General features: G+C 41.9%; 1 protein-coding gene across 1 annotated transcript; it reads right to left on the bottom strand.

Annotated features, from left to right (window-relative positions):
* Positions 1-62,879: 62,879 nt before the first annotated feature.
* On the bottom strand, positions 62,880-283,513 carry OTOG (otogelin). Its single transcript, XM_054969999.1, has 56 exons — positions 283,210-283,513; positions 282,974-283,034; positions 280,383-280,437; positions 276,216-276,306; positions 273,048-273,140; positions 272,045-272,199; positions 270,082-270,200; positions 268,908-269,113; positions 265,536-265,669; positions 263,467-263,573; positions 263,030-263,139; positions 261,391-261,516; positions 260,268-260,376; positions 259,158-259,204; positions 258,119-258,264; positions 235,210-235,342; positions 232,889-233,066; positions 222,866-222,993; positions 221,433-221,645; positions 220,744-220,909; positions 219,822-219,896; positions 218,010-218,053; positions 216,004-216,154; positions 205,103-205,210; positions 197,938-198,076; positions 194,176-194,310; positions 191,532-191,678; positions 189,838-189,957; positions 187,738-187,854; positions 185,890-186,046; positions 182,794-182,820; positions 179,694-179,861; positions 178,028-178,306; positions 134,270-134,387; positions 126,413-126,492; positions 122,261-124,392; positions 121,271-121,439; positions 117,450-117,595; positions 116,920-117,009; positions 105,475-105,658; positions 95,814-96,034; positions 95,173-95,311; positions 90,330-90,524; positions 86,439-86,651; positions 83,255-83,359; positions 82,559-82,669; positions 79,814-79,915; positions 79,334-79,432; positions 78,535-78,575; positions 72,463-72,542; positions 71,704-71,878; positions 70,346-70,450; positions 68,408-68,527; positions 67,528-67,573; positions 63,298-63,377; positions 62,880-63,182 (listed from the first exon to the last, which is right to left on the bottom strand). The coding sequence occupies exons 1-56, from the start codon at positions 283,511-283,513 to the stop codon at positions 62,982-62,984; spliced, it is 9,300 nt and encodes a 3,099-aa protein (XP_054825974.1). The 3' UTR covers positions 62,880-62,981.
* Positions 283,514-288,358: the final 4,845 nt, after the last annotated feature.

The raw sequence follows: 288,358 nt of genomic DNA, 5'->3' as shown, positions 1-288,358 counted from the left end.
GAGTAATTAACAATATTTTCTTTCTTTGACAAGATTTATATGCACCAAACTGAATGTACAGAAGAGTTAAATTGATTGAGTATTTGAGGAGTTATATAGAATTACCATAAAAAGATGAAATGAGTAATACATAGAGAACAAATCAAATTGTTTGATTTAAATGTGGGAAATTTTTATGGTTTATGATACATAGGTTTATATAGAAATATTCAAAACTGGAAAATGGGATAAATTGTTTATCTAAAGACGTATAGTTTGGGTGTATAATAAGTAAAGGAGTTAAAGATGTACTGCTTAATATAATGGAGAATGTATATCTGTTTTAGATAGAGGAATTTAATAGAAGTAAGGGAAAAGGGACAGAGGGTGGGAAAGCTGTTGGAAGTCAACAAAAGGGGGGGAAAGGGAGGGGGTTAGAAACGAAAAATTAGGGGAAAATTGATTGTAATGTAAAAATAATAATGTTCTAACCCAATAAAAAACTTTTCAAAAAAAAAAGAGACTGCAAGAAAACAATTGCAAAGTTCCTTTCTCCCAGTGATCCCACACAGCTGTCTTTGAAAAGATCTTCCCCTCCCCAGCCTCCCCATGTGCTGTTTTCAGCTACAGTTCCCAAGTAAAATTACATCCCCGACATGTTAAAAAACACGTCTGGCATCATTTGTAGCTTAGTCCTGAGATGTGAGTGAATTGACAGGTGTCGAGCATCTCTAGTAAAGCAGCCTTCCCTTTCTTTAATCTCACTTCCTTGACAACTTAATTAAAATAAACTTTGGTAAACCTGAAGTGCTAGATCATCACAATCTAATGTCTTTCACACAGGTATTCTTGAAGAATTCTGTTCCTTTACTAGAAATCTAAATCTAGATTAGAATATATAAACAGAATAAAAATGAGAAAGAATGGAATCTTGTTTTCAGCCTTACACACAAGGCAATATGAAGCATCTTAATATTTCTTTCCTTGTAGCATAGTGAGAAATGTGACATGAATTAATGCAGATCTTATTTTTATCCACCTCTTAAGTTAAAACAATTTGGAGACCTTGACAAGATATGAGCTCTTTCATCTGCAATATGTCTAACAAATAAATCTCAGCAGACTAGAGAGTCCTCCAGGTTATTATCATTAGGAGGAACATAGAGAAGTCCCTTCACCATGGAACAATTCTGCTGAATGACTTTGTATAGATACAATGGTGACCAAGATTCATTGCTACCTCATCACCATCACTGCCACAGATTAGGCTTGAAAATTTACACTAAATTGTGTTTGGCCCTATTCAACACGAGACTTCTGCTTGCACTATAGATATGTGTCAACTTGTTTAATTGTCCTAAGATCCTCAGTAAACCAAGGAACCAACCAGACTCTAAAAGAATAATGTCAATCACCTGGCAATCTCCTTATTCGAGAAACCAACCAGAGTTTTGATTGGATTGCCAGCCTTGTCAACAGAGACCTTACCAAGAATTGCTATCTGGAGCTTTGAGGGGTGGTTGCCCATTCTTGCATAGGTTTTCAGCAGTTGTAAGTCTAAACCTCATTGAATAATGGTTTGTCCATGACCGCACCAGCATTCAATTGTGTAATCCTGAACCAGTCTACATCTCCTCAGGCTGAACTATGGTTAGCTTGTGTAAAATAAATACACTATAGTCTTACAGAAAGAGAGAAGAATAAGCATACAAGCTGTTTTCTAATTAAGGTCTCCCTGCTGTTCTATAGATAATCCTGTAGTTATGAAAATAACAATATGACACCACCTGGTGAAAATTTATAAGTATCACAATCATTACATCGTAGATGATGGCCATTTCCACACATGTTGAATAATGCACTTTCAATGCACTTTAGCAATCCTTTGGAAGTGGATTTTTTGTTGTTCCACACATGGAAAAGCAGTTCCAAATGTTCACTAAAGAGTATTGAAAGTGGATTATACAACATGTGTGGAAGCAGCCTATGTAAAACACTATAATAAAACTTGGAAAAAAGATGAGGGAGGACAAGTCTGTGCCTTGATTCAGGTAATCAACCACAAAAAGTAAACTATGTCTATTAATCATTTTAACTCACCTTAAGTATAAATTTACTTTTGATTCCAAAACTGATAAGTAATTAAATGTACTGCATATTCTATACATGTGTATTAAAAATCCTTCATCATAATATTTCTTAATTACATTATTTTGGTTGATAGTAAAAAGTCTAGTAGCACCTTTAAGACTAACCAACTTTATTGAGGCATACGCTTTTGAAAGTCACAGCTTTCTTTGTCAGCTCTCTTAATTTTTTCCCCGAAAGCTTATGCTTCAATAAAGTTGGTTAGTCTTAAAGATTCTACTGCATTTTTTACTATTTTGCAACTACAGACTAAAACGGCTAACTCTTCTCGAGCTATTTTATTGGTCAAGTGTCAGAATGTCAGTTCTCAAGCCAAAGCTACGCCATGTTCTCCTGTTATAATCTGTAGTTATTTAGTTCCCTCCCTCCAGGCCCAGGTGCTGCCCAGGCCACCTATATCCATGGGAACAAAGAATTCTTATCAGCCCAGCCGACCTTGATGACCTCGCCTTCCCAGGCCTTCTAGACAGGACTAAGGGGGGAGGCTGGGAAGGGGTGTTTGAAGTGTTGTTACTTTCATTTTATGTGTCATTCTCAACAAAGCTTTGGTTCAGCCAAGGGCCTCAAGTCCTTGGATCATGGACCCCTGTATCCTGAGCATAATCTTCCAATAAACCTTTTGAAATCAAGAGACCTTGTGCTTCTTGCAGAAGGGGGGAGACGAACTCTAGATAACTGGGATTCCATAGTCTGACATTTTGTTGAGAACCCCCTTTTAACTCCCCGACCCCTCAACTGGAAGAGATGGATACTGGACCGCATCCGAAGACCCGTCTGACCTAGGCACGGAGAGTGAAGGGCAGTTTCTACAGCCTGACAGTGGTACCGGTCAGGCGCAAGTGAGCAGGGAAGGCACCAGGCCCCAGACCAGCGTGGGAAGAGGAGTTACCCCCCTGACGTCTGTGCCTACACCCCGGCAGTGGGGCCCGTGGCCCTGGGAAACCAGAGAAAGATGTGCCAGCACTCTGTTTTCCCACTCTATGATGAACCTCGCACCAGTGTTGGAAGACCTGGGAGCAACAGGAGGCCTGGGGTGGGAAACTGGCAGGAGGTCCACACTCTCTGCCAGGGAAGTTTGGACCAGCACTCAGCCATGGTATCGGTGGGATGAGGCGGCGCAATGCCTGGTGGAAGTGAACCCGCCAGAAGAGACATCCAGCCTCCCAGATTGGACTATGCTGCACACGGAGCCCTTGAGCTGGGACTATGCGGATGTTGGTTCGGTCGGAACTTGGGAGAGTGATGTGGAAGTTCCTGAAAGACAGGGACATTTGGCCGCTCTGCAGGGGCAGGCCCAAGTGCTACAGTACAGAGTACTAGCAGTGACTGGAATTGCAAAGGGTTGGGTGGCTAGCATGACTGAGATGTTGGACCAAGTCCCTTCAGGGGCAATTGCGACGTCTGGTCCCCAAGCCCAGTTGCAAGGAGCCCAAGCCACAGAGGAAGCGGTGGAGTGAGCCGACCGCCAGCAGAAAGCTTGGGAGGAGAGCCTGTTACAGCAGCCCGGAGAGGAAGAGATGCAGCCAGATCTCAATGTAGAGGAGGAGAACTGCTGCCAAGCCTTGGAAGCACAAATGGAGGCGATGCGAGCAGATTTAGCATAAGCCACCTATTTGATTGCGTTGCTAGTCCAAGGGGAGGAAGGTGCGAGACGCTCTGGTGCCCATGCCCCAGTGGGACTACACCAGTTGCTTGAACTAGCGGCGGCCAGGGGCAATGCAAGACCGGCCGCCCTGCCCGCACAAGGCCCAGCACTCCTGTTGCCACTGCCATCAGGAGGAGTCGCACCCACCGCAAATGGTGCGCAAGGAGGGGTAGTGCCCCAGGGACCAGCAGCAGGAGTTCCTCCAGCGGGCCCCCCTGGCTCCTATTGTCGGAGGAGTGGCCCCTACGGGAGCAGGGCCTGCTATTCCTGTGGCAGCAGTACCTCAACCTCGAGGGCCGGTGCCACCGCCGCAACCGGGACCAGGGGGAGTAGGGCCACCAGAGAGACTCCCTGTTCCACCTCCACCTCAGCCACGTCCGGTTGCTCCAGGAGCGCTACCAAGTCCTGCGCTGGTTCAGCCGCATCACCAAGGTATACCTCCTGCGCCGCGACAACCACCTGCCCAACCGGTTGACTTGGGAGGAGCCAGTGAGGGCGAACTACCAATGGGATGGATTAAGCTGGAAGCTACCTTCAATGGTGACCCTTGCAAATTGGAGTTCTTTGTCGTACAAGCCCTACAATTCTACAATCAAAGGGGTTACCTATTCCCCAATGAAGAAAGCTGAGTGATGCACCTTGTGGCCCGCCTGGAAGGCATAGCAGCTGAGTGTTATGTAACCCTCTACTATACGGGGGCCCCAGAGCTGGGAAGTCTGCAAGCCTTTATTGCCGTGTTCAGAGCCCAATACGAAGACCCTCTAGAAGGGGAATGGGCCCGCACGGAACTGCAAACCTTGCAGCAAGGGTCCCAGTCAGTGAGAGATTATGCAGCCAAGTTCCGTCAGCTGGCAGCCAAGTGCCCACATCAAGAGGAAGGAACCAAAATTGTACTCTTTTGAAATGGGATGAACCTGAGGTTACTGGACAGGACGTTAATGCAAGATGATCCACCAACGCTTCTGGGGTGGATACAATTGGCTTGCGAAGTGGAGAATCACACCCAAGTTGTTCGAATGGTGGAGCAACAACAGGCCATGAGGACCTGAAGAGCCCTGCCAAGTCAGCGAGGAGGACGGGGTGCTCCCGCTGCGAGAGGAGCCTGTGAGACGAGATGGAGACAAGGACTATGCCTCCAATGCAGAAACAGCAGGCATTTTGCAGCCCAATGCCCTCTTTGGAGGCAAGCGCCGGCGCCCCCAGCGCATCCCACTCCAGCCCCCTGATCCTAAGAAGGAACGCTCGGAAACCAGCTTGGAGGTGGAAGAAGTGTGCATGGAGTTTGAAGCACAGATCTCTGAGGCCGATGAGCTCAGCCCACCATCAGGAAATGAGATGGATCTGTCGTGAAGAGGCCCCAACAGCAGATCGAGGAGAAGACCACCCCGGAGGAGGTGAGAGAAAGAGGGGCCATATTATTCGTTCCCGTTATGCTAGAAAATCCTAAGAGGGGGACCCACATTCGAGTCCAAGCCTTAATTGACTCAGGATGCTCCCGGGATATTATAGCACCAGCGCTAGTAAACGGACTGGGTCTAGAAACTCATGAACTGAAAGTACCAATTGTCTTTGAACAAATGGACGGATCTAATATGAACCCAGCAATTCTAGAAACAGAGCAAGTGCCCACAGGCATGGGCAAACATTGGGAAGTGCATCCATTTATTGTAAGCCAAGCAGCCAAATACCCACTCATCTTAGGCAGTAGGTGGTTGTGGGATCACAACCCCTACATCAACTGGGCCAAAGGAATAATAGTATTTGATCCAGAATATTGCCAAAAACACTGTTGGAAAGCAGAATGGGGTGCAGTAGCCCCCACGAATTCAGAGGTCGCTCTGTTAACTGCTGAAGAGTTAAGTTTAATCCCTCCAGAGTATCAAGATCTGGCTCAAGCCTTTAGTGAGGAGGAAGCGGGTAGCCTGCCGCCACACCGGAACACGGACTGTGCTATTGAATTAATCCCAGGAGAGAAGCTCCCCAAAGGAAAGTTATATTCCATGAGTCCGGCAGAGAGACAAGAACTCAGAAAATTCATAGACAAGAATCTGGAGAGAGGATTCATTCGCCCGTCTAGCTCCCCACATGCAGCTCCTGTGTTGTTTGTGAAGAAAAAGGATGGGGGGCTCCGACTGTGTACAGACTTTCGAGGCATCAATGCTGTGTCTATGACCAACGCCTCTCCGATCCTGTTAATCCGTGACCTGCTAAGTGAAGTGGCGCAGGGTAAGATCTTCTCAAAATTGGATCTCAAAGATGCATATTTTCATTTTAGAATAAGGGAGGGGAATGAATGGAAAACCGTGTTCAATACCCCCTTTGGCCAATATGAATATTTGGTTATGTCATTTGGCTTATCTGGGGCCCCTTTGGTTTACAGGTCAATGATAAATGAGGTCCTACATGAATTTTTGTACAAAGGAGTTGTTGTTTACCTTGATGACGTGCTTATCTATTCAGAAAATAAAGAAGCACATGTAAAATTAGTCCGGAAAGTCCTTGCCACCCTGATGCGCCACAAGCTCCCAATCAAGCTGTCCAAATGTGAATTTCACAAAAAAAATAATTGGACTATTTAGGCTACCACATTTCAGGACAAGGACTAAAAATGGACCCAGCAAAGGTCAAAGCAGTGCAAGAGTGGCAAGCGCCCACCACACGCAAACAATTACAATCGTTCCTGGGCTTTGCTAATTTTTACAGACAGTTCATTGAAGGCTTTGCCCAGATAGCTCTCCCCCTTACGGAATTACTTAAGACAAAAGGGAGGGGGGGAGCAAACAGCCAAACCCACAGCCCGACTCCTTTGGACCCCAAGCTGTCAGCTAGCGTTCGAAATGCTGAAGGATCGGTTTACTACCGAGCCGGTTCTACAACACCCCGATGAGAATAAAGCATTCATAGTACAAGTGGATGCCAGTGACTCTGCCGTTGGAGCTGTCCTCATGCAAAAAGGGGAAAGTGGTCAGGTACGGCCCTGTGCATATTTGTACAGAAAATTTACAGAAGCAGAAAGGAATTGGCATCTGTGGGAAAAAGAAGCGTTTGCGGTTAAAATTGCCCTTGATTCTTGGCACCATTGTTTGGAGGGGGCACGACATCCCTTTCAGGTCTGGACTGATCACAAAAACTTACCAGTGCTCAGAACACCCCGACGCCTTAATGCTAAGCAACTCCGCTGGGCGGAATTCTTTTCTAAGTTTGATTTCACTCTGAATTTTTTACCGGGCAAATCTAACTTCCTGGCGGATGCCCTTTCGCACATGCCCCAACACCAGAGCAAGAAGGAGGAGACTATTGACACAGTATTTTTCCCCACTCAACTAGGGGGAGTGGTTACTACTCCTAGCCAGGCAACCAAACAGTCAGACGACCAAAAGGGGTGGAAAGCTAAAGTGAAAAGCGAAGTGGAAAAGGAGGGGGAACAAGCGCCCACAGGAAAAATGACACAAACGGCGGCTGGAGAATGGTTTAAGGGAAATTGGCTGTATATCCCTGCTAGTTTGAGAAGGCTGGTGCTACAACAATGTCATGATGCTTGGACCGCCAGCCACTTTAGATACCTAAAAACCTTACATTTAATACAAAGACAGTTTTGGTGGCCCAGTATCTGAAGGGATGTGTCTCAATATGTAGCTTCCTGCCCTACGTGTGTCATGGCGAAACCCAGAAGGGGGAAGCCCCCAGGACTACTACAACCCTTAGAGACCCCCAACAGACCCTGGGAAGTGATTTCTATGGACTTTATTACTGATCTTCCTCCATCCAAGGGTTGCACCTGTATTCTAGTCGTGGTGGATCTGTTCTCCAAACAAGCCCACTTCATCCCATGCTCCAGTATTCCGTCAGCAAAAAAGTTGGCCAGTCTATTCATGAAACATATTGTAAGACTGCATTCTTTTCCTTCCAAGGTAATATCGGATCGCGGAGTTCAATTTGTTGCCAACTTCTGGCGGGAGCTTTTACCAGTGGCGGGCATCGAGCAAGGAATAAGCTCCATCCACCATCCCCGGAGTGATGGGCAGTCCGAAAGAACTAATCAAGAACTAGAGCAGTTCCTTCGATGCTATATTAATTTTCAACAAGATAATTGGACCCAGCTCTTGCATCTTGCCGAGTACGCGTATAACAACGCGGTACACAGCTCAACAGGAGAAACTCTCTTTAAAATCGTCCATGGCTATGACGGAGTAGCGTTCCCCTTCGAAGAACAACCTCCCAGCAACTGCTCAGGAGACTTGAACGTATGGTGGATGGCCCTGGCAAAACAATGGGCGGAAATCCAAAAAACTTTGAACAAAGCCAAAGCTGACTACAAAAAGTATGCAGATCGCCATTGTGTGGCACAATGGAAATTACACCAAGGAGATGAGGTGCATGTCTCCACAAAAAACTTTAGAACAGAACAGCCTAGTAAAAAGTTGGGCCTGAAATACTTGGGACCCTTCCCAATAAAGAAAGTGATCAATGATGTGAGTGTAGAACTAGATTTACCAAAAAATCTACGCTAGGTCCACCCAACTTTCCACATCAGCCTACTCAAGAAAGCACCTTCTCCTGATGAATGGCATCCCAGCAAATTGGTGCCACACCCACCCATGATAGACAACCAAGTTCACTATGAAGTTGACAAAATCTTGGATTCCAAACGCAGATACAATGAGCTCTTTTACCTAATTAGGTGGAAAGACTTTGAGGAGGGGTTTCGTGAGTGGGTAGAAGCTTCTCATGTAAATGCTCCTAGACTGGTTGCTAAGTTCCATAAAAAGTACTCAGAAAAAGCAGGGGCAGAAGGGTGAGGGGAGGGGTCTTAAGGGAGGCAGAATGTCAGAATGTCAGTTCTCAAGCCAAAGCTACGCCATGTTCTCCTGTTATAATCTGTAGTTATTTAGTTCCCTCTCTCCAGGCCCAGGTGCTGCCCAGGCCGCCTATATCCATGGGAACTAAGAATTCGTATCAGCCCGGCCGACCTTGATGACCTCGCCTTCCCAGGCCTTCTAGACAGGACTAAGGGGGGAGGCTGGGAAGGGGTGTTTGAAGTGTTGTTACTTTCATTTTATGTGTCATTCTCAACAAAGCTTTGGTTCAGCCAAGGGCCTCAAGTCCTTGGATCATGGACCCCTGTATCCTGAGCATAATCTTCCAATAAGCCTTTTGAAATCAAGAGACCTTGTACTTCTTGCAGAAGGGGGGAGATGAACTCTAGATAACTGGGATTCCATAGTCTGACATCAAGTTTCTGCTCAATACACTCTTGCTTTGTGGTTCTGGTTTCTTTCTTCATGACATTTTTTCACCAGCTAGCAGTTGCCTGTGCATTTCTTGATTCAGTATGGAATATAAATTGCTGTTAAAAACTACTGCCTTTTTTCTGATCTCAACAGAAAAATAGTTGTATGCCCATTATGGCTCTTTAGTCTGGGTAAAGGATTAATACAAAAAACATACTGAATTTTAAGAGAACCTGTTTCTAATGCTGAGTCAAAAGTTTTCAGTCTAAATTTGTCAGTTTGAAATAGGGGCTGAGAGTGCTGAGAGGTTTTAGAAAAGCTTCATCTTTTTTATCCGTTTGGGTGGAGGAAGAGAAATCCACCACTGCCAGGTGCTATTCTATTTCAATTCACAGGATAATTGTTGTGTTTTTTAAAAAAGCAGGAAGCATTGCCTTCAGTCAGCTAGCCAATGAAATTTGCCTATTTGATGACACCTGAAGCTATAACTGCATGACAAAAAAGAGGATAATATTAATTTATTTAGAATATTATTTTCTCTTCACCCAAAGAACCTTCTTGAGGTGTCTTAATGATCAGCGGTGGAAAATGTGACTACCATCATGTGCAGGTGTGTGTGTTCCCTTCCCATTTTCACACATGTCATGAAATGTCTAAAGATACCCCCCCCCCATAAGAACATAAGAACATAAGCAAAGCCATGTTGGATCAGGCCAGTGGCCCATCCAGTCCAACATTCTGTCACACACAGTGGCTAGAAATCCAGTGCCATCTAAAGGACTGTCAGTGAGGCCAGGACACCAGAAGCCCTCCCACTGCCTTCCTTCCAGCACCAAGACAACAGAGCACCACCTCCCCACAAAGAGAATACCATCTATCTCCTGTGGCTAATAGCCACTGATGGACCTCTGCTCCATATATTTGTCCAGTCCCCTCTTGAAGCTGGCAATGCTTGTAGCTGCCACCACCTCCTGTGGCAACGAATTCCATGTGTTTATCACCCTTTGTGTAAAGTAGTATTTTCTTCTATCTGTTCTAACCCGACTGCTCAATAATTTCATAGAGTGCCCACGAGTTCTTGTATTGTGAGAAAGGGAGAAAAACACATCTTTCTCTACCTTCTCTAACCCGTGCATTATCTTGTAAACCTCTATCATGTCTCCCCTCAGTCGTCTTTTCTCCAGGCTAAAGAGCCCCAAGCGCCTCAATCTTTCCTCATAGGGAAAGTGTTCCAACCCTTTAATCATTTTAGTTGCCCTTCTCTGTACTTTTTCCAGTGCTATGATATCTTTTTTAAGGTGTGGCGACCAGAACTGTACACAGTACTCCAAATGAGGCCTCACCATCGATTTATACAGAGGCATTATGATACCGGCTGATTTGTTTTCAATCCCTTTCCTAATAACCCCTAGCATGGCATTAGCTTTTTTTATGGCAGTCGCACACTGTGCTGACGTTTTTAGTGAGTTATCTATCATGACTCCAAGATCTCTCTCTTGGTCAGTCTCCGCCAGTTCAGACCCCATCAACTTGTATTTATATTTTGGATTTTTGGTTCCAATGTGCATTACTTTGCACTTGGCTACATTGAACCTCATTTGCCACATGGATGCCCACTCTTCTAGCCTCGACAGATCCCTTTGGAGTGCCTCACAATCCTCTCTGGCTTTCACCACCCTGAACAATTTCGTGTCATCTGCAAATTTAGCCACTTCACTGCTTAATCCCAATTCCAAATCATTAATAAACAAGTTAAAAAGCATTGGACCCAATACCGACCCCTGTGGCACCCCACTGCTCACCACCCTCCACTGTGAGAAGTGCCCGTTTATACTCACTCTCTGTTTCCTATTAATTAGCCAGTTTTCGATCCACAAGAGGACTTGGCCCTTTATCCCATAGCTACTGAGCTTACTTAGGAGCCTTTGATGAGGAACTTTGTCAAAAGCTTTCTGGAAGTCAAGATAAACAATATCTATCGGGTCTCCCTTGTCCACTTGTTTGTTCACTCCCTCAAAGAACTCTAACAGATTGGTGAGACAAGATCTTCCCTTACAGAACCCATGCTGAGTTTTCCTCATCAGCTTTTGGTCATCAATGTGCCCACTAATTTTATTTTTGATAATAGTTTCCACCAACTTACCCGGTATTGACGTCAGGCTGACTGGCCTGTAATTTCCCGGATCTCCCCTGGAACCTTTTTTAAAGATGGGGACAACATTAGCTACCTTCCAGTCCTCAGGAACAGATGCAGAGTTTAATGACAGATTACATATTTTTGTGAGGAGATCTACAAGTTCACACTTGAGTTCTTTCAGAACTCTTGGATGTATGCCATCTGGGCCCGGTGATTTATCAGTTTTTAAATTATCTAGCAGTCGCATAACCTCCTCTCTCGTCACCTCAATGTGACTCAGGTCTTTCAAAACCCCTCCCAAAGTCAGTGCTTCCGGAGTGGGCATGCACTTCTTATCTTCCACAGTGAAGACAGAAGCAAAGAACGCATTCAGCTTCTCGGCCATTTCCCTATCACCCTTTCTCAAGCAGTGAACAGGGTAGCAAAAATAAAGGGGGGTTAGATCAATCCTGTTTTTTATTTTTTTACCATGCTTCAACACATGGCTATAAGAGACAAATTATGGTAACTGTATAGTGAAGAGCACTTAGGGAGCATACTAAGCAGGTCTACTCAGAGGAAACTTCAATTTTATAAAGTGGGGCTTGCTCCCAGAAAGTGTACTTAGGATTGCTGTATTAACGTTGTAAAGTGCTTCATAGCTGAGCTTCATTTACCTGTTTTTCACACAGATAGACGTGTGAAAGGATGTACCTTTTCTACCCATGTGATGCATACATATGTGTGAGTTGAGAATTCCAATTCCAATTTTCTTTCATAATTGTGAGTACCAAACCAGGAGCAGGTAACTGTCTTGGAATAATCAGTGTAGAGCATATACGACACAAGATTTGCAACATTCAAGAAGAAAGTATATTTAATACAATAAAGTTTTGCCCTAATATGGGCTTAAAGATTTGGATAGCTAAAATCATGTTCAGTAGAGAACTGCCACTTGGGTGCTTTATAGTGCAGGGACTGATTATACATTCTTTAATCCCATTTCCTTCTAGCAAAACAATAGATTTATTGTGACTCTATAGCCACTATATGTCAATCAGTTAGGTTTCTATTGCCAGCATTCTTTCGTTACCACTGACCTGTTGCTTCCACTTGGCCTTAAGCCGTGCTGTAAACCCTTTCGTACTGTATAGTTTGATTCAGACAATGCCAACAGCCCCACTCACGTGCCCTTCCTGCTTGCTGAAGGCTGTGGTTGAACATCTTGTTTTTTCATTTGCTATAGACAGTTGTTCTTGCAGCTGACCATAGACAGAAAAATTTGCTTGTGTTCCAGAAAAGGACAGCTGCACCACAAATTACCTTAAACCTCCTTGCATCAGGGATTAGCTGGGTACACTGAAGTGTGTGTATCTTAGACAGGGGGGCTTTTCTTACCATCAACATAGTTATTAACCTTTTATTTACTAAGGATGTTTCTAAACTCAGAAACAGATACAATTTGGGTGTCATTGGCCTATTCTGGTTGGTAGTTTATTCTTTAAAAGAGGCTCTCTTAAAGCATTTGCTCTGACAGTAGCAGCTACTTCTCATCCTCTCATGAATTAGCTTCTCTGCTTCTCAGAGCATTATAGCTGCTACATGCCACAAGTACTACACACATATGGATATTAAACAGAAATATGCTAATACCAGTAATGTTTGATTTTGGAAAGTGGCATATTTGCAGTTGTAACAAGAGTTTAGAATAAAGAACAGGGGCAAATCCACACTCACTCATCTTCCGCTTATCTTGCGCTGTCGTGGCAATCGCCTTTATTCCGCTACCAGGCTGTGCATCCTCACATCCACCCTTCCGGTGCGTCTTTATGGCGCAACCAGTTCTCCACACGCCAAGTACAGCGTTACCGTGGGCGGTTCCATCCTCTTCCGTCAGAATTGACTGTGCACTGTAAACTAGCTAACTATAGACTCCAGTTTGAATGGGAACATATGAGGAACAGTAAGGTTAAATAAACACATAATAGCTAACTGGTCTCTGATGTGAATGGGAAGTGAAGCACATACTTTTATTTGCTCATATACGCAACATAATTTAAACTGTGCCTTCCTCATCAATGGGAAACCAAAGGAGCTTACATCATTCTCTCTTCCATTTTATCTTAAGCCTATTATGCATGCCAGATATAACAATGATGCCATTGCCAAGTAACCATTTGGAATTGCAAAAATCCCGAATAGATATGAAAACCGTCCGTAACATGCACTACTAGTGTTGGAAAGGGCAGCTATTGAGAGCCAGCATATTTTTTTGGTTAGATTGTTGGACTAAGATCTGGGAGATACAAGTTCATACCTCTACATATAGGCTTACCAACCTTCTGGTGGGTTCTCCCAGAATTAGAACTGATCTCCAGACTACTAAGATCAATTCCTCAGGAGAAAATGGCAGCTTTGCAGGGTGGACTCTATGTTATCACTTTCCTACAGAGCCCCCTCCTCAAACCCCAATTTTTCAGGAATTTCCCCAGATGGAGTTGGCAGCCTACTATACTACTATGATATACGTTGGGTTATCTTGGGCCAGTCACAGTTTTTCAACCAACCTTACTTCACAGAGCTGTTATCAAGAAAAAACGGGGGAGAACCATATATGCTGCCCTGAGTTCCTTGGACAAAAAAGTGGGATAAAAATATTTTAGATAGATAGCCATTAAGCATTTCTTGAGCATGCTCTGATAATGTTGGCAAAAACTATCTGTAGGGAAAACTAAATGGTTCCAAGTCTCAGTAAGAGCAAATGATAGATGTTGGCTTCAAGTTAATAGTCTAAAAACTTTAGGTTATTTACTTAGATGCAGGATGCTATGATTGGGGAATAAATATAGAAATTTAGGGTGGCAGAAGTCTCCCAAACTTAAGAAATATTTCTCTAAATGTTATTCAGAGTATAGCCAGTTTGGTGCATCACCTAGAGTGTTGGTTTTGGATGTGGAAAATGCAAATACAGCTTTGAAGTTCCTTATGTTGTTGGGGTGAGATCATCACTTGGACTATCTACTACACAGGACCTCTGTGAAGATAAGAACTGTAAAATACTGTGTACAATGAAAAAAAATAGTATTAGATACTTTTTGCTATGGATGCCTGAAAGTGTTTGATCAGTAGCATGCAACAGTATTGAACATTTGATAATTGATATGTAATGTTTCTTTTTTATCTTAACAGCATTTTATAGATAATACTTAGCATTTACATAACACTTTCAGTATTCCTATATGGGAGGTCAATATTTTTATCCTCCTGTTAGAGGTGGGGCGAAAAGGACTGAGAGGGAGAGGCTTGCTAAGCCCATCTGGTGCATTAGTGGTAGAGGTGAGATTTGATCTGGCTCATTCTCTTGGGCACTACACTACTCTTGCTGAAAATAACATGCAATTATAAGTAATATATTTTGATGGTTAACGGCATATAAGATTTCATTGTTAAGTTTCACCAAAATCAAAGTCCTCAAGGGATGCAAACAAGCCTAGAGCATCATGGTTTAAGTGTGTGTGTGTGGGGCGGGGGAATTACATTCAAAGCGCAGGTTTTAATTTTGCATTGAAATCCTCTCTCTCTCTCTCTCTCTCTCCTCCCATTCCCTCCCACCCACCTATTTCTGTTTCCACCTTCACTAGTGGCTCAATGTAGCTTACAAATCACATTTTTAAACAGCACAATAAAGAACATACAAAACAAAGTTCCAAATCATTTTCCAAAATAAACTTCCAAATAAGCTCCCTCCTGCAAAAGTGCCTTCAGACTACATCCCATTCAGAGCCCTGGCAAATAAAATGACCATGCAGTGCGTATTTGGAAAGCTGAAGGATGACACTGGAAAAAATGGTGAATTTTGCATACTCATTTTGGCTCCAGTCAGACATCTTTCTGATTATATTCTAGATAGCTCATGCTAATATTGTTTGAATATTATGTGAAATGATTAATGAATATGTAAACAAAAACATTTTCTCACATTTTTAAAGCAAATATACTTCCAAAAAGCAGCATCTTTGCACAGGTTTATTATTTTAAACGTATTTTCAACAGGTTACCAGAGCATATTACCACAAATAAATCTTATTTAAAATACTTGTGGCATTGTTAAAAATGAAAATATTCCCCAGAACTGTATTTTCCTTTCTTAATATCCCTCTTGGTTGCTCTCTTAATTTTTTAAAAATAGAATTCAGGCAGCTATTTATTGGGAAAAAGTGGGTTAAAATGAATTAAAATTCAGAGTTGCAATGGATCTTGAGCTATAGAGTCAGATACTTGTTTGCTTTTAAGAAAACATTTACTCTAAAGGAAAAAGGTGCAAGGGATTCCTACAAAAACAAAAAACTCTATTTCCTACATCTTGACTCTACAAAGACCACATTAGCAACATGGAAATTCTGCTTCTTCTTGACTGTTAGAGAGGAAGTCACCTGACCTATTGACCAATAAACACATCTTATTTTCCCAGGCTTTGAGATAGCTAAGGCTGTTGGCTCTCTGCCAGGTTTCCTTCCAGGTCAATACAAACAGGGAGTACTCTAGGTAACACATTAACTCCATAATGACTGAATGTCAGACCTTGCAACCTAGAGTCCAACACCCCTTCTCAAGGTCTAACATAAGCAAAGCCATGTTGGATCAGGCCAGTGGCCCATCCAGTCCAACATTCTGTCACACACAGTGGCTAGAAATCCAGTGCCATCTAAAGGACTGTCAGTGAGGCCAGGACACCAGAAGCCCTCCCACTACCTTCCTTCCAGCACCAAGACAACAGAGCACCACCTCCCCACAAAGAGAATACCATCTATCTCCTGTGGCTAATAGCCACTGATGGACCTCTGCTCCATATATTTGTCCAGTCCCCTCTTGAAGCTGGCAATGCTTGTAGCTGCCACCACCTCCTGTGGCAACGAATTCCATGTGTTTATCACCCTTTGTGTAAAGTAGTATTTTCTTCTATCTGTTCTAACCCGACTGCTCAATAATTTCATAGAGTGCCCACGAGTTCTTGTATTGTGAGAAAGGGAGAAAAACACATCTTTCTCTACCTTCTCTAACCCGTGCATTATCTTGTAAACCTCTATTATGTCTCCCCTCAGTCGTCTTTTCTCCAGGCTAAAGAGCCCCAAGCGCCTCAATCTTTCCTCATAGGGAAAGTGTTCCAACCCTTTAATCATTTTAGTTGCCCTTCTCTGTACTTTTTCCAGTGCTATGATATCTTTTTTAAGGTGTGGCGACCAGAACTGTACACAGTACTCCAAATGAAGCCTCACCATCGATTTATACAGAGGCATTATGATACCGGCTGATTTGTTTTCAATCCCTTTCCTAATAACCCCTAGCATAGCATTAGCTTTTTTTATGGCAGTCGCACACTGTGCTGACGTTTTTAGTGAGTTATCTATCATGACTCCAAGATCTCTCTCTTGGTCAGTCTCCGCCAGTTCAGACCCCATCAACTTGTATTTATATTTTGGATTTTTGGTTCCAATGTGCATTACTTTGCACTTGGCTACATTGAACCTCATTTGCCACATGGATGCCCACTCTTCTAGCCTCGACAGATCCCTTTGGAGTGCCTCACAATCCTCTCTGGCTTTCACCACCCTGAACAATTTCGTGTCATCTGCAAATTTAGCCACTTCACTGCTTAATCCCAATTCCAAATCATTAATAAACAAGTTAAAAAGCATTGGACCCAATACCGACCCCTGTGGCACCCCACTGCTCACCACCCTCCACTGTGAGAAGTGCCCGTTTATACTCACTCTCTGTTTCCTATTAATTAGCCAGTTTTCGATCCACAAGAGGACTTGGCCCTTTATCCCATAGCTACTGAGCTTACTTAGGAGCCTTTGATGAGGAACTTTGTCAAAAGCTTTCTGGAAGTCAAGATAAACAATATCTATCGGGTCTCCCTTGTCCACTTGTTTGTTCACTCCCTCAAAGAACTCTAACAGAACCCATGCTGAGTTTTCCTCATCAGCTTTTGGTCATCAATGTGCCCACTAATTTTATTTTTGATAATAGTTTCCACCAACTTACCCGGTATTGACGTCAGGCTGACTGGCCTGTAATTTCCCGGATCTCCCCTGGAACCTTTTTTAAAGATGGGGACAACATTAGCTACCTTCCAGTCCTCAGGAACAGATGCAGAGTTTAATGACAGATTACATATTTTTGTGAGGAGATCTACAAGTTCACACTTGAGTTCTTTCAGAACTCTTGGATGTATGGCATCTGGGCCCGGTGATTTATCAGTTTTTAAATTATCTAGCAGTCACATAACCTCCTCTCTCGTCACCTCAATGTGACTTTCAAAACCCCTCCCAAAGTCAGTGCTTCCAGAGTGGGCATGCACTTCTTATCTTCCACAGTGAAGACAGAAGCAAAGAACGCATTCAGCTTCTCGGCCATTTCCCTATCACCCTTTAGTAATCCTTTTACGCCTTGGTCATCCAAGGGCCCCACTGCCTCCCTAGCTGGTTTCCTACTTCTAATATATTTAAAGAATTGTTTATTGTTTTCCTTTATGTTCTTTGCAATATGCTCCTCATATTCCCTTTTTGCCTGTCTGATCACAGACTTGCACTTTTTTTGCCACAGCTTATGCTCCTTTTTATCAACCTCACTCCGACTAGTTTTCCACTGCCTAAAAGAATCCTTTTTACCTTTTACAGCTTCTATTACATTGCTTGTTAACCATGCTGGCCTTTTCCTAAACCTATTTGTGCCTTTCCTAACCAGCGGTATATATTTAATTTGAGCTTCCAGGATTGTAGTTTTAAATAGTCTCCAAGATTCCCCAAGTGTTTTGACCTTTTTTACTTTCCCTTTCAGTTTCTTCTTCACGTACCCCCTCATCTCAGAAAAGTTACCCCTTTTGAAGTTAAACATGGCTGTGTTGGTCTTATTAGGCAATTTCCTATTTATACATATGTTGTACTCAATAACATTATGGTCACTGTTCCCAAGTGGTGCAATCACATTTACATCTCTCACCAGGTCTTCAGCATTACTGAGGACCAAATCCAGGATCACCTCTCCCCTAGTAGGTTCTGTAACCATCTGTTCCATAGCACAGTCATTGAGACAGTCTAGAAACTCACTTTCTATCCCCCGATTCGAACACCCATTGGCCCAGTCAATGTGTGGGTAGTTAAAATCACCCATTACAACACAGTTTTTTTGTTTAGCAGCCATCTTTAATCCTGTCATCATTTTATAATCCTCCTCTATTTTCTGATCTGGAGGGCGATAACAAACTCCCACAGTTAAGTTTCCATTTGGGCCCGTAATTTCAACCCATAGCATTTCCAGAAGCGAATCTAATTCAGTTACCTTCTCAATCTTACTGGAATGTATACCTTCTCTGACATATAGAGCCACCCCACCACCAACCCTTCCCTCCCTATCCTTCCGATATAATTTATATCCAGGAATCACCGTGTCCCACTGATTTTCCTCATCCCACCAAGTTTCTGATATGCCCACAATGTCTATGGATTCGCCCAACACTAAACATTCCAGCTCCCCAATTTTACCTCGGACACTTCTAGCATTTGTATATAAACACCTGTAACTTCCCCGGCACACTTTGCCTCGAGACGTAGTTAGGTCATCTGCACTGTTTGTCTCCATCTCAGTTGACAACTCTAATCTATCTCCCTGTAGAAGTGTTATACCTAGCCCTTCATCTCTCTGAGATGAACCATCCTGAACCAGAGACACTTTATCTCTTGTCGGCTTTCCCCTAGCATTTAGTTTAAAAACTGCTCTGCCACCTTTTTGATTTTAAGTGCCAGCAGCCGGGTTCCTTCTCGGGACAAATGGAGACCATCTCTCTTGTACAGCTCCCGCTTGTCCCAAAAAGAATCCCAGTGCCTAACAAACTTGAACCCTTCCTCCCTACACCATCGTCTCATCCACGCATTGAGACTCCTGATCTGCGTTTGTCTCTCTGGCCCTGCGCGTGGAACAGGTAGCACTTCTGAGAAGGCTGCCTTGGAGGTCCTGGCCTTGAGTCTCCTGCCTAACAGCCTAAATTTTTGTTCCAAGACCTCACGACTGCATTTCCCAACATCGTTGGTTCCAACATGGACCACGACCGCTGACTCCTCCCCAGCACTATCTACCAGCCTATCTATAACACGCGTAATGTCCGCTACCTTCGCACCAGGCAGGCAAATCACCATACGGTCAGAATGCGGTTGTGCCACCCAGCTATCTACTTGTCTAAGGATCGAATCACCAACTACCAAGAGCCTCCCTCCCGCCCCACCCAGGGATGGTTCCTTGATGCGAAAGGAAACCTGCTCACCAACTGAAGAAGAGGTCCCTTCTGAGGGCATGTTCCCCTTATCCTCAGTACGGTGCCCTGATTCCACAAGATCCTCATTCTCCTTGACAACAAGAACGCTACCATTTTTAGAGTGGGACACATCTATCCTGTCCCTGAGAATCTTGTCCTCGTGCCTATCTAACTGTCTCTGCTTCTCCAGGTCAGCCACCTTGGCCTCAAGGGTACATACTCGTTCCCTGAGAACCAGGAGCTCCTTGCAGCGAGCACACATCCAGGACTTCTGACCAGAAGGCAGATAGTCATACATGTGACACTCAGTGCAATACACTGGAAAGCCCCCAACCCCCTGCTGGCATTCTGACTTCATTATTCTGTTTTAGGAATAACACACTAAGAGGAAAGAAAACGGCTATGATCCCCCGGCTAAGAGCCACAGGCCAAGAGCCCTTTAGCTCTCGCCCTTCGGCTCGCGCCAAGGGCTCGCGCCCCTGCCCAGCAGTTGCCTTTTCAAAGCAAAAGGTCACTTCCTGCTAAGCACAGGAGGTGAGCACAAAGGGGGTGTGTGGCTTGTACTCCAGCAACCCCCAGCAGCCTTACAAACACACTCACCCTCAAACCCAATCAAGCCCAAACACACTCAGCCTCAAAACTACACTCAAATCAACACAAAACTACACACAAAAAGCCCCAAAGCTAGAGAGGACCACCCTTAGCTTCTCAGCTTAACCCACCACAGCCAAGAAAGGCAAAAAGCCCTTTGCCACACAGTCAGAAAAGAGACGGACACCAAGTTGGATCTAAGGGCCACTTTATTAACTTTAACAAACAAAACCAACCAAACAGCGGCAAGGACCTAAAGCGGTACAGGTCAAGCCACGGTGTCCTACCTGGACCACCGCCTTGACCTGTCTGGGCGAGCCCCGCAGCCCCAGGTGGGACCCATCCAGTGGATGGGGCGGACCCAGCCGGCCAGGCAAATTTGGTCACCCCCCTTTAAGCTCCTGACACCTCAGCCGTATAGCAGTGAGGGAAAGGACTCGCAGGCTGGGGTTCCCGAAGGCAGCCTGCCTGTGGGCCTGGCAGCCGTCACAGCAGTACCAGCCCTTTAGGCAGGCCCCTCTTTCCCACATAGGGAAGCGCCAAGGGTGCTCACCGTCCCGCACCCTACTCCTACAAACCCGCCAGGACTCCCCTGAGAGGCACCACCTCTAACCCCAATTCCTCAATCCCCAAGCATAGGTGTAAGGTAGGCGAAAAACCCCCCTTCCCCAGAGCCAATTTGGAAAGGAGGGAAAAAATTCCTACCTGGCCCCATAACGGCAGCCGGCTAATCCTACACCCATAAATAGGGAGAGGTGGGCGGGCCGAGCGACTGCAACGGACTGAGCTGGGAGGGCAGCGCTGCGAGCTGTGCTCGCTCCGCCCTCCCAGCACTTCCATATATGGAAGGAGGGGGTGGTGCCGTCCTTCCTCCGTTGCGGCAAAGTCCGGCCCCTGGCTGAGCAGCATAGCTGCTTGCCAGGATGGGGCCGCATTGCCACACAGTCAGAAAAGAGACGGACACCAAGTTGGATCTAAGGGCCACTTTATTAACTTTAACAAACAAAACCAACCAAACAGCGGCAAGGACCTAAAGCGGTACAGGTCAAGCCACGGTGTCCTACCTGGACCACCGCCTTGACCTGTCTGGGCGAGCCCCGCAGCCCCAGGTGGGACCCATCCAGTGGATGGGGCGGACCCAGCCGGCCAGGCAAATTTGGTCACCCCCCTTTAAGCTCCTGACACCTCAGCCGTATAGCAGTGAGGGAAAGGACTCGCAGGCTGGGGTTCCCGAAGGCAGCCTGCCTGTGGGCCTGGCAGCCGTCACAGCAGTACCAGCCCTTTAGGCAGGCCCCTCTTTCCCACATAGGGAAGCGCCAAGGGTGCTCACCGTCCCGCACCCTACTCCTACAAACCCGCCAACGCCACGGCCAAGCCTCTGCTTAGGCCCTGGCGCCCCACTGATGGCCTAAGGCCAACTGAAGTCCTTGCCGCAGGTCATCGAGAAAAATCTGGTTGCCTGTCTGAGACAAGTGCACCCCGTCACCCCTGTAGAGGTCGGGGAATTCGGCCCTGATCCTAGGGTGAGGCAAATAAACGCCTAACCCAGCCCCCAAACCTATTTGAATGGCCCTATTGGCCTTCATCCTGGCCCGCTCGATGGCCTGACGATCCTCAGCTTCCCTCCAAACTCGACGAGGGATCATAGCCGACCACATGATCAGCACTCCCGGCCAACGCGTCGCAATGAGGCGCATATCAGATAGCGCCTGTGAAGATAAGGCCTTGCCCTGCATCAAACCTAAATCATTGCCCCCTAAATGGATGACAAGAATATGGGGTGGCATACCAAGCCCAGCCCCAAACAGCAACGGCAACAGGCCCGGCCACCGAAGGCCCCGCCGGCCCCGCCATTCCACAGTAGCCCGATCGCTGAGTCCGAGCTGGGACCCAACTGACGTCCTGCGTGCTTGATGGGCAGCCCAGAAGACAAAACTGTGCCCGCATATCAAGATGCGTTGTCGTCCAACCCGTGACGCAGGACCTAAGAAAGACAACAATTAGTAACTATCAAACATACTTCAGCGGGCGCACATAGGAGCGGTAGGCCGCCGACCGCCACCGACCCACCTTTTGAATAGCCTGACCTGTATACCCCATGGCAGCGGCCGTCGAAGCCGCTCCAATTCGAAAGGAATGAGTACCAAAACGCACACCTTGCAACCCAAGCGCCCCCAGAGCTCGCTTGGTGACTGCCCAGAACTGGTAGCGAGTCAAGGGGAAACCATCCAGGTGCCTAAAAAGGTAGCCTTGATCGCTGCCTCGCACCCGCCAATACCTCCGTAAAGCCCGGACTGGGCAGAGCTCCTCATCCGAACAGGAGCCCAACCGAACACAGGCCCCTTTTCGCATCTGGTCCGTTTTGGACCAGCGGATCGCCAACGAGACCGTGTCACCATCAAAGGCTAGGTCACTCGCCATAAGGGCACGACCAGAGGTATCCTTGCTGGATGAGACCACCAGCTCCCCAACCCTGAGGGCACCGAAAAAGGCAGTCAACGCAGCCGCGTGAAATAGCCTTGCCTCATAGCCTGAAGAACATACCCCTTTCCAGACAGCACCCAGTCCCCTAAGGACCGATGGGGAAATGGGCTGGCGAGGGTCCTTGTGGACCACGCACTCCCTGGACCAACCCTCGAGCATCTTCCGCACTCGGAAATCCCCCGTGGCCTCAGGGAATCCCCGAGCTTTGCTAACAAAGGCCAGCGCGGCCAGCTGCCCCCTAATAGACTTCACTGCCAGCCCCCGAGCCTTCTGGTGGACACAAAACTGGAGAATGTGCTCGATCGGAATAGGCCAGGCAGTACCAATCCCAGCATCCCTCCTGAACCCCTCCAACTGGCCTACCGCTCTCCAATACGCCCTCCGTGTACTGGGTGCGATGGCTAGCTGGATGGCGCGGTACGCCTCGACCTCCCAAGCAGCCAAAGCTCCGTGGGCATCGCCGCCGGACGAGGATCCGCCTCCGGGGCCAGTTGCCAGAAACGCTCCATCTGTTGGCGAGACAAAGCGTCCGCCACACCGTTGTCCACACCAAGAACGTGTCTGGCCCTAAACAGTATATTGCGCCGCAGGCACAACAACGTAAACGCCCTGACCAATCGCATGACCCTACAAGACTTAGAGGTCAAGGAGTTGACGACATGAACCACAGCCAAATTGTCACACCAAAAGTGGACAGTGTGGTTCGCCAGCTCCTCGCCCCACAGATGGACTGCAACCAAAATAGGAAAAAACTCCAGAAAGGTCAAGTCCCTGACCAAATCCGATGCCAACCAATCAGCGGGCCACTGCTCAGCACACCAGTGCCTCCGAAAATAAACGCCAAAGCCAGTGGAACCCGAGGCGTCAGACATAACTTGCAGTTCCGCCTCGAGCAACAAATCCTCCCGCCAAAAGGTAACACCGTTAAAGTCACTCAAAAATTCCGACCACACCTCAAGGTCAGCACGCATGCCACCCGTCACACGTAACCTGTGATGGGGTGCACGCAGTCGCGCCATAGCGTCGCACAAGCGCCGCAAAAAAGGCCTCCCAGGTGCAACAGCTTTGCACGCAAAATTAAGGTGCCCCACAAGCTGCTGCAGCTCCACTAACGAAGCCTTGTGCTTACCCTTAAAGTCCTTCAGACGATCCCTAAGGTCATTAACCTTGTCTAAAGGCAATCGCAACGATTGCCGCACCGTATCCAACTCAATGCCCAAGAAGGTGAGCACCGTGGAGGGACCTTCCGTCTTCTCGTGAGCCAATGGGACCCCCAGCTCATCTGCCAGCTCCATAAAGGTGGCCAGAAGCCTGGCACATTGAGACGACTGTGCCCGCCCAACGAACAAAAAATCATCTAAATAGTGGGCGGAGTCACAGCTAACCGCACGCCGCCTCAGTTCCCACTCCAAGAATGAGCTGAAGCGCTCAAAGGCCGCACAAGATACGGAACACCCCATTGGTAGGGCACGGTCCATATAATACATACCTTCAAAGGCAAACCCCAATAACTCAAAATCCAACGGGTGGACAGGGAGAAGACGAAATGCAGACTTAATATCGCATTTCGCCAGCTCAGCGCCCACCCCACACCTGCGCACAACCTGCACAGCCTGGTCGAAAGAGGTGTACCGGACTGAGCACAAATGATCGGGGATGGCGTCGTTAACCGAACCCCCTTTAGGATAAGAAAGGTGGTGGATAAGGCGATACTCGCCCGCCGCCTTCTTCGGCACCACCCCCAAAGGGGACACCCGGAAATTGAGGGTTGGAGGGGCCGTGAACGGCCCCAAAACCCTCCCCTCAGCACATTCCTTACGTATCTTATGTCTAACTATGTCCTCTTTGCCCTGAACTGAGCGCAAGTTCTCGGCCATAAACGGGGCCCTATTTCCCTGAACTGGGATTCTAAAACCATCCCTGAAACCGTCCAACAAATAACTTGCATCCTCCTTAAGAGGGTAAGAACTTAACAAGCGCTCAAGGACCTTCAGCCTTACCGGGCTGGGGCCCCTTACCAGGAGGCTGCTGGCCTGCGGAGTTGCCGCCCCCCTGCTTCCTACCTCCCCACCCTTGACGGGCTTTACCACACGCGTTGTATGGATGCTGGCCCGCACAGGATGGGCATTCATGCCGAAACCGGCAAGGTTTCCGAGGGCAGGTTCCTTTATACGCGTACTCCCAGCAAAGCAGCCGGGGTTGAACCTGCTGCCCCGCACCAACGCGGGAAGTAGCTGACTGGGCGTTGCGAGACACTACATGCCCACTGTCCGAACGATCCCCCAAGTTAGGCTTGGCAGGAGACATCACTGACAGCCAGAGCTGCTGGTGAATACGGTCCCACGGGATGCTGGGGTTCATTGCTGCCCGCATACGGAACTCCTCATCGTACTGCATCCACGCAGCACCTGAGAAGCCCGTATACCCCTTAAGGATGATATCTAAGTACTGAAACAAAGACGCTGCCCGATTGGGCTGCGCCCTGGCAATTACCCCGGCATAAATCAAAAAGCCCGGCAGCCAATTGTTCCAAGTCCTGTCCACACGTCTCCTTTTCAAACGCTCCTTGTCCCTATCGTCCATCTCGTCTTTGTCCTTCTTCTCTAACTCACGGTAGAGAAGAGAAAAGACATCAATATACTCCCCACGTAGAATTTTGTCTCTCGTGGCCTGTGCCAAATGGTCGCCTAAAGGGAGAGCCGCATCACCAAAAGGCATAGCGTGGAAAGGAACTTGGCCATAGTTCAATGCTGCATAGGGAAAATACCCCCAAGGGCTGGAAGGAAAGCCCGGCCAGCCGAAGGACGGACCCCCCCAAACTTGAGGGGGAACCGTTTGCTGCTGATGAGTACCCTGCAAAGTTCCTTGACTAAAGGCAGGCAGCCCACCACCAGCAGAGGCAGGCACAGAACTGGAGGGAGCATCCTGCACACCGCTCATCGGTCCACTGGCGACGCCTTGTGCCCATGGGCCCCAAGGCCAAGGATAAGTGTAGTGTGGTGCATGGTCCTTACCAGACACATCAACTGGGTCCACGGCTACTGCAACAGGCGGTAACTCCTCCAACGGTTCCCCCATGTCGACGACCGGCGCCTGGGCCTCAGGTACCGCTGCTGCATGGCCGCTGCTACCTCCAGCCTCCTTCGATCCAGCATGACCCTCCAAAGCAGCTAAACGGCGCAAAATGTCGCGGTTAGTTGCATTCCTGGAGGCTCGCCTAACCGGCCTCCCTAAACGTACCCCCTGCCCAGCCGACACCCCTTCCCCCTTCTCCCGCTCCAACGCCTCCAGGCGCCGCAAAATATCCAGCTGCCCACCAACTGAGTCCTCATCCTCGGAAGACGACAGAGCTGGGGGAGGGGGACGCTTGGCAGGGGCCCTCTTAGCGGGCTGCTTGCCCTTAGAACTGCCCTTACCTTTCCTGGGAGCCATACCTAGCCACCCACAGGACTAAGTAAGAATCTGCCCCTAAAACCGCCAAGCGAGGTGAACCAACCTAGCTTCAAGATCCCAAGAAGGGAGGGGGGGGTAGGGCTGACTGATCTGCAGACCAGACGAGAAACCTAAGCTCCTCTCCCGCCCTGTACCAACCCCGCAAGGCTAGCCTGCCTAGCAAGCAGTAGTACTAAAATTGTGCAGCCACCAAGGCAATGGAAGGAAGCTCCAAGCAGCAGCAAAATGGCGGCCCACAGCCACCTACAAAATGGCCGCCGGCCCCCTTTGCAGGCAAAATGACGCAGATCTGTGCCAGCTATCCACAAGGCCGCTGCCTGCTAGGCCGACCAACCGGGTAGCTCCTAACTGGCGGGGGGAAATACAGGCCTACACTCCCAGGCCACCGCCGAGAAGGCTGGAGGGAAAGGGCAGAACAGGCCGCGGGGTTTGCCTCGCACCTCCCGCACTTCCAACCTCAATCCAACCCCCCCTGAACACCCCAAGTGCCCCCTTGTGCCCGAGCCCTGAGGCGGGCACAGAGAAAAAGGGAAAGAAACCGCCCGCCGCTCGGCGCTGCGCCGCCGCGCCACGCCGCTCCTCCTGCCGTTCACGGCCCTCCGTAGGCCGCTCCTCGCCGGGCACCAGGAGGCCGTCTCGCTGCGCGCCGCTGCGCCGCAGCACACTAGCCGACACCCGCTTCCGGCCGCTGAACGGCCCTTAGCAAGCCGCCCGAAGCCGCGGCAAGCGCCGCTCAGCCGCACCAGGACCGAGGCTACGCAAGGGCAACAGGCCTGCCCCCCACGGGCGCCCTTGCCAACGCTCCTCGGCCTACTGCCGCACAGCCGCTCGTCGAGACGTCCGTCTCCCCCGAGCGACTGCAACGGACTGAGCTGGGAGGGCAGCGCTGCGAGCTGTGCTCGCTCCGCCCTCCCAGCACTTCCATATATGGAAGGAGGGGGTGGTGCCGTCCTTCCTCCGTTGCGGCAAAGTCCGGCCCCTGGCTGAGCAGCATAGCTGCTTGCCAGGATGGGGCCGCATACCTCCTCTAGCAGCTGCAGACCATGTGCTCCTGAGCCCAGGTGACTCTGCTTCCAATAACATGGAAGTTATTATGCATCCATATTCAAACAAACATTATTCATCCTTTATATCAGCATTAGGATCAACCATATTCAACATTTCACAAAGGTAGTCAAACTTTGTTTTAGACATTGGCTTAGCCAGCATATTAGCCACCATTTCTTCTGTGCAACAACATTCAATCTCAATTAGTCCCTCCTGGTACATATCTCTCACAAGTTCACATTTAAGTCCAATATAACTGCTTCTTGATTTGGTACTTTCTCCTTTGCATATGGTGATGCAAGCTTGATTGTCCTCAAACATAACTATAGGTATAGATTAGTTTATTCCAAAGTCCTTTAGCAAGTGAAAAATCCACTCTAGTTCACTGCAGACACTTGCTGCTGACACATATTCAGCTTCTGCTATAGATTGTACTACAGTAGTTTGTATTTCTTTGGTGGGTTTCCTTTATTGCTTCTTTTTTGATCGTCTCACAGTGGGTGCAGGTTCTGTCTCCTCTGGTCCAGTTCCTGCTTCCCCTTCTGTTTGGGTAGTCTCTTGAGAAAGTGTACTTGCTGGTTTCCTAAGTGTCTCTACACGTAACCAAACAACCAATTCTTCAGGAACAGTCTGCATCCTTTGAATCAGTTGTCACTGTGGATTCAGTTGTGTTAGAAGCATGTGGCAAATGGTTCTCATCCACATTGCATTGCATTCCCTCACTCTGTGTTCTTGAGGACTGAAAATTCTGTATCTTTTTCCACCAACAGGATATTCCACAATTAGTCCGACTTCAGCTTGAGGATCTAGTTTTCCTCTTTTCTCCTTTTGTATGTGGGTAGAAGCTCTGGAACTGAAAGCTTTGATGTGCTTTAGAGCTGGCTTCTTGCCAAACCAAGCTTCAAATGGAGTGATGCCCGTCACCATTCAAGGTAACAGATAAACAGCTGTGTTCACAGGTGTGGCCCATAATCCATTGGGCAGTCCAGAATGTATTAGCATAGACCTGCACATATCCTTTATAGTTCTGTTCAATTTCTCAGAGCATCCATTTTGTTGTGGCAATTGAGGTATAGTTACTTTATGATCAATGCCTTCAAGTTCCAAAAATGTTTTGAATTCTGCATTGCAATATTCTTCACCACCATCAGTGCATAGACTCTGGGGTGCTTTGCCAAACTTATTCTTAACTGTGGCAACAAAGCATTTGAATTTTTCAAGTGTTTCATCTTTGCTTTTCATCAGATATACAAAGCTGTATTTTGTTTTGCTTTCAGTAAATGTTGCAAAATATTTTTTCCTGCCAAAAGATGGTGCTAGTGGGCCAATGAGGTCAGAGTATACAGTCATTATGAGTATACAGTCATTATGAGGAGTTTCTAAAGACTATATACTCTGACCTTGTTGGCCCACTAGCACCATCTTGGGCCAGTCCTTTTTGCTTTAAGACATGTCACATCTTTCTTTTGCCTTGTCACAACCAAGAACAGAAATTCCACAGTCTTTTAACAACTTCTCAACACTTTGCACACTACAGTGTCCTAATATGACGCGCCATAAATACAGATGTCTGTGGTGATCACAAACACTTTGACTAGCTTGACAAACTTCTCCTTCACTATTGTCAACAACTTCTGAGTCTTCACTAACATCCACAAGATAGTGAAATCCATTTCTCTCTTACACCACAAACTTAATGCCAGATTTTTCACAATCATACTTCCACCCAGCTTGTTCTTGAGAATCACCATATGATTATTTTCTACAAGTTTCTTAGTTGAAATCAAATTCTCTGCTGCTTCAGGAATCAGGGCTACATTCTGTAATTTAGCAGTCATTGTATCTCCAGTAGTGGTAAGGATTTTGATTGGCACTGTTTCAATCCCTTCTACATGAACTGGTTCTAGCTTGTAGAAGTCTGGGCCTATTCTTAGTACCGAGTTCACAAAAGGAGCCACGATATTTGCAAAGGTGCATGCATGATCCACTACCCAACAAGAACAATTTCTTACTTTCAACATACTGAGTATCACAAATTCTTAGCATATGGGGGGCATGGCTTTGACGGTGAGCTGTGCAGAAGCCATTATCTGTTGCTCCCATGTTTCTCACTCTTAAAATAACTTTAACTTATTAATTTGAAACAAATTAGTCTTGGAAAATGCCACCCAAGGCTTGGAAGGCTAAAGAAAAACTAAAGAATGTTGGGGGAGCTTGTTCATTAGAGGGCTTTTTTGCTTCAGCAGAAGTAGCCAGCACCTCCATAGCCTTGTCGAGCCACGGAGATATAAACAATGCAGGCGACAACATTCTTATTAGAACCTTGAAGAAACAATGTCAAGAATTAAAACATGATATGATGGCCATGATAACCCCTTTAGCTCACCGTATGGATGAACTGGAGACTCAGCATAAGCAAACTGCTCAAAAAGCAGAAGAAGCTTTAAAGAAAGTTGCCGGCTTGGTGGGGGGGGGGGGGGAATGGAATAACTTCTCAAGATGGCTGGTCCAGAGAAAAAAATCATGATATTGGATTCTCATTTAAGAGATAAAAATTTAAAATTTCATGGGTTTTCATCAAATGCTGAAGCAGCAATGGAACTCACTATTTTTATCTGGAGGAGGGGGTGATGCCTTTAATTGTGAGAGCCTACCGAGTTTGCAAAACAACAAATATTTCTGAGGCAGACTCTCCCAGTAGAGATATAGTGTTGGAGTTTGCTGATTACTGGACCACGAGGAAAATCTTGATGGAAGCACGCCAGCAGAATGGCTTGGAATTCCAAGGAAGTAAGATATCTGTATTTCCTGAAATGCTCAAGATTCATAGACTTAAAACCCACCATTTCTAAACTGCAGGCAGCTGGGGTTAAGTATCATTGGCTATGCTCTGAAGGACTGTTTGTGGAGTATAACCAAGCTCAATATGTTGCATATGATCATGCTTCTGGAGCAGCTCTACTATCTGCACTGGGACTGTCTACTTTAGAGCAAGTGGGAACTAGAGCTAAAAAAAGAAAGACTCAATCTCCATTGACTTCAGCTAAAAGCAACAAATGTTTTGTTACTGAAGAAGTAGAAGATGGAGAAATAGAAGTAGAGGGACTCTAAGTTCTAAACTCTGAAAAGTCTGGAGCTGTTTCAATTAGTAAGTTGAATATGTAACAATCTTGAATTTTTTGTATGCAAGGAGCTGGGGGATATGGGTAGCAATTAGGTATGTGCTCCCACATCACAGGTCTATGGGTGGGGCAGAATTTCTTTTTTTAGGTCTTCTTTCCCAGCCCATCATTTGGGCTTCTGTAGACCTGCTCAGTTTTTTTAAGTCTCTGTACATATACCTGTCTGATAATTAGTTGTATTATATGGTTTAATACAAGAAGATAGAAGATCTCGAAGAACCTGAGAGGTTAGAGATTGTTGATTGTATCATAGCATTTAGAAATGATTGTGTAGTAAAGTTAAGTAAGGGAAAAAGAAGAACATAGCTTAAATATAGGACCAGCAATGACACTGTGCTATCGCTATCTAATGTTAACTTCAAGTTCGGTTGGATGTGTATTGTAGATTCCCTATAAGGACTTGAAATAATATACTTCAAATGTATTTTTGTTTGGTTCTGAGATAATATACTTCAAATGTATTTCTGTTTGGTTCTGTATTGTAATTAATTAGTTGTATATGGTTCTTCAATAAAACTTTATTTAAAAAACAAATTCTTAGCATATGATCACTTTCAACACTCTGAATATATCTGCCATTGCCTCTCATTGCATTAAAGTAATTTCTTCTGGTATGAGGTCTGAAATTCCTTCTGCTGTTAACATTTCCTCTGCTGTTGTAATTTTCTCTGCTGACAGGTGATGCTCTTTCATAGTGAGAATGTGGGCCGGTAGGCTTTTGGCCATGCACCCTCTTTGATTCAAAGTCTCTGGAGAAATGATTTCCCCCACATGAGAAGCAATTAATTCTTTTACTTCTATTTTTGTATCCATGCTTCAAACTCAAAACAGCCATTCTGTTAGACACAGTCTTTGGGTCATCAACTTCATGCGAATCAGTTTCCTCTCTTAAGACTGACAACAAATCATCAAGTGATAAAATCTTTTGATGAAGTCCAAGGCCCTTGTAACTAGGAGGGAGACCTTTTAAAATTGCTGCATAACATCGTCTACTGACATTTTCCCCAAATCTTTCAATTGGTTGTAGATTCCTATGAGCCTTTTCAATTGAGCAGGCAATGAATCACTTTCTCTCATTTTAAAATCATACAGTTGGCTCTTTAAGTATAGAACTTTACTTGATGTCTGCCCTTCATAATTTTTCCTTAAAAGTTCAAGCATGGCTTTTGCTGTTTCCAGGGTATGCAAGTTAGTCACCTCATGGTGAGTTACTGAGCTCATAATTAAGGATTTTGTAAAGCCATCTTGCTTAAGAAAGTCAATCCTCTCTTGCCCATTTGCTATAGTCAATACATTTGCTATAGTCAATACATCTGATGCTCCATGCATTTGTAACTGATTCTTCAGGGCTACCAGCTAAAATTGTTCTGATTCAAATGGGGCAAACTCATCCCCCCTGGGCTACAGTCATTGGGCTTCCATTTACTCATACGTCCCTTTGATTTGAAGAACTTGGAGTGCTCATGTTGGAGTTTTTAGGCAGAATGCTTTCAAACAGGCAGAATCAGGCACACACAGGGTTAAGACTTCTTTCTAATAGGCTCAGCTGGCTGCTTCTCTGGGCTTGTTTGTAACACCAAGGGACAGGAAAAACTTCAAAAGGTTTCTGCTGCAGCAGCTTGAGCAAAATGCAAACTAGTTGTTAGGCAAAAGCTCTCAGACTCTTGAGGTGAGGTTTCTATTTTCTGATAACAATTTTGCAGACTGCAGGGAAAAAGTGGTCATTTTAAAATCCAAGCCTCTCTGCCTAATTAGCTTAGCATCTCTCTAAAGATCCATTAAGTCATTCAAAAATCATTAGCTAGCATTGCAAACATTCCAAACCGTGCTCTGCTAATTTTGTTGCAACCATCCTCTTCTACCAATTTTTTTTTGGGGGGGGGGGAATGGATTAAAAATAGTTTAAAATTCAGAATTGCAATGGATCTTGAGCAATAGAAAATCAGATGCTTGTTTGCTTTTAATAAAACATTTACTCTAATGGGAAAAGGTACATGGGATTCCTACAAAAACAAAGAACTCTATTTCCTACATCTTGGCTCTGTACAGACCACAGGAGCAATAAGGAGAATCTGCTTCTTCTTGACACTTAGAGAGGAAGTCACCTGACCTATTGACCAATAAACACATCTTATTTTCCTGGCTTTGAGATAGCTAAGGCTATTGGCTCTCTGCCAGGTGTCCTTCCAGGTCAATACAAACAGGGAGTACACTGGGTAAACACATTAACCCCATAATGACTGAATGTCAGAACTTGCAACCTATATTCCAACACTATTAACAATGTGGGGGGATTATAAATGTCCAAGAATAGGAAATAAGGTGTTTCAAATTCTAAAGGAGGAATAGCAATTCCAAAAACTAAGTCATAGTATAAACCAGCAAGATTACTGGCTATGAAAAGTTATCTATGGCTAAGAAAAGTTAACTCACGCACAGCCTGGAATATTGAACAGATACAACATTGATATTGTTCTATCTACAAAGATGTAGGAGAGGGAAAGGGGTAGATTATTTATTTACTTATTTACTTCATTTATGACCCCTCCTTTCTTTCTATGGGGACCCAAAGTGGCTTACATCATTCTCCACTATATTTTAAGAGAAGCTATGACTAATGTGATATGTTTTGAATTGGTTAAATTTGGGGATAAACAAAAGCCACAAATCACACCTTTAATACTTCTACGGGAATCAATTATGGATCATCCCGAGTTTAAAATGGCAACATCAGTGTGTGGGTAAGATATGGTTTAATCAAGTCAATACACTTCAGATTTCAATCAGTAATATCTTCAATGCAGTGGAAGAAAAACATAGCCCAGAAGAGATTTCTATGTACTAATATATGCAATTAAGGAACTTTATACAGGTTCTGGGTTTAATATCTACATGGAACTTATGAAGATTGAGCAAAGTTTTCTCAAATCACTAACTCAAACGTGGTTACTGAAAAAAAATTCTATGAAGCCTTAATGGAATAGACCATGCTGGTATTATCATTCAAGGAAAAATGAGAAAGCAATTTATCTGTCACTAAGTCAACACAGGAATGGTGGAAGTTGTATAATTAATGTATACATTTACTATGAATATGGGGATTAAAGGGTATGGGATAGGGTTGCCAGCTTCCAGGTACTGGCTGGAGATCTCCCAAAATTACAACTGGTCTCCAGGCCACAGAGATCAGTTCACCTGGAGAAAATGGCTACTTTGGGGCGGGGGGGGGGTGGACTCTATGGAATTATGCCATGCCAAGTTCCTTTCCCTCTCCAAACCGGGTTTCACACACACACACACACACCCAGATCTCCAGGAATTTCCCAACTTGGAGCTGGCAACTCTAGTATGGGATGAAGCTGGTGCATAGTATTATATCCCTGTTGGTCTTGCATACATCTTCAATTAAGAATTCAGCAAATGATAGAAATGTGATAAGTTGACTGGCACCTCCTTACATATTTGGTGTTTAGACATCCAAGTGTACTAGGATAAAATACTGAAATATACAAACAAGGATGGGGATAGGCAGATCAAGAAAAATACCAGTTTGGCTTCTTCTAGGGGTCCTATCTCCATCACTACCATATAAGTTTAGAATATTGGCTCTAAACATGTTAGCAGCAGGAACCATCTTAATTGCTCAGCTTTGGGGGGAGGATCTCCCAGATGTGCATAAATGGCTTAGGAAAACATGGTGCTTATGAATTAAATAACAGCTGTTAAGTATCCAATGGAAAAGAAAAACTATAGACAAGTAATGTATACAGAACAATAGTACTGGTTTATTAGTTATTGGAGTCAGAAGCACAGTTTAAATAATATTCAAGCAAGATATTTCACTTTGTGCTTAGCATAGATGTATCTTTATATCTGTATTTTCTTTTGTCCATCCTCATTGGAATAGGATTATGTGTGTGGGGGGACATGTAGTTGTATATTTGTAAATTTATATGTTTATAATAAAAATAAAGAAACGGTACATTCATTCATCCTTGTATTTCACAACTCAAGACTTTGTGGAAGATAAAAATGGAGAACTCGCATTAATTTGTATAATGGTATGATATATAGTGGTACGATGGCACTAGCATCTCCTCAATCCCAGAAGTAAGTCCTGGGTGCCATATAGTTGTGTCTAGCTATTGAAATACCCTCTTTATAAGTCTTCAGCAATTATTGGAATTTTATAAGCCTTACTGATTAACTTTCAACACATTAAACCATCTAAGAGTTGACTAATTCAGATACATTCTCTACCTACTGTTTACAGACCAAACATTTCAGGTATTCAGATCAGGCTGCTTAAGGGACTTGGAGCAGTGCAGAAAGAGTTAAGCGTGTACTGTGTTTTTACACATTTTAGGGGATCATCTTTCAACAATGGCAGTAAAATCAGCATGTAGCTTGAATTTTCTATGGTTGAACCTTGAACGTGAATCATTATATTACAATGTAGTTATTGATTTCAACAGGAAGAGGATTAAGCTCAGAAAATCAGGTTGGAAACCTGAAACTTTACTGAGGAAAATGGAATTTTTCTGGTGCTAAAAATCTCTTATGTTATGTAAAATACATTAAAATTTTAGACACAAGATTTGTCCATTTGGAAAAGATCATTGCATGTCATCTCAGAAAATACAATTCTATAAAAAGGTACAGAGTACCTTATAGCTGAAACAAAGTACTCCTCATTGGAATGATTAAAAAAAATATTAAATGCACATGCCTCAAAAAGTGTGAGACACACCTCAGTTGGTAATACTCATATTTTCTTCAGCTCTGGTGAATAATATAAACAATGTCTCTTGAAAAGTACTCTTTCCCAGACATGCTGTATCAACTAACTCTTGCTCATTGTGTCATTTCCTCAGGAGAAATGATGCCTCCCTCCAAGCCTGCTAAAGCACTGGTAACAAAAGAGAGAGATGTGTACCCATATTGTGCCCATCTTTCCCCCTGTGGGCTTAAAGCAGCCCAAATGAGCAATACCCAATCAGGAAAAGGGAAGGGCAGAAAAATAATAATAATAAAAAAAATTCCCCTGTGCGACATCCCCAAATGATATTCCCCTTCCCCAGGGCTGTTTTCTCATCTAAATTATATGTCTGGGGATCCAAACATGAATCCCTCAGCTTCTCATGTAGCTTTGTCCTTCTTGGCTACTTCATTCTGCATTACATTGTTCTCTGAATTTAGAATGTGATTTTTACATATGGACACAAATACTGCCCTGATAGATCATAATAGTCTGTCTAATCCTGCATTCCATTGCCAACAAGTCAGCCAGATACACCCCTTGAATAGTTTTGTTGGCAAGTATTGTCATATAGATCTCTGTATTTATCAAATAGGTCTCTGTAGCCATTAAAAACCAGGTCTTGGATTCCTAAGGGACAAAACCTGGCTTAATAGAGGTTCCTAAGGAAAATGAAAGCAACTACAGAAGCAAGGAGAAGTATCCTATTTCCAGCAGAAGATTCCCTATTGAAACTTCTTTGTACGTCTCAACAAACTAAGGCTGATGAAAGCAGTGGGAAGTGATAGTGTGGATATATTTATACACATACTAGTAACAAAGCCTGTTGCGGGAAAAAATACAACAAGCTCTAGAAAGGGGATGGCAGGCAGGCAGGCAGGCATTGCCTCCTCCTCCATGACTGATCCCAGCCATGTGAAGGCAGGGAGAAGACATTGCCACCTGCTCCACTCCTGATCCCAGCCGGGTGAAGGGGGATAGGCATTGCCACCTGCTCTGCTACTGATCCTAGCTGAGTGAAGGGGCGGACATTGCCTCCTGCTCCACACCTGATTCTGGGCGGGTGAAGGGGGTGGGCATTGTTGCCTGGCCCTCGCCTAGTCCCAGATGGGTGAAGGGGAAGGTGGGCATTGCCTCCTCCTCCTCCATGACTGATCACGGCCAGGTGAAGGTAGGGGGAAGACATTGCCACTTGCTCTGCTACTGATCCCAGCCAGGTGAAGGGGGGATTGGCATTGCCTCCTGCTCCACTCTTGATACTGGCCAGGTGAAGGTGAGGTGGGCATTGCCACCTGCTCTGCTACTGATGCCAGCCAGGTGGCGAGCATTGCCTCCTGCTCTGTGCTTGATTCCAGCTGGGTGAAGGGGGTGGTCACTGCACCTGCTCCACGCCTGAACCTGGCCAGGTGAATGGGTGGTAGGGATTGCTGCCTACTCTATGCCCCAGCCAGGTGAAGGGGGTGGGCATTGCCTCCTGCTCCACATTTGATCTCAGCTGGGTAAAGAGGGGGTGGGCATTGCTCTTGCTACACTCAGGATGTTCCACTCCTGATCCTGGGTGGGTGAAGGTGGGGTCAAGCATTGCCACCTGCATGACTTCCGGTTTGGGATCCATGAAGGTCTAACGCAGCTCTAAGAGCTGAGCTGTCCGGGCTGCTGTTTTGGAGGCTAGAGGGGTGAGGATTTGCCCGTAGCCAACTGTTCTCAGGCGGAGAACAGGCGTAGAACGCTCAAGAACCTGAGGGCGCGTTGATCTCGGGCAAGGGGGAGTCCTGCGCAACGGACTCTCTCCCATCCCTTGAGGTCCCACCCGAAGAAAGGTTTTGCCAAGATCTCTACAGCAGTTTTGGAGCCAATTTGGTTGGCATAAGACCTGCATGCCCAAGCTTCATACAGGGACAAGGGGACTTGAAGTGAATTGAATACAGAAACAGTGATTACAACCCGTGAAAACGACTAAGAAGGTAAAGATTACTATCTCTTGAAATGGGACAGATTACTTTAAGAAATAAAGTACTAAAGCGAATTTAAAAACTGCCACAGATTGATTACAAGGAGGGGAAATTCCGGCAAGACAATTTTTTAAAAAAGGACTATGTATAACGGAGTTAGTAGAGAAAGCTGATTATTGTTTACATACCTGCGGAGAGTAAGAGATAGTGGACTGTGGGAAAGTCTCAACATCGCGAGAACTGCTATGTGTGGCAGAGGAACAGGAAGTACGTCAGAACGATAGAGAAGCTGGAGAGAAGCGGCCTTTTCTATGTGACAGGAAGTAGAAGAACGCCATTTTGAAGAAGGGAAAGGTTGTGGCTTCAGTGGAAGAGGAAGTAGGCCATCTTGGATTAGAAGTATAGTTGAAATAACCATAGAGAAAAGACGCCCGACATTTTGGACTGTGTAAATGTGTTTTTTCTAAGAAATAAATTAAATTTGGGACTTTTAAAAGTAAAAGTATATAAAGTTAAATGCCACGGAGTTAAGAAAAAGAGCGGACTCATGGGAGCGAGGTAAAGCTAGCCCCACAATGTCAAAAAAAGAGTGGCAAGCAGCAATTGAAAGTTTGGATAAAAAAGTTTCAGAAGGAAACAAAGAAGTTAAAGATATGATACAAGAGATGGCGAAAGAGTTTAAAGAAACACTTAAGAAGGAACTGGCGGAACTGACGAAAGGTATGGAAAAAATACAAAACGACTTGCAAGCCACACAGCAAAGGGTTAATGTAGTAGAAAATGCAATGGATACCTTAGCAGACACGCAACAAACTGAGATGAGGGCGATGAGAGGCAGAATGGCTGTAGCAGAAAGTAAACATATGGAGAAACAACTGAGATTTCGTGGTTTGCTGGAAATTGAGGGAAAATCTGCCCAAGAACAGATTACAGAAGTATTGGCTGGATACCTGGGGAAAGAGGAAGATGAAATTGCGGCTTTCCTAGATGTGGTATACAGAATAAATTCAAGATTTGCGACCCAGAGGAAATTACCAAGAGACATGATTGTGCAATTCACGACTAGAAACACAAGAGAAATGATTGTGAGTAAACAATTTCAGGATCCATTAGAGGTCGACGGCAAGGCGGTGATTATGATGAAGGAATTGCCCAGATTGGTGCTGTTGGATCAGAAAAAATATAAAGATTTAGTCCAGATTTTGAAGGACATGAAGATAAGATATAGATGGGAAATACCAGAAGGATTGTCCTTCGAATTTGGAGGAGCTAAAAAGCGCATCAGATCTGAATTGGAGATGGAAAAGTTCATTAGGGACAATGAAAAGGACTTACCAACAACAAGATTATGATTATGGAGTGCAAAATAATATCTTGGAATGTAAATGGACTTAACTCGCCTAATAAGAGAAAAAATATCTTCCACTGGCTATTAAAACAAAAATGTGACATTGTATGTTTGCAAGAAACTCATATTAAAAAGCAAGACATAAAATACTTAAAGTTTGCAAAATTGGGAAGTGAATTTGTGGCTGCTTCAAAAAAAAAGAAAAAAGGTGTGGTGTTGTATATAAAAGAAGAATTACAGCCAAAATTAGTAGTGAGTGATGTGGAAGCTAGATATTTAGCAGTGGAAATTATGTGGAATTTAAAAAAGCTGTTGGTGATTGGAATATATGCACCTAATGGAGCAAAAGAAAATTTTTTTGAGGACTTGGGAAAACAACTGGATGAACTATCTTACGATCAGATAATTTTAGCTGGAGACTTCAATGGAGTTACTAACTTGGATGAAGATAAGAAATCTGGAACTGCACAAAAGAAAAGAGGATTACTACCAAAGTCTTTTTTTGCAATAAAGGAACAAGAGACTCTAGAAGACGTGTGGAGGAGACAGAATCCCAAAACTAGACAATATACATTTTATTCTGCAAGACATTTCACTTTATCACGAATTGACATGATCTGGGCCTCCAAAGACTTAGCGTTATGGACTAAAAAGGTGGAAATAATGCCTATGGTAGGCTCAGATCACAACCCAATTATGTGGAGATTTGGGAAAAGAAATAAAAGAAAAGGATGGAGAATAAATGAAGATCTTTTGCAAGAAGAAGAAAACATTGAATTGTTGCGAAGAGAGACCAGATTCTTTATACAACATAATATGAATAAGGAAGTTTCAACTAATAAGGTATGGGACACTTATAAAGCAGTGACCAGAGGCATACTAATGGATTTAAATGCAAGAGCTAGAAAGAAAAAAGAGGAGAAGAGGTTAGAGATTATGGAGAAAATAAAAGCCAAAGAGACACAACTTAAGAAGAGACCAGGAAAAAAGAAGATATATCAGGATATTAAAATCCTACAAGAACAACTGACGGCAATGAATAACAAAGAATTGGAATGGAATCTTAAGAGAATGAACCAGAAGTCATTTGAGGGTGCAAACAAGCCTGGGAAATATTTGGCGTGGCAACTGAAGAAAAGAAAAGAGAAGAGAATCATAAATAAAATTTGTGAGGATAATAAGACATATTTGGAGCAGGCAGCCATTAGTAGAGCTTTTTTTAAATTTTACGCAAAGCTGTACCAAAAAAAGGAAGTGAATAAAGACTCTATAACGAGGTATTTGGAAAAGATGAAGCTCCCTGCAATTTCTGAAGGTTGGAGAGAAAAATTGAATAGGGAAGTGACGGAAGAGGAAATAAAAGAGGCAATCCAGTCAACAAAATTAGGAAAGGCACCAGGCCCGGATGGACTAACAGCTAAATTTTATAAAGTAATGGTTAATGAACTGGCGCCTTTCCTGAAAGCAGTGATTAATGGAGTTATGCGAGATCAGAGGATCCCCGATACTTGGAGAGAAGCTAATATATCATTGATTCCTAAGGAGGGACAGGATTTGACCAATGTTAAAAATTATAGACCAATTTTGTTGCTGAACAATGACTACAAAATCTTTGCGAAGATTTTGGCTGAGAGAATAAAAGGATGGATGTCTGAATTTATTGCGGAGGAGCAAGCTGGATTTTTGCCAAATAGACAAATCAAAGATAATCTAAGGACAGTTATAAACGCTATTGAATACTATGACAAGCGTTGTGATAGAGAAGTTGGTTTCTTCTTCGTGGACGCTGAAAAAGCATTTGACAATTTGAACTGGGACTTTATGTTTGCCACTATGGAAAAGCTGCAAATGGGAGAAAAGTTCATACGAGCAGTCAAAGAAATTTATAGGGACCAGAGTGCAGCAATTGTGGTGAATGACGATGTGACTAAAAAATTAACAATAGGTAAAGGTACAAGACAGGGTTGCCCTTTGTCACCATTGTTGTTCATTTTGGTTTTGGAAATACTGATGATTCAAATACGGGAAGACGATGCAATCCGAGGAATAAAAATAAAAGAGTTTTCCTACAAGGTCAGAGCGTTTGCGGATGATATAATGTTAATTGTGGATGATCCAATTGAGAATATGCCGAAGGTAATGGAGAAAATAAAGGAATTTGGAGACCTGGATGGATTTTTTGTAAATAAGAGGAAGTCAAAGATACTATGTAAGAATACGTCCAAACAGAAACAACAAGAACTAATGGAAATAACGGACTGCGAAGTAACAAATAAGGTAAAATACTTGGGTATTGAACTGACTGTGAAAAATATAGATCTATTCAAGAATAATTATGAGAAATTGTGGATACAAATAGAGCGAGATTTGATAAAATGGAATAGGTTAAATTTGTCATGGTTGGGAAGAATTGCAGCAGTAAAGATGAATGTATTGCCAAGAGTGATGTTCTTGTTACAAACAATTCCAATTATCCGAGACTCCAAACAATTTGAAAAATGGCAAAGGAAGATATCGGATTTTGTGTGGGCAGGCAAGAAACCCCGTGTGAAAATGAAAGTATTACAGGACGCCAAAGAGAGAGGTGGAATGCAGCTGCCCAGTTTAAGACTATATCATGAAGCAATATGTTTGGCATGGATAAAAGAATGGATGACGCTGAAGAATCGCAAATTACTGGCTTTGGAGGGATATAAAAAAATATTTGGATGGCATGCATATTTGTGGTATGATAAAGTAAAAGCAGACTCTATGTTTTTACACCACTATATTCGGAGAAGCCTCTTCACAATTTGGAAGAAGTATAAAAATTACCTACAAGACGGAATTCCTTCCTGGGTGGTTCCGTATAAAGTAATAGATCCGAGAACTGTCGATAATGAGCAGCAGTGTTTAACTTACAAGGAGATAACACGAGTAGAATTTTCAAAATTGAGAACAAAAACAGAGGAGGAGTTGTCTTCATGCTATGGATGGTTTCAATATAGACAGATCAGAGATCTTTACAATTCGGATTGTTTGAAAGGAGGAATAAGAATGGAGAACTCAGAATTAGAAGATGTAATTTTTCAAGAAGGTAAAAAGGAAATCTCAAGGATTTATAAAGTACTTTTAAAATGGTTTACAGAGGATGAGACAGTAAAAGTCCAGATGGTGAAGTGGGCTATAAATTTTCATAAAGAAATAACAATGGAGACGTGGGAATACCTGTGGAAAACGACTTTGAAGATCACGACATGTACAAGTATTAAAGAGAATGTCTACAAAATGATTTATCGTTGGTACCTGGCACCAAAGAAAATTGCGCTAGGAAATATTAATATGTCGAATAAATGCTGGAAATGTAAAAAACATGAAGGATCATTATACCACATGTGGTGGACTTGTGAGTTAGCGAAGCAATACTGGGGAGATATAATTGAAGTAATTAATGAGGTTTTGCAAACCCAAATAAATAAGAACCCAGAATTGCTGCTACTGAACTTGGGAATGGAAGATGTTCCAATGCAGTATAGAACATTGTTATTTTACATGATTACAGCAGCAAGACTTTTATATGCGCAGAAATGGAAAGTACAAGAAATACCAACTACAGAAGATTGGATTTACAAATTGCTGTACATGGCTGAGATGGACAAAATGACAAGAAAACTTAAAGATCTTGATCCAGGACAATTTAATGCAGATTGGGAGAAATTGAAACAATATCTAGAAAAAAAATGGGACGTGAAAGGGGAACTGTGGCAGTTCGAGAATTACTGAAATGTAATAGAAGAAGAGAGAAGTGACTTTACCGGGAAAGGGGGAATTTAATCATAAAAATCTAAGCTACCATTGGGGTTATGATAAAATTAAAAATTATAGAGTATTAAATAATAGATGTTTTACTATGGATATATAAGATTAAGCTAGTTAGATATTATTTACAATATATAGCTTAAGTAAAGAGTATATAATGGGTATTTGAGTATAACAGTTACCTTATAGACTTAAAATAAGCTTAGAATAAGAAATAGTAAAAGATGGGTGTGTAATAGAGTATTAGAGTCTAAGCTAATATTAGAATCAGGATGATTGTGGAAAGTAAAGAGTTTAAGTAAATGGAAAGTAAAATGGATATAATGTTATATTTTTAATATCTTGATTGCTAATATATATTATTATGCTAGCATTATCTTATATAGAATATATGGTTTAACTGAGGTATTTAAAGGGAAACTTGTATCACAGAGATATTCTTAGTAGAGATTTAATAAGCTTAGAGAAAAGAATATTAAGTGTGTGTTTAATAGAATATATGAGATATTAAGTAATTAAGTAATAAGATAGACTAAGGGTTGGAAAACGGTTGGAAGTCAATTAAAAAGGGGGGAGGAAAGGGAGGGGGTTAGAAATAGATTTACAAGGGGGTAATGTATGTGTTGAATGATATTATAATCTAATCCAATAAAAAATTTTATATAAAAAAAAAAAGCATTGCCACCTGCACCACTCCTGATCCCGGCTGGGTGAAGGCGGAGGGAGGGGGGGGGAAGCATTGCTACCTGCACACACCTGATCCTGGCTATGTGAAGAGGAGGCAGGCATTGTCTCATGCTCTACACCTGATTCCATATGGGTGAAGGGGGGCGGGCATTGCTGCCTGCTCCGTGTCTGATCCCAGCCGGGTGAAGGCGGGGTGGGGGGTGGGCATTGCCACCTGCTCCATTCCTGATCCCAGCCAGGTGAAGGGGACGGGCATTGTCTCCTGCTCTGCATCTGATTCTGTCCAGGTGAAGGGGAGCAGGCATTACTGCCTGCTCCGTGTCTGATCCTGGCTGGGTAAATTGGGGCAGGCATTGCCACCTGCTCCATGCCTGATTCCAGCAAGTTGAAGGGGAAGTGGGCATTGCTCCCTGCTATGTTCCTGATCCTGGCTGGGTGCCGCGGGGAGCAGGCATTGCCTCCTGCTCTGTGCCTGATCCCAGCCGGGTGAAGGCAGAGGCGGGCATTGCCCCCTGCTCCACGCCTGATTCCAGGTGGTGAGGTGGGCATTACTACCTTCTCTGCTCCTGATCCCGGCTGGGTGAAAGGCAGAGCCGGCATTGCCTCCTGCTCCATGCCTGATTCCAGCAAGTTGAAGGGGAAGTGGGCATTGCTCCCTGCTATGTTCCTGATCCTGGCTGGGTGACAGCGGGGGCGGACATTGCCACCCACTCTGTTCCTGATCCCAGCTGGGAGAAGGCGGGGGGGGGGGGGGGAATTGCCACCTGCTCTGTACCTGATCCTGGCCTGGGCTTCCTGCCATGGTGTGCTCTCTGAGGGATGGGTTGCCTCTTCTGGGCTTCCCTCCATGGCATGGCCCTCTGGAGGCTCACCAGGGTAGGAACTGAATTGTCTGGAACGCAGTTAGCCTTTTATATAGTGGGATATGAAAGCAAGAATATGACTATTTTTGTTTGTGCATAAGACCAAAAAGGGTGGGTGGAGGGTTGCTGCTATTTGCTACTGGTTGTTTTTGTGTTATTTCAGGGACAACCAGTTGCTGGTTGATAATGGATTGTTTTCATTTTTTCGCTCAAAGCCTCCTGTGTTCCATTTGCAATGCAGGGTTGAGCCAGTTTTTTGAAAACTGTTTTTCCCATTCTCAAGCATTCTCCACACTTCTGATTCACTGCATTGTACCGTTTGAAATGTCTGTGATGCTTCTGCCAGCACCACCTTTTAATTTTGTTTAAATGGATAGTGATTTGCACTATAGTGCTATATTGGTGAACATTTGCATTCAGGTATGGTCTGGTTTGGTGGTTTGGTCAAATCATAACCAATTTATGGTATCATCACAGGGCTTTTTTTCAGCCGGAACGTGGTGGAACCTCTAGAAAATGGTGGAACCTCTAGAAAATGGTCATGTGGCCAGTAACCATTAAATTTTAGAATCCCCCTTGCTCCAGCTGACTGGAGTGGCACAGAGGGTGAATTAAACTTTAAAATCCTCCCCTGCTCCAGCTGAGTGGGCCTGGAAGTGACATCATGCACAGTCCTGGGAGTGCACACGCGCATGTGGTACCAGGTGGTACCAGGTGCACCACCTCCTGCCGGGAGTTGCCCCATGTGCTGCCAACCCACTGAGTTCCAGAAAAAAAAGCACTGTATCATCATATTAATACATTGGCATTTTGGCACTACAGCACTATAGCACCAAAGTTCAAACCATTTTTAACAAACCTGCACAGCACCTTCAGAAAAAGTAATGTTGTTTGAAATGGCCATCCCCACAACTTTTCAAGGAGTCAAGGCAGCAATAAATAACAACCAGGTTGAAACAGAAATGTGAAAGGGCCCCGAGAAAGAGAATGCTGCCCATACTTGCGTAGATAGACATTAAACTATCTATATTTGTGTGTCAGCTGTTTCATATTAAATGGCCACCCCAGGGAATCTACTTTAAGTTAGTATGTTTGGGACTTAATAGCAACTTGGAGAAAATGGTGTTGCAGCAAGAATTCTGTCAGGCAATCTGCTGCACATGACTGATTTGATGTTACTTTGATGTTATGGATTTTATGGATTTAAAGATCTTGATGCAGTTTTGTCAATTTCAGTTTAAATTTTATGATGTAGTAATTTGTATTAATAATATTGTACTTTTCTTGTTATTTGCTATGGCTGTGCTGAAGCAATAAAGTATTGATTGATTGATTGATTGATTGATTGATTGATTGATCGATCGATCGATCGATCGATCGATAAAATCATGCATGTTTCTTTAAAGTAGGTGATTGAATGGCTAGTAGGACCTTTAAATAGAATTGAGAGTTACACTCTATGACCCCACCCCACTGCGGAAAGGGCTACCATTTGATTTTCATTTGCAACTTGCAAGCAACGTGCTTGAGGTCAGAAATAAGAATCCAATGGTTGTAAGTAACACATGATTTACTAAGGTATAAATGCAAGTACACATGATGTAACAAGGCAATGACATGTATATGTATTTTCTACAATACTTGCAGCTTTTTGCTCCTGAGAAAGCTGATAGAGGTGAAAATGGTGTTGCAGCAAGACTTCTGTCGGGCAATCTGCTGCACATGACTGATTTGCCAAGTAGAGCAGCAGCCATGTAATAACCACTTTTGTTTTCCACACTTTTGCTTACATTGAACCCCATTTCTTTTCCAGGGGACAATATGACCAATCTTCTTATGACACCTTCCACATTCCCATAAACAAGTATCCTCTGCATAAGACGGTATCATTTAGCACTGGGTTTGTTATAGTTATGGCCAATGATACTGGAATTTCAGTTCATGTTATCGCTGGGCTCTGAGAACCAGTACTCAGGTACTTGCACAGCACTTTTGGAAGGTTACACAAGGACAAGTTTTTTTCCATTAAAGGGTATTTTGTTCATCATGTCCAACTCAAGACTTCGTGATTTAGTGGGTTGACAGGACCACATCAATACAGAGAAGCGTCACCTGTCCCTATGGCACAAAGAGTTATTGCAGAAGTAATGCAACTTGACTATGGCTGACTTATGGTTGGCAGTGTAGAAACCGACCTCTCTTTCCAGGATGCACTTCTAGTAAAATGGTAAAGCATAGGAAGCTATTTTGATAATATGCATAATTCACCAATGCAATGAAGATCTTGGGAACCCAGTATGTAACTTCTGTCTACTGGCTCATGCTTGATGGTTAAGGTCAGACAGAATTTTGATTTAAATAGGATGGTAAACCATTGTACTCTGTGTGCCTATATCAACAGTCTACCTCATACACTCAAATGATATTTTGGTCCTCCCTCCTTCCTTCTTGACTCCCTTATCCTTGAAAGAGGGGACTAAAACATTCACTCAGCAATATGGCTAATATGTTGGAAACTGTGGAGGAGATATAATTAATGTATTTTGTGATATGTGGTAAGCTGCTTTGAGGCCTTTATAGTTGAAAAATAGCATATAAATATCCTACTATATAAAAGGCAAGATGTATTGGCAACAACTCACTTTTTCTCCTCGTGCAGGCACATTGCTGACAACTCTGGTCTCCAGGTCACTGTGAAGCACCCGCTTGCTGCCAGGAAGGAGCCTGTCGAATCAGTTTTCTAGAGCCTGTTGTATTTTTTCACACAACAGGCATTGTTTCTAATAGTAAATAAATATTTAGGAAATGCCATCATTATTTACATTACTTAGTTCTACTTCCCTGTGCACATAATTTATATGTGATCTATGCAGTCCTTGTGGTTGTTTCACTAGATGCTCTTTAAGACCTATGGTGTTGGGAGAACCTCCTGTTCCCCTTTCCCGTTCATTCTTTATAAGTGTGATACTTGCACATTTCAGGTATATGTGCTGTCTTCTATATACATCAGCAGGCAGAAGAAATGCAATAACAGAATACAGAAGTGATTTGGAAGTAACAGATGAATCTAGTGGTGGCAATATCGTCTTATCTAAGATCTGCTTTGAAAGTTTTCATAAATATTTATAGAAATATCTTGAAGTGTCAGAATGGAATGAAGCAAATCACTGAGAAGAAAATAGCATTTGAGTTTATAAGGCAAACTGTAGTATTTTAATTGTTCACCAGGCAGCAGGTTTAATTTTTTTTTTTAAAAAAAGCAAGTGTATAAATTATGCTGATTTGTTTTATATTTAAATCTCTATAGATTGGTTTGGCATTTGATGACAGAGAACAGGGTCCATGAACCTGTGTTTGAAAACAAACATACTCAAAACTGGCTTTGGCACTGAACATGTACCTCCAGTCTGTTCCCAGGCACCTTTTGTAGAAATAATAATCTAAGCAGGATTTACACTAATTCAGCATATGAAAAGCACATCTTAAATACTTTGGAGGAGGATTTTCTTAAACACTGTCTTGCACCAACCTTTGTGCTGCAAATGTTTGTGAAACTTTAATTTGAACTGCAAATGACATGTTAACCAAACCAGTCTGGGTGAACAATGAGAGAACAAGTCCCAGACTTTACTTCATAAACATATAACTCAGCTAGGTTTACAATTATTTACGCAGCCAGCTAAATCATAATTTCTGAGAAAGAATTTGCAACAAAAGACAGAGTCCTTGATGGAATATTAGCTAAAATAGCACTAAAAACAATGTCCTCTATTTTTCTATATATTGGTAGAATATGATTGCCTTTTTTGCATCCAGTTATTAAACTGGACAGGCATTGGAATGGTGGGCTTGGTTCCCATGAATGATTTCTGCAGACAGAAGGGATTATTTTCATTTATTCTCCCTCCCACTGCAGACTCCGTCCTGACTCCTCCTCCAAATTGTACCTGAGGTCCCCCTTTTCTCAGGGGCATCCTTTCAGGGGATATTTTGGACAGAAAGAGGATGGGGCAGTGGGAAAGCTGAAGTCCATCAAAGGTTATCCCTTCTATCAGCAGAAATCCTGTATTGGATCCAACTAATGATTTCTGACTTATGTAAACATGTATGGGTATCAGACACCTTGTAGAGCCTTTCTTTATGTAGTGTTGGGTGAGTGGCAATTGGTAGTCAGTGTATTGTCCATTGGAATGTTGGAGAGATGGCAGTTGGTCAACAATAGTTTGTGAGTTGTTATGTTGTGAAGTTGCTGCCTGTCCATCCATGTTGTGTTCTGAGGCTTGATGGAAGTACTCCTTCAGACCCAGATGGCAAAAAGGCCTCCAAGGAACCACAGAACGGTTAGCATCTGTGTAGATTTCATGGGGCAGAAGAATAGTCCTCTTGAAAGAAGAGGTTCCTAGGCTGGGCTAAGTGTGCACTGTGAAAGGCTGACAATATTACTTGAAGAGTTGTTCCTGTGGCCTGCAGTATACATGAGACTGGACAGTTTCTTGTCATTCTGTTTCTTCAGGGAGACGAGTTATGAGTTATAGACAGTTTGATTTCTTCTACAAAAATCCTGGAAATGTCCAGTTCAGAGAGGTGGTCATTGATCTGTTCCTGCTTGCAGTACAAAACACTGATCAGATGTTTAAGCAGTTTCTTGGAGAAACATGACACAATTTTTCCCCATAGTTTGTAGGGTAAGTGGTTTGTAGTGGATTCCCCCCCCCCAGACCTTAGGTATAATATCTTGTTTTCTGCATTTGGGAAAGAGCCCCACCCCTCAGTCAGTCTGGCCTGCAGCAAACCAGAGAAGGTCTAGACTCTAGAGCTTGATTGAGGGAACGGCTCATTTCTTTGCATACCCAGACTGGAGACAGAGAGCCTCAAGAGCACACAGGGGAAGAGGCAGCCCTGTACTTCTTTTATAAGTGGACATTTTGGATTTTGTATTACTGGATACCATTTGTTAGGGCTTGCCTTTGTTCAGCATGCCCTTTCTGAAGGGCACTGAAGATCCTGTCTTCACAAATATTGCTATTTTCATAGTAACCGTGATTAAGTTATACCTGTGGTTGCAAAGTTGCAGGATTTATGATAAATGTTTGTTACTTTGAACACTATCCTATTTTGAGTGTTTTCTTTGTAAGCCACGTGGGTGCTGTCATTTATTGACTTGAATCTCCCAACCCCAATTCTCCGATTGGAAAAGTTAATTTAGGAAAGAGATCTATGTTGCCAGGGTTCTGCTGGGTTACACATGCATGCACCGACTTATGGTGGCCTGGTAGGGTTTGCAAGATAAGAGTCTTACAGAGGTAGTTTGCCATTGCCTTCCTCTGCGTAGCAACCCTGGATGTCCTTGGTGGCCTCCCATCCAAATACTGACCACAGCTGACCCTACTCAGACATTATTTTATTATACACAGTGGTATCATCTTGAAATGTGTCATCTGTTAAAATATACCTATATGTTTTAACTTCTAGCAAGATGAAATGCACAGAAAAGCCAAGAAAATTTGTCCCTTCTACTTTTAGCCTCACCCAAGGTGAATTTCTTATCTCCAACAGAAGGTATTTTGTTAGGCAAGGTAACTTCTTCCAAAATGAGTTGCTGGATGAAGGGGAAAACAATAATTTTAAATACCGGGGAAGTTTAATACATAAGGTATACCTTTTTAAAGAAATATCTGGCATCTATAATGCAAATGTACAAGCTATACTGGCTGGATTGTACACTGGATTTCTTTATATATGCACATTAATAATGCAAAATCATAAACACGCTTCTTTGATTTCAAGGGGTCTGATACCGCCAGGCCTATGAGAGTGGTTGAGGAGCTGGTGAACTAGCCTGCTGGTCTCTTGCCTGTTTTGTTCCGCTCCACCTCTAATGAAATCTGTTGTGCCTACCCAGAATATGTATTGATATTTTATTGTTTTATGATTTTAAACTTTATTTTATTTATTGTATATATATCTTTTGAAATTGTGGTTTTATGATGTTGTTTCCCGCCCTGAGTCCAGTTGTGGGGAGGGCAGGATATAAATCCAGTAAATAAATACATACATACACAGGATTGCATCTTAAGTATCTTTTGTGAAAATAATCTAAGGCCATATGAAATCTGCTGAGGGCAAGTTTTGATAGCACAGAATACTTTATTATAAAAATGGTCCGCTAAAAAAAATAGTGCTATATTTAAGATTACCCGTATTCAGTTTACTTTAGTTTTTTAAAAAAACCCTCTTGATTTGGATTATTTATAATTGGGATGAAAGATATTACTTTAGCTATTACATTCTTATACAAAATCTAGTTTTAAAGGAAACAAATTTTTGACTTTATCTTTCTTGTTTTCTACCCAGTTGGGATATCATTCTCATTCAAGGGATCCCCCCTGCCAAATTTTCATGTAGGTAATTAAAATTGTCACTTGCATACCACGCACAGGCAGGTGCAACAACATTGGTAAGCATGCCTTCCTTTCTTGGGATCCTCCAGTGGTGCACGTATATGTATTTTTAAACAAAACTGGAGTATCAGGCATACCAGCTATTTTGGTTCGTTTTACATTCAAGATTGAGGTGCTGGGTATAGTTAATGGTAACTTTAGTCCAAATTCAATTTTCTAACAGATAAAGCAAATGCAATGTTTCCACAAATGAGAAGTCCTGAACTGCCCAGTGCTCATAGATGTTAGTAAATGCATTTGCTTTCAATGTTCTATACTTACTTTAAAATTAATTTTATAAACCTGCTTAAGTCCGCTTGTGGAGAAAGGTGGGATAGAAATGTTTTAATAAAATAAAGGATACCTGTGTTTTGATGACCAGTACATACAATATGTGTCACAAGTGAATTACCCACTGGCTCTGCAGTGATGTGCAACCAGGTCAAGAGAATTACATCCCAACTACAAATTCCCAAGGATTAAAAATAAGGTAGACGGCTGCAGTGACCTGGCTCCTGGAATCCAATTATATTGCTGGGCTGCAGAGTTGTCTTCATAGGGTAAAAAGTTGTATGTCCCTTCTTTCAGACACTTCAGATCATGAGCACCTGCTTCTTATAAATTACTGGTTCGTCATCTCTAACCACTCAGGTTCAGCTCTCATCTGAAGAAAGTAAACATGAAAATGTATGGAGTGAACAAATCTGAACAAATAAATATTGCTGCATTGTAGAAGTAGATAAGCACTTATTTGATATCACTGTATAAGCTTAAAACTATGTTGCTTTAAAAGCCATGGCAAATTTATGAATGAAACTGTGCAAAGAGGATTTAAAAAGAGCTCGGCAGCAAGTGTCCAGAGGCCTGGATGTAGCCTGCCACCAGGGCAGCATGAAATCATTTGATAATTATACCATAGCCAAGGTGGATTAGCATACCATAAAAACGTAGGACTGCGTCATTTTTATTTATATAACAGATAGATCTGAGAAAGGGATTTTTTTTTCAAAAAGAGAAAGCATGAATGCAACACCATGCCACTGTTGACAGAGGATTTAAAAATGTTACAATATAGCCAAGCCAAACACTGGAAAATGTCACCATTCTCTTCACCTCCACCCCCACCATCAAGGAGAAGAAAGCTGAGAAACAAATGTTTAAATGATATGGCTTACATGCTGGGGGATACAATGTTGTCAGGAAATATAGGCTGCAACTTGTAGTATCTACATGGTTTAATTATCAGCCCCTTACTGTAAGAGATTATACTATACAGTCAACACTATGTGAATGGGAATGTAGAATCTAAACTCTTGTTTTATCCTACAGTTTATTTTGTTCACCAACATGTGAAAATACTACCAAATTATCTTGCTTCCCCATAAAGGAGTCTGAAAATGGCACCTAGATTTCTGTTTCCTGTTTAATGGAATCTGAGGGATCAAACTGGTAAAAGGAAAAATCATATTGTAGTATTTTCTGTATGATCAACAATTACAGCAACTCTGTCAACAAGTATGTTTCAACTTAACTGTGTTCCAAAAATATTCACCTACAAATTCTTTAAAATGGACATCACCCTGCATTACTCTCAGCCTGCATTACTCTCAGCCTACTATTGCTTTGAATAATCTCTGATTTTATTGTACTGGGTGTCTTCAGCTGCAGTATCATCTACCACATAGCAACAAGGTCAGAAAATAATAAGTGTTCAAGTTCACCAAAACTCTTCTCCAGACTCAGTATTAAGAACGAAAAAGTGGGCAAAGAAGACTGATGCAAGTCTAGAGTTTGTAATACTCTTCAAATGGAACATGGAAGTGTTATGCAAACACAATTAGCTCAGGCCATGCCTGCTGGAAAAAGATCTTAGGTTGCAGCACTGCCCAGCTGAGGTGAAGGAGCAATTGCTATTAACCCTTTGAAAACAAAAACCAGCAGTTATTTGGATCAGCCTGTAGCTTTAATTAGAACACACAGGCTCCTTGGAAGATAGAGGAATGTAGTAAAGAAAAACATGCTAACCTACATTAGCAAAGCTGGAGATACATTTTAGGAGGAGCACTAGAAACAGTCAACAGAAACCAAATTAGGTAGTATTTCTTAGTAGTTTGAAACCATCTCATTCCCCCACAGATCCTTTCATTATCAAGTAAAAAATAATCTTCCCTCAGCTGTAGAATTCCCTTCCTGGGTGGTTAAATTTGGTGTTCCCCAATGCAGACAACAAATTTCTCCCTATTATGTGACTTCTTTAGTAGGCAAAGGTAAAGGTGCAAGCACTGAGTCATTACTAACCCATTGGGGGACGTCACATCACGACATTTTTCTTGGCAAACTTCTTTAGTAGGTCCTATTAAAAATATTATGTTACTATTGCCTGGAGGTTTTTTTTCTAAGACAGTTACCTATATTTGTTATTTATATTTGTCATGTAGTGATTCAAATAATCAAACAGCAAGAATAACATGGAAGATGTTTGTTCTTTAACTAAGCCACAGCTTTTTAAGTAAAGCCAGGCATTTTAGCAGATTAGTTAACAACTAAATGGAAGAATATATTGCAGAACCACATCCAATTTCTCTAAGGAACTTTACGCGTAGGCTAGAAATCAGGCCTATTAGGGCCTGATCAAATGTTAATTCAGTCTATTGTATATCTTTTGTCCTGTTTAGGAAGAAAGACGTCAACAACGCAGTTGCCAAAAGCAAATGGGGTTTAGATAACACAGCTGTGGGATTGAGAAGGGGAGATCGAGAGGAAGAGTGTTCTTTAAGCTACTTTAAGCTACTATTGTAATTAAAACATTAAATGTGGAACAAATTGCATTTGGAAGATCAAATTGGTAAAATAATTAAATTTATTTATTCTTCTTCTATGAGGAAAATAATTATGAAAACACAAAGGACACTGGCCCTAAATATCCATACTTAACATGACAAATGTTTATATCAAACAAAGCTGCTAACCATTCACCACTGCTAGCAGTAACTAAGACCTCACTCTTTAAAATTTAAGTCCAGCAGAACTGGCTCAAATGACTGTGTTCATGGAAGAACAGGATTTCTATTGAGTAGAAATTGTCATGTTTAACTTGATACTCATGTTAAACTTTTATTCAAAAAGATGGATTCTTTTGTTACACTTCCCTATTTATGTTCTGAAAATGAGTATAGAAAAATGTTTAGGAAATAAACATTTCAAATGAAATTCCTAACATCAAGGATTCACAAAATTGGATCTTTCTCATCTCTCTTGGACTCTCTAATGTCCTCATAAAGCCTCTGCTAAGGATTGGTGAGATCCTTTTTTTAAAAAAAAATTTATTGGTGAGTTTTAATTTCCAAATTTGATACATACGTTCCCTTCATATCTAATTAGCTCTGCTCCCCACCCTTTTCCTCCCCCCTCCCTATTGACTTCCAACAGCTTTCCAACACTTACCCCCTTTTATTGCTTAATTCTATTTCACTTATATTTCCCTGCAACACATAGATCATAATATCTCTTGTTCTAAGCATATTCTAATTCTTTTATGCATATACTCTATCAAATATACTATCAATATAGTATTTGTTATATACTATACCATCCAATATAGCATAGCATGCATTGTAATATAACATAACATAACATATGTAATATAACATAACATATATTTATCTGCAACACATAGATTGTAATATAACATAACATATATTTATCTGCAACACATAGATCATAATATCTCTTACTCTAAACATGTTCTAGTTCTTTTATGCATATTCTCTATCCAATATACTATCAATATAGTATTTGTTATATACTCTTCCATACAATATGGCATAGCATGCAGTATAATATAACATATCATATCCCAATATAGTATGCAGTGTGATATATATATATATTGTATATAGTATATAGTATAAATTTTCTAATGTATCAATTTTACTTTTCCTTTGTTAAACTATATATTCTAAATCAAATTTTCTTAATCATATAATTAGCTTAGATTATTATAGTTAAATTTCCCCCTTAATGGTAAAGTCACTTCTCTCCTCCATTTACAACACCACCCTTTAGAAATTCTCAAACTGCCACAGTTCTCCTTTCACATCCCATTTTTTCTCTAAATATTGTTTCAATTTCCCCCAATCAGCAATATATTGTCCTAGGTCAAGATCTTTAAGCTTCCTTGTCATTTTGTCCATTTCTGCCATGTACAGCAATTTATAAATCCAGTCTTCTATAGTTGGTATTTCTTGTACTTTCCATTTCTGCGCGTACAAAAGTTTTGCCGCTGTAGTCATGTAAAATAGCAATGTTCTATACTGCATTGGAACAACTTCCATCCCCAGGTTCAGTAGCAACAATTCTGGGTTCTTATTTATTTGAATTTGTAAAATCTCATTAATTACTTCAGTTATATCTCCCCAATATTGCTTGGCTACTTCACAAGTCCACCACATATGGTACAATGATCCTTTATGCTTTTTGCATTTCCTGCATTTGTCTGGCATATTCGTATTCCCTAGCGCAATTTTCTTTGGTGTTAAGTACCATCTGTAAATCATTTTGTATACATTCTCTTTAATATTCGTACAAGTTGAAATCTTCAATGTATTTTTCCACAGGTGTTCCCACGCCTCCATTGTTATTTCTTTATGAAAATTTATTGCCCACTTCACCATCTGGATTTTGGATTGGTAAGATCCTGAAGAACAATATTCCATACAGCACAAAAGTCTACAGGAAGAAGCAGGAATTAGAGCAAATTCCATAAACTCAAACTCTTCTTGTGCAAAAGTGAGGGGGCATTTAATCCAATTCTTCCTACTTTCTGCAGTCCCCAATGTTGCATGGCATATCATGGTCAAGGATGCCCTAATGTTCAAAAGCAACTTTATAGTTATGTAGGGAGTTGGTTGGAAGAAGGAGAAGGTGAAAAGATCCACTTCTATGAACTCATGTTCAAACCACACCTTTATTAATTTATTAATTATCTATAGTCTGCCCTTCTCATCAAGACTTAAGTTACATTACACAGTGTAAGCCAATATGATCAATGGCTGGGGCATTCAGTAAACAGCAGAAATTTGAAAAAAAAGCCTAATACTGAATACAGACTTGAAACATTTCTGGAACAAAACATGAGTAATTTAACATCAATTTAAATGATGTGGAAACAACCCAGTAGGGATATATCTACATCAACAGACGGAACCCAGTAATATAGTCTGCAGTCCCTGTACCTTTATCAAGGGATCACTCTGAGCCATTTCTTACAGCACAACTCTATTACTTGAGTGAAAAAGCACTCCTGAATAACTCAGTTGTGCATAACTTGCAGAAAGCCAAGAAAATGGGAGTGCTTGTTACCCAAATGAGGGGGGGGGGTCTCCTTGTGAGTTGGGGGAATCAGCATACAAGAAGCAGCAAGAGGGGGGGGGCTTAGCAGGATCTCCACAAATGTATATCAGGATCATTCCCTTTGAGGATTCTCTAATAAATGGGCAAGTGTTCAATAGGAATGTTTTTTAATTAAAGGAGCAGTAAAATGCAGACACATAGAGAACACACAGCATACACACTATGAAATCAGTGAGGAAGAGTGAGAGAGATTTGGCGGAGGGCAATATTTACCAGTCCTGGGAAGCAGCAGTGAGGACAGCCTGCATCTCATGGAAGGGTAAGACGGCTCAGACGTAGTATGAGGGTGCGTGGAAGGGTCCAGAACACACACACAGCACATGGCAGAGCAGTCCAATTATACTGTGGAATGTGCCCCGGGGCAGGATTGCATCTTCTGCCCCAAAACAATAGCTCTGGAGGTGAGGCAATAAATTTGGAAAGGTTTGCATGTGTGTAATCAGATGAAAATGGTGACTGATAACCTGCAATCACTGGATAGGAAGGGCTATCAGATCTCCTGAATAGCTTAGATTAGGAAGGGGGAAGGGGAAGATCAGAAGGGTGTTGATGAGATAAGCTCAGGAACTCTTGGAAGACCTCTTTTGTCTTAAATCTTTGCACAACTCTGGAGTGTAGGACTGCTAGTTAGTCTTGCCTCATGACTCATGTTCCAGTAATTTTCCATTCCAGCCAAGTTGGGAACCATTCTGCCTGGCCAGGCAGCATGTCTTGTGTGCAGGGAACATGAAGAGAAGGGATTTATGATGTTGCCATATTTATAAACTGCCCTTTTGTGTGAGGGAGGGTTTGACTACTAACATTCTGACCCTTTCAGGCAGGACATTCCAAAAGTTGTGGCCCACCACAGAGAATGCATGTGCACATTAGCAGCTGATTTTGTCCATTTGCAGGGTGGTGTCTGCAGAAGACCCTGTTCAGATGAGATTGTTGGTTGTTTGCATTGGGAGGAGAAGAGGCTTTCGGCCAGTGGTGGTGATTATTTGTTGTTGTTTATGTATAGTCTGCCTTTCTCAAGGCAAATTTCATATTGCAAGTGAATACAATATAATCAATAGCTAAGACGTTCACAGAGCAAAAATACAATACAATCAACAGTTAGGGCATTCAATGAAAACAGATACAAAAGGATATGGTAGCAGCACATTTGAAATTTAGTATAAAGCCCAAATATATAGATGAAACCTTTCTGAATTAAAACATAAATAATTAACATGACATCTTTAGCAATGTTGAAGTACCCAGTAGGGGCATATCTATATCAGCAGACACTGCCCAATAGCATTGTCTATAGTCCCTTTCCCTTACTAACGTATCTCTTTGAGCTATTTCCTATGACACAGCCCTATAATCTGAGTAGAAAGCTCTCCTGCATAGTTTGTGGAAAGCCAGGAGAGTGGGAGTTTTGTTGACCTCCGCAGGCAGGCCATTCTCCACGATGGGGGCTACCACAGAGAAACTGCATGTATAAGCAGTTGATTCAGCTTAACTGTAGGGTGGTATCTGCAGAAGGCCTTGTTCAGATGAACAAAGCTGCTGTAGTAGAACATAGGGAGAAAGGCAGTTGCACAGATATGAAGGCATAAGCCATGAAGGGCTTTGAATGTAATAGTCATGACCTTGAATTGGACCCAGTAACTGATGGGCTGACTGTGGAATGGGAGTGACTGTAGAATGGGAGTGACTGTGGAATGGGAGTGATATACATGCTCCATCCAGCTTCTGAAAGTAAATGGGCTGCAGCATTTTGTACCAGCTGGAATCCCCAAGTTGACTTTGCGGGGAGACCTATGTAGAGTGAATTGCAGTAGTCTAGTCTCGATGTCCATGACATGAATCCAGGTAGCAAGATCAGCCATGTCGAGGTAGGGGACCAACATTTAGGCTAGTCTAAGTTGGGACAAGTCCTTTTCTGCAGCTGGATTTACTTGCTTCTCTATCAGCAGTGCTAGATCCAAAATAACCTCTAGGCTTTTCACTGAGTCAGCCAGGGTCAAGTGGATCCCATCAAAGGTCGGAAGCATAATTTCCTCTCTGATTTTCCAACCAGCATCACTTCTGTCTTGTCTGGGTTGTTTCAATTTATTTCCTTTCAGCCATTTGACATCTGTCAAGCAGTGACTCAGTACCTCTACAGCTTTACCAAGGGATTTGGATAGTGAGATATAGAGCTGGGTATCATCTGCATGTTGATGGCATCCAATTCCACAGCTAGGAATGATTTCTCCTAAAGACTTTATAGAGAGGTTGAATAATATGGTGAATAAGATTGTGCTTGTGGAACCTCACATGATTATTCCCACACTGAGGATTGCTTGTCTCCAATAGCAATCCTTTGAGTCTGTTCCATGAGGAATGATTTAAACCAGTCCAAGGCATATACCCTAAAATCTACTTATGGCTCCAAATGCCTCAACAGGATAGCATGGTCTACAGTATCAGAGGCTGCAGATAGATCCAGGAAGAGCAATGAAGCATGGCCTTTGTCTACATTCAGGCAGAGGTAATCAACTAGAGCCAGTAGAACAGACTGAAAAGTGTCTCGAGTACAAGACTTGTCCAAGACCTGGAGCTGGTCAGCTACTGCTCCTTCAATAATTTTATCCAGAAAGGGCAAATTAGAGACTAGGCAACAATTGGCTACATGTCTAAGGATGCTTTTTTAAGCAGTGAGCTGATGACCACCTCTTTGATAGGCTGATGGAAGGTGGCTTGAGTTAGTGATTGATTTATGATAGACATCATAAATCACTTTGTGTGTTATTTAGATTTTAGTAGCCAGAGTGGGCATGGGTCCAGAGTACAGATGCTAGAATTCTGTAAGTATGGCCGAATCCACACATCTCAAGTTTGCCGCTTCCCCCCTGCCATTTCTGCGCTTCTCAGAGGGCTGTTTACATACTCTTACCTCAATCCCACTATTCTTTCGCATCTGTTGCGTTGTGCCTCAGATGAGTTTGGTGCGCTTTCTAATGCTTCTTTTGTGCAGTTCTCACCATGGATGTGAACAAATAGAAGCAGTTCACAAAGAGACCACCCCCCTTTTAACCACCCCCACTTTTTTGGAATACCATCCCTCTTTGCTGTGCAATTATTATGGTTTCTAACTCTGTCAGCGGCATGCCCGCCCCCCCATTCCGTTTTTTTTTTAAAAAGTGGGCATTCCTAGCACTATTGTGCAATCCCGTCCATCAATATCACCCTGAAGTGGGGCACTCAAAAATGCCCGTGGAGACATTGGAGGGGGGCGCGTTATTTTCATTTGTGTCATTTTTACTGCTGAAGGACTGCTTAGGTAATATCTGTGGCTGCCAAAGTTGACTCTCCTTTTTTTTAAAAAAAGTTGAAATTACCGTTATAGCAAAAATCCACTATTCTACAATAACATTTTAGCATTAAATAAGTAGTCTGTGCTAAGTGGCCAGCACCAACCTCCCGCAATCTTTCCCAGTGACCCATTGTTCTCTCCTGGTGCTCTATGACTATCAGAAAACACTGCTTCTCTTGGCTTGAGTGTGCGATGCTTCATTGTGTGGTTAATCACTGAAAGGGGTATGTGGCCTTGCCATAGCAATTTAGCAAAAAATTGCTGTAGCGGAAATCTAGTATAACATTTTTTAAAAACACCATGTCATCATCAGCTACAGCGGATCTAAACCCGCCTCCTAATGCGCGATTCTCCAAAGGTTGTGGACAATGTAGATCACAATGCTGCCGCAGTAAGAGAGGGGATGTGAACACAGACTGGGACAGTGCGGGATAGAATCCAGCGCGATTATTGCGTATGAAAAGCGGAAGGTAGGGAAGTGTGGATTTGGCCTATTTGTCACTAACTGGGTCAAAATGATTCAGAACTAGACCTGATGGTGTGTTGCATTACTTCTGTTTCACCTATATTAGAGCTGAAATCCAGATTAAAGCGTTTCCAAGCTATTTTATCAGCAAAACACTTTGCAAAGGTGTCACAGCTAATTGTCTGTTCTTGAGTCAGTGAGGGTTCTGATTTAGGAGTCAAAAATGTCAAGATATGGGATGAGTGTGAACCAGCTGATGCAATAGTTGCCGAAAAATAATGTTTCTTTGCTGCTGACATGACTATTTCATAAGTTTTCCAATCATCTTTGTAGCATGCTTTATTGGATTCAGCATGCGTTTTCCATCAATCTCTTTCTAGATCTCTACCAGCCTTCTTTAGATCACCCAGCTCCGTGGTGAACCACATGGCTGGCTTCTGCTGTGAGGGTGGGAGAGGTCAGTGAGGAACAATCTTGTCAATAGCTTAAAGGAGCTTCTCATTCCATGCTTCCACCACCGCTTTAACCAAGCCTGTGTTTGGAATTCTAAAATCTCCCAAAGCATTTTGGAATCCAGAAAGATCAATGAGCCTTCATGGGCAGATCATTTTATCTGGGCCCCCTCTTTTGTGGAATGTCAGTACCATATTCACCCTTGACTTCATCAGGTAGCGGTCAGTCCATGGCTCAGGCCGAATATCCAATCCTGAGAGAAGACTTTCCTTCAAAGGCTCAAAACAAGATTCAGTCCAAGTTGTGGCTCTTTTCATGTGTGGGTGCTGTCATTATTTGAGAGAGGCCTAGGGATACCAAGGAAGCTAATTTCTGATCAAGCCCCAGCGTCTGTATTTGGCTAAGACTCTCTCTCTCTCTCTCTCTCTCTGTGTCCTGAAATTCTGTTTTTTCCCCCCACCATAGGAAATGGAGGGTGCCCATGTGAGCACCTTGTTCAGGGGCCTGCAGAATTGGACCCCTTGATCCAATTTGCTTACAACTTGAGCTGAGGGAGGAGACAGGCAGGACAAGGTTCCCTGCAATTTTGATCAAGAATGCATGAAAAACGACACACACCCCCGATAGATTCTCCCGTAGGGAATAATGGAGCCAAATATATTCGAATTGCCAAATAATATCAGCATCCAGATACTTTACTGGTATTCTTGGACATAAATATATATGGTATTCCAAATACCTGAATCTGAAAAAAAAATCATTTTTTGTGTGCACATCTCTAATAAAGAGCCTCAAATATGAATACTATGTTAAAGAGCCATGTCTTAATGTTTACAGGACAAATAACACAAGAATGTTTTTAATTTTTATTATTCAGTGTAAAATGTGACTTTTTATGTTGTAAATTTTGGGACAAAATAAAATAGATGCCTTAAATCAAACAGAACTGCTGCATCGGAGATTTATATAGCTAAAGCTCCATGAAGAGCTGGACAACAGAATATACATGAAGTATACAAATGTACAAAAGTATTGTTACATTTAAAACTTTTAAGCACTAACAGAAAAACTAACTGTATCAGTATAAACCTTCCTCTTTATTAAAGTGAATAACTTGTATTTAAAAATAATAGCAAACAATGTGACCTTTCTTTTAATAATTTTTTATGTAATTGCTACTTCTTTTATGAGGAATTCTCTGAAGAATAGCCAAAATCTATCAATGGATTATGGGATCCTTATTAGTAATGCACCAGACTACAAGCAATTAGATTTTGGTACAATAAATCAGTAGTCTGGCCTGTAGTTATTCTGGGCAGGTTTTAGTGGTGGACTCCTTAAGAGACAGTATCCTGCTGGTTACTCCTGCTATGCAAAATCTATGATTGCATTAGGGCCATGGCAGAAATACTTGATTTCATGTCTTTAACAGTGATTTAGAGATGTTTTGCTTTTTGATAAATTGTTTCTTTAAGAAACTGTACCTGGTTAAGCGTAGAGACAGGTTTTTTTAGAACTGAAAGGTGGCTATATTGAACTTTCTTTAAAAGCTAAGATATTGGTAGCTTTTCCATATAATTTTATTTGCCCTAGTTTCATAAAATATATTTGACCAAACAGCACCTTCTTCAATGAATCAAGAATATATTTGATGAAATAAAGTCTTGAGCTATTATTGCTATGACAAAAATTATGTATAACATTTCTTTTTATTATTTAAAATGCAAACTAGGTACAATCCAGGAAGCTACAGGTATTCCCAGGGACATTTATTTTCAACTTGTTTTCTTTGAATAGCATCCTTCCAGTGAGTATGTAAATGGTTTTTGAAATTTTCCTGATTTTCAGAAGCAGCCTGCAGTGCAGCAAAAGAAAGCTTCTTTATTTGGGCATGGGGGCGGGGGGGGGGGGGGGAAGACCACCATCTTCATATGTGCTGTTCTCTAGAGTATGACCACCCTCTTTACAAAAATGAGCAAAAGTCACTCATGCAATAGGATAATGCCTCAGAAGGCAAAAGATGTGAAATATTCAAACTGGATAATGTCAAACAGTAACTATATTTCCTACAAAATATGCTTTCACATAATCCCCTAAAATACTGTAGGAAATCATATTTCATACCAGGGAATACGTGTGTATATACATACATATATAGCTATTAATATTGAAAATATTTCCCTGATAAAAATGCCTTATAATTGTATCATTTTCTTTCTTTTGTATTTTCAGTGTGATTTATACTGAATAGCTTTGAAAATCTTTCTTACAGTTCTCCTTGTATCCAATATATTTACATTTTGTTATGCAAGAAATTCTAGACATTTCATCACCTGAAGAGTCTTAACAAAGCACGGGTGCTGTTGACACAAAATGAACCAGACTGCAACTGAAATCAATACCAAACCATCCCCTTCACTATGTCTTTCAAAGGCAATCCCTTTCCTTTTGAAAGTTGGCACATATCACAAGAACTAAACTTTATGAAATTAATAAGGCCCCAATCCTGCAAAACTTTGAACTGTGTTGTAACAATTAAGAAGGATGAGTAATAAAAAGTCTAGTTATAAAAATATGGACTGAGACTAACTCATTTGTCCTGATCCAGTAAAGGAGAGTATATACAGAAAATGCATTCGACACCCACAGCTGATATGGATATGCCTCTACATGCACATTTTGATCAGCACTGTAATTCCATCTTGGATTGGCAGTATATTGGCAGTACAGGCTAGAATTAGAGTTGGTTCAGAGCTATTCTATGTAACAGTTCTAAAGGCTGATTCAGAGTCAGGCATTTATTTGCACGTTTAATAGTTCAGATGACTGGTGCACTCATATGACTAGTGCAAGACATGAATAAGGAATTCTCATAATACCGTCAAAGCAACTTTATTGAACAGGCAAGTCGGAAAGCTTACTTCCCTGTTTATCATAGCTGCTGCCATAGTATCATGTGCATTCTCTCCTCACATATTACACTGCTCACACAAGTATACTATTTACCAAGATCTATTAAACATTCATCTAAAGTGGCTGCTAGAGTGATATGAATTCAGAATACTGAATGCTGAAAAGCACACTTATTTGAGGGATTGTGTTAAAAAATACCATTGTTGTGGAAAATTCACCTATTATTGTAGCATATCAGAACCCAGTGGGACTGATACATAATTGTGGCTCTTTATAACTGTAGATAATTGCATTTTCAAAAGATGAGATGTCAATGTTATTGTTTATAATTATGGGAGTAAAATTAATTTCATGACTTCTTTTAGCATCATCTCATGACCACTGGCAAGAACAGTCTGTGGGTTCTTGAATAGTGTAGCTGACCCAGGTGGAGTTGCTACTACAATACAGTTGCACATTTCGTCTATGTAGTCCAAGTTCTCTACAGCATTTGCAGAATCTTGCATATGTATTGATGTTATAATTATATATACTGGCTGAAGGGCACTTTCCATCACAAGACACAATGTTTACCTGAAATACATACAAAAATAATGATGAATACCTTATTTCTAGTAAGCAGTACTTACTAAACTTTCATGGTAATAAGCTACAAAGGGTATTTAGGAACGAATGGTTCTTTACTTACTGGGGTATTACTTCGGCAGTCATTCTTGCGTATTGTCATCCTAACAGTGACCTTTTTACAGAATTTTCCATCTTCCTTGCCTGAAAAGAGTGAATTAATTGGAAAACATCAGTTCTCAGTTTTACATATTTTGTAAGCAGAAAAGTCCCTGTAACTGCACACCCTGTAACCACCAGTGTACCCAGTGAACAGCATATCTCAGTAGTCTCCTTGGTCCTACTCCTAACCACACCAGATAAAATCAAGAAACAATTTAGAAAATCGACAGAACCTATACACCATATCAGAAGTTGGAATTGTTTTGTGTAATGGTTAAGAGCAGCAGGAGTCTAATCTGGAGAACCAGGTTTGATTCCCCACTCCTCCGCTTGAAGCCAGTTGGGTGACTTTGGGTCAGTCACAACTCTCTCAGAGCTCTCACGGCCCCACCAATGGGGCTAACCTTTTAGAGTTACATACTTCTAAGTCCATTAACATTAAAAGGGTGTAACTCCACTTAGAGTGTTCCTGTTAATTCTGCTTAGCTCTATACAATTAAGCTGATGTACTTATGTGTTGTAGTTCTACTTGGTAGAGCAACTTTTATAGTACAAAACCAGTAAGAATTACTTCATTCAGTTATTATCTTGCTCTTCATTCAGGAAGCTGAGCAGCATTATCTAGGTTTCTACCTGAATTTTATCATCACAGCATTATGAATTGATTAAGCGAGAGTGACCTATCCAAGGTTACAAAGTCAGTAGCATAGATGAGCAGAAACTCCTTATTCCTATTGCAAACCACTTTTAACTACTGCTGTACCACACTCAACTGGCTCCTGTACTATGGTTACTCCTATTTCTCAAGGTAATCCATCTAAAGTCAATGAAAAAATTTTATTATTATTTACCAACAAGCTTTTTACCCACCTTTCTGCCCTCACAGGGCCACCAAGGCAGCTAACAAATTGAAACATATGAACTGAAATTTTTAAGTATGAACAATTTGAGGACTGTGGCCAGGGTTGCCAGTTCCAGGTTGGGAAATTCCTGGAGATTTGGGGAGTGGGCCCTGGAGAAAGCAGGGTTTGAGGACAGGAGGGACCTTAGCAGGGTATAGAATCATCACAGAAGGGAGGGGGCAATTGTGTAGGAACAATCCACACAATCCTTATCACCCATCTAGTTCATCATTCACATTCATTCCCATGCGATGTGAAATCACACCATGTGGCAGCGCCTACTTGTACAAATTTCAGTGTTTCTAACTCTTCATGTATATTCAACCTCCGCATTATGATTTTTAGTAATATTTTATAAGGAAAGAGAATCTTTAGATACGCATTCAGCCTGTACCAATGAGTGCAGTAACATACACATATGCCATATTATCTGCAAGAATTGTTATTTGATCAGCAAGCTTTAAAAGCAAAGCAGTTAGTTTCTATGTTCTACATCATTATGGAAATTACTGAAATGAATCAATGAATTAAACATGCAGCAAACTGAACTCTATCCAAATGCATTCTACTTCACAGTACATTGTTGGCTAACAACAATGCACTGCCCATACAGTGCAAAATGAAAAGATATGTGAGTAAATCTGAACAGTGATCACTTAACAGTAGCTTCTTTCAATTAGATTTTGTGGCCTGAGGATGTGATGCTCCAACAAGGGAGTACATTGTTGGAAATCAACAATGATTCTCATTGGTTTGTTCCTATCGATTTTCAAAAAAATGTACCTGTGTTACAGTTAGCACTAGGTGTAGGACTGATTGGGCTAACAAGGAATGGGAACAACAGAGACATTCCAGAACCTAGTAAGAACATTACACATTGAACACATTATATAAGATAAAAGGTATCCCAAAATAAGTATCTCTCTTTCACTGCTCAGTTTCTAATCTACCCACAAGGGGCCCAGTAATCTGCGATCTTCTGCTACAACATTCTATTGTTCAACTATGCAAAAAAAAAATATCCCCTAGTGCATACGATCTTCAGCTACACAATCTTCTAGGCATAACATACACTATTGCACTAAAAGTGTAAAAGTATTTGTAACCAAAAAGAACTACTTACAAGAAAAGAGTAAGATAACACAACAGGTGACAGAGTAGTGGGAGGCCCTGTTATACAAACCCCATATTCTCCAGGATACACCAAAACAGAACTCCAGTTCTTAATCATTAACCCACTACTGGCCATCAAGTATAACACATTACTAAACGCCCCAAGCCACAAATAAACATTTGGATATAAAAACAGCACTTTACGTGTATATTTACAATACAAGCAGGGGATCTGCAAAACTCCTGACGGGGAATCCCATTATTTTGCTCCCCTCAAATTTACGGGGTGGCATACTAGCTGGTCAGTCCACCCACCTGCAGCATTGTGGCCTTCATCTACCTGCATCATGCAGCATTGGTGGCTCCAACTCCTCCCTTCCCCTGCCTGCCTGCAGCACCTCCACATGACTGACTGATGCGATGGCAGGGGACACAGATGCTTATCCTCCCCACCCACCTGTTCTGTTGCCACCTCTGCCTGCCTGGCTCAGATGGTGGTGTTCATGGGGACTTCAGCTCCTCCCACCTGTAGTGGCGCTGTCACGTACCTGATCCATGAAGTGGTAAGGAGCAGCAAGGAAGTTAGCCCTCAGAATGGCTGCACCAGACAGCTATCAGAAGCACCCAGCTCCAGTGGGGAAGGGACAAAGGTGAGAGAGGAAGGCCATTACACCCATTTTGAGCCTCTGATGAGGGATTATTGACCTCACAAGAGAAGGAGCGAATGATGGCCATTTGTTCTGACATGGTAATTTATTAAAAATTTAAATGCATTTTTTTTAATTTGGAGGGATTTTGGTGCAAACCTGGGGGCTGACCCGGGTTTGTACAAACATCCCACTACTCTGTATCAGACCCCACTGTGGGGATTCAATGATCCACACACCAAGGTTCCAGGTAAGAACTAGATATATGATAGACATACAACAACACAATCCTGAACTGAATTACACCATTCTGAAGTCATGGACTTCAATGGAGTTAGAAGAGTGTAACTCTGTCTAGGATTGTACGGTTAACTGGAGGTCATAGTCATACATTCAGTGAGACCCTTATGCCTGCGGGCCATGAGCAAATTCCTGAATGTTTGGTTTCATTCCTACTTGCTGTGTGCTACTTTTTAAGGGCTTTGACAAGGGACCTGTGATTTTATCCTCATGTTCTAGTTATCAGTATAAAACGATACTCTTCCACAGGCTTTCATAAGCTATTGCAAGTGGGAGAAAAGGACTACTAAAAATCTTGAATGTCCCTTATTTGTCCCCAACAGCTATGAATTGCTAGATTGACCTTTTCCTGGGGAAGTGTATGGTCTACACTGAAAAACTAAAACATTTAGATCAGGGATTCTTTTTTTAAAAAAAATTATATTTTATTCAACATTTTCAATAATTTTTTTAAAACAAGAACCAATTAACAACATAGTATATTACATACAACAATCAGAAAAGTACACCTCCTGTTACATGGTTCAATACTCAATATTCAGTTATTTGAGTGGCTGTTGTGTAACAAAAATATATAGGAAAAGCTCTGCTAAACAAAATTTTTCCAGGTTTGGTTACTGCTTAGTAGTGATCCTATTAATGTGCCAACTGGTATCATAAATATGCTAGGGAATAGTAGAGGTCATGTTTCCTGCTTGCATTTGTCATATTTTCATCTTTTGTTAAGTAATCTAGAATTGGGGACCATTGCTCCAGAAGGTGGGATTAGATCAGGGATTCTTAAAGTGCTGTTTAGACTCAAGGAAAAAGCTGGTCTCCTCTAAGAAACTAATGTGATGCCCTTTTTTGCCTTTACAATTTATTTTCTGTATTTTACATTTTAAAGTTGTTAATTAATAATTAAATGTTAGTAGTAACAAAGAGATCTATAAGTGGAATGGTATGCCTCAATCTCCTGCTGCAGCCACTGAGCCCCCCACTCAGTTCTGTTCCTGGGGATTAGGGGGCCGTCATAAACAGCATAGGAGGCAAACAGGATCTACTATGGGTGGATGGAATTGATGAAAATCACCACTTCCTCTTCCATCAGAAGAACAGCCCTTCAGAATGTCAGTTCCATTTTAATCAGTTGGTAAACATATGTTATATTTCAGAAGGCAACAAATGCCCAGATTTCTGTCAAATGTACATGAGTATCATCAATGTATCAAAGTTTCAGTAATCACTTACATGTTTTGCAGCATCCATCTAGGAATGGTACAATATATCCTCCAACCTGAATAAGGAAAAAAATCAGATCCACTATAAAGTAATTATTTAATATTTAATTTACAGCCCCTAGTTCTAAAAAAGACGAACTATGAGAAACCTAGTCTGTTAAGGGAGCTAAACAGTAATCAAAATTAGAATTTATACTGCAACAATACTGGTTTGTTTTAAATTAAACAAAAGCTGAACAAAAAAATGGGAGAAATAAAAGTTTGCCTGCATAAAGCCTTCTGAACTAAAAGGAAGTCATATATTGTATTCATTTATTATTTGTTTACTTCATTTATACACCACCTTTCTCCCCAATGGGAACCCACAGTAGCTTACAAAATTCTCCTCTCTTCCATTTTCTCCTTTTAACTCTTTTATTCTTTGCTTTTCATTGCTTGCAACTAGTCTTGTGAAGCACAAGATCCCAAAGGATTCTACCCATAATCTCCAGATTAGTGGCTGATCATGTTTTCCATATATTACAAATAAACAAACAGCCATGGTGCTCAATCCAGAGGTTATTTAGGTCTGAATGTACTGTGTGGACTATTGCCATTATATTGGGAATACCTCCTCCCTGCTGCTGGCCAGTGACAGCCAGGAATATGGTATAGCATATTAGAAACCATATGATGGTGATGAGCTACATGGTAAATATTTATAGGTATTAAAACCAGGATAATAATTCATTACATAGAAGCTGTTCTCAACAGTATCCCATTGCTCAATGCATGCATAAGATGCAATTTGGCCCTTAACTCTGTGGTGTTTCTTACGGACATAGCTGAAAATCCTGAGGAAGCAAATTGAAACTCTCTGAAATCATATAAAAAACTGATAAAGTACTGACCTTCACACACTCTGTTTCATTAAAGGGGGGACAGCTGATGGAAGATGTAATAAGTACAGGTCCAACTGGTGTGTTTGTGCAGTCATATCTAACACAGTTCGAAACCCAGCTTGTACCAGGCTGTTCAAACATTTAAAAATAATCAGAAAGTTTGATCATCAGTTTGACAATGTGTTTTGGAACTTTCTTATGAAAGCACTGCAAAGAATGAACTGTGGGACTGAGTTTTTGAACTGGATGCAAAATATTTACACAAACCATCCTAGTTAATAGTTCATTTACAGAGAAAATTGAAATAACAAAAGGAACACAAGAGGGGTGCCCAATATCACCATTACTGTTTATTATTCCTTTGGAAATTCTAGTGGTGAGAATCAGGCAAGACAGTAGAATTGATAGACTAAAAGAGAGGAAAGAGATATATAAAATGGCCCTTTTGGCTGTTGACACAACGTGCAAGCCGGGGGCTGCACTTTGCCTCCTTGGAAGGAGGAGGAGGCAGCACTGTTTTCCCGGGGTGGAGCCTTTAGCCTGTTCAGCAGCTCCATCTTACCCTGGCCACAGTTGCTGAAAACGCTCAGGGAAGCAGGTTGCGTACCTGTTCCAGTGAGCATTGGAGTGGTGGCGAATCCGGTGGCAGTGGTTTCGGGGGTGGATTGGCGGCAGTGTAGCTGGCTGCGCAGCCCATTGCAGCGGCGTTCGCCTCACCAGAGTAGCTACACCCAGGGAGAGGCAACAGGGCAGGCAGCGGAGGCAGCAGCCATGCGCAATCGGCCGCGCCACACTGCTGCCACCCTCTGCAGGCCTGCTTTTGAGAGGATGCACAGGCTGAGACGGCTAGCTTTTGGCGGGCTAGGGCAGTGTTGCCTGAGAATGCCTTCTAAGAGGGCCTGGGCCTGTGGTGGCCTTTCACCTGGGTTGGTGTTGGGGCCCGTGTGAGAGCGCATCTGTTAACTGGGCTTTGCGTCTCAATGGGGCTTGGGTGATGGAGGGCCTTTTGGGAGGCCTGAGTTTTGGCCTGCTTGGGGAAGTCTGTTGGCATCTGGGGGGGGGTAGCAGTTTGATACCCCCATCATTCTATCAGCTCAGGGCCCTTAACCCCTCTTTTATTACCCCCCCCTCTTTTTCCTCCCTAGTTGGTGGGAGCAGCCTGTTGGGGGCACTAAGACTGGGTTGCCATAGTGTGCAGCACGGCCTGGCTTAGCCTTGAATTTGCAAGGGGCTTCAGCGGCGGCCATCTTAGGAGGGCTTTTGCAGTGGCAGCCATCTTAGCTCAGGTGGCCATTTTGTGGTTGCTCCCAATGGCCAGCTTGGCTGTGTGAGAGGTTTTTTAGGCTGATAGTTATTACTGTGCAGTTGTAATATCATTCTGCATGTGATCTTTTTCAATTAGTATTGAAGTGACATTTATAGCTACCTACAGTGTAGGAGTTGCTATTTTGGATAGCTCTGTAGCCTGATTTAATATGCCACCTAAGAAACAGCCTGCTAAACGGCCGCTACCCAAGAGGCCTCCCCCGGAGCGGTCTTCATCGGAGGAGATGTGGTTTCTAGTCAACTGGAAATTCTGTGCCGTTTGGCAGCTTTAGAGTGAGCAAAAGGGGTTCCAGGACCTGCTGCCCGGGGAGGGAGGAGGAAGCGGTTGAGCAGAATGGCATCTAGGGGTGCTGTCAATAGGGAAATACTAATGAGGCTTTCTGCTCTGGAAGGTGTAGTGGGAGCTGCAGCGGGTGAAAGCAGTTGGTACCGAGATGTCTTCTGCCCAAGGAGCTGAGGTTCCAGTGGTGGACCTGGAGCAGGAAGTCATCGGAGTCAGCACCAGTGGCGGTGGCGGTTGACCTGGTAGAATTCATTCCACTGCAAATTCTTTTGTTTTGATATACAAGCTAAACTCAGCACTATACTTAGAAACTAGAAAAAGTACATGTATCAATTTACCTTAAAAAGTGAAACTGTTCCATTGCTAAAAGTGTGAACACAAGAAATATTTTTGCATTGTCCACAGCAGGTTGTTAAATCTTTTGGGGGTTCATATATCTGGTTCTGCAAAATAAATCAAGAATTTCATTCTAACAATAGGTTAAATCAAGAGTTAGAATAACAACACCATTGCTTGGAACCCACACTAAACTTCCACCAGTGGAAGGGATTTCCATCAGCAGAATGGGAGCTCCTTGCCTCCCCCCTCCCCCGCCACTGCAGCACAAAATGATTGCCAAGATGCTTTTCCTGGAGAACAGGAGGTCCACAGGAACAGCATGGAGGAGGATGAAGTCTACAGCAGGAAAGGGGAATGGCAAAAATCACTTGCCTTCCATTAGCAGAAATTTTCCATAGGATTTATGACTTCATTTAAATCACGATATCATGTAGGATCACAGAGAATCTTATAAAATGTCAAGTAATACTGTTATGCTAAATGCATTATTGTATGACTTGTATAGTGTACTAATACTGGCTATAGTAGTATATAGTGTTCTATGCCTACTCTGCTCCAAAATGTAGGCTGCTCCATTATATGGAAACTAGAGATGCAAGCCCCAGTGAGAGCAGGGGATCCTTTGCCCCCAGCTGGTATTTCCCACCACCTTTTGGAGTGGGAACCCTAATGAGAACATCATGCTAGTGCTGCTAGATCAAAGCTTGTAGAGGTATAGCATATTTAGAGGGACAATGTATTTACAAATATGAGTAAAGAAGGCCTCTTAGTTTATATGTACACAGAGAATCATAGCATTGGAAGGGATCTCCAGGGTCATCTAGTCCAATCCCCTGCACGATGCAGGAAATTCACAACTATCTCCCTCAGTGAAGGTATAGTACCCTACATAATCAACTGACGTAAGGAAACAGAAGTCATACCAAAATATTAATTAAACATAGTGGACAAGGTTGATTTCCACTGAGAACATAATTTCATCTAGTTTCAACCAATTATTATAAGAAATGAACAAGGCTATAAGCGTTTCTGTTTAAAACACTGCTTCATACATTCCTAGAACTTCTGTTATCCATTCCAACAGTTATCTGAACAGAAAAGTATATATTAATCTTATACTAAACAGTATTTTTGCAAAAAGATCATCATAGTATTATTATTCGTAAGTTAAAGTTAACTCCATTTTTTAAATCCTGTCCTCTTATTAGAACACACATAGAGACTGTGGTTGATGGAAAAGCAATTCCATTCCTATAGTTATGTAAACAGTTTCCTATATTGATAAGGAAAGAATCTGCTGTTTGTAGGATCGTCTAAAGTAGAATTAAAAATTCATAGTTAATTCTGAACTTCTTACAGATTTGCACCTTGCTGCACAATCTACAGAGGCAGTATTTATCCGAAAGTATTTGGTAACAGGATCAATGACATTTGTGCAGTAGGAAGTATAACAAACACCATCAGGTGTGTGTTCAACAATGGACTGTCCTGGAAGCAGAACGCCTCTCTCGTGGTTCAGGCACACTTTGTCTCTCACTGCAACAAACATCCAAAAACAAACAAAAATACATTGGGTAAAATTATTTTAGCTATTTAAAACTGATGACAACTGTTGCTTCAGAAAAAAGACAATGAAATGGGTCTTAACATAATACTTTTAAATCTTCACAAGAACCAGGAGGAACAAAAGTAATATCAATTCCTTTTTTGTTGGATCACATTAGCTTCCTTATATAACAAGTTCAAACCAGTAATATCCACAGGCACTGCCAGTAAAAAATTTTTTTTAAAAGATTTGCTTAAAAACTTTTGAGAACAGTGGATGAATTAATTGGAGGAAATGATATATGTTCTCTAAAATGGCTGAAATAACATGGCCTGGATTCCTATAGGATGCCAGATAGATTTGAACAACATATAGACATTATGCTGGCATTTGTTCTTTTAGGCCATCTGCAAACCTTGTCTAAAGGGCTTAAGGGATGTAGCATCAGCATGTGAAACCTTTCTGGCTTAACTGGGTATCTTTGATATGTCACACTTAACATTCAGTTTCTGAGTGGAAAGGGGACTGAAACAAATAAATGAACTGAATACCTTGAGAACACTTGTCTACTTACAACATTTGTACTTAGTGCAGTGACAAACATTTTCCGTGCTGTTCTGGAATTGCTCATCTATGATCAGTTTCTCTCCCTGTCCACAGAGGGAAAACAATGCCAATTTATTTAACTGAAAGGAAGACAACTGTGAATGTACAAGTCCCCCTTAATCTTATACACAAAAAGTTTTCATTACTGAAAACTGTATCTTGTATGCTAATTTAAGATGACTCCTCCTTTTTCATGGCATACCTGAAAAAATACTGTATTTTCTCAAATGCAAGACATCACAAATACTGTACTTCATTATTAGTTTGGTTTTCCTTCACCGAGTGCTAAGAAGCATAGCTTGTAACAACACAACTATTACACTTACAATTTTTAGTTTTATTGCTTAATTACACAATCTATATGCTAAAAACTAAGAAACTTCTGCTGATGTGTCAGACAAAACAATTAAGTTTGTATCAGTGACAGAAGTTTGGATATATGAAATGGAAAGCATCAAAACATCTTGTTGCTTTTGCGCCCTCCCCACCTTCATTTTCCTTCTTGGATTAGGATCTGGGAGACCCAAGTTCAAATCATCACTCTGTCATAGAAGCTTGCACTGGGCATTCCCTCATTAACCTATCTCACAGAGTTGTTGTACGGATAGAGTGGACAATATTTAAGTCCACATAGGAAAGAAAAGTAGCTACAAATAAATTTAAGTAAAAATGCACATTTACTAGCTTGTTGCAAGCACAAAGCAAGCCCTCTATCGCTTTCTCCCTTCCTTCCTTTTTTCTTCATAACAGGAAATCTCAGGATCTGCCTCACCAACAAATGCCCCTGAGTTTGAGTTGAGGAGGGTTGCCCTAAAAATTTAGCATTCTGGGATAAAGAAGACGTTTGAAATTCTAAACAGACCCACTCTCCCTTATCTCTCCTTTGGTGGCAATGTTGGAGAGAGGGGGCTGGGCTGGTGAGAATAATCCCAGGTGTGCAAGGGAAGTGATCAAAGATTGGTTATCTTAAAAACCCAGTAGATGCATCATCCTTGGGCCCTTTTCTCAGTCCTTTTTGGCTTGGTTCATTTTTCACATGAGTAGCTTTACTCCCAGATTCCCCTCTGCTCCAGACTCCTTTATCAATAAAATATGTACAACATAGGTAGGGCAGGGTGCCAGGACTCAGTGTGACCCATTGCTCACATACCACTCCACAACCGTGGCTGTAAATCTCCCCCTGCTCACCTTCCTCAAGGATAGAACTTGGTGGTCATGGCAGTGCAGGAGTGGGAGGTGGGCACTGATCTTATTTTCCAGGAACTGGTAGAAGTGCACAACCGAATGAGAGGGGGGGGGATGCATTTGTGCTAGAAATCAGAGCCTACACTGTTGTTGCAACAAACAGAAGGCAGCAATTAGTTTTCCTCTGCCATGAATAAATGCTATGCAATGGTATTTCATAGCATTCATGTGGGTAGGGGAGGGTGACGGCCACAGCACACTTTGATCTCATCAAATCCCACAAGTTAAGCAGGATGGGAGACCAAGGGCAACAGTGCAGAGGAAGGCAGTGGCGAACCTCCTCTGTTTCTTACTTGCCTTAAAAGCCCCTTGCTGGGGTCGCCATAAGTATGTGCTTACATAGTGTAGGAAGGGCAGCAACTTTAAAAAAGTGTATTATGCAGTTGTGCTATTAGAAAGCAACACCAAAGCAATGCAAAGAAGAGAGTAACTGTAAGCTTGTGCTCTGAGGCAGCCGTTCCTTCACCACTTAACACTACTGAACAATGGCACTCCCAACCAATTTCCCCTTCCCGTTGCAGACTACGTCTGCACAAGGTGTACAAGAAAGTGTTTCAAGGCTGGCAATTTTTTCCTGATGAGTTTTTTGTTCCTATTCTCATAGACTGTGGCAGACTGATTGGTGGATTGCCTGCTGCTGTGAGTGACTATAATGGAAGGTAAGGTAAGGCTCCCTTGTGCTTAGCCATTTGGGAAGGGGTATGATAGGGTACATGAATGGAACACATCACACAACAAAACTATGGAGCAAGCATGCATTCTTGTGTATGAACAGTACAGATTGTTCTATTCTACTTCACTGTATTCTCAGAGCTCCAAGCTTTCACTGGTTTAAGATGCTACAGTTTTGTTGGTAAATCAACGAGGACTAATTTTAAAAGAAACTACTCTGAGGGACTGAATCTATTATTTCCAAGCACTGAGGGGAATTTGGTGGAGGGGAATGATGTGTTACTATTAAAAAAAATAGTAAAAGATATTAATGATAGGATAAAATTTCTTTTGCTTGTAGCGCTGGCTGATCCTGTTTATTCCTTTTTCCCCATTATTTGACTTGAAACATGGCATGTTGTTCTTGCTGATGGGTAGTCATCATGTGTGAGGTGCGGAAACTCTGCGCCTGATTCTGCCTAGGGCCATGTCACTGAATTCAGTGGGGTGCATCCTTCCATTCCACAGAGCAAAGTTTGCTTGGTTGTTCTCCCCTTCAGCTCAAGTCTGGAGATTAACTCCAACTGGGTGCGTCTTTATGCCCTTCTAGTGCTCTGCAATGCAAGTGCATGTGCAGCTGGTCAACCTGAAACTGTAGAGACACTTTCCCTTCTTTGTTAGCCCCCAAGGGACTATGAGCCTTTGAAAATGCCTTTGAAAATGTGGAAGCGGGAAGCTGACATCATACTGCTCGTTGGATTCACGAAGAAAAAGTGTGACAGCTTCAAGACTGAATGGTTGATGGAGTTTTCCATTGAAACAGTGATGCCACATTTGAAAGGACATAAGAAGGATCAACTAAAAAGAAATCTTTGAATATTGTGAAACTGATGATATGGTGGTCTGAAATATATGTCTCAAAGCAGAAGTTTTTGGGGATTGAAGCACCAGAAAGAAATGGGGTGAGTGGAAAGTGAATTACCTGAAGCACTACACAAATCACAAATAATACTTTGATGCAGTAACAAAACTTCAGAACCAGAGCCATGGATCTCTACTAAATTTCTTACAAGAAATGTCTGGAGATAGGAACACCAGAACTGAATATGCAAACTGAGAGAGGTCAAATCCAGAAGAGGTTAAGATTTTAAGTGAAAATGTGCTGTTTGCAGTTAAGTTGAATGTATCCATGTTGTTTGTGCAGGAAATTCATGACCATGTGGCAAAATTTCTTAATATTCCTGCTAGCTAGAGAAGTAAAAACTATGCCTTCGAATTCATTGAATGCATTAGTTGTGTTGTGAAAAGTGAAAATGTAGAAAAAATCCGGGAATCGCCTTTCCTTACCCTCATAATTGATTAAAGCACCGACATCACTGTATCAAAGATGCTTATCATGTACATCAAATTCAGAAGAAGTGGAGGTGGTCATCATAAAACCACTTTTGCTGGCATTGTAAAATTGGCTGCTTGCAATAGTGCTGCAATAATTGATTCTATAAGGAAGTTTTATAATGAAAATCATTTGGACATGAATCGCATGGTTATGTTTACTTTGGATGGTGCCGCCATCATGTTTGGAAAGCAGAACGGTGTCGCTGCAATCCTTCGTGAATCAATTCCTCATCTGTTAGAGCAGCATTGTATAGTTCATCAAGAAGATTTAGGAATAGATAATGTGTGGAAAACAATCCTATTCATTAGGGAGGTTGAAACTCTAATACATACTGTTTATACCCTCTTCAGTAGATCAAGTGCACAAAAAGCCAAACTGGAGGAAATTGCCAATGCAACAGACAGAGATGTTATTTCGTTCAGGCCACTGAACAAGGTATGATACCTCTCTAGACTAGAGGTGGGCACAGTCTGGAAAACGGACCAAAATTTTGCATGGACTGGCCTGGTTCGTGGTTCACAAACACACAGTTCATGGGACGCACCTTTTTCATGAATGTTGGTCCGTTTAGGCCAGTACGTCGGTCTGTGAGTCCAGACATCCTGGTGCTGATCTATGAATTTCCTAAGCAATGGAGAGGATATCTGGAGACCTTTTGCAGACCTTAAAAACTTAACAGGCCATTCTGCTCTATGGAGCAAGGAGCAAGAATGAATTCCCTAGGCAACTGAGGGGTCGATGTTCTGCAACCAATCTTAGCCATCAAAACTTTGAGAGCTCTCATTCTGCAAGGGAGGGGTGGACATTCTGCAGCCAATCTCAGCCCTCAGAACCTTGACAGGCAGCTCTGCTTGCCAACCAGAGAGCTCCCATTCTTCTCTACGTGAGCAAGAAGCAAGAATGAATTTCCTAGGCAACGGCTGGGAAGGTGTCTGTGTGGTGAGTGAGGGGGCTCTTCCCCTACCCTTTCTGTTTGATTTTGCCTCATTGCAACTTTTTGGTGCTGCTAACCAATGCAAGTCAATTGGCACTTGCAACTCCAGTATCTACTGGAAGTTTCCTGGGGGTGGTGGCCGCCTTGGGGGTCTGTAACTCGGATGTCTGAAATGCAATCTTGACCAAACTTAGAGGGTGGCTGGAGGAAAAGCTGGAGCAATGAAAATCTTCCAGGACATACTAACATTTACATGACAACAGGAACAATTCAGTGAAAAAAATCTTCTCCTAAATGTTTGTGGAACTTTTCAAGCCTCACGTGCTGATTGTATTTGTGAGAGAGGCTTTAGCTTGATGAATGTAATTAAAACTAAGAGTAGAAATCGGCTAGATACAGATCTCCTGGAGAACTTAATAAGAATTAAACAGCACATGTCTAATGGGAATAGTATTAATATTGACAGTGTTTTCAAGTTCTGGAAAACAGAGAAAGGAAGAAGAGAGAAGTTAAATTAAAAACAGTCCCTGTAATGAAATGTGACTTGATTCTGTTTCCAGGTATAATCTATAAAGCGTTCTTAAAATACAGACTAAAAAATTAATTCTCAGATTTTTATAAGGTTGTGGTTATAAGCATCTAAAAAACTGATTTATGTGACAGTCAAATGTTTGTTTGTATTTTTATATGCTTGTAGACTGCAATATTTTTTTTAAAAGCGCTCTCAAAACTTTTATGCAGGTCAGCTCACAAAATAAACTTTTATGTAAGTTTCAGCTCATAAATTTTTTTTTTTTGGCTCTCAATAACACTGCACACCTTAGAGGGAACATTCGGAGTGATTATTCTATTAGTGAAGATCTGTGTGGAAAATAAGTCTTTGTTATTAGGTCTGTGACTATATAGGTCTATATAGGTCTTTGAAAACACCAAGCTTAAGAACTATTCTGAAACCCATTTGATCAGTACTCTCTAGTCATCATGCTCACACACTTATACTAATACTTCTGATTAAACAAGAAAGGATCCCTTTTTACCCCAGAACCACACTCACCCGCTTTGTTATGGCAGTATCCATAACAGCATCCTATAATATCAGTATCCTATAATATCAGTTAAACTGAGACAAACACCTTTGGTGGCAGCAAAAACCTTCTGCGAGAGGCAGCAATATATAGGTCACACAAATACAGATGGTGTTAGCAGTGGGGCTCAAATCCCAAAAGGAAAGTGTTCTTGAAGTATAAGCCTGGATAAAGTAAATATCACCTGAAGGTTTGTGTGTGTGTGTGTGTGTCTCCAAAGGCAAGGCTAAAAACAAAAAGGAAATCCTTACACCAATGGTGAACATTTTAATCTTCCAGAAAATTCTGTCACTGATTTAAAGTTACTGTTAAAGTATTCTGACAAAGTAATTGCTTCCAGGCTAGCCCTGATGTGTCCCTCTTCAAAGTCCAAAGCAACCCAGGAAATGATACTGCCTCTTCCCCCTGCCTTTTACACACAGAAACCAAAGCTGTCATATGGGTGATACTGTTGTGGTTGCCTAGCAACCACAACCATGGTCACTGACAGGGCATTCATTTCTTAAAGCAGCATCTATTATTTTGGAGAGTTGTAATAAACCAATATATTTGTTTTTCATATGTCATATTTTTATGCAAGCCTGATATTTTTCCAGATGTGTAGAAGGATGTCTTGTCTGTTTATGGTTCCTGTCTCGGTATTTAAGTATCCATATATTTAGCCATGTTGAGAATTAGATATATTGATATAAAATGAAGCATTTTAGTGAGATTTATTTTCTTACCAGTTTACACTGAGGCCTAGAAATTGTATCACATGCACACTCTAAAATTTAAAAAAGATAAAAGTGAGATAATCAGCATCCAGGAATCTATCTATATATTCTGGCAAATACAATGAAGCATTATGCAAGTTCATTTCTTCACAGTTCAAAAGCTATGTAATAGTCTACACTTTCATACTAAATCTGACTACTTCCCCAAGATTTTGGTCCCTAAAGATCACTTTTTCTCTGTACTAAGTGACCTTAACTAGGGTTCAACAATGTACACTTTATAGCCAAAGAACTTTAAGAGAAGCCCTTTGAGCCTGCTCAAATGTGATTTCTCAGAATCATAGGAACCTCTGGAATAGTCTGAGATGTGGCATAGGCACATCTGCTTCTGGTGTGGCATACGCACATCTGCTTCTGGTGGGAAAGGGAGAATTAGAGGAAATTAGATAGTCCTTGTTGCATTAGATTACTTCTCATGCTTGGGACCCTTTGGATATTAATGCTAAAAAGTTAGAACAGGAACTCAACAGTTAAATGTCATATTTAAGATTATTGGAGATGAAGAAGAGTACTGCCAAGATTACCAGCCAAGAAGAGAATATTTCAAAATCAGATGGTGATCCACACAGGATGAAGTATATTGAGATCATTTAGTATTAGCCTACACTGCCATGTGATTATATACAAAGACATTTTCACACTAGTCTGCAGAATAGGTTGATGACTGATATTTTGTTTGATACATTTTTATCTAACATTACCTTAAATGTGCCAATATAAGTAAATGGAAGTTAAGCAATGTACTTACCACATGTACGATATGGACAGCACTTTTCTGGACTCCACACTTCTACTAAGGACATCCCGAAAACACATTTGAATTCAGGACAACGGTAGGTTTCACAAACTGTGCATTAAAAAAGAAAGAAAAGAAAGAAATTGTTTTAGATGGCCCAGCAAAGGGTGAATTGCTAAAGCTGCTGACTAAGTATGAATGCTAGCAAACATAGAACACCCATTCATCATGTATACTAAGGACAAACTCTTACATCTCAGATTTAACTTCCTTAAATTTTCAATTAATATTTTAATGGCCATAGGTGACAGTGAGTGAATACTACACACTGCTTCAAATGTTAGTAACAACTCTCCAAGCTTTACATATAGATGTTTTAAAAATGTATACTGTAGATCTAAACTAATTCTCATTAATGAGAATATTCTATCATTGTTGGGGGGGGGGGACCCTGCAAAAAAAACCACTAGAGAAACTGTCAAGTTAACTTACCACACTGATAAGAAGGGCAACACTTGTCTGTAGTATTGCCATCCACAGTAAGGACTTCTCCTTCCTGGCACCTTGGAATCTGATCAGAGCAAACACCACATGCTGAGATAGAAAAAGATGCAAACTACTGAATACCAGAAGTGCACTACACATCTTATCAATTTATTAAGCAGATTCTTTATATTTTTTTCCTTAGCATATAAAAATTCTTCCTAATAGTATGGGAGGTAAGGCAGAAACCAAATCACAATTCTTAATTAATTAATTAACATATTTATTCCCCACCAACCCTCTTGGGTCAAGGCATCTTAATTAATCTTAGCTTTATTGTCTTACAGTAAAATCCTAAACTGTGGATTTCACTGTTATTGCCACAATCCACATATGCACATAAAGGGGTTTCTTGTTCTTTTCTATGAAGAGAAATGCTGTCTATTCATATGGGAATTCCTCACTGCTTGTGTAGAGTATTTGGGGAAGAAAATGGGGAAGTCCTGGCACATATGGAGGTCTGCAAATGTACAGGGGCTACTGAATTTAATCAGTAACTCAATTTTCTGATTTCATCACTGATGTTAATCTCAGTGTATGATAAATTCTATATAGATTATTTCTCTTCTGATGTCACAGATCTATCTCCTTGAATTTGCAGGAAAGCTAGAATCTTGGTAATGTACATATAGTACACAGAATTAAGCTAACAAAAACTAAACAAAAATTGAATTAGTCCAGGGCTACCCAGAAAGTGGCATTTGGCATACAATTGCCACTTGTTTCTGTGGCTTTATAACAACTGAGTTAAAGAATATTGGAATTTAATTTCCACATATGCAAACAATCTTGATGATATAAAATGTAAGATACTTGACAAGGAACCACTGTCTAATCATCTTTTCTTATTAACTCTCAGCTCCATTTCTTTGTATGTGTCTTGTATATTCCTTACTGTTAGTGTGGACACCACTACTTTAAACCAATTTTAACTAAAAATCTTAATCATTTTATAATGGTGCCATGGTTGGATCCCAACATACTAAGGCAAACTGTCCCCAAATCTGCAACTGTTAAATACAAAACAGTCTCTGTCCACCGAAATGTACAGAGAGAGCTAACATGGTCTAGAGGGTTGGTCTAGAGCAGTGATGGCGAACCTTTTTGAGCCCGAGTGCCCAAACTGCAACACAAAACCAACTTATTTATTTCAAAGTGCCAACATTGCAATTAAACCTGAACACGGAGGTTTTAGTTAAAAAAAAAACAACGCATACAGTTGTCTGAATTAATTAACAACTCTCTCTCTCACTCACTCAGGAGCCACAAATGAAAGTAAAGCAAGTTAAATCAAAGAAGTTTGCCCTTCTTTACACCAGCAGCCCAGCTTGCAAGCTCTCTCTCTCTCTCTCTCTCTCTCTCTCTCTCTCTCTCTCTCACACACACACACACACACACACACACACACACACACACTCACTCACTCACTCACTCACTCAGGAGCCACGAATGAAAGTAAAGCAAGTTAAATCAAAGCAGTTTGCCCTTCTTTACACCAGCAGCCTGGCTTGCAAGCACTCTCTCTCTCTCTCTCTCTCTCACACACACACACTCACTCACTCACTCAGGAGCCACGAATGAAAGTAAAGCAAGTTAAATCAAAGCAGTCTGCCCTTCTTTACACTAGCAGCCCGGCTTGCAAGTGCTCTCTCTCTCTCTCTCTCTCTCACTCAGGAGCCACAAATTAAAATAAAGCAAGTTAAATCAAAGCAGTTTGCCCTTCTTTACACCAGCAGCCCAGCTTGCAGTCAGTCAGTGTCTCTCTCTCTCTCACTCACTCACTCACTCAGGAGTCTGGAATGAAAGTAAAGCAAGTTAAATCAAAGCAGCTTACTCTTCTTTAGAAAGCCAGCCCCAGCAGCCCGGCTTCTGCCTCCACTTCCTGCTGCTAAAGAGACGGGCAGCAGGGAGGCAGCGTTGAGGGAAAGGAATCACGTGGGCAGGGTCAAAACCCATGTGATCTCTGCTCAGAGCTACCAGAATGCCGTTCCAGGCATTCTCCCTCCAAATGAGCCCTGGACCTAGTGATCCAGTGACCTGGCTCGCCTGCCCACAGAGAGGGCTCTGTGTGCCAACTGTGGCACGCGTGCCATAGTTTCACCATTGCTGGTCTAGAGAGTTGGACTAGGATCTGGGAGGTCTCTCATGAAGCTTGCTGACTTTGGGCAGTCATTGTATCAACCTCATAGGGTTTTGTTAGGGGAAAATGGAGGAGGGAACAGCCCTGACTTGCTTAAAAATGGGGTACGAGGGTAAAAATGTACGAGATAAATACATGATTTGTTCTTCTTCTGGACCATCCAAAGCAGTACATTGCATCATGTGTCCCACCCACCCCCCATCCCCAGTGTGTGATGCATCTGGCAGATGGCCACCTCATCCCACGAGATTTTCTGATGTTGAGGGATTTGGACAATATGCGCACTGCTGTTTTATACTGAATTGTATTGTTGTTTTTAATATTATGCTACCTTATTTTTATCTTCATACTGTCTTTATTGATGTGATCTGCTCTGAGCCTGTTTGTGGGGAAAGCAGAATATACGTATAAATAAATTTAAAATATTGGATCAGATATACCATTCATCTGAGACTGTAGGGCTGCTCTTGTGTCATTGTGGCATATATTGTGGCCAAGCTTCTGTGCTCACATATTAATCTGATGACTGTTAATAAGAACTGATTTTGACATACCACATATATAGGATACACAGCAGGTGCCTTCAACATGAGCAGCAATCAGGGTTTGATCTGGTTGACAGTTTGGAATTTGTTCCATGGACTCACATTTTGCTGGATCACATTCTGAAACACAGAGAATAGTTAATCAGCCTTTAGAGTGAGTACTGATATCCTATTCCCTGTTTCAATGATCCTGGAAATCAGCAGGAAATCAGGAAAACAGGCATAGCATTAGTTCTTTGTATATGCTGAATCAACAGTTCCCACAAATCACATTAGTATAATTTGTGCGATCTTATCTTCTAGTAATGGACTATCAAAACATATCCATTTAAGGTTAGGAATACTGCCAAGAACTTCCTGGACAATATTTGTTCATCTTTTTCTACCTTTTCCCTTTACAACTGCACATGATACAAAATCAAACTAGCTGTAACTCTTAGGACTGGATCCAAACCATAGGATTGGAATGAAAAATGCCCTTCTGTCCATAGAAGTCTTTCAGTTCATGAAAGGAACTCTCCTGTGAATGTAAGGGAGTGTTTAAATTCAATCTTAAATTTTTAAGAGGAAGTTTTCTTAGTTATATTTTGGCTGTGGAAGTCATTCTATTTTCACTGGCCACATAGTACAGGACCCCTTAATTTCAGTTCATATAGTGAGAACATAGACTGCTTGTGCAATTTCATTTATTCATTTAATACCTACCACAAGTATAACTGGGACAGCAAGAATCATCACGGTAATAAGTAGCTAGTTTCTCTAGACTTTTGCATTCCGGAATAAATGTTTCACAGAGGCTTTGATTACAAGCTTTTGAGAAAGGAAAGAGAGAAGCAAAAAAGACAAAAACGTATTTCCAAATGTGGAAAAAATTGAATGCACTTGCTAGGCATCAGTAAACATTCCTAGTATGACACACTAAAAACGTTTTTTCCAAACAGCTGCTTATAGCTACTAATATCAATCATTAGAACGTCTATCAGGAAAACATTAATAATAAAGATGCATTTGTAAGTCCAGTCAGAATATGCATATTCACATGTAGGCAACTTCTGGAGGCTGAATCCAGACAGGACTGTGGTAACAACAGTTGGTAGGTCTCATGATTGGAAAAGAGGGGAATAGGCATAGTCAGATTACAGTCTTCCTTGTCCCCTTAGATTTGCTGCTTTGAAATACACTCTTACATTAATCACTTCACCTGAACGGTTGTACTGGCAACCCGAAGTGCTTTACATTTTCATTTTTTAAAGACAAGAACAGTAGTATATCATTAAAACACCTGAAATACAGTATATAGCTACACATTATTATTCACTTTATTTTTTTAAAATGTCAAAAAATAAGACCTGACCAGGAGTGCCTTCATCCAGTTTTATCTGGTGAGAAGTCGGTGTCACAACAAGCCACAGAACAACAGTCTATAGGTTGCAACCTTATATAAAAACAGAACTGCAGTGCCGTAGCTGTTAAGAATGCATGCCAAGACAATTTCCATTTCAGTTTCAGTTCTGTGGGGTTTCAGAATCATTCCAGTCCATTACTAGTTTGTTCCGGGTTGGCCAGAACCAACTCACCACTGATCCATTTGTGGGTTTTTTTTCCATTTCAGTCTCCTGCACGCATGTTGACCACACGTGCAAATGCATGCTGTTCTTTTCGGAGGGGGGGGGGATTGGGGAAACAAGGCTTTGGGACAGCTGTTTTCACACTTAACCAAAAACAGTATCAATCATTAGTTCCGTCCTCCCAATCTAAATCACTGATCTCCTGAGTTTTTCTATGGCAGCAATAACTTACTACCTTTGCATTCTGCTGTCGACTGTTGGTTTCATGTTTCTTTGTGCCTTGCTCCCACAATGAGGGGCAAAGCTAAATCCATCCTTTTTGTGCTCAACATTCCGCTATTTTCTCTATCGTACCGAAACGATAGAGGAAAACCTCAAGGGGACTCAATACAGTATTTAGATGCTATAAATATAATCTCTATATATACAAAGTGCAAGTGCTCAAAGTGCAAGAATACAATTGAATAAATACATAATATACAACCATTTATAGTATCATTTCACAAAAATCCATTCCACATAAGTGTCCTGTTCTTGAGCCAATGCCCAGTGTTGAACCTATAATGGTAAGTATCACCTAAGTTTGTACAGTCATTCTGTCAGAATGATGTCATTTTGTCTATATCCATTCACAGGCAAACTGTCATTGCAAAAGGTTGTGCCTCTTCCGACGTCATTCCAGCAGAGGAGCAACCAGGCTTAGGACAGCAGAAATTGGCAACGGGTGTGCTAGCTACCAATATCACCTGTTTCGCAAAGCTTCTTCAGCAGCCATAATACATTTGCTCATTCCTTCACTATGTTAATTCACACGCATTGGTCAAAATCCATAAGCCTTTATAGGTTCAACACTGTGTATTGGCTCAGGAACAGGACACTTATGTGGAATGGATTTTTGTGAAATGATACTGTAAATGGTTGTATATTATGTATTTAATCAAATGCATTTTTGCACTTTGAGCACTTGCACTTTGTATATATAGAGGTTATAGTATCTAAATATTGTATTGAATCTACTTGAGGTTTTCCTCTGTTGTTTTGGTACTCTTGTTTGGAGGCTCTCCCCTCTTGTATTCTAATTTTTTCCATCGGCCAAGAGCCCGCAGGCAGAATGATTGGCTGAACCCTCCCCCAACAGACCTTTTACTGTGGAGGCAAGAAGGATTGTTTTTTGAAGGGGGGGACTAGGCACACATTCGACATTTGATTCACAAAAAGAGCGAGCCCTGAAAGACTATGCAAGCAATCTTAAACAAGTCTACTCAGATATAAGTCTCATGTTATTCAATAGTGCTTACTCCCAGGAAAGTGTCTTTCTAATTGCAGCCTATGATTGAAGTCTCCCTTCCAAATGTTTCCAAAGCTGATAGGAGAGGAGGAGTCTCCACTTACAAGGATCTGATTGATTGAAGCGTCCCATCTAAACATTTCCAAAACTGATAGGAGAGGGAGCAGATGGGTAGGGAGGCAGAGAATACCATTTCTCTGCCTCCACCAACAGAATTAATTGATAATGTAAATTCTCTCTCCCCTTGGGATTTGATTGTTCAGGAAAGCAAGCTGCCTGCTTGCTGCTGAAGGTACGAAACAAAACACATACACTTTTTGGATGGGGGGACTCATTACAATGCAGTTTCCCGGAACTGGTTCAGCGTCCCGGAAGCTGCTTTAATGAGCTGAACCAGTGAGTTCTGCCTGTAATTTCTGTTTGTTTTTTCCATTATGCACACCCCTAACAGCTGTGCATACCACTATTGTCAACATTTCTAGGTGAGTATAGCCCCCTTTTCCTTTTCATACCTGTTGTCTGGTCTCCAGAAAGCAAGTTAAGTAGGAAAGCAATTGTGAACCAACATATTTTAGGGCAAGGAGACAATGTTACAACATTCAATTTAAATTTCTAGATCTTGAGTCTGAATAAATATTCAGGAAAATGTGCAAGTAATATCTATTTAAATACTCTTGAACAGAGTGGGAATTTCAGCAAGACTTTAGCAAGCTGATTCAGTCTCCTTGGTCTGTCATACAGATCATCTCAATTGCTTCCAGTACTACCCTTACTCATTCACTCCGTAGTCAAAATGCACCCCTCTTTGTTCTATGCCATCTAATTTCTTCTTTAATGGTCCCCAAATTGTGAAAAAACCAAATGCTGCATTCAAAATTAGGTAAATTAAGTAATTTTAGTTAGCTTTTATATTTCTGAACAATGAAAATATTTTTGGATAAAAGGAATTATGCTGAGCAAGATATAATTCAAAACAATGAAATATCAGACGTCCTAGTAAGTAAATCTCATACATTACATTAAGCATACTTACTACAGACTTTCTGAGGACAGCAAGTCTGATCATCAGGTACAATTAAGGCCACTTCTCCAAAGTGCTTGCATTCAGCATCGTGACTAACTGAACAATTGTACTCCACGGGAGTAATAGTCTCATTGTCAACACATTTGTACATGCAGCATCCACTAAGGGAGGTTTTCCAAGTCTCACCCAGCGCACGGGGCACTCCAGAGATGTCTGTACAAGCTGAATTGTTGGGGAAATATATTAAATATATATAATTTGTCTTTTTAAAGTCTGTGATAGAAAAGGAACAACATCAGTCATAGAGGAAAAATCTGTCCAGATTCAGTATTCATCATAGGAAAGCACTGTTAATCTAGCAACTTTTCTGATTTATACTACATTCTCAGTCTTGATTTTTCTGACATATAACAGTTTCTACAAAACTCATAAATATCTGTGCCCCTATGAAGAAATGTTTTCTCAGAGAAAGCAATGCAAGCAAGCAAGATTGTAGTCAGATCTCTAAATTGCAACACTTCAGAAGCAATATTGCTGTTAAAAGTTTTGCTAGAAGCCAATTATATGCATATGCATATATAAACATACATTTATAAACTTGTGGGAAATATCCCATGTTGGAAAAATCCGAATATTTCTAATATTAATGTATCTGAATATGCTCCCTGGCTGCAGATGCTTAGAAATTACAATAATGATAGTTGGAGAACCCCTGAACAATGTGGACATCACTAACAGATATCCAGAGTTACTATTTGTTGTGTGTATGTGACTAAGAGAGTAATCCTAAACAGGACTACTCAGATCTATTCAATGGGGTTTACTGATTGCTCTTCCTTTGCCTTTCTAACAGATGATCAGCACTGTGTCAAAGATTACAGTTTCATATTTCTGTATGTTGAGAGAAATTCTCGTGCACGGCATTGTTCATAACTCCTGCTGCTACTTCCATAGAGCTTTGGAATAGGCCCTTAATCTTTGGAAATTATTTTTTTATTGAATGATTGATTGATTGATTGATTGGATGTTGTGAATATTTTATAAATTAACCGACTCTAATCCCACATTGGTTTCCACAGGTGTTATATGCAAGATTTTTCCATCATATAACTCCCTACATGTGTGTAAGAACACATCCCCACAGAGAAGTTTGTTCAGGTAGGTAACCGAGTTAGTCTGCAATAGAACATAAGGATCTGAGTTCAGTGGTACCTTAGAGAACAACACAATTTTCAGGGTATAAGCTTTTGAGAGTCAAAGCTCCCTTCTTTAGATACAGGGAGGAGTGATGATCCCTGCCTTTATATCCCAGGCCCAGGAATCACCATTCCTCCTTATATCTGAAGAAGGGAGCTTTGACTCCCGAAAGCTTATACCCTGAAAATTGTGTTGGTCTCTAAGTTGCCACTGGACTCAAATACTACAGAGAAGGTTTTCATTTATGTATATCATGGTCCCCAATCTTTTTGATCCTGTGGGCACCTTTGGAATTCTGACACAAGGTATGGGCATGACCACAAAAATCCTCCTGCAGGAGGTGGAGCCAACCACAAAATGTCAGGGAATTAGGTTATGCATAACTCTAATAGTAACTTGCTAACATTTCAGGCAGAAGCCCTGCTTAACAGGATGCCTTTTAAAATGAACATATTGTATAAAAGTATTTTCTTGCTTACACACAGCTTTCTTTCAACCACACATCAAAGATCCTTGTTTTGTGGCAGCAGCTGCTGCTGAAGCAATATTTTTAAAAATCTGCACAGCTAATTAGAACTCCAATGGCCAATGAAAAGCACTATGGGCAAAAGCCCCACCTATCCCATCCACTTTAAAAAAAGATCCAGAGGAGTTATCTGTGTTAGTCTGTAGTAGCAAAATATAAGAGTCCAGTAGCACCTTTAAGACTAACCAACTTAACTGTAGCATAAGCTTTCGAGAATCAGTTCTCTTCATCAGATGCATGGAGGGCAAGAAAAAACTGGTCAGATAAATAGGTGAAGTGGGGAGGGGAGAGTAGATGCAATCAGTTGATTCTGATAATGAAATCAGTTACTTCTGATAATGAGATAACCATTCATAGTCCCTATTCAATCCAAGCCTGACTGAGTCAAATTTACATATGAATTCCAATTCAGCAGCTTCCCGTGGGATTCTGTTTTTGAAAGGTTTCTGTTGAACTCTAGTGACCTTTAAGTCCTTGATGGAATGTCCTGGTACATTGAGGTGTTCTCCCACTGGTTTCTGGATGTTGCCATTTTTAATGTCAGATTTGTGTCCATTTATTCTTTTGCACAGAGGTTAGCTGGTTGTCCAATGTACAGAGCAGATGGACATTGTTGGCACATGAGGGCATATATCACGTTGGAGGATGAGCAGCTGTAAGAGCCAGAGATAGTGTAGTTGATGCCATTGGGTCCTGTAATTGTATTTCCTGGGTAGATATGAGAGCAGAGCTGGCATCTGGGTCTGTTGCAGGGTCTGGTGCCAGCGTTGGTGACTCTGCTAGCCAATTCATGGTTGTAGGTGAGAAGTCGTTTAAGGTTGGGGGGCTGTCTGTAGGCAAGGAAAGGTGTTCCACCCAGGGCTTGTGAGAGTGAGGCATCATTTTCCAGGATGGGTTGTAGATCACAGATGATATGTTGATGATAAGGTGTTATTTATCTGACCTTATACCAGAAACCCACCAACCAATACTCATATCTACATGCCTCCAGCTACCACCTTAAACATACCACTCAGTCGATTGTCTACAGCCAAGCCTTACATTACAATTGTATCTGCTCCAACGCTCTTGATTGGGACTCCCACTTAAGAGATTTACAACAAGCATTTTTGGGGCTACAGTACCCACCTAATGAAGTGAGGAAACAAATCGACAAGGCCAGACTAGTACCCAGAAACAGCCTGCTCCATGACAAACCTAAAGGAACTAACAGAACACCACTGGTTGTCACCTACATTTCCAAGCTCAAACCCATCCAACGTATCATCAGTGACCTACAACCCATCCTGGAAAATTATGCCTCTCTCACACAAGCCCTGGGGGGAAGACCTCTCCTTGCCTACAGACAGCCCCCCAACCTTAAATGACTTCTCACCTACAACCATGAATTGGCTAGCAGTCACCAACACAGGCACCAGACCCTGCAACAGACCCAGATGCCAGCTCTGCCCTCATATCTACCCAGGAAATACAATTACAGGACCCAATGGCATCAAGTACACTATCTCTGGCTCTTACAGCTGCTCATCCTCCAATCTGATATATGCCCTCATGTGCCAACAATGTCCATCTGCTCTGTACATTGGACAAATCAGCCAACCTCTGTGCAAAAGAATAAATAGACACAAATCTGACATTAAAAATGGCAACATCCAGAAACCAGTGGGAGAACACTTCAATCTATCAGGACATTCCATCAAGGACTTAAAGGTCACTGTAGTTCAACAGAAACCTTTCAAAAACAGAATCCAACAGGATGCTGCTGAATTGGAATTCATATGTAAATTTGATTCAGTTAGGCTTGGATTGAATAGGGACTATGAATGGTTATCTCATTATCAGAAGTAACTGATTTCTTTATCAGAAGCAACTGATCCCATTATCAGAAGCTACTGATTGCATCTACTCCCCCCTTCCCTCTCCACCTATATATCTGACCAGTTTCTTCTTACCCTCCATGCATCTGATGAAGAGAACTGTGATTCTCGAAAGCTTATGCTACAGTAAAGGTGGTTAGTCTTAAAGGTGCTACTGGACTCTTTTCTACTTAAAAAAACAATTGGTGGGCACCAGGAAAGGTTAACCCCAATGTATATATTAAATAAGCAGGTTGGGAACATAGTTTTTGGTCATTACTGGGTAAATGCAGAAAAATGTAGCAGCAGATTGATACCCACCACACTTCTCTTCAGGAATGCACAGAGCAGAATGAGCACGGTGAAGGATGGTTCCTTCTGCACAGACACATCCCTCTGTCAGTATTAAACAAGACTCTGAATCCTGAGGTACTGGGTCCATATTCTGACAAGTAATTGGTGCATTGCAGGCAGATATACAGGCCTTATAAAGCAAACCTTCTGAGCAGGGAAGTGCTAGTGAGACAACACATGAAGAGATTCAAATAGTGACATTCAAGTTTCAGCTACATGCTGTATGCCAAGGCACAGAAAAAAGAGATACAGGCAAATTTCTGCCTCTGAAAATTCTATTTTTAAAGTACATTAATAAATATAAGAGTAACAAATTAACAAATAATTAAGAGTATTTTAAACATAAGTAAAGCATGAGGACAAACGAACTTCTAATTCTTAATTGATTTGCTACAGATATCAAAATTCATAAAAAGGTTTTAAGCAGTACTGCAGGGAGTTACAAATACTTTATAAAAGGCAGTAAATATATTACCCCTGCTGCCTTCTTCCCTTTTATAGATATATAAGGATCAAATTAACTAATTTTAAATTCTTTCTTTGACATTGTGGGCACCTTATATACCCAGAATAGATCTTTGAGCTGTCGCTTCTGGTGCATACTCAGAGTTTAGTAATTTTTTCTGAATATACTAATGGTTGTTGCTACTGAATGGGAGTTATCACTTTTGAAAGTCTCAGGAAAACTTGTAAAAATTCAGAAGAGAACCAGAATGAAACACCAGATTCAATGTATAGAAAGGATTAGGGGTGTGCACAGGAAAAAAAAATAGTAAATTTGAGTTTGGTAGTACCAAACTGGAAAAAAATTCACAGAATGACAGAATCACAGAGATGGAAGGAGCCATACAGACCTTCTAGTCCAACCTCCTGCCCAATGCAGGATGAGCCTAAAGCATCCCTGACAAATATTCATTCAGCTTCTTCTTGAAAAATGCCAGCAAAGGGGAGCTCACCACCTCCCTAGGCAGCTGATTCTACCTTTGAACTACTCTGACTGTGAAAAAGTTTTTCCTAATATCCAGACGGTACCTTTCTGCATGTAATTTAAGCCCGTTGCTTCGAGTACTATCCTCTGCTGCCAACTGGAACAGCTCCTTGCCCTCCTCCAAATGACAGCCTTTCAAATATTTAAAGATAGCAATCATGTCCCCCCTCAATCTTCTCCAAACTAAACATTCCCAAGGCCCTCAGCCTTTCCTCATTGGGCTCAGTCTCCAGACCCCTGATCATTTTCGTTGCTCTCTTCTGCACCCTCGATTTTGTCCACATTCTTTTTGAAGTGAGGCCTTCAGAACTGCACCCAGTACTCCAAGTGCAGCCTGACCCAGGCAGTATAAAGAGGGACTATGACCTCCTGCAATTTCAATGCAATGGCCCTTTTAATACAGTCCAAAACTGAGTTTGCCTTTTTTGCCACCACATCACACTGACTGCTCATATTTAGTTTACCGTCCACTCTTACTCCAAGATCTCTTTCGCATACACTACTACCCAGAAGTGAATCCCCCATCCTATATTTATGCTTCACATTTTTGTGGTCCAGATGTAATACTGTGCACTTATCTATGTTGAATTGCATCCTGTTCACAACTACCCACTTCTCCAGAGTATTCAGGTCTTGTTGAATTTTAACTGTATCTTCTTGAGTGTTTGCCACTCCTCCCAATTTGGTATCACCAACTGTGTTCTCTGAATACTGAATTCATTTTCTAGTTTGTTCCGGATGTCCTGGAGCATGCCTTTGAAGCCATGGCTGGATGGTTGAAACAGAGTCGGCTGAAATTAAATCCCACGAAGATGGAGATCCTGTACTTGAGTTGCAGGAGTGTGGATCTGGGACCCCGGCTTCCTGTTCTCGACAGGGCAGTACTTGTACCGGTCCCAAGAATCAGGAGCCTGGGAGTGATCCTGGATGCCTCCTTGAATATGGAGGCTCAGGTAGCTGCGGTTGCCTGGTCTTCTTTCTTCCATCTTTGGCAGACCAGGCAACTTGCCCCTTACCTCTCAACCCACGACTTATCTACAGTGATTCAGACAACAGTCACCTCTAGGTTAGACTTCTGGAACACACTCTACGTAGGGCTTCCCTTGAATCTGAACCAGCAGTTACAGATGATCCAAAATGCAGCAGCATGTGTCATCACTGGAGTGCCGAGAAGTGCACACATCATACCGGTATAGTGCCAGCTGCATTGGTTACCAGTAGAGTACTGAATCAAATTCAAGCTTTTGGTATTAACCTATAAAGCCCTATGCGGACTAGGACCTGCATATCTTTGGGACTGCCTCTCCCCATATGTGCCCCAGAGGATGTTTCGATCTAGTGATAAACAGCTACTAATGATCCCTGGCTGCAGGGAAGCCTGCCTAACATCGACCAGAGCCAGGGCCTTTTGGGTCCTGGCTCCAACCTGGTGGAATGCTCTATCTAATGAGACCAGGGCCTAGCTGGACTTGCTATCATTCCGCTGTGCCTGTAAGTTGTTCTGCCAGGCATTTGGTTGATGCTGGATAGGGCCCCCACCGGCTGAAATAGGGTAGAACGGGACCCTCCCTATTGAACATCCACCGCCAAAAAAAAGAAGTTTCCCCCTTCTTTCAGTGACAGTTGGAAATGAATTAATGAACTGTTTGTGCTGCTTGTGTTTGTTTTTTAAATATTTATACTGTATCTGGTATGTTTTTAAACTGTGGTTGTAATTTTAATGTATACAAATGTGATCCGCCCTGAGCCTGCTGGTGCAGGGAGGGCAGAATAAAAAGTTTAAACAAACAAACAAATAAATAATATAGAGCAAATTTGGTAAAATTTGATAATATTCGGCCATTGTTTCCTATGGGAAACTGAATTCTAGTATATCTTTTGTGGCTGGGGGGACATTTTTGGACTGAATCTCACTAAATTTGCAGGGGAACTACTAACTATCCTCTAGCAAATCCCCAAGTTTAATAAAAATTGGACCTCGGGGGGGGGGAATGTTATGCCCCCTCAAAGAAGGTGCCCTCATCTACCTCCAATCTTCATTATTTTCTATGGGGAAAACCATGGGGGATATCCAGGGGGCTGGGGGTGGCATTTTGCAAGCAAAATCCACCAAATTAGCAGGAGACCTTTGTCCGGGGTCTGGGTCCCAGCCCCCAGACTTGGTAGGAGGGAACAGCAGGTCAGCCGGGCTGACAGGCAAACAGAGGGGGCAGCCAGCAGCCAGCAGGTCAACTGGTCAGCCAGCAGCCAGCAGGTCAACTGGTCAGCCAGCTGACAGCAGGTCAACCGGTCTGACTGGCAGGCAGAGGGGGCAGCCGGGGGACAGCAGGTCAACCCCTCCCATGGGCAAATGGAGCCAGAACCTGCCAGTGCCAGGAGCAAGGGGCAAAAGCCCAGGGCCTCAGGAGGCAGGGGGAGACAGAGAGAGGCCGGCGAGTCCCACTCCCCTAGGGAAGGAAAGGGGACTAAGCAAGGTGGAAGGGGGCAAGGGCAGAGGGATTGGGAGCCCAGCAGTCACCCACCACCCAAAGACCTTACCTGAGGAGGAGAAGCAGCAGCAGCCCCAACAACCCAAAGCCACGCCCCAGCTAGAAAATAGTAGCCTGGCCTAGGAGTTGCCAAAAGCCAAGCCACTCCAGGTGGGGCTATTGGAGGCACTCTGCAAGAAGCCCTGGGCAACCAGCCAAGGAGCCGCAGCTGGACCCACCTTCAGCCATCAGCTCAGCCAGGGAGGCCGGGCTGCTAGCCAGGGGACTGCAGCTGGACGGGCCTTCAGCCAGCCAAGGCAGGGAGGCTGGGCAGCCAGGGAACAAGGCACAGCTGGTGCTGGTCAGTGGGGCCAGATCAGCTACCCCAGCTGCAACTGCTTGGTGCAGCCCAAGACCAGGCTGGAAGAGGGGTGGGGCAGTAGAAGGAAGCCCTATAAAAGCTGGCTGGGAAGAGCCCTCTGGTGGTGGGTGTGAATGAGGAGTGATGATGTGGAGTGAGAGCAGTAAGATGCAGGGGTGGAGGCTTGGAGGAGAGTTCTGGAAGGAGGAGATGAAGGAGGACGCAGAGGGTAAGGAGGCCAGGTTGAGCAGGCCAGCGAGTGGACTGAGAGGGAGTCTGGGTGAGGTATACTGCCCCTCCTTCCACAGAGCAGGGTCCTGCAGAATCCCTGGACCCCCTGTGACGTCAGGAGCAGACCGCCCAGTGCCACGCCCAGCGGCAGTGGCGGAAAGCCCTGACAACCTTCTCCTTACTGTCCTCTAAAGGCCAACTAAGTTTCGGGGAGATTGGGCCACTTTATGCCCCCCCCCAAAGACAGTGCCCCCACCCACTTCCAATCTCCATTATTCCCTATGAGAATGTCAGGCTCTGCCAGTTAGATCCCCAGTTACTTCACTGCAGACACTTCAAGAGTCCAGTAAAAGTTTCTTTATTAGAGATCCATCAGTATCAGTGCACTCATTGGCAGAAGTGACATAAATGGTCAAAGCAATGTTAGTTATGGGGCAGGATTCCGGCCTTGGGATAGAGACCATTAGAATTTAGGCGCACAGGGCCTAGGAGGTTGGAGGGGGTAGGGAAGGGGAAGACAAGAATGAGCTCATTTCATGTCTCAGGGAGATACGGCTCTGGTCGGCATTTCAAGAACACTTTCCCATGACAGTCGAGAAAGTGAAAGCAGCCACCTGCAAGATAAGCTACTCTTGGCTACACAGTCAGACAGTTGCACAGATAGTTCTTTATACATTCTCAGAGGCCCAGAGTACAAAGACTAATATATGTTTTTCAGGGTCAAGACAAACATAGTATCTAATCTAAACACGAAATACTTACGACAGTAATTGGAATGCCTCCATTCTATGCAGATATTAAATTTGTTACACATGGATACATAGGCAGCCAATGCTACACATGGATTCTGAATATATTCTGTATCTTGGACCCACAAATCGCAAAAAGAATCTGGAGAAACCTTAAAACACACACACAACGCATTAATTTAAATTAATCATAGGTAACTTGAAAGAGAGCTGCAACAGGAATTGCCATTAGGAGTTCAGTGTCAGAGAGAACAGGTGTAATATAGTGGCTAAAATGTTAAAATACACCTCAGGAACTCCCTTATTTGAATCTTGCCTTTGCTATGAACCCATTGGGTAGCTTTAGGCAAGTCTTGTTCTCTCAGTTTGGGCCCCTTCTCCCTTCATCTGTAAAATGAGGGTCATGATACTATTAACCTGTCTTACAAGGTTGTTGTTTGTTAAATAACTGAATACTATAAACCATTATATAATTGCTAAAATATTATCATTAATATGGGGCTAAGCTGCATGTTAATAGCAAATATATTTAAGAACAACCAATCATCTTGACTGATACCACTCACAGGGCAATAATTTTCACTCCTAAAATATGACTGATAAAAATAATCAACATTAAATATAATTTAATCAGAAAATCAAAAGATAACATACATAAGGATGGCAGCTGCTGAAAGTCTGGTTCAACAACATATTTATACAAGATGAACAGTCTGTGATGGAACAGTTTGTTTCACGGCTTCTAGATTCTCCAACATACTTCAATGTGTCTGGCACCTGCCAGCTATCTGTAAAGATAACTGAAGCATCCACAGAGCTTACAACAGTCCTGTTAGGTAGCATGAGGTCATTTGCTGAGTTTCCATCACAAAAACCTGCACAAGAGAACAGTCCGTTTTTAATTCACACTAATATATTAGCACTAGCCTACATTTTATGTTTATACACACATGAAGCTTGAAACAGCCTCAATGATGTAATGGTGTAGTGGTTAAAGTATTGGGACTAGGATCTGAGAGACCCAGGTTAGAATCCCAGCTCTGCCACGGAAGCTCACTGCGTGATCTTGGGAGATTCATACAATCTCTGCCTAACTTACCTCACAGGGTTGTTGTGCAAATAAGAGAGGAGAATGATGTAAGCCACTTAGGGTCCCCATTAGGGAGAAAGGCAAGGTATAAATTAGGTAAATAAATAAATAACCATTAAAATCACACTGTAATTTGAATCATTAAGAAATTGCATACTAGCATCAGTGTCTGACAGAAAAGTCCAGTATGATTTAAGAACTTTATGTGGTTCTTAACTGTGGTGATGTCCAGATGTTCCATGTTCTATCATCATCTACAAAAAGAAATTGCAAACCACTTCTCATGCAATTTCTATTCTACCTTTACAGAACCTAAGCTGCTGGAGAATAGTGCCAAAGAACAAAGGGATGCCACGGAACCTACTGAAATGTAAAAAGGGGGAATGCCCCAGGAGGCAATTAACAATTGTGAGATAGCTAGAGTCTTTAAAGTGCCCACAATTACTCAAAATTACTCAACAGTGAAAAACAATCATATAAAACACTTTTACAGCAGTTAATTAAACTGTATTTACAACTTTAGAAGAACAAAATGAAGCAGAGATCACGACTCTGCTTCATTTTCACAATTCACAATTTAAATGCAGGTAAGTTAGTAGTCCTTACAGAACTTATAGTATCTTGTTTTTCTTTTGTTTGTTCTTTCAGATGTGTGAGAACGGTTCCACCACAACTTCAAGCTCAGCAAACTTCATTCATATTCCAATGTGATGATGCAGTTGTATTTCAAGCACATGTGGGATATGTAATCTTTCACAACTGATTGAAGTCAGAGTAGGAGAGAGCCTAATGGGCGTGTGCTAGCATTCTCTTCCCGTTTCGTATTGGTCATTTTTTCAAAGGCATAACATTAAACAATCATCTATCCAAAAAGATAACAATATATATCAACCAATGTACTATACAAGAATCTCACACCCATCAATGTACTGTCAGAGAATCCCAAACAGCTTACTTACATGTGGACATTTCTCATCCAGTTACCATGTGTAGTTTTCAACTGACATTACCGTGGTGCTCCTCTTACATCATTGCTTAATATGCAAAGTCAGTTAGTCAACTTAAAGGGACACTACAAGACTCTAGCTATCACACAATTGTTAATTGCCTCCCGGGGCATTCCCCCTTTTTACATTTCAGGAGAATAGTGCCAGCCTTGCATCAGGCCTAATGCATACACCGATATTAAAAGTCTGCTGTATGTGTTGGTCTACAGGACTTAATACTTTTGTAACCATGGATAGACAATAGACATTATATATGCTGCCTGTTTATAGCTGGGAAATGTATCGTTCAACTGTATTTATTGTTCAATGAAGACCTTTTAGTGCTTTGGTGAGTTCAGCATGTTCACTTTTACTTGGTATCTAAAATTTCCATGAAAGTGATACAAGAATTATTTATTTAGAAAGTTTTATACCACCCCTTCAGACACCTACTTGATGTGCCTCACAACTGAAGCTATATAATAAAACCATACAATCATTAAAAACACACAAAAACAAGCCAGATCATAGAAAGACAGCTTGTGAGGAGGATCTTAGCTGGCAGGCTGGCAGTACATGAGGAGGCAATCCTTTAACTACCCACCATGTACTAAGCCATTTAAGGGATTAAAGTAAGAACCAACACTGTGATTTGTGCCTGGGATCAGATGGGCAGTTGGTGTAGACCTTTCAGCACAGGGGTGACACAATCCCTGTATCCAGTCCCTGATAGCCTGGCCACCGCATTTTTGATCAGTTAAAGTTTCCAGACTGTTCTCAGAGGCACATATATTACATTACAGTCCAACATGGATCAAAGCATGAATCACTGCAGCCAGATCATGTTTTTTGAGGAACCACTATAGCTGGTATATCAGTTAAAGCTGATAAAATGTGCTACAAGCTACAGAGGTGACATGAGACTTCAGCCATAGAAAGCCTTGCCAGGTACCCACTTATGGTGGGCAAACTCCCAGAAATTTATGCCTTTGCCCACTGATTGCCAGCTGATCAACAGGAGGCAGGCCAGGGAAATGGGCATGCAAATGACTGCATCCCCAGCCAATGACATGATTTCCAGCATGATCCAGAAACAAGTATTGTGCCAGGGCTGATTCTTTAACACTCAGGCCAAATACTGTATTTCAAGAAGAGTATTAAAGAATCAGTCCTGGTGTGACACTGTTACTTCTAGGTCGCACCAGAAATGACGTCATTAGCTTGGGATGCACTTGCATGGACTGGTAAATACCCCCTACCTCCCACCAGTTGCCAGGAGATCTGGCAACCCTAGCTATAGGCCAAAATCCAGCAGCACCATAAACTATGAAGCTGTTCCTTCAAGCGGGCACATCCCTTCCAAGACAGGCTGTCTTCTCAGTCCTTGAGTGGCTTTGGCATTAATAAACAACACCTGAGTAATATCTGGATTGAGCTTCAATTTATTGGCTCTCTTCAATCCATTAGCTTCTCCAGGCACCTTTTAATGAGTTCCACCTTAACTATCCATTTTACAACAATCACAGCAAATAAGCTATTATTGGATTTGGCTCTCCAGTTCATTATATGTTTCCATGTGGCCTTTGGGGGTTAACAAATTGCCATCTTCTCATTTATAACATCATTTCTTTGGCTCAGATGAATCATTGAAAACTCTAAACATTATTTGGTTTTATAAGGAAAGCTTAACAATCAAGTTGCAACCATCAGAAATGTGGCTGAAGGGCTTCCAAGTATAGGATATGAAGATATCCTCATCTGATATTTTATTATATTGTTCACTATTCCATCATAAAACTACTTGTGAGCTAAGGTGAGAAACTATTTCCTTAAGATACTTAATATCAAAGTATGGGTGGAACAAATCAGTCTTCCTTATGTTCACAACTTAGAACACTGCACTATTTCTTGTGCTTTAAAAGAAGTATTTGGAAAATTTGAAAAACCTTGGAGTAGCAAAACGATCAGAATGAGGAAGAAGAGTGCCATGATGAAAGAACTGGGCAATTTAGAATGAGTTCAGAAAACTCATTAAGGGGCTGCTAATTTTGAAGTGAGAAATTTCCCTTTGCAGGCCCAATGTTAACAGGGAAAGGGGGGGGAAGACATGGCTACAGCAACAGAACACATCAGACAACTCTGATGGAGTTAAAAGAGGCCACAACTTTACTGGTTTACAGATCATGGTGCACTGGAGCTGCATAGGGCATGGATCCCAGCATCAGCTGATCTGTATGCCAGCCAATGAGCCCCACACCTCCTCAGACCACCTGCTGGGGGGGAATCATGTGTTGACAGTGAGTGGGATACCACATGGGCACACACCTCTGTGTGGATCCCCTGCCACCTAAAAGTGGGGATGTCCTGACAGCCCCCTAAGCTGGGCTTGCACCTGCCATGACTCACTCTCAAGCTTCCTTAAGAAGATCCCCATAATAGAGAAACAGGGCTTGCAGGCCCCATTTTCCCCAAAACATATCCATGCCCAATGCCCAAACCGCCTGCCCCTAAGTTGTGATGGAAGACAAGCCATTGCAACAACCACTTGCATGCATACCCTTAGTCATGCTGACACAGACCCAAAGTCACACCCTCACAAGCCACAAACAGAACCGGATGGCAACAATTAAGGGAGGATTGGGGTGAGCAGCTGGCCATGAACCAAGTGAAGAGGGGTGGGACCAGGTCAGACTAAAGAGCACTGGTGGCGGACCAGAGAGGAAACCTGATTGGCTGGTCAGGGATTTGAATCAGTGGCCAGTGAGTGCTGCTTTGTGGAGGCTGATGGGAGCCTCCCTGCCCTCCGTAACATGGCGGCCACCATGCACCCTGTTCTCTCTTTACTGTGGGCCCACAACTGGATCCTCCAGGTCAGTCTGGGGGCCAACGTTTCTGTTCAGCTTTCTAAAAAGTAATAAATGTTCACATAGATATTAAGTAGATGCCTCTTATATTTCCACTAACTTGAGTATCATTTTCACCAGCATTTAGGCTGATGAACTGTTCCGTATCTAAACCCTTCTGATGGCTATGGACTAGAACCAAAAGTGATGCAACAAAAGAATGCACAGTTAAGTGGATAGTGTGTTGATAATCAAAACCAGAAGGAAAGATTTAAATGTTTTTGATAAATAAATACCCTATTGCTAAACTCTATGAATCTATTCTGAAATTGATCATGTTTTCCCAGATGTCAGTCCCATTAATTTTAGTGGAATTTGCTTTCAAGTATGTTTTAGACTTCAGCCTAAATATAATTCAGCATCTACTAAAGAATTTTTTCTTTCTTCATTTTAAAATCTAAGATTAAAATTAAGAAAAAAATAGAAGCTAGTCATAACAACAACTGGGAATAAATAGTACTCATTTATTTCAAGCATCTCGTCTCCAAAGCACCACTACTCTGCAAGGTTTGAAACTTGACTATCACTGATATTTCATACTGCAGCTACACATATTTGCCCTTTCTGGAACTTGGCAAGCTTGTCCATGTATTGATGGACTTTGCATCCATGCCATCCAGCAAACGATAATTCAAGTGTCAAAATGAAAATGTATATCAATGGATATTATGCTTCCAAGAGTCATACATCTAGCCTCTCATCCAAGGTTACAGCTCCCAGAAAGAATGAAGCCGCGTGCAAGCAGTCTAAAGAGCAATTCCAACTTAACATTCAATTTGTTCATTAAAAAACCTTTCATATTTGAACAAGTTATGATATGTATATAATAATTGTCACTCCAAAAATACAGAAATAAATATAATTAAGAATGAGAACATGAAGAGAGTTTTAAAGACATTATGCTTCCCACTTTTGATGGGATTCAGCTAACCCTTGCTGACTTGGTTAAAATCCTAGGGATTATATTGAACCCAGCATTACTGCTACAGAAGCAGGTTAATGTAGCCACATAAATTGCTTTCTTCCAGTATGGTTTAGCACATGAGACAGCCCTCTACCTTGAGCCAACCAATCTGGCCAACTGCATCCTTGCCACATTGAGACTAGACTACTGTAATGTATTCCACAAAGGCCTCCCCTCAGTCAACTGGGAAACTCCAGTTGATGCAGAACACCATGGCTCAGTTAATACCACAACTGAGGTGGAGCATATCACACCTATTCTGCAGTCACTACAGTGACTGCCCATCAGCTACCATGCTCAATTCAAGGCCCTGGCCCTCACCTATGAAGTCCTTCATGGCCTTAGACCCTCATATCTGCAGGACCATGTCTCCTCATATGCTATACCTCAACTTTGCTCATCTGAGCAGTGCTTTCTGCAGGGACCAGCCTTCTAATCAGCAAGATCAACAATTACCCGAACATATGAATTCTCTCTTGTGGCCTCAACCTGGTGGAATACCCTGTCTGTGTTGGAAATTGCAATGTCTGGTGTACAAGAAGGAAGAAGAGCCTTCCATACAGGGGGCAGCGGGGATCACTTAGTTAGGATAGTAAGGGCAGTATCTCTCTTGTTTCCTAATGGTCATTTCCTTGTCTTGTCTCCTACTGGGCTAAACAGGGCAATATCCTGCTTCTTCTCCCTCCTGACCTCTTCCTTCTTCTAAGATGTAGTCAGATAGCTAGCATCTACTTCTATCTCTCCCCTATACTCTCTAGTTCCTAAATAAACTTTTTTAACATCTTTAACCAGCCCTGCATGACTCCACTGCACTTTATTTACACTCTGCCTAACAGTTTGAAGAAGTCAGAAGGCTCCCACGTTTCTGTCATTCTGCAAACTATGTAAAACATATGTGAGGGTCAGGACTGATCCCAGTTCTGCCTCTCCTCAGAAACAGCCGATGAGAACCGGCGGAAAGCTGGACCATTGACAGTTGGAGTCTGTTGGAAAGGCAGTTAGAGAAAGAGAGTATGGTTTTGGGCTGCTGAGGAGCAGCAGCAGAGAGGGATAGCTGGCTGTTAATCTGTTCTGATACATATCAACCATCCCCCTTTTAAGCATATATCTACATGTTTCCAATTATTTACTCCTACTTTATACCTCTTGCAAATAAAAGTTATTTTTGTTTCTGTTTAATCCTAGCTGGCCTAAAATTTGTTAGCTGAGAGGAAATAAGACACACAAACCTCAAACACTCTAGTCACTACAAATGAGCTAAGTTTAATCTAAACAGTGGCAGCATATATAAGGAAAAGTAACCTCTAAGTTGTCTTTCCCCAATAGCCCTGGGCAGTAGCTAGGTAAGGAGAAGTAAATATAGGGTACTGGCTACCTGTCTGGTGAAGCCTCTGAAAGAAGATTTGGGTGTGGATTTGGGTCAGGCCTCTCTGCCTGGAAATTGGAGGTTAGATAGGTGGTATGTTGTGACTAGACATGGGCATGAACAAAAAAAAACAACAAACCTGTGCTTCGTGGTTCAGTGCTGCCGCTGAACCCAAACAAATGAACCATAATGAACATTTCCCATTACCGAACCGGTTTGCGGGCGTCGGAACGGCCCCTGTTGCACTTAAGAGAGCCCATATTCACAGGGAGTATTTAGCAGGCTCTCCTCCAGCCAGCACCCAAGTTTGGTCAAGAGCCCTAGCCCACCACTCCCACAGACCTGACCAGATCAGGCAATAATAATAGTGTGTGAGCACTCAGACGAGGAGCCCACTGAGCTTGGCCCCAGGGCCTGGCAGCAGCCCTGGAACCAGAGGAGATAGATCCCTATCCCAAAAATCCCAGCTCAATTATACTCTGTCTCTCTCCCCAAAGGCTAGCAAGTAGCAAGCAACAGCTCTGTCACACTCCACTGCTCGCTGAAAGTGAAAGCCAGCCTGGGAGCCCAGTGCTTTTTATAAGCAGAGGTCCCATAGAGCAACACAGGAGGGCTGTGGTTGGCCGTCAGAACTGCCTATCAGGGTTTGCAGGGATGAGATTGGAGTGCCCATGGCTACAGAACACCCCCCTTACCCCTTCCTCCCCCCGGGTGTCTTCTCCCATGTAACCAATTGTAACCAATTTGCAGCTCCATGGCTCTAAGGAAGACCTGCCGATCAAGGTAAGCTGGGCTTCGATTCGGGTTTCCATGGTGACAGAAGGAGTGCAGACAGAGTTCAGGCATTCCTCCGGCTCCGTTTCCAAGGGAATTGATTGATGGTGCCTGACTGTCTGGCTTCACGAACCGTGGGCTTCCAATGAACGCTGGTTTGTTGGCCATGGACTCTCACGAACCGCTGGATCGCGAACAGACAATCAGGCGGGTTCGTGGGTTTTTTGCATTCGTAATGCGGTTTGTGACCATGTCTAGCTGTGACTGCCCTTAACTGCCCAGGAAGCCCCAAACCTGCAAAGGGAAGTTTACATTGGGTGGTGGTATGTAACACTTTGACACACTATGTTAAAACAGAAGAACAGAATGCAAATCTAGTTGCTAATTTAGTGTTTGATTTGACTGAATCTGATCTGTACCATTTAAAACCCTCATTATCAGAGTTGCAGCCCCTGAATTAGAGATGGGCATGAACAGCAATACGAACAAAAAAAAGCCACGTTAACAGCCCAATATGCTGTTCGCAAACAAGCTGTTTGTGAAGCACCATTCTAAATGAAGAGGTAGTCGTTGCACACCTCATTTGTTGCTGTTCGTTGTTGTTCATCAAGCCAGACAGTCTGGCACCTGCAATCAATTCCCTTGGCAATTTAGGCAGGGATTGTCTGAATTCTGTCTGAACTCCTGCTGTTGTCCTAGAAACCCCAATCTAAGCCCAATTTAGCTTGATAGGCAGGTCTTCTTTTCAAGTGTGGAGCTCCAAATTTTTTACAAGGGAGCAAAGAGTTGGGGGGGAGGACTCCCAGCTCTGTCTTTGCAGACAGTGAGGGAGAGACGGTTGCTGTTGGCATTTTGAGAGAGAGACAGGGAGAGTGCATTGGAGCTTGAATTTTCTTTGTGTGTGGTGGGATAGGGATTTACCTCTTTAAGTTCCAGGGCTGCTGCCAGGCTCTGGGCCAAGCTATTATTTATTACTGGTACCTTTCCTGCTGCCTGCTCAGGTAAGGTTTCTGAGAGTGCTGTGGTAGGGATCTACCTCTTTAAGTTCCAGGGCTGCTGCCAGGCTCTGGGGCCAAGCTATTATTTATTATTGGTACCTTTCCTGATGCCTGCTAAGGTCAGGTTTCTGGGAGTGGTGCAGTAGGGATCTTGACCAAACTTGGATGATGGCTGAAGGAGAGCCTGCTGGCCCCCACGAACAGCCAAACATGAACATGTTCGTGAACAGGGCCATGTTCATGGTTGTTCACGAGTCCCTGTTCGTGGATGGCAACGAACAACGAACATTATGTTCAGTTTTTTTTCCTGTTCGTGCCCATCTCCAATTTAAATCTTACATACAGATTCTGTTCTCAGTAGCAGGCAGCAGCTCCAATCTCAATTTATTCTTTTTATGCCGCCTACCTGAAATTCCAACCAAGACTTACAATCAGGTCTATACTAAATTCACTTTAACAAGCTCTACTTTAGCATACAACAGGCTATAAATCTCTAACAGTGAAATCCTAAGCCGAGTTACTCCGGTTTAAGTCCACTGAAATCAGTGGGCTAAGACTGGAGTAACTCTGTTTAGGATTTTACTGCAAATGACCTTATTTGACTGAGGAAAACTTAACATAAGGCACATTTTCTGATTATTCCTGTTTTATTTATTTTCATTTGCTTCAGCATTCATACTTGTGTTTCAAATGCTCTAAATCTAGAAGCAAATTTTCACTCATCCATGCCAATTTGCAACATGATCTCAGAGGGATTAAAATATGAACTGTGGATCATTAGGATAGGAAACATCTTTTTTGGTATCTAACAGTGCAATCCTGAAGGTGGAGGGCTGAAAGAACACAGAGAGCTATGCCAAGATACACTGGACACTCATGGGGGCATCATCTGCTGATTGGTGGATGTTGCCAGGGTTACTATGAACTCTGACACGCTTGATATGCTGTCTGTGCCTTGCAGAGGGATGTCTGTTGTTATTTCACCCTGCAGGGAATGAACCAGCAGTGCTCCTTTTTGTCAGCTGGTTGCCATGACTGCAGCAGCCCTTAGGATTGCACTGCCAATCATCTGAATCACTTCCATAATTAATAAAGTAATAGCACCCTTCTATGAGATCACTTTTGTGATTTCTAAAATGATTTAGCTTCCTAATATTAACTATCAACAAGTAAATGTGTGATACTTTCCCGCTTCATCAAGCAAAACAACAGATTCTTACAAAAGTCTGCTTACCACACAGTCCATTTGCTTTTGGATCGCTGGTTGCATTAAGCTGTATTACCATCAGCCCAGTGGTGTGAAACCACTGAATTTTAATACTTGTGGGGGTTTCAATAAAATACATGAAACCAGTGTCCTCAATTTTAAAACCATATTTCCTAACTGTAGGCCATGCATATCTTGAGTTTACTGCTATCTGAAAAAATGTAACAAGAAAAATAAGCAAACGTTAATATTTACTCTTTATCATAAAAACTATGCTTTTGCATATACCACTGTTTTTCTGCAAAAACTTCCACAGCTAGTAAGAATCAAAGACAGACTTGCATGGCTTATTTGATTTATTTCTACATGGCATTTCCTAAAAGCTCAAAGGGATTTTGTATATCATTGCCTGCCAGTTCCTTGAGGACAGCTCTGTTTTACAGTCCTAGGTAGATGGCAAAAGTGGAGGGATTTTTTAGCATCCTGAAGACCACAATACCTGGCTGCTTGATTGCATTTGGCTCGTGTGGTCACATATTGTGTACAGCCATACTTGAATGTCCCTGGGACACTACATGAACCTGTGCTTCTTTAACAACAACAACAACAACAACAACATTCAAACCCGGTTCTCCAGATTAGAATCCCACCACTCTACCGCTACACCAAACTGGCTCTTTCTGCAAGGTTTCTCATTGAATCACAAAAGCCCAATTATAATGTTTGAAAGATTATCTTCAGAATGTTTGTTCCTTAATCTTTCCATGAAGTATAAGAAGCAGAAAACAATTGCAATGGATATTTCAGGAAAGTAATAGAACACAGAGTATGATTAAGTGTAATAAAACTGGATGTCATGATTTTGTATTTGACCTTAATATTTTTACATTTATTTTATAGCTGCAAGAGCATCTGTAAAGTTAAGACATGTTTTTAAAAATGTTCTACTATTATACTGCCTAGACATTTTATATATAATAAAAATCAAGAGTATTTGGCCCCTACATCTGCAGGTTGGCATAGAGAATTTACCTTGAGAATGGTATATGCTGGCAAAATTAGATTTAACATGACCAAGTTATATGCTTACTTTATTTTGATTGTGTAGGTGCTGAAAATATATTAGTAATTTTTGTGCACACAAAATATACTTTCATTTTCTCCATTTACAAATGCATATTATGTGAAAAGTTCACAAATGGCCCCTGGATCTTCCTCCCCACTGGTTTGGAAAAAATTGACTGTATATTCACAATGGTATGACATTTCAAAGTTTCTATTTCAATTATTTACTGGTGTGGTTAGGTATGAAGTCGTGTGGACAAGTGGACACTGTATAACAGGGTTGCACCTACCCATAACTGTTGTTCATCGATCATTCTTCTGTGCAGGCACACACGGGAACTGCACAAGCACACGTCAGCCACGGACGTATCAACGCTCCAAAAGACGCGGTATGTTTGCCCGGCCTTTTTGCATGCTTTTGGACTGGGCATGGCTATAAAAGGTGAGGCAAGTGGATCCATCCCTCAGTTCACTAAGTCACCGGTGAAGAAGGAGAAATTAGCATATTTAAAGAGAACATGGCGGGGAAAGGAGGGAGGGATGTGTGCCTGCACAGAAGAACACTCGATGAACAACAGTTACAAGTAGGTGCAGCCCTGTTTTCATCATCATGTCTTCTGTGCAGTCCCATATGGGAGATTAGTGAGCTAACTTACCCAGGAGGTGGGTGTGTTGCTCATAATCAAAAGACTCTTCAGTACTGCTTTGCTGACTGCAGCATCCCTTCTGGAGTTTATGTCAATTGCATAGTGCTTAATAAAGGTGGATGGCATTGACCAAGTGGCCGCCTTGCATTCCACTTCCATGAGTGGAATGCCTAAGCTAAATGCTGACCAGGTAGATTGGGCTCCTGTAGAATGCACTCTTGATGTTCAAAGGGCAAGGTTGTTTATAAAACTCTTTAATGAGTCACACCAACAAGTTGGAGATCATTTAAGCAGTGACCGACTGTGCTTTTTTAGATCCCCTGAAGGAGACAAATAGATTGAGGTCCTTTCTAAAGACACTAGTCCTGTCCAAGTAAAAACAGAGTGCAAGTTTGACATCCAATGTCTGTTGGCCTCTGTAGAAGGCTAAGGAAAAAACACCAGGAGAGTAATGTCTTGGTTGAGGTGGAAAGCAGAGACTACCTTGGGTAGTTCTTCTGTGCAGACACACATTAGGACTGTGGATGCACAGGCCTGCTGATGGAGAAACTTAATAGCTTCTTTAGAGCTCTGTTGGGGCCACTTCTCCCCGGTCACGTAGGTTAACTGTTTTTCCTGCCAAAAATGGGCACGTGACCTAGAAGGAGCCAACCCCCCCCCCAGTTCTCCTGAGCCACCATGAACCCATATTCTATACTATCAGAGAGTTCACAGCAGATCAGGAGGGAGGGATGTGTGTCTGCACAGAAGAAACTTCTCTTAATTATTACAGCACTTAGCCAGTACGTTAACCATAAAATTTAAGTGCACATTTTACAACTATTTGAAACATGAAGCATATAAGTATATACAATTTAAAAACATAATTTCCTAATATCTATCAAAATTTGTAAAAACCAGGAAGTCAGCATAGTTCTAACCAAGCAACCGAAATGGAGGCCTACACTCTAATGGGCTTTAACGACCAGAACACAAAATTTCGCTATCTGGTGTAATGCAGTAAAATCTGAGTTTGACAGCAGTTTCTCTAATTTTTTCTTATCCGAATGTTCTGAGATACCATCCAGAAAGGGAATAATAAATCTCATACGTGCTTCCTTATAGAAAGGGCATCTCAGGAAAACATGTTCCTGGGTTTCAACCTCCCCAAGTATGCAAGGACATAGCCTCTCATTCCAAGGAATCTTGTTAAATCTGCCATCCAGAACAGCAGAGGGTAAGGCAGAACATCTGGCCAAAGTAAGCGCTCTCTTGAGATTATTTACCTCCAGAATGGATAAATAAGAAGCAGGTGCAGAAATATATCTGTTACTAGGAGGAGCTATAAAAGCAGGAGTGCCTTGTAAGTCAGATTGTCGTTCAATATCATCAATCCTTTGCCTAACCATTTGCCTTGCTTGATCGCTTCCCATCATGAGAAGCACTTGAGGGGAAAATCCTATTGCCCTAATTTTCTGTCTAGTGGCAATCATCCACTTGGACTGAAAATCATCAGTTAAGATTAGGGGTAATAAACCACAAGGATTTAAATTTATCCTTATCCATAGGAAAATGGAATGCAGGGTGATCTTTGCTTCAACTTTCTGCATGCCAGTCTCAAGGCGAACCATAGCATTAGAAACACACTTTGGAACTTGAAGGACCGCTCTCAAAAATTTCGATTGAACTAACTCTAAAGGTGCAAAACAAGAAGTTGGTGGTCCAAGAAGTGACCCGTATAACATCTGAGTTAGTGATTTGGCCCTAAACAATTTTAAGGCTGCCGGCACAAAATATCCCCCTGAAGTGCGGAAGAACTTCAGTATACTTTGAGCAGATCTATCTCCCACACATGCTGATGCATGACTATGCACGACCTTGGATCCTGAAGCTTGGATAATCATTCTGAGATAACGATAATGAGTAACCTGCTCAAGAATATGGCCATTTATACTCCAATTTCTACTTCGAGGTCTCTTACCGAAGGCCAGCACCTTCGTCTTTTGATAATTAATGTCCAGTTTGTAGTTACTACAATAACTGGCAAATCTCTTGAGTGTTCTCCTTAAACCAATAGGAGTTCTAGAGAAAATGACCGCATCATCCGCATACAGGAGAATGGAAATGGGACGCTGTGCCAATTTAGGCGAGTGGAGATCAGCCCCATTTAGATGGTCCACCACGTCACTGAGATAAAAGTTAAAAAGAACTGGGGCTAACATACACCCCTGCCTAACTCCTTTAAAAGTGGGGATTTTATCTGTTAAATGTCCCTGACCAGTACATCTCACCCTCAATGAGGTTTGTTCATGAAGAACACGTATAAGAGCTAAGAGCCTCCTGTCTATAGTAGAGGCTTCTAATTTGTTCCAAAGAATAGATCTGGAGATGGAATCAAAGGCCGCTTTAAGATCAATAAAAGCTGCATACAGGGAGGATGGTCCCTTACCAGAATATTTTTCAATGAGGTTCTGGAGTATGAGACAATGGTCCATCGTAGATCTACCCTGCCTAAACCCAGCTTGTTCCTGGACCATTATATCGTCCTGCTCCAACCACGATGTAAATTTTTCCAGGAGATGTTTGGCATAAAGCTTGCTGATGACACTTAGTAAACTTATAGGCCTATAATTGGCGGGGTCTTTTCTACTGCCTTTTTTATAAAAAGGAACTACCACAGCCATTCCCCAATCATTTGGGATCCTTCCCGTTGCATCAATATACGGAAACAAGTGTGCTAAAAAAGGGGCCCACCAATCGATATTTTCTTTCAAAAATACCATCAAAACCCGGCGCCTTGCCCCTTTTAAGGTGGCTAATAAGCGATGACACCTCTTTTGGCGAAACCACAGGCCACAGAGGTAAATCATTGAATACTGTGGACGCGAGAAGGGAAGGGGGAGTATCATTATACATATTTTGAAAAAAAGAGACCCAACTATCCGGTGAGATGAATGATTCCGTAAAGGAGGTCTTATTCCACCCCTGACCTGAGACCATACTCCAAAATAAAGCTGATTTTTTTTCTTTGGCCGCTTGAATTAAAGCCTTCCAAGATTCCCTAACATATTCCTTCTTTTTTAGATTGATTAAGTACTTATAAGTTCTTTTCTTTTCTATTAGAGTTAGGTAAGCATTTGAATCCTTCCCATCATATTGGCTAACATAGTTGACGTATGCTTGGGAAAGCACCTTTTTTGCCTCCAAGCATTCTCTATCAAACCATGGTTTTGACTTGAAGGGCTTTTTGCCACTCTGGTCTCGCTCCTTTAACAAAAGAGGTATAAACTTCCTAACAAGGTCTGCATATAAGGTAAGTGGGTCCTCATTTGAGCTTAGATTTGTAAAAGCAACTACATAACTTTGAAGATCCTCTGCTGCCAGAATTTCTTTTAACTGACTATCCAAACAGCTTGACCACCTAACACGGCATCTCTGTTGTTCTAAACCGGTCACCTGAATTGGATAGTGGGTGTCAAGATATAACTCCTGAGAGAAAGCCGATATATGCAGACATAAAGGAAGATGGTCTCCATCCAAATGGGGTAAAATTTTAAAACTCTTAACCCTAGGTAAAAGGAACGTACATACTAACGTATAGTCTAGAATACTGGCTGAACCCCCCGACATATAAGTAAATCTACCGGGGTAATCATCTATAGTAGAGCCATTTAGAACTTAAATAATTAAATATTAATTTGGCCAAACAAGACCCTGCATAGTTTGATCGTCTATCTTTGAAAGATCTGGTTAACAGTAAATTATCAGACCCCTCCTCTTGATCTCTATAAGATAGTTTAAATTTAGCATACGAGCATTTAGATCACCCAACAATAAGATCATTGCTTTAGGGTGAGCTTCAACTAACGACAAAACATACTCCTCCAATGCAGCCCAATTTCTATCAATATCCACTTTCTTATTTGAAGGTGGTAAATAGCTGTTTATTAAAATCAGGCAACTTCCCTCCCAACGGAGGGCTATTGCCATAGCGAGGTGTTCAAGGGGCTGCAACTCCATACATGAAACCTTTAGGGCTGTTGAAATCAGAATGCCCAGGCCTTCCTTCATCCTCCCTCGTCCCTTTCCCATAACAGCCTTCATACTGAATGAAAGAAAACCATCCAAATCCAGGGATGAGTCTGTCCAGGTTTCTTGAACAGCCAATACATCTACTGATTGATGATGACAATGGATCTTAGGGCATCTAGATAGCCATTGAGACCAACCCGCTATGTTCCAAGAGATCATTTCCAGAACCTTGGATGACTTCCGATAGTGGCTGTCTAAGGCCAGTCATGCTGGGGCCACGTTGGTATATGAAACAGGGGACATGATGTTATTAGACCCCTGTGCCAGGGCCTGTGTATCTGACCTCAAGACTGGATTGGTTTCTGATAATGCCAAATGATCCCCACTCAATGTCGCTTTGCCAGCCCTCTCTGATGACTTCTCTGGAGTAAGGAGGGTAGCAGTTTCCTTTTCGGGAGATCCCTGGCACTCTTCCACACAGGTGGTCTCCCATTCTTGTACTCCTATCTCTAGCAACTCCTGAGCCAGAGATTTGTTGGTACTTTGCTCTTGAGACTCCTGATAGGAAAGAGCACGAAGAAGAACTTGTGAGTCCCAGTCATAATCATTTTTATTGCTAAATTTAGGGGATGACACCAAAACTTGCTCTAATGCTTTTACTTGCTCTTCTCCTGGTTGACCATCTTGAGGTGTTTCCGATTCATGCTCCGTCAGCTCTATGAGTGCATCGGCCGAGGCCTTTGGCTCCAAACTCACATCCATTGAGGAGTTGTGAGAAGATTCTAGATCTGGCATGGAACCATACGTGGTTGAGTTCACAACCTGTGGCTCCGATGATGAATCAAGTACTATCAGTTCCACTTCTCCGTTGTCACCATGTGGATCCGGAGACTGAGTGTGAGTTGGGTTTGATGTCTTAAAGCAATTTCTGAAGTTTTGCTTTGGCCTCTGCCTTGAGATGTATTGACTTAAAGTTCCACGGCAGTGACGAGTGCCTTTAGACTGAACTAAGGAGTTTCTTCCCTTATCCCCAGCTTCGCCGACCACCCGAGGTTCGCTTCTAGAGTGTGTAGGGTTAGAGTTTCTCCTGCATAGAGGATGACATTCTGTGTCAGCAAACATTCTCATTGGGTAGATCAAAAATTTTTCTAGATGACCACGTCTTTTTAAGAGCAGTGAGGGAAATTTATCTGACCCAAAGGAGATGACAATTCTTTTCAAAAAACTCATGCTTGGCAGCCAATAGAGATCTTCAATATCGAGGTCAGTACATTCAAGATCTGGCTAAGAGAGAGTTTAACTGCCCTTTTATTACTCCATCTGCCAAAATTTGCTCTCTGATTTCCTATCAATATAGCCACTTTCCTTGGTTGAAGACATGGAGAAGATTTGCAAAAGGATTCCTGAGGGATTAAAGGCTTCCTTTGAAACTTTTGTGCTGCGAGAGAGGTCTTCATGACTTCAGAGTAGAGCTTCCTTGCTATTATACAGGGCGCTTTAGCATCACCTGTATCTTTCTTCTGGGTCTTAACTTGCATTTCCTTACTATCATGCCTTGGGGAATTAATAAGCAGCTTCTCTGAGAGACGATTTAATGTTGTTTTAAAAGAGTCAAGTTTTCCATTTATTTGCTCCAGTTTACTGAAGAAGTTTGCAACCGTCTCAGTAATTAATGAGGTCTGCTTAGCTAAAAGTTCCAACACGTTTACTTTATCTTTTGAGCCTAAAACCTCCTTCCTTGAGGAAGGCTCAACACTTGTTGGAGATAATTCCACAGCAGACAACTGCCAAGCTGTTTCTTCCTCGTCTGGCCGGGAGAGTTCTTGTTCGCATAGATATTCTTGGTCTGTATCTAAAACAGAAAACCTGTTTGAATTGGGAAAGGTATTTAAAATAGACTCTGAGTTTTCTGTCAAGAACAAATCCATCTTCAGTTGTTTACCAGCAGTTTTCTCAAACTTCTCAGAAAGGGGGCGGCGGCGTTTTTTGGCTCCCATCCGTTATGCTTATCTAAGAAACATTCACTCCCTTTTCACTCCCACTCCAGCCAGAGACCAAATTTGTTAAATCAAAGAGAGACAGCTAAGCACAGAAGACCAAAAAACTGTGGCGTAGGTAAAAATTTTAATATATCCTAGTAAAAAAGGTAATTTAAAACTGCTTATCTGGAGTCTCTTGCAGATAAATCATGCTGCCGCCATCTTATCTCATTCTCCCCCTTACACAGAAGAACTTGATAAACAATAGTTACAGGTATGTACAACCCTGTTTTCATCTTCGATCTTCTGTGCATACCAAGCTACACACAATGAGGAGGCAGGGTGAATCTCTCCAACTCAATTTTATTTATAACAATGTCAGAGTATCACTGAACATTTCACAGTATGACTAGGAGAATGTACTCTTGCATTAAATCTCCTAACAAACCAATTTTGTAGGGGCCGCATATTCAAGCAGGCAAAGGGTACCACCGCTATCATGGTCACAATATGACCCAGTAGTTTTTGAATTTTCCAAACTGATTGAAAATGGTTATTAGTGAACATGGATACCAAAGATTGAATAGCCCTTGCCCTTTCGGGCGGCAGGATAGCTCTATCCTCTGTGGCATCTAAAACGGCACCAATATAGGCTACAGTTCTGCAGGGTTCAAATTTAGAGTTGGCAAAATTGATTACCAGGCCTAAACTTAGGCACGTGTTCACCAAAAGTGCCACATCTTATTTTAACTTCTCACTAGATGGAGCTGTAACCAGCCAGTCATCTAAATACGAAAACATAGAACAGCCTTGCGCTCTAAGATGAGATACTACTGGTGCCATGCATTTGGTGAATACCCTAGGGGCGGTGGAAAGCCCAAAGGGTAACACGGTGTATTGGAAAACTCTGTCATGATACTTGAAACAGAGATACTTCCTATGGTCTCATCTGATTGCCACATGGAAGTATGCATCTTTAAGATCCAACACTGCAAACCAAACATCCTTGTCTAACAAAGGGAGTATGGCAGAAAGAGTCACCATTTTAAATTTGGACACTTTAAGAAACCAAATAAGGCCCCTGAGATCCAAAATGGGCTGCAGACCCCCATCCTTCTTGGGAACAAGAAAAAACCTTGAGAAAAACTCCTGGATGCTATCAGCATCATCAATTTCTTGAATAGCCCCCTTCTCTAGAAGAGATTTGATTTCAGCCTCAAGTTCTAGCAAAGTATTGTTCACAGCCAAAGAAGGCAGAGTGCAATCAGGAAGCGCCACAAACTCCAACCCATAGCCATATTTAACAATAGCTAAGACCCAAGAGTCAATAGTTATTGACTCCTACTGAGGATAATAGGCTGACGTCTCTCAGTGAAACACATCTTCAGGTTGGGTGTGGCTGAAACCGAGAGTGGCCTCATCTTCGCAACTGAAGGACGAGGTTCCGCGGGGTAGTAGTTATTGTGCAGGTAGTAGTGAGGCGGAGGATAGACACCTGGAGATCCTTCCATGCCATAAGCATAGTAATGGTAAGGAGACTCATAAGGGTATGGAACCCATCAGCGTCTGTAACTTATTTTTTTAAAATAAATTTTTATTCAAACACAACAATTATAAATACATATGATATATACTAATGTGGATAGCAACACATGTTATAAGATATTTTCCACAACATTATCAACTAAGATAACTATGTACATTTCGACTAATAAGTTAAATTCGGTACAGAACTCATGTCATTAATTAATTATTTGTTTAGTTACACAGATATGACATTGCACCAATATTTATTGACATCTATGAATTAAAAATCTTTTGATATAGGTGATTTGGAGGTTGCAGATCTTTTTTGTTAATGAATTTGAAAAAGGGCCACCATTTGTTATAAAATCATGTTGTGTCTGTAAATATAGTATTTTGTTGTAAGTTGTTTGTTATTTTTTCAATAATAAATTGATCCCATACCTTTGTATACCATTGATTTATTGAAGGGAGTGTATGTTCAGTTTGAGGCTATCAATGTCTTTGCTACCACTAACAGGCTATTTATCAGATGTCATCTTGTTGCTGGAATTTTAATATCTTGCCATAAGGATAAGAAAATTATCTGAGGTTTTAACAATATTTTGTAATTCATTATTTGTTCAATTTGTTGCAAAACATCTTCCTAAAATTTATTAAGTAGGCGTCTGTGACTTCTAATGACCGAAGACAACTCTCAGTGTCAGTTGGAGCCAAGGAAGCTGCTTCCTTCTGAGCAGGTTGCACTGGAGATGGTGGCAGCAGAGATAAAGCTGCTTCTACATCTAAGAGGTCGGGAATCTCGCCTTCTAAAGTGGCAGGAACAGAAGCCCATCAGTGCCTACGAGTCAGCAACGGAGTTCTCAGAACGGCGGGTGGGCTGGATGCCGCCAAGGCAGATGGAGCTGAAGCTCAGGACCGCTTTTTATTTTACGGTTTACGAGTTGGGTGCTTTTCATATACCTAGACTTCCATTTGGCTTTCTTCAACGGCGGCTTGGATGAAGACAAAGATGGGCCAGAATCTTTAGGAATCGACTGGTTCGTATTGTCGACACTTGGAACCAAAATTGAAGGTACCGAGGAGGCCCATTCTCGGCGCTGCAGTCTTTTATTAGCAACCTTTGAAACCTCAGAGTTGGATACTCCTTGGAGGGTTGACTAACATAGTGCCACTTTTAGGCACAATGCCTTTTCATGCTGGGCTTTAGGCACAAACTGTTTATACACACCACAGCACACTGTATCATGTGCCTCTCCTAGGCACATGAGGCATTTCTCGTGCCCATGGATTGAGCCATCTTGGCTCCAAACTTGAGGCACTTCTTGAAGAGCACCTTCGAAGTCTTCTTCTTCTTCTCACTTTGTTTTCTTCTTGCTCAGATTTGAGGAGGAGCTTGAAGCACATCCTTCTTCAGTGGCAGTTAAAGAAGAACTGAGGGAGGGATCTGCTTGCCCCACCTTTTATAACTGCGCCCACTCAAAAAGCATGTGAGAAAAATGGGCGAGCGTCTCATGTCTTTTGGAGCTTCGATAAGTCTGCAGCTGGCCTGTGTACGTGCAGTTCCCATGTGGGACTGCACAGAAGACACGACGATGAACATATCTAGCTTGAGTCCAAGAACAATTGGATTTCTGAATGGGAACAAATATTGTGGCCCACTAAAATGAAGAACATTTTCTGGTCCTTAGTCTAGACACTTCACTAGATCTTAAAATGCTTCGTTGGATTTTTTGAATTTCAAAACTTTCTCTTAATATTCACTTTATATGGTAACAGCCTATCACTGTTTCATAAACCATCATTCTTTAAATTGGAATTTCCTTAATCAAGGATATTCATCAATGAGTTCATGTATAAAGTGATAGTCAGCCCTACAAGTAAGGAAATCATTCCAGCTGTGATTGTAAAACAAAATTACTGTGTAATTGATTGGGCTATTTTTCAGGCTAAGTTGAGCAAAAATGCTATCAGTACTGCTTACATTTTGAATCCTACAGAACTTTGACTGTGTGCACAGTACAAATAATAAGACTTTTTACATGGGGCTTCTTGTGGAAATGTGTCTCTTCTAACAACTGACAACAGTGTAAACCCCTATTAAATCCACGGACTCAAAAGGCTATAATTCTATTTAAAATTGCATTATTAGTTACTAGGTCCATATTCTTGAAGTACATGTAAACCTCATAAATTGAAAAAAAGCCAGCATTGACTAAAATTATATTAAAAGAATTAAACTTTACCTTTCTGTTTAAATGATCAACAATAATCTGGTTAGATGAATATGTCAAATTCAACGATGCCAGACACAGCTTATTAGAGGCTAAAATGCCCTGTATGAGAACAAAAATAGAAGTTTATTCCATAATCAAATAAATAATTGACTTCCTATCAAATAAGCCTTGCATAAAAAATACTAACTAGTGCATTAGCTTTGTATCATACTACCAAAGGGCTGATTTTTTTAAAAGTCGGTTACATGCAGAATAAAGAGAAGGATCACTTAAATATAAAAAAAAACCCATGAAATACAAACTTGAACAGATCTCATCTATATAATCTAGACCTATAGGGCTACATAGCTAGATTCCTAAATCATTAGCTGGATATCATACTTCAGGTTTACAGAATTAAGCAATGGCTCCAATCCAACAATTTGCACATGCAGCAACACACAGCAGCTGTTACAGAAAATGTTGCATACAGTTGCATGCAGCAGTGCAATTATTGTTCTATATGCTCATTGACATATTCTAGAAACAAAAAAAATTACCATATGCATATTTCTGCAGGCAGTTACATGGATGCTTATAGTTTCATCTGAATTTTGAGTGATAATATAGGATGCTTCCTTAAATAAAGCCAAATGGTGCCCATCAAAAGTGATATAGCTCAGATCAGAGAAGAATGTGCAACGACCTGTTCAAACAAAATAAGGATTCCTGTTAATTTTATTAATTTTATAAAATTGCCAACAAGTTGCTGACAAAATGTTAGAAATTAAACCTCATTTATTAATAAAATATATTGCTTGTTACCTTAACTAAGATACAGATCATCAACAAAAGGATTAACAAAGATAAATGTATTTTCATTTTGGAGAAAGGCCAATTAAAACTTTGTACATAAATAAGTTAAATAGATCACTCCTCTGACAGGAATTTGACTTAGCTTAATGATTTCAGAGTCAAAATCTGCTATAATCCTGGAGAGATACATGCTAGACTTTGAACTACAATTTGACATAAAAAGGATTGGATTGACATGTATTTAAAAGGCAAAATCCTGTAATGTGTGCTGTGTACTACAACTGGTAAAGCAATAGGCTATACACTTGGGTTTATAATGTTTGAGTTAGGGGTGTGAAGGAGGGGGCTGATTCAGGTTTCCTGCTTCGGGTTTACCCGAAGTGGGAAAAAAATTCGGAAATACCTTAATTCCGAAGTGGCAAGCCGAAGCGGCAAGCCCTTTAAACTCAGCCTGAAGCTTTCCAAAGCTTTCGGAAAGCTTTGATTCGGGATTTCCGAATTGGGGCCAGCATCCAGAATCTTTCCGGATTGGCTCCGCTTCGGGTATTTTTACCCAAAGCAAATACCAAAGCGCACAGCCCTAGTTTGAGTATGAAACCTCATCATATTTATTATGCATATATACTGTGTTCAACATTGGAAATTCGGCCTGAACCATGGTCAGACCATCATCTGCTGAAGGCAAAAGTGAATATAGCCCCAACACCTCTCAAAATAGGAGGTCTAGTAAAAATGATTCGCCCACAAAGGCTCATAGACTCTTCCAGATTCCAAAATGCCTTGGGGGATTTTAGAATTCCAGACACATGCTCAACAGAAGCTGCTGTAGGAGCATGGAACACAAAGCTCCTTGAAGCTATTGACACCATTGCTTCTTGTCAACTCCTCCAGCCCTTGGGATGGAAGCCGGCACCATGGTTTACCATGGAGCTTGCTGACTGGAAGCTGATAGAGCTTGCTACAGAACACACTGGAGGATCTATGAGGTGGAAATGAAAGCAGCAAAGAAACGTTATTTCTCGACAACCATTACATCAGCTAGTTCACAACCGTCCCAATTGTTCAGATATCCAGACACCTTCTAACCCCTAAATCTGAAACTTTACAGTCCCAAGAACAGACAATTAATTGCGAGGCCATTGCTATCCAGCCTACATTTGGACTGCTTTGAACCAATTATAACCAATTACAATGTCAGACCTTAACAGGATCCTGGCATCTATGAAAGCCACTACTTGTACACTCGATCCTTGCCCATCTTATCTGTTAAAATCAAGTAAAGATCACATAAGTGTACCAGTGAGATTTATTGTAAATCAATCGCTAACTCAGGGCTCCTTCCCCCGGCCACTTGAACAGGCAGTTATCTGTCCACTAATTAAAAAACCATCCCTAGACAAAACCGATGTAGGCAATTATCACCCAGTCTCTAATCTGCCATTTCTGGGTAAAGTGATTGACAGAGTAGTAGCTGACCAACTCCAGATCTTCTTGGAAAACTCTAGCGCTCTAGACCCTTTCCAGTCTGGATTCAGACCAGGGCATGGGACAGAGACAGCACTAGTAGTGTTAGCGGATGATCTCCGTCTGAATATAGACAAAGACCATGCCTCCTTATTGCTCCTCCTGGATCTGTCTGCAGCCTTTGACACAGTAGACCATGCCATCCTGTTGAGGTGTTTAGAAACAGAAGTGGGCGTCAAAGGATGTGCCCTAGACTGGTTTAAATTGTTTCTCATGGAACGAACTCAAAGGGTTGCCATTGGAGATCAGCTATCTCCAGAATGGGAACTATCTTGTGGGGTTCCGCAGGGCGCAATCTTATTTCCCATGTTATTCAACCTCTATGTAAAACTCATTTGTAGAACTCATTCGCAGCTATGGAGTGGGATGTCATCAATATGCAGATGACATCTATATCTCGCTATCCGGGTCCCCACAGGATGCAGTAGAAATTTTAGATCACTGCCTGACAGCTGCAGTGAAATGGCTGAAAAATAACAAATTAAAATTGAATCCAGACAAGACTGAAGTGATGCTTGTTGGGAAGGCAGAGATCTTGAAAGACATTGTATTCCCCACTTTTGATGGAGTTTGTTTAACCCTTACAGACTCAGTTAAGAGTCTAGAGGTTATACTGGATCCAGCACTACTACTAGAAAAACAAGTTAAGGCAGCCACAACAAATGCTTACTACAATCTCACTCTAGCCTGGAAGATGGCCACCTGGATCCATGCTATGGTAACATCAAAATTTGACTATTGTAATGCACTATACATAGGTCTCCCATCTAAGTTAACTAGGAGGCTCCAATTGGTGCAAAATGCTGCAGCTTGACTGTTAGCAGGAGCATGAACATCACTCCCATCCTACAGGTACTCCATTGGCTACCTATCAGTTACTGTGCTCAATTCAAAGTATTGGTTATTACATACAAAGTTCTTCACAGCCTTGGCCCAGCATACCTATGGGACTGCCTCCCTCCCTATGTCCCTCCATGGCAGCTTCACTCATCTGAACATGGCCTTTTGCAGGTGCCAGCCTGCACATGGGCAAAATCGACAGCAGCCCACACACGGGTTTTCTCTATATTGGCCCCTATCCTGTGGAATGGCCTGCCTGAGGAGGTCAGGAAAGCCTCCACTCTCCTGGCTTTCTGCAAACAATGTAAAATCGAATTATTCAAAAAGGATTTTTACTCAGATAGGAGGGAAGTATTGTAGGGAGGGGGTCTCAGATGCTTCACTAATGAGTCAGGGACCATTTATGTTGCCTTGCATATTATCTGTTGCTTTAAGTATGTATTCCTATATACTACCTGTGCTTCATGTTATCTAATGTCAGTCCTAGAATTGATTATGTTATGTTTCAGCAACTCTGTATTGGATCCTTAGAAATGCTACATATTTGTAAAATCCTATGACATTGTTTATGGAAATGTCCTTGATACTGTATGGAAATATCCTTGATACTGATTATACTAATCTCACACTATGCCTTGAGTCTCAGTGAGAAAGGGGGACTATAAATAAATAAATTAATTAATACTTTGCTGTCTATATATAATACATACGTATGCATTTGGTATCTGAAGAAGGGAGCTGTGGCTCACGAAAGCTCATACCTTACCACAAATTTTGTTAGTCTTGGTGCTACCGGATTCTTGCTCTTTTCTATATGCATATGCAAAAGGATCTTTTTAAAACAAGCCTTAAGGGTCCATATTAAGAGTTCTAAAGGATTAAATTACTTGCATTTGAAAATGAATCTTTGCTGTCATGGGAGCACTACAGTACTTTTGACATCAATACCCAGCATAACTGAGTTGTTCTTATTTCTTCAGTCTCTTACTATTTTAATATTGTAATACACAATCCAATTATAAACAACAAAACCAAGACTTAAGCACTACATATTTATGGCATTCAATCAATTAATAACCAATAAATAAATCCCACCATATGGTCCTGTTAGACAAATCTTCTAGCCTACTCATAAACTCAAACCCAAACCTTCATGGGTCCAATAATATTTTAAAATATATAATATATGATTAAGACTTACATGCACATTCCCATTTAGGACAACATTTATCTCCATTAATTTGGACAGCAAATCCTAGAAATCCACAGCTGGGCTGGGTTGCATTGTATGGGCAGTTCTGTGATTTATTAACTTGGATTAGTTGTCCATCCAAGCAAATGTATTTTATGCATTCATTCTCTGAAATAGGCTAAAACACATTTTAGAAAACACAGCTTACTATTGTTAGTAAAATAATATTCCATAAAAGAATATTCACACAAAACAAGAGCTCAGTCAAAAGAACTTTTACAGATTATGATACCATGTTGTAGAAGAGGATCTCAAAGCATTTGACAGCTTTATTTGATCAATGTACTTGTAATAAGATTGTGTTTAGGCATCTGTTTTCAACTGATTATGCTAATCCACATTTAAAATGGTATTGGAAAGCCTTGTTCACATTTCTAAAGAGGTTTTTAAAATGTTAGTAGACACGGTTATTACATGTTGACACAATATAAGAAAAAAAATTAGTCAGTAGTTACAATGCAGTCTTATGTATAGCTTCAACCACCACCACGATCACAGGTTTTTCTTATATAAGCAAAAACAAGTGTCTTCAATTTCCCAGTTTTTGTTTTGAAAGCTACTATTGTGCTGAGGATATAACTTTCTGCCTTTAAGAAGTATTTTTCATGTTCCTTTCATACAACATCTTGTTCACGTCAGCACATGCCTATACACTCGCTGGCATTTTGCATTCAAAAATAACAGTTGTCGAGAATGATCAAAGTAAGTTATTTGCATATTGAGAACAGAATTTTTTTAAAAAAATCATCATCACTGTGCTTTCCTTGACTCTTAAACATATTTAGAATCTATGATTATTTCCCCTGATGTTAATTTTGGAAATTATGCAATCTCAACATTTGTAGCAGATGAGGTACATGGGAATATGTTCTTTCCCACTTTTCCAGTGGGAAAGAGAAAACATATGACTGGAATAAGATAATTAATTGTGTTACTTACAACACATGCTGGTAATGTTGCTGTTTCTCTAGAGGGCGTGATAAGAGATGCTGTAACTGCAGAAGCAGCTTCAACTGTTGTTAATTCCGTGGAATTTTCTGTTGTAGACTTATAAATTGGCTTGGTAGATAAATAAGTGGGAATGGACGTGGCATTTGGAAAGACTAGTAATACTGGTAATGAGCTTGGTGAAGATGTGAGCACTTCTACTGCCGATGGTGTCTCAAGTGTTGTGGTTAAGCTGGTAGGGCCAAGTGAAGGAAAGGAAGGTGACTGCTTGGAGGGCAAATGCAGTTCAGGAAGCTTTGTAAGCAGTGCCTGTCTATCAGTCTCTGCTACTGTTGAGCTAACACTCTTTGTTTCCAGAGCAACAGAAGACACTGAAAATAAGGATGTTGTAATAGGTTCTCTTATCCCTGCTGTTTTCTCTGCTAATGATTTTGTGACACCCTGTGTTGTGAGGCTACTTATTTCCAGAGGTGCTGATTCAGTTGTAAAATGTGGGGTAGTTTGTGTGGGTAATGTTGAACTATAGGAAACAGCAGAATGTGGCACTTGCTTGGAAACTGAAATCTTCTCTGTAGCACTTTTGCCCAGTGATGTGATTGTTGTTGATATTCCTGGGGTTAAAAATGCCCCCACTTGTAACTCTGTTTGACTCACAGCTGAAGTTTCTGATGCTTCCAGTGTAAAAAATGAAGATAGTGTTGACTCTGATAAAGTACTAGACTTTGTAAGATTTAATGCTTGCTTTGTTGTAGGTGAACTAGTTTCTGACAGTGCAGTAACTTTAGATGTAGCAAACAGAGGTCTTTTGGTGGAAATCAAATCAGTAGTTTTTCTGGTTGATGTAAGTAAAGTTGTCCGAAGACCTGTATCAGCTTTTGCAGTCTGTGGTATTTCTTTTTTACTTGTTAAAGGAACTTTTGTTGAAAATACTGAAATAACTGATATAGCTGAAGGAGCAACCACTGGTTCTAAAGTGCTTTGAAGGGGAAACAATGTTTCAACTTTGACTGCTGACTCAATTGTGCTAAAAGCACTTTTGGGGTGGATACTAGTCTTTGCCACTTCAGCTGAAAACTGGTAGCCTGTAGTGGTTCCTTTGGTTGTTAAGTAAGCTTTTGAAGCTGATGAAAAGTCATCCTTCCCAGTTGTTTTGGTCATCAAATATGGAACAGAGAATTCTTCTTTCACATGGGAAAAAACCCTTTCCAATGGAGAAGTTGGAACAGAATGTGTAGCCTCTGGAGTTGTGGATGGCATTTTTGTCTCGATTGGCTGTTTTGCTGTGGCTGGAATCTCAGGCATTTTTCGTGTTAAAGTATATGGGGAAACTGTTGTTTTGGCCAGGTACAGTGTAGTAGAAAGTGATGTTAGAGGAAAAGTAATAGAGGTAGAGAAAGTTGATATTCCTTTAGTTGATGCTACTTCTTTGACAGTTACTAACTGGCTGCTAAATTCAGTGTATGGAGATAAAGTAACACCAGTGTCATTTAAAGCTGTCAATTCTGGAGTTGATCTTGAGGCTACTGTGCCTCGTAGCTCTGTTGTAAGGGGAAACACTGAAAAAAATGATGTAGTTTTTGTTGTTTTTGGTTGTAGGGTAGCAGCCACTGTAGCTCGAGCTTCAGGAAATGGAGTTACTAAACTAGTTGGAATCAAAGTAGCGGGAGGTTTTGTCGTAGGTAAACTAGTTAGTTTTTCTGATTGTGTTGTACCAAGACCTGTTGTCATAGTATCTGGAGAAAATGAATAACCAGTTATTTGAACTGCTTCAATTTTTTTAGTTACTAGCAGACCTGTGACAGCCTTATCTGTGAATTCTTTTGTGAAATCAGATTTTGTCACACTGACAGGCTGTGGTACAGCACCCATCTTTGTAGTTTTTAGGAACAACGGTGCTTTGTATTCTGTAGACGTCTTCTGAGATGCTGTAGTGAGTATTGGGGATTCTGGGAGAACTGTCATTTTAGAGATTACTTTTGTAGAGGAAGGTATAGCTGTTATGGTATGAGTTACAGCAGGATACTGGGTTTGTAAAGCAGTCACATGTTCTGTCTGGTTCAGCTGTATCAGTGGGGAATAAACAGAGAATTTTGTAGAAAGAATATCAGGTTTTGATGTTGTAGCTGAATACAGAGAAAAATATGAGCTTGATGAATGGGTAGAGAAACTTGTTGTTTGTGCCATTTCTTTTTTAACAGTTGAAGAGGATAAAGTAGTTTGTACTGTGGTAGGAAGGTGTGTAAATACAGGAGTAACTGTGGTTTTAATTCCTTCCTTAATTAAAACAACTGTTGTTTTTGTTGTTTCTGAAGGGACTGGCTTCACAACTGGCTTTAGTGTTGATAAAGTAGTAAATAAAGGAGAAAATGACGTTACAGTGACATTGGCAGTCATTACAGGTAGTTGACTTATGCCAAGCTCTGTTTGGTCTGAAGTTGTTGTTCTGTTTAATATGGGTAGAGATGATATTTCCAAAGATGTCAGTGTGGTTGGTTTAGTAAGGAACTGACTTGTTCTTTCTGTCCTTGATGTTCCAATGGAATAAGCTGTACTTTCTGTAATTTTTTCAAATTTTTCTTGTGTCTCTTCTGTAGGGAAGCTCGGAGTGCCTATTACTTTAGTTCTGGATACTGCTCTAGTTGTGACTGGTTGTGCGCCATCTGTAATAACTGATGGAATTCTAATAATGCTTACAGGAGAAACTGGTTTGCTTTCTGCTCCAGTGATTATTGATGCTGAGGGGGTTGCAATGATTGTTGTACTACTAATCTGTTTATCTTGCAATGGGCCTGTAATGGCAGCAGGAGACACAGGATGTTCATCAACAGAAGGAAAACTAGAGCTGGGAACTGAAAAACCTGGAACTGTACTCGTACCCAAAGTAGAATGTGCTGAAACGTTTGATATTGCAGAGGTGACTAAAACTGTAGTATTCGGTAACAAAAGGGTAGAAAACTTAGTTCTTTCTATGGTTGAACTAAATTGCCACTTGGATGCAAGTGTTGTTTCTCTGCCTTTTGATGTAGGCCTTGGAAATGTAGTTATCTCTTCACTAAGCAATGCTTTAGAAGTATGAAGAACCATGGAAGATGTATGTAATATTGTGGGTGTCTTTGAAGTGGATGGTAGAAAATGAACTTCTGTTGCAGGCTCTACACCTAAAATAAAAACAATTTTTTGAAGCTGTAACAATCTGTTCATAAATGTGAACTAAATTGGTTACACACAGTTACATATTTAATGAAGAATTTTCAATTTGAGCACAGGTGACAGCTGTTATGAAATAATGCTATAAATGTTACATTTCAGAAATACAATGAATATTTCAATAATATAATAGCCTCTATCTACAAAAATATTACTAGCAGTTAACTCTATTCAAATCAACAGTACTTTGTTTTCTTATAAAGAAATGTATGTGTGGCAGCTGTCCAGAATGCATATTCTCCTTATCAGGACCATCTTTATGTACACAATCCCACACCCAAGGCATGCTACATCCATTCGGCTGGCTCTCCCTTCCTGGCAATGGCCACAAATCCCACTCGTTTCCCCCCTCACCTCACCAAAAATGGGGTGCAGGAACAGCCTTTCCTGAGCTACACTAAGTCCAATCAGAAGAAACTTACTAAGGGTCAAGCATAAGAGACAACATGTTGAACTTAAATCAGATATGTCTTGTTCAGTCTTAAAGTTCATCTATTTCATAGATTTGCAATGAGCATAAAAGGGATACATTTGATTTCCTTATATAGAGATGTGATAAAGAAACATCTTAGGGATCAATGTATAACAGAAAAGGGGCTTCTGTTATGCTCAGTGGTTGAACAATCTGCTTCGTCACAGCTTGAGCATTTTTTGTTGCTGACCTGAAGCTATGAAACAGGTGAGGCAGGCTTTCCGGCAAGGCTATAAAGCAGAGCTATTTAAGAAAGCCTATGGGGCAGTTTGAAAGTTCTGGATGTGCGCTCTGGAATGTCTATATGATGATGATACGTTTTAATTAACAGAATATTAATTTTGAACAGTATTTCTTGTTATTTCCCATCTTGGGTCCTAGCAGGAGAAATGTAGAATATATAAATATTCTAAATATAAACAGTTCTTTTTTTCCAAAACAGAATAAAATTGTGCTGTACATACAGTCTTCAAAATAGACACATCGTTGAGTCACTTCATCCAGAACCATATATGAAGGACACATGGGCACACATCCTTCCACTCTAAAAGAGATAACAACCAGATTTCACCATATAGCATGTTGAATAAATTATACAAATGGGGGAGAAGAGAATATAGCATGTTGAAACATAACATGTTGAAATAAAACACAGAAAAGCACTCTTCCAGTCCAATGCATAAACAACTTCAGCAGATATATTTGAATTTAATCTTAATTTTCAAATCAAGATATTTTAAACCTTTTGGTGATGACAGGCTTCATTTCAAAATCATTTTAAATACAAGTGCCTCATCATTATTTCTTTTTTCATTAGCTCATATTGAGGCTGGTTTCCCTTTCTGCTGAGCTGAGCTAATTCATGAACAATGTGACAGCCTTTGGAACAAATGTATATGCTTGTCCAATGATGATGATTTAGAACTGGCAGAAAGCCTTTACATACCTGTACAAAACTGTGTTCCTCATTTGTTTATACCAACACAAGCAGCCTCAGGGCTCTTCTAAAAATTTTCCTTCCATGGAAAAACAATAGGCAAGACAGATATGATTGGTGAGGTACTACTATGGAAAGAATGGTATCAAGGACACTGGGCATTGAGAATAAGATTCTAACTTTCTCTGGTCAATGCCAATTATTAACCATTCAAGTTAGTATGGCTGTGAATACAGCCCAGTTCATCACTGGTATCTTTAGCATCGCTTCAAGATGAGAAATTAAAGCAGTCACTTTTTTACTGCATGCCTTTGCACTGTAATCCAAGGACATCACCTGGGGTGTCTCTGCTACTGCACTTATGGCCTGGCAGCTCCCTTCATTACAATACGACTGTTTTTGACAGGATAGGAGAAAGCTCAGTTTATTTCATTTCCTTTTTACCCAGTAAAAGAGAATGTATAGGTTTTTTAAAAATGGTTTTATTTGCCAAGTTCTGATGTATGCAATGGAAGGATGATGAGGAAAAAATGCCACTCAATTCCCTCTGCTGAAAAGAGCTAACACAAAAGAGTGAGATCAATATTGGTAGCTGTGTTAGTCTGTCAATGGCAGTAGAAAAGAGCAAGAGTCCAGCAGCACCTATAAGACTAACAAAATTTGTGGTATGAGCTTTTGTGAGTCACAGCTCATAGCATCTGAAGAAGTGAGCTGTGACTCATGAAAGCTCATACCCTACCACAATTTTGTTAGTCTTATAGGTGCTATCGGACTCTTGCTCTTTTCTACTACAAAAGAGTGTGGTTTGCAGGCAGCCCAAAGAAGGGAGCCAGAGACATTGACATGAGTAGGCTGCTATATAAACACTGAGAGGGGGGAGCATAGGAAAAGGCAATAACAAGGCACAAAAGCACTGTCCCACACCTCTTTGACCTACCTCCAGGCTGGTCTTTGCCTCTTAGTTACAGTGGTATATGAAGAGTAATAAAATGAGAAAAGAGAGGAAGCTCCATAACCTAAAGATAAGGCTGTGGCGTAGATGAGGATGCATCTTTGCACCCTGCCCATTAACTTCATGCGCATAATTTGGACTGTCAGAAAGAAGTTAGCTATGGGGTTCAGTTGACCCTTGTAGATTCAAGTTAAGAGTCTACAGTTGACCCTTGTAGACTCAGTTAAGAACTAGTACTGCTGTGGTAGAAGAAAGTAAAACAGCTGTAAAAAAAAGTCTTTTTACATATCAGTCTAGTCAAGAAGATGGCCCCCCCTGACCCTGACATGTCTGATCTAGCCACCTGGACCCATGCCATAGTAGCATTGAAGTAAGCCTCTTAGTTTGGTAAGATGGTAGCATTGAAACCAGACTACTGTAATGCACTCCACGTAGGTCTTACCTCAAAGTAAACTCAGAGACTCCAGTCAGTACAGAATGCCAGAGTTTGGTTATTATCAAGAGCTAGGTGGAGCCTTTGTATTATCCCCATTCTGCAGTCACTCCATTGGCTACCCATCAATTCCTGGGTTCAAGTCAATGTTTTAGCTATCACATACAAAGTCCTCAAGGCTTTGGCCCCTCATATGTATGAGACTACTTTCTCCCTATATTCTGCCACAATAGCTTCACTCATCTCAACAGGGCCTTCTGCAGATGCCACTCTGCAAAGGGGCAAAATCAATAACTACATACACATTCTCTGTGGTCATAGATCCAGAGGAGTTAGCCGTGTTAGTCTGTAGTCAGAAAATAGTAAAGAGTCCAGTAGCACCTTTAAGACTAACCAAATTTATTGTAGCATAAGCTTTCTAGAACCTTAGTTCTCATGCATCTGACGAAGAGAACTGTGGTTCTAGAAAGCTTATGCTACAACAAAGTTAGTTAGTCTTAAAGGTGCCACTGGACTCTTTACTATTTTCTGTGGTAGCTCCCACCTTATGGAATGGCCTGCCAGAAGAGTTAGGAAAACTCCTACTCTCCTGGATTTCTATAAACTATGCAAATTGAATTATTCAGAAGGGTTTAATCAGGGCTTTTTTTCTGGGAAAAGAGGTCGTGGAACTCTCTTTTTATCACATGTGTGCGCACTCCTGGAAATGTGTGATGATGTCACTCCCAGAAGTGATGCCACTTCCCGGAACCCAGCACAATGCATTACGACAAGATAAATGTTAGTAAGCTTGGAAAATTACACTATTATGAGAAAGGGTTTTTTTTTCCTTTTTGTATCCTCTACAAAAAGTGAAATCTTCCATTCCCTTTCCCAAACATTTCATTTCTTTGGAATCATATTTTAAAATATGCAAGAAGGAGGGGGCCTCTAAAAATTCAAGACCCATCTCACAAATCTAAAGTCTAACAGATTCCCTCTGCCAGCGTAGAAAAAAAATTCGAAACCTCTTTCTCAAAATTCCAAAGAGTCTGAAATTCCTAATCTAATGAATATTGAATTTTCAAATTTTCAGGGAGGGTTTTGCTTTACTGGAGCAATTCAAAATTAGATACTCAACTTTAGCTGCATTAGAGTTATACTGAGTTTAAAACGGCTTTTTTTTTTTGCTGCCTGCCAAGTCTACCTTACCAATGGCTAAGCTGTTGTGACATTGTGAAATGTTCATAAATATTCCAATGTCCCTCACAAATAATATTCATAAAAACTTCCTTAACACCCATATGTCCAGTGCAATTTCAGTGATGTTAATCAGCTGAGGGTGGGGAGAACCATTTGAGTTACAGCTAGGGCTGTGCATGGGTGGGTAGATTTGGTATTCCCACTTCGGGTTTACCCGAAGTGGGAAACTGATTTGGAATACCCCCTTGCCGCTTCGGTTTCGGGGTTCAGGAATCACTTCGGTATGCTCCGTGAAGATTCAGAGCATACTGAAGCGAGGGGAGAACTCCCCACCACCACCACCCACCCTCCCTGGGGCAACCCCTCCACCCTCCACCCCCCTGGGGAGGCTCCCCCACCCTCAGGGAGACCTCCCCACCCCCCACCCAACCCTGGGGAGATCCCTCCAACCCCCACCCACTTACCTGGGTTATCAGCTGGGCAGCAGCGGCAGCACAAGGCTGCGTGGCCGGGAGCGAGCCGGCTCCTCTGCTGCTGCGCCACCGCCTGAGCCTGCGGGGTGGTGGGGAAGGCCAGAGCCACCGCCTCCGGCCCTTCCTGCCCCTCAAATGGTTGTGATGTGCCGCGGCAGCCATTTGAGGGGCAGGAAGGGTTTTATCCACCTCCTCTGGCCCTTCCTGCCCCTCAAATGGCTGCCATGGCACTGGCATGCTGCAGCCATTTGAGGGGCAGAAAGGGCCGGAGGAGGTGGCCCCGGCCTTCCCCATCCTCCCACAGGCTTGGGCAGCAGCACGTCGAGAGCCACTGCAAAGTAGGTGGCGGGGGAGGTGGGGGGTTAATGTTTAAAGGACCCTGTCGTTGCTTGCAAGCAGCAGCGGGGCCCTTTAAACAAGCCCTGAAGCTTTCCGAAGCATTTCCGAATGTTTCAGAAAGCTTTGCTTTGGGGGATACAGAAGCATTCCAAATTGGGTTGCTTCAGGTAACTACCCTAAGCAAAACCCAAAGCGCACAGCCCTAGTTACAGCTATTAAGATGTAAGAACACCTATATGCTGATGAATATATTAATGAAAGCCTTTTGTGACTTGGACACAGCTATCCCCTTCCTAGCATAAAACTGGAATAACCATAACTGATATTTTAACTAATACAAATAACCATAACTGATATTTTAACTAACACAGAACCAATCTGCTTTCAAAAGCTGTGGGAACCATAACAACGTCAACTTCAGTCAACAAAAGAATGAAAGCAACACACACACGTACAGCATCACTCACCCCCATGAAAAGAAAGCAGAATGAACTCAAAGCAGCATAGATACACACACAGCCCCACCCACCCACTCCCCCAATGAAAATAAAACAGGATGAACTCAAAGCAGCACACTCACAGAAACCCCTGAATGAAATGGAAAGCTGAATGAACTCAAAGCAGCTAAGCCTCCTCTGCAAAGCCGACCTCAGCAGCTATGCTTGCTCTCTCTCTCTCTCACGAATGAATGAAAAAAGCAGAATGAACTCAAAGCAGCTAAAGTCTCCTCTGCAAAGCCGATCTCAGCATCTCTGCTTACACTCACTGTCTCTTTCTCTCACTAATAAAAAAGCAGAATGAACTCAAAGCAGCTAAAGCCTCCTCTGTGAAGCCGACCCCAGCAGCCATGCTCTCTCTCTCTCACGAATGAAAAAAGCAGAATGAGCTCAAAGCAGCTTACCCTCCTCTGCAGAACCCTGCAGGGCCCCAGCTCGCTCTCTCACTCTCTCACACACACAGAAAAAAAGCAGAATGAACTCAAAGCAGCTAAGCATCCTCTGCAGAGCCTGCAGGGCCGAAGGAGGAAGGAATCACACAGGCAGATTCTAGAGCTTCCAGAATGGCATTGCTGAGCATTCCCCCTCAAAAAAAGCCCTGGGCTTAATAGATCTGTGCTGAAAGTAAATGGTTCAGAAAGATGCTCTAGTAAAGGGATAAGGACTATAGACTATACACTGTGTACTGACTGTTGCTGCAAGCATGCTCCACTAGGTAGTTTCTGTCTGGGGTCTGAGGCACAGCCCCCGGCCTCAACAAGAGGAAGCAGGGGGAGGCAGCCAGGAGACAGCAGTCCTGCCACCTCAGCCAGCAGCCAGGGCCAGAACCTGCCTACACCAGAGGAAGAGGGCAGAGGCAGGAATAACTGGGACCCAGCAGCAGCCCAAACGGGGCCCTTACCTGCAAAGGGGGAAAAGCAGCCACAGCAACTCAGAGCCACGCCCCAGCATCCACCCCAGATTGAAGATGGCAACCTGGCTCAGGAGACGTTCAGAAGCCAGCCCCTCCAGGTGGAGCTGCTGAGGGCACTCTGTGGGAAGAGCTGGGCAGCCAGCCAAGGGGCTGCAGCTGGGCCCACCTTCCGTAATCAGCTCAGCCAGAGAAGCCCAGTAGCCAGCCAACATGGTGCAGCTGTGGCTGATCCCAGCAGCCCAGCCAGCTACCCCTGCTGCAGCAGCTTGAGACAGCCCAGGGCCATGCCATGGCTAAAAGACAGCAGCCTGGCTCAGGAGTTGCTAGAAGCCAAGCCTCTCCAGGGGGGGCTGCCACAGGCATTCTGGGGGAGGAGATGGGTAGCCCCGCCCAGCATTGCCGAGCAGGCAGCATGGAAGCCGGCTAAGGCAGCTCCTCATGAGCAAGGCCAGGCAAGCTCAGTAGCTCAGAGGCTGGCTGGGGCAGCCCCTCGTGAGCAAGGCCAAGGAGCCCTCAGCTGGGGATGGCTCACACTCAACCCCACCCTGCCAGCAAGGCAAAGGAGCCCAGAAGGGATTAGTGGAGGAACGCACAGCTGGGCCTGGTCAGGAGAGGGAACAAGCCTGGAAGGAAGGCGGGGTGGAGACAGGAAGCCCTATAAAGGGTGGCTGGGAAGGGCTCTGAGGTGGTGGGTGTGAGTAAGGAGTGATGATGTGGAGTGAGAGCAGTGCAATGCAAGAGTGGAGGCTTGGAGGAGAGTTCTGGAAGGAGGAGGCGATGGAGGATGCAGAGGGTAAGCAGGCCAGGTTGAGCAGGCCAGCAAGTGGACTGAGAGGGAGTCTGGGTGATGTATACCGCCCCTCCTTCCTGTTAGAAATAACAATGTCTGGTGTACTGCAGCAGCAAGAAGTAAGAAGAGCCTACCATGCAGGGGGCAGCAAGGATCACTTAGTTAGGACAGTGAGAGTAGCACCTCTCTTGTTTCCTGGGGGTCATTTCCTTGTCTTGTCTCCTATTGGGCTAAACAGGGCAATATCCTGCTTCTTCTCTCTCCTGCCACACTTCTTCTCTGTCTCTGCAAGATGTAGTCAGATAGCTAGGATCTATCTCTCCCTTTCCCTCAAGTATGTAACTTCCTCAAATAAAGCTTTTGCCTCTCTGACCAGCTCGGCGTTTAATTCCGCAGCGTAGTTTAACACTCGCTCTAACACTTCCACAGAGCAGGGTCCTGCAGTATCCCTGGTGCCCCTCTGATGCCAGCGCCAGCCCAGCTGGGGCCCCGCCCAGCGGCGACAGTGACAAGCCCTGACAGTTTCCACATCATTTAATATGTCATATTAAATCATTTGTATTTTGTTTCAGCATTGTTTCAGTTTGGTATTGGATTTCTGCTTGTTTTCAGATTTCTGCAATCTATATGTCCAGAGCAGCTCCCACCCACTCCGGACTCAGGGATGACCGAGGCTCGTCCAGGCTGGCCCCGACCCAACCAGTACCCCGAAACTCCGTGGCAGGCCCCCAGGTCTCCCTCCCCCACACCCTTACCTGCTCAGGGGAACAGCTCAGCCAGAGCTGGGGGCCACCGCAGGAGAAGGTGCAGAGGCAAACCGGGGAAACCCCGGTGGCTCAGCTGAGCAGCATGGGGAAACCCCAGCAGCCACGGAGCCATCAGGCAGTTCATGCTGTGGCAACAGGGCAGGCCTCCCGGTGACGAAGGGAGGCAATGCCCAGGCCGGGGGAGAAGCAGCCTGGGACCTGCAAAAGGTAGCCAGCCCAGCCCAACTGAGTGTGGGGCGAGCCTAGGCCTGAGGGCAAGCAAGGGGGGTGGGCACTCCAGGCGTGGCAAACCTGCAGCCCCTGACTTACATTGTGTAATCTGCCCCGAGTCTAAGTGAGGAAAGCAGGCAATTAACAATTTTTTTTTAAGATGGATTAGGAAACAAGGAACTGACTGGCTACAAAATCTAAAAAAAAGCTGTGGAGGGGTGAAGGGGCGGGAATGCCCATGTGAGGAGCTAGGGGAGAGACCAATTGGGAGGCAGGATATCAAAGGGAGGGAGACAGGGAATGATTGAGGGAGGAAGGGAGAAGGGCTGATTGGTAGCCCTGGGGGGGAGGCAGGACAGAGAAGGGCTTTAAAAAGGGAGAGTCCCAATGAAGCCGGGGATGAGGAAGCTGACATGCCAGGGCTGGTGAGAGAGAGAGTATGCACATGTCAGCAAGCAGAGGGTGGACATGGGTGACACTAACCCCCTCCCCTGTCCGGCTCTGAGGCTGAGGGAAACCCCGACCAGGCACCTGGGAGGGCGGCGGAGGGCGGCAACCTCACAAAGGGCGGGGTGGCGGCTCACACTATACATTATTGTATTATTTATTGAATGTCCCAGCCTCAACACTGTGCAATCCGCCTTGACTCTCAGTGACAAAGGTCAACTATAAATAATGTAAATAATAATGTAGTAACACAACATTATAAATATCTGTGTACATCATCCTGAATCACTGAAATGGGTGTGATAATAATAAATAATAAACAAGTAAAATGCAACTTTGCAAATGAGAAATTGTATTAAAACTACAAAAACGTATACTCACTTTGGTACTGCCTGACAGTGCTCTGCCAAAGGATCTCTGCACGTTTGGAAACAAGGACTTGTACAGACATCATAGCGCCATTCACATGTTGAGTGAGCTGCAGGGTTAAATTTTGTATCTAGAAATAAAGTTTTAAGAATTTAATTCTTATATGCTCATGTGTTACAGTCTCTCTTAGATTCTTTAACTTCCTGAATGAATATACAATTTTGAATTACTATTATCTGAGGCTTCTGATAGTATTAATGTGCACTTGTTATTTAACCCTACATTCCTTGAGACTCTTTAAGGATACAGACATTTTTTGCAGAGGTGCTAATAAAGAACAAACAGAAACTTAAAAAAAATGAGAAAGAAATGAGGGAGAAGAGCTAATGCTGAGTAGTGGTTAGAGTGTTCATCTAGTACCTGGATTCAAATCTCCCTCAGCCATAGACTTCAGTGAGTAACCTTGGACCAATTTTTTACTCTCGGTAGAGTCTATCTCACAGGATTATTTTGATGAAATGGGGGAAAGGAGAACCATGAGCTCCTCGAACACATAAGACAGAAATGTACTAGGTGAACTAAAAAAGGGTTTCTGAAGGAAAAATGTGTTATTAGGGACACCTTCCCAGTATTACCATTTTTATCTAGAGTTACATCACACACTAAATTATTATTTTGATAAAGGGAAGGATGTTTTTAATTTCCTGGCACATTTAGTAATTTGAAAGAATAATGAAACCATAATAAAGACTAACTTTATATTCTGCCTTTCTCAAAAATACTAAGTTTGGCTTTGTATGTTGAGTCAGCCTTTTGATTGTTGGTAAATAATAGTTCCAGGCTAGGGGTTTCACACATATAACATATGTAATCATCTTCTTTTGGGGATCTGGCTTATTGTATACATTTCCCCACCAATGGCTGTTAGGGAAATATATTACTGGTACAGAACTATTATGCAAATAGAGGGATTTCGATAGGAAGCTGAATACAAACATCATGGTATTCATGCATCCTTCTCACTAGAAAGACACACTTTAATGACCCTTTTTATAACGCCTTAGGTGGTATTTAAAACACTTTTAATTGTGATCTGGCCACCCACTGCTTTATACCCAGGTTGAACTGCTGCAAAGCACTTTATGTAGGGCAGATTTTGAAGAACATCTGAAAGCTTCAACTGGTTCAAAATGTAGCAGCTAGACTGCTTTCTGGTGCTGACTATACAGATCATATTACAATGGAATTTTTCAGTATTTCTAATACAGTTTATTGTTATAATGTATATTTACAGAAGCAGATGTCTTTCCAGTTCAAAATCATTATGGTAAGAATTCTAGTACAAAATAAATTACAGTCATTTTTCACTCTGAGTTGCTAATACCCTAAACCCATACTGCAACACACTTTATCGATCAACGTGTCCATTTCTGTGATCTCAAATTGCTTGACCAACCATTCCAGATGATGTGCTTTCCAGAGTTGGGCCCATACAATTTTTGCAGCTACTAAGAGATTCTGTAATACAACCAAAACCTTTTTCTTTCCTCTAAAATATTCAAAAATAAAATAAAAAAATTAGGTTGTTTTAACAGTAATTAATGCCAATGATTGTTGACAGTGATTTCTAAGTAGTTGACTCTTTAGAATTTTGAACAAATTTAGACAGCATTTTGAAAGGCTAATCTAAAACTGCAGTTAAAAAGACGCCGACTTGTTAGCTTCCCCTTGTCTCCTCTCTCCTTCCCCGTATGAAGTATTAAGGATTTAAATATTAATATTAGTGTTGTGGGATGATTTATATTTGGTTGCACGGTTTTTATTATCTCTGTTTCTCATGAAGACTCAGTTTAAGGTAATGTTTCAACAGTGTGTGATCCTTATAAGTTTAAAATCTCAAATTCAAATGTTGGAAATGCCATGGGAGGGGTGGGGGTCATGTGGCTTGCTGCCATGTATAGTTGGGTATACTGCTATGTACTAAGTGATTGGCATTAATCAGTTTGTAATATTTGGGACATGTTTCTTCTCTTCATTCATTCTCTATATCCCTTGACAATATTACCATCCACCCTGTGGAACAAGTACAACCTTGGCTTTATCTGACATTTTCTCTCCAAATTCAGCATGCTTCCAAGACATGACATGTTAGCCTTTTATCACAGTTGCAAAAGTGATCTCAGTTAATATTCAGGTCCATACTCTGGTCATATCTGGCCTTGACTACCTCCTCCCCCGTGGTGTTTCATTGTTGGTCTTAGTCCCTCCACCTCAGCATAAAATTAATAAAAACATTCAGTGTGCACTGACACATTAACAATAGAACTTCAGCAAGCTAAGGCACAAAAGATTACTAAATAAAACCCCAACAAGGCAAGTTATGTCTGCCTAGTGCCTAAAAGTTTGCAGGGTCATATCAAGGGTCATATCAAAAAAGCACATCAACATTTCCATTGTGTAAAATTATTAGACAAGAGGTCAGCAATCACAAATGTTATACCTGTGTTTCCCATTTGATTGATGTTTTATATTTTGTTTTTTTGCTAGTCAGTATTACATTCCATTATCAAAATTATTCTTTGAAAATTATAGTTTAATAATAATAATAGTATGCTTACATACTGCCCTTCTGAACAGATTAATACCACATTCAGAGCGGTGAACAAAGTCAGTGTTGTTATTATCCCCACAATGCAGCTGGGGAGCTGGGGCTAAGAGGTGTGGTTATATGCAGAGTTCATGGCAGTAGTGGGAGTCAAACTAGCAGAGTGCTGGTTTGCAGCCCAGCCATTTAACCACTATGCTACAGCAGCTCACTGCTGGACAGCCTTATTGTCAGTCATAATTTGATTCACAGCAGTGGGTGGGTTATTCCAGTTACATGACAAACAAATATTAAGGACCCAAAATAGAAGGCAAGAACCATCTTTAATTCCCAGTGACTATGAAACGTAGAAATATAGTTAATCCCGGGGCTTCTCAGCAACTCACAAGGTAAAGGCATAACTGACCATGAGTTTCCTTGAATGTCCTCATATTACATTTTATTGGAGAGAGGTCAAATCACTGGGTGATCCAACACAGAGTTCTTTTATGTTTGTCTCAGTTGGAAGGAATGTTTTCATATTACAAACACAGCAACTTAGGTTTCTGATACTATTTATTTATAGTATGCAGCAATCCCAGTTGAGTTTCAAGTGCCTATGAAAGAACTCTCTTTTTTCCAGAAGGTTGCATGTCCTGGGATTACAGAAATTGCCGTATACAATTCCAACTATAGTAAATCTACTGTGATACTAAGACTTCTAAGCATAAAAAGCAACCCTCCTTTTTAAACTTAGAAATAGTAAGCAAGAGGGGTATATTTTTAACTCAATCTGGAATACTTTCTCAAATTAGTATCTTTCCCCCCAAGAAGCCTTCCCCATCAGGAATATATGTAGAACAGTTTCTGGTGTATACCATTTTAAACTGGTATGGATGGGGTGGTCCGAAGAGGTTCCAGGTGCCTCCGTGTCTTTGCTGCCAAAAGGAGCAGGTGTCTAGTGGCACCTTGGAGGTTCTAACCCTCCCTAGCTCCCTCCCCCCTCCCCCCTCATATTCACTGCAAGCAGAGGGGTAGGGTGTTGCCTATATATGAATGGCGGAGGAGGGGTGCCACAGAAGATTTTCATTCTCTAACAGTGCTGCTGGCAACTGATAAACCAGGCAGAAGACCACTGTATGTGTGTGGGGGGGGAGGTTGATGTTGGAATGGGTGGAGATGTGGAGTGACATCCTGGGATCTCTGTGGCTCTTGTCCTACAAGGACAGACCACTCTCCCTTTTGCTGTTTGTGGTGATAGGGATGGACTTTGGGAATCTTGCTCTGGGGATGAAATGACAATCCCAGGAGCAGTTTCTCTGATCCCAGAGGCTGTCAGTCTACTCTGGGGACCGTCATCCTGGCACAACAGCACAGATCTCGAGGTCCACTCTGCATTCTTTTAGCATCTTTTCAAAGTGTCATGCCTGAGCCCCATCCATGCCAATGCTCATGCTAATACTGGTCTGCTGTTCTAAACCAATGTCTTATGCTGTAACTCTATGTCATATTGCCAATGCCATAACTCTTTCTTTCACAGACTTCTGGCAGGGGTTTATCTAATGGACTGTAGGAACTTTTGGTGCTTCTGACCTTGTAGACAGCTCACTCCCATGCATTGCTATGTCTCGACTTTGATCTTTTGCTTTCTCAGTGACTCTACTTGATAGTACAAATATGTGAGATGTTCACACACAAGTTCACACCAAAAATCCTATTTACTATTGGGAGGGGGGAAGGAGCAAACGTGTGTGCTAAGAGGAAGGATTTTTCCACATATCACTATTCCCATCAATCTTGCTCTTACTGCTCAGATGCTTACCTTGCTTCTGAGTAATCCTATGGACATATCTGTGGGAATGATTCAATTTCTGAATAAAAACCATTTAACCAAGAGCCTGGATTTCTTGTTGCAATGGTACAGGTATCTATCTGCCATAGCCTGTCATCCATAGCCTGACATTTTGACAGGAATCATCTTCAATCCCTCTGTACCTGTAACCTTTGGAGGATGGCAACCGGCTTTACATCATCAGAGCCAGACCTGGGGTCTGCGGAGCCGGAGGATTTAACATGCAACCCAGATCAGCATCTGGGACCAGGTGCAACTCCTGGAGGACTGCCTATACGACTGGTGCCTGTGACTCAACCGAGATTGGACTACCTAATGGACTCCAATATATCTGCAATGGGAGCTACAGGAAACCTCCCCATGCACCCAGAACTGGGGGCAATCCCAAAAAGAGGGGCCACCCATCTTACATGGACAACTTTACCAACTCTCAGATGATCCCGGGAGGAGAAAGAGAGGTGGAGAGGAGCGCTGTTTGGTCACTGCCCGAATGAGACAGGGGTACCTAATCTCTCACTGGAACCACAGCTGACCTCAATTCTGGAGAACAAACCAGGGATCGAGCCTCTGAGGGACTCTTTATTTGGAACATCTCAAAACACACCTGAGAGGGAAGTAGCGAATATGGCCACGAGTGGATTAGATCTGTGGTGGGATGAGGAACTGGGACATTACGTAAGCCTCCCCTTGCAGAGGGAGAGTTATTTGCCATGAGGTCTGGAGCCCCCTCCAGATCTCCCTCCAAAAAGAGGCCTTGAATTACAAAGGGATAACCAGCAATGGAAAAACATTTGCCAAGGGAGCTTATTCCTCGCTCAAGTCTCACCAGAACCAAATGATGGGATGGAGTTGAAAGAAGAGGATCGTTTGGATTACCTCAGTGAACAGCTCCAGGAGATAAGATACGACCTGCTGGTGTTAACAGGACTTACTAGGGGTTGGATGAGAGGCACGGTGGATGCCCAACATACCCTAGCCCTGGAGGAGTTACAAATGATGGGGGACCCAGGACTACCCCCTGGTAATGCTGCAAAGTACCGAGGATTTACCATCGATCCACTAAATACGTGGGAAATGGGAGCTGTGGTTGGGCCCAGCAACCAGGATTGGGGCCAGACGCCGCAGCTTCCTACACCACAGGAGACAACAACACAATCGTTGTTGGGGGATGTAGGGGGACCTTGGCTTACCCCCTAGGAGTAATTACCTCTGGCAGAGTTCCCAGGATTACATAAGTAATGATCGTACCTACACCCTGGACTGGAGTGCGGCCAGGCCATCAGACCCATTCAGGGGCCAGACGCCGCAACCAAGAGAGGTGGAAAACAGGTATCAAACCATCAAGACTCAAGTGGCATTGATGAGAGAGGAATTGGGACGAGCTGCCCAGCTAGTAAACGAAATGATGAGCCTGCCAGCGGGACTGGTTTTACAACCACTGCCAGAGGAGCAAGGGAGAGCTCTGCAGATTGGCCAAGAACCAATAAATGCGGTGGGATCAATGCCTTCGGAAAGAGGAAGGCCGGTTTTAGTAACTCCTGCATACTTTATGGGAGCTCAAGTGATTCTCCCGACCACACAGTTTCCAACAGTCACAGAAATAGGGAGATCTCTTCTAACTCCCACCATAGTGACTGCCTCTAATATACACTCCCAGGGAGTGGAAATGGGTCCATCTGGGGGAACACAGCCTTTGATTTTACCTCCGGTCATGAGTGGCACAGGGGCACAAATTGCCACAACGGGGATGAGAGTGTCAAGGAACCTACCAGTTCAAGCTTCCCCACCCGCAATGACAGTTCCCATTTTACCACCTCAAGGAGGAGGGGGGCCACAACAAGGGGGGACACAGCCAATGAGGGTCCCGCCTGCTACAGCAAGCACAGGGGCATCGGTTGCCACAATAGGGATGAGGATGCCCGAAACCAGCCAACCACAAGGAACCCCTATCATCATCCCAATGGGGACAAGAGTACACATAGGCCACCTGCAACCAGGAGGTCCCACAATATACCCCCCTCAAAGAGCACCAGGGGATCAAGCACAAGCCGTTCACTCACAGTACAGAGGGGTGCCTCAAGCCACTCCGAGGGTGTATGGAGCAAATGGAGCCTATCAAATACCATTCATGGCACAGGGACACACTCAGCCACCCCCCCAGAGCGGCCCCAATCCAGCAGCTGGCAGGGCACCAAGGAGCAGGAGCTCCCAGAGCAGGACTGCCAGAAGAATGGTTCAAATTGGAGGCCAAGTTTGATGGAAACCCCAGAAACTTGGGATTTTTTATAGTACAGGTCATGGAGTTTTTCCAAGACTGGGGACATTTATTTCCTACGGAACACAACAGGGTGAGCCATTTAGGATCTCGACTAGGGGGCCCAGCAGCTGAGTGGTATGTAACTTTACATAATATGGGAGCACCCAATCTGTATGACTTAAATGCTTTTGTGTATGCTCTAAAAGCCCAATTTGAAGACCCGCTAGAAGGGGAAGGGGCTCGAACAAGACTCCGAACCTTAAGACAAGGGTCCAGATCCGTAAGAGAATATGCTGCCGAATTCAGGCAGTTACCCACCAAAGCTCAGGGCTATCATAAAGGAGTTAAGATTGAACTTTTCCGAAACAGATTGAATGCTGACCTGCTAGATAAAGCATTAATGCAGGACGACCAACAGACTCTGTTAGGTTGGATCCAATTAGCCTGAGAGGTTAAAAACAGAACTCAATTGGTGAAATTCGTAAGAATGCAGCAACATGTGGGGCCAAGTAGACCAACCACCACAGACAGGGGACGTACCCCGGAAAGGCTGAGACCATCCCCCCCCCAGGAACTGGGAGAGACTTATGATGGAGACAAGGACTATGCTTATAATGTGGGGGTGCTGGACATCTTGCAGCACAATGCCCCATAAGACCGGCACAGGGGGAAAGGGCCAAGGTGTACCGAAAACCACGCCCCCCCAAAACCGCTGAGTTGGAGATTGCCTCCGAAGCAAAGGAGGCCAGAGACTGGCTTGGATGCCGATGAGAGCCCTGGAAATACTGAGGAATCCATACAAAATAAAGCAGAGGAGGACTTTACCCCGCCATCGGGAAATGAGACAGACTTGCCATGAAAAGGTCCTGATGGCAGGTCGCTAAAGAGCCCAAACCACCTTCCATCAGTAATTTGAGTTATTTGAGCTATCACCAGCTGCAAAACAAGGTTAAAATCCAGCCTTCCTTCCTTAATGGCATTGTATCTCGATATACCATCCCAGATGAATTACTCCAATCTTTGGGAAGCGATCTTGACTTAAAGGAATGGGTATACAAAGAGGATGCCCTAACTGACAATTTTTTAATCAGTAAAACAAAATTTGCCCCATGGTATAAAACCATCAAAAAAGACCACATTAGAGCATGTTATCTGACTGATATCACAGTCTATAAGCTCAGGGTAGCATTTACGTCATTACGCTTCCAGTCTATGCCAACTGAGATGCTACTCGGGCGATTCCAAAAAAACCTCCATAGATCAGCGGATATGTATCTGTGAAACCTCAATTGAGAACTTACCACACTATGTTTTAAATTGTCCCTTATACCAGGAACCAAGGGGAAAATTTCTCGTGAATATTTTATCTAGCATCCATCTTCTGTCTGACTTTGATAAATTAAATTTTATTCTTTCAGACACAGATCCTTTTATTTCAAATAGGATGGCCCTCTATGCCCTGGCTGCTAGGAAAATAAGGGCAAATGTGGTAGCCAGGAGAGTAAACACCTGACATAGATTAGAAACCATTTGGTTTTAATATTGTTTAATGTTTACATTTTAGGCAAAATGCATTTTACAATAATTTTATTTATATGTATGTAACTATATCTGTATTCTTATATTTTTGTTCTGTTTTTAATGAATGGTTTTAGATTGTGAAGGCCTATGGCCACATACAATAAATTTGTCTCTCTCTCACCAGAGGTGAGAGAAAGAGGGGCCATACTGTTTATGCCCATGATGTTACTGAATCCAAAAAAAGGAACTCATGTGCGGGTGCAAGCATTAACAGGTTCTGGCTGTTCACAGGACTTAATATTGCCAGCCCTGGTCACAGGACTAGGACTAGAACTAATAAAACTCAAAGACCCTATAGTATTTGAGCAAATGGATGGGTCTAGTATGACTTGCACACCCTATGAAACAGAGCCTACCCCGACAGGCATGGGGAATCATTGGGAGAATAGAACATATGTAGTCAGTGATGTGGCCAACTATCCCTTGGTACTGGGAAGTAGTTGCCTGTGGGACCATGACCTGTACATCAAATGGTCCACTGGAATGGAGTAGGAAAAAGCCATTCCCCCTGAATATCAAGATTTAAAACAAGTGTTTGATGAAAGAGAAGCTGATGAGCTTCCCCCCCACAGAAACACGGACTGTGCTATTGAACTCATTCCAGAGGAAAAGTTGCCTAAAGGAAAACTGTACTCTATGAGCACAGCAGAAAGAAAGGAGCTGAGAGAGTTCATTGAAAAAAACCTGGAGCAGGGATTCATCCCCCAGCCAGCTCCGCCCATGCAGCGCCTGTATTATTCCACAAAAAGAAAGATGAGGGGCTGAGACTATGTACTGTTTATTGAGGAATAAATGCTGTGTCCATGTCAAATGCTTACCCCCTCCCTTTAATCAGAGACTTGCTCAGTGTGGTGGCACAAGGGAAAATATTCTCGAAGTTGGACTTAAAAGATGCTTACTTCTGGGTAAGAATATGGGAGGGGGATGAATGGAAGATCCCCCCTGGGGCAGTTTGAATACCTTGTAAGGCCTTTTGGCCTCCAAGGGGCCCCAGGTGTGTTTATGAATTTAATCAATGAAGTGCTACATGAGCACCTGTACAAAGGAGTGGTTGTTTACCTAGATGACGTGCTGATTTATTCTGCTGATAAAGAATCCCATGTGGAATTGGTCAGAAAGGTGCTGACCGCTTTAAAAAAGCACAGGCTGCCAGTAAAATTATCTAAATGTGAGTTCTACAAGGAGGAACTGGATTTCTTGGGATACCGGGTCTCACATCAAGGACTTAAAATGGACCCGGGGACTTCCGGATTGGATTAATGGAGATCTGAAGCAGCCTCCAACTGGGGCTGTCCGAGACACTGTTTTTGTTGGAAACCGGGGCGCCCAAATGCCTGTTTCCATCCCAACTTCAGGGAGAAGTTGGGCTTGAACGCTAGACATCCTCGAGAGAGTGTAGATCTCGGTGAAGGGGGAGGTTCTGAATAAAGGACTCTCACCATCACCTTGAGGTCCCCTTGAAGAAGGGAGAGCTACTATCTCTGCAGTGCCTCGGGAGTCATTAAATTGGCATAAGATCATCATAACCAAGCTTCAGTAAAAACTTTTACCAAAGAATAAGCAAAGGAAACAACACAGACAACCCGCAGAATCAGCAAAGGTAAAGATCGTTATCGGATTATCTAAAACGGATTGGCAACAAAAAGACCAAGAGAAAATAAATTAATGGACAGATTTTAAAAGAGCTAATGATTAGTAATAGAGGCAGTGTTAAATTGGAGACATTGGGAACTAAATAAGGACTAAAAACTTGTGTAAGAAATATTGTTTACACTTACTGTGGTTAGAATTGAGATAACCGGCATGAGAAAGTGGAGGGGGACTAGAGAAACATCGCGAGACGGGAAGTTAACAGCAGAGCAGATAACTGGATTCCTAGCAAGGATAGCAAAGGGAAAGGGAAGAGGATCAGCGAGAAAGGTGTCACTCGGAAGCAAAACAAACACTTATTGGAGGGGCTACGAAGACAACAGGAACAGGAAGTGCACCATCTTAACTAAGGTATGAAATTAAGCCAGAAACCATAAAGGCGCTATAAAAAAACCGTAGAGAAAAAACGCTCAACATTTTGGATTTTAAAAGGACTTATTTTATTTTATTTTTTTCTGCAACAAATATTAAGATAACCTAAGCTTTTAAACGACCCACCAAGGATTTAAGAAGAAGGGCAGATACGTGGGGAGGCTCAAAACCGAGTCCCACGATGGCAGGAAAAAATGGAGCGGACAAGGAATGGCAAGCCTCAGTAGAAGCAACGATTGAAGGATTGGGGGGGGGAGTGGGAGAGAACCATAAAGAGTTGTTACAGAAGATGCAAGAAATTCTGGCAAAGGATTTTAAAAAGATGAGAGATGTTATTCAAGCTGATGTAGCTGCACTGGCAAAAAATATAGAGGGAGTAAAGGAGGACTTGCAAGCAACAATTAAGAAAGTGGTACAGGTAGAACAAAAGACAAATGATATAAAAGCAGAGATGAAACATGTAAACCAAGTGATTCAGACAAGAGTGGCAATGATGGAATGCAAGGCAACGGAGAGGCAGTTAAGATTTCGTGGCATTCAGGAATCTGAGACCCAAACTACACAAGAACAGATGACAGAGATATTGTCAGAATTTCTAGGGAAAGAAAAGGAAGAAATAACAGCAAATATGGACTTGGCATACAGAATCAACTTGGCTTTTGCACAGCAGAGGAAGTTACCTAGAGATATAATTGCCCAACTAGTGACAAAGAGAATGAAGGAGGAGATTCTTAAAAAGCATTTTGAAAATCCTTTAATAAAAGAGAAGATCATGAAAGAAGTGCCAAAACGGATTCTCCAAGAGTGAAAAAAATATAGGGAATTAACCCAGAAACTAAGAGATAAAGATATTAGATGTAGATGGGAAATCTCAGAAGGACTAAGCTTTTACTACAAAGCCCTGAGAATTGTTATTAAATCAAAGGAGCAGATGGAAAAGTTTGTATAGGAACATGCAGAGGACTTTCCTGAATTATCAAAAATCTAACAATATGGAGTACAAATTAATATCGTGGAATGTAAATGGACTAAACTCACCCCAAAAGAGAAAAACAGTTTTTCTTTGGCTGAAAAAGCAGAACTGCAATATAATATGCCTACAAGAGACACATATCAAAGATAAAGATATAAAATACTTAAAAATAAACAATTGGGGAAAGAATATGTATCATCGTCCAAACAAAAGAAGAAAGGAGTAGTGATTTACATAAATGAGACTGTAGAATCAAAATTAATTTTTCAGGATCAAGAGGGAAGATATGTGGCTGTAGAAGTAAATGTAAATGCAAAAAAAATGTTGATAATAGCCCTCTATGTGCCAAATGGAGCAAAAGACCAATTCTTTAAAGACTTATTGAACAAATTAGATCAGGATGTATTTGACCAGATGATATTGGTTGGAGATTTCAATGGTGTAGTGGATTTGCAACTAGATAAAAAATCCAAAACAACTGTCAAAAAATCAGGGAAGTTACCAAAGACTTTTTTTGACTTAGTTCAGCAAGAACAATTGGAAGATGTATGGAGAAAAGAAAATCCAAAAAGTTCAGAATTTACATACTACTCCACAAGGCATTTATCATTTTCACGTGGTGATATGATTTGGGCGACTAAGGACTTGACTTTATTGACTAAAAAAGTGGAAATTTTACCGAGGGTGAGTGCAGACCATAATCCAATGTCATGGAAATGGACAATGGGGCGGAGAAAATTTAAATTGAGATTAAATGAGGATTTATTACAAAATCAGGAAAATCTGAAGTATTTGAAAGAAAAAAACTAAGCAATTTTTTTTGTCAAATAACAATAATGAAGTGTCAACACAGATGGTATGGGATGCATATTATGCAAAGCTATTTCAAAAGAAAACAGTGAATCAACAAGATATAGATGGGTATTTGATGAATGCCGATCTACCAAGGATACCAGAAGAGATGAAACAAGGACTGAACGCTCCAATAACAGAAGAAGTCAAACAAGCAATTGAAGCAGCTAAGATTGGGAAAGCACCAGGACCGAATGGGATCACAGCTAGATTTTATAAAGTAATGAAGGAGGACCTAGTACCGATTTTAAAAAATATAATGAATGATATGTTTCAAGGAAAAGGCCTCCCAGATACGTGGAATGAAGCAAGTATCGCTCTGATCCCAAAAGAAAATCAAGACCTGACAGACGTTAAAAATTATAGACCTATATCGCTCATAAACAACGATTATAAAATAGTGGCAAGAATATTAGCAGATAGACTTAAAATATGGCTAATGGAGTTCATAGAAGAAGATCAGGCTGGATTCCTACCAAATAGACAATTAAAAGACAATCTGAGAATCGTGATAAATGCCATTGAATATTATGACAAAAATGCCCAGACAAGGAAGTTGGCCTTTTCTTTGCAGATGCAGAGAAGGCATTTGACAATTTGAACTGGAATTTTATGTTTGCGACTATGGAGAAGATGGATTTAGGAAATGAATTTATAGAAGCTGTTAAAACAATTTATAAACTACGAAGAGCAACAATTAGTGTTAATGATGACCTGACAGAAAACTTCAAAATAAGGAAAGGAACCAGACAAGGATGTCCACTATTGCCCCTTTTGTTTGTGATGGGTCTTAGAGGTATTATTGAGAAGGATTAGAGAAGATGACTGTATAAAAGGAATAAAAATAAAAGGATCTTCCTACAAATTGAGAGCTTTTGCAGATGATGTGATGTTTATAGTGGAAGATCCTGTACAAACCCTGCCAAGATTGTTCGATAAAATAAAAGAGTTTGGAGATTTGGCGGGCTTTTATATAAACAAAAATAAGTCAAAAATAATAACAAAAAATATGACCAAGAAGAAGCAGCAAGAATTAAGTGAATTAACAAACTGCGAAGTGGTACACAAAATCAAATATTTGGGGATAGAGCTCACTGCTAAGAATATAGATTTATTTAAGAATAATTATGAAAAGCTCTGGACTCCAATTGAAAGAGATATGATAAAATGGAATAAACTAAATCTGCCATGGTTACGTCGTATTGCTACAATTAAAATGAATGTATTGCCCAGAATGATGTTTTTAATGCAAACAATACCAATTGTGAAAGATAAAAAACAGTTTGAAAAATGGCAGAGGAAAATATCTGAGTTTGGTTGGGCAGGGAAGAAGCCAAGAGTAAAAATGAAAGTCTTATGTGATGCAAAGGAAAGAGGAGGAATGCAGTTACCTGACCTAAGACTTTATCACGAAGCGATATGTTTGGTGTGGATAAAAGAATGGGTGTCCTTGACCAATCTTAAGTTATTAACATTGGAAGGATATAATAAATTATTTGGATGGCATGCATATATGTGGTATGAAAAATATAAAATGGATGCAATGTTTCAGCACCACTACCTAAGAAGAAATTTATTGCTAACTTGGCTTAAATACAAGAAACTCATAGAAGAAAAGAAACCACTTTGGATTATACCAGCTGAAGTAATCAACCCAAATTTGGAATACCAGGGAAAGGAATGGCTTACCCTCAAAGAATTAACAATACTAGAAAAGGATGAGTTGAAGCTTAGACGAAATGAGGATTTGCCATTCAAATATGGCTGGTTACAATACAGGCAAATTAAAGACTTATTTGACTCAGATAAAAGGAAGATAAGCTTTAGAATTAAAAATTCGGACTTGGAAGAGTTATTATTGGGAGATAATAACAAAGCAATATCTAAAATGTATAAGTTGTTATTGAAGTGGTTTACAGAAGATGAAACAGTAAAGGTTCAAATGGTAAAGTGGGCTATAAATTGTAATAAAGAAATAACCATGGAAGCATGGGAACAATTATGGAAAATACCCTAAAAATATCAACTTGTATTAGTATTAAAGAGAATGGATATAAAATGTTGTATAGATGGTATTTAACACCGAAAAAACTAGCCATAGCTAACAAACAGTTATCAAACAAATGTTGGAAATGTAAGGAGCATGAAGGTTCTTTGTTTCATATGTGGTGGACTTGCCAAAAGGCTAGAGACTCCTGGTCTAAAATATGTGCTGAAATGTCTTTGATATAACAATATAATGTTGCTAAAAATCCTGAAATGTTATTATTATCTTTACACTTAGAAGAGGTTAATAGAAAGGATAAGACATTGTTATATGTTAGTAGCAGCAAGAATTCTATATGCTCAATATTGGAAAAAAGAAGAAATACCGAATGTTGAAGAATGGACAAGGAAGCTGTTGTACATGGCCGAAATGGATACAATAACTAGAAATTTGAATGAGCAAGATCCAGAAACTTTTTGGGAGGATTGGAAGAAACTCACGAAATATTTGGAAAAGAAATGCGATGTTAAAGGACAATTGTGGTCTTTGGAGGGATTTTATATAAAAAGACTTTAACGAAAGAAAAACATATTAAGATCTTTACCATGGTAAAAATGATAGCAATATAGTGTAATAATAATAGCTATGAATAAATGGGGGGGGGGGGTCGAGTGTTGTTGGAAGTCAACAAAGAAAAGGGGGAGGGGTGGGGTGGGGAATATATCTACGTAGATGGGTTAATTTGCATAAGTTTAATGTATTAATCAATTATTGTATATTGCCTCATCCAATAAAAATTATTTTTTTTAAAAAATGGACTTAAAATGAACCTGGCAAGAATCCAAGCTGTACAAGGGTGGGAACTAGGGGTGTGCAAAGGCACCCTGATTCGTTTTTTCCGAATCTGCTAAATCCGAATCGAGAGGCCGATTCGGATTTAGCAGAAATCCGAATCGCCCAGCCGATTCGGGTTTACCGATTTGGATCGATTCGGGTTTTTTTCAATGGGAAAATGCCTCCCCAGGCTTTTCTGAAGCCTGGGGGAGGCATTTTCCCACCAAATCACCCCAAATTTGGTGGGGGCCTTCCTATAACTCCCCTCTAACAACCCCCCAAGTTTCAGACCGATTGGACTTTGGGGGACCATGTTATGGCCCCCCAAACCAGGCCCCCCTATCCTCTCCTAAAAAAAGCCATAGCTTTAGGTTGCTGCTGCTCATCTTCATTCATTTTTTCCTATGGGGGAAAAATGAAGAGGAAGGCTTCCTTTGCCAGGGGTGGCATTTTGCATGCAAAATGCCCCCCTACCCTCTGGGGCCCTTCTCCCACCCTTCCTCCCACCCCCCACCAAGGCTCAGCCTGCTCCCACTTGGGGGGGCATTTCATGGCCTCCCCAAGTAGGTGCTCTCAGCCCTCAAAGTCCACCCCTTACAGCTCCACACAAACCCAATTCCCCCCAGCTGCCACACACAGACCCAAATCCCCACATTAGCCCCTCACAGACCCAAATCCACCCCCAGCAGCCCCACACCCATAACCCCAGGAACAGGCTGGCAAAGGCCAGCCCTCTCCCTTTGTTCCCTATGCTGGGAACTTCTAAACGCTCTTTCCCTGGGCAATTCTGCACAGCCCAGGGGTGCCACAATGGTGGGCACACTTCTGAGTGCCAGCTGGTCCCTGTGAAAGAGCACCTGAACCACAGACACCCTCCCTCAAATTCCCCCACCACCTACAGAGATGGCTGGCCAGCCAGCCCCATTGTTCCCTATGATGGGAACCAACTGCACAACAAAGAATAAAACACGAACAACACAAAATAAAGTTTTTAAAAAATTATTTTCTCCCTTTCAAAGTACAAGTAGGCAAAGCATTATGACACATTACACCAGCAGTCCCCCACGCAGAAAAATAACACAAATCACTTAACATCAGAGAATCACAAAAGCACAATTCCTGTCAAAAACTCTTTATTTCTCGAACAGTTTTAGGTTACACAGCAGGGGGGCACACCAAAGGGCATTCCAGCATTCCACCTCACAAAAATAACACAACTCACTTAACATCAGAGAATCACAAAAGCACAATTCCTGTCAAAAACACTTTATTTCTTGAACTGCTTTAGGTTACACAGTAGGAGGGCACAACACGGCATGATAAGCAGTGTAATACACAAAATGATACAACCCAACCCACTTCACCATTTTTGACAGCAATTGTGGTTGGGTGATTCTCTGATGTGAAGTGAGTTGTGTTATTTTTGTGTAGTACACTGCCTTCATGCCCTGTTGTGCCTTCCTACTGTGTAATCTAAAGCAGTTAAAGAAATAAAGTGCTTTTGACAGCAATTTTGGGGTGATTCTTTAATGTGAAGTGAGTTGTGTTATTTTTGTGAGGTGGAATGCTGGAATGCCCTTTGGATTTCTCCAAATCGATCTGAATCGGGGTGATTCAGGGTTTTTCAGGTTTGCCAAAACCCGAATCGCACACCCCTAGTGGGAACCACCCAAAACCAGAAGGCAGTTGCAATCATTTCTAGGGTTCGCTAACTTTTACAGACCCTTCATAAAGAACTTTGTTCAAATTGCTCTCCCTCTCACAGACTTGCTAAAAACCAAGGGGAGGGCAATGCAAGGGGAAAAACCTAGTGCTAAATTGAATTGGACCGCAGAGTGCCAAGACGTTTTGAAAAGGTAAAAAAGTTGTTTATTTCAGAGCCAGTTCTACAGCACTCAGATGAGAACGAAAAATTTGTGGTCCAAGTAGACGCGAGCGATACTGCCGTGGGGAGAGTATTGCTCACAGGGAGGGTTTTATACACCTCTTTTTTTCCAGGCCGGCGGAGGCCCAGCCTCAGCCATATGCCTGGCGGAACAACTCTGTCTTGCAGGCCCAGCGAAAAGACAGTAGGTCCTGTTGGGCCCTGATTTCAGCAGACAGAGCATTCCACCAGGTGGGAGACAGGCCCGAAAAGGCCCTGGCTCTAATGGAGGCTAGGCAGGCCTCCTTGGGGCCAGGGACCAACAGCTGTTTGTCCCCTGATCGGAGTGTCCTCTGTGGAATATATGGGGAGACAGTCCCATGGATAGTCTTACTTTTCAAGGAGGCGCATGTTTCTCGGAGTAGTGGCAGCGGGGAGGGGGAGTTTGCAAGTGAGTGGTGCTTCAGCTGCCAGCCTGGTCCATGCCAGAAATGGGGACTGGGCAAATGGGTGGGTGGGTGCCCTGTCTACACCTTCAGTGTAATTTCTACACTCTCCTCACAGAGCAGGGCTCCTCTTGAGGCAGGCGCCTCTTTTGGGATATGGCCAGCCTGTTCAAGGTGTTCTTTCTGCCCTATGCACCCACTCTCTGCAGGGTGGGGGAGTAGCATTGGCAACTGGCCACAACAAATGTGGCCTGACCCATGGACTGACTACTCCTTTCCCTGACACTTATGGCACGGTCAACTAAAATTGGAGGATTCTGTGAGTGTTACCAGGAAAACAAGGGAGCATTCCCTCCTGGCCATCCCTTGCTGAGCTCGGCTGCTGGGTGGCTCTCCTGCAAAAGTCCTTAGGTAGTGGGTGAACAGTGCTGTGGGTATGCAGACACACAGGTGCCAGCAGCACACCAGGCGTCAGGATTGCAATGCCCGAATAAAAAAGGAAAATGTAGTGTAACTAGAGATGTATTTTAGATTATATTCTGTTGATGGAATGTCACCTTTTACTACCTGTGAAGCCAGTGAGGCTTGATCTGAGGCATTGCAATTAGTCCATTTTTTTAGGGGGAGAAAGGAAACATGGGGGGGTGAGATAAAGTAAGGAATAAGAAATGCAACATAAAAAGAAGTTTCTGGGAAGGTAATGGATATAAAATGCAACTGACATAGCAAAAATGTATATAGTATTTTGATACAATGCTAAAACGTTCACAGTTAACAGCATCCTACTATATAAAAGGCAAGCCGTATTGGCAATGATTCACTTTTTGTCCCTGCACAAGTGTACTCACGGGGATAAAGAGTGAGTTATCAGTAACATGGCCTACCATCCTGCTGCTATGGCAGGCTCCTCAGGGCCTCTGGAGAGCCAGGAAGGCCCCGTGCAGCGGTGTGGCTGTCTGGAGGTCGCTGGGAGTGCCAACGCTCACTGTGCCCCTCATGCGCCCCCTCCAGCAGCTGGGAGCTGAGTGGATAGAGTGCCCAGAATGGGCATCAAGGAGCTGCTGAGTGGGAGCCTCCAGCACAGGCCCCACTGAAGCTTCCTGAGCGGCAGCGCTGCCCTGCAAGCAGCAAGGCTAACCAGAGCTTGACCCCATAGGTGCTCTAGCCATCCATCCACATGCTTCCCTCACATACTCATACTTGGCAGGGTTCTGGTTTGATCAGCTTATAGATGCAGTGGGGACCTGAGACAACTAGAGTGAGTGTGGCAGCGAATCCATGATGAAGCATCAAGAACATCTTATAGGATGCTTATGAAAGCCTATGAGATGACAGTGAAAGGGGTGAAAAGGGACTACTACACAGTCTCCATCGCATCTGCTAGCTCCTGCTTGGCACAATTATTTAAAATGATTCGGTCTTTAATATCCCTTTCCCAAGGGACGAAGAAAAGTATGAATTTGATAACAGGCTGTGAGGCATTTAGGAGCTATTTTGTGGGAAATACCTTGTTGCTCCACTGGGAATTGCCAGTGACAGTTGATGTGATATGTGAACTGAGGCCCCTTGGTTGCCCTCAGAGTTGATTCTTGATCACTTTGAACCACTCTACCAGGAGAAGGTGGCTAGGATCTTCTGTGCTGTGAAACCTACCGCTTGCCCGCTGGACCCATGCTCATCATGGCTGGTGAAAGCTGGTGATGGCAGGATCCGGGCCTCTTTAGCTGACATCATCAATCTGTCACTGAGTTCTGGAATTTTCCCAGACTCACTGAAGGAAGCAGTGGTATGGCCCTTATTAAAGAAACCATCTTTGGATCTTGTTGATCCAGCCAATTACTGTCCAGCCTCAAATCTCCCATTTCTGGGTAAGGTAATTGAGAGGGCAGTAGCAGAACAGCTACAGGTATTACTGGATGATTCCTCCCTCCTGGACCCATTCCAATCCAGCTTCTGACCTGGCCATGTGTCCTGCTTCAAGCAGTTGCCAGGTCTGCAGAGTCCTGCTGACAGGTAACAAGGTCCAGCTGGCCAGGCGAGGAATGTGCAAAGTCCGTAAATCAAGGGAGTTCTGGAATTTTCCCAGACTCACTGAAGGAAGCAGTGGTATGGCCCTTATTAAAGAAACCATCTTTGGATCTTGTTGATCCAGCCAATTACTGTCCAGCCTCAAATCTGAGAGCATTCAGTCAGCTCGCACAGCTGCTTCAAGTCTCCTCCTCTGAAGCCCCTCCTTCCTCTGAGAAGGCTGGCCTGTTCAGAGCCCAGAGGCGTGCAGATTGACGTCGGGTCTGTAAGTCTCTTCTGTCCCTGCTACACCGACGTTGCTCTCGATAGTCGGGAGATGTTGGAGGGGATAAGGAAGCTGGCTGTGTCTGGGCTGGTGGCTCTGGGTGGGGAAGGGGAGCTTCTGGCTGGGATTCAGCATCTGACCGTTCAGCTGTGGTCGGCTGCTGGGAAACAGGCTGCTCCTCCTCAGGAGGAGCAAGGCTGTCAGCAAGCGTCAGCTGTTCCAGCTCCTCCTCCTCTGAGGACTTGTCAAGCTCAGGCTGTACTATGACACCATGGTACTGAGAGGGCTCTGATCACCCTCATGGACAATCTGCGGCGACACCTGGATAAGAGTGGGTCAGTGTTGCTGAGACTTCTATAATAATAATAATAACAACATTTGATTTATATACCTCCCTTCAGTACAACTTAATGCCCACTCAGAGTGGTTTACAAAGTATTCCATTATTATCCCCACAACAAAACACCCTGTGAGGTGGATGGGGCTGAGAGCTCCAGAGAACTGTGACTAGCCCAAGGTCACCCAGCTGGCTTCAAGTGGAGGAGTGGGGAACCAAACCCGGCTCTCCAGATTAGAAACCCACATTCTTAACCACTACACCAAACTGGCTCGAGATCTTACAGCGGCATTTGACACAGTCAATTATGATCTTTTGACCCACTGCCTCGCTGCAGTGGGAATTCGTGAGCCAGCCTTGCAGTGGCTGCATTTCTTTCTGCATGGTCAGGGACAGAGGGTGGTGCTAGGGGAACAGATGTCTGCTCGCCATTAGTTGGTGTGTGGTGTCTCTCAGGGGGCAATTCGTTACACAATTCTGTTTAATCTTTATATGCACCCCCTTGCCCAGGTGGTTCTTAGCTTTGGGCTGCGTTGCCGCTGAAATGTGGATGATGCCCACCTCTACCTATTGATGGATGACCAGTTAGATGATTTAATGTGTCCTTGTTGTTAGCTGCCCTGAGCCTGCTCACAGGAAGGGCGGGATATAAACATGATACATAAATAATATTTCACAATCAGCCAAAACAGCCTAAAGGTTAAAGCATCAATGAGTCAGAGAAAGCTCTTTAGATACTTTGATTTTTGCACTGTATGTGTTTTTAAGTGCGATATCCGCAAGTTAAAACTTCACAAATGACATTAAAGAATGCCCAGCCCCATAATGGATAGTAGTGGGATGAAGGTAAAGTTACTCCATTGTATCCAGTTCAGTGAATGCTTTTAAGAAGCAGGAGTAGCACCACCAGCAAAGGAAAATCAAAGTCAGCTAAATAAAATAGCCTTTCAGGGCAACAAGATAATGGTGCTACTGAATTGGAACCTAGCTTACATTTGTGCCTGCAGGGGAGACCTGCCATGAGAGAAAGAAAGGCTGACACAGACACGTGTGCTGGGGAGAATCAGTCCTTACAACTTAGGTTCTGGAGAAGAAACATCCAGGTCCAAGGCCTTGGCCATCCTTGTCATCTGCTCAGCATAAATCTTGAGATCTTGTAGATGGACCACAGCAGATCAACATTTTTGTCCAGGGATGGATCTGAAACAGTCTCAGATCTGGCTTCCAGGGGTACCAGCACAAGATCATCATTATCATCAGAATAATACTGTGCCTGAAGCTGTACAAGAGCTTCCTGAAGAGGTAGTTGGTCTCAGATCTGACGTGTCACACCTTGTTGGGCTACTGGGCCATTGGCAATAGTAAGGCCAGGGGACACAGCAGGCATAGGTGCTGTATGGGATAGGACTGTCTCAGTTACAATGGCTGCTGCCAATCGGACACATTGACTGTGTCTCGTTGGAGTCGGTGAGTGCGACTCCACCAACTCGCCTGGGCTCTGATGAGCCCTAGGTTTCATCACTGGAGTAGGCTCCTCTTGGATATAGTGTTTGGCCTCCACGCGGAACTCAAGTCTCTGCAGCAGATTGACTTTGTGGAGTTCTCTGTCTGAGAAAGACTGCTTTGATGAGTGGAGGTGAGGAGAAGGGGTCCCAGGGATAACAAGGACCACTTTAGCAGGTTCCACAAACGGTTGGGATTGACTCCGATCATCTTTGGGCTGAGTGTGATGAGCACTTCTACTTCTTGGGCTTTTGAGCTGTAAGCTTTGAACTTCCTAACTATTGAGGCAAATTAACTGAGGTTACTGTGTGGGAGGATAGTGTTGGGGGGGGTGAGTGTGTAGAGCCAACTGCAAAGTGGTGCCAGTAGGGGGCAGGGGAACTATCAAGGAAGTACCATAAAACCTGAACTATCTCTGAAATGGATTGCAGCAGCATGGTTGGTGAGAGATCTGAGGCAGTGACATGTACAGTCTGTGGTATGTTTGTATTCTTACCTGAGGGTAACAGCAACTACACTTGCAGCAAGTGTAAGTTGGTAGCCCTACTGGAGGAGGAGATACAGGGACTTGAGGCACGCTTGTCCACACTCAATTTAATAAGAGAAGGCGAAGAGTACATGGACAGAACACATGAAGAACTTTTCAGAGGGCAACATGAGGAGGAGGGAAAGGTATCTCAAGATTTGGAGGAGCACCCAATACAAGAGGCAGGCACATGAAAGAAAGTGACCTACAGGAGCAGGATAATCAGGAGACATTCTGAACCTCTGATGCTAAGCAATTGGTTCCAGGATCTCCCCATAGATATTGATTCTGGACCACTGGATCAAGAGCTTCTCCCCCAGATTCCTCAAAACTTGAAAGAAAATTCTCAAGCCCCTGCGGATAAGAAGACTTGAGCTTCCATTCCTCAATATAGAAGAAGGTGTGTGCTGGTAATTGGGGACTCCCTACTGAGAGGTACTTGAAAGGTATGCTGTCTACCAGGTGCACATATCCAGGATGTGACAGAAAGGGTAAGAAGACTTATCAAACCCACAGATTATTATCCCTCCTTCCTGATGCATGTGGGAACAAACGATATTGCCCTACACAGTCCAGAACACATTGAAAGAGACTATGTGGCTCTGGGTAACCTTGGGTAGCGGTGACCATGTAATTTTGGAATTTACAGTCTTGGGGAAGGGAAAAGCTGTACGTAGTCAGACATATAAGTTGGACTTCAGGGAAGCAAATTTTAACAACTTAAAGTTATGATAAGTAGAATCCCATGGTCAGAAATACTTAAGGAGAAGGGAGATCAAGAGGCGTGAGAGTTGCTTAAAAGTGAAATATTGAAAGCACAATCACAAACAATTCCTATGAGAAGGAAAAATGGAAGGCGATTAAAGAAGCCACAGCGGCTTCATAAACAGCTTTCTAATGAATTGAGAAATAAAAAGGACTCATTTAGGAAATGGAAGGAGGGTCTTATAACCAAGGATGAATATAAACAAATAACCGATGCTTGCAGAGAGACTGTTAGAAAAGCTAAAGCTCAGTATGAGCTTAGGCTAACAAAAGATGCTAAAAACAACAAAAAAGGGTTATTTGCTTATGTTCAAAGTAAGCAAGGACTTGGTAGGCCCATTGCAGGGACGGGAAAGTGAAATTTTAACAGGCGATGAAGAGAGGGCAGAACTGCTAAATTCCTACTTTTCCTCAGTCTTTTCTGCCAAGGGAAATGGTGCTCAACATGGCAATAACAGAACACATGAAAGGGGAAGGGAGTCACAGCCTAGGATCAGCATACAGGTAGTACATAAACACCTAATTTCTTTAAATGGAACTAAGTCCTCAGAGCTAGATGAATTGCACCCAAGGGTACTAAAAGAACTCACAGATGTAATTTCCGAGCCTCTGTCCATTATTTTTCAAAATTCTTGGAGATCAGATGAGCTGCCAGAAGACTGGAGGCGGGCAAACATTGTCCCCATCTTCAAGAAGGGGAAAAAGGAGGATCCAGGTAACTACTGACCCGTCAGCTTTACAGCTATACCTGGAAAAGTCTTAGAACAAATTATCAGTCAGACCTTGAGCAGTTAGAAAGGATGGCTGTGATTACTAAGAGCCAGCATGGGTTTCTCAAGAACAAGTAATGTCAGACTAGCCTTCTCTCTTACCTTGCTGGATCAGGGGAATGCTGTAGACATAGGGCCAAGCTACACATGATGTATGACACTTGAACGGCAAGTGGATTGAGTGGAGGGCAAGTGAACAGGGAGAAATACACTTGCTGTTCAAGTGTCATTCGTCATGTGTAGCTTGCCCCATAGTTTATCTTGGTTTCAGTAAGGCTTTTGATAAGGTTCCACATAATATCCTTGTCGACAAGCTGGTTAAATGTGGTTTAGATCTTATTACTATTAGGTGGATCTGTAACTGGTTGACAGATCACACCCAAAGAGTGCTAGTTAATGGTTTCTCATTATCTTGGAGAAAAGTGACAAGTGGAGTTCCTCAGAGATCAGTCCTGGAACCTGTTCTGTTTAAAATTTTTATAAATAACTAGCTTGATACCCATGCTTCAGTATGGTATTTAGCTACTTTAAATCCAGTTATAATACTTACGGGTATGTAATAATTTTTGATTTATGGGGGGGGGGGGTGTTTAGTTGGTTTTGTAGTATAATAGCATAGTACCCGAGCTTCACAAAGGAGTTTGAATACAGCAAAGCATGTTATCCCTATTCAGGAGTCTTGTACCGTCTTTCTTCAACTGTCTGCAGCTTCCTTTACTTGATTTTTACCTCAAAACACAGAGTTCCACAGTTGACCAATCAGAGAGAGGGGGGTGCAAGCTGGCAGGAGTGTGCCAGCCACACAGGAAAGCCAGGCCCAACAGGGAGATTAGCAACCCCAGTGAATTATTGTCGAAGGCTTTCACGGCTGGAGAACGATGGTTGTTGTGGGTTTTCCGGGCTGTATTGCCGTGGTCTTGGCATTGTAGTTCCTGACGTTTCGCCAGCAGCTGTGGCCAGCCAGCTGCTGGCGAAACGTCAGGAACTACAATGCCAAGACCACGGCAATACAGCCCGGAAAACCCACAACAGCCAACCCCAGTGAACTTTGAAGGGAAGACTGGGAGGGGCATTTTACCTCAGGACACATTCAATGACTCCCAATAGCAACTGCAGACTGTTTAGAATGTGTGTGGGGGGGTAAGGACCAATCAGGCCGCATATGCAAATAGCCTCTGTGTTCCAATTGTCTCTGGGGGAGATGAGGTGTGGAATGTTTGGAGCCCCAATAAGCCCACATGTGCAAATGACCTTGAAAAGCTGGCCCAATCAGGAAGAGTGGCCGAGCTGGCAGTGGGCGGGGGCGCAAGCCGGCAGCAGCCTGCCAGCCACATAGCCCTTTGGGAAAACACATTTGATCCTTTTTAACCCCCTTAGGGGGCCAATTACTTAAAATTCCTTCTTAGTGGGTATTTACATAATGAAAAGAATGTTCTCCCCAAATTTCACGTTTCTAGGTCCAGGGGTTTGGGTTGGGCATTGATGAGTCAGTCAGAACACTTTTCTTTATATATATATAGACTAGCTTGATGCCCGTGCTTCGCTACGGTATTTAACTACTTTAAATCCAGTAATAATATTTATGGATATGTAACATTTTTTGGTTGGGAAGGGGGGGCATTGAGTTGGTTTCATAGTATAATAGCATAGTACCCGAGCTTTACAAAAGTGTTTGAATAAAGCAAGCATGTTGATGTCAAAAACTGATGAAGTGAATTTCAAAATGTAACATTTACTGAAAAGATTTTTAAATGGAAAAGATTGTAGTGCAAGAAATAAAGTAAGAAATATGTACAACCTTATTTTTGTACTGAAGGACCTCTTTGTAGACCTCATTGGTGGTTTTCCCCCACTTTGGAGCCCCCACTTTGAGGAGAAGCTTGTGGGCTTGGAAGCCAGGAGAGTTGAGGAACTCCACAGGGTAGTGGACCACGTCATCTATTTGCACCGAGTCCACAGAGCTGTACTCCATTTCTACCCCTTCGAGGGAGTTGTGTTTCATTAATTATGGCAGCCTTGTTGTTTTGGGGGGGCAGAATGGCACGCTTGCACAGCCCATCCATGGACGCCTCCAAGACAGTGACAGTATCAGGGTATATCCTCGTTGTTAGGTCTGCTAGGGTCATCACTACTGTGCCCAGGCCTGCAGGGATGGTCACCTTTCCCTTGGACTCAGGACTTGCTGGTACTTGCCCACTGCTGCTCAGTGCACTGCAGGAGTACGATGTGCATATTTCTTTGCTGCATTTCTAAGTTGCTTCCTCCTTTTAGCATTGGTATATCTTGTACAACGTCTGCCAGAGGGCCTCTTGGGGGCAGTAAGAGGTGATGGCTGCAAGAGGTGTGAGGTGGACTGAGGGAGGGGTGGTATGGTGGGCCCTTCGGCAGGTTCATGTGAGAGGTTCTCATTGAAATGACCCCTAGAAAGGTCGTGCACCATCTCCACATGAACATTTAAAAACTCAGTTGTCATACTGACTTTTATATAAAATCCCTTATTCAATCTTTATTACAGTCATAGACCACACATTAATAGCATACAACCTACAGTCACGGTAAGTCATATTATTTACAAATCTATTCACTAAAATTTCAGGGTACAGATTCTTAAATATTTAAAACCTTAAAGCCTGAGTGCCTAAGACCAAATTATTAAATATTAAATCCTTAACATTATAAAATATTTAAATATTTCCCCCTGTAAAATATATAAAATCCCTTTTCAGGAGTCTTGTACTGTCTTTCTTCAACTGTCTGCAGTTTCCTTTACTTGGTTTTTACCTCAGAACAGAGTTCTACAGCTGACCCATCAGCCTACCAGCCACACAGGAAAGCCAGGCCCCACAGGGAGATTGGCAACCCTAGAGGGGAGGTGTATTTTTATCTCAGGACACATTCAATGACTGGGAGTCATTGAATGTGTCCTGAGTACTGCGCGTGTCCTGCATACTGTTTAGAATGTTGGGATGATGACTAATCAAGGTCACATATGCAAATGAGCTCAGGGCAGAGTGGCTGAGTTGGCAGTTGGCGGGGGGGGAGGGGGATGAGCAGCCTCCCAGCCACACAGGGATGCTGTATCCCTATGGGAAAACACATTTGACCCCTTTTTACCCCCTTAGGGGGTGAATTTCTTAAAATCTTTTCTTAATGAGCTTCTACACCACAAAAGGAACGTCCTCCCCAACTTTCACGCTTCTAGGTCCAGGGGTTTGGGCTGGGCATTGATGAGTCAGTCAGGACACTTGTCTTTATATATATAGACTAACTTGATGCCCGTGCTTCGCTATGGTATTTAACTACTTTAAATCCAGTTATAATATTTATGGGTATGTAACTTTTTTGGTTTGGGGGGAGGGGGTTGAGTTGGTGTTCTAGTATAATAGCATAGTATCTGAGCTTCACAAAAGTATTTGAATAAAGCAAAGCATGTTGATGCCTAAAACTGATGAAGTGACTGTCAAAATGTAACATTTATTGAAGAGATTTTTAAAAGAAAAAGATTGTAGCACAATAAATAAAATGAAAAATACATTCAACTTTTTTTTCTACTGAAGGACTTCTTTGTAGGCCTCACTGGTGGTTCCCCCCTCAGGTTCTAGGGTCATCAGGCTACTGGGTGAGGTCACTCTGGAGAATCATAGAATCATAGAGTTGGAAGGGGCCATACAGACCATCTAGTCCAACCCCCTGCCCAGTGCAGGATCAGCCTAAAGCATCTCTGACAAGTATTCATCCAGCCTCTTCTTGAAAACTGCCAGTGAAGGGGAGCTCATCACCTCCCTAGGCAGCTGATTCCACTTTTGAACTACTCTGATGGTGAAAAAGTTTTTCCTAATATCCAGCCGGTACCTTTGTGCATGTAGTTTTAGCCCATTGCTTCGTGTCCTACCCTCTGCTGCCAACTGGAACAGCTCTTTGCCCTCCTCCAAATGACAGCCTTTCAAATATTTAAAGAGTGCAATCATGTCCCCCCTCAACCTCCTCTTCTCCAAACTAAACATTCCCAAGGCCCTCAGCCTTTCCTCGTAGGGCTCAGTCTCCAGACCCCTGATCATTCTCATCGCTCTCCTCTGCACCCTCTAGATTTTGTCCACATCCTTTTTGAAGTGAGGCCTCCAGAACTGCACACAATACTCCAGGTGTGGCCTGACCAAGGCAGTATAGAGAGGGGCTATGACCTCTTGCGATTTCAATGCTATGGCCCCTTTGATACAACCCAGGATTGAATTAGCCTTTTTTGCCACTGCATCACACTGACTGCTCATATTCAGTTTACAGTCCAGTCTTACCCCAAGATCCCTTTCACATATACTACTGCCCAGAAGTGTATCCCCCATCCAGTATTTGTGCTTCCCATTTTTGTAGCCCAGATGTAATACTGTGCACTTGTCTTTGTTGAATTGCATCCAATTCACAGCTGCCCACTTCTCCAGAGTATTCAGGTCTTGTTGAATTTTAATTCTATCTTCTTGGGTGTTTGCTACCGCTCCCAAGGCCATGTAGAACTGCCCATGTAAGAAGCAGTCCTCCCTCGTCAGTTCCTGCCACCTTCAGTATGTGCCCCTAGGACTTGCTTATCATCGTAGCAAAGCAGACCTTGAGGGGGAACTGCAGTCTCTTGAACTCAAAGAGGTTATCTGATGGTATGAATGGTATGTGTGGCATGAACACAGACTCCCCCCAAGTACTGCTGGTGAACAATGTGGCCTCAATGATGTTCCTGTGGAGGGCTTTCACTCGTAGTCTGGTGCCATTGCAGAGTTTGGGTGGGCTGAGGTTCTGGAGCAGCATCACTGGAGCCCCCACTGAGGAGAAGCTTGTGGACTGGGAAATCAAGAGGGCTGAGCATGTTGAGAAACTCCACAGGGTAGTGGACCGCATCATCCATTTGCACCGAGTCCACAGAGCTGTACTCCATTTCTGCCCCTTCAAGGGAGTAGTTTCATTAATTATGGCAGCCTTGTTGTTTTGGGGGGGTCAGAATGACACGCTTGCACAGCCCATCCATGGACTCCTCCAAGACAGTGATGGCATCAGGGTATATCCTTGCTGTTAGGTCTGCTAGGGTTGTCACTACTGTGCCCAGGCCTTTCCCTTGGACTTGGGAATTGCAGGTACTTGGCCACTGCTGCTCAGTGCACCACAGGAGTATGATGTGCATATTCCTTTGCTGCATCTCTAAGTTGCTTCTTCTTTTTAGCATTGGTCTATCTTGCACAACGTCTGCCAGAAGGCTTCTTGGGGGCAGTAAGAGGTGATGGTTGCAAGAGGTGTGAGGTGGAGTTGGACTGAGGGAGGGGTGGTGTGGTGGGCCCTTCGGCAGGTTCATGTGAGAGGTTCACAATGAAATGGCCCCTAGAAAGGTCATGCACCATCTCCCCATGAACATTTAAAAACTCAGTTGCCATACTGACTTTTATATAAAATCCTTTTTCAGGAGTCTTGTACTGTCTTTCTTCAACTGTCTGCAGTTTCCTTTACTTGGTTTTTACCTCAGAACACAAGAGTTCCACAACTGACCCATCAGCCTGCCAGCCACAGAGGAAAGTCAGGCCCCACAGGGAGATTGGCAACCCTAGAGGGGAGGCGTCATTTTACCACATGACATGTTCAATGACTGGGAGTCATTGAATGTGTCCTGAGTACTGCATGTGTCCTGAGCACTGCATGTGTCCTGCCTACTGTTTAAAATGTTGGGATGGTGGCCAATCAAGGCCACATATGCAAATAACCACAGGGCAGAGTGGCTGAGTTGGCAGTTGGCAGGGGGATGAGCAGCCTGCAAGCCACACAGGGAAGCTGTATCCCTATGGGAAAACACATTTTACCCCTTTTTACCCCCTTAGGGGGCAAATTTCTTAAAATCAAGAACTTCCTGACAGTGAGAGTGGTTCCTCAGTGGAACAGGCTTCCTCGGGAGGTGGTGGGCTCTCCTTCTTTGGAGGTTTTTAAGCAGAGGCTAGAAGACCATCTGACAGCAATGCTGATTCTGTGAACTTGGGCAGATCACAAGGGAGAGGACAGAATGGGTTACATCAGTGTTTAGTTCTCGTTGCCTTCTTACATGCTCAGGGTAATGCCTTGGGGTCAGGTAGCAATTTTCCACAGTCTGGTTTGGCTAGGAATCCTAGAAGTGCTTTGCCATCTTCTGGGCATGGAGCGGGGGTCACTGGGGCAGTCGGGGGGGGGGGTAGTTGTGAATTTCCTGCATTGTGCAGTGGTTCGACTAGATGACCCTAGAGATCCTTTCCAACCCTATGATGCTATGATTCTAAGAATGTCTCTGATCCAATGAAGTGCAAGGGGACCGAGACTTCCTAGCCACTGGATCTGACCTCGACACTGATCTAGATGAAATCACAGATCTGGCTCTAGATTGATGGTCAGGAGTAGAGATGGGCACGAACAGCAATACAAATGAAAAAAAGCCAATCTGCTGTTCGCGAACAAGTTGTTCGTGAGGCCCCATTCTAAATGAACAGGTGGTCGTTGCAAGCCTTGTTCATTGCTGTTCATCAGTCCAGACAGTCTGGCACCTGCAATCAATTCCCTTGGCAACTTAGGCAGGGATTGTCTGAACTCTGTCTGAACTTCTGCTGTTGCCCTGGAATCCCCAATCTAAGCCTAATTTAGCTTGATAGGCAGGTATTCCTTTCAAGTGTGGAGCTCCCTTTGTTACAAGGAAGCAAAGAGCAGGAGGGAGGGGGGCTCCCAGCTCTGGCTTAGTTTGCAGACAGTGGAGAGGGAGAGACCGTTGCTGTTGGCATTTTGATAGAGGGAGTGCATTGGAGCTTGAATTTTCTTTGTGTGTGGTGGGATAGGGATAGGGAAGCAGCCCTTCAAGTTCCAGGGCTGCTGCCAGGCTCTGGGCCAGGCTATTATTTATTATTGGTACCTTTCCTGGTGCCTGCTCAGGTCAGGTTTCTGGGAGCGGTGCAGTAGGGTTCTTGACTTGGATGATGGCTGGAGGAGAGCCTGCTGGCCCCCACAAACAGCCAACCACAAACATGTTTGTGAACAGGGCCATGTTCATAGTTGTTTGTGAGTCCCTGTTCATGGATGGCAATGAACAATGAACATCATGTTCGGGGTTTTTTCTCTAGTCAGGAGTAGTGATTGATTTTGCCACTGCCAGATCCAAATATGAAGACTGTTCCTGTGCAGTAGATTCATTTGTTGCCAGATTATCAGAGCTTGAGAGTACTCTCTCCCAAAGAGAAGCCTTCAGTCAGGGAGCTCTCTCATTTTTCACCTTGGGTGTAAATTGCTGACAAGCTAGGGAAACAGTGACATTATCCCCTTCTCCCAGGCACAGAAAACAGATTGTGTTGATATGAATGGGTCATTTTTGTGACATACTTCACTCATTTCTTGAACAAGGCGTTCTGCGACATTTTGAGGTAAAGTCAAAGGGATGCCAAATTCAGTCAGGCTGAATTCAGAAGGCAGACCAGAACCAGAACTGAAGTCCGATATCCAAATCCAAAATCTAAAGACAGAGAATAGTCTGAAAAAGCAGGAAAGATCAATCCGAAGACAAATATTCACTGAGGTGAATAAACAGAGCTCGAACATGAAGTTCCTCTCTTCATGGCAGCTAAGAGAGAACTAAGGGAAGGGGGTCGCTCCTCCCGTAGTCATATGCCCATTTAGGTGGGAAAATAGGCATCTACGTGACTTGGGAGAAGCTAAAGAAGTTTCCTCCAGTCAGCAGGTTTGAGCATGTGCTGTCCCAATGTGGGACTGCACAGAAGAACGATGATGAACCCTTTATTATAAAAACCAAAGAAGTTCACTTTTCAACCAACTAGGTCCACCCTGTACTAACCCTTTTCTACCTATCAGGTGTGGTATTGAGGAAGTACCTCACTTTCTGGAGGTGAGGACAGTGGTAGTTATTTATTCTAGTCAAGTATTTATGCCCTGCTCTTTCTGGTCATGCTACCTGAAAAAAAATCCTTTGTGAGTTTAGTCACCATCTGTTTCCCACCCAACAAATAGCAAGAACCTTACAGAGGAAATTACACTCTGTACAAGTGAGGGACCCACAAGGACTTGTAGGCACCCTGTATCCTCCACTATTTCCTCTTTCCATTCCCTGGAAGAGCAAAGAACCTCTCCCCTTTTTCTGCTTCCTTCTCTCCCTCCCGCCTACCAGCCAATCTGCTCATGTTCAGCTTTTCTTCCTTCCCTACTCATGGCAGCTTCTCTCCAGGAAAAGTCTGGCCAGTAGCACCCTCCCCGCTCCCACTTTGTTTTACAGAAATCAAGGCTTGGAATGCTTTAACATCATTGTGGTTGTCTAGCAATGCCAAACAGTTATTGAGAGGTCAGTGACTATTCTTTTCTTAAAACTAAAGGCATTGTTTCTCTTATTTGGGGGGGGGGGGTTAATCCCTCAACTTTAAAAAAAAAAGATTTCAGATTTTTTTGTAACCCTGGACTTCCTTCAGGTTCATACAGAAATCCATCCCTCCATACACAGTCTGTCCCTAGCTCCATTTTGCAGCTCTACCAATCATGTCCTTTACAGTGTGCTTCAGAAAAAGATATATTGACAAGCAGGGAATTTGCAGGGACTTATGGGGGGGGGGGCTCCTTCTCCCTCCCTTCATTCTTCCCTGTATCCATTTCCTCACAATCCTATGATGTCAATTAAGCTGAGAAAAAGCCTAACTGGCCTTCTTTCTCTTCTCCTGTTAGTCCCCATATCTTTCTTCTTTCCCTGCTTCTTTCCCCCCACTAATCAACCAACCTTTCTTTTATCTCTCCCCTAGTCTTAAGATTTATTTATTTCATTTATACCTCACTTTTCTCCCCAATGGGGAGTGATTTATATCATTCCTGTTTCCTCCATTTTATCCTCATAACAACCTCATGAAGGAGATGAGGTTGAGAGAGAGCGACTGGCCCAACATTATCCAGTAAGCTTCTAAGGTGGACTATTGATACAAACCTCAGGCTCCCAAATCCTAGTCTGGAACTCTAACCAGTAAATCACAGTAGCCTTGGGGGGGGGCTGCTGTTGAACAGAAGCAACTAGCCAATTCTGGGTAAATCATGAAAATCACATCATATTAAGTTGCCCAGTGGTTGCTGCCAGGCAATCACCGCGTATGAGTCCTCCTCTCAAAGGCCAAAACAGCCCTGAAAAGGGCCCTGCCCCTCCCCTTGCCTTTTACTGAGAGCAACCAAGGTTTGCAGGCTGGCAATACTGTTTTGCAGGGGTCATTTTGTAGAAAAAGAGCTGGAAGAACTCATTAACATAACTCATTAGCATATGCCATGCCCCTTGCCACCACCAAAAGTGTGTCATTAGCATAACTGATTTGTATATGCCACACCCCCTGACATCACCTATCCTGGCTGTTTTGGACCCAATCCTGGCCATTCGGGGCCGAAATTGGGCCCAAAATGGCAAAAAGGGGCTGAAAATGGCTGAAAAGAGACCCAAAATGGTCAGGATCGGGCCGCTGCTGAGTGGGAGAGTGATCCACCACCCGTCAGAGGCCCAATCCGGGCCGTTTCGGCCCCAATCCAGGCTGAAATGGGCCCAAAATGGCCAAGAGTCAGGTGGGTGGGGCCACCTGACATGTGACCTCTTTAGGGAACTGCTGGAACTGCATTCCTGTGTGTTCCCCCTCAAAATGAGCCCAGCTGTTTTGGTTGCTAGTAACCCTCCACAATGGCCATTGAGAGAGCATTTGTTTCTTAGGCACTGGATCATGCCGCAGGTACTGCTTCTGCTGTTTGGTGGATACAAATCTATCATGGATTTTTAAACTTTTTATTTGAACTATCTCTATCCCATATTTGATTACAAGAATCTCCAACTCAGCTTACAATACTAAAAATAAATATTAAAATGCTAATTAATCAGCAGTAATATATAAAACAACAGATTCTACTTCTCATGTTGATGGTACCATTATCATAATAAATAGTAATTAGGCTGAAAGCTTGTCAAAAATGGGTTGTTGTGACCAGTTTGTTAAATTGTTAAACATGGACCAAAGCATGCACTGTGTCTGATAATTTACAAAAAATGAGTACAAATTAAACAAAGGTTGATAATGAGCAACAGGTGTAATCTGTCATTTGAGCTAAGAATCTCACATACACCCCACCTTTCTCCCCAGTGGGGAGAAGAAGTCATAGTACAGAGTTTTTAATCTTTCCTTGGAAGTGTACATGCATCATATAAATGGTTTTCTCTATGAACCTACCATGTGGAGTTTTTTGGTTAGAAAAAAACATAATAAATTTAGGGGGAAATATTATACTGAAGGGGCTCATACGTTGATATCAGCATGTATCCCACCAATCCACTTGTCAAAACGAAGTTTCTTTCCTACCTAAGAAGTTTCTTCCAGTTTAAGAGCTCTTCTGCCAAATGAAGACCCATTTGCTGGAAGAAGGATTCATACTTTGCTGAGTGGTCTGGTCATTACGTACATGTCATTATGGTACAATTACTAGTATCAAGTTGGGCAGAGTGACTTTTCACATGACTTTTGGCAACTAATTATCTATTATAGTGGTACTTGGGTTTTTAAAAATCTTTTGAATGTGCCTCGTAGATCATGAAGAAGACTTATGAAGGAATTTCATTCCAAATGAGTTTACGGCAATATTATACTACTTATAATATTTATAGTCAGGAAAGCAGGTCCCAGTTGGAAAAGTTCTGATCTAATATGCAAAGCATTTATGATAGTCAGCAAGAAACCCAATCTGCCTTTGCCTCTGCACTCTAGAACTGGTGTAACTTTTCCATTAACTTAAACAAATGCTGCTGTATTTTTAGACCATGTAATTACCCTACATCAGCAAGCAGAGCCTTGTGAAAGAACACTGGAGAAAGATTCAAGCCCTATGCTTCTTTGCTTATAAACTCTGAAACTCAAATCCTCGGATGTGGTGATTAATGAAATGCCTCATGATCATTTGATATGATCCCTCTTGCTGAGGTAAATTGTTTTAGTTTTCCACTGCCATACTGAGGATTGTTTGGCATGACTGGAAGGCAAAGACTTCACACTTTAAAAAGATATACCATTCTCTGCTAATGCACCACCAGGAAAGACTGTTACAGTTCTTAACTTTCCCCCCCCCCCTCTTCAAGATAAAAGACTAAGACATTTTCATTCTGGACAAAATACAGCCCATCTTGTATGTCTTGGGAATAGCACTAGCTCCATGTGTTCTGCTGTTCTAAACTCAACAGCACTATGATTAAAGGAATTTGTCAGGAGACAGCAAATATTTGGCAATGACAAAATCTGTCATTTTTTTTGTGAAGTCGGAGCGTGCCAGCCAACAGCTGCATTACAATCTCATCTTAACATGCTTCAAAATGTAGGCAGATTCACAATGCCACTATTAACACTGGTTAATAGTAGTTGGACAACAGAGAACTTTGCAAGGCAAGCAGTTGGCCCCTTCTGTCATAGAAGTTAATGCACTGCTACAGCTTGGCCAAATAATTTCTTGCAACGTATCTTCCCTTTGTTTGTACCCCACCCTCCCCCAAAACATTTTAGTTACAAAAATATAGAGGAGAGTATACAAAAATATACATGGGCCAAAGTCCTACGATTAGTTTAGGAATTGCTGAAACATTTAAAGAGCATTTCTCCAAATCTTTCATTAAAGGTTGAAAGGAACTGATGTGACGTCTACTCAATAAGCTGTATGCCCTGGCCTGGATGGTCCAGGTGAGCCTGATCTCATCCAATCTCAGAAGCTAAGCAGGGTCGGCCTTGGTTAGTAATTGGATGAGAAAACTCCAGTGAAGACCAGGGTTGCAGAGGCAGGCAATGGCAAACCACCTCTGATAGTTTCTTGCCAGGATACATCAACTATGACTTGAGGGCATTCTCTACTACCACACCATTAAGCTGTATATTCACTCTAACAAGAGGGTGACAATCAAGCAGAAGTTCAACTCTAACTACAGACTCATGTCATTTCCTGAAAAAGGACGACCAAGTATCTGTAAACAGAAATTGCTTAACTTCTGGTGTGTGCACAGAATAAATAGAAACATTACAAATCATCCAAGTATTTGGGGGAAGGCATGTTGAATGCAAGAACCATAAAGAGTCAGTACCTGTTAAAGTTTAGTAAGAGAATCTATGTTTTGCCCAGAAACTAAATGCTTCTAAGAAACTAAATGCCAACCTTGACTACCACCATCATCACATAGCTTCCGGGTGGTAGCCAAGGTAAAGATGAGAGGAGGAGGAATCCTTCTCTGGTTCAGATTTAGCAACTAAACCAGAGAAAATTTAACCTCTGTGATGCTCGCCTTACTCTGAAGATGGACATATTTAGTTGCTAAAACTCCCACTCTGACCCAAAGCAGTTAAAATTCTTGCGGTGTGTCTGGATCATCTCCCCTTCCTCCCAGCATAGTATCTGTGACACCTGGTATATTCTGGAACTGTAGTTCTCAGAATGTCTGACATTAAACACCATGCATTCTGGGAACAAGAGTTTCTGCACGCTTCATGAGCTGTGTTCCAGGCATCTGGTACATTCTGGAAAATGTAGTTCCAAGTATACATGGCATCAGATGGTCACTAAGCCTCAAAGATACCTGGGTGGGGGGCAGGTTGAGGGAAGTGGCAGAATTTTTTCCTACTTTTTGACTGCTTCCTACCATAACATATAAGATGGCCTGGAAGAAGAGAGAGGAAATTCTGGATGGAAACCTGAACCCATAGTGCTTCTGAAGTTTTGACAACATCAGCTGCACCATGGGATTCTGACTGTTACAAGCAGTCAGAGACAAACGTGGGATAACACAACCTATTGGGCCACTCATCCACAGATAGCTTGATTTATGTAAGTTTGATTGGCAAGAAGAGCTGGGTAAGACTTGCCTATCTCTAGAAGCTATCATTACCTGCCCATATACCTACACTGATTGTTCTAGGTGACTTCAACATTCATGCCAAATGCTCCACGTCAGGGCTGCAACCTTGACGTGGAATTTATAGCTTCCCTAGCAGACCTGAGCTTCTCTAATAGTGACAGGATCAACACTTGAAAGAGGCCACACCTTGCACTAAGCCTTTGCAGGAAGGTCTTGTTTCACGGTTGCAGATTCAGCCTGATCTGCAATTTGACCATTATCTACTGAAGGCAAATGTGAATATGGCTCCAACACCCCCCCAAATGAGGAAGAATTAAAATGGTTCACCCCCAAAGGCTCATGGATCCTTCTAGATTCTAAAATACCCTGGGTATTTTAGGATTCCAAATACTTGATCTACTTAGGCTGTGGCAGAAGTCTGGAATGTGGAGCTCCTCAAAGCTACAGATGGCATTGTTCCTCACCAAACTCTAACCCTTGGGACAGAAGCCAGCCCCATGGTTTACCATGGAGCTGGGTAGGAGTGTGCAGTTCAGTTTAGAATTCAGATTAAAGTTCAGAATTGTGGCTGACTCAGTGAAATCCAGGTATTCCAAATAAAATAAAAACAGGTATTCCACATTTTAGGTAAAAATTCAGTAAAATTTGGCCATTGTTTTCTAGGGGGGGGGAATCAATATGCTGGGCTGAGGGGGGGAGGTCATTTTTCTAGCAAACTTCACCAAATGAGCAGGGAACATTCTCCTGACTTTTCTCAAAAGACCCCCCCCAAGTTTCATGAAAATTGGACCCTGGGGGCCAATCTTATGGGCCCCCAAAACAGGTGCCCCCATCTACTCTCCATTATCCCCTATGGAGGGTCACCTTTGACTTTTTCCCACATGAAACAATGGAGTGGTTGGGGGGGATCATGCTCAGGCAGCCACAGAACTGGAGTCCAGGGTCCAATCTTTTTTAAAGGGGGGGGGGGGTCTTTAGAGGACAGTCAGGAGTAGGTCCTCTGCAAATGTGGTGGAGTTTTCTTGAAAAAGTCACACACACACCAGCCACACGGATAGCCCCCAGATATTCTTCCCCTTGATAGGATCTCAGCAAATTCTTTGGAGGCCCATAAAACTGGCCCTTAGGGTCCAATCTTCATGAAATTTGGTGGGTCTTTAGAGAATAGTCAGGAGTAGGTTTCTTCCAAATTTGTTGAACTTTGGTTGAAAAATAACAACTCTCCAGCCCACTGGATACAATGATTTCCCCATAGGGAATAATGGCTGAATTTTACTGAGTCTTTCAGAAATAGCCAAACCGAATTAAAGAATCAATTCAGAATTCTATTTTTTTTTCTGATTCAGGAAAAAAAAAATCAGATTTACCAAATTCTGGGGTCAGAGGTACACACCACTAGAGCTGGGTGACCTAAATAGAGCTTGAAGATGTCTAGAAGGATGCTGGCAGACAACTTACACTGAAATTGATACAGCCTACCACAAAGCCCATTGGAAGACCTATGAAGCAGCAATAAGAGCAGCAAAGAAATGTTATTTCTCTGCAACCATTGCATCAGCTAGTTCATGACCGCCCCAATTGTTCAAGGTATCTCAACTTCTAATTCCTAAATCTGAACCTTTATAGTTGCAAGAATAGACAATTAGCTGTGATGCCTTTGTAAAGTTTTTTTCCTGATAAAAATAGTACAAATATGCTCTGATCTGAATGCCAGCTTGATATAGACAAGGTGAAAGAAATGTTTCATACACCGGCTGGCTCACATACAGACTTCCTTGACCCAGTTACAATGATGGATGTTGATAGGATCTCAGCATCTGTGAAGACCACTATTTGTGCACTGCATCCTTTCTCATCTTGGCTGTTAAAATCATATAAGGACCACATAAATGAACCTTTGAGGGCTTTCATAAATCAGTCACTTACTCGTGGCACCTTCCCTCAGCTACTCAAACAGAGGCTATCCATCCACTAATTAAAACATCATTCCTAGACAAAAATAGTATCTGATCAGGATAGATTTTTTTAAAAGATGGAAACAATACACCAAAGAACTATACAAAAGAGATGGAAGGATGACAGATACCTTTGATGAAGAATCTTATGAGGAAGAACCAGAAATCTTAGAAAGTGAAGTAAAAGCTGTACTCAAAGCAAATGGAAGAAACAAAGCACCTGGAGTAGATGGAATACCAATAGAGCTATTTCAAGTGACAGAAATGGAGTTCATCAGAATATGAACAAGAATCTGTCAACAAATATGGAAAACAAAACAATGGCTCACGGACTGGAAATGCTCATTGACAGAAAATAGTGAAGACTTGAAATGACTGCTGATGAAAGTTAAAGGAGAAAGTGCCAAAGAGGGATTACAGTTGAACATCAAGAAGACAAAATAATGTCTACTGAGGAATTACACAATTTTAAAGTTGACAATGAGGAAAGTGAAATTGTTCAAGATTCTCTATTCCTTGGTTCAATCATCAACCAAAAAGGAGACTGCAATGAGTAGAAAAAGACTGAGAATTGGAAGGGCAGCTGTGAGGGAGCTAGAGAAGACATTTATCCTTAAAGATAAAGATGTCTCACTGGGAACCGAGATCAAGATAATCCAAACTATGGTATTCCCCATTACTATGTATGGAAGTGAAAGTTGGGCGGTGAAGAAAGCTGACAGGAAGAAAACGGATTCATCTGAAATGTTTTGCAGATACCATGGATGGCCAAAAAGACAAATAAGTGGGTACTAGATCAAATCAAGCCTGAATTCTCCCTAGAAGCTAAAATGACAAAACTGAGGCTATCGTACTTTGGTCACATCATGAGAAGACAAGATTCGCTGGAAAAGTCAGTAATGATAGGAAAAGTGGAAGGCAGTAGGAAAAGAGAAAGATCTAAAATGAGATGGCTTGACTTAATAAAAAAAGCCGTGTCCTCCACTTTGCAGGATCTGAGCAAATCTGTTAACGATAGGACACTTTGGAGGTCTTTCATTCATAGGGTTGCCATAGGTCGGAGGCAACCTGACAGCATATAACACACAGAGCGACAACAACGACATGCTCAATTATCACCCAGTCCCCAATCTGCCCTTTCTGGGCAATGTGACTGAGAGAGCAGCAGTTGACCAACTCCAGGTCTTTTTAGATAACTCTGATACTTTGAGCCCTTTTCAGTCTGGATTTAGGCCAGGCTATGGAACAGAGATATCTCTGGTGGCTTTACTTGATAATCTCCAACTGAATGTAGACAAACATCATGCTTCTTTGTTGCTCCTCCTGGATTTATCTGAAGTCTTTGATACGTAGACCATGCCATCTTGTTGAGGTGTTTGTACACAGAAGAGGGTATCAAGAGATGTGCTATGGACTGGTTTAATCTTATCTCATGGAACAGACTCTAAGGTTTGCTGTTGGAGACCAGCTATCTCCAGAGTAGACATTATCTTGCAGGGTTCTACAGAGTATAGCTGAGTGTTTTCCAAGTCAGGCCTGGCTCAGGAATTTATAACTTCCCTGGCAATCCTGGGCCTCTCTCAGATAGTGTCAGGCCCTACACATGAAAGAGGCCACACACTAGACCCCTTTCCAGTCTGGATTCAGGCCAGGGCATGGGACAGAGATAGCATTGGTAGCATTAGTGGATGACCTCTGTCTGAATATAGACAAAGGTCATGCCTCCTTATTGCTCCTCCTGGATCTGTCTGCAGCCTTTGACACAGTAGACCATGCCATCCTGTTGAAGTGTTTAGAAACAGAAGTGGGCATCAAAGGATGTGCCCTGGACTGGTTTAAATCATTTCTCATGGAACGGACTCAAAGGGTTGTCATCAGAGATCAGCTATCTCCAGAATGGGAACTATCTTGTGGGGTTCTGCAGGGTGCAATCTTATTTCCTATGTTATTCAACCTCTAAGTAAAACTTTTAGGAGAACTCATTCGTAGCTATGGAATTGGATGTCATCAATATGCAGATGATACCCAACTCTATATCTCGCTATTCAGGTCCCCACAGGATGCAGTAGAAATCTTAGATCGCTGCCTGACAGCAGTAGTGAAATGGCTGAAAAACAACAAATTGAAATTGAACCCAGACAAGACTGAAGTGATGCTTGTTGGGAAGTCAGAGATCTTGAAAAACATTGTACTGCCCACTTTTAATGGAGTTCGTTTGACCCTTGCAGACTCAGTTAAGAGCCTAGGGGTTATACTGGATCTAGCACTACTACTAGAAAAACAAGTTAAGGTAGCTGCAAAAAATGCTTACTATAATCTCACTCTAGCCTCGAAAATGGCTTCTTATCTCGACACAGCTGACTTGGCCACCTAGATCCATGCTATGGTAACATCAAAACTTGACTATTGTAATGCATTATACTTTGGACTCCCATCTAAGTTAACTAGGAGGCTCCAACTGGTGCAAAAGCTGCAGCTTGACTATTATCAGGAGTGAGCAGGAGTTTGAACATCACTCCCATCCTACAGACATTCCATTGAATACCTATTAGTTTACTGTGCTCAGTTCAAGGTATTGGTTATTACATACAAAGCTCTTCATGGCCTTGGTCCAGAGTATCTACGGGACCCCCTCCCTCCCTAAGTCCCTCCACAGCAGCTTTGCTCGTCTGAACAGGGTCTTTTGTTGGTGCCAGCCTGTACACGGGTGAAATCAATAGCAGCCCATACATGGGCTTTCTCTGTGGTGGCCCCTACCCTATGGGACAAGCCTACCTGAGGAGGTCAGGAGAGCCCCCACACTACTGGCTTTCCGCAAACAATGCAAAACTGAATTATTCAAAAATGCTTTTTTCTCAGCTAGAAGGGCGGTATTGTAGGGAAGGGGTCCCAGATGTTTCACTAATGAGTTAGGAACCATAGACTTCACCATTATGTTGCCTTACATATTATCTGTTGCTTTAAATACGTACTCCTATATACTATCTGTGCTACACATAGTTTAATGTAAATCCTAGAATTGATTTATGTTCTGTTTCAGCAATTCTTCAACCTCATATTGGATCCTTGCTAATGCTATGTCTTTGTAAACTTGTATTCATTTAACCTATGACATTGTTTATGGAAATGTTCTTGACACTGTATGGAAATGCCTGCCCTTGTCCTTGCTACTGATTGTACTAATCTCACACTATGTAATCCGCCTTGAGTCTCAGTGAGAAAGGCAGAATATGAATGAATGAATGAATGAATGAATGAATGAATGAATGAATGAATGAATGAATGAATGAATGAATGAATGAATGAATGAATGAATGAATGAATGAATGAGAGTTCGGTAATTTCAATGCTATAGCCAAGAACACTCTCTCTCTTGAGATGCCACCCATGTAGTCTCAGAAGGAAAGTGCACCAGATGCAGGGTCTCAGAAGATGACCATAGAGGACCAACAGGTTCCTACATGAGTAGGGATTCCTTAAGGTATGCTGGTCTCAAAATGTATAAGGCTTTAAAAGTCAACACCTACACTTTGAAGTGGACCCAAAAATTGGGAGCCAGCATTGATAAGACCTGATGGATATCATCCCTTCAGCTCAGTGCAGTCAGCATCCTGTCTACTATATTTGTATTCACTGAAGTTTCTGAACACTTTTTGACGGGCACCCCACACGGAATGAATTGTAGTAATACATCTAGATGTTATCCAGGCATGCACCACAATGGCCAGTTACTTCCTTCCCAGAACAGGCTGCTGCTGGCACTCCTGGCCACAGCTGCCATGTACTTATCTGGCACCAAGCCCAGGTCCAGGATCAGGCCCAATACATGGAGTACAAGCCCATCTAGAACCAAAGACACCTTAAATTCCAGGTCAGTTCTTCCAATCACTAGTAGCACTGTTGGATTATGCTTTAGTTTATTAGCCCACAGACACTCCATATCTGCCTCCATGAACCCCAGAATATTAGAACAGAAGGCTCTCATGAACAAGCAAACAAGCAAAAAGAGAGAGAGACAATGTGTCACAGTGCAAGAGAACCCTAAGGATAAGTTCTTCACAAACTCATTCCCATACATTTTTAATGCACACCAAAGGAACATATAGATTCAGATGAAAGCAACAGTTTCAAGAAAGAAGAAAGTATTTCCTGTATCCCCTAGAATAGCTAGAAATATGGTAGTTTCTACCCTACAACAATATTACCAGCAAAGTACAAATCAAAAGACCAGTTTTCATACTGGTGAGGTCTTAGTTTTCTCCCCTCCCTCAAAGAGGTTCCACCATCAGAATACAGAAACGCCCCTTCTTCATATTTAAGCAACTTGTGCCTCTCTTTCCTAATCTCCTTCCCCCTTCCTTAAACATCATCAGCATTCACTCTCCTTTTCTGAGTTTCCTTCATATTCAACTCTTACTTAAACAAACTCTTCCTCCCTCTTGTCATCCAACTCTGCATTTTCAACACAGCTCAATTTCTTCTTCCTGCAAAGCCTGAGGAAACTCACACCCTCCCCCCTGGTTCTCTTTTCATCTCTTTCTTCTTCAGAGACACTGAACACAGAGGTAGTCTGTGATTCTGGGGCCCCAACCAAATGTCCAGGATGGGGCCCCAGAATCACTGCCACCACCACCCCCAATTTGGGCCATCTAAGGCTGAAACAATGGAGTGGCCCTCGCCCTGCACAAGATGGATGGCAGGTGCACACAGCAGCCACCAAGTCAGCTGCTGCCTGAGCTCCTGAGAGGGCAGACCGGTACATGTGGCAGCCCCCCATAGCCACAGTTTGAAACATACTTAGATAGTGTATAACTGCCACAGAGACATAAAAATTGCCTTTAGGGAAACAGCAACTGCAAAATAAGAATTGCTTCTAAGAAATTGCTGCTAAATAATAAAAATATTATGTTTTTTCCTCTTTTACTCATCCCCCCCCTTCAATCCCTTTTTTGGTTTCTCTTATTTCATTAAAATATTGCTGTAACCATGCATTTGTATATATATAGGTTTTGAAAGATCCCTAAACCAAGACTGAGGAGATGTAAGGGGTGACCTGCACTCATAACCTGTGGTCCCTGGCTAAAACCAATCAATACTGTGCTGGTGCAAAAGGCTCTGCATCCTGTGCTATATATATGCTTTTCCCTCACACAATGAGCCACAATATATGCAACAGTAAGCTTTATGTTGTTATTCTAACTTCTTATGCATATTAAAGTTCTGCATAGTAATTACTGGTTTACTGTTTATCTGTATTGCATAGTACTTTGCACAGTATTTAAACACAGTAGTTAATCATAAGTACTTCAGCATAGAAATAATAATAAGCAAGTAAACTTACCTAACATGTTCTTGATTTTCATGAACAGGCAATGTCTACCAATAAACCTATTTAATTTCTATAACACAGGAATGCCATATAAAATATGGTCAAATGAAGTTTGCTAGTCTAGTTGTCATATTCAACAATTCACGTAAATACTTACCTACAAGTTTAAAAAGTGTGGAAAGTCTGAATGCCTCAGAATGTTGGTATTTAACAACATTCACAGAAGAGCCTGAAATGCTAATGAAGGCTCCTTGTACTGCAAATGACTCAAAGGAACTGTATCCCTGGAGCCAAGTGTTCTTATGAATGGCAAACGTTGATCTATTGTGAAAACTTTCACTTCTTTCCCACTTTGAAAGAACTAGGGTACCACTGGAAGCCAAATGAAGAAAATAATTTGGCCTGTCAGCAGTTTCAAATGAAACCAGATTTGGATCTGGAAAACAAGAAACAAATTTTATTATTAGTTGAGGTGAGTGGAATTTCTTAAGATCAGCTACTGGTGAATGAAGCTGCTGCAAGACTACATTTTCATCATTTCTTCATGTTTTAAATAGCATGACCAGATTCTCCCAAGCCCAACCAATCCCCAAAATACGTATCTTGCCAGATAAAAGAAACAATTTAAAAAGTTATGTAGAGAAGTTTACAACTATGGAAAGAAAAGTTACAATGCAATATCTTTAATAAGCATAATTCAACTCCACAAATATTACATTTTTTACTGGGAAATCTTAAGAATCATTTAAGGAATCATGGGATGGAACCATTTAGAGACAAGCCTAGCTAAGAGATCATCGTCCCGCTTCATTCCCAGATAGCAGGGGAACCACACAGTGGCTTGCATTCATACCAGAGTTTTCTCCCAGCAAGTGGGCTGGGAAGGGTCCCATAAGACAGCACATGGGTTGCTTGACGCCTGGATCCGTGCCCTATGCTATGCCAATGCTCCAATAGCTGTAATCAATATAGTTGTGGCCATGTTTTACCCCAGCAATGTGTGGTGGTTGCACTCTGTTGCCTGCTGTCTCTTCCCTTGGCCCATGCAAATACTCTTCAGTAAAATGCTTCCTTTATCTTTCATTTATTATGGTATCTGAAGTTTTATGTTCAACTGAAGTTTTTGTATTACTTATGAATCAAGCATGTATTTATTCTTTGGGCACTAAATATGTATTCTAGACCACTTTCAACTTTACAATATTTTTAAAAAACTTTTTTTAAAAAAATGGCTGGAAGCACATGCATATACAGTATGCAAATAGCTTTATCAGCTAGCTAGAATGGGAACCCCACTGACCTAGCCATTTGTTCTTCACTCATGTCTACAACTGACCATCCATTAATAACTTTCAGACTTCTTTCCATGTTTTTCCACTGTACCATAGGAGACATTAAGATTGCTAAGGGAACAGTGAGGGTTCAAAGTTGTTGCTCTGGAAACTAAAGTATCAGTCTATTTATAAATCAGCAATCAAGCTCTAAAAACCCATTCTCTGAATAGAGACCTTGGCAGACACTCTTCTTGTTGAGAACTTCCTGAAAGTTGTAAAGGAAAGTTTATCTTCCTTCTGTATGATTTTCAATTATCAGTACTGTAGAGAGAAGATTGCATGCTATATTAAGCCAATAGCACATTCTTTCTCAAACAACAGCCATGATAATTGAAAACTTAGAATCAGATAATATAATACCACCTTTCTCCACTTGCTTCTGCCAAGTATTTGATAAAGGTAAACTGCCTGATTTGTGTATTAACTTTCCTCCCGCCAATTAAGTAATTTTATTTAATTCTAGATATTTTATAGTGACAGCAAATTTACCATGTGCTTTGGGTTTATATAATCCCGAGGTTAGCATAAAGTTCACTGATTCCCCAGAAGAAATGCCATCTCCTTTTGTAAGAAAAACAGAACCATCCAGCAGTTTGGCTGTAATTACAACTTCTCTGTCTAAGTAGCTGACCAACTTGTAGGGACCTCTTCCAAGAACTGTCAAGAAAAGGCAAAGTTACATTTCCGGAGGACTGCCACAAATCCTTATCCTTCACATGTTTATTGGTCAGTCATACAATAGCATACAGTCTTCATTTCATAAATGATTTGTTTTTAACCTTATTCTCCATCTGCAAAAATGAAAGTCATGTTAGATTTTGGTGTATTTGGCTTGAAATAGGGCCCCTCCAGCCCCCAAGAAAGATTTCCCCAGAGGGAATAATGAAGCCAAAAATATTTGGAATTCCAAATACTACAGGTATTTTTGTACCTGGACAGCAGAAATATCCTTTTTTTTTTTTTGCTGTATACCTTAATCCTAAAAGCAACTATTTCAAGACTTGTTCTAAGCACTCAATGTTTTCTACTCCAATTGGAATTTTGATGCTAGTTACTAAATTGTTTTTAATTGCTAACAAATTTTATTGCATTTTATATTTTCATTATATATTAAGTTTCAAGCCATATCAAGCAGTTTCTCTGACAGTTTGCACAGAAATATTCTAAATAAATAAAATTTTCCTCCAGCAATCATTTTATGATTTCACAGATTCTCACATATATCATAACAACATATTTAAACCAAGCATAGAAATACTGTTTAAAATGCAATATATAAATTAGGTATCACACTGCTTAGATTTATTGGTAGTAAAACGTCAATTTGCTAAAGTGCCAAAAATGTTATATGAAATCAGGAGGAAAGGGCAAAACCTGAAGTGAATAAAAGCTGAGTTCCAGAAAAACACAACAGCACTATCTAAGCTTTTATGGTGTATCAAAAATCATAGAACAGACAGAAGCTGATGGAAATCCTAGTGGGTTCCCCTCCTCCGAACTAGCTCCTCCTGGTCATTCACTGAGCTATCATGATGTCATAAAATGTTCATAGTAACTCAGGTGTCAAGCTGTTGGCACAAAGGACTTATGGACAAAAAGAGCTCTCAGTAATTTTTGAAGAAGTTGTTGAAAATCTGATTCCCGTAAAAAAAAAGAAAGAGATTAACTTAACTACTATAATTACAATATACAGAAATTTTTAAAAGCATGCAACTTTAGGAGCATCAAAATACTTAGAAAAACACTTGTAAGTATAGGATACAAAGGTGAATGTAATTGAAATAATCTCAGGAACATGCCAAGTGTTCTAAAAGAAATGGAAAACTATTGCTCGCAAGAGAAATGATTAACAATTTCAACCTATTAAGCTTTTCAAATTTTCCTCCATTGCCTTGAATTGCAAAAACTGGTGGCATAGAAATCTAAAATACATTGATAAATAGAGGAATGTTTTGTGCTTTCATGTAGTCTTTACTGTATGAGCCGACTGACAGACCGAAAAGTCAGTGTAAAATGAACTTTGTCAATTTCTTAATAGCACCAAAAGTTAATACAGCCAGGAAATGACTGCCGACTCAGTGTTACTGCTTGCAAACTAGCTCCCTCCTGAGGCCCTCCAGAAAAACCAGATGCATATAATGGTTAATTTTGGCAACATTTTAATATTTCTCTTCTCCAAAGTAGTAGCACAAAGCTATAATAGCACAATGTAGAAATACATACAAATTATAGTATGCTTGAAAATGCAGCAGTAAATAACAGGAAAATACTAGCAGAGCCACAAGGTGGCCAAGTACTGGTGTTGGCCAGGGACTGTGAACAGTAATGATGCGCTTGGCTCAAATCCTGAGTTCCTGCTACATAGCACTTCTGCTTAGCGCCGGACCTAGGCACACGGGTGCCCGGGGCAAACCTTGCCTGGGAGCTCTGTGCGTGCGCGTGCTCCCGGCGCTGCGTGATGACGTCACTTGTGACATCATCACGTGGGCGGGAGCCATGCGCAGCAAGCCAGCCGCTCCAGCGCCCGGTGAGTCATGGAGCTGGCGGCAGCACGGGCAGGCAGTGGGGCAGCTGGCTGCCTTGCCACGCACGCGGCTCCCAGCCCTGCGCTCAGCAACCTGCGTGGCAAGCCAGCTGCCCCAGCACACGCTCTCACTGCCAAGGGCTCCGCAGCTCACCAGGCACTGGGGTGGCCGGCTTGTCGTGCGGCCAGCTGAGCACAGGGCTAGGAGGCCCTCCGCACAGTTAGCGCGCCCCACTGCCCTGTGCTGCCTGTGCGGCAAGCCAGCCGCTCCAGCCCATGGTGAGCTGCGGAGCTGGCAGCAGCGAGGGCGTGAGCTGGGGCAGCTGGCTTGCCACGTGGCTGGCTGCACGCGCGGCAAGCCAGCCAGCCGCCCCATCGGCGGGGCTGGCGAGGGTTTCCCAACCCTGCGCTCAGCCTCCCGGGCAGCTGGCAGCCACGCCCGGTGCCCCCTTTAGCGGCGCCGGGGGCAGGCTACCCCCTTGCCCACCCCTGGATCCAGCCCTGCTTCTGCTTTCTGTACTCATGCAAAGCTCTGAGGAGTTGTAATAGGCAGGAACACAATAAAAAAGAATGCAGAGCCAGGATAACAATCCACTACTCCACTCTACTATTGCCTTGAATCCATGCTATCTTTGTGTGAAATTCTTTTATAAATGTGAGCTACTATCCAGAGATTTGGGTCCAAACTAACCCATACAGCAAAGGTCTCTTGTCTCTCCCATCTTGCAGCAGCCTAGAATCTTCCCTAGGCCTGAAGAAACAGGAATTATGGTAAGAGGAAAATCTGTGGGCAGAAATCCTTGCACCAACAGAAATGTTAGTCAGGATCTAACCCAGAGTATGCAGAAGAGGAGCTATTACTCTGCAATATCTAAATACAAAATAATAATATGGATCAGTATGTATTTCAGGTTCTTGGTAGAAGCATGTGAGAAAAATCCCAGAATGCTTAGCCTAAAATGTATACTATTTCCAAAAACCAGGATCCAAAAATACTGCTTTCTTAAAAGGCAAGAGGGAAAATACTTATTTGTTTTATTATTAGTTTACCAATCAACTACTTACCCTTATTGGCATATTCACAGTCATAAGCTAAAGGAAAGAAAAGTAAATGTAAGTTAGTAATAGACATTTGGAATGCAACCAGCACACATTATGCTTTATATACACGTGCACATATTTACACAAACACATTTCATTTGAACAGGAAAAAAAGACTTGTAAAATTAATAAAAAATACTTGGTTCATGAATTAGCATGGTTCATCACAAATCATGAACCGCTGACTAAAGTATCTGATATGGTATGTATTTCCACCTGCAATAAGTACAGAAGATTATCCTTTTGTGACCTCTAGTGGATAGCAAAAACATAACCATATAAGAAGTTATAATCTGACACATGTTTCTAACAGACTCATAACATGAATTTGAAGCTAGAGAAATTGTATTAATGACTGTCAGGATGTAATCTGGCTTTTAAAAAGCTTCATCAAACTAGTATGTAATGCCTGTAATGCTTTTCTTCTAAAATGAACTGTTCCTGGACAGTCTACCTTTAATCCCCTTATTCCTCTTGACAAAGAAGTTTTGCCCTAATTGTGTATTTCCAGTTGTGATTAATCAATGATTACAGAAAATAACTCTTTATTCATTATTTTATTATTTAAAATTTTATTATTACTTTATCATGCTTCAGACAACAGTTGGCAGTGACAACCGTTTTCCTTGACTCAAGTCAAGCTCTACATAAATGAGTATGCAGGTAAATAAATCAGGAAGTGATATCTAATCATTCAAAATCTACATGATACACTAAAGAAAAGAAAAAAAGATGATTTACTGCAGAAAAAAACTGTTGAACTGTTACTGTTAGTGACTAGTATCACTACAATTAATGTACACACAGCCTTCAACCACTGTCAAAGAAACTGACTCAGAATCATACTACCAGTAGACATGGGCATGAAGCAGAAAAAAACCTAAACTAGAGGTTCGTGTTTCGTCATGTTTCACAAATCATGAACCAAGAATTTTCACGAAATTGACCTGTTTCACGAAATGATTCATTAGTTTCACGATTAGTCAAAACCAGGGGCATTTCAATGGTCCCCTTCACCCAGAGAGATGCCAAACTCGCAGGAAGACTTCAGTAGATTCTCCTTCTGGAAGCAGCAAGAGTGTGAGCCCTCAAAAGAGCAGAGAAAGAATTGAGAAGACACAAAGACAAGCAAATTAAAAAAAGGGGAGGCCTAGACCCCAGAGCCAGGCTAAGGTCTGAGACTAGGGTGGGGTGGAGGAAAAACGGTATCCTCACCAAAACACCTTCCCACAGCAAGGCCAAGAGCTGGAAATAAGAAGCTTCTTTCAGTCTCTTTTAAAGCAGCAGCAGCCAAAAACCCAATTCCAAATCCACACTCTCTCTCACTCCAGTCCCAGCAACAGGTCCTCCCTCTCCCTCTGTCTACTGGGACTGAAACACGAGGCAGAGAGAGGTGCCTTTTATAAAAAATGCTGACATAGAGCAGAACAGGAGGCCTGGGGTTGGCTGACAGACCTGGGTTTGGCCCATGGCTACAGAAGGCCCACCTCCTTGGTTGCCTAGGGGATTGACCCCCAGGTCCTGGCTGTATAGGGCAGAATGGAAGCTCTCCAGATGGCTAGGAGAGCTGCCAATCAAGGGCAAGTGGGCTATGATTGGGGTTTCCAATGGCAACAAAAGGTCTGGGCACATTGTTGCCTAGGGAATCAATGGATCGGTGCCAGCCTGTCTGCAATTATGAATCATTCACGAAGCTATCGAAACAGGCCCAAACGTCATGAATTTCATGATAATTCCGTGATAACTGCGGCCCCACAAAACACTGTTTTGCGACACACGAAACGGCCCGTTTCATGATGAATTTGCTTCGTATTTCAATTTGTACCCATGTCTAACTACCAGGCAAGAAGTTCTATCCTTTTCTTTCTCTAATCCGTAAAAAAAGAGTGCACCTTTCCACATTATGTGCAAGTAACAAAACAAAATATAAAAATGGGCTGTGCTTCCTTTATTCACACTTAAGGAGGAAACGCACAGGTGAGAACTGCACATTTTCACTATAGGGGGACAAATGGGAACAGCTTTTGTATCTTCTTGCAGAAGAGATGTCTGATGTTGTGACAGACTGCATGTTTTAGAGAAGCCTGGAAGGGCTGGTTAAACACACATTTGCAGGACTGTAAGAGTTAACCTCTCTCAGAGAGCTTTGAGTGAAGGTTACTCCAAGCCATCAGAATGGGTAGGCTGAGCTAAGAGCAGAGGGTTATTTCCATTCCTGGCAGAGAGAGAGAGAGACTCTGTGAGGAAAGTTGAGAGATGGGAGTCCTCAGAGAAAGCAGTTTTCAACACTGGCAGGAGAACTGGGAAAGTTGGCAGGAGGCTTGGGTGGTAAGTACAGACTCCCAAACAGGCCAAAAAGAAAGGGGTAGATCTTCTAAAGGAGAGAAGATTGTCCCTTCCCAGTTGAAACAGGGAGACAGCTCTAGAGAGAAGAGAAATCCCTGGTTGAGTGTGGTGGATAACTGCCTGAGGAGACTTCCAGATTCAGTTGAGTACTGAAGGAAAGCACTGGTGTGTGCGGAGAAGGGGATAGAATACTAAAAAGGGGGTACCAGCCTTCCTAACCCCGGAAGTGAAGGAGAATACTAAAAAGAAAGTGCCTGGCAGAAGAAACTAGGGGAATAAAGCCTAGCAATAGAAGTCTTAAGTAATAGTGAATAGCCTAAAAACTGAAGTCTGTGTATGTTCTGAATATTATCTCAGGCATCTAGATGTATATATGTTGAATTTTACTTCAAAAACCTTCAACTTCTGACTTCACCTAACCTTTCCCCATAAATGTAAATCAACTCCTTAGTTATTTTTGAGTTTTTAAAAACACCTCTGGTGCCATTTCTGTGGTTTAAGGATGAGGGAACATCATAGATGCATTGTTTTGATCTTTACTCCAGAAGTACTGAAAACCGTGTGAATCTTTCACTCTGCAAGTGTAAGTGTTCCTTCGGGCTTTCTACTTCAACATGCAAAATCTCTAAATACCATCAAAGGTTTTATTAAAGGTTAGGTTGAAAGTATGTGCTGACAAAGTGCTGAGGCTGTTACTCTAATGAAAACACTTACGACATAGTCTAGGGGATCTCCAGTCTACTGTAACTCCTTGTTGACAACACTGATGTGCATAGGCTGATACACTTGTACAGAAACATTCACAGTCCCCTCCCTGGTTACAACCACATGTGTCCATCAAGCAGTTTGAATAAAACCAGGTGACATCAACCTGAAGAGAATAAATGTTATTGTTATATAACCCTTGAACGTTAAAATTGGTTGCAGTAATGGTGATGAGATATGTCATGTGGCACATTAATTTGCTTTGACTGAGCTACAGTAAATTATAAACCTGGCTTTGTTTGCTTGCTACTCAATTGGGATTTAATTTGATATAACTTTTGAGCCATCATAAATTTATCCCAGACGTTATTAAAATGAGTATCACTGTTTGCTTCCACCTGTTCTGAGGCTACAAAAAGAACTGTGAGCTCAAATGGGTTTTTGAGTGACATCTAGATCTTGATGGGCTTCACTATTTCAACTGACATGAGTCTCCATTGTTTACTTTTTCTTCCCAGAGGGCAAGTGGTAGAATCAAACCTCTACAGTAACAGAACGAATCTGGGAGACTGTCCGCATCTAACACTACCAGAGCTGACATAAATCTGCTTTTTTTTTCTTCCTTAGTTTTTGTAACATCTGCCTAAAGAAGGGTTCTCCTGAACAAAAAAGCTTGCACAATATTTTGTGTCATTTTGGTTGGCCCTAATAAAAATGTATATGTGAATTTGGCTTCTTGTTCTGGATTTTATTTCTTTGTACCTTTTACATTTTAGATGAGGCAAAATATAAGTGAGAAATTATCATTTCTATATTAATTATAATAAAATACAAATAAATGAATTGTACTTACATGCTAATATTATATACAACATTTGCTGTTGTTAAGACACAACAGAGAATTAACGATTGCATCTTAAAAATTATGATAAATATTTCGTTTCCAATTCCATGACCTGGATGACAGAATTACTAGCACCCCATTATCTGTCCATTAACCAGGGTACCCTGTCTGATCATGGCTCAGTGCCACCCAGCCTCCATCATCTGAGGAGCATGCCCTTCCCCTCCTTTTAAACAGAGGGGCAGTGGCCCAGTTCATGAAGAAGAGGGATCTTTGTTTGAGAATGTATGAAAATACTTCTCCAAATCTAAGCACTGACAATTGGCTATTCCATCCTAATGTTGAAAATGATGAATTCCCATTAAAGTTACTGTCCAGCCAACTCCTTTAGACCCCAAATTCAGGGAGTTTCCCATACACTTTTGCCTTAGAGGACCAGGTGTCAGTTTCGCAAAGCTATGTCCATGTGTGTCTTATGGATGCAGGCTCTCTGAGATGTTTGAACTTCAGACAACTTGAGCTCAGAAAGCGTATCTTGCTAGTGGGTAATATATATAGCTTGTGTTAGGTTGTTCCCCCCTCCCCCCACTGCATTGTGTGCATTCTCTCCAAACTTCTTCCTCTGCTCCCTCCAATGGAAAAGCCACTTTATTTAAATTATCTTTAGGCTGTAGGAAGGCTCTGTGGAGGAAAGCTGGATCTACACCACTACAAGAGGATCATCATTACATCATGCAACTAATGGGTGGGCCCAGTGACTGTATGATTCAAATTAAGCATTATAAATGCTGTTCTTCTACTGAAATTTATTTTAGGAGCAATCTGAAAGCAGAAATACAAGATCAGAGTTCTGTACTAACCTAATATGAAAAACAGATTACAGTTAAACTTTTCAAAGAAGGTAGTATTTTTTTAAGTCGATGGCTTTATCTTATTACGCACTAAACCTAAAGTGCAGATTTGTTTAAATATCACATAAAACTTGAAACATTCTTATTCCCATTGCTACTCACCACTGGATGGCAAGACTCAAATACTTCACTTAGTAATATCCCACATTCTTTCTTGGCAAATGGTTCTCTGAGTGGATTTAAAATGCATGGATGCCGAATGTCAGAGCTGTCAACACACTGAATCCAAAAGCAACATCATTAACCAGAAGAAAGTTTCTTATAGATAGCATGGTGTTCCAACTGTTGAAGTAATCAAGTGATGTGACTGGACAAGAGGGGGTATGGATAGGGATTATGGCATGCATGAGCTTGTCATTCCTAGTAATATCTTTGTGGTCCTCCCAGAAGCAAAAATTGGGCCCCATGTGTGGGCAGCTGCAACCATATGGGAATGGATTCATGCTCACTCAAGAATGTAACTGATAAATTTTTCAACCATCAACATCCTAAGGTTGCAAGCATATAACTTAAGTACCACAAAACTTCTTGCAAATGCCCCCTATTATCTTCTCTGTTCATATGGCCCTAACTTTCCAGGCATTCCAGACACATTTGTTCCAGAAAGTTTTTAAAAAACGTTTAATGGTATTTCCATGTGTGACCGACTGCCCTTTGTAAAAGCTTAGAAGTGCTGTACAAACAGCTGAAGGACTGTGACAGGTTAATTCTTCACAGAAACAGAGATCCTTGAATGACAGGCTACTCCAAGGAATCTGATTTAGCATGAGCTCAACAGAGAGAGACTTTTGAACTGGATGTTGGAGAAAGGAGAGTCTGATTTCAGCCCTAGCTGAGAGAAGTCAAGTACTGGCAGTTTTGAGATTCAGTCCTGACTGAAAGCAGTTGAACACAGACAGGAGAACTGGGGGAAAGTTGGCACAGAAGTTTGGGAAGTAGGAGTAGACTCTCATTTGGGCCAAAGAAAGGGGATAGATCTTCTAATGAGTGGAGAATTTCCCTACCCAGTCAAACAAGGAACTAGCTCTGAAGAGTGAAGAGATCCTTGGTCTGGTGGGGTTAAAAAGTGCCTCTGGAGCCCTTAAGAGTCAGTTAAAAACTCAAAATGAGTACTGGTGTTTCAAGAGACAGGGTTTGGGGTACTGGAAAGAGGATACGAACTTTCTGGAACCCAAAAAATGTAAGTGAATTAGAGTGTTTGGGAAAATACTGGAACAAAAGCCTTTCAACATAAAGATTTAAGTAACTGTGAAGAAGTTAAGAAACTCTCATTAGTCTGAAACATAAAGCCTTAAGTCTGCGCATGTACTGATTTCACTTCAGAGTTATCTATATTAAGTTACCTCGGAGATTTTCAACCCCTGATCTCACCTTACCTTTCTCCTCTTTGTTAAATAAAATATTTTGTTAGTTTTGAATTTTAAAATGCCTCTCATGCCATTTAAGTTGTTTAAGTCAAAAAGGGGAGTGGGTGGGCGTCATACCATGCCTTTCCATTCATTCAGTTATTATTATTGCAGCAAAAGCCAGTAAAACAAAACAATTCTGAGATAAAAGATTCGTTATCACTTATCACATCAAAGCATAGCAATAAGATCAGAGCATTAGCAAAGGAAGATAAATAAAATAAGAACAATAGAAATAAAAAAGGAAAAAGCAATTATACCACATTTTCAGCTAAGAGGAATCTGCATTTCCTAATGGCTAAAGAACAAAATTTGGCCAATGCATAAGTTACAGTTTTATAATTGATTTTTAGGTTTTCATTATTTTTCTTTTTTTATTCTTTACTTGTAAGCTGTTTTGAGTACTCAGAGTAAAAACAGGATATAATTTTTCTAAACTAAAATAAAAAATGGAATACCAAAAGTCATATTAAGATTATAAAAAACAATAAATTCACACGAGAGAATATGATGCCCTAAAAATCTAAAATAATGATTTTTAAAAACTTCTATTCACAATGTCTTATTAGTGAGAAAGATTGTAACAATACAATCCTAAACAGAGCTACTCCAATCTAAGCCCATTGATTTCAGTGGGCTTAAACTAGAGCAAGTCTGTTTAGGATTGCACTGTAAATGAAGTAAAGAAATTTACGTCAACAACACTATAGTATTGCAAGCATTGTTGGTGATGACCAATCTAAAATGACACTATATAGTGAAACAGAATGAGTATTTTTTTTCTCTGACTGTTTACCTCTACAGCTGCCCAGCTGCTTCCAAATTCTTGTGCATTCGTTAATTCAAAATTTTCAGGAGTCCTCATTTCATTTACTGTTTTTGAATCAAAATTCCCACATAATCCAGTCAGCTCACCCTAGAAAAGAAACAAACATAATATGAACTTATTGTAGATTGAGTCGCTGATGATGGCATGTTTTTATTCAAAAGATCAGAAAACAAAATTTATAACAAAAACATGGCTATGTGTACCTATCCCTAAATTTCCTTATAGACACAGAAACCACTGCAGAATGACACCTTCCCTCACCAATCCAGGAAGTACAAATTCTGAGACCTCACAGGAAGTACTTTCAGCATAATTGCATGTCACACCTGTAGTATCCTTCCTATAAGTTTCACTCTACTCACACAAACTCAGGATTCTTTCATTAGTGGACAACCAAGGGAAATAGTCAGCTATTTCTAGTATATCAGGAACACAGCCAACATAACAACATAGCCATCTATGCCACAAAGACAAATAAGTAATATAAATACCATATATTAGACAAAATTCTCTTATTTAAAATGTATACGTGAATTTTTATACACTCCTTTCCTCAGGTATTATGGGGGGGGGGGAATCAATTGGAATACATTTTCCAATTTCTGGACTGCCAAAAAGAATGAAAAAGTCATCACGTGCTGTGATGGACAGGAGGCTGTCCTGCCCCATAAAGGTAAAACTGCCATTCAGCTGTTTCGTCCCTTAGACTATGGGATGTTGCCCCAGCATCCAATCATCTTTCAGAGGGGGATGAAATGTTCAGTCCAGCAGCAGTTCAGTCCAGATCTGTTTCAGCAAGAGACTAGATAGTTTCATGTATAGCTCTGCCTGGTATTGTGGCAAAATAGTTTAACTCTACCTCTGGGAAAGGATAGAGTTGTGAGGACTGTCTCTGATGATCAATCTGACTCTTGGGAAAGGGCAGGCTGGTATTGGTGGAAACCTATGTGTGTGAGAGGATCCAACCTAGCGACTAGGCAGTGAAAGCCTATCTGTACCTGCAAGCATTAAAGAGAATTTTAACCACACTGAAGCCATAAGTAGCTTAAATCTATGTGCCTCAGTCAGGTTTCTCCTTTGAATGATGTGAGACCTGGGCTGCTGTTTTGTTCTTTAAAAATCACCTGTACATAAATAAATGTTTTTGTTGTTTTGTTTAACCTCCTGCTTTAGTGATCTCTGTACTCTTCAGGCGTGATACAAAAATGCCTCACAACAGCGAACCCAAAGCCTTTACACCTGCTACCTTAAGAATATCTACTAACTGAGGGGAAGATTCCCATTTCAAAACAAACATGCAGTGCAATCCTAAGGAGAGTTACTCCAGTCTAAGCCTACTGATTTCAATGGGCTTAGACTGGAGTAACTCTTCTTAGGATTGCTCTGATAGTCACCCAAAATTACAGGAGGCTGTGTGGATTCCCTCAGGTGGAAGAAAAGGCCTGTCACACACTGCGCATGCACGCATGCACGCACGCACACACAAACATACATTTGGCATACCCTCAATAATTAAGGTGACAAGCATAAGGCATAATCCAGCTGAAGCAAAAACCTTGATACCTCACTGATTTCTACAGGAAAGTTGACAATATGCTCAACAAGACTTGGCTAACTTTGGACAAATCATAATTAGATGGAGTTAACCATTTCTCTTTTACCTGCCATTGTGGGCCTGTCTGTACATGAAGAGTTGTTCGTTGATCCCACATTACTGTGATGTGTTCATGAGGAAAATGAACGAGTGTGAAAAATCCAGCTTTCCATATATGTATTTGTTGCAGTTTGTCTATGTAACTCAAAGGACTCTGTTTTTAAAAAAGTCAGAACATGTATAATAGGATCTTTTGCAATTTTAACAAACTTGCTACAACTACTGACAATTTAGGAGATCAAGCATTTATTTCCCTTTTTTTCTTTCTAGATTATTGGAGTTATTTAATATACAGTTCTGATCTTCAAAAGATTATATGTAAATAATGCATGCAATCAAAGCATTAAATGTGCCTAAAAGTGGTGCACAAATTTTTAATATTCAAAAATAATTTATCATTCTTCTGTAGGTTATTTTCTACCACACCTGATACAAACATTAGCATGTGATGCTAGCTGCAGATAATATGCCAATGCAAACCAAAAATCAGGGGAGGGATGAAGAAAATGTATATGCAGGTATTGTTGTAATGCATTGGAAAGTTAGGAATAATCATCTAGGGGCAGATGCAACTGATTCAGGTATTCATAACGACTCTTAGAATTCAAGTTTCATTGACGCAAACAGAGACCCAGACAACTAAGATTCATAAGGACACAGCTTAAGAAGGGATCTTCTGGATCGGTCCAGAATCCTGTTTCCAACACTGCTACATAACATGTAGCTGTTTCCAAATGAGCCTCTCTCCTGGTCTCTATGTCTGTAGGGGGTATTGACCATCTACCCCCTATATATGAGTGGCCACACATGGTTAAGCTGCACCTCCACCTCCGTCAGATGTTATACGGTTTTTATACGGTGAGCAGGTATTTTATTAGAAAGCTATGTTAATTTATTGTGATTTTATCTTGTATATTTTATCTTCTGTTGTAACTCGCCCTGAGCCCGATTGTGGGGAGGGCGGGATATAAATATAATAAATAATAATAATAATAACTTCTGAGAAGTTCACAAGCAACGTATAAATCAATAGCTTTTCTTGCCCCCATCCCAATGTAGTACTCAGAGGCATTCTGTCAATGAACTTCGAAATTCCAATAAGGAATCATGGCTAATCCTGACCTGGATAGCTCAGGTGAGCAAGATCAGCTCTCAGAAGCTAAGCAGTCAGCCTTGGTTAGTAATTGGATGGGAAACCTCCAACGAAGACCAGGGTTGCAGAGGCAGGCAATAGTAAACCACCTCTGATAGTCTCTTGACATGAAAACCCTACCAGGGGTCACCAGAAGTCTGCTATGACTTGAGGGCAGGACTTCATTTTTCATCATCGCTAATAATATCCATTGATAGACTATTCCCTATGAATTTGTCTAATCTCCTTTTTAAAAATGTCTATCCCAATTGCTATAATACTTTATGGATAATTCCATGAATCAATGTGTAAAGAAAGGTCCTTAGACTGTTTTGAATCTACTATTCAATTTCATTGGGTGACCCAAATTCTAGTATTTTAAGAAAAAGATACAAATCATTCTATTTTCTCCATAGAAATCTCTAATATGTTATTTAAAAAAAACAAAACTAAAAAATCCACAACATTTTAGGCTTTTGTTGCAGGGATGGTGCTTGATCAATTTGGTTGCCATTCTCTATATTTTCCTTTTTGCACTCTACTAGATTCTTTTCAAGATAGAATAGCCAGAATTGTACAATATATTGCAAATACAATTGCAGCATAGATTTATACAAAAGCACTAAAATACTTGGCATTTTATTTTCAATTCTTTTCCTAATAATCCCTGGAGCCTGGAAAGAGCCTATATGGTTAGGAAGATGTAGGTTCTCCTTCAGATATACAGAGCTCAGATTTACACTTACTGCCCAATTTGTTTCCAGTCTCAACACAAGAGGCTTCTTTTCATCTTACAAGCCTTGTATGGCCTAGGTCTAGTGTACTCCTAGAGGTCCACTAGAAGCTTTTACAGGCAATTTTCTTAGAATTGTATCAAGCTGGTGAAAAAAATTAATCAAAATGCTTGCTAATTATCTGGACTCTTAACAATTAGCAAGTACTACAAGTGTAGGTGGCCACTGTGTTATAATGCAGTCCCATGTGGACCAGCTGATACAAGGAGCCATTTGGCTCTATTAATCTACTGGCTCTAACCTGGATCCATAGCGTGAACAACTCAAATCTCAGATGAAGACTGAGAAGCTCATGGACCAACTCCCTGCTTTCCTCTCCACTGAACTTCCTGACTGTCTCCAGTCCACCAGCCCTGGCAGTGTCTACATGAGTAGTCATGTTAGTCTGTCTGTAGCAGGAGAAGAGCAGGAGTCCAGTAGCACCTATAAGACTAAAAAAATTTGTGGTAGGGTATGAGCTTTCATGGTATCTGAAGAAGTGAGCTGTGGCTCACGAAAGCTCATACCCTACCACAAATTTTGTTAGTCTAATAGGTTCTACTGGACTCTTGCTCTTTTCTTCTACATGAGTAGTGATCAGAAATTCTTGTATAATATTATCCTCTGATTCCAAAGGGTCATCGAAGGATTTGCAAGTTAGTTAGGTTGGTTGGTGTGCACATTTTTTTCACAGTGCTGTATGTATAAACATCAATATTCTTTACTTTTACATTACTAATGCTTACCGGATCTCCAGTATCATCATCAAATATTATGAATGATTTTCCAACATTAATGAAAATATACTTTCTGCAAATTATTCCAGTGTTAAAGCAATTAAGATTTTCTATGATGACTGAGAAGCTTGTAACTGAGGAACTCTGCAGAAAAAAAAAGTTTTGTAAATAGTTAATGAAAACCCACTAACCACAGAATTTGTCTGCTTCTTATCTTTTCCACTGTTTTATCTTTTCCTTTCAATTTCATTGCCTCACTCCTTACCTCTCTACCATTGAAGATGGGAAAAAGAGCCTATAGGTTTCAGCTTGGGAATACCAAATATATATCTGAAAAATAACTATTCAGAATTATTCAGGTATATCCAGAAATATCCAGAATATTCAAATATATTCGGATAAACCAGTATTTACATTACAGAACTATCCAGATATATTCGGGATTATCCAGAATTGTATTTTAAAGGCTGCAGCAACTTGTTCCCCACTCCCACCCCACTTTGTAGGCTTTCCAGGCTTACCAGACAACAAGAGCAGGGGAGAGGGAGGCAGAATTACTGTGTGTGTGTGAGTGTTGGTTGCTTGCCATATAACATTGCCAGGTCTGGCTGATGTCTTGGAATTATTGGCTTGCTAGGTTGGATGCTAAGATTCTCTGGGTGGATGTTGGTTCTGTCATGATTGTAACAGTGTCCTTGGAATCAGTTTGGTTCTGTTGTGATTCTCTGGTTTGATGTTGATTTTGTTGGGCTTGCATTGTCCCTGGGTTCTGCTTGGCATCTTTGAGTGACACTGGTTCTGTTGGGCTTGTAATGGTATCCCTGACTTCAGTTTGGTTCTGGTGGGATTCTCTGGTTGATGCTGGGCTTTGTTGGATCTGTTTCCATCGGGAGGCTTTTGGTCCTTGATTGCTGTTGTATGTTTGACTAAGGCTACCCGTGTCCTGGAGAAAGTCTTGGATTCCCACCCACCCCGCCACAGGAAACAATAGATAGTGCTGGAGACAGCTTGTTCGGGGGGTTATAGGACTCTTTGGTCCAATTCAATTAAAACTTTGGAGGTCTTTAGTAGGTCCAATTCAATTAAAACTTTGGAGGTCTTTAGTAGACAAGAGGACAAGGTTCCCTGTAATTCTGGTGCATTTTGCTTGAAAAACGGCCTCTCCAGCCCCCCCCCCCCCCCTGAAAGATTTCCCCATAGGGAATAATGAAGTCAAAGAGGTTGAAATTAAGAGAAATTTCCCAATTGGACATCATGTGTGCGGGCATTGCAATGTGTGTGCATTAAGCATACAAGTGGGATCCATCAAGCACCCAATCACGGGTAAACCACTTTATTCTAAGGATTACTCAACATGCTCTACGCCACAGGTAGTATACATCATACAGTGCCCTTGCCCTTTAAGCTATGTGGGGAGTACAACATGGCCCCTGAAAACTCGGATTCTGGAGCACCTTTCTAAAATACGCACAAGGAATCTAGAAGCCCCCTTGGCTGAACATTTTCTGGAACACCATAGGAACGAACGTGATTTGAGGTATTCTGTGCTGGAGGTTGTGAAATCAAATAACAACAACAAGTTGTTACAAATGGAAGTACAATGGATTCATAGGAGGCTGAACAGTGAAATCAACTTTGCAGTATTCTTATGAAATTTACCAATAGTAAAAATATATCCAAAATATAATTAACATAGGCATTCCACAATGGGTGGGATACCTTTAAATGGGAATAGTAATGATAATGGGATAGAATATAAAGGAGCATAGAATTAATGGATAGCACCTGCTTTCAATCAGCAGCATTTGGAATAGGAAGAAATGATTGTGATTGTATCATTATGTAAGTAAGATCTTTGGATATAATGTTTGTAAATTCAGTGGCTAATTTATTGCCTAAATAAGGGAATTGATATATAAATGCATTTTTACAGCATAAAGATGGCCAAGATGAAGGAACAACGAAACAAATAAATTTAAATGCTGGCAGGCTCGTTGCCACCTATCGGGAGATTCCTCTCAAGGGGAGTTTTCCAGCTCCCTTGGATCTGCCAAATTGTTGATAAATATCCTCACCAACTGTGATTACAGTAGTGCCTGTGGATAGAATTGCCATTGATATTCGCCACGGATATATGTAATTAACAGAAGAAACGTATTCGTCTGCTGGACAGTGATGTTCTTCCCTCTAGATTGGATTACTCCAGAAAAGTCCTGTGAGTGGAACTGGAACACGGCTGTGGATGCATCTTCTACCCCACAGCATAAACGGGACACTTTACTGTTGTATTGGACTGAGCTTTATTGGTATTGGCTTGTAATATAAATTATTGTGCACAGCGTGATATAAATTTTGATAACGGCTACTAAATATTGTTTGAATAGATTGATTGTGGATTATTGGGTTCCGGGGGTGTGCCCTCCAGTAACATCCAGGCTTTGAAAGATGACAGTTTGAGGCAGGAAAATATAGGCTAGCACCAATACAGTGGCATAAGCCACTGATGTCAGTGGACTGTGCTGGGTGCCATTTAGTAGTCATCTGCCACCACAGTAAGCCCAGGTGTACTTGCACTATCTCATATCCACTGGAAAGAACATGGGCCTATCTTCCTTAATCATCACATCACTCCACAAAAAACATCTGGAGAGACTGACAGGAGAGCCCTATGATTTCCTCATCTTTAGAAAAGCTTTAATTATATTAAAGGAGGAACAGGCATAGGGGAAGTAGATGATACCAACCACATGCTAGCTTGGCAAGTGCACTAGCAATAAATTAAAAGTTTAAGATGAACCCTCTATCATAATAACGGAGCCCTGGTCAGCTTACAGTTATTCATAATAATTAGGTATGTTTAAGTTACAATTATTGTGGAAGCACAAATCTCAGCAGAAGAAGAGTTCACAAAGTGGAATATCAGCTGAACACAGACAACCAACTAGGAACAGGATGGTAACGCCAGAGGTCCAAATAACTGCACAACTAATTGGGCGTGCTCATGGCTACTTTGGGTTTGTTTTACTTGAACAGCAACCCCTACATCCCACACAAACAAACAGATCATTTTTGAAATGAAGCACTCTTAAGTGATGCAACTTATTGTTTACAGTTAAAAAAATTAAAAACCCTTTCGAGTGTTCCCAAGTCCCTTGGTACATCAAAAGTACCTAGCTGCATCATTGGTAAACTTATTTGAATGGCTAAAGAATTCTGAAAGTCTTTATGATGTAATGTAAATATACCAGATCTAGTTTCATTCTTTCCACAGCTCAAAAAATAAAGGTAATGCTGCATGGCAATGATAATTAACAATTCAAAAAGTGTTAAGAATCTTAGCTATATGACTTTTTTGTAAAAAGTCTGAATATCAATTGGTAACAATCCATGATATAGTTAGAAATGTTTTGCCTTGGCTCCAACAATGAGCAAACAGAAATATAAACAGAGTGCCTTTCTCCTTTTACAAGATCGGGTGCAACACCTAGCACATCATTCCTATATATTATAGGGCCAGAGACTGTGCAAGTGGAAACACAAGTTGATTACAGAAAGTGTGTTATCTTGTGTTTCCTCTTCAGTAAGACCACCAGGGCAAGCAGAAAGTGTGTACTGAATCCAACCTTCTAACTGTATACTGATCAATAGGCATTATTACATGTATAATAGTATCCAGTACATCATGTTGGCATATGAATAAGTGTGTTTCAATATCTATCAGTATGTATGTATTAATAATGTTGATTTTTAAAAAATAAAAATAAATTTTACCTTAACCAGATAAACCTTGCAATTTCCAATATAATCAAAAGAAAGGCCATCAAAAGTCCTATAATGGCGATCTCCGTATGTAGTACACATTGACGGGCAAGGGTGGAAAGTGCATTCAAATGACCCATGATGGCAGATACTGGAAAAAAACCATAAAATCAGTATTAAGAGTATCAAAGGTAATATGATCTGGCAAATATTAAAAATACAGATAATATCCCATAAATGCTAAAAGACACTACTTTCTGTGATAATGTTATTTTCTCTTATCTAAAGCCCATGGTGTTCAAACTTATATACAGTGCTCTCCGATGTACAAACCACATATATACTGCAGTGAATTGAGCAGATATATGTGCACAAAGTGGTATATTCCAAATCTGCCTCTTTTCTAGCAATGAATGGGAATATCCAGCTAGGAGCACTCAGTGTATACAGTATGCTTCTGTACCCATGACAGAATGCTGAGTTGGATCTGACTAAATGCTGAAACAGCAGACAGCAATGATATCATGATGACTACCCATTCTGGGAAGATCAATACATTGGATTAATATGAAGTGATATACCATGTGCTGAATGTATATTTTACATAAAGTATCTGGCAGTAATATAAACTTGTTATTATATACTGGCTTAACACACATTGTTAGTTCAAATTAGCGTTATTAAATCCACATATTGTTGCTTTTCAACAGGTATTTCCCTCTACAAATCAATATTTGTTTATTTGTTCAAATCTTTAATTTAAATGTACTTTTATCAGTTTTGTTATTCTACAGTGGTCCAATTTATACCTAGGCTTGAGAGGAAATGATTGGTTTGTAATTAGAAGCCAAATAACAAGCACTGAGATATAATTCCTTAATTTATATCACTGTATCTTTACAATAACTTATCTTATCACACATAACACAAATAGAGGATGTGTAATATGCAATGAACACATTTACTTTAATAATGGACAGATATGAATGAAATGTTTAAGATAATACATATGTGTATAAATAAAAGCAGGTAACTTGTACAAAATCATTTTCAAAAAATGCATGGTGTTAATCCAAAACTTGGGGCTGATGCACATATAAAATCAATTAAAACTGTCAAAAGGGTACCAGTAGCCCGGACCAGCAGTTGAAGTGTGCAAGAGGAATCAAGGCAATGATCCTTCTTAACTAAATAGCTTTGTGACTACAAAAGCATAGCTTTTTGTTAATACAGATACAAGACTAAGAATGCAAGCTAAGGGAAATAAAGGAACAAAGAATAGTTATTAGCTAAGAGGAACCTGCAGTTTCTGCACATTGACTCCAATGTGGAAGCTGATGGGTCATTGTATCGTACAGTGAACCTGCCAGTTCATGCAGAAGTGTACATATGCACTCACATTGTGCGCACACATCTATCAGAAAGCTATGTTTAGATATTCTTAAAAATTTCAGTTCAAAATCTTTTCTGCTTCTATTGGAAGTATAAACTTACATTCATTCAGAACATTTTAACATACACATTCACATTTTTTTAAAAAGAATCTGACTTAACAAATTAGTTGCATGTATTTCCAATCAGCTGGATCCAAACTACTGCCTGTGGAGTGAAGTTGGTGGAATGAAGCTCTTCCCCACTTCCCTGCTCTTATTGCAACACACTGAAAATTCAGCTCCTAGGGGGTCACTCAACCCTCAGGAGCAGTGTATGAGTCAACAGCAGGGGGAGAGACTCAGCAGAAGTGCAGATCTGCCAATGCAATCACTGTTACACAACTGGAACAGCATCTAATAATTTAACCCAATATGTCCTAAATGCTTGAAAGAAAAATAAAATTATTAGAAAAACTTTGGTAATGTAGTAAAAGCTGCAAAACTACAGAGAACAAGTATTTATAGGCTGCCCTTTTCATAGAAATTCAGATGAGTTGCAATCCCCTTGCTCAAAACAGTTGTAAAGCATTTGACATAGAAGTCTGGAAAGACTGTGTGTTTTCGGTATTTTTAAAAAATTATTTTATCAGTTTTGTTATTCTACAGTGGTCCAATTTCACCTTTATGCCTAGAGTTGAGAGGAAGTGATGAGAAGAAATGTAACTCATACTTCCAGGTCTCATGGAGAGGAAGGAGGCATATATATTCCCCCATAGTAAGATATGCATTCTCCTTGCTCCCATAATGCAATACCATAACCACACAATACTGTATTGCAATTGTCAACAAGCCAACTGTCAAATTCAGTGGTTTCGTTTCAGGTAAACATGCATGTTGATGGAAACCTTTGGCAGGTAAGCTGTCCTCAATGAGCAGGTTTCCCTAAAAACACCCACACTATATTTTAGTTGAAGGGGAATAATATGAGATTATTTTTAATATTTCTCAGATTTTTATTATTACAGAGCCTGAACATTCCATTCAACATAACATCAAGAAGGTTTATTCCAGGAGTATGAAGTTTGGTAGGACAAATCTACTTCTAAGTAGTACAATCCAGCCAAAAAAAATCAGAAAAATCTGATGAAGCATGGCTGAGTCACAAGATTTAAGGTTTTTATAGCAATGGGTTGGATCTAGACTAAACTATCAATCTCCATTGATTTCCTCTTCCCTCCACAGCACCCTTCACGACATTCCTCAGGATTCCCTATCCCTCAGGAGCAGCACTTTGTAGAGATAAGTGGGCTGTAGTGGGAAGGGGGAGACAGGAAAATTCCATTCTGCCATTGAAAAATTTGCAGCACAATCATAAGGGGGAGGGGAGTGCATAGGGAGAGAACCAAGGCTTACGTGGGAGTAAGTGGCTCCTACATGGGCACAAATGCCCTTCTGCCGGTGGAGGCACAATGCGTGTTACCACTGCCGTGTTGCCACCGGCGGGAATGCCTGGTGGGCGGGCAGAAGCGGAGAAGTGGAGTAGGGCCCCACGTCGGCACAGGAGGGGGTGGGGTAGAGGGCGGGGCTAGAGTTAGTTTGCTCCCTAAGCCCTTCCAGAAGCAGGAACGCGCACAGTGGCGCAAAAGAGCTACATCACAAAAAAAACAAGGTGTAGCCCATAGGTGCCCATTGAATGGGGAAAACTCAGCCCCCTCTCCGAGTGCCCAGCCCTGCCCTCACGGCCTGAAGGAGTACAGAATGGGAACTACCATGGGGCCAATCCACGTGCGCTTCCAGCGTGGACGAGCCCCCCTCCTCGCACCCAATCACCTGCAGACGCACCCAACAAAGCATCTGGCCGCGCTGCCCATGACCTCAGGTAAGTTAGCACATGGCTGAAAGCACATGGCTGAAAGCTCTGACCGTTTGCTTTCTGCCGTGGGTACTTTGAACACAAGGCGGGAGAGAGGGTACCCATGGTGACAGGCACTGAGTGCACTTTAGGGACTTTGTGAGAAAACTGGGAGAACTTTGCACTTGCGTAAGGGAAGAAGGGCAAAGTCCAGAATGTCTGGCTAACAATAACCACTCAAGTTTCCTTGCAGGTTTGACTCTGAGGTTCCATCTCAATAAGAAGCGAGGAAGCACTTACAGGTAAGAAGGAGATGGGGCAGTTACTAACCCAGCTCGCTGAATTGTGCTGGCTGCCCCATAACCTGAACTCGCCTTGGCGGGGGAGAGGACGGTGGCAGCAGCCCCTGCCTGCCCCAGAGGCAGATGCCCAGAAAACTACTCTTGACCAGGTGTTTGTAACTACCTGCTAACTTTCTCCCTTAAAGGTAAAATCACCCCAAGGCAGAGCGCTTCCTCGCCAGAGGGTCTTGCAGCAGCTGGTTGCCAGCTGCACCTATGGAGCTCCCGCTGCTGCTCTCTACTATGTGCATTTTCTCAGATGTTAGAGTGTGGGCTTTGGCTCGGCTGAGTTACTTGCTACAGATGTGTGTCTTTCCCTTGCAGGCACGTCGCAACTGTCCAGGAGACAACCAAGCATGTCTGCTTCAGCCCCCACCCCCCCTGCTGATAAAGTCCTGCCTCTCTGCCATGATCTGCCAGCCACAGTTGACACGGTATGTGAACTAGAGGCCACTTGGCCATCTTTGGGGTTGGTATTCGATCATTTCAGCCCTCTCTCTGGGGAGGAGGTGGACAGGATCCTGCAGGTGGTGAGGCCTACCACTTGCCTCCTGGACCCATGTCGATCGTGGCTGGTGAAAGCCAGTGTTGGTGGACTACAGGATTCCTTGGAGGCTATTGTCAACACATCCTTGGGCTCTGGGATTTTTCCTGGAGCACTAAAAGAGGCTGTGGTGAGGACCCTGCTAAAGAAACCATCACTGGATCCCACCAATCCGCTCAGTTACCACCCAGTCTCGAACCTCCTGTTTCTGGGTAAGGTGATTGAGCAGGCGGTGGAGAAACAGCTGCAGAGTTTCCTGTAGGAGACTTCGGCCCGGGATCCCTTCCAGTTTGGCTTCCGCCTGGGCCATAGAACCGAGACACTGCTGGTCCCCCTCACTGATGATCTTCGTAGACATCTGGATCGAGGTAGAACCACGTTGCTGATTTTACTAGATCTTTCGGCAGCATTCGATACAGTTGATTATGATCTTCTGACCCACCGCCTTGCCGACGTGGGAATTCAAGGGACGGCATTACAGTGGCTTGTCTCCTATCTCCATGGTTGGGGACAGAGGGTGGCGTTAGGGGAGAACTTGTCATCCCGCTATCTACTAGTGTGTGGTGTGCTACAGGGGCAATACTCTCCCCGTTATTGTTCAACATCTATGGCCGTTTCCAGACGGCCCCCCGCCTCGCGAAACGTCGCGCGTCGTCGCGCGTCGTTGCACAGAAAACGCGAAATATCGCGTTTTCTCGCGCGAGTTTTGCGCGACGTCGCGCAAAACTCGCGCGAGAAAACGCAATATTTCGCGTTTTCTGCGCAACGACGTGCGACGACGCGCGACGTTTCGCGAGGCGGGGGGCCGTCTGGAAACGGCCTATATGTGCTCCCTCACCCAGCTGGTGCAAGTTTCGGGCTTGGATGTCATCAGTATGCTGATGACACCCAGCTATATCTGTTGATGGACGGCCAGCCTGGATCGGCCCCAGATGTCCTGGAGCATACTTTTGAAGCCGTGGCTGGATGGTTGAGGGAGAGTCGGCTGAAAAACCCCTCGAAGATGGAGATCCTGTACTTGAGTTGCAGGAGTGTGGATTTGGGGCCCAGGCTTCCTACACTCGATAGGGCGGTGCTTACACTGGCTCTGAGAGTTAGGAGCCTGGAAATGATCCTGGATGCTTCCTTGAAAATGGAGGCCCAGATCATGGAGGTTGCCAGGTCATTGTTCTTCCATCTCCAACAGACCAGACAACTCTCCCCCTATCTTTCAACCCGCAACTTAACTACAGTGATCCAGGCAATGGTCACCTCTAGTTTAGACTACTGTGATGCGCTCTGTGCAGGGCTTCCCTTGAACTTGATCTGGCAGTTACAACTGGTCCAAAATGCGGCACCGCATGTCATCGCCGGAGTGCCTTCTAACGCACACTTTACACCGGTATTGTGCCAGCTCATTGGTTACCAGTGGAGTACTAGATCAGATTCAAGGTTTTGGTATTAACCTATAAAGCACTATGCGGACTGGGACCGGCGTATCTGCAGGACTGCCTCTCCCTATATGAGCCCCAGAGGACACTTTGATCCAGCGACAAATGGCTGTTAATGGTCCTTGGCCCCAGGGAGGCCTGCCTAGCATTGACCAGGGCCAGGGCCTTTTCAGTCCTGGCTCCAACCTGGTGGAACGCTCTGTCTAAAAAAAATTAGGGCCCAGCCGGATTTGTTATCCTTCCACCGGGCCTGTTCTGCCAGGCATATGGTTGATGCTGGTTGGGCTCCCCACCAGCCGACTAGAGGAAAACATACCCCCCCTACCCACCCAGCCTGTTAAATACTTTGGAGATGGTTGGGAGGTGGTTATTGGAGAAGTCTGCTGCTGTGTATTTTAAATATTAATGTGGTTTTATTGGTTTTAAAGTTATATGTATTTTAAATTACTATACCGATTGAAATCCGCCCTGAGCCTGCTGATGCGGGGAGGGTGGAATATAAATTGAATTAAATAAATAAATAAATAGGTTACAGTTTTGTGTTACTTCCTGATGTTATTTCCTATGTTTTAGCTGTTACACAATTGTGTGTTATATAGCTTACAGAAAATAGCAATATACCATAAGCATATTGCATATGATTTCAGGGTGCTTTGCTTCAGTCCAAAATATTAATATATAAAGAAATATGACTAGGATATATACTAAAAGCATGCATGTGTACATGGGACTGGGAAATAACCTAGGGAATACGGGGCTTTTTTTGTGACAGCAGTCATTGGTACTGAGTCCCAGCACCTTTTTTTGCGGCTCTTCCAACACCTTGGGGAGAACTGGTGGAAACTGGAACAACCTTATATATGAATACTGGCACTTTTTATTTTTTACAACAACAACAAAAAACCCCACTGGTTTATGTTGTCCGGGGAATTATCATTAATGAATGTAACTATTCCCCAAGTGAACTACTCCTGTGAAGTTTTAAATAAGTGCTTCCAAGAAGGGGGATTAATTCCTTATTCATAGGGATGCCAGCCCCCCCCCCCAGTGGGGGCATTGGATCTCCTACCCCTATCTTCCCCACAGCGCCACTCACCTGGCCATGAGGGGAAAGGGAAGGGGGAGGGAGACTGGGAACCACTGGAGCATGCAGCAAAATGATGTGCATGTGCCCTCCAGAGGCCCTGATGATGCTATTCTGGTGGAAAACTGGTAGCTACAAGGTGTCAGCAGGGCCAAATCAACTCTTAACACAGCAAAAATACTATGTTTGGGGCTAATTTTCACCTTGCGGGACCCCACAGCTTCTGGTTTTCAACTGGAATAGACATCAGAGAATACGCAAGGAGCCCAGATTGGGGCCCCATACCTGCCTTGCAAATCTCTGTCTCCCACTTCTGAGGTAAGGGGGGCTGGCAACTCTACTTATTCATTACACTAATGATTATTCCAATTTCTAACCCTAGCTGCCCATCACTTTCTAAAACCATTAATAAGCCATTAAAAATGTTGAGATATTTCAATAAAAACAAAAGCCACAGAAACACAGTAATACCAATTTGAATATTCAAAACATTAATTCAGTTTCACTGAAGTATAATTTCATTTTTAAAAATAAGATTAAGGGTTTCACTCACCAGGTATGGCATGAAGAAACTACTTTGTCTCCAGGAAAGTATTCTTTGCCTTTCCAAGAACATGGACACTCATCTGGCTTGAAGCATGTATCACCGTGTTTAACAAGGCTATAAAAACATCAAACAAAGATTTGTCTTCAATAACAGTATATTAAAATAATTAGTTATATACTTACTTGTATATACAACTTAAAGAAACATTGCTAGGTGCCATATGAAAGTTCCCCCCAACTCCAGAGTTACAGAGCTGTAACAATGCTGAAATAAAATATATGCAAATCAACATGACATATTAAATGATATGGCACCATAGCCATATCAAGTATACATGTCAACAAAATTGCAGATCCTATCAGTCTACAGGATGACGAGGCAATATCAGCTCAGCAAACCAAGGCCTGAGTCAACAGATGCCAGGATGTCCACCTAAGTCAGAAGATGCCGAGGTGCCAGTGTGATCATACATGGCCAGATTCCCTGACAGGAAGCCACCTGAAGTGATGCAGAAATCCTCCTCTGAAGTTCTCTTGATCAATAAAAACCAAAGGGCTTGGCCAGCCATTGGACTTTTATCAGAAACTTTCCGTTGCAAGATCTCTCCTGATCAATCAGTGCCAAGCACTGCAGCCTGACCAGCAAATTTGGGTGAGCATGAATATGAGGGTGCTTGAATGGGAGTGTACTTGAACGGGAGTGTGATATATGTTACATATTTTGTAATCAATACAGTTGTAGCATTGTTTTCAAATCACACTGGAGTCCTGTCCCTTCCTTGGTACCTGAGCTTGAAAAGAACCCATAGTATGGGCAGTGTGGTGATAAGTAGACATTGATTAGAAAGATGCATTGATAAAGGGATACAGATTATAGACTATACTACTACGTACTGTCTGATCCTACTGGGTAGTTTCTGCGTTGTTTAATATGTCAAGTTTTGAATTGTTTATGGTCTGTTCTAGCATTGTTTCAGCTGTTTCAAATTTTTGCTTGTTTTCAAATCGCTTCAAAGTTGCATTTGTTTTGAACTGTTCATGTCCCAACTGTTGATGGTATTGAATTACACTGTGTAATCCACCCTGAGTTTCAGTAAGAAAGGTGGGCTTTAAATAATGTGAATAAATAAATAAATAAGAATTTACTTCCAACCACCTTGAACAGAACCCAGTAACTGACTGATAATCAATGGAATGTCTGCAGAAAGGAGAAAATACACAGACTGTACTTGGAGCCCAATAGTAGCCAGGCCGCAGTGTTCTGTACCAACTGTAGTTTCCAAGTTGTCTTTAAGGACAGACCCATGTAGAGTACATTTCAGTAATCCAGCCTAAAGATATCTACATGGTCAGGCCAGCAGAGTCAAGGTGGGGGTCCACTTCCTCCATCTTTTGTGGAGCTAGAAAAATGTCTATTTTGCAGCTCCATCAGCTTGCTTTTCCAGAAATAAGGCTGGATCGAGTATTATCCCTAGGCTCTCAATCAAATCAGTGAGACTCAGCTGGATCCCAACAACAAAAAAAGAGAGAACAGCATGTCCTTCAGGGCCTCAGCCTTCCCAACCAACATTACCTTCATCTTTTCAAGGTTCAGTTTTCCCTTAGCCATTTAACTACAGCTATCAGAAACTGGTTCAGAGTCTCTTCTGCGTCATTAGGTGATTTCAATAAATATAAAGCTGTATGTTGTCAGCATATTGATGACACCTCATTCCAAAAACATGAATGATGATTTCTCCTAGGGGCTTTACACAGAGACTGAATGACATGAGAGACAAGACTGGACCTTGTGGGACCCCCATAGGAGGTGTTCCACACTGTAGAAATCTTGTCCCCAACAGCAGTTGGAGCTACAGTTCTAAATTTCTTGACTCTAGTCCATAGTCCCAACTGACACAACCACTGAAAGAAAATATAATTTATGCTGAATTCCAAAAAGAGCTCAATGCCACCCTAGATTCTTAACGGAGGAGAAAGAATTAAAAAGGTTTTTCTTCTATCATCCCCAGTGGAACGGTCGTGAAAAACACACACTAAAATTGAAGAAAGATTCAGAAATCAGTCAATGAGCAATCAAGTAATGGTACTAGATAATTAATGCCTGACTAATAAATACATCCTTTTACAAAGTGGTTGGCATTATTACCATTTTAGTCCATGTCTCAGTATAAAAACAACCAAAGCATTCTTTGTAAAAAGATGAATTAATCTTTTGTAAACTGAAATATGTTCCTTTCCCCCAAGCCATTTTCTTCTAATAATTTCATTGAGAAAACAGTAACAATTTCAGAAGTGGGGGGGAGGGAATATTTATTTTAAATAGAAAGACTACCATTTTCTATACAGTTTTCCTTTATAGTGTACTGTTCCAAATTTTCTGTCACTTACTGGATCGTTAATGAACTATAAGGCTGAAAATTCCCACTAGTTTAAGCTACTAACTGAATAAGCCACATTCAGAAACACAGAGCATCACTTCTGACAAAGCAAGACTAAAGTGCAAATTTCATCTATGTAATACTACCCTAGATGAAACAAGTGCTAACAGCTTTGTCTCTTGAAAAGCCAAGCATCCAGATTGATTACAATGATCTAAGTATTCATAAAACCAAAATGCCACTTAGATGACAAGCAACTTTTTTAAAACTATGAACTCCTATTATTTCTAATGTCAAGTTTAAAATGCTGCCTACAAATAAACTGAAATAACGCACCTACTCTCTAATTCAAGCAGGCTTGATTAAATTTTGCTGGCATCTCAATCATGTACCATGCTGACATCTTTAACTAACAGTCACTATTCTCAGTGTTGATGCACCCTCACATACACATGCGGTGATCCAGGAAAATATTTCACACACAATTTAAGGTCACGCCGCACGTTTGATGAAGTGATAAAGTAGCAACAGAGGAAACAGCATGCTTTTCAGCTAGGAGCAACATGAGACCACAGGGTGTTGGTACAAAGTGGGGGACCTGTAAGGACCTGCAGGGGACATCTTATTTTCCCCTCCCCCACTATTCCCTTTTTCCCCTTCCCTAAAACACCACATACTCTCTCCCCCTTTCCTGCTTCCTTTTCTCCTTCCTATCCACCAGCCAACCTACATTTAGCCACCTCTGACTTCAGCTTTCTCGCCTTCCCTTTCCCGGCAGACTCTGCCCGGGAAAACTGCAAGGACATACAAGAGGCGTGTCATTTTTTATTGTACCCCCTTCTACACACTATTTCCTCTTTCCCTCCTCTTGGCAGCCCCCAAATCCTCACCTTTCCCTCCTTCCTTCTTGCCTTTCCATCCACCAACCAACTAGCCAACCTTTTATCCTCTCATCTTCAGCTATATTTATTATGTGCTTATTTTCTTCTTTCCTTTATTTATAGTCCACCTTTCTCACTGAGACTCAAGGCAGATTATTTATACTCTGACTTTCTCCATAATGGGGATCCAAAGTAGCTTATATTTTTTTCTCCTCTCCTCCATTTTATACTCACAACAACCCTGTAAGACTGGGAATGTGTAACTGGCCCAAGGTCACCCACTGAGCTTCCATTGCAGGCTGGTGATGCAAACCTGAGAGCTAAGCTACAAGAGATGAATTACACGAGGAGGAGCACATGGAGTCGCAATGTTAGCCGGGAAGCTGAGTTTTAAAAGAGATCGGAAGGCTTTGTCAATTTCCCCTCTCTGCAGATCACTGCTCAGATGGTTTGTTTATTTCCTCTTTGCCTCTTAGAAAGGAAGGTGAAACTGACAGAGCTTTCCAGAGGCAAATCCTCTGAGCAGTGATCTCCCTGGCTCTGGAGAAAGGGGAAATTAACAAAGCCTTCCAATCTCTTTTAAAATTCAGCTTCCCGGCTAACATAGTGACTCCCTTCACATGATCCTCCTTGTGTAATTTCTCTCTTGTAGCTTGGCTCTGAGTCTCCCAGATTCTGGTCTGAGTCTCCCAGATTCTGATCTTAAGCATGCTTTACTAGCTATCTTGCAGAAGCTTATATGGAAGACTTATTTTTAAAGTCTTTTTTATATTGATAGGAAGAGCCCCATGGCGCAGAGTGGTAAGCTGTAGTACTGCAGCCCAAGCTCTACTCACAACCTGAGTTCAATCCTGGCAGAAGCCGGGTTCAGGTAGTTGGCTCAAGGTTGACTCAGCCTTCCATCCTTCCAAGGTCGGTAAAATGAGTACCCAGTTTCCTGACGGTAAAGTGTAGATGACTGGGGAACGCAATGGCAAACCACCCCGTAACAAAAAGTCTACCAAGAAAATGTCATGATGTGATGTCCCCAATGGGTCAGTAATGACTCGGTGCTTGCACCTTTACCTTTTTTATATATTAATAACAATGGCGCAGAGTGGTAAGCTGCAATACTGCAGCCCAAGCTCTACTCACAACCTGAGTTCAATCCTGGCAGAAGCCGGGTTCAGGTAGTTGGCTCAAGGTTGACTCAGCCTTCCATCCTTCCAAGGTCGGTAAAATGAGTACCCAGTTTCCTGACAGTAAAGTGTAGATGACTGGGGAACGCAATGGCAAACCACCCCGTAACAAAAAGTCTACCAAGAAAATGTCATGATGTGATGTCCCCAATGGGTCAGTAATGACTCGGTGCTTGCACCTTTACCTTTTTTATATATTAATAACAATGGCATTTTATGATTGTGCTGTATTGTTTCTGCTTATATAAATTCTCTAAAAATGTTATTTAAACTAAAAAATGGAAAATGCAAATATAACATTGTTTGTTACATCCCAGAGACAACACAAGGATACCACTGTCTCAAAAGGCTGCTTAAAAATTACATTCCTTCTGTGCTATTAATTCACTAATTCTCTCTGGCCATTGATAAGAAACATTCTTGAACCGCATTAAATTCATTATTTTCTTTCTACAAATTATTAAGTGATCATTTTCTTTTTTTTAACAAACCTTTCAGGAATTCACTTAAGCTTCTTACAAGTTATTTGATCTGGAATGCCACCTGTTTATTAGTATGAGAAGCAATTTTTCTTTTGGTAAGATAAAAATATTCTTAGATGTGTTACACTTCTTCATTACTCCTGGCATATTTCATTTTCAAACAAATTATAGGGATAGCATTGAAGTTCAAAATTGGGAAGAAGAGCTTGTAATGTCAAGTCAAAAGTTTGGTGACCCAAACATTTTGATGAGCTGACCCAAATGCTCCTGAAATTTGGGCTTACTCTTGTTGCCATCTCTCCCTACCTTCATAATTTCCTCCTTCCTTCTTCCCAAAATTTACTTGACTGTGGCTGAGGGGAGGTGGATGTGTTTCTGTAAGATAATTATTTTTGCATGTCTAGCATCTGGAATGCTGAAATGCTTCTCAAACACCAGGTATCCAGGAAACTTAGCTTTCTGGGTTACCTGAGCACTTAGTATGAACATAAGATGTTCCAGAAACTATGTGCCCCAGGACTCTTTGCACTTGAGGTGGTGTCATATGCTTCCAGTGATGTTATCGGAAGTGCAAACAATTGCAATTTTAAAAGTGGAAAAACATTTTATGCAATTTCTTTTTGAAAAATAATACCAAGCCAGTTTATAACTGAGCTTAAAGGTGTTCACCCCTCACCAATCAACATATTCTTTTCCATGATCCTTTTTTTGCCTTTGAGGGGTACACAATAATACAAATTGCACATGGTACACTATAATGCAATTTTTTAAAAACTCCAGTTATTGTCAGAGATTATAAAGCAGTTCCCTAATCCTTTAAAAAGTCTTAAATTGATGTGGTGTGAGTCAACTGATCACTAAAATCTATAAATCTCGCACATTCAGAAGTTGCCCTCTCATTTCTATAGGCCCAAATACACGGGATCCCCAGATGTACAGTCTCAGCACTCCTTTGTTCATAGATGAAAATATCAAGGCCATATGCAAGTTTTCTGTCATGAATTTGGTAGGTGCAAATTTTCTCAACTGTCATTCATTGTAACAGACACTGTCATTTCCAAGTTGCCCCAGCACCCAAAATGTGACACAACAGAACAAATATACAGACACAATTATGTGAGATCAACTAGTTATTTATTTATTCATTCGTGTATTTAATTATTTAAATGGCTGATCTACAACATCACTTATTTAAACACAAGCTGACTATTTTGAGGGTGGGCTGCACTAGACAAGCTCCTTGGGTGCCCAATGGGCAAGTCTACTCTGGCTCCAAACTTGGCTGCCAATTTTACAAGACTTATTTATCCCAGCGTGCACAGTCATTCTGTACCAAGAGATGCCCAGCATCATCTGTATTTCCTGATGGACCACAAGGCACCTACCAGATTCAAGAGACGATGCTCAGTACCAAGGGTGCTCCTTCTGTTCTCTGTCAGACCCCTCTCCATGCTGAGAATGTAGTTTATGGATGGAATATCATAAACCCTTTCTGTGCTATGCCTTAAAACCAAGGCACTGCCTGGCCCAAGGCAGAATGAATGCCAACTGAGCAGGAGCCTGGAAAACTACCAGAACATGAGTCAGAGGTGGTTGACTGACTGACAGCCCCTCCATGCCCCAGAGAGACACAGAGATAAAGAGAATTCCTAAGAAAACCCTTGTCTAACCCCATCAACACCCTGCTACACTTCCCTCTCACCCACCTATCCTAATCAAAGCTATTCAGCTTTTCACCTGTAATCTATCCCAGAGCGTAACTTCAAGCCACTCTGAACTTATTGTTCTACCTCTGGACAAACCACTTATTGTTTTGGGGAGCAAGACATCAGCTTGTCCCAGGAAACATTTCACCCTATAACTGGGCTCCCCAGTCATGTGCTCTGTGTGTGTGTGTGTGTTGTGTTGTGACCCATCATACACACCCAAATTTGTTTGAGCTTCTTCTCTTCTCCATGAAACACTGGTAATTTTGCCACTGTCTTCATGGATCTTTATCTTCAAGACTGGTAATTATTGCCCTCCCTAAACTGCTTTCTCCCCCTTTCCTCCCTGATTTTCTTAGTTGGCCTTGTATATATGCTATGTGTGGTTTACGATATGTTTGACTTTTATTTCTCTTTAATTAAAAAAAGTTTCCAGTTGAACATCTGCCTGATTTGAGAGTTCTCTAAGAAATAATCTCCTTAACATTGGTGGACATTCCTAGTTACCCCTTCTAGCTTGCCTCCTTAATGCTAATTCCCCCAACCAATTAAGGAGACCTCCTATTTGTGTAACACTTTAGGTCTGTGATGGCCTATTCCAGACATGCCTCTTATCACTGTGATGCCTCCAGGTGTTTGCCAATTAAACCTATCTATCCTGAGGAGCCTGCCCTATTCATGCCAACTAATTGTGTCCTGACAAGTAAAAACAATTTTTTAAAGCAGGTCTAATTGAGTAAATCCCACACCAAAGACAACACAGAGTAGGCAAAAAAACAGATTGCACCACAGCCAAAATTGCTGCTTAGCCTCAACTGTAAGCCAGCAATTCCCGGGCTGCCTGTTGGGTGGGAAGGTGAGGCAAGCATAGCAGCAAAGGTAAGTAGCGTCTTGCCACCTCTTGATGCCATGTGCCACATCTGGGGTAAGGTGGGCTGAGGCAAACTGGCCCATGGCCCTACTTTTCTTTAAAAACTACCATCCAGGAATCTTGCTTCAATTTTATTTTATTTGTTTATGTCATTTATAGTCCACCTTTCTCACTGAGACTCAAGGCAGATTACACAGTGTGAGATTAGTACAGTCAGTTTCAAGGACATTTCCATAAACAATGCCTCAGGGCAAATAAACACAATTTTACAAAGACATAGCATTAGTAAGAATCCAATACAGAGTTGAAGAAATGCTGAAACAGAACATAAGCAATTCTAGGGCTGACATTAGACCACATCAAGCACAAGTAGCTCACAGGAGCACATATTTAAGACAACAGGTAGTACATAAGGCAACAGTGGTGAAGTCTATAGTCCTTATCTAATTAGCAAAGCATCTGGGAGTCCCTCCCTACAATACAAAAGCCTTTTTGAATAATTTGGTTTTGCATCATTTGCAGAAAGTCAGGAGAGTGGGGGCTCTCCTGAACTCGTCAAGCAAGCCGTTCCGCAGAATAGGGGCCACCACAGAAAAAGCCCCTGTACAGGCTGCTGTTGATTTCGCCTATGTGCAGGGTAGCACCTGCAGAATCAAACAACTTGAAGAATAAGGCTTTCCCAGAATTATCATGATATTGCACAGCCTATGACATGCAGAGTTAACTATTGCCCACCTCTGGCATCCCCACTCCAAATGGCTAATGGTCTACATCTGGCATACTGTGTTACGTAAGTTGTATAGGCTTGAATAAAAGATCGTATGTGTGTATAAAGACTCGACAATCAGAGGAAAAGGATAGGATATGTTAATATTTCTGTCTGCACCAGGGGTTTCCAACCTTTTTGACCCTGTGGGTACTTTTAGCATTCTGACAGAGGGTGGTGGGCACAACAACAAAATGCCTGCCACAGGGGGCAGAGCCACACACATACACACCAAGGAAGCAAAAATGCAGGGGACAAGATGAGTAATTTTTTAAAAATACACCGGGAAAGAAGAATGAGAGAGAATAAAACTAACACTGACAGTAGCTGCTGCTGAAACAACATGATTTTAATCTCCACAGTCAATCAGATCTCCAGTGGCAAGTCAGAAGCTCCTCTGGTCACAGACCCCACCTGGCCCCACCCAGTTTCTAAAAACACTGAGTGGGTGTCAGGAAAGGTGTCAGCAGCTACCAGGGTACCCATGGGCACCATGCTGGGGATTCCAGGTCTACATGCAGGCCAATCATCTCATCTTTTGGCCTCACCCCCTTCATGTCAAATGGGGTCAGGCCACTGAAAGCAGCATGAGAGCCACCTGGTTGAACAAATACTGGGTACAACTGCCCTGAGTCTCCAGACTCCCCCCCTCCGGTCAGCCACAATAATAAAGTTTAAGGTTGTGAGCAGCCTAATGGTCACTTCTTAGGTGTGCTGCTGACTTACCAAACTGCTATGCATGCATGCACACAAAAGTCGCCCTCTCTCAGCCCTCAAACTACTCAAACTCCCATTAATTCTCTGATTCTCAGATAAATTCCATGTACAAAGAGCTAAGAAGGCATGAGTGGCCAAATCGCACATTATGAAATCAGAGGAAACTTTCACAAAGTAAAAGTCCAGCAGCAATATGAAATGTCCCATGTTTTGAGATCCATTCATATCGGAAACTAATGTCATCAGGGCACAGAATTTGCATTTCGATGCCAAACCAACTGTGGTATTATTCCTTGCCCTAAAAATGGGAAGCAAAACTGATCTGCTTTCCTAAACATCTACACATATAAAAAGATGGGAAGTGCCTGTTGAACTAGGCTGGAGAACATATAACTATAGGTGAAGTTAAAAAACATAGGAGTAGCTCACATAGGCAAGAGAAGGAAGTTGAAATAGGGTCTACGAACATTGGAATTTGTGTATACTGGATTCTATTCTGTTCTCTGTCCCACTGTTGGCAATAACACACAAACTGACACATTTTTACTTTTTTTGTGAAATGGGGAAAAGCTTCAGGAGTCTCAATTTATTTCCAAATTACTAAAATAAAAAAAAAATGAACCAACAAAGCCTGATTTATTTCACTGATATGGTGAGTTAAAACAAAGGGTAATATCAATGAAAGAACGTCATTCATTGCAATTCCCCTTCTTTCTCATCTCCCCCCACATATCTTTACACCACCAGGCTGCTGTAGATGTTTCTGTTGTAGGTCAGCTGGGCTCCAGCTAGCAGCAAAATCAGTTTTTAAATTTTAAGTTCATTTTTATTTTTAAGATCAATGACAGCAATTTTTCTTCAGATTCAAACTTTTTATTTGAGCTTATTCAAATTACAAATTAAAATACATATAGTTATAGAACAATAGACTACAACATGTATCTGGGCTCAGAACACAGCTGCCTGGCTCCAATGGAGGCCTCGGGGTTCCTCCCCGAGGGGCAGCACCCCAATCATGGGAAACAAAACTGCATGAGCTGCATCCATTGTCATGGTGGGCACTTATCTAGTGGGGAGAGTGGTGCGGGGGAGCTGTGTGCCACAGCAATGGAAGCAGAGACTCCTGGGGTGGGCCACAGCTCCAGAGTGAGGCAGAGCAGGCAGCCCAGTAGTGGGAACACCTGGGATGCACGTGGGATGCATGTGGGATGCACATGGCACTTGGGGAAGCTAGGGAGACAGCCTGATGGTGGCCGAACTAGGCATGGCAGGATGTGGCAGCAAGACACCCAAAACAGCCTCACCTGCAAGATGCCTCACAGGAACAGGTGAGCCAAGGCTATAGAACACCTAGCAAGGCTCAGCTGGGGCCTGAGGACAGGCTTAGGCAGGTGCAGCTGCCTTCGGCAGCATGAGCGGCAGTCCCACTGCTGGGGGCAGGTCCTGGTTGGAATTGGTAAAGAGGAAAATCAGGGAGTCCACAACAGGTGATGAAGAGAAGGTAGCATCTGGCCAAGGCACCCAGGGGACAGAGCTTATCCAAGAGAGCAAAGAGGTAAAATACGGGTGATGATACAACCTGCCCTGCTCTCTTTCTGAGGCCTGGGACCTTCCTAACCCCTACAGCTGGGATGACAGATGCAACAGTGAACGATGAGGAGGAGTTGGTTGAGGCAGGGCACCACAATAGCACAATATCTGCCACAACAAAGTGCAATACAAGTTATTTAAATGAAACGCTACTTTTAAAATGTAAATAACAAAGCAAAAGCTAGTTACATTAGAACAAAATTCAGAGACAGTAAAATAACATATTTACTAGCCTGAGCCAGCCCGATTCACTACTGCTGGGGTTTGCAGACATGAAGTGAGCAAGGTATTTCTACTGACATGACCAACAAAACAAAGTTTTTACTTTTTTTTACTTACCCCTGAGGACATATGCATCCTGAAAAACAAGGTAGATGAGTAAAAATGCTGAGGTTCAGCAGCTGATTTTCACATGTTCTTTCCCTGCCAAGTTCCATGGTCTGTGGATTACTACAGTTCACGTAGATTTGCTCATCTGGGCAGTCACGAACTAGGAAATAACAGAATAAATACAAAAAAATCATACCACTCCTTCTCTGTAATTTTGTATTTATCTGGATTATATCTGTCCGGGGTCTGAGTCCCAGCCCCCAGACTTGCCAGGAGGGAGCAGTGGGAGGCAACCGGGAAGCAGTGGCCCTACCACCCCAGCCAGCAACCAGGCCCAGAACCTGCCCACTCCAGGGGGAAGGGGTGAAAGGCCAAAGCCTCAGAGGGCTGGAGGGAGCAGGGAGAGACCAGCCAGTCCCACTCTCCAGGGGGAAGAGAGGGGGCTAAGCAGGACAGAGGAAAAGAGCCAAGGCAGGGGGAATAGGGACCTAGCAGCAGCCAAATAGAGCCCTTACCGGCCAAGGAGGACAGCAGCCTGGCTCAGGAGTTGCTAGGAGCCAAGCCCCTCCAGGTGGAGCTGCCACAGGCATTCTGGGGGAGGAGATGGGTAGTCCCACCCAGCATCAATGAGCAGGCAGCCCAGAAGCTGGCCAGGGCAATTCCTCGCGAGCAAGGCCAGGCGAGCTCAGCAGCACAAAAGCTGGCTAGGGCAGCTCCTCGCGAGCAAGGCCAGGCATGGTCAGCAGCACAGAAGCCGTCTGGGGCAGTTCCTCATGAGCAAGGCCAGGCAAGCTCAGCAGTTCAAAGGCCTACTGGGGCAGCTCCTCGTGAGCAAGGCCAAGGAGACCTCAGCTGGGGATGGCTCGCATTCAACCCCACCCTGCCAGCAAGGCAAGGAAGCCTAGAAGGGATTAGTGATAGGAGGGAAGCACCTGAGGGAAGGCACAGCTGGGCCAAGTCAGGAGAGGGAACAAGCCTAGAAGTAGGGCGGGGCGGGGAAAGGAAACCCTATATAAGGTGGCTAGGAAGAGCTCTGAGGTGGTGGGTGTGAGTAAGAAGTGATGGTGTGGAGTGAGAGCAGAGTAGTGCAAGAATGGAGGCTTGGAGGAGAGTTCTGGGAGGAGGAGATGATGGAGGACGCAGGGGGTAAGCAGGCCAGGTTGAGCAGGCCAGCAAGTGGATTGAGAGGGAGTCTGGGTGATGTATACCACCCCTCCTTCCACAGAGCAGGGTCCTGCAGCATCCCTGGTGCCCCTCTGATGTCAGGGCTGGCCCAGCCGGCGCCCTGCCCAGTGGCAGCAGCGACAAGCCCTGACAATATCCCTGCGCAGTTATACATGCACATTATTCTCACTGAAGTCAATGGACTCAAACATGTATAGCTAAGTGAAGGATATCACTCCTGGTTTTCTTCTGGTGGTCATCATCGCCTTTTTTCTGGCATTGTCTACAAATTTCACCACAGTGTCACAAGCAGAAATTCAGTAAGTGATGCTTTGTATCCATCCTGTGCCTATGTGCTAAAAAGCCTGACATGTTTAACTGCCCCCACTCTTTGCATGAGCAGAAATGCCTTCTACTCGGCTAGGGGCCAAATACTGGAACTTCTATTAATATCATAAAACTTCTTTAGTAAAAAAGTTTCTCAATCTGTCTTTTCTCCAGACCCAGTTCATGGACAACATACACACATGGTGGGGACTCAGAAAAAAAAGAAGCATTCTATTTGTGATTCAATTTCAGGTTTTTTTTTAAATTTTATTTTTGTCCTGCCCTTCCTCCAATGTACTCAAGGTAGCATACATAGTTTCTCTAATTCCCATTTTATCCTCACAGCAACTCATACTCTGAGTGAAAATGACCAGCACAAGATTAACCAATGATTTTCATGACAGAATGGAAGACTGAACTCAATCTCTTGAGTTCTTGTCCAACTACGTTGTACTAGCTCTCTAATTACTGACTCTCTAGAAAGTTAGGGAATTCTGGCTTAAATATAATTTCATTTTTCATACCAATGTTGCTGTCCTCACAGCTCATCACTCCATCTCTGCAGTGGCTGAAATGAAAATATAAAAAGTGTAAGCTTTAAAAAGCCGTTTAGAGATTTTGTTTAAAAATAATTTTTAAAATGGCACATTTCCTTATCAACAAATATATGCACACAGTTCTTAAGCTGTATTTTAAGAACTCAACCAAAAACAATATGGGAAGTTCCCACGCTTTAAAAAATGGAAATAGCCACAGGGGATACAAGCACAGGGTGAAGGGGCTGTAGTGTCAACCCTTCCCTTGTCATTGTTTTAATAAGCCTCATAGAGCTACTTGTTCACTCACAGGAAGACATTATGCAGACAAAATACCGAGGGAAAGAATTAACCCCCTTTCCCCACACCACAGGCCTAAACTCATCACTTGTTATACAACTTCTATTTGAAGAAAAAGGATTTCTTAACATCATGTACAGTTTGTCATAAAGTTTGTGTGTAATATATGCCATTAAGTTACTTCGAACCTATGGTGACCCTATGAATTAACAACCTACAGAACATCCTATCATTAACTGCCTTGCTCCGGTCTTGCAAACTGAAGGCTGTGGCTTTTTTTATTTAGGCAATCCATCTTAAGTTGGGACTTCCCCTTTTCTTACTGCCTTCAACTTTTCCTAGTATTATTTTTGCATGAAGTTTGGAGAGTTTTAAGAGCAATTTTGAAGTCTCTGAGATGAGGAGGCACAACTGAAAAGATTATCTGGGGGAAAATTCAGGTGCAAGCTTTAAATTGCACATGCAACATTATAGGAAACTTATAATGAATATTCAGGCGGACAGAAAGACTGATACACAGACTGGAAAGATTGGTGATTTTTATCTGTGTATGTGTGCGCACATGTGCATAGAGATAGAGACAGAGAGTCAGAGAGAGACTTCCAACTTAGATGATCCTATGAATTAAAGACCTCTAGAACATCCTATCATTAGCAGCCTTTATTTTTGATTTAACAGAAAATGTTTTTAATCTACTATTGTAAACTGCCTTAAACCATGAGGTAAAAATATAATTAATGAATTAACATGCAGACCTACTAGACAGTAAACATCTTTGTTTTTATATTTCAGTATTTGCTGCTGGATACTTAATGCACATACATTCCACATAAAACTAATTGGATATATCTATGTTTTTGTTTGGGTGCTACCCAAAGAGTGCCATATCTTCAAGTGTCAGAAAGGTCATGCAAGATGTTTTGCTTCAACCACTACCCCATGAAACCACAAACTGCATTTTAATTTCCCTCTAAATTTCAGCATAAATGTGAAAAGAGTTCTAAAGCTCATAGAGAAAGGTCTACTTTTATATAAAATGTTACGCAAAAAGGAGCTATTTCCCTCATAAAATAGAACAAAAACCCCATAAATACAACAAAAATGCTCATGTTTGCTTTCATTTTTATTTCTTACTGATTGTGCTAGTTGTTTATTTACTTTCTATTTACCTCATTTCAATGTTTTTATTTTAAAATGTCCTAGTAACATGTGACAAACCTCAAGATTCTGAGATTCTCTTCACAGTTTTCCAAACAAGTAGGCTAGTAACTTAGTATAAGCCCTGAACTTAGTATAAATCTTGAACTAGGATTCTCGGTGGTATCATTGCTAGAGAAGATATATAATACAGGTCTCTAAAGCACCAAAGAAATGCATACCTTACACTACGGAGCTAACAAAAAAGTGAAGCAGAAGTCTGATGTGTTCAATGTGCTTGGAATGGAGAGCCAATAGAAATATGCTTCATCAGAAACTATCTAAGCAGCAAGAGAAGCTTACCATTTTCCAAAAGATGTCACTATTTTTTCTCCAGGTGGATAGACAATACCCTGGAAATAGCAGGGGCATTCACTTCTAAAAATGGAAGAAAACAGAATTTAGTTTCGATTAAAACTGTGTATACATCACAAACTAGAAAGGCACAGAGAAAAACAAAAACCTTCCAAGTTACTACATACTCATATTATTCAAACTATTCCCACCCAACATGGAATAGTAGAACTTGCTTCTGTGAATGGTTCCAGGCTATTCCCCTTCAGCAGTAATGATGAACATAAAATGCTTTTTTAAATCTAGAAAGGTGAACATAGAAAGATAAATCCAGAAAGATAAACAAGGTAGAAGACAACTGTTCTGATAACCACAAATAATAATGAATAACTGTATGGTATAAAGCATATAGTATAATATTTCATTAAAAGTTACTTCACAGAAAAATCACCTTACATGCACTGCTTAAGGCTCAACAGATATGGCCAACCTTAACACAGGTACACAACTAGCAAAGACAGCTGGAGTTTGTGGCATGCATAGAAAGAGCTGGAGGGCTCATGCACCAAGTCAGGATTGGTTCTCATTTCACCAGCACTGCTCCTTGCTTAGTGATTCAGTAAACGGAGAGGAAAAGCATCGAACGGTACAATCCTAAGCAGAGTTACTCCAGTTTCAGTCCATTCAGTGGCCTTAGACTGGGGTAACTCTGCTTAGGACTGCACCATAAAAGTTTTGGGAGTCCCTGTCAGTTAACTGGAATAGTATTCTCTTATACTTTGGGGTGGATGCAGAAAAATCACCAAAAAGTAGTAGAAAGTCTGTGAAGCTATTTGAAAAGTATGGCCTATTTTCAGCCAGTCACAAAGATCTGCATATACGTTTACATAGTTAGATAAAATGACAATATCAGCCCTGTAATTATACCTACTGTTGTACACATCTGTCAGTTTTGCTGTTCAGGTACATTCCAGGAGGACAGGTGCAGCCTTCAGCACAATCACCTCTGCACGTCTCTGGCATGGATAATGCTTGGCAGGTTTTGCCACAGGTAGACACACAGGTACTGTACTCCTTTGTATCTTCACATGAAAGAGCTACCCAAATGAAACAGACTTCTCACATTACAAAGCCAAAGCATCAAAAACAATTCATTCCCAGTATATTTCATCCCACACATTGTGATAAAATTCACTCAACATGAACAATCCAATCACAATTTAGCTAGCTAAAAAGAAATCACACACTTTACAGCCAGAAATACACTATGAATGTATACTTCCTACTAAACAAACAAAAACAAAATCTAAATTATTTATTACATTCAATATGCTACCAGCCTGCCCCCATCCATATTTATACTATTAATGTAGTAGAAGTTAGATCTTCATACCAATGTATATTGCTAACTCCCATGGTATTGATGTGTTAGACAGATAAAAACCTTTAAAAGGTTGGCTGAGGAAACAGCAACAAAATTTCAGATTTGGTTTTAAAAAAATCCAACCTAATATTTAATATTTATTTCTACTTAAACATTCGGCAGGGTTTTTTGAACATATATTTGGCTTGAAATTTGTGCAAGATGTCAAATAAAATCTCAACTAAATAACAACTTACCACATTCTGGGACATTACTCCGAAAGTCTATCACTACTCCAAATCTGCGACACTGATGAGCATAATGAGCTAGAGCAGAACACATACAGATCTGCCCACATTTACAGGTATCTCTTCTGCACTGTTCAAAATAGGGAAGAGGGCTCAGATAGGAAAAGCATGTAGCAAAGAGATCTTTCGTAATGACGCTGCATGCTTCTGTTGAATAAGAGGCTGTTAAGGTAATAAAAAAGCCACGTTTTAGTGACAGTCTCTCTAAAAATAGCAACTCCAAATCTCTCCTGTCCAAGAGACCTTTTTTTCTATCTGATACGATATGACCATAGTCAATTCCACCACATTACCTGTTTGTTCCATTTACAATAGAACTAGTTGAGTCCTGAATAAAATCTACACAGATGAAAAGGACTTTCATCAGGGAAGCAGTTCTTCTCCAAAACGTTGCTCATGGGTGACATGGGGGGGGGGGGGGAATCAGAAAACCTGCCCTCCCTTCTGTCAGTGAAAATTTCTACTGGATCCAAATATTGATTTTGTTGGTATTTTTCTAAGGAGGTTCCATGAGTGGCCATCTTCCCTTCTTTATACAACATAATTACTATTAAAATTATTATTTGTATAAGGCTGATCAAGTCATGAATATAAACACAATCATCCTAAACTGGGAAGCACAGAAATACATTCCATTACACCAATTAAGGAACCATTACGAAGAGCTCCTTAACACATAAATAACACAGTAATGGTTTATTCATCAACCATGGAACAATGAACAGAAATTCAATTAATAATTACCAGCTGGCCAAAAGGATTTATTTGTCCAATAAAATACAACTCAAATAGTAAGTTGTGGAAGCTTCATGGGTAAGCCACTAAATACTAAGGACAAGAGAGGAAAGAGCTCTAATAGAGTTGTCAGCACAACCACAAATGCCAGGAGATTTTGAGGGTGGTTCCTGGGGAGGACGCGATGTCATTTCCAGGTAACGCTCTTAAGAATTTCCCCTAATCTCTATAGTAAAGATCCTTCAGATATGGAGAAATTCCTTTAGTATCACTATGGAGCCCATTTTACAGCCGTTTTTTCACCTGCTCACATACAAATGCAGCATGGGTCCTCTCCCCTATCAATATCACCATCCCATCCTGTCATTCAAGATATTATTTATTTTAATTCTTAAATTACATTTGCATTCCCCCATAGTAGATTTCCTGCAGTTTAAAATTAGTGCTCATTTAATAAGTGGGGGGTAGTCCATACTATTTTCCTAAAAGATTGTTTTAACTGTAATAATTAGCACACTCGGTTCTAGAAAAAGGCTTTGTTTGGGCCAGCAACACACTGTTCAGAATGTTACATTTTCTGCTGTAATACTGCATCTCAGCAGTACTTTTCACATTATGTTTAGGGATAGCTTCACCTCTGAACTCACCTGCTTGTAGGTGAACATCACATGGATCCACTGGTGATGAACTATCATGCTCAGGACCACAGGCTGACGACGTTTTCCAGGCATTTCCAAAAAGCTGAGGTGTACTTTCTGTTACTCCTACTGGAGATCTTTTGTATTTAATTAAATAAAAAACAGATATTGCCACAAAAGAACATAATGAAAATAGAAAGTGCAATCCAGAGCCATTCAATTTAACAGTATTGCTTTCTAGATTTTTAAAAGAATGTAGATTGGATCTATCAATGTTGAGGATTTCTGTAAAGGGTGGTCTATATTTCAGAATATTCTTTTGAAAAAGAACATTCTTTTTACAAAAACCACCTAATAAATTTAACCTTTGCAAGTCTATTTTCTTCAAATCAGTAGAAGGACTTATTGGTACTATAACTACTATTTATCATCAAGTCCAGCAACCAAAGAGGTAACAAATATGGAAAACAGATTGTCCAGGAAGGCCTTAAATTAGTAACATTATTCATTAATAATACCAGATGGAGGTGGAGTAGTAGGCATGAATTTATTATTTATTTACTTCATTTATTTACTTCATGTATATACTACATTTCTGTCCTAAAGCAATTTACATTGTTCTCCATTTTATTCTCACAACCCTGCGCGGAAGATAAGAATGAAAGGGATTGACTGGCCCACGATCAGAGTAGGCTTCCATGGCAGACTAGAGTTTCAAGCCTGGGTCTCCTAGATACTAATCTGACACTGTAGCCACTACCTCACATTGATGGAGCTCCTGTATGACATATGGCTCTTTCCTGACATTGAACCTGAGAACATATTTCTCACCACCATAAAACATTAAGGACTACCAAGGAAATTTTCAAAGAATCAAAGGAACATAAACCCCAGAAGGAGTTGAAGTAGCTAGGTTAGCTGTAGAAATATTTCTAAAATCATCAGTAGAGATGTATAACTTATAATACATCCGAGAAGACCTGCATCTAAGTTCCAAACTCTGTATCATGTGAAAGATTTGTAATAACATCTCCCGACATTTTTAAAACTGAATTGCAGTTGTGAGGGGAGGATGTTGCAAAACTGCTCACACCAATTTCAGAAGGAGGCGGAGCAGTTTGTCCCATTTTCCTGATCAAGCCTAAGGTGGAGATTTTGATTAACAAAAGGGGAAGAGGAGAATGCATAAAATAAAACAAAGACACCTACTACTCCAGAGAGCATTTGCAGATCCTTTCAGCTGCATTTCAAAGGGGAGATACATTCACAGATCTCCTGCATGTCATGTAACCCTTAATAAAATATTAACTGTCTCTACTGCTTTTGCATTTGAATAGAAAGGACAGGCAAAAAACCCTAAGCAGCTGGTTGCCTGAACGCAGAGTTTGCCCTTTTTTGTTTTGGTGGTAATATTCACCAATACTGAGTACCCACACCTTTTGGGATGCTTTCCCAAGTCCTAATTAGGGGGTATGCAATCTGGATGCAAGAGTGGGGGGGGGGGAGAAGCTAGCTTTCCCAAATCAAATCAGAGAATCCCAGATCCAATCCAGGAGCCTAGATCCAGATCCTCAGGTAAATAATAATAATAATATTTATATACCACTATATCGACCCAGAGACTCTCATCTCCCGTCCCTGATGGCTCTCCTAGCCATTCAGGTCCCCTAGGAGCCTCTAAGAGCTCTGGTCATTTGTTTTGAAGCACGCCGGCTTCCAGGGATCTTTTGAGTGTGTGTACCTCCTTAGCAAGCAGCACTGGACACAGGCTGCTTCCACACACGTTGGATAATCCACTTTCAATACTCTTTAGTGAAGATTTGAAACTGATTTTCCATGTGTGGAACACAAAATCCACTTCTAAAGGATTATGAAAGTGCATTGAAAGTGCATTATTCAACGTGTGTGGAAATGGCCGCTGACTGGTAAAATATATTATTGGAGTTTATTAAAGAAAGAACATAGGAGTGTATGCATGGCAGAAACAGCTCTTAGAAAACATTTACGCAGGGCAGAAAACAAGTAACAACTTGCTGATCTAAATATGTTCTAACTGGCTAAAATGCTACTTGCTGGCTGGCTAACTAAACATTCTCCAATTTGGTTCCAAAGCAGGTTGATCTTACCAAAGTTCTTTCATGCCAGCTCACTCCAGGCATCCTGAGAGAGCTGAGGAGCTCTCCTTCACACGGCAGATAGTTGGCAATGGCTGCAAGGTAGCAAGGCTGGTCAAGAGTGGCAAACTGCCTAGATACAAAGAGGCTTCTTGAAATCTGGAGGGGGCATCAGCCCACTTAGGGAACCAATCAGGGCTCAACTTGTTAATTGGACATTACATCCCTGTGAAACTTAGAGGAGTATGGCTAGAGCTGAAATCAGCACCAAGCACTGGCCTTCCCAAGGTCACTCTCTTAGGAGAAGAAAGCAGCCCAGGTGCAGCTAATTAACAGAGGCTGTGCCTTTCCCGGCAAACAGGCCTAGTAAGATTTCTTACAAGACATGAAGCCTGAACCAAAGTTTTACTCTGTATTCGGTGGTATAAGGTCTGCTCCTGACAGCCACCCTTCAGGACAACTTAACACTCACTCACCCACTCACAAAACAGAGTTGCACATACCTGTATCTGTTGTTCATTGAGGTCTTCTGTGCAGCCACAGATAGGACTGCACATATGCAGGCCTGCTGAATGGTGGGTTTCACAGCTTAAAAAATTCTACTAAGGGACGCCTGTCGCCCAGAGCACATACGTGAGTGTTTTCTGCCAGAAACACCTGCCCTCTGTGGGGACGGCGCCCTTACCCTCAGTTCCTCCCATACAACCGGCCTCTCCAAGAAACGAAGAAAACCTAGTGGGGCAGGAGGGAGGGTATGTGTGCCTGCACAGAAGACCTCAATGAACAACAGTTACTAGTAAGTGCAACTCTGTTTTCATTGTCAGTCTTCTAGTGCAGTCCCACATGCGAGACTAACAAACCACTTACCAAAGTGGAAGGCAGGTTCTCACTGGAACAGTGATTGGAACACTGCTTGGCCCACTGCTGCCTCTCTCCTGTTAGCCTAGTGTCTGATTAATGTATTTCACGATGCCCATATGGCTGCTCTGCAAATGTCCTGAATTGGTACTCCCTTCAGAATTGCAGCTGACGACACCTGCAATCTGGTGGAGTGAACGTGTTAAGTCAGCAAATTTATAATACAGTCTTATCGTGTGAATAACCCATCTAGCAATCATCTGAGATGTGGTTTTTTACCCTTTTTTAGGTCCTGCGTACCATATGAACAACTGATCGTCCACTCGGAACAGTGCTGTGCAATCTAAATAAAATGAGAGTGCCCTACTAGACCGCGGACGTCTAACGAGTGTAGTTTTCTCTCTGCCTCCAATGCCAGTGAAGGAAAAAACACTGGTAAAATGATCTCCTGTGATATATGGAATTTCATGACCACTTTAGGTAAGAATCCTATGCTGGGTCTCAACACTATTTTTTCTTTATGTATTTTCATGAAAGGTGTGTTAACACGAAGAGCCACCATTTTGCTCACCCTTCTTGTGAAAGTAATTACTATTAAGAATATAACTTTCAAAGTCAGATACCTCAAGTGACATGTGGCCAAAGGTTCAAATGGCAGGTACATTAACCTGACAGGGACTAAATGCAGGGACCATTACTACTGGAGGGAACATATTTTGTAGGCCTCTCAGAAAATGTTTGGCTGAGTGATGGGAAAAAATGTTCTTCCTGTCTATTCAGGCATGAAATGACGATACAGCAGCCAAATAAACCTTGATTGGTGCATTAGAGAGACCACTCTGCTGAAATTGCAACAGAAATTCTAAGACATATGTCTGTGGACACTCATAAGGGTCAAGTCCTCTAATACTGGCCCAATCAGTGAATTTTGCCCACTTGTGAGAATAAGGAGATTTTCTCATATTTCATATAAACTCTGCCACCGCTTCAAAAAATCGTCCTCCTGAAGAATTAACCAGGCTATTAATTTGAGCCTGTCCAGGTTGTGGTGTTGGACTCCTCTGTAATTGAGGAGATCTGGGACTAGTGGTAAGTGCTGAAAAGTATTCTTGGAAAGTTTGGATCAACTGATGAAACCACGGCTACCTTGGCCAGAATGGGGTTACTACTATACTGGTCTCATCTGTCTGAATTTTGCTGACCACCTTCACTATAAGGGGAATGGGTGGGAATGCATAAAAAAGACTCCCTGACCACTTTACCTTGAAGGTATCTTCTATGGATTTGGGATCTAAGCCTCCCCCTGAACAAAATACAGGGGCTTTCTCCAGGAATATGAACTGCCTGTACAGTTATGTCCCGTTCCTTGGCCCATAACCACATTTGAATTGCTTCTAGACATAATGTCCTGGATGTCGTAATACTATGCTTGTTTAGATAGAGCATTGCTTTCAAGTTGTTGGTAAGCATTTGGATGTTCTTTCCTGCCACGGTATCTGAAAATGAGTAAGTGCATAAGGTATAGCATGTAGCTCTAGAATGTTAATGTGTAATTCCTTCTCTCCACTTAGCCACAACCCGTCTGCAAGCCTGTCACCACAGCAAGCCCCCCAACCTGATGTGGATGCATCAGTAATGATGGAAATATTTACTTCTGGTGACCCAAAGCTCATGACTGCCAAGTGGTGGCAGTCCTGAGTCTACCAGGCAAGCGACTTAATCACCGTTCTTGGAATAGTGCATTTTTTCTGTTGAGAGTGTATTGTGGGGCAATAGACGGATAAAAACCACAACTGGAGTCTCTTCATGTGAAGCCTGGCCAGTGGTACCACAGCAGTGGTTGCTGCCATAAAACCTAGAAGTGTTTGTATGAGAACGGCTGATTAGAACCTCTGTCTGGAAAATAGTTTGACCATGTACATAATCTTTCTAGCTCTATCTAGGGGAAGAAAGGCCTTATTCCTTGTACCATCAAGGATTGCTCCTATGAATTGGACCTTCCTATTCAGACAAAGGTTAGATTTTTTAAAATTTATTATGAGTCCAATCTTTTGGCACATTTCTACAATGAGTCCTATCTGGTGCTGCAATTACTCCTTTGAGTGTGCTGAGACCAGCCAATCGTCCAGATACAGGCATATAGAACAACCCTGTGTTCTTAGAAACACTACAACCAGGGCCACACATTTAGTGAAGACCCTGGGAGCTGTCGCCAATCCAAATGGTAATACCTGATATTGGTACACTTCACCATTAAGGATGAATCTCAAAAATTTCCTGTATGAAGGGTGAATAGACACATGAAAGTATGCATCTTTCAAATCCATACCTACAAACCAGGAATTGAGTGGAAGCAATTGAAGGACCATGCTAAGGGTGACCATCCTAAACTTTCGTACCCCAACCGACTTGTTTAAGTTCCTCAGATCCAGTATAGGTCTCAGCCCCCAGTCCTTTTTTTGAACCAAGAATGATCCATGTTTGGGTACTTGTTGGACAGCTCCTTTTTGTAGCAAGGCATTTAATTCCTGCGTCAACTCTAGTGATGAAGTTTGGTTAAAATTATAAGGGAGACTCAAAGCCAGCAAACGTTCGAACTCAATTTTATAACCAATTTCAACAATGCTAAGAACTCAGCTGTCAGAAGTTATTAACTGCCACTGTGGCAAAAACGCAGAAAGCCTGTCCTCAAAGACTATGGGACCTTCCCGCTCTAGTCAGAATTGTTTGCCATGTTAACCCATGTCCTTGTTTGAAGGATTGTGGCTTTGTCTTTGTTTCTGAGGCTGTCTTCTCTTTTGCTAATTGCCCTGTTACAAATGAGACTGGTGATTGGATGGATACTGGTTAGGTTGGTATCTGTAGAAACAGTTTTTGTAAGACTACTGCTGTTGTCTGTACTGTTGTCTGTGCTGCTGGTATTGGCTGGATTGTTGTTTAGGGGGCAGAACTCCATAGGATCTTGCAGTCTGCCTGACCTTCTTTTGGGAGATGTATTCATCCATTTTAGTGGAGAAAAGAGTCTGACCAGCCAAAGGCAGATCATCAACCTTGCTTTGTGTCTCCACAGGTAGTGTCGTTGTGCGTAGCCATGCATGCCTTCACAGTACCACCGCAGAATCGATGCTAGTGTTCTCATGGAGGAGTCTGCCACATTCCTTCCCATGTTTATTTGTTATTTGGAGAGCTTAATCATCTCTTCCTGAATGACTTTAGTGAGCGCTCTTTGGTCCTCTGGCAGTTTGTCATTAAAAGATGCCATCCTGTTCTATTAAAATATTTGGTAGGTGCCCATAATTGCTATACAATTAGTGATTTTAAGTTTTACAGCCAACAAGGTATAGATCTTCCCAGTCAGTCTAACTTCTTACTCTCTTTATCAGCAGGGGTGGAGTTGGGCCCCTGCCTGTTCCTAGATTGCAGTTTCTCTGTGATGAGGGATGATGGAGTTGGATGATAAAACAAGAAGGGACAGGGAAGATGGTTTCTCACACAATTATGTCATCATTTCTACGAATCCCTCAATAATAGGATTCCAAAGTGGTTCAGGTTCCAAAGCAATGTTAGCTGGGTTCCCTGCATATAAATGCTGAAGGTTTTGGTATAGTAGCAGAGATGTCAATGTCTAATGCCTTAGCCATTCGAAGCATTTGCTCCATGTAGAGGCGAAATCATCAGTTGGGGAGACTGATCTATCAGATGTCAACACCTCATCCAGTGATGGGTCAGATGGTATACTTGGGCTCCTTTCCTCTTGAAACGGTTCAGGATTTGATTCTGGTAGCTGAAAGGCCATAGAGGACTTCGGTGTGTAGAATGGATTCCTATGTTTCTTTAACATGTTGGAGTCTTCACCAACGGAGGAAGCTGATTCAATTCTATAGGGCTCCCCTAAGTCAATGCCATAGGCAGATGTGTTGTCTTGGTGGACCCATGGGGCACATTTGTGAGAACAACATGGGTGAGAGTGACCTTGCTCCTGATCCCAGGTGAGCCGGTCAGGTGAAGCTCTTGGGAGCTTGCCTTCCTCCTCTGAGGAAAACCCCGATTGAGATTTTGAATGCATTTATGATGTTTTAGGTGTTTCCAAAATCTGTCTCTCCAGTCCAATCACCATTCACAGTATGTGCTTGGTCTTCTCCATCTTCTTAAGATCATGCCTGGATTTTGACCTAGCCTTCTTCTTTGGTGGCTCACTCAGCTCCTTAGATCACACTCCCCTTTCACCTGAAAGTCTTAGAAGGTGCACCTGGACCGGATGTTGGTTCCAAACCAGAGCGGTCCTTGGGCATCGAACAATGTAGAGTTGGCTTAAGTCAGACTGGTTCCAACAGGCTAGGAGAAAGGAGAGTCAAAAATGAGTGCCAATTACGAGGCCGTTCTGAGAGACTCTGTATTTCCGGAGTTGGGTGTCAGATCCCAGGTGGTCAGATCCGAAGGACTTGCTGATCTTGCCTTCACAGTCAAGCTCAGAGTCAGATGGCGGTTTCGGCTCTGAGATGGAGCGGTCAGATCTGAGGGAGCACACATGCCCGAAGTTGATGGTTGCAAGGGATTGGATCAGATTATGCGGCCAACTTCAACAAGGTGGACGATTTTGCCGTCTTTCAGTTAGAGCTGTTAGTTGCAGAAAGTGCCCTCTACCATAATAAGGCTTTCAGCCTGCTCGCGCCTTAGAGGTGAACTTCTGGCAGGACTTACAGCTGGGAATACTATGGCCCTCCCACAGGCATACTAGGCACAGATCGTGCCCGTCTGTGCAAGTCATTTTAGTAGAACATTAATGCATCTTTTAAATAATGCCTTATTATGTCATCATCTTGCAGGATTTTCCATTCACAGAAGAAGAAAAAATCGAATTCCTCAGAACAAGATGAAGATGCAAGCTGTTAAGAACCCCTCTGTCCAGCAGCAAAAGAGGAACTGAGGGTAAGGGCGCCGTCCCCGCAGAGGATGGGCATTTTCGGCAGGAAACACTTACATATGCGCTCTGGGGGACAGGTGCCCCTTAGTAGAATTTTTTAAGCTGTGAAACCAGCCATTTGGCAGGCCCATCCATGCAGGAGCTCTCCCCATCTGCCTGACTTGTGAGTTACACTGATTCAGTTGGGCTAAGTTGCAACAGTGTCCCTTGCTTCAGTTTGGTTTGGGTAGAATTCTCTGTTTTGACATGATTCTCTGGTTTGATGTTGGTCCCCTTGATTCATTTTGGTTCTGGGTGGATTCTATCCATTCCCTTGCTTCAGTTTGATTCTGTTGGACTTCCTCTTGAATTTGGGAGTGTGTCATTGGCCACTGGCAGCCTTGCCCCTGAGAGCCTGCTTGGAAATGTTTCCTCCTTAGTAAACAATGGAAAGTGGCTGGGCAGCTTGTCCAGGGGCACTTGGGTTCGGGAGGAAGTCTTCAGTTTGTTCTGTTGGGATTTCTCTGGGTTGAGGCTGCATTTGAGAGTGTGCCTTTGGCACCTGGCAGTCTTGTCCCTGTGTGTTTCTGTCTGAAAGACAGCTTGGAAACGTTTCTCCCACAGGAAACAATGGAGAGTGGCTGTGGGCACTTTCTTCAGTGGCTCATAAAATTGGACCCTGGAGTCCAATCTTCCAGAAACTTTAGACGAGAGTCAGGATTAGGTTCCCTGAAAATTTGGTGGAGTTTGTTTGGAAAATGCCCCCCCCCCAGTCCCTCGGATAGCCTCCAGATAGTTTTCCCCATGGGAATAATGGAGAGTGACTGGGGGCACTTTATTCAGGGCCCCACAGAACTGGACCCCGACGTCCAATCTTCCTGAAACTTCAGTAGGCTCTAGAGGACAGCCAGGAGTAGGTTCTGTGCAAATTTTGTGGATTTTTCTTGAAAACTGCCTGACTTGAAAGCAGCCCCCCACCTCACCACAGATAATAGTTTTCCCCATAGGGATTAATGGCCAAATAAATCTGAGATTCTCTAATCTGTTTTAACTGGATCAGAGAATCTTTCCTGGATTTTGGGAGGCTTGGATTTTGGGGGGATTCCTGAAACCAAAATCTGGATTTCCCAGATTTTTGGGGGGGGGTTGGTGCACACCTCTAGTCCTAATGAGAGAACTGATAGAAATCCGTACAACTTTATATAAGGGGATTGGCATTTATTTTTTGAAAAAGTACTGCCTGGATCTTTATAAATCTGAGATCTGCATTTAGGAATCTGAAGACTGATTCAACTTTTATGTGTAAGAAACTCTGATGCTGGTGATCATTACATTTTGATATGGCTCCAAAGAAACCAGCCAGCCTCTTCTGACTAGCTAAAATCTACCAAGAAGGGCAATGATCCAGTGCTTAAGTGGATGGTGGACTACTCCAAGAACCCAGTCCACAACCTCAGGTCAAAAATGCTGAATACATGCAACCAAAAGGCAGAAGATAGGATACTTCAGACAAAGATCATGTTGTCAAAGGCAGCCCAACTCAGATCATATTATCAGATATTTTATTTACAAAATGTCACAACAGATGACTTAGCAGCTAAAAATCTGGTGGGGGCCCAGAACAAATCAGGAGCCTGATGAAACAATGTAATTTCTGGTTTAAACTGGAAGTTATATCACATCACACCTGCAGAGTCTGCATGTAGCATAGTCAAACCTGCTCTGCTCACTGGGAGAGAAGGACTGAAACCCCCAAATCTCCCACCCCTGGCAACTCTAACAGGAACATACTACAACTGACAGTACACAATAGTATAGTCTACAGTCCCTATCCCTTTGCATCTCCCTGAACTATTTCCTTACCATACAGACCTCCTACCTGTGTAAAAAAGCCCTCCAGAATAATTCAGCTTTGCATAGTTTGCAGAAAGCCAGGAGAGTGGGAATCTTCCTAACCTTATCAGGCAGGCCATTCCATATGGTGGAGGCCACAACAAATATATTTTAGGTACAGAACTGAGTATCAATTACACTTCATATTTTATCTTCTAATACACCAAAAGAAGGTACTCTATTATTCTACCCAGTTGGGAGAACACTCTAGGTAATCAACATTCATCAAAGCATCTCTATAAAATGATTTTTAATTACACTTACAGAAAATCATCTTCAGTGTTTCCATTAAAGGTTCCACAAAGCCCCACAGTGTTATCTTTCCATCTAGCATCAGCTTGGAGATAAAGTCTCAAGCCCTCCCAGTCATATAATATGCGTAATCCAATATATGACTTTATTTGCAAAAATACAGAAGAAAGTTTCCATATTTCAAAAGAATCTAAACAAGAAAAATTAGAGAAATTTAAAAAATAGTAGCCTAACTTATGCTTAAGAGATCAGAAGTTTTAGTCTCTCCAATTAATATTTTAATATTGATTGTTGTTGATGAAATATTTTCTTCTTTAGATAAAACAAATTAATCAGAAGATTATGTGAAAAGACATTCTTTTAAATCATGTAACTTAAACTGTGTCAAAAAGTACATGGTTCTAATACCTTTTAAAAACCAGAAAAAGATTATGAAGAAAAAACTATATTTAAAAAATTAAGATCAAGCAAATGACTATGTATTGTATTATGTATTATATACTATGTTATGTATTATAAAAATATAATGTTGATATGGATTGTACAAGATATTATGAAAGATGCAGGCCTGTTTTTAAAAACAAAAAGCCTGTATTTTCTTTTAGGGGTGTGTGATTCAGTATATCCAGTCTGAAAATATATTCAAAAATACCTTATTTGGGGCATATATTCAGGAATCCCAATCAATAACAGATATATTGATACTGCAGTTCCAATTTAATCCCAAAAATATTTGGAATAACTGGGACTGCCATTCTAAAGATCATAGCAACTCTTTTCCCTCACATTTGGAGGTTTCCTGGGCAAAAGTAGGAAGGGGGAGGGAGATGACTTTCACAGGCAGATGGCATCATTCATTAGAGGGAGCTCTACTGTCTGTCCAATATTAATGGTTCTCTCATGTGGTTTATGAGAGAATCGTGATTGTATAGACAGTTGAGATCCCCCTAACAAGCAATGCCATTTGACTGTCAGAGTCACTTCCCTCTCCCTGCCTCCTTTTCCCCTGGAAATGTCCAAAAGTGAGGGAGAGAAACTTGCTGTAACTGGCTGCAGCTTCAGGACAAGATTTTTTTGTAGTGTGTGCCTTCTGCTGCCTGCTGCCAGGTTGGTTCTTGGTTGTGCTGAGATTTTCTGGTTCTGTTGGGCATTGTTAGTTCTTTATCAGATGCTTTTTGTCAGTGGTTGCTCTTGAGTATCTATTATTGGCTGACTTCTTTGCCCTGGAGAAAACACTGGAATTTTTCCCATCATAGGAAATAATGAAGAATGGTTGGGGGTACCTTGTTCAGGACCCCTTTACCCAATCACCCTGAAACTGTGTGGGTCTTTAGTGGACACAGCTCCACTGCAATTTTGGTATCATTTACTTTCAAAGCAGCCCCTCCGGCACCCCAGAAAGATTCCCCCAAAGGGAATAATGGACAAAAATATTTTCAGAATTCTGGACTACTTAGTCATGTTATGATAGTTCAATTATATTTCTAAATCATGGCAAAGGTGATAGATAGTGCAATCCTGAGCAGAGTTACTTCAGTCTAAGCCATTGAAATCAATACACTTAGGCTGGAATAACTCTTCTTAGGAGTACACTATAAAATAACTTAAGTGTTTTAGTTTAAATTCCAAATAATTTATCAAAGTTTTTTGCCAACACAAAAAGTGAGAAAGACTGTTTTGGAAATAGTCTAAGGGACCTGAAACTTACAACTGCACCAAGCAGTAAATTTCTACCATTCACCCCACTCCATCTCAGACATCTCCAAAGGAAAAGCTCAGTTTCAAATAAGTTTGAATTTGCTCAAGCTAAGAACTTTCCCAGACACCCAACTTCCCAAACTTATCCAGAAAAGAAACAGTGGAAGGAAATATTTGTTGCAGTATAGGTTTCAGTGAGAAGTCCTAGATGCTACATTGTACTACAAGCTCTTCTAGAAGGAAAATGGTAGCAAGAAGACTGGTCGTAGTAGTTGGCAGAAGAATGGCTATTCCAGTTATGGACTCAATGACATCAGCAGTAATGTAACAGGGCCTGCTCTTTAATTAAAATTTATTTTTAGTGTATCACAAAGCATTAATGAAGATAATTTGTTTTACTGAAGCCCATCTAATTCATGTAGAGTTCACCCATCACTAATAACTTCCAGGCCTATATGGATGTGTTGACAGATTCTAGGATATTATAAAGTGATACAGAGATTAGAAGAAAAATAACAGAGGATGAAGTGATCCTATCAATAGGGGCAACAACAGCAGAAACATAATGCATACAGGTAATTTAAAACATCATTTTCCACTTGGAAGCATTTTATTGAATATTTATTGTTCCTTACCATCAATATAAGGCAGATTAATTTTGTACTGGTCATATACCAAAACGTCTCCTGAATGGGTCAAAGTCACTTGCCTTTTGGGGTCCTGGTCAAGTATAATACTGACTGATTGGATACAAGCTCCATCTTGATTCTAAAAATAATGTCAAGGGGTAGCATTTTAGGATGGTTTAGTGGAGTTAATAATTAATCAAGATTAAAGTAATACAAGTGCAAGGATATATGGGAGGCATCTCATTTTTCCTTCCCCCATCATGTCCTCTTTCCCATTCCTGTCCCCCATAGCCTCTCCCCTTTTCCTGCATCCTTCTTTTTTCCCTACCCACTTTTGTCTGCCCCCATCTTCACCTCCCTCCTCCAGCAGCCTCTCCCCTGTGGCCCATTTGATTGGCGGTGACTAAACCAGCTTCAGTTGCATGGTGGAGAATATACAAGGACTTGTGGGGGGTACTTCACTTTAATCTGTATTCTCTTCCCCACACTATTTCCTCTTTCCCTTCTCTTGGCAGCCTCCAGATGCTCACCTACATCCTTCTCTCCTTCAAACCTACTAAACAACTTTTACCTATCCCACATCTTCATCTATATTTATTAATTTGCTTCATTTACATACTGCCTTTCTCCACAATGAGGCCCCAAAGCAGTTTACATCATTCTCTTTGCCAATTATCCAATTATCTCTTTGCCAATTATCCTTACAACAACCCTGACATGTAGGTTAAGCTGACAGTATGTGACTGGATCAAAGTTGCCAAGTGAACTTCCACAGCAGAGTAGTGTTTCCAACCTGAGTCTCCGACATCCTACTCTTAAACTGTAACTACTACACTACACTGGTTTGGGGAGAGGGGTGCTGTTAAACTAGGGGAAGCAGCCAGGGCTGGGTCAGTCATGCAAGTCATGTGGTATCAAGTCATTTGGTGGTTGCTTCTGGACCTGGCCCCAGTAAGTCCTCCCTCAAAGGCCTAAACATGACTGGAAATGGCACTGCCCCCTTCCCCTGCATTTTACTGATAGAAACCAAGCCTGGAATACTGTTATGGTTACCTAGCAACAGTCATTGAGGGCATCTGCTGCTTAAACCTACAGGGGCTCCTTTTATCATTTTTGGGTTTTTTAAAAAAAAAGATTATTTTTTTTTAAGATGTCAGATTTTTCTGCAAATCTGGGGCATTTTTCAGGTGGGTAGGAAGATCCATCTTGTCCATTCATGGCTCTAGTCTCTGGATTTAAGCATCCACAAATCAGGGCCACTTGGCTATTAGTATATAAGATTAATTTAAAGTTGCTCATTTAAAAACAAAAAAGACACATAACTGAACAAAGCATGACATCAAACTCTCTCTCTCTCTCTCTCTCTCTCTAATCCAAGGAAAGAAGGGTATGTTAGCGCCTTCGAGGGACAGAGGCTTGTTTGATGGAAATCCAGGCTCCAATCCAACTCTTCAAATAGCCTTGGCGAAGTCACTATTAGCCCCAATTCTAACTTATCTCACCGTATCTATGAGGCTAAAATGTTCCTCAGAACAAATATGGAAAACGTGCAATAAAATAATCAGCACTGCTGAGGTTTGATTAGATCTTCTACTGGTACAATTTGTTATAAAAATATTAATAGTCCAAAGCCTGCATACTAGGCATGATCAAGCAAAATACAGTGGGAAAGTGGTCTTCTTTTTATTCCTGTTCAAAAGAGTTATGCAATCATCACACATTTCAAAGACTCCTTTTGCATATATCCCAACAGCGTTATGTATGAAAGAGGTCACTGTGGTTAAAAGTATGGATCTAATGGGTTCTGGTAGTTTTTTACTGCCATAACTATCAGCAGGTGGATTTTATTCAGACATGTTGCACTAAAGAAGAGTTGTAGGTTTCACCACATAAAAAAATACCATAAGAATTTGACCATGTTTCCTGCACTATATTACCAATGTGGAAAAGACAGGGGTCAAGTTTTGGAAATACAGGAGGCAAATTTAAATACTCAAATCTATTCTAAAGCAAGTAAAAAGTAGTAAATTAACAAAATATTTTGGTGTTTATGTATCTAACAATACTAACGATTTATTTAAAATAAACTTTAATCCAGCGGTAATCCAGAAATCCAGAAATTGAAACTAAATTGTCACTATGATCAAAACTGAGTCTTTCCTTATAAGATAAGATTGATGTTTTAAGAATATATATTCTACCCAGGGGTCATTTCATAGAAAAAGAACTGCAGGAACTCATTAGCATAACTCATTAGCATATCTCATTAGCATATGCCACACCCCCTGCTGTCACCAGAAGTGTATCAGAAGGCAACGCCCACCCCTCAGGCCCCTTTCCCCAAAAATCTCCAGGTATTTCCTGAAAATAAAGCAGAATGAACTCAAAGCAGCTTACCCTCCTCTGGAGAGCCGGCCCCAGCAGCCCTGCTTGCACGCACGCACGCACGCACTCACTCAATTAAAACATTAGGCTACTATACAGGGTGGCACCTACAGAAGGCCCTGTTTAAATGAGTGAAGCAGCCATGATGGAGAATAGGGAGAGAGGCAGTCCTGCAGATATGAGGGGGAAAGGCTATGAAGAGCTTTGTATGTGACAGCCAAAATCTTAAATTGAACCCGGAAACTGAGGAGTAGCCAGCGGAATGATTGCAGAATGGGAGTAATAAGCATGTATGCCTAGTTCCTCCTGATAATAATCGAGCTGTGGTGTTCTGCACTATGTGGAGTCTCTAAGGTGACTTCAAAGGGAAGCCTGAACAGAGTGCTTTATAGTAGTCTAGTCTTGATGTTATTGTGGTGTGGATTCAAGTGGCCAAATTGGCCTTGTCATAGTAGGGAATCATCTTCTAGGGTAGAATGAGTCGGAAGAAGGTATTTTTTTCAACTGCATTCACCTGCTTTTCTAGTAGCAATGTTGGATCCTGTATAACCACTAGACTCTTAACCGAGTCTGCAATGGTCAACTAAATCTCATCAAAAATGGGGAGCATAATGTCCTTCAAAATCTTCACCTTCCCAACCAGCATCACTTCTGTCTTGTCTGGGTTCAGTTTCAATTTGCTCACTTCCAGCCACTAGACCACAGCTGTCAGGCAGCAATTTAAGACCTCCACTGCATCACTGGGGATTAGAATAGCAAGATATAGAGCTGGATATCATCCCCATATTGATGACATTCAATTCCAAACCTACAAATGATTTCTCCTAAAGATTTTACATAGAGGTTGAATAACACGGGAGATAAGGTTGCACCCTGTGCAACCTCACAAGGTAATTCCCACCCTGAAGATAACTGGTCTCAAACAGCAACCTTTTGAGTCCATTCCATGAGGAACAATTTAAACCAGTCCAAGGCACAACTTGAGACCTACTTCAGAGCCTTCTCCATCCCACAGACTGGCCCGAAACCAGACTGAAAAGGATCCAGAGCACAAGTCTTACCCAAGAAGACCTTGAGCTGATCTGATACAGCTGACTACGTATAATAATTGACAAAGTAGTTGGAATCTAAATTAGCATTCCTAATTTTTCTGTAATCATCAACTTTTACTTCTGTTGATTTGAAAGCAGGATCTGAATTGGAGATTATTTTTTAAAAATCAGTGTTGTAGAATGTACCAATTTACCAATGTACCAGTGTTGTAGAATGTACCAATGTTCCAATAAGGCAGTATCTTAATAATTAATCATATATACTAATTTCCATGTAGTTTTCTGTGCAGGGGACTGCTTAAACCCACAGAACAGAGCCACTTACACAGAGGAAAGCTTTTCCTAGAAATGAAAGGCAAATCACTCTCTGAAGCCCTGCTCCGAACACCACCCTTACCTAAAACAGCATGGAGGTGATGGGAATAAAAAAAAAACAAGAGACATGGACAAAGTATTGTCAGCAAACCATGGGCCAAAAAATGGGATGGGGTTAGTGGGAGGGAAGGCTGGGGAAAGACACCGCCAGCCCCTTTAGGCTCCTGTAACCAGGACCATGATGCATCTAACATACCTTATCCTCGATGTATTGTCGAAGGCTTTCATGGCTGGAGAATGGCAATACAGCCCGGAAAACCCACAACAACTACCTTATCCTCCATCATTTTAACAGCCTCACTCCGTTTCGTCAGATCAGAAGACATGTTCCTCACATTAGCTGCAGCAGTTCCTACTAGAGAATTCCAACAACAGTGTAGTATTCCTGCAGGGCAACTGCAATCACTGTTACTTGCTGCCCTTTTCTCTCTCCCACCTAGATTGCACTCTATGAAGTAAATCCTTTGCCAAAACCCCTTTCCCCACTGAGGGTGTGCACACCAAGAATGTGTAAACACCACCATTAACAAAGCAATCAGAAGTGACAAACTGATGCAATGTATGTGAACAATGTATGTGAGTAATGTAAGCAAATGTATGTGAACTAACCTCAAACCACTGTTTTACAGGCAGGAACCCTACACCCACAGAAAACTCTGTGGCAAAGCAGCCTCCAGACTTTGAAAAGCCTCTGTTTGGCAAAGAAGTACATAACAACAGCAGCTGCTCAAGACATCAAACACCCAGTGAGTTAACTTTTAAAAACCCATCACCTTCCACAAAAGGGCATTCTTATAAGAGTCTCTGCCTCTTTTCGTGGAAAACCTACCTCAACAAACAACCAAAACTACTACAAGCCTTTACTATGTCAAAAGTAATTTTAAAAAGAGGACACCTATCAAAAATGAGAAAATCTAAAAATCTAACAACTCATTTAGTGAAAAAAGACATTTAACAGTAACCAGCAGTACTATGGCAAAAACATTAAACAAAAACGTGTTCATACAGAGCCTACAGAAACAAGGAAAACATAGATATTAAGAGTTTGTCAATATATAATAACACAGCAACTGGAACACTCAACATGTCTTTATACCTGGAAAAGCACGACATATTTGTCAGACTCAGCACTGCTCTGCAAAGCATTTCATAACTGAAAAACAAGTGTTCACTATAAAAGTTGCTGCTGCAACAGAAAAGAAATACTGAATACAGCCAGCTATATATTGTAGACTAATCAAATATGAAGCTAATTAAATATGAAAACAAGAAATAGAAAATTCAAGCCTTAATATAGAATATAGTAAGAGCACTTCAATAGTGTACATAATTTGGGCAAACTAACACAAGAAACTGGCAGTAAACTACGACTGTTGATCACATGAGAGATTAGTCTACATCAGACATAATCAAAATAAGTTATGAACAGAAAGTTATGCAGGCCTCTCTTAAGCATACAAGATATCTTTTTAAAAATAGGTAGAATGATTGTGCTACCATTAACTTACTTAGGAAGCCCAAGAAATATGTTACAACTTTATCAAAATACTATGGCAAAGGTGAGACACTTCAGAAAACCAAATTTATTCATTACGTTCACATGCAATCCAAAGAGGAGAAAAATCAAAGAAAATAATGAAGAATGCCAACAATTGCAACACAGACTAGACAGTATGAAGAATTCGGCTCATCCAGCTGCAGCATAGCTGCATAAGCTGGGAGCCGGCCTTTGCAGCCCTGCCCAGAGGGAGAGACAGGCTCCCTTCCCGGGCATATGGGACTTTGGCTGGGGGCAGAGCCAGGAGCCTTTTACAGGCAGCTCCGCTTTCCCTGACCGCAGTTGCTTCATGCGCTTGGCCTGAGCACAGCACATCTCAAGCTCTCTCAGCCGAGCTCCTCTGAGGCTGGTTTTACTGAAGGCCCTCAGGGTTTGGCAGTAGTAGCTGCCTTGGAGAAGCTGTGAATTTCCCCTGCTTGCTACCTTCAAACTTTAAGAGGAGAGCCAGGGCCCAGCACCAGGCTTACTGGTTTGACAGAGACTTTTTCATATTTACATTTGGAGCCTGTTGTCTATCAGTCAGGAGAGCTAAAGCAGGGTTATACCCAGCCCTTGCAGGCCTCTGTCCTAGCTAGGCTCCTCTCCCCAAAACACTGTTTTACTTTGTTGGGAGAGAGTACTTCAGCAGCAGCAGGCTTTGCTGTAGGCCACAGGGGTGAGTTGCAGCCATCTGAGGGGTGGATTAATTCATACTTTATTGCTACTGGCCTAGCAGGGTGGATGCTGGTAGCCCCCCCCTTCCTTCCATCTAGGCTTTTCCCTCCCTCACTGTTTACACTTACTTGGGAGGGAGCATTTCTAGCAGCAATAGCTTGGCCTCGGCCTTCAGGCAGCAGGGGCCATTTTGCAGGAGGGCTTGGCATCTTATTCAGTTGGGTGCAGCCATTTTGAGAGTAGCACCCAGTGACCTTCTTAGCCTCCTGGCAGTACAGCCATGTTGTGAAGGTATCTGCAATATGCACAGCTCCAAGATCAGCCATTTTGAGTGTGGCATTTGTGTGGCCTGATTTGCCTCCTACTTACTGGCAGTAGCAGTCATTTTGGTGGGGCTTGTGTAGCTAGCTGCAGACTCATCCTTTGAGGATGATAAAGAGGCCAAAGGGGTGAAGGAAATACTGGGCTATCCATTTCTATCAGTCAGGAGGGCTAAAGCAGGGTTAGGCCCAGCTCATGCAGGCCTCCAGCCTATCTAGATGGCAACAGCAGTGAAGGCCTGTCTGAGGCGAGGGGAGGGGCTTGCAGTCATCTGAAGGGTGGCTTGCTTCACAGATTATTGCTACTGGCTTAGCAAGGATCTACAGTCCCAGAGTCGTGGTTGGTTAAACCACCTCCCCCCCTCAGTTTTGCGGCATTTGTAGGCCGAAAGGGTTGCTTTTAGTTTTTGTCACTCACGTCACTCACGCCACCTAATGGCATGCTGTGTTGTTGCATCTGCTGAAACCTGCAAAGCTGTCACGCAGAGCACAGTAATCTAAGATGAGATCTGATTTTTCTACCAGATTCACACAATTGATGGCCGGTAGTGGATCTGGCCTAGGCTGCTGTAATCTGGTCATGTTGAGGTGACAGTGAACCTGACTGACAAAATTACCGGGTAGTCAAGAGAGGCGGTGGGTGATGGCGGCAGCAGCCATGGAGTTGTGGATGTTGAGCAGGAGTGGCCAACGGACAGTGGGCAGGTGGCTATAGCAGTCGGCAGTATCTCTGGGTAAGTCAGCTATGCCACGGCTCGCAACTGGCCTTGGGGTCAACCAGCTTCTGCTAGGTCTGCAGCTTCTACATCTTCATTCTCATCTCCCATGCAGGGTTGGCCTTCGGCGGGTCTACCTGCTTGGCCTGGTTTCATCACTGAGTCACCAACATGCCCAGGTCACACCTGCCCAAGGGGATTGTACTAGTGGGGATAGCCAGGCCTACCTTTTTTCTGCAGCAGGGTGGCCTTATGGTTATGGCCCTCAATGGGGCCCAGTTCCTTATGGTCCCCCCTGTGTATGGCATGGTTCCATATAGGGCATTGCCATTTGGGGACACAGCATTGCCTCTGGGGGATCACTTAACACAGGCCACCTGGGACAAGATTATAGAAGGGGAATATGTGGACATCTTCACTCTTCTCTTAAGGGAGCTGGAGAAGAAGGATAAAGACAATCTGGATAAGAGGGACAAGGAAAAGATTAGGTGGAGACGGATTGACCGGACTTGGTCCCATTGGTTGCCCAGCATTCTTATTTACGCAGGGGTACTGGCAAGAGTGCAGCCCTGGAGGGCTCTCCCCCTCTTCCAGTACATGAACATCATTTACAGGGGATACACTGATTTTGAAGGGGCGGCTTGGCTGCAGTATGACGAAGAATTTTGCATGCGGGCAGCCTTGATTGGTAGGGGCCTTGAACCCAAGCCTTCCATGGGACCAAATCCACCAGCAGCTGTGGCTACAGGTGATGGCCCCTGCTAAATATAATCTAGGTGACAGGTTGGACAGTGGTCACCTGATTTTCTGGGCTTCACAAGCGTCAGGTACCTGCACTCTTATGGGGCAGCAGGTTCAATTCCAGCTGCTTTTTGGGAACTTTACATCCAAGAGGGTGTGCAAGAGGAAGGCCTGTAAATACAAGCATGAGTGCCCTTCCTGTGCTGGTGCGCACCTGTACGCAGCTTGCCCCAAGGCCAAGCAGGGCAGTAGACACTCCAGGGGCGGGGGCGGTCAGCGGTCAGCTGGAAAAGGGGCCCAGCTCAGTACAGCTGAGGGTACTTGAGCACTTTCTGCAAGCTTACCCAAGGCGTCGCAATGCCACATATTAACTTTTGGGGTTTAAGTTTGGCTTCCGTATCCCCTTTCAGGGCCCTAGGACACCTTTCATGGCAGCCAACCTTTGATCGGTGGCTGGCATGGAAGAGGTGGTCCAGACTAAAATCCTGAAGGTATGCACTGAGGGTAGGGTTTGGGGGTCTTTTGATGCCCCTCTGGTCCCTTCCTTGAAGGTTTCTCCTTTGGGGTGGTTCCTAAAGGCGCATGGTGAATTCCGCCTTATTTACCACTTGTCTTTTCCTCGAGGCAGCTCAGTGAATGACGGCATTCCAGAGGGTCTCTGTTGGCCGAGGAACTGGAGGTTCCTTTGCGACATGAGAAAATGGAAGCTCCTTCTGTGGTATTAACATTTTTGGGCATCGATATAATGCGGACTTGGACTTTCTAGGAAATAAAGTCAAGATACTGAAGGACGTTCCATTTTTAGTTCGGAAAAGAAGATTTAAGTACAAAAGGCTGGCAGCTCTCTTGAGGGAACGTGGCATAAAGTACAAATGGCTATTTCCGGAAGGAATTTGGTTCAGTTATAAAGATCAAGCTTACAAGATAAATTCGGAAGATCAGCTAAGGGATTTTGTGGACAAAAATCAAGAATTTGGGCGAGATACCAAGCAAAAAGAAGAAGATCCGAAGCCTGAAGGGAGGGGGGAGGCAACGAGCGCTGCGGCTGTAGCTGCTCAGAGAGAACTGCGTCCGAGGCCCAGGGGGGGGGGAGAGATTTAATTTGAACTGTAATTTGTATTTTGTAAGATCAACCATTCCATCATTACTTTATTAAGGTTTAATTTTTAATTATTGCAGTATGAAGGGAAAGCATTGAAGTGTAGTGTTTATTGTTTGTATGTTGCCTTCCCCTTTTTTCCACCCCCCCTTCCCGTTATCTTTTTCTCCCTTTTTCCCTCCCCTTGTACTATCGTAGTTTTTTGTAGTTCATTGTTTTAGATGTTAAAAAAAAGAAAAAAAATTAAAAAAACATTTTGGGGCATCGAATTGGACACGAGGCAGCAAACCTTACGGTTGGCCCGTGAAAAGGTGGAGGACTTAGAAGCCCGGTTAGAGGACTGTAGGAGTAAAGGTAAAGTCTCCCTTCTGCAACTGCAGCAGTTAGTTGGCCATTTAAATTTTGCCTGTAAGGTGATCACCCTGGGTAGGGCCTTCATCAGACAGCTGTGTGACACCAGGGGGACCTTGTGGTTGCCCCATCATTGTTTGAGGATTGGTAGGGGCATGCGTGAAGACCTAGAGGTCTAGGATGCTTAGTCACTTCTGATGCCTCAGGGGCTATGGGATTTGGAATTTACTTTCAGGGCCACTGGTGTGCTGACCAATGGCCTGCGGATTGGATGGCATGGGGATTATCCAAAGACCTTCCGTTCTTGGAATTTTTTCCCTTATTGGTGGCTGTGTGGCTTTGGGGAATGGAGGTTGCCAACCACTTGGTCCACTTCTGGTGTGACAACTTAGCAGTGGTGCATGTGGTCAACTTTTTACCATCTTAATCCCCTAGGGTGATGAGGCTGATGCGTGCCTTCACTCTAAAATGCCTCCAATTAAACATTTTATTTAGAGCCAGACACGTTCCGGGAGTTAACAATGGTGTGGCAGATGTTTTGTCTCGCCAATAGATGGTCTGGCTAGAACAGAGGCTCTTAAAGAGAGAGCAAGCAAGATACAGCAAAAAAAAACACAGGCTCTCTAAGTCAGCAATACAGCCAATCTTTTCTTAATTCAACAAAATGATAAACAACAGTGCACAATACAGAAGTGTGAAAAATAGTTTTTTTTCAAAAAAATTTTATTGGATGGGTCAATATTCAATGTCAATATCCATCACATTATATCACTCCCACCCATTCCCCCCCTTTTCAGTTGACTTCCAACAGTTTTCCATTCCCTACACCTACATTACCTCACTATCTCCTATAATATTAATTTCTACATTATAATATATAGTATAACATATCTATATCTACCATGTTTAGAATAAGTCTCTAATGTTACTTTCACGATTATAATATAAAATATACTATATCATTCTTACTTATACACTATCCATATTTTCACCTTTAACTAATATAAAGTAAAGATCCATTCTCCCCTCTTAACAATTATCCAAAGACTACATTTTGTCTTTCATGTCCCATTTTTTTCCCACATAATTCTTAAGTTTCTCCCAACTCATAACATATTCCACAATATCTTGTTCTTTCAGCTTCCTTGTTAGCTTGTCCATTTCTGCCATATTTAGTAACTTCAGAATCCAATCTTCCACTGATGGTATTCGATGGGCTCAGACTTACCTGGGCCTGGGTTGCTGCTGGCGCGTCGGGAGGGCGAGGCGCGGCGGCGTCCATGTTGCGGGGCTCGCCCAGCAGCCCAGGGCGTGCCCGGCCAATCAGTTTAAACCGCGGCCGCCCAATCAGGGCGGCCGGGGTTGGCCAGGGGGGGGGGCTGGGGAACGGACTGCGGGCTTGCAGTCTTCCCTCAGGTCCAGCTCCTCTCTATTTAGCTCTGCGGCTGGCTCCGCTCCTCTTCAGTCACCGGCGGAGGACGATCACCCACCCACCTCTCCCTGTTTCTTTGGATTGTTTTATGCTTTCGTCACAACTTTGTATGCGGTGGGCATCGGGGCAGATCTCGTTCGGGGGGGCCAGGGCCTGCACGCCCAGGCCCTCTAAGGGGATTCCCATAAGGGATCTTGGGGGTGAGCTATGGAAGGGCCTGCCTGGCTCAGGGGCGGCCAGGAAAGCTCACTCCCAGGTGGCAGGGGAGGCCACTCAGGGGTGTACACCCAGGTGACTCCCCCCATATGCCACTCCTTGGGTGGGTTCCGGCTGGTAGGCGGGCCAGCCGATGCTTCCTGGGATCTGCCCATCATGCTGCGCCAATGCTCCTATTGTTATGTTAATAAAGTTGTGGCCTGTTTTTTACCCAGCACTGGTTCTTGTCTCTGTCATTCCGCGCACCTCCCTCCCCACTTTCAGCATAGGCAGCAACTCTTGAGTCTTCCACAACTGTGCATAGGACATCCTAGCCGCAGTAATCATATAAAACACCATTGTTCTGTCCATTCTATCAAATTCTTCTAGGTTCATACTTAATAACAACAATTCTGGGTTCTTAATCACATTTTTCTGTAAAATATCTGACATAACCTCTACAATTTCCCCCCAGAATTGTTTAGCTTTTTCACAAGTCCACCACGTATGATAAAAAGAACCTTCTTGTTTCTTACACTTCCAACACTTATCTGACATTTGACTATTACCATTTGCTAACTTTTTTGGCGTTAAATACCATCTATACATCATTTTATACACATTTTCTCTTATAGTGGTACATGTTGAAATTTTTATAGTATTTTTCCACAACATTTCCCAAGCTTCCATCGATATATCTTTATTACAATTTATTGCCCATTTCACCATCTGTACTTTAACTATCTCATCTTCTGTAAACCATTTTAACAGAATCTTATATACTTTAGATATCATCTTTTTCCCCTCTTGAAGTAAACATTCTTCTAGTTTCAAGTTTTTAGTCCTAAATCCTACCTTTCTACGATCTGTATCATATAAGTCTTTTATTTGTCTATATTAAAACCAACCATACTGAAACGGCAGTTCTTCATTGGTTTTAAGTATATATTTATCACAATCTACTCTTAAAATTTCTTTATATGTCCTCCACTCCTCTCCATCATAGTCCACCTTTGGGTTTACAACTTCTGCAGGTATAATCCACATTGGAGTCTCTTCATCTAAATATCTCTTATATTTTTTCCAAACTGCAAATAAACTCCGTCTCACAAAATGATGTAAAAACATAGCATCAGCTCTTGTCTTCTCATACCACAGATATGCATGCCATCCAAAAGATTTGTTTCCAACGTCAATAGTTTATGGTTTTTCAATAACATCCACTCTTTCAACCAAACCAAACATAAAGCTTCGTGGTAAAATTGCAAATTCAGTAATTGTAGTCCGCCTCTCTCCTTAGCATCATATAATACCTTCATCTTGACTCTGGGCTTCTTCCCTGCCCATACAAAGTTCAAAATCTTCCTTTGCCATTTTTCAAATTGCTTATTATCTTTCACAATTGGTATTGTTTGCATTAAAAACATTATGCTCGGAAGTACATTCATTTTAATTACTGCAATGCGACCCAACCATGATAGATTCATTTTATTCCATTTCAACATGTCCATATCTATTTGCTGCCATAATTTGTCGTAATTGTTTTTAAAAAGATCAATATTTTTCGCAGTCAACTCAATACCTAAATATTTTGTTTTATGGACTACCTCACAATTTGTTATCTCCATTAATTCTTGTTGTTCTTGCTTAGACATATTTTTACATATTAATTTTGATTTACTCTTATTTACGTAAAGTCCTGCTATGTCCCCAAATTCTTTTATTTTCTCCATCAATAATGGCATATTTTGGATTGGATCTTCCACTATCACCATAATATCATCGGCAAAAGCTCTCACTTTATATGAAAATCCTTTAATTTTCAAGCCTCTTATCATATTATCTTCACGTATCTGCCTCAATAAAATTTCCAATACCATCACAAACAACAATGGGGAGAGTGGACATCCTTGTCTCGTTCCTTTACTTATTTCCAACTTTTTTGTTATATCACAGTTTACGATTATAACTGCAGATTGGCCTTTATATATTGCCTTCACTGCTTGAATAAACATCTTGCCCATTTGCATCTTTTCCATCGTGGCAAACATAAAGTCCCAATTTAAATTGTCAAAAGCTGCATCCACAAAGAAAAAACCAACTTTTTTCCCTGGATTCTTATCATAGTACTCTATTGCATTCAGTACTACTCTTAAATTTATTTTTCTATCTGGCAGAAAACCTGCTTATTCCTCTGCTATAAACTCCACCAACCAGGTTTTAAGTCTTTCAGCCAATATTTTTGCAAAAATCTTATAATCATTATTAGTCAAAGATATCGGTCTATAGTTTTTAACATTTGTTAAATCCTGTGCTTCTTTCGGTATCAGTGAGATGTTGGCTTCATTCCATGTTTCCGGTATTTCCTGTCCTTCTAATATTGCATTCATTACTTTTTGCATCAATTGTACTAATTCATCCGCCAATACTTCGTATAATTTAGCCATAATTCCATCTGGTCCTGGCGCCTTTCCCACTTTTGTTGCTTGTATGGCCTCCATAATTTCTGTTACTGTAATTTTAGCATTCAAATTGTCTTTCAGTTTCTTAGGCACTTCTGGCAATTTCATTTTATGAAAGAATTCCTCCATTAACCTTTTGTCAATAGGTTTTTTCTGATATAATTTCGCATAATATTTATAAAATGCTCTCCCAATTGCATTTTGATCAAATAGCTCTTTTCCATCTTCTATAATTTTACTTATTATTTTCTTCTCTCTCTTTTTCTTCAACTGCCATGCTAGATATTTCCCAGGTTTGTTGGCTCCTTCAAAAGATTTTTGTTTCAGTCTCTTCAGTTCCCATTCCACCTCCTTGTTTTCCATCACTTTTATTTGTTCCTGTAACATTCTAATTTCATGTTGCAATTTCTTTTTACCTGGTCTTTTCCTTACTTGTTGCTCTTTTTGCGTTATCTTTTCTTGAATTTCCTTCAATTTCAATTCTTTATTCTTCTTATCTCTGGCATTTAAATCTATCAGTACTCCTCGAATAACAGCCTTATAGGTATCCCATACTTTATGAATTGGTACACCTTGATCCACATTATATTGAATAAAGCATTTAGTCTCTTTTTAAAGAACATCCAAATTTGCTTGGCTAAGCAGGAGATCTTCATTTAATCTCCATCTCAGTTTTTTCCTTCTCATTCCAAATCTCCACAACATAGGGTTATAATCTGAGCTAATTTTTGGCAAAATATCCGTTTCCTTAGTCCATACCGCTAGTTCTTTGGATGCCCAAATCATATCTATTCTTGACAGTGATTGGTGACGCTGAAAAAAAAGTATATTGCTTAGTCCTTGGGTTATGCTTTCTCCAAATATCTTCTAAACTTTCTTGTTTTTGAAGTTCAAAAAATGACTTTGGCAATTTTCCCATCTTATTCTTACTCATATTTGTGTTTTTGTCTAATTGTAAGTCCACAACACCATTAAAATCCCCTGCCACAATCACTTGATCATATGTCATTTGATTCAACTGTCATTATTTCATTAAAAAATTGTTCTTTTGCTCCATTAGGCGCATAGATTCCCAAAATCAATGTTTTTTCCCCATTGCACTCAAATTCCACCGCCAGATATCTACCATCTCTATAACCAACAACCAGCTTTGGTTGCAATTCTTCTTTTATATAAATTACAATTCCTCTTTTCTTTTGCTTTGTTGCCACTACAAATTCTTTTCCCAATTTCTTATTTTGTAAATACCTATTATCTTGGTCTCTTATATGGGTTTCTTGTAAACAAATTAAATTACATCTTTGTTTGATAAGCCAATGAAATATTGCCTTGTGTTTTGAAGGTGAATTAAGTCCATTTCCATTCCATGATATTAATTTGTACTCCATATTTAAAGTCTACTTGTTTTAAGTAAGTCCTTTTAGTTCTCCAACAGGAACACTTCCATTGCATGTTTTGATTTAATCACTTGTCTCACAGATTGGAACTCAAAACTCAAACCTTCAGGTATTTCCCATCTATATTTTATATTCATAGATTTCAGTTTCTGTGTCAAATCTCTGTATTTCTTTCTCTCTTGCAGCACTCTCCTTGGTAACTCCTTCATAATTCTGACCCTTGTCCCCTCAAGTACCAACGGGGATTCAAAATGCTTTCTAATAATTTCCTCCTTCATTCTCTTTGTAGTTAGCTGGACAATAACATCTCTTGGTAGATTCTTTTGCTCTGCATATCTTGAATTCACTCTATAGGCTATATCCAGACTGGCCGCCACCTCTTCTTTTTCCTTATTTAGAAATTCTGCTATTATTTCAGTGATTTGCTTCAAGGTTGATCCTGCCATTGTCTCTAGAATGCCTCTAAAACAAAGTTGTTTTTCTGTTGCTTTGCATTCCATCACCACCATCCTGTCACTTAATGCTGATGTTTCTGCTTTTATGCCATCCGTTCTGAGTTCCACCTCCTGTACCTTCTGCTGTATTTGCAGCTCTTTTTTAATCTCATCAATATTTTTCACCAACTCTGCCACTTCAGATTTTATAGCCTCTTTAATATCCTTCAATAAATTTTGCTGTGACTCCTGTATCTGCTTTTGCGATTCCTGTACCATTTCTTGTGTCTTTTGTATAATTTCATTTATTTATTGCCCTCTGTCCAAGCTTTCAATCGCCATCTGCCAGTCTCTATCTTTATCTTTTTTTGCCATCGCTGGACTTGCCTTGGCACCCCACGAATCCGCTCTCTTTCTCAACTCCGTTTTCTCACCTGTCACTTTAAACTCCTGTATTAAATCTTAAATTAATAGTCCAGTTTTATATCTTTCAAAATGTCGGGCGTCTTTTCTCTATGGTACAGTCTATGGTAAAATTCACAACCTTCCCTTACTCAAAATGGCGAATTTCCCTTCTTCTTCAAAATGTCCAGCGTTTTTTCTCTATAATATAGTCTATGGTGAAGTCTCCAACCTTTCCCACACTCAAGATGGCGAATTTCTGCTTCCTCTCAGGTCCTCTGTCCCATGCTGTTCTCCTTCCGTTGCTCCCCCAACACACTTCCTGCCCTTCTAGCTGCGGCTTGCTGCTTTTAACAAGTACTCCACTTCTCGCGATCTTCCAGCCGCTTCCCACACTCCTTCCCCGCGTCGTTATCTCTCAAACCACAGGTATGCAAAACAAAATATCTTTTTCACTCTTTTTAGCTCTCTTATATTCAAAAAGTCACAATTTCCACTCCCAATCACTTTCTTACTTCCTCCGCTTTAGGTATCTGTCTCTTTAATTCAATATACTTTGGTCTTTGTTTAATTATCTAGTCCGTTAGGGGAGATAGCAATCTTCACTTCTTTTGTTCTTCTTGGGTTGTACTCACTGTTTCTTTTGTTCAATTCTACTTTAAATCCGTTTCTGAAGCTTGAGTACGAAGGTCCTGTGCCAATTAAATGACTCCAAAAGCTGCTGCAGAGATAATAGCTGCCCTTCTATGAGGGGACCTCAAGGCAGAAAGGGAATCCTTTATTCAGAACCCCCCCTCTGCTAAGATCACTCACTCTAGGGGCCACAAAGCGTTCCTGCCTGATTTCTACCTGAAATCAGGGGGCTGCGGGTGGTCAAGGCACCGCACTAGCCAAAAAACAGCACCTCGGATGGTCCAGCTCCCTGGATCACTTCAGACCTCCATAATCCCCCGCCGGAAGTCAAGTGTGAAAAATAAATTAGATTACATGTCCGTCAGGGAGCTAATACTACGCGTCTGAACTGAATACTTTACTGATTGATTCCCTGTACCCTTGAGAAAGCTGAGGCATATTTGTGCTCATGTGAAACAATCATTAAAAGCTAGCAGATTGTCGGGCCAACGGGACGTTTATCTAATCTTCTCTGCAGCTTGGAGAGAGCTGGAAGACAACTGCATTTACTACCCTCCATGAGAGACTTGCACACAGTTGCTAATTGAAATTACTGGAGAATTGTAGCTTTAATACCTGTCTTTCATCACTTAGAGCTTTAAGTTTATTTGAATTTATGTGTTGTGGTTTGTATATTCTCAGTCTAGATGAATGACTATGCACATTGGATGTTATGGATTTAACAATGATGATGATGTAATCAATTTATTTTTCACTCTTCTATATTGTGCACTGTTGTTTATCATTTTGTTGAATTAAGAAAAGATTGGCTGTATTGCTGACTTAGAGAGCCTGTGTTTTTTCTGCTTTTTGCCAATAGATGGAACAATTCTAGCAGCTTGCCCCTTGGGCCAATCAGCAGCCAACACGGATGCCACAAGAGCTTTGGCACTTTGACGGCAGAAGTAAACAGGGCAATCCAACTGTCCATAGCCCCCAGGATGCGCTGGGCCTATGACCTTGTGGTGGGACAGCTTAATGGGTTCAGAAAGGTGGCTGGGTTTCAGCAGTTATGGCCTATTCCACCTGAACACTTTATGCACTTTTGTGTGGTAGGATCTTTTGGTTAGGTCCATTAGGGGACAGGTGGCCGCCTTGGCCTTTGTGAGCAAAGCGCGTGGCCTACCAGAAGACACGGGTGATTTTAGGGTCCATAAAATGTTAGAAGGATGGGCCCGGGAGGCTGGGGCGCATGATGATCTTAGGCATCCCCATCTCCCCATTGGTTTTAAGGGGCTTGGGGCCTGCCTGGGGGGAAGGTTGTTCCTCTGAGTATGAGAGGAAGCTTTTTCTGCTGCTTCTTTGACGGCATTCTTTGGGCCCCTTTGGTTCAGTGAGTTGGTGTCCCAATCATGTATGGATGCATCTGGCTGGTCCTTGGCAGCCCAAGAATCAAATTTGTGGGAGATAAGGTTTCCATTAGGATTCAGCGGTCCAAGACTGACCAGTGGCAGCAGGAAACTAATTTTTCATAGTCTCCTGTGAGGATTGGGAGCCTTGCCCCATTAGGGCCCTTAAGGAATATATGGGGCTCTGTGGGGAAGGCCACAGTGTTTTGTTCCGTCATGAAGATCACACCCCATTAACTAAGTATCAGTTTGGGGCTGTTACAAAGAGGGCCCTTATGATGATTGGTTTGTCTGGGGTCAAATTCATTCCTTTAGGATTGGGGCTGCCTCTATGGCAGCAGCAACAGGGTATCCTCACCGAGTGATTCAGCATGTGGGCAGCTGGAGGTCGGGTGCGTTCAGGACTTACATCCGCCCCCTGCCTCAGTTTTAAGTGGTCATACTAATCGCTCTTTCCTTAGGTGCAGTATCAGGCCAAGGAAAGAACAGAATCCTGATTTGTAGACACAGCATGGTGTTTCAGGGCAGCCAGGAGAATGCCAGTTGGATCCCAGCTGGGCTTGAGGGCTGTGACCACTGTTGAGTGGCAGGGATGGTGTGGCCTTTGGTGGCTGGCCCTACTGCCACTTTTGTTTAGGGGAAGGATGGGTCCTCCCCCACATATTTTGGTCATCTACCTCAGTGGTAATGACTTGGGCGTAGTGCAGGGAAAGGCCCTGTCACTACAGGTAGATGAAGACCTGCGGGTTATAAGTAGCCGATGGCCGGGTGTGCTTATATTTTGGTCTGAGATGCTGCTAAGATGGGTTTGGCGGGAAGCCTTAGATCCTAGGGCAATTGAGGGGGCCCAGCCTAAGGCTAATCATGCCATTAAAAAACCTTTGGGGTATGGCTTGGGAATTTGTTTACCACACCCAAGAATTAGGGCCAAATTTGCCCACCTCTACTGAGGCAACGGGGTACACCTGTCAATGGAGGACAATGAGATTTTTCATGCGGCAAGGGCTTTGTTTGGCTTTAAGCCACCTGTGGGGTGCGAGGATCTAAGCAGAGGCTTGACCCCTGTGGTGGCAGGAGAGTTTTTGGAATAGGGCGCAGGCCAGTGAGCACCCAGAGGTGCTTCCCCATGGGTGGGGAACAGGGTCTGCCAACAGTGCAGTATGCTTGTTGATGGCTACCATAACACTGGCAGATGCCTGCGGGGATCCCCAGGGACAAGGGTTTTCCTCATGCTGTACGGTTGGGGCATTAGGTGCTTGATGGGGGGATCCGTTTGCCTGGCTGGCCAGGTTGCAGCCATTCCAGGGATGGCCTACACCCTTGGCTGTGGGGCTTGCCCAGACAGGTCAAGGCAGAGGTCCAGGGGTGACCTCGTGGCATGACCTGTACCGCTTAGTTAGCCCTTGCTATGGTTTATGTTTACGGTCATGCTAATAAATGGCCCTTTAGTTCCAAGCCAGTGTCTGTCTCTTCATTCCGGCTGGGGTTGCAAATGAAAATGAAAGCTTTTAAAAACTATACAAATATTTGGATAAATTACAAAATAACTCTATGTAATAGAATTTCAAAAAAGAGGATTACCACATGTACACAGCCTTCTAACATTAGCCTTTGTTAGCTTTACCCAAACGTAGCTGAGGATACAGGAGTGTACTCAGTCAGCACTTTTGCACTCCAAAGTAGGCTTTTGCTAGGAACTATGGATTTGGACCAAGACAGATTGTTTCTACTATTAGTGAGATCAACAGATAAGTGTCATGCATGGTTCATAGACCTAATGGACATGTGTGACACTCGTACCGATAACCGAGAAGGCTTTCATCATAGAGTGAACATCACTGTCAAAAGAATGGCAAGGTATTTGTAATTGATGCTCCTGCTATTCTGCAAGAGCAGCTAAATGGAGAGACTAGCACTTCCTTGGCCACAGCAACTATCAAAATATACTGACACAATAATCCTACCCATACCAATAAAACACAAACACATACACACATAAGGGGTTCCCCCTCATTGACTGAAATACTATGATGCATAAATGGGAAGGGATATTATGTATACTAAGGGTGCAGTAGATAAAAGTTAGTGCTTTGGGGACCCACTGTGCTCTGGTAGTTCTTTATTGCTTTAATAGCAGCAATGCTGTCAATGCTTCATTGATTCTAACCAAAGAGCTCAAGAGGAAGGGAAGAAGAATCAGGCATTCCTTTGCATTTCTCCACTGGGAGAACTAAACAAATGAAACACGGAAACCTAGTTATATTATATCCTTGATCTTATATAAGATAGAGAATATGCTAGAAGGTTTTATCTTACGTGATTAGGAAGAGGGGTAAATGGGGAAGGGAGCACATTAGACCTAGGAGGAGAAGTATTTACTTAATAGGCCATGGGTACACTGAAAATACCTCTATCTAAACCAAAATGGATTCACAACTGGAACATCCCACCCCATAAGAATAGGAAAACCCAGAAGTACAATCATATGACTCCATAAGAGCAAAACATGTTTGGGTTGTATTGTATTACATAAGCAGAGGACTTTGCTAGTTTCAAGAGTCAATGCAATGGCTAGATATGCCCAGATAACAATGCTATTTTAATTTTCAATGTACTTGAAGGCAGTATGAGGAAGTCTTAAAAACTATGGAGCAGTGTACATATCTGGGGGAAATGTTAGCTCAATAACTATGAATGTGAGTATTTTTCCAAGCATGTTCTAAAAAAAACCTTACTTACAATAATTCTCTGTTCCAGTGAATTGTCTCTTTCACAACACTGACCTAGCTATCAGCAGCTGCTTTCTCATGAACTGTGTCTCACTCACTAGTCACTTAACAGAAATTCTTACAGGCAAAATCCTTTTTATCATAACCAACTACATAACCTAATGATACTGTCACTTGAACCTCCGATAAGGTTAAACTGTGCTGCTCACTTGCCTGATTCGTTTTCAAAAAGAGTTTGAACAAAACTAAACATCATTCCAAACTCACTTGTTACCTGATGATTATTTATATCAACAATTCTAAGGCTCTGGTTGAGCATACTCCATTGTGATTCAAACACACAGAATCTCTTTTGGATAAATATATATATTAATCCACACTGCATGCCATGTTGTTCTTCGGGGGCTGCAGAACACAAGGAAGGCATAAAATATCCATTTCATGAGCAGAGCTCCACTTTACATTCTATGGATCCTACCCAATATATGATGGAAGAAAGATGGGGTGGGGGAGAGAAGATAACACTAAGAAAAACTGCAGAAGATGAAAAACCAATACCATCCAACCTCATCAACAAAGGTGTGCAGTTTTTTAAATCAGATGAATACTATTGTTGCTAGGTAATAAATTTCATTTTCATATTTTAAACAATACAATCTACTATAATGATGTGGACTGGGGCACTTCTCTATCAGCTTTTACAAAATGTACCAGAAAATTCCATTTCAGAGGGCTGTTGACGTTTTAGACACTGTTTAGTGTGGATTATTTAATTCTGACAATACATATTACTGTATTATTTTAACTTTTTGATGTTTTATATTTTGAAAGCTGTCTCATCCTTTGGGGAAGAGTCAAGATAGAAAATATTTACACTAAATCAGCCATAGAAACTGGTGCTTATCTGACAAGCTACCATCAGTTCACCCAGTTCCTCACTCAGGAACTAGGTGAAAAGCAACCTTTTCTTGCTTACAGACAGCCTGCTAATCTAAAACAACTACTCACACGCAATTATAAACTACTTAACAGTAACAAGGACTCTGGTACCAAGGCCTGCAACAAACCAATATGCCAACTTTGCCATCATATAGATCCTAGAAACACTATCAGTGGATCTAACATCAGCCATACCATCTCAGGTTCATATTAGAGATGGGCACAAACCACAAAAAAACCAAACCATGTGATTCGTGGGTTTTCACGAACCAGGAACCACAAACTGGGACAAGTTCATGAACCAGTTCGTGGTTCGTGGGGTTTAAATGCCCTTTCCAGCAGCTTAGCAGCCGCAGGGAAAGAGGCATTTTACAGTTTAAAGGGCCCTTTCCTGCCTTGCAAGGGGCAGGTCCCTTTAAACTATCAGCTGGCAGGCAGAGGGGAAATCCCCCCTGCCGCCTGCCAGCTGATAGTTTAAAAGGACCTGCCGCTTGCAAGCATCAGGGCCCTTTAAACGTCCCAAATCCCAGCCCCCAGCCCCACATTTACCTTGCCCAGCTGCCCTGCAGGCCTGCAGCCACAGAGTTCATTTGAAGGATGTGAAGGCCATTTTGGGCCTCCTTCACCACTGCACGGGCCTACAGGGTGGCAGAGGAGGCCCAAAACAGCCTTCCTGCCCCAGCCCATTTTCAGCCTCCTCCACTGCCAAGTGGGCCCACAGGGCAGTGGAGGAGGCTGAAAACAGGCTTTCCATCCCTCGGGGGAGGAGGCCATGGCCCTGCAGGGCAGCTGGGCAAGGTAAGTGGGGCTGGGGCTGGAGTTCGGGGGATGGGAGGATGGGGCTGGGGTTTGGGCTATTTAAACCAAATGAACCAGTAGACCAGTTTGTGGAAGTTCATGGAAACTAGGCTGGTTCGTGGGGGTTTTTTGTTTGTATTTGGGTTCATGCCCATCTCTAGTTCATATTCCAGCTCATTCTCTAATGTGATTTATACCATCACATGTCAGCAATGCCCTTCCACCCTCTACACTGGACAAACTGGCCAGTCCCTTTGATAAAGAATTAATGGACATATGTCTGACATCAGAAACCACAACATTGAAAAACCACTGGGGGGAATATTTTAACATTCCTGGACGTTCAATTGCTGACCTGAAAGTAGCAGTTAACCTGCAGAGAAATTTCAAAGGGAGATTAGAAAGATTAGAAAGAGACTGCTGCATTGCAACTGATAATGAAGCTTAAGAGAAGGCATCCACCTGGATTGAATTGAGACCGGCTTCCTGTCTCATTACCAATGCAGATTTCTCCACACCCACTACCCCTCTGCATACCCCACCCTATCCAATCACACCTGCTATTATCATTCATTGGCTTTTGTCATTTACTTGCTATTGTTATTCGGCATCTGAAATGATATAAAGCCAGATGGACTCATGTTCTAGCTGTATCTGAAGAAGTGAGCTGTGACTCACAAAAGTTCATACCCTTCCACAAATTTTGTTAGTCTTATATGTGCTACTGGACTTTTGCTCTTTTTGACAGCTTGGTAAGAGTGTGATAATGTATCTAACAGTCCAGAGACCCAAACAGTACTGCACATAAAAATCTCTTGATATCGAACAGCTAACACAATACTTTTATAGCCTTACCTGTCCACAAGGAGCATTCTGCAGAGTCACAGCAAATTTGCTAGAGGTGAGGCTTTTTGCCAGAATATACTGGCAAGTAGCTTGAAATTCGTATTTGCGTCCATCAAATGTCATGAAGTGAATATCTCCTGAGACTGAACATTCAGCTAAATATAACAAGTGATAATGTCTTTCGGTATGCTATAAGAACATGATCTCAAATTATGTACAGTCCTGTTGACTATTATTAATGCCACAGTATTGATTTAAAAGCTTGAATGACTGCCTGATTACATTGTTTACTCTGATGGATCAAATAACAGATGGGAAAGCTATATCCCAAATACAGAAAGCACTATAAAATATTTATTTATTTATAACATTTTTATCCCGCCTTTCTGCCCTCATACAGCCACCAAGGTGGCTAGCAAATTAAAATCTCATCTTGAGCAGCATTAAAATCAGTACACAAATACATCATTAAAACAATTTAACATCAGGGCTTAAAATGAATACAAAAAATAAGAACAATTTTAAAAGGGGGAAATGAGGAGGGATTATTGAGGGAATGCCACGTGAAACAAATAAGTCTTCACCTGCTGGAAGAAGACAGCAACAGAAGGAAGTGGGCAAATTTCCCTGGGGAGAGTTCCAAAATCTTGGTGTTACTACTGAAAGGCCCTCTCCTGTGTTGCCACACATCTAGCCTTGGAAGGTTATCAGGAAAATGACCACAGTGGTCAGGCGGGTTCATAAGGGAGTAGGTGGTCCAAACCATATAGGGATTTAAATGTCAGCACCTTGAATTGTGCCTGGAAACAAACTGGGAGCCAGTGTAGACGAATCAAGATTGGTGTGATATCGTCCCTATGAAAGCATTCTGTGCTGAAGTTTCTGAACACTTTTCAGTGGCAGCTCCACATACAATGCGTGCAGTAATCTGATATAAAGCACTAAAAGTCTATACATAAAGCTGTGTCAATACAGACACTCATATCACAATCCATGTACAAAGTAATAAAATAAGGTGTTTGTGTGAAACATCTCAAGGAAAACATACCTGGACAGGTAAGATTTGTGCAAATCCACTTTCCTCCAACACATGTGCTGAAACACAAACAGCTATTAGTTTGTTTATGTTTGTTAACATGAAGGCACTAAAGGGAAATTCCTTAACTGACAACCAGAAATTGCAGAATAGAAAAAAGAAAGTAAATAGTATAATCTGAGACTACACCAAAAAAGCCAGAAATTCAGTTTACAACCAGAGGGGATACACATGAGTTTCCTCAATGGGCCAAATAGTTCTATTTAAGGTCAGGAAACAGCCAAGGAAGACAGGATTATTCTCTTCCCTACACAGAGCATGGTCCTGAAGTGAATTAGGCACCCTGCTTGTTGGAACTGAGGAGATCCTGCAATTCATATCCTACTGTTACATAGGTAGGAACTCAAATCCAATTTGTGTACTCCATGATGCACAAATCAGTCTTTGGAAATGATATCACTCCTCCATCCTATGATTTTCTTGTTTGTAAGGCACATTCAAAATGATTGGAAATTTCACAAAAATGTTTTAAAAAGTCATAATTTTCACATATTTATTTACCAAGCAAAACTGAATTCGATTAATTTGATAAAAATATCTTTAGAATTCCTTAGTGAAGCTGCAACTTTTTAGCACCCTCATATTTTGATTTTGAAAGTTGAAAAATTTGACATGCCCTATGGAGTCAGGCCTCAAAGACCTGCCATCCATGATATGTCCTACCACTCAGATAAGTGCAAAGCCTTCCTCCATTCCAAGGAGTCTTCCTCTAGTTGAAGAGGCTCATCCTCCAGGGGATGATAACTCCATCGATTTTTGGCAAGTTCCATATCCCAAGAGATAGAATATTGGTGGAAGGGCATCGTTTGGGGTACAATCACAATTTTAAGCATGTCCTTGTCCATGAGAATCATTCTACCTACTGTGAATGTACAATATCACTCTGAATTTCCAGGCAAAAGAAATATATGTCAGTGGTAGGAACAGATATTAGGTTAGAGGTTCCCACAGTGGCAAGAATGAATGGAGTTGCAAGTGCCAAGAACTTAAGGCTTACATGTTCCATACTATTATATAGAATACATACAATATTAAGGGAACAAATATTCAACAATTACAAACCAGTTGTTGCATTCTTCATGAATCACAGAACCAGTTCTATGAACAGTTCCATGGTAATCGCAAGGACATTCTGTAGGGTTTACACATAATCTGTTTTCATAAATAAGTCCTAGGATGAAACAGTCAACAATAAAAAAAATAAAGAACAATTTTGGAATACAGGCCAACTTCAACATTCTGTTTGTAGACAACATTGTGCCTGGTCAACTGCTGGGTCTCTCTAATGAAGCTAATTATTTGTACCCTTTTTTCTCTGGCTTCACTCCTTGTTTAAGAACTGAAACTGCAGGTCAAACATATTGACAGCCTTAATCTGCTGATAGGAAAGTGCACCCCTGTTGATTCTCTTATACCTCTCAACAGCATTTGACTCCACTGACCATGAATAGGCTAGAAGCTGGAGGAAACTGCAAAAAGTATTAATCCATTAATTACAGATGTCATGCAATGTCATGGAATCAAACAGTTCTTCTCATCATGCTGAAATCAATGATGCTTAGCAAGAATCTAAACACTAGAGTGAGATGGTCTATTTCTAAATAATTATACTGCAAGCAGACAAAGAGAGCTATATTCTGCAGTGCTTACATTGCTGCATGCCATTTTTCTCCCAACCCAGATCACTCCTGCACTAAAGTTAGAAGAAAACTGCGAAAAACAACAGAGTTCACTCTGATAAGGTTCAGAGAGGAAACAGAATTTAGCACGCCTCACACACACATTCTGTCTTTAAAACACTCATCCTCTATTTTCTTTATACATGAAAAGGCAGACTTGTGTAAATACAGAAGAATCCTCTTTGTTGACCAGATCTGTGTGAATTCACACTTACTGGACAACATATCTGTGAAAAACTCACTCCTCCATCCTATGATTTTCTTGCATCTGGCTGTCTAGTTTAATGGCTAAATTAGAAGAACAATTATTAACTTAAGTTTTCAGTTTGGATTAATTATAACAGTTTTATTAAGGAATGTGACATTTATTGTTTAAGCTTCTGATTAGTTAACCACCAAATAAATATTCCTGGCACTGCTTTTCTCCTTTTGGTTACAAGCATACAGTCATAACTTTCTGAAATCACATAGCCTCTAACAAAATTCTACACCAAAAACTGTACTACCATCTGGACAGTAGCATCCATCAACACACGGAAGTTCACTGTCAACACAATGAGTTTTTTGCTGACATGAAACAGGGCAACAGTTGATACATTCATTGTAGATAAGATGTTCCTCACATACAACAGCTGAAAAACAAGACAGAGAAATGTTATATAATTATACTGCTTCGTGGGGAAAATTAAAATTACTTTAAATTAATCATCAGATGAAATGGATCACAAAAGCTTATGCCATTGTACAAGAAATCCTAAGCAGAATCCTATTCAGATCTATTCACAAGGTCCAGCCATGCCGCTTGTTCTATCTCAACTCAGAAGCAGCATGCTAGAAAGTTACAGAGAATAAGAAATCTCGATTTCCTAATCCAGCCCTCTTTCCTTCCATGCACTGCTTTAACTACTTGACAGTTGGATCTTGAATGCACAGTAAGAGAATAAATACAGTCCCATTTCTCATAATGTCTAAGCATGCTACTTGTGTATGGGCCTGCATATACGCAGTGGAAGGGAAGAAAACAGGGTTCTGACAAGCCCAATAAGGATTCCTTTGCCTGTGGATTCTGTACTCTTCAAGCAGGGGAAAATTATTGTTTTACATGTTTGGGAATATAATGAAATTGCCATGAAAATATAAGATCAAGGTCCATCTTTTCTATATTATGAACAGGCAGAACAAGATATATAAAGCCATATTCAAATATCATGGCAAACTTTTGCTATACATCCTGGGCACAAACATGACTTGTTGCCATGCTGGCATACTCATTCCCCCATCTGCTCATGATGGAATGATTGTTGGTTTCAGATCAAAAGCTTACTGATTTCAAACTCAGTTTGCTGGGATGCCCAAATGCAGGCACTGGGCGTATCAGAATTTAGCAGTGGAGGAGTGAGGTGTAAATATTTTGATTAATAAATGAATAGCTTCCTCCCCACAAACTAGGACTATACTGTGATGTAGAATCCTACTCTGTGAGAAGAAAAAAAGCTCCAATTTGTCAAAGCAATTCAATTTGGGCATTACAGAAAACTGGTGTGTGATTCCCCAAGTTTTCTATCAGTTTCTATGTATGATGGGAGCATGGAAGTAGCACAAATTGCCTGTTTGAATTTACACATTATGAAATTACTGTTATGGCAGGCACAATGATTAGTGAAAGAAAACCAAGAGATCAAGTGTAGATGACAATCATCACATGATGTTTTTGTTCATTTATCACATGCATTTGGCATGTTTAGTTGGTAGCATTCCATCTCAGGAATCCACATCAATAATTCTGTGATCGCATTACCTTATTAGACTGTGATAGTTAGAAAGTTGGTATTACCCAGCTATTTGTCCATTTATGGTTCTCCTTCAAAGTAATGGGTTTTACAATTTCCTTGAGATAATCAACAGTGACTCATGGATTATAGGTTAAGGGACATATTGTAATGGATTTTTTTTTAAAAATCCTTTTTGCTACACAATGCATTTATTATTTGAAATGATCATTAAACGCATGTCAAGTACTCTTGCCAGACATGACACCAGCTAGGAACATGGCAAACTGTATCATGTAGACCAGGCAAAAGATTTGTAAAAAAATAAAAGACAGACTTGGAGAGCAGGTAGTATGCTAGAGCCTACATTACATACCACATTGCTCAAACTCTGCCCGCCACTTATGAAGAGGTTTTCCTGCTTGAGCACAAGCCCTTGCATATTCTGTTAATGCTCGACACCAAGTTGCATTACCAACTGCTGACCTTTAAAAAAATGACAATTTTATTTTCCTAGTTATCATGCAAAAACACAAGCAAATTTTCCTAAACATCATTTCATTAAGATGTTTGCTTGCTTGCATCTTGCATAACTGATAGGAGACAGATTTATCACAGCCCCAAGTGTGATGCAGAAGTGTATCAAACGTGAATCAGCTTCATTTTTCTCTTCATTTTTTTCTTGCTCCTTGATGTCTTTTATTAATCTAGAAAAACTTTTCAGTAACTCTTTTTTAAACAGACATGTGCATTGCCTCTATCAATCCCACAAACTGTCTATTAATTCTGGAATTCTCAAAAAAGGATACTTACATACACAAGTCATTGGTACAACTGGCCATGAAAGGGTATGGGCTCACAAATTCATGACACTGCTTGAAGGGGGTGCGGAGTAGCACATTGCATAACTTGTAAGATCTCTAGATATATAGAGAATGAAGTTACGTAAAGAAATCAGCTTTTAAAAATAACCAAAATAATAACTAAACATGGTACTGAAACTAGATCATCTGATAAAGTTAAATAGCCTGATTTTGAATCTACTATCTATCAGCAGCGTGTTTGGAATTTTCATCCTTCATAGGGTGCAGGGCTTTTTTTCTGGGGAAAGAGGTGGGGGACTCTCACTGGGGCAACTCCTGGCAGGAGGTGGCACCCCTGTTACTATATGTACATGTGCAGTGTGCACGCACACCCGGGACCACATGATGATGTCACATCCAGGAAGTGACATTATCGTGTACGGTGCAGCTGCCCCCCGGGAGAGAGAGAGAGAGAGAGAGAGAGAGAGAGAGAGAGAGAGAGAGAGAAAGAAAGAAAGAAAGAAAGAAAGAAAGAAAGAAAGAAAGAAAGAAAGAAAGAAAGAAAGAAAGAAAGAAAGAAAGAAAGGGAGGGAGGGAGGGAGGGAGGGAGGGAGGGAGGGAGGGAGGTCGGAAAGAAGGAAAAAGAAAGACATGGAAAGATATGGAAAGAGAAAGGAAGGGAGGGAGGGCTTCAGCTGGGAGGGGGGGATCTCCCTCCTCTCAGCTAAAGTTTAAAGTCCATTTGGGACTTACCCAGCTTCAGCTGAGAGGGGGGAATCCCCCTCCTGTCATACCGTCCCACTGCGTTTCGGCTGAAAAAAACGGCCCTGATAGGGTGTATTTAAAGAGGTACTCTAGCTTTCTTAATTTACATTTTATCTAGTCTCTGCATTATCTTTTAGATGTTAAATGAATTATATCATTGTAACACTTTTGTTAGCGTATTCTCATTATGTAAATATACCATTAACACATTTTGTAGAAACAATTTCTTTTTTTTTTCAGAACACAATTTCTCAGCCTTGCACTGGAAAAATAAGAGGAACTTTGTCTGGACAGAGATTTTGAACATTCTCTTTTTAAAAAAATATAAAACTGAAAAAAAAAGCCAAAATTTCTGATCAGATTTTTCTCGGTTGCTATCCAATGATGAGAGAACTCTTTCCAAGATATTAATAGAATTATCTGATTAAATTCTGGCACTAGTTTTCAGAGGCTAAAAAAGCAAACCCAGAAGAATATTAAAGGATGAAATAAGAGAAGGAATTAAAAATTACTCAAGCATGATAAGACGTCTTTCTCAGTAATTACAAGATCTCTTCTAAATAAAAATAGTGTGTATACAGTCAAAGGAAAGAATAAAAAATTGCATCCATAAATAGTAAAGACAAATGGTGGGGCAGAATCTGAGGCCACCCTTACATGTCACCTAGCTGGTGTGGTTGCCATCTCCTTTGAGATCCTCCCCATGCCACTCTGGTCTCTACAAAGGAAATTCACATGGCTTCTCAAGCAGAATACTAGCAATCAATCCAATATAGTGGCTTAGGTTAGATATCATGAAAAAACATGATTTATTTTAACTATGTTTGGTTTGTGAAACCAGGATTCAGCTCAGACATTCATTTATATCCTGATTAAACTCAAAAATTCTGGTTTCATTGCCTTTTCTTTCACCTTCTCTCTGTATCGCCAGAGAACAAGTCAGGACTAAGACACCATATAAAATCACAGTTAAGACTAAATGCAGTTAATAAAAAGACTTCTAACCCCGATTTCAATTCTAGATTGATGTACCCTAACTAGCCATAGTGGCCTGCATTCAGACAATCACAATAACTACAGTTAGTCTGATTAAAGCTTTTTTGTGTGATATCTGAACCAAGGCTATGCCAGATGTATCAAGTGAGAAGGGGTGGTTTACTGGAATCATGACTGCTGCTACAGTGTTCTGTCCATGAACTGCTGTTCAAAGGAGCTTGGGCGTGCAAGGCCAGACAGGGAACCACAATATATGACTATTTTTAATTGCACTGAATTATAATCAAGTTGATTTCCTTCATTAATTTCCATTCACACCTGTAAAAATGCTCGTGTTTGAGTCAAACAGGGTGGCTCATAGTTAAAAGAAGTATCCCAAAAGAGAATATTCTCCTGGGGAGGATTTTCTCTCCAGCTTTCTACAAATTCTTCAATGTCTTCTGTAAGTGTACCTAGGGGAAAATGCACAAACACATAAATGCAGGACATTCAAAAGCCACTCACCCACGGCAATTTTTACACCAGAGTAAAACACACACCCAGCATATCAGTATCACCCAGTACTAAAGGGCATAACTTGGCAGAAATCATCGGTGTTTTCTTTCAACTAAATGCAAGTGGAGAGCCCAATGCTTTGCTGCTCACAAAATTGGTAAAACAGCTATTTAAATGGAAAAATAGTCCTTCAAAACTCATTTGCTACAAGTATGTCACTCAGAGCAATAAGCTACCTTCTAAAGCTTTTAACAAGTCACTCAATCTCCCTCTCTTTTAACTCATGCATGTTGACTACTTGGTAACTTAAAAATCAACAGACAATATGCATATAAAGTAACGATAATACAAATCTTATCTTAAGCTGTACAAAAACAGAATAGCATGACCTAACTAAAAGTAGTATTGATTAAATTTAGAGTATTTTGCTCTCCTAAGTGTTTTTTAAAAAATTAACTAGTTTGACTTAACTTAAACTAGTTAATTTTTTTTTAATGCTGAGATACTAAAAAAAAAAGATCCTCTGCTCTTCTATGAAAAGAAACACAGGGCAACAAAGAAGCTTCCCAACGCTGGTTTGTGAGAGAGGTGTTAGGCTGACATACCCTCTCTCCCTCCTCTCTTGTATGAAGAGCTCCTAGCTTAGGATGTCTTCAGTTGGGATGTTCAAAGGCATGAGCTTCAGTGAACTAGTTTCTTTTACAGGATTGTACACCACTTAGATGTGCTAGAATGAAGTGCTAGAATGAAGCTTTCTGGAAGCAGGACATTTTCACACTACATGAATAAGTGGAAAGAGGGAGTGCCTGAGGCTAACAATAAACCAGGTTCATACCTTGTCACCAACGAACTGACTTATTTATGACATATGAATAGAGATGAGAATTCTAATTTCTTGTTCTAGCACACTGATATGCCAAGAGGATAGTCTATCCCCTGTATTACAGCAGCAGCAACCATCTGTACTATTTCTCTAACACAGGAAACAATGCCCTATGAAATATATAAGTGTTGTACCAGAGATTTTTTCCAAATTGTAAGAAAAAAAATGGATAAACTAACTTTTTTCCTGATCCTCAACGCCCCACAGCAGTCCCCAGGCCCTGCACAGTCTTGAGAATGATGAAGACTGCAGTAGCTACAGCCAAAGAGAACATCAAGGTGCACACCTTATTAGACTAGGCGTTAGCAGTCAAACCTGCCCTCACGTTAATAGGAAGCATATGAATATGGTTATATCATAAGCCCTTTTCCTCATGAGTTTTAAACACAGAAACTCTGCCTGGCAAGGTAGGAAATAGCTACCAACTTCCAGCTAGGAGCTGGAAAATCACTAGCATTTGAATCACCAGGCGGGACTAGTTTTCAGCTCCTGTGGATGTGCAAAGATCCCAAGACAATAGGGTCTTCCAGGAGTTCCTAAATTAATCACCTCCACATCCTGCTGATCTTCTATCTGCTCTCCCATTCCAGGCTATCCAGGGCTCTGATAGCCATTCCCATCCAGCCATCGCAGGTTATCAATCATCACTGATTACTTTAGTTTTGCGCAGGAAGGTTTAACCAAACCTTCCCAGTTTTATTGTCTTTCCTTGGAGACAGCCATTAAGTTATTGTTCTTGGGTAGAAGATGCAATCCTGCCCCAGGGTATGTTCCTCGGTATAATTGGAGTACCTTTCCACCATAGTTGTGTGTGTGCTCTTGGATCCAACATTTACCTTCAGACGTGTGTCTAAACCTCTCATTTTCCTGCCGTGAAGTGCTGGTTGCTCAACACTAACCTCTCACGGACGCCACTTTCTCTTCTGGACTGGTAACTATCACCCAACCCTTCAACTCTCTTCAATTTTCCTTCCTGTTTTCTAGGTAGCTCTGTGTGTGTGCTATGGTCTTTGTGCACAACTGGTCTTTATTATTTTACAAATAAAAACACTGTGTGACTAAGGAAGAAGCCGTTTTGCAGCTAGCATCATCTTCTGCAGCAGCCATTTTTTGGCAGCCACACTGTGCCAGAATTCCAAATGTGCCTGCAGGCTGGAAACTGTTGTATTACACTATGCTGAAAAAATGTTAAATCTTGGGAAAGCTAATGAAAATTGTTCTTAAGGTATTAAGACTACTAGTCCTTGAGTACACTGCACGTTCATCATTAAAAAATACAGGGAGGACACCAAAATCATAGGGCTCCTGGAAGCCACAGCAGGCTCCCACCTCTGACCTCTATCAGCAGTCATCCTTGCCCTTCCCAACCTTGCAGGGGCATACCAAAAAGGAAAGAGCTATAGCATGTGAAGAAGGAAAAAGGAGGTGGAAGCTGCACAGGGGTGGTCTCTTGATGTGCTTCTTTAAAATGCCCATTCCCTACAGCCCGGTGTAGCAGCTCCCCCTCCTCAGACCAGCTTGCCCCAGATACATAGCTTCCTACTGAGGTCTACCACTCCTTCTCCCCTATCATTGGCACTGTCCTATCCCAATAGTTCTTCCAGTGCGCTGCCATTTGTCTTGCCAGCAGGCTGCCTGTAGTCTGGGACAGTGGTGAGCTTCTAAGCCTGCCAGCTGTCCTCCATCTTCCTCCACCCTGCCCCCTGCTTTGGCAGTGGAGGAGTACTGGAGGGTCCCACTCTGTTACCAGACTGCTTTTCACTGGAAGGCAGGGATCCAGCAAAAAGCTGGGGTGAAGGGGGATGGTCATTTAGATGTCTTCTTTTTGCACTGTGGACCATGACTGGCCCCCCTGCTCTGGCTGCTTGCCCTTCTCCTCAGTGCTTGGGGGGAAGGGTTGACGGTTCCTGCTTTCTCCCATCCCTCACTCAGCAGAAGACTGGTGGCTGACAGAAACATTGTGTGAGCAGATGCAGACAACAATGCTGGGGGGGCGGGGGTGGAGATACTCCAAGTTTGCAGGAAAGGCTTACTTTAGTGTAAGTGGTTTCAATTCTTGTAATGTGGCACTTTTTATGTTGTCATACTATTTTTAATGTCTCTAAATGAGCACCACAAAAAAACCCTTACATTTTAGGATGGGTCATTGAAGCTCCTGATTATATTAATAATTATCATCATTTTATATGCATTAGAACGTTTATTGTTTATTTATATTTCAGAACAACAGAAATGTCTGATTATAGTTTCTGAGATCAGAAAATCAACTTAAAATATATGAGATGCCATAAGAAAACTTATAAAATACTCACCATAACTCGTAACAAGCTCATCTTGCAAAATGGCATTGTTGTTTCCACACAAACCCTGAGTTTTTCCCAAATAGTCAGGAGCCATCTTAATATAAACAGCCGATGCACCATCCCAAGCCAGAGAAAATGCATACTGGTGTCTAATAATGACATATCCAGCTAGTTTTTGAATATACAGATTTCCTATGGTATATGGTAACTGGATTCTGGGAAGCCAAATAAATACCGTCATAAATAAAAGACTCAATCAATGCCAGTTCTCAAATTCAGCTATCAAAATTTATACTAACGTTTCACCCAAAGACAGGTAAACTGAAGTCAATTTTAGAAGAACAATTACCTCACTCTTTTGACGATCTAATGTTATAAAGACTAAATTTTAATTGAATGCAACCTCCCCTCCCCACAACAACTGAGTTATACTAATGTGTCCAGCCGGCCATCCGTCAACAGACAGATAGAGCTGCCATCATCCTCACATTGATGGCAACCCAGCCCAAAGCTCCACACCAGCTGGGCGAGAGGATGCATATAGATGTTGAATAACATCAGGAAGAGTATTGCACCCTGAGGAATACCACACACTAAGGGATGGCAGAGCAAAAACTGCTCCCCCAATGCAACCCTCTGTCCCCAACCATGGAGGAAGGAGACCAGCCACTGTAAGGCTGTCCCACGAATCCCCATGTCAGTAAGGCAGTGAATGAGTAGGTTGTAATCAACTGTATCAAATGCTGCTGAGAGATCTAACAGCACCAGTAGTGCTGATCTGCCCTGATCCAGGTGTTTGCGGAGATAATCCGAGAGGGTGACCAGCACCATCTCCGCCCCATGGCCAGGGCGGAAACCAGACTGGAAAAAATCCAGGAGAGAGGAATCCTTCAGGAACACCTGTAGCTGTTCCACCACTGTCTGCTCAATCACCTTAACCAGAAACAGAAGGTTCGAAACCAGGCAGTAACTGAATGGGTCCAAAGATGTTTTTTTCAGAAGAGGCCATACCACCACTTCATTCAAGACTCCAGGAAAGACTCCAGATCTTAAGGATAGATTAACAATGGCCTCCAAGGGAATTTAAAGCCCATTAGCTCTGGCCTTCACCAGCCACAGCGGGCAAGAGTTCAAACAATGTAGCAAGTAAAACATTAGAGACTGTAAGGATAAGTAATTTTACCCAGTTCCTCTGTAAGTTACTTCGTTACTTAATCTGATTTCCCCATCTCCAGAAAAGTATAAACTAACAGATCGTTTACAAGAATAGTGAGAAGAACTGCACTCTGGATCATTATGTACCTGACAAAAATAAATTGGAGAAATTAATGTTTTAATAACAGCAACTACAATCTTAGCATTTTACATTCTGCCATAGAAATGAAACCCAGTAATGTAAGTTTCCATGAGAGGGAACTCAGTTCAGTCCCCATATCTTAATTATTAAAGAAAATGATATGTAGGATAAAAACACATTCACTGTGTACATCACTCAGAGGAAGAGTGAGATAAACGAATCCATCAAATTTCTCTGCTACTGCTATTTTCTCTGCTAGAAACAATACAGATTTTTGTAATGTACAACTATTAGCCTATAGAAATGAAGAAACTTCTTTTTCTAGCATTAAATAGCATCATACAGCAGCATAATCACAAAAGCACAAAGCATGTATGAGTGGGATCTACCGTACATGCAGATCAGGTGTATCTCCTGTCCACTGAGCCCTTCAGTTCAAACACACCATACATCTTCCTCTGTTTTCATGGGCAGGAATCTAAAGGGTCTTTCGATACATACCTGGGACTTCCTACAGCAGCTCCCCAAAAGTCGCATGACTGGCACTATTTGGGAAAATGAGCCCACCCCCTACTCCCCTTTGACACACTGAAAATTGTTTTACATGTACTTCCCTGAGTCCTAATGGTGAATTCTTTTTTCTTTTTTTTTTTTAAGGGCTGGGTAATCAGCCACACTCCTTTGGCTTCTTCCTAAATTCTTTGGGACACGGTCTGAGGGGTAAGTCTACAATCTTAACCACATAAGCAGCTCAATCAACTGAAGTTAATCCGAAAACAGTATCTCCTCATACCTCTGGATTCGAGAAAGCAAATTAAACCGAAGCATTTTCTTACAACTTTTTAAAAATGCTCTCTGTTCACGATTTTCCATCAGTGTGTGAGAGGAGAGATTTTGCTTTCTGGCCAAACGCTTCCAGCATTACAAGAACAGAGTGGCATGAACTGGACTTTCTGGACTTAAGGTGAGAACCTCTGCCAATGAGAGAAGCAAGGTAGTTAAAGTAATGTTAGTTAGTCAGTCAGTCAGAACTTAGCCAGCAAAGCTTAGTTGTTACTTGTTTTTATGCTTGCCTATGCTTGTTTGGACTGGTACCGGCTTTGCATTCACTCCCTGAAACAGTCTTTGAATAAAACTTAATACATATTTTCACCAGCCTGTGTCGAGAGAGTGCTTGCCATCCAGGAGGCTTCTAGGGGTCCTAAATGGCTGTAGTCAGCACTTGGGGATGGACGCAGAGAGTTTCTGGTTCTGACATGTCTAGACCTAGAGAGCCCTTGCTACCATTCCCAGGTGCTGAAACAACAGCCACCTGAAACCTCTAGTAGCCTTACAGGGGTCCAGCCTTTGGGTTCATCTCTGAGGGTAACTCATTCAGTTAGTAACTCCTGACACCAGAAGGTAAAATATATGTAACTTTATTAAGTAACTCAAATTACAAAGAGCATATGCTGAGCAGGAACCGTTCTACTTAAGCACGAGCAATAGGCCAAGGAAAATAATAAACACTTGTCTATGCTGGCTAGAACTAACTAACTAGACATTAAAAGTTTACTGACTTGTATCTCTGATGTAGCTGTTAGGCACATTGCTCTTACCCACAGACTTAGAAAGAGAAGTCCAATCCATGCCAAGCAGTTCTGGTCATCTTGGAATCTGGCATGGAGGAAAGAATCTCTCTCACATGCTTGTAGAATCATCTTGAAAGAGTCTAGACATGCATAGCCCCCAACAGTGAGCTGGAGCATCATTAGTGCCTGGGGGGAGGGGGGGAAGCAGGATGACACTAGGCAATCTGAGCCCAGTACTGGCTGCATTTGAAAAAGAATGTAACAATATCATGTTTTACCTGTATAGAGAAGCTCTGCTCATCCATTTCATTCTGCCTCACAAGAACATATGTAGACTTCCCAGAGAAAAAATAGTAAAGCCCATCAAAGGTTTCATAATGGTATTGTCCCCATGTTCGGCATATATTGTCTCGTTCTGCTCCTGTATTATAAACTATGGAGTAAGAGAGAGGAAGTAATCCAGAAGGTGCATACTTTGGTGATGCTTATGCTACTTCTGAAGGAGAGATGATGGATACACATTTAGATACATCTAGGTCTGAATTAAAGAACTCTATTAAAGAAAGAAGCTGAATGGATTTTGAAACTGAAAACACTGCACTCTAAAGGGTTAAATGAGAATATCTCCTAGCAGACACTTAGGAAGATAAGAGCCAAGTCTGCTAAGGTGCATATACAGGAATAGAACTATAAAGAATCAGGAAGGTTAGTATGGTTCTTTATGTTCATTTATAAACAATTTAAATGAAGAATTCCTTGTGATTAAATAGTGTATGTTAATGCTGGTTTATTTGTTTAAATATTTATAACATTGTGAATTGCACTCTGTACATGCCCTGTGAAATTGTACTTTGTTTTATTATTATGTTTTATTAGTTTTCAAAATGATGAATTAAATATATTTTTATATTTGGTATTATTTGGTAGATTCCCCCTGACAAAGCTGCATGCGAAATGTGTAGAGGTTGTACAGTTATTATAGATTCCTCTTCTTCTGTGCCTTTTCTCTCTTCATCTTTGTTTTGCTTTGATCCAGCCTACCTTCTTCTTCCAAAATAAAGAACAACACATACATAAGCAGTGAAATGCTACATAACCCTTCATGAACTTTTACTTCTGAATAAGAAATAAAATCCCTAACTTTTCAGTTGCCTTTAGTACATTTTAGGCAGTTGAGATAGATTCTGAACACAGGTCTATTAAGAGCACTGTAAGCCTAATTTAGAATTTTCAATTAGCCTAGATGAGGCCTTTAGTTTGTAAACTGCCTTTTCTACTCACCTATCTGACATCTTGTTCCAGTTGCATTGTACCGACTACAGTCACACAACTGCCAGTGCACACACTCACCTCCATTAAAGCATGTGAATGAATCTGTTTAAGAGGGGTACATAATTATTTGCATTTACAAGTCATTAATACTTCAAGGTCTAATTATGCCACCCAATAGAGGATACTTAAGCAGACAGTGACAATATCACATCCTTTTAACTGATGGATTGCTAAGGACTTCTCAGAAGATATTTATATTGTATTATTAATCTTACATATGGCTACTATCTGTGAGTATCACAGATAATGGTCTTAATGTGACTGCAAGAAGTAATAATGTAGTCAGAAGATAATGCAATGTATCCACTGAGTGTGGTCAAATGAATAGTAAACAGATTAGCAGTGCTTTTTCACAGAAAGAGCATTACGGCACAGGGAAGAAGGCCAGTCAAGTAAATAACTTTATTATATAAGGGAAACTTAGAAGCATACATTTGTCAGATTACCTGATAAGAAGTCACACATCTGTGACCTATTTGAAGACTGTCTGGTTTTCATTACCTACTGTTTATTAGAATAAAACTTTGGAAATTATGGAATGTTGAATATAATGGCAGGTATACATCTGTTTCATACTGTGGAAGTTTTATTGTCTTTTTATCAAAAATTGTTTCTAAACTTTTCTTGTACCAAAATAAACTGAAAACTGAAACTAGTATATAACTGTATATACATACATATATTGGAGTCCCTGCAACAGATCACTAGCTGTACAAATCTGCCGTTTTTCCTTTTATCAAATTTGCATTAAGCTGTCTTCCTTATTTGGGCTATGTTACATATATTATATATACCCTCTGGATGCAATCCTAAGAGCACTTTCCTAGGAGCAAGTCCCATTCAATAAAATGGGACTTCCTTCTTAGTAGACTTACTTGTAGGATTGCTCCCCTAGTGTTCTTCTAACATATGGTCCAACAAAAGTATGTTTCTCATTTTCACATATTACAGGGACAATTATAAATTCCTGCAGGTTGTGCCCAAGAATTAGAAGATCTGAAAAACATGTATGCTTTTAATTTATTTCAATTACTTTTTACATTATGTACAAACAATGTGACCAGATCTCAAATAAACTATTTTGAAATAAAACAGGAGTCTACTGCTGCCTTACAGACCAACAAATTGTTATTCCAACATCAACTTTGGTGAACTAGAGGCCACTATGTCAGATGCAATGCAGTGGCTCTTCACCAGGTAGGTATTTATATATGACATTATGGGGGAGGGGAAAGCAGCAGGTCAAAGGTCTATAAAATTCAGGAAGTAAGAGATATAATTAGGTAAAATTCAAATGCAATCAAGAGAAGTACAAAGACTTTACAAATATGAACTTCACATAACATCTCTTCTTATAATCTCTACAGTTTATGACCCTTTGGTCTTATTTTTTTTTTCTACAGTCTCCTAGGTAGGTCCTACTACACTCCATTTAAAAAAATATTCTAGAATAAAATTTTATCTGACTGTATGTTGCCTCTAGATTCCTGTTTTGTTTTTGCTCTAAATGACTAAGGGAGCCATCTTGTACAGGTAGTAAGTCCCAGTAGTAAGACTCATTTTTTTTATGACGCTTACTCCCAGGAAAGTGTTTTTAGGACTGCAGCCTAACACAACTACCCATCTGAAATAATTCTGAACATTGTACAATACACCACACATCACGTGTAAGTTATTTCAAAGAAACCAGCATAGGAATACTAAAATGAACTATAGTTCTTTAAACATTCAATGCCAGAGTTAAACTGAATCCTGGCTTCTCATTTTGTGGTCTTTAGTAGGGTCACTGCTCATTAATTAAGTTTCTGCTAAACATTGGAAGAAAATGCTTATGGTAATTTGAAAGGTTTTTTTTATTTGTCTAACAAGCCAAAAAATAAGAACATTCCTTGGATGCATTCTTTTGATTTCTGATATCCATCACTTACTAGCTGGCAAGATGCAGCACATTCCGAAAAAAATCAATTCAGTAGCAATTAAATTTCAAAGGCAATTTTCCATCTAATTTCCTCTTCTAAAAGTTCCTCTTATCAATGTTTTTTTTTAACCAATTTTGTCCCAACACCTGCTATCAAAGTTTCCCAGCTGAGGATGTCAGCTATGAAGAACGTTAACAAAAATTCTATTATTGGAGCTACTGACCCATACAACTCCTGCTAGAAGCCATCAAAAGATTCCCTCTTCTAGCTGAGGTCTTTTTAGACTGCGCGTTCTTTTTTGAGATCCCTTTCCATAAGTACTTGTGATATTGCCCTTTCCACGTCTCTTTATACTACTTTGTCTGTACATAAATGTAGTAGCTGCCATAGCACAAGTCCTGATCCAGCATCAGTACCTTGAGAACTAGGCAAACTTCAAGAAGAAGTAAAGAGAAAGGGGTTTTTATGCCTTTTTCCTAGTTCTGGAAGCTTCCCCTAATCATACAAGTCAGGAGCCTGCTAAAAAAAAATTGGTCCAGTCAATTTCAGTCTTATAGGAAAATGTACACTATAAGTTAACAAACAAAAACATCAGTTTCTATTTCTGTACCAGTTAAAATCCTGAAGGTTCCTCTCTCCCTATAGGCTGCCAGACAGCAGCTTTGCTTCACCCTGCAGGGTTTCCTGTTTGTGCCTACTTTGTCTAGGGTGCCCACTCTGCAATGGCCCAGAGCTGGGCTTTTTCAATGGCTGCCCCATGCCTGACAACCTTCTGCAAGAAGTCAGGAGGGCTTCTACCCTCCTATAATTTTCCAGTGAGGCAGTAAAACAGAATTATTCTGCAGAGCTTGGGGCATTTCTGCTCCCGTAAGACCACTGTGAGCCAAAAATGCCTTGAACTAAAAGGACACAATCTGCAGTGGACAGCTACCTTTTCCACAGATGAAAAGAGGCACAAATGGAAAGAAGGGCCCCATTTGTCTCTACTTGAAATATCCTTTAATTGCCATATCACCTTATTACTTTCCTCAATTAAAGATTTTTTTAAAAAAAAATCTACATAACAAAATTTACACCAAAACTCATGCATGTTTATGAAATGTGACTTCTCCCAGGAAAGTGCACATAGGACGCCTGCATAAGGCAATTTATTGTTAAGACAGCCTAATTTTTTAAAATTAAAAAAAAAGACGCTTACTGGGTGATTCACAGATTATGGTGCGAAATCTTCTGTCCCTTGAAGATGAGCCTGTGGTAGATGAAGAGTTATAAACCAATGTTCCAAACACCTTTAGAGAAAGAAGAAAGATATTAATTTGATAAACATATTATTGCTTGTTACTTGAATCCATAAAAACTAGACATAATCCTGTATAGTCAATTATCTATTGCCATCAAGGTAAAAAACATCCCAAAACATTCATGTCTTACACTCGTCTTACTCACCAACCTCCAGCAGCCAAGCCATTGGCCCCCTTCAATATAACAATGGTTTCCGTAGAGGACTGAGGAGCAGAGATAAGACTACCAGAAACCTGTATACCTTCAGTCATTCAACTGAACCGTGGTCACCATTGCAGCCAAAATTCAGAAACCATTATGTACAGCAGTTAGCTACAACACAAAAGTATGTCCATCACTAAATGTATGACTTGCACTACTAGTTGTGACAACACCAATCATTCAAGGGCAGGGGGGACTAAATCTGAAAAAAGTTCTCCCACTCTCCAAACTGCGGTCTGATAATCTTTTCAGCAATAATAATGCTGAATGCAAGGTATTTTTTCCTTGCAGACCATCCTTCTGGAATACAAATCCACATCAAGAAGAACTCTCCACATGTGGCTTTTTCTTACTGGACAGGGAAAGTGTAAATTCTCCTAGACTTTAATTCCTTGAAATCGACAGCATTCAAACAGATGGAATAAAAGGGCAATAAACAACGAAATTTTCATGTCAATATTGACCCAATTTTTATCAACTGCAAAAATCATGCCCTAGAGCTTTGGTTTTAGCAAGACCCCTCTCATATCTTTGACTGGGTTTGAAACTAATCCATAAAACCTGCCAAAGAAATCACATGACATCAGTTTGTAATTGCATTGTCACATGACACCTGCTTGTTCCCCATTCACCATATTTCTGTCCATGTGTTTTTGTTTAAAGTAACTATACCGTCACACAATATGTAAAAACCATATTTCCAGCACAGAATCTTATTTGTTGCATCATAAAACATTACTTACAGAAGTCACCGATACCAAATGAAATCTCAGAGGCAATAGCAGCTCTGGCAACCCCTCAACAATGATTACCTAACAATTCTTGCACATCCATGTAAGCTTATAGCATATTTCCAGTGAAACAGAAGGGGAAATAAACTACTTCTGCACACTTTAAGTAGAGCTCATTAATAGAAAGAGACTTTTCAGAAGATCCTAGAATACTATGAGAGCCATTCTAAGCCTGTCTACTCAGAATCATACTGAGATCTAGTCAGTGGGACTTACTCCCAGGTTCTTAGGATTGTACTGCATGGATTATAATGTACACTAAAATAAGAGATTCATTTACCATTTCAACCTGCATCAACAATTTTTGACAGAAAACCTGATTTTTCAAAAAGATATTCAATAAAGTTAGATCTTCCAATGTGGAATTTCCATACTGAGAATTACGCAGTAGAAAAAGTCAGTGCAGCATTAATTGGAGTGATTTTTTAAAAAGGAGACACAATCTATCCAAAATTAGTTTGACCCATTGATTTTAATGGGAGATAGTTAACCATATTTTAATTCTCCCACTGAAATTAATGTAAGACTTTTATATGCTCACATTTCTCCCTACATACAGGGACCCAAGACAGGTGTGACAACATAAAACAATAATTAACATTTACATATAATACATAATTTGAGTTAAAAAATTCTTACTTTGGCTAGATTTTGCTCATTATTTCCTTGTAAATGTTACTTACTACTACATATTCCCCTTAAATTAAGGCATAATCTCTCTCAAATAATTATTTAATTGGAATTATCTCATGTAAATATATTTTATGAATATCCAATTCAATACAGTCACACTTAAGTAATTTTAAGTTAAGTTGTTAAGTACTTGTTTCATTTACATTTACACAGATGCCTAATCAACTCATTAGAATCAATGGAATGTAAATATTAAGAGTTAAAAGCAGTAGCTCTGACCTTTAGTACCACTGCTTCTACAGCATCTCAATAAATATATACTATTGAGTTTTTGTGAGAAAGGCGGATTATAAATAACAAATGCATTTTAAAAGAATGTATTACTTACACTGCAGTAAAGCAAAACACACACAGTCCTGTATTTTGAATTTCCCACCTGAATCAATATTATAATATTCTTTCTATTTGGTTTTTACAAACATACATTCCCATTACACCTTACACTGTATTTGCCAAATATATATTCTGAAGTTAATTGCCAAATATATATTCTGAAGTTAATTTAAAGTATTCTGTGTGAATTATTTAAGATAAACAGTCTGAGAAGACAGCAAAGAGGCAATTTCCATTCTGTAGATACCTTTTGTAAAACCAAGGCTTTGGCCTTATTGGTGGTTGATTTAATTATCTATCTGTAGTTGTGTAGACTGTTTTTCTCTCTGTTGAACTTCCCAAACAGTGGGCAGAAAGAATCTGAATACCTTTGTTGGCCCTAATTAAGCTGTACAAAGTTGGAAAATATAGGGTTTTCCCATTCAGAAAACAAGGACTACACAAATTATGAAAGGAAAATACATATTTGCAACATATGACTGTATTGATATGGTTCTTATATATCATGCAGAATTATGTAATGTCACTGTTAATGGGAGTAATTAATTATTAATTATTACAGCTGAGCTTGATCGAGGTATAACTATTAATGCCCACTCCTGAATCAGGCCTACATGTTAAATTATCTCTCTCTCTCTCTAGCTCATACTGATCCTTAACTTATGTAGCTTTTCTTTATCTGCTTTAAAGACAGTATTTAGTTTACAGTATTTTAAACATATTAGCTTGAATCAAGCAATGCCCAAAGGGAACAAAAAATTAACTTAGGACAATTCTGCAAGGCCTGCAGAAACGCATAGAGCTTCAATACAATTTTAAAGAAAATAATAATATGCATATGGTACAACAGATGGTTTAAACTATTTTTAAATGGAAATTGTATTGAAAAAAAATCTTTATTCTATGTCCTGCACTCATGGCACAAATAGTAGAGGTAGAATCGCTTTCTCTTACTACAAATAGACAGGGAAGAGCAATTTTAGTATCTATATTTGCACAAGAATTGTTATGCTCTTGGAAATCTTCCATGGGATCCAACCCATTACTTATAATAACTGATAATATAACGTTAATATAACAATTGTTTCCAGTTAAGGTCTTCAGCTCTATAGTTTATTTTTGTTTTATTTATTACTAGTAAAAACAAAGTTATGTTTTCTAATCTCATGATAGATTCTTTACATCCTTGCTATGATAGGGTTCTTTAACATTGATAGAAATGCACCAGAGGCAATATGCCTATGAACAACATAGTTATTTCCAGTATGATTCCAATAAATTATAATATTGCTTACAACAATAATTTTGCCTAGAATTAATCTTTAAAAATTTGATGAAATTAATTCCATTAAAGTAATACTTCACCATTTTTATAAGTAAACAATTTGTCACTATTTTGTTTTTGTGGATTCCCATCCAGATACAACTCCAAAAAAACCTAATAATCAAAACAGACTTTAATTTCTTTCTGTTACTAGTAGGATTGGGACAGTTGTAGTTTGCCTTCTCAATTAAAAACAGGAAAGTAAGAATCTAAAACATCTACCGAAATGGGGCACTTCTAAAGGGATCAGCTCAGTAACTTTCATGATGACTGACTCAAAATGCACTGTCAACAGATCCAGGGAGTCATTAACACTGGAGATACATAAAATATTTTAACTCCTTTTCCAATTGCAAATAAATACAGAGAGGAAACATTTTACTGAACACAGAGTATAATTGTCCATTTTTACATATTATCTTAGCATGAAAACAAAGACAAAATGCTCCCACAGTAAACACGGCTATTAATGAAAGCAAGTCCTTTCACTATTCTCCCCTGAAGACTCCTGCAAAGTTCTTTTCTAACACTGCTGGCAAATCAAATGTGAGGAGATAAGAAAGACATTCAGTTCAACAGCTAAATGACTGAAAGAAAATATGACACCCCCTCCCTTTGGTGAATGTATGGCTGAGCTAGCCTGTGCGCTGTTGATCACAGCACTCCATCCTTTAGACATAGAAAACAGCTCCCATCAGGTGAGTGGGTGCCCTTGCCCTACCTGCTCTCCCAGGGCACTAGGATCTTCTTTCCGAGGTACTGCACTGCTGCCGTTCCTAGGAAGGAAAGAACAAGGCTGGATTTGTTTGGTAGAGGTAATCTGCACCTTTCTTACTCATGCAGAACACAAGGACACTGCAATTCTACTTTTACCAAGGCCTCCAGGTTGAAGTTGGAATTTCCTTATATGTGCATACTAAACAAAATAGGTTTAAGGGGGTTTTGTCTGTCTTCTGACACTGCCTGCAGAGTAAATTCTCAGAATTATCAATGGCACCCATTGTTAGTTTTCAACAATTACTGAAAGGTGTTAAATTTTAACAGGTGTTGAGCAGTGTATTTTAAATTATGGTCTTAGTAGTGGTGTTGATATAAATTTGCACCTGTGAGAAGATGCTTGCTGTGGTTCCACCACCACCCTTCTACTTTACTTATGGAAAAGAAATCAAGTCAGCCGTTAGTAGAAAAGTACTGTTGTAATTATTAACTAGATTCAATTATTACATGTTTGTTTCCCAATATCTTCCTTCCATAGACAAAAAGGAGGAAAAGGTTCCATTTCTTCAAAAATATCAAACAGTAGTGGAATATTGATATATTTCAAGGGATTGTGAATAATGAAAATAAACAGGTATAATGTCAGTTCTGTCCTTAAAAGGTTTTGAAATATTAACTGAGGCAAATCTTGGGTTCAAAATACTTCCATCTTTCAAAATACTGTAAGTGTTGGGATTGTCAGATCCAGTTGCCAAACCAGGAAACTGTACCATGCACTAGCTGTTTTTTGTTTCTATATCAGATCAGACTCTCATGCCTTTAAAAGAAAGAGTTTGAAAGGCAGAATTGCACCAGATCCAGTTTTTCCCATCACAGGGCTGCAGTGGTTGTTCAAAAGGTGGAAATGTCCTTACTGTGCTACCATTCTCAAAGGCAAAGGAGTCCTCCCAGGTCTGTTTCAAGCAACCCTACCTTCAGCGACCTGGTATACATAATGAGAAAAGTCAGATGAGGGTGGAGGTAGAGGCACAGCACAGTCTACTGCCTCCCAGGACAGGAGATGGTTCTCTTACCCCCTGTGCGCCCAAAGCACGCATGATGACGTCACTTCAGTGAGGTTATCGCACAGGGGCGCCCCCCCTCACTCGGACCTGCCTTCCTGCTCGCCTCCCCACAGCCAGCGAAGGGACAGGAAGACGAGCAGCAAGGCAGCCCGCTTCTCCACTTGCCTCCCTGCTTCCCCGCCTGCTGCACCGCCGGGGCGCCCGGCACTGCCAGCAAAGGGGCGAGAAGGCAAGCGAGGAGGCAGACCGCCTCCCCACTTGCCTCCCTGCTTCCCCGCCTGCCACACTGTTGGGACGCCTGGCAGTGCCAGCGAAGGAGCAAGAAAGCAAGCAAGGAGGCAGCCCGCCTCCCTGCTTGTCTCCCCATTTCCCAGCCTGCCGCGCCGACAGGGTGCCTGGCAGCACCACGAAGGGGCAAGAAGGCAAATGAGGAGGCAGCCTGCTTCCCTGCTTGTCTCCCCCGGCGAAGGGACGGGAAGGCGAGCAGTGAGGCAGCTTGCTTCCCTGCTTGCCTCCAGGCTCCCCAGCCTGCCACGCTGCCAGGGTGCCTGGCAGTGCTGGCGAAGGAGCGAGAAGGCAAGTGAGGAGGCAGCCCACTTCCCCGCTTGTTTCTTTGCTGCCTGCCGCACTTGGCAGCGCCAGCGAAGGGGCAGGAAGGGGAGGCCTAACTCCCCGCTTGCCTCCCCACCTGCCATGCTGCCAGGGCGCCCAACAGTGCCTGCGAAGGGTAGAGAAGGCAAGCAAAGAGGCAGCCCACTTCCCCACTTCTCTCCCCACTTCCCCACCTGCCACGCTGCCTGGATGCCCGGAAGTGCCAGCGAAGGGGCAAGAAGGCAAGCGAGGAGGCGGCCCACTTCCCTGCTTGCCTCCCCCTTCCTCACCTGCCATGCCGCCAGGGAGCCCAGCAGTGCCGGTGAAGGGGCGAGGAGGCAAGCGAGGAGGCAGCCCGCTTCCCCGCTTGCCTCCCCGCTTCCCCGCCTACCACGCCGCTGGGTCTCCCGGGAGAGCCGGCGAAGGGGCGAGAACGCAAGTGAGGAGGCAGCCTGCTTCCCCGCTTGTTTCCCCGCTGCCTGCCGCACAGGCAGGGCGCCCAGCAGCTCTGGTGAAGGGACGGAAGGCAAGCAGCAAGGCAGCCCGCCTCTCCGTTTGCCTCCCCGCTTCCCCGCCTGTCCTGCTGCCGGGGCGCCCAGCAGTGCCAGCGAAGGGGCGAGAAGGCAAGCGAGGAGGCAGCCCGCTTCCCCGCTCGCCTCCTCGCCTGTGGCGCCTCGGAGCACCCGGCTCACTGGGCGCCGAGGCAGGCGGCAGTGGCAAAGGGGCGCTCCGGAGATGGGGGGGAATGGACCAGGTGCCCCCTCAAAATTTTGTGCTGGGGCAGCGGCCCCCCTAGCCCCTGCACGCTACGCCTCTGGGTGCAGGTAAGAGACACAGAACTCCAATCCCGCTTTTCCAAAGCCAGTTGGCGGCATCCTTAGAAAGGCAGATCAATCAAGCTCGCCAGCCACCGCAATACCCACCACAACCTACTTTTTACCTTGACTGGCTAAGGGCGGTACTTGGGCTGATCTGCGCCGCCGCGTTGCACGAAAACAGTGCTGGAAGAGAGAAGGAGAGCCGTACTCAGAAAACACAAGGCGCCAGTACACCTCCACAAACGTAGTACCTGGAAGGTGGCCTGCCCCCCCCCCTCGCTCTCGAAGCTCGCTCCGCTGATAGTCTACAACGGCATGAGAGGAGAACGAAATGGCTCCCGCAAAAGCGCGCACTCACCTTGCGGGAGCCAGACATAAAGGAGAACCTTAGCGCGTCTGAAGCACGACTCCATCAGGACGGAAGGACCGAGGGACTTGGCTGAGATGGCCACCAGAGAATACCGCCTGACGTTGCCCGCTCCCTTTACCTCAGCCTTGCATGCCTCTCCACGCCAGTGAGCATGCAACACTGCTGAGCGGTGGAAGGCAATGGGTGGATCCGCCGGTCGCTTTGTTCTTGTTCCAAACTTCGGCTCTTTGCCCTGGTAGTTGCAGCAACAGCACCCAGACTTGGCACTGGTGACTCCTCCCGTTATTAGCATAATGTAGCCCCCCCCCTCCAGGCGCCGTCCCCCTGCCCTTCCAAGAAAAAGGAAGCCTGTAGAGCTCTTTTGGACTCCCCTAGGGAGTCTGTGAGGGGGCTTCTTAACGAGCGACTGGGAAATTCCTTAAATGTGGTCATTAACGGTGAACGGGTCAATTTTTTTTCTCCAAATCGAACGGCAAGAAAATAAATAATACTGAAATTTATTTGTTTTTTTAATATAAAATTGATATTCAATCCTATTTTTAAAGGATGAAAAACAAAAGTCATGTATGTGCTAATTTTTATTATTTATTTCTAAAAGGTATAGGTCACCTCTCCAGACACCTGCTCCAGGCAATTAGAATCAACCTAAATAGCACAAAGCCCTCTTCATCAGTTACAGTATACACTTGAGATTTTTTATACATATGTTGAATAGTTTTCTGGTTACATTCAATACATGTACAACAGAATGGGTAATTTAAACCCCACATTTATCCATGTACTGGTCCCCCGTTTCATTTGTAAAGTGAACCCATGTAGGCTCTTTTGTGCACTCCCTGTAACATGTGACGAGAGCTCAGCAAGCTTTCAAATTCTATAGAGTGGATGCTACAAAAAAATCTAGAGGGGAGAGGTGTTGCAGGGTTTGTCTCCCCACCACCACCACTTTTTTTAAAAAAACCCAAACTTATAGAAAGATCTGAAGAACTTGAAAGGTTGCACATTTTTTTAGTTGGTTTGGTTGGTCCTAGTAAAATGTTTTGGATTGGTTTTGGTTTTGGATTTTGGTTGCAGCTACCTACAAGTACTGTCATTTTGGAAATAATGTTAAGTTTTTTAAATCCATTATCACTAGGTTTAAAAAAATACATGCAACATTAAACTATGCATATTTGCTCAGAAATAAATTATACTGAGTCTAGCGTGGTTTTCTCCTATATAAGTAGGCCTTACAGAGATGCTGGCCACCTGAAGTCACACATTTCCTTTAACATCTACTTATGCCTATTACTGGAAATTTCCAAAAGCAGTTTTTCTAAATTTTCCACATTTTTAATGTGAATCTAAATCATTTGTTAACAAAATACATTAAATTGAACAGTATATACATAAATAACACTGAAAGCCTTTTTTGTGCCTCTTATGCAATTCCAGCTGTGTATTTTAATGTGAATTTTATATTTTTAAAATATATTTTATATTTACATTCCACATTGGTTCCATTTATGAAACTACCCTGAAACTGACTATATTCAACTCAAACTAGCACAGAAATGTAGCTAAACTGGTCCTTCTGATAATCACATAGCCTCTTCTTCCAGCACAGGATCCAAGAAAAAAAAATGTCCTGTTCAATGGTTCCAGTTTCAAAGTAACATACTACATATTGAGTTTTCATTTTGTATACCTGAACTGCACAAAAGCTAGTAATGGTTTGAGAAACTCATAATACTAGTTTACATTCTGGTGTAAAGTTCAAGATAAATTTATGAAAGAGAAATTTTACAGTTCAGTTTCAAAACTCCATGAAAATATGTGGGAAAGAGCCAATGAAATACAAAGGAAAACTTCCTAGATTGCACAATAATTACATATTTATCTATCAAACCCAGTTTTAAACTCCATTTGTGAAAGTGCCCTAAAATTGGCTCTATTCAAACCAAACTAGATAGAACAGCTGCAGAACAATTCCAGATCTTCCTGCATGACTCATCTGCTCGGGACCCTTTTCACACTGCTTTCAGAGCAGACTATGGAATTATGATGATCTCTTTGTTACTTCTTCTGGATTTATCAGCAGCCTTTGATACTGTGGCCCATGCCATCTCGTTGAGGCATTTGGAGGCAGAAGTAGGTATCTAGAGATGAGCTTTGGAGGAGTGGTTCCTTCTGGATCAGACCCAGATGATTGCTGCTAGACACCAGTTTTCAGCAGTGTGGAACTTGACCTGTGAGGTTTCACAAATGTAAGTTCTATGCCTATTCAAGGCTGTGTAAAGTTTTTAGGAGAAACCATTCATGACTTTGGAGGAGGAGTGTCATCAATATGCTGATGATACCCAGCTCTTCTGGCAATGTGTTAGAGGTCTTAATCCACTGCCTGCTTTAGTTTAACAGCTAAATGTGAACAAATTGAAACCAAACTCTGACAAGACAATTCATCAGCAAAAGCTGTTTTCTGACATCTTAATTTGTCCTGCAAGAAGGTTCCCTACCCTAATTTAGCCAATCGGGTCATGAGACTAGGCTATTGTGTAATATACTCAGCTCAGAAATTCCAGCTGGTACAGAGTGCCGCAGCCTGGTTACTATTGGGAACTAGGCAAAGTATGCATACTAAACTCATTCTGCACTAGGTTGCCAAGACCATAAACCCTGCTGGAGGGAGAGGAGGCTGGCATTAACCAGGACTCTTTTTTCCCATTCTTGCTGTGATGGACTGCATGATTTAAAAAAGACAGGAAGTGCTGTACACACAGCTGACTAAAGAGTTAATCCCTCACAGAATCAAAGATATTTGAATGACAGGCTAATTCAAGGGATCAGATTGGGTAGCATGAGCTGGAAAGAGGAAGGGGTTTTTTTTCAGCCCTAGCAGAGAGGAATTGAATGGGAAGAGTTGGAAGACGGAGTCCTAACGAAGAGCAGTTTTAACACCAACAGGAGAACTGGAGAAAGTTGGCAAGGGGGTTTGGGAATTAGGTGCAGACTCCAAAACATGCCAAGGAAAGGGGATAGATCTTCTAAGGAGAGCAGATTTTCCCTACTCAGTCAAACATGGAGGTAGCTCTGGAGAGTGAAGAGATCCCAGGTCAAGTGTGATCGGAAACTGCCTGTGGAGACCTTCAGGTTCAGTTCAGTTAACGATTGAAAGAAAGGACTGGTGTGTGAAGGAGATTGGGGTACTAGAAAGTGGGTACCAGCATAATTGGTGGCATCGCCATGAGACAAAAGTAAAACTCACAACTAGTTTGTCCCACCACAGATACAAACTGAAATAAGAAAATATTTTATAAATTTGTGAGGAATTACCACAAAATTCCTATCAGAAATGGCACGACCATGTAGAGCCAGAGAAGCACATGGAGGTGAGGGAGAAGAATCATCCACTGAGGAGAATTCTAGTCAGGAGGTATAAATTTTGATGATAAAAAAAAATCATAGCAAAAATAGAGGCAAACAGAGATAAAGAAAAGGCTAAAATTGGCACAGAAAAGGACAACAAATACAGTTAGCCAAAATTCATGCAGATAGGGATAAAGAATTAGCTAAAATGGCACAGCAGGAGAAAGAGAGAGAGAGAGAGAGAAGCTGAGAGGGAACATGAAAAATAAATGTATAATATGAAGATGAAGGAAATTCAGATAAGGCAGAATTGCCACTTCCACAGAGAGAGGGGGAAAGTACCTCAGTGGAGCAAAAGAAATTCCCGCGTTATCAAAAAGAGGATGTTGTGGAGGTATGTCTCTTCAGTTTTGAACAAACTTGTCAAGATTTTGGGGTCCCAGACAAGTATAGAATGATTTCGTAAGGGGTTCAGTAAGGAACAGGCAGACATGGTTGCTAGCCCTGCACTGGCAATTGCCAGGAGATTGCAGGGGGTGGAGTGCCAGGGGAGGATGAAGTTTCAGAAGTTGTGACATCAAATCCTCCATGATACTCTAGGAATTTCCCCAGTCTCTATGGTAAAGACTATGGTCAAGTAACATCACATCCCCTGTGATGCTGTAGGGATTTTCCCAGTTTCTATGGTAAAGACTTCAAGAGCATTGTGGAGGATGTGACATCATTTCCTGGTGGTTTGGAGGATATGATGTCACTTCTGGGTGACATTCTAGGAGTTCTTCCCATCTGTATGGTATCTACCTAGCTCATTCTTAGAGCATCTCTAGCAATGCAATCCCGCTCCCCGGCATTTTTTTCTCCTGCTAATCAAATCATCAAGGATGGATTGCCTGCTGTCTTGGACAAATGGCAAGCTTAGCTGACCTCCAAGCTATAATTGGATATTTGAACCTGAGCTTTTGTTCTTTATGAGCAGTCTGGGCAATAAAACAGAACCTTAGGTGTCTGCCTTTTATTGGAGAGGCTGGATGATGAAGGAATGCCTGGGTGAAGAAGTTGCCACTTTCCCCAGGGGCTTTACACACCTACAAGCCCTTCAGGGCTTTGGATGCACATATCTGCAGGGCCACCTCTCTTGTTATGCAGCACTGCAACAATTTCACTGATCTGATCAAAGCGCAGATGAGTAAGATTCGACAGATGCCCATGTGTGTGCATTCTATTTGTGGCTTTAACCTTGTGGAATGGCCTGCCTAAGTACATCAGGAAGCCTCCCACTTTCTGTCAGCCCTCAGATTGTCTAAAACAAAATTATTCGGGGGGGGGGAGTCTCATAAAGCAAATCAGCTGTAGTAATAATGGAACGATTCAGAGGGACGCTTTTTATAAAAGGAGCAGGCTTGGAGTCTCTCTTACAGCATTTTCTTTGGCAATTCCTAATCCTGTTGCATTGTTTACTGGATGTCTTATGATGTCTGATTACATTGTTTTATATCATGTGATATGCCTTCAATCTCAGTGAGAAAGGTGGGCTATAAAAATAGGGTTACCAATCCCTCAAGGGGGACAGGGAATCCCCCGCCACCAGCTTCCATTTCCTGCTGCTGCTCAGAGCAGAGGTGGAAGAAAAATAAAATAAAATGGCTGCCTATCCTAAGGTGTGATGTCACTTCCAGGGAAAATTCGTAGGTCACATCACACCTCTCTGTAAACCACAGGAAAGTCAGTGGTAAAACCATATAGTTTCTGGTGATAGAGGTAACTGACATCACTTCTGTTTTTTCCCCAGAAG

The sequence above is a fragment of the Eublepharis macularius genome, chromosome 2 (genome assembly GCF_028583425.1).
Source record: "Eublepharis macularius isolate TG4126 chromosome 2, MPM_Emac_v1.0, whole genome shotgun sequence".
NCBI lineage: Eukaryota > Metazoa > Chordata > Lepidosauria > Squamata > Eublepharidae > Eublepharis > Eublepharis macularius.
This window is presented reverse-complemented; position numbering and strand designations above follow the sequence as displayed.

Coding starts and splice junctions, on each gene's coding strand:
- OTOG (XM_054969999.1), bottom strand. CDS start 283,513: ATGCTAATAACGGGAGGAGTCACCAGTGCCAAGTCTGGGTGCTGTTGC. Junction 261,517..263,029: donor GGCAGAGTTTGAGCAATGTG/GTATGTAATGTA, acceptor CTTGTTTTTCAG/CTGTTGTATGTGAGGAACAT. Junction 258,265..259,157: donor CACAAATCTTACCTGTCCAG/GTATGTTTTCCT, acceptor TGTTATATTTAG/CTGAATGTTCAGTCTCAGGA.